This window comes from Ornithorhynchus anatinus, chromosome 2 (assembly GCF_004115215.2).
Source record: "Ornithorhynchus anatinus isolate Pmale09 chromosome 2, mOrnAna1.pri.v4, whole genome shotgun sequence".
In the NCBI taxonomy this organism is placed as follows: Eukaryota; Metazoa; Chordata; class Mammalia; order Monotremata; family Ornithorhynchidae; genus Ornithorhynchus; species Ornithorhynchus anatinus.
Window position 1 is genome coordinate 33,445,266 of NC_041729.1, and position 280,974 is coordinate 33,726,239.

General features: G+C 44.4%; 1 protein-coding gene and 1 non-coding gene across 5 annotated transcripts; one reads left to right on the top strand and one right to left on the bottom strand.

Annotated features, from left to right (window-relative positions):
* Positions 1–31,687: 31,687 nt before the first annotated feature.
* ADCY9 (adenylate cyclase 9) lies at positions 31,688–217,991 on the bottom strand. 4 transcript variants are annotated; one of them, XM_029058665.1, is made up of 11 exons: positions 215,787–217,991; positions 81,896–82,086; positions 75,841–75,933; positions 72,479–72,583; positions 65,717–65,934; positions 62,698–62,800; positions 58,271–58,479; positions 52,732–52,891; positions 48,188–48,336; positions 44,281–44,322; positions 31,688–40,961 (listed from the first exon to the last, which is right to left on the bottom strand). In XM_029058665.1, exons 1-11 carry the CDS (start codon positions 217,513–217,515, stop codon positions 39,773–39,775), a joined length of 4,188 nt encoding a protein of 1,395 aa, XP_028914498.1. In that variant the 5' UTR covers positions 217,516–217,991; the 3' UTR covers positions 31,688–39,772. The 4 variants fall into 4 exon arrangements, with proteins under 4 accessions (XP_028914498.1, XP_028914497.1, XP_028914500.1 ...); XM_029058664.1 differs by having other exon boundaries at positions 65,717–65,937; XM_029058667.1 differs by lacking the exon at positions 75,841–75,933.
* LOC114809600 lies at positions 79,277–79,414 on the top strand. The gene has a single exon (XR_003757376.1). It is a non-coding gene; the product is annotated as a small nucleolar RNA SNORA7 (small nucleolar RNA).
* Positions 217,992–280,974: the final 62,983 nt, after the last annotated feature.

Here is a 280,974-nt window from a genome sequence, read left to right on the forward strand (position 1 = left end):
AGAGATCATCATTCTCCTTGCCTTGGAAGCCTTATTGAAGGCATACCTCCTCCAAGAGGCCTTCCCCCACTCAGCCCTCATTTCCTCTTCTCCCACTCCCTTTTATGTCACCCATTCACCCCTTTATTCACTCCTCCCTCAGTCCCACAGCACTTCCATACATATCCATAGCTTATTTATTCATATTTATGTCTGTCTCCCCATCTTGAGTGTAATCTCAGGGGCAGGGAACATGTCTGCCAACTCTGAGGTGTTGTACTCCCCAAGTGCTTAGTACAGTGCTCTGCACACAGTAAGCACTCAATAAATAGGATCAATTGATTGACTGAAGGATTCTGAGAGCAGAGGAATGTGTGCCCTTTCTGCCTCGAATAAGCTCCACTCCAGGGAGTTTATCTCCTCCTCTGTCCCCATGGCAATGGCCAGTTTGGAACTGGGGAGGTGTCTCTGCCCAGGAGGGTATACGGTCTCTTGCAGTGATCATCTGGTCAGGGTGCACAGCACTGTACTAGGCTCTTGAGAAACATTCAGGACACTTCACCCCACTCCTCAAAAAACTCCAGTGGTTGCCCAGCCACCTCCACATCAAACAAAAACTCCTCACCATTGGCTTTAAAGCAGCCAATCACTTTGCCCCCTCCCACCTCACCTCACTACTCTCCTACTACAACCCAGCCCACACAACTAGCTCCTCTAGTGCTAACCTTCTCACTATGCCTCATTCTCAGCAATCCCACCACCAATCCCTCACCCACGTCCTGCCTCTGGCCTGGAATGCCCTCCTTCCTCAAATCTGAGAGACAGTTACTCTCCCCTCTTTCAAAGCCTTATTGAAGGCATATCTCTTCCAGGAGGCCTTCCCTAAGCCCCACCTTTCCTCTTCTTCCACTTACTTCTGCGTCACTCCAACTTGCTCCTCTATTCTTCCCCCATCTCAGCCCCACAGGACTTATGTTCATATCTGTAATTTTTTTCATATTAATGTCTGTCCATCCCCCACATCTAGACTGTAAGCTCATTGTGGGCAGGAAATGTGTCCATTTATTGTTGCATTGTACGCTCCAAGCACTTAGTACAGTGCTCTGCACACAGTAAGCACTCAATAAATACAACTGAATGAGTGAATGCTAGAGAAATGATATGGTTGTCTCCCACTCTAGACAGTAAACTCACTGTGAGCAGGGGATGTGTCAACCAACTTTGTTGTATTTTTCTCTCCTAAGTGCTTAGACCCCTTTCAGGGTCACATCTGGAGATTTCTGGTACTCTACCAGCCTCAACTATGGGAGGGAGAGTCAGCAGAGGCCTACCCATTCCATTCCTAGCTTAGACAGTGGCTAGCGAGTGGAAGGCCATCTGCTACAAGTCAAAACTCACCTCTGCTGGGCCACAGCAGAATGGGAGAGAGTCAAGGGTGGAGACTCAAGTTTAATAATAATGATGGTATTTGTTAAACACTTACTATGTGCAAAGCACTGTTCTAAACTCTGGGATAGATACAAAGCAATCAGGTTGTTCCACTTGGGGCTCACAGTCTTAATCCCCATTTTACAGATGAAGTAACTGAGGCACAGAGAAGTTAAGTGACTTGCCCAAAGTCACACAGCTGATAAGTGGAGGAGCCGGGACCTCTGATTCCCAAGCCCATGTTCTTGCCACTAAGCCATGCTGCTCACGGAAGGAAGCAATGCTCAACCACTTCCATATCTTCACTAAGAAAACTCTATGGATAAGCTACCAGAACGGTTGCAGATGGAGGCAGGGTGCCCTGGAAGCCATGTGCCCATGGCACCCCTGTGGATCGGGGACGACTCGACAGCGTAAGACAAGCGCTTAGTACAATGCTCTCCACATAGTAAGCACTTGATAAATACCACTGCTTAATTGACTGACTGACTGATCCTACCTCTAGGAGTTTCTAATCTAATACAGGAGGCTAGCCAGGCAAACATACAGTGAACATAAAGGTACCCAAGAGTGAATGGAAGAATAGAGCAATGACTTCCTCTTCTACACTTGTCCTTTAGGCCATGTTTTCCCAAGCTATGAAGAAATGGGTACAAGGAAACACTGATGAGAATTTAGTATATTGGTAATTTATTAATTAATTCATATGTCTGTCTCCCCCTCTAGACTGTAAGCTCATCGTGGGAAGGGAATCTGTCCATTTACTGTTACAGTGTACTCTCCCAAGTGCTTAGTACAGTGCTTTGCACACAGTAAGCGCCCAGTAAGTATGACTGAATGAACCTAAGGGCAAATCGGGACAGTTAAAACTACTTAGCTTCTTGGTGTTTGTGGTGGTGGTAGGAAGTGGGGAATGAAAGCAGAGAGACATTATTGATCCACCTGAGGTTTCAGGGTTGGGGAATGGGCAGGACACTGCTGTTACCACAGATACTGCAGTCAAATAGACGGAGGAAGAGGTAGCAGGAGAGGGTGCCCTTTAATACCTCCATTCTCTCTCTCCCCAAAGGAGGAAGAGAACAGTGATCCAAAAACCAGGCAAGGACACAAAGAATGGATTTTCAATCCAAGTAAAACCTCGTTCACATGGCCGGTGCTTTCTTTGGCTTTGGTCGCTGGATGCTTTCAGAAAGGCATTTTAAGAACCACACCTTCTACCACTCCAGCATCCCCCTTGGCCTGTCTGTGCTTGGGACTAAATGAAACAGAACAAGGTGTGCGGGCTCCAGGTTCTGGTGCCAACTGGAGAGCAGGTGGCCTTTAGTCTGGCCTTGGAAACAACTCACACTTTCCTGTCCAACTGGCACCCTGACGGCATACAGCCCGGCCCTTGGTGGGCAAATGGAAAGGGATGGCAGGCATGGGCACAGGCCTATAGGGTTTCAGTGATGGCCCGGGGACAAATGAGAAGCATCGCGGTCTAGTAGATAGAGCATGGGCCTGGGACCTGGAAGGTCCTGGGTTCTAATCCTGACTGTGCTACTTGTCTGCTGTGTGACCTTGGGCAAGTCACTTCACTTCTCTGGGCCTCAGTTACCTCATCTATGAAATGGGGGTGAAGAGCATGAGCCCCATGTTGGACAGGGACCGTGTCTAACCTATTTAGCTTGCATCTATCCCAGCGCTTAGAACAGTTCTTGACACATAGTAAGCGCTTAACAAATACCATTAAAAAAACCCACAAAACTGACTCTAGGCCCACGATGACAAGCCCAAATTGGTTTGGATTCTTCCAGCAACTGAACCAGTCATCTGCTGAGGAAATCTATCCAGCCTCATCAGGGTAGGTAAATATTGGTCTCCAGTACAGAACAGGGAGCCTGACTCTGTCAGAAGCACGAACAACTGACTAATTAGGGTATTTATTCAGCACTGACACTGGGCTGAGACTGTGCTAAGCGCTGACATTAAGAAGAAGTAAGAGTATTTATTGAGCGCTACCTTGGGTGCAATGCCCTGTACTAAGGACTTGGGAAACACAAAACAAAGAAGCAACATATCCTCTAGCCACAGGGAATTTACACACTAACAAACAGGGCAGCTGGGCATAAAACAATTTATAGACAGAAGAGTCAAAATAAATAATCCAATGTTCAGTTGAATACACATGTATCCCAAAGTGCTGAGGATGGGACTTGGGACTATGATATATGTATGCATGGATATACAACTACATATAGGTGTATGTATATATGTACATATGTATGTAATGTATGAATGTATATGTACATATATACTATATGCACGTGTGTGTATATGCGTATATATATGAGTATATATGCATATGAATATATATAAATTCATAAGTGATGTCCCAGATGGAATGACTGGGAAAGAAAAATCCCATTGGAGGCTCCCCTTTAACCCACATAGAATGTGGTGTGGCATGCTCAGCCCCCCAGCTTTTGCCTCAGAGCAAGCTCCTGGTGGGCACTGACTACCAACTCTATTACTGTCTCCCAAGCATTTTGTGCAGTACCTTTCACACAGTAAGTGGTCAATAAATACGATTGAGACCCACGTTCCAAGCCGGATGAGGCCCAACCCTCATATTACAGGTGGCCCATATTATCTGGCAGATTCTTCACTTAGGGAAGTGATTAAAAAGGGATTTCAAGGAATAAGGAAGGCCCAGCCATTACCAAAACCCATTCAATACATGAAACAATGAGTAGAAAGTGTGGCTCAATAGCATCGGTTTAATACTGCTGCAAGCAGTGAAACCTGCTTATCTTATTTGTTTATTTACCTTAAGGAGGTAGGGTTCCAGCAAACGCAGTTAGTTGCCCAGTTTTCTCAGGGATAAAGTTTGTTGATGGTTTGCACACTCAGCACAAGGGAAACTGAACACTAATTGAAAACCACAAAATAAGAGCCTTAAACCAGTAGCCTTAACCTTAAACAAATCGTGACAGAAAAGGAGAGAATACTGGGCCAGACCAATGGTCCATCCAGCTTCCCATTGTCTCCCATAGAATTAAATAAATGCATAGGGATTAAACTCAGGCTAATTATCCAGTCTTCTAGAAGAAAACAATCGCTTAAACCCACCCCACCTTACAGATAAGTCACCGGCAGCTCACTGATGTCCCCTGGATGTTTGCTTTGGCTGGTTTCAGTGACAGGGATTTTCCCACTGGCTGACTGCTTTTGGCCCAATGTTCCTAACCAGATTTAGTGTTAGACCAAACATCCAAGAAAATGCTGACCCAAACCAGTAGGGGAAAAGTTCCAGGGCTCAATGCTAGATTAACAAAATACTACATCTTCCGCCACATAATTCCATCATCCTAGCTGCTTTCCTTTAAAGGGACCTCCTCCACCCAAAGAAGTGGCACACGAGACATAGACACACCGATTAATTTAGCTTATGCCAGGATGGAAACAGCCTGAGCAAAAGAGAAGCAGCGTGACCTAATGGAAAGAGCACAGGCCTGGGACCAAGAGGACATGGGTTCTAATTCCGGCTCTGCCGTGTATTTGCTGTGTGACCTAGGGCAAGTCACTTCATTTCTCTGTGCTTCAGTTACCACATCTGTAAAATGGGGATTAAGAATGTGAGTCCTATGTGGGACACAGACTGTGTCAACCTGATTAACTTGTATCTACCCCAGTGCTCAGAACAGTTTGGCACTTAGTAAACATTTAACAAATACCATTTTTATTATTATTAGTAAGAGTTTATTTTCATGGGGCTGAATGGGGAGGAATGGCAGGAAAGAGAGGCCGGATTACGGGGCTCTTCCTCCACTGCCATGCTCAGTTCCCCCCCAGCCCAAATAAACAGTGGCAAATTCAACAAGCCTGCTGATGTGCCCTTCATTCTCCTTTTTCAAATGGTATTTGTTAAGCACTTACTACGTGTCAGGCACTGTACTAATCGCTGGGTTAGCCACAAGTAAATCCAGTTAGACACAGTCCCTGTCCCACATGGGGCTCCCAGTCTCAATCCCCCTTTTACAGATGAGGTAACTGAGGCCCAGAGAAGTGAAGTGATTTGCCCAGTCACACAGCAGACAAGTGGCAGAGCTGGGATTAGAACCCATGACTTTACAACTCCCAGGCCCGTTTTCTATCCACTATGCCATGCTGCTCCTCATGACAGCAAGTCACTTGCTGGCCGCCCCGGGCACCGAAAACATTTCTTAGGGGGATGGCTGTAAACTGGTGGCCACCACCAAAATTTCTGTGTGCTTTTTTTATGATATTTGTTAAGTGTTTCCTATGTGCCAGGTCCTGTTCTAAGCAATGGGATAGCTACATTCTACAGTCCAAATAAATGTCATCAGAATCTGACTCCAGGGGTTCCTGGAATTTTTCAAGCACTACCTAACATGCTGAACCACTGTAACCAATACAGCCTTTTGTTTTGTTTTTAATGGTACTTGTTTAGTTACTATGTGCCAGACCCTATACTAAGTGCTGGGGTAGCTAAAAAGTTAATCAGGTTGGACACAGTCCCTGTCCCACATAATAATAATAATGATAATAATGTTGGTATTTGTTAAGCGCTTACTATGTGCCGAGCACTGTTCTAAGCACTGGGGTAGACATAGGGGAATCAGGTTGTCCCACGTGGGGCTCACAGTCTTAATCCCCATTTTACAGATGAGGGAACTGAGGCACAGAGAAGTTAAGTGACTTGCCCACAGTCACACAGCCGACAAGTGGCAGAGCTGGGATTCGAACTCATGAGCCCTGACTCCAAAGCCCGTGCTCTTTCCACTGAGCCACGCTGCTTCTCCATAGGGAGCACATAGGGATCACAGTCTTATTCCCCATTTTACAGATGAGGTAATGAGACACACAGAAGTGAAGTGACTTGCCCAAGATCATACAGCAGACAAGTGGCAGAGCTGGGATTATTCATTCATTCATTTAATAGTATTTATTGAGCGCTTACTGTGTGCAGAGCACTGTACTAAGTGCTTGGAATATACAAATCAGAAACAGATTAGAGCAAAGTTCCTTCTGCCTCCCAGGCCCGAGCTCTATCCACTAGGTCACGCTGCTTCTCAAGCCCATTTCAATTTTGATTTGTAGGTTTTTATGACACCCCATAGTTAGTGCTCAGTAAATACGACCAAACGAACCCCGACTCTCCCTGTTTTCTCTCTCAAGTTCCATTCCCACTAGATTCTATTACTATTTCAAGCTCCTTTGGGAAAGGTGCCATCTTTCTTTCCTGTTTTTGAGTCAAATCTCTCTTCACCTTTTTGAGTTGAGAGTTCCCATGTTGGCTCCCTCCAGGTCGTTTTGGTCTATTGAGTCTTTATGGTGCTCCTCATTATGGCACAGTGGATAGAGCATGGGCTTGGGAGGCAGGAGATCGAGGGTTCTAATCCTGGCTCTGCCACTTATCTGCTGCGTGACCTTGGACAGGTCACTTCTTGACTTCTCTGGGACTCAGTTACCTCATTCATAAAATGAGGATTAAGAACATGAGCCCCATGTGGGAAATGGACTGTGTCCAATCTGATTACCTTGTATCTACCCCAGCACATAGATCAGTGCTTGGCACAAAGTAAGTGCTTAACAAATATGATCATTATTATTATCATTGTTGTGTTGGGAGAGGGGAGTGGGATTGCCTCAAGGGCTGATCTATTCCTCTTCTTCTTATTAATCATTATTATTATTATGATTATTCTAATATATTATTATTATCTTGTTGCCCCGCTGCGTTTGGGGAGGGGCAGACAAGCATACTTGCCCTTCACCCCCACCAGTGCTCCCTCACCAGCCACCCTGTGTCCTTTCTCATTATCTAATACTTATCTATTAATATAGTCCTTTAGACTGTAAGCTCCTTGTGGGCAGGGAACGTGTCTTCCAATTCTGCTGGTATTGTATTCTCCGAAGCACTTAGTACAGTACCTTGAGCATAGTAAGCTCTCAATAACTAAGAGTGATAGCTATTCCTACTTGTATGAAGCTTCTTCTACACAAAAATTGTACAGAGAGGCCAGTGGAATCACGCACAACTTTAGTCACCGGTGAAGTGATTCTTCAGAGAATCTGATGTTCTTATATGTACCCCAGCGTTTAGTACAGTAAATACAAATTTAGTTTAGTTTAGTAAATACAAATACCAACATTATTACAGTGCCTGGCACATAGTAAGCACTTAAATACCATTAAAATGATTAAAAAAAAAGAATCTGAGTAAGGGTTGGGAGACACTCTGCTCACTCCACAGGCTTGAAACACATCAGGCTGCATGGTTCCAAGCCCACAGGGGAGATTCAGGCTGAAAGACTTTATAAAAGGTCAATTCAGGGCACTACTATTTGTGCAGCTAACGTTGCTTACATCTGCAGCCAAAAGGCAATGTGCTTTAAATTGATCTTTGACAGATTCAGCCAATCAATGGAATTTATTAAACACCTTCTCCATGCACAGCACTGTACTAAGCACTTGGGAGTAGACAAAAAAATAGAGTTGGTTGACGTGATCCCTGCCCATAAAGAGCTTACAGTGTAGAGGGGGAAATATACATTAAAATAAATTACAGCGAAGGGGAAGCAGGAGAGTATAAGGATATGTACATAAGGGCTGTGTGTCTGGGTTGCGGTGGGTATCAGAGTGTTTAAGGGGTACATATCCTAGTGCAGAGGCAACGCAAGAAAGGAGGGCAAACAGGGTGGGGAAATGAGATTAGGATGGAGTAGAGGCCGATGGATTTGGCAAGAAGGAACTCAGTGGTGACCTTTGAGAGTAGTTTTGGTAGAATAAATGGGGTGGAAGTCAGATTGGAGGGTGTCAGGGAGAGAACTGGAAGAGAGAAAATAGACAGAGGGTGTAGGCAACTCATTCAAGGAGGTTGGAGAGGAATGGTAGCTTCTTGGAGGAGATATGATTTTAATCAGGTTTGACAGTCCCTGTTCCATATAGGATTCAGAGCAGTTTTGAATCCTCATTTTAAAGGTGAGGAATCCAAAAGCACAGCAAAGTGACTCACCCAAAGTCACCCAACAGGGAATTGGCAGAGCAGGGATTAGAACCCAGGTCCTTCGCCTCTCAACCCTGTGCTGTTTCAACTTGGGCATACTGTTTCTCTTCTTCTACTTCTGCAACTTCTATTAAAGCACGTTGGATGTTTATTTTAACTGGAGGTTTTTGCCTTCTCTACGGGGTAACGAGCCAAACGGTTCCTTGGTCAACCTTTGCTAATCTCTTCTCACTCCAATATACAGCCCTGACCTCACAATTAGGGTGCGGTTCAATTGGGGGTTGACGCTAGAGTCCAATACCCCAAATTAAGTAGAGCTGTTTTAACATCACCACAAATGCCACACGATAGCTGTGGTATCGAGTGTTTGTTTATCCATTTGGGACAACTGCGGGAATGAGCTGTTTGGTTGTCATGAGAGGAGAAAGGGCACGGACTCTTGATTTCTTGTGGGCAGGAATTGTCTCTATTGCTGTATTGTACTTTCCCAAATGCTTAGTGCAGAGCTCTGCATGCAGTAAGTGCTCAATAAATACCACTGAATGAATGAATTTCAAACTCCTGAAAGGAATAACATTATGGAAGAAACTTGTGCCACGAATGTTACCGTATGCCAAGAGTAAAAATAAAAACTAAGACCAAAGCTTTTGAAATTCAAACCAGATTTTTACCCAAATTTAAAAAATCCTGATAATTACCTTCCAAATGGTAATTTAGCCCCACAAATCTCTATTCTTATTATCTGCTTGAAACTTTACCGATTTCTGTTTTTGTATTAATTGCATCGAGAGCATGACATAGTGGATACAGCAGGGTTCTGGGAGTCAGCAGGTCACGGGTTCTAATACAGGTTCCTCCACATGTCTGCTGTATGGCCTTGGGAAAGTCACTTAACTTCTCTGTGCCTCAGTTACCTCATCTGTAAAATGGGGATGAAGACTGTGAGTACTTTGCGGGACAGGGACTGTGTCCAACCCGATTTGCTTGTATCCACTCCAGTGCTTAGTACAATGCCTGGCACATAGTAAGCATTCAACAAATACCACAATCATTATTATTAATTATTATCTCCCCTTTAAATTGCAAACTCCTTAGTAGGAGTAGTGGGAATAGTAGAGTAGAGAGGCTGCGTAGCCAAGTTGAAAGAGCACAGGGCTGGGAGACACAAGACCTGTGGCTCAGTGGAAAGAGCCCAGGCTTGGGAGTCAGAGGTCATGGGTTCGAATCCCAGCCTCGCCACTTGTCGACTGTGTGACTGTGGGCAAGTAACTTAACTTCTCTGTGCCTCAATTACCTCATCTGTAAAATGGGGATTAAGACTGTGAGCCTCACATGGGACAACCTGATTACCCTGTATCTACCCGAGCGCTTAGAACAGTGCTCTGCACATAGTAAGCACTTAAATACCAACATTATTATTATTATTATTAGGACCTGGCTTTTAACGCTAGCTCTGCCACTTGCCTGCTGGGTGACCACGGGCAACTCAACTTCTGTGTGTCTCCATTTCCTTATCTGAAAATGGGAATTGAGTGCCTGTTCTCCCTTCCACTTAGTCTGTGAACCCCCTGTGGGGCAGAGACTGTGTCTGACCAGATTATCTTATATTTCCCCAGAGCCTTGTTGGGTGCCTGAAACATAGTACGAAGTTAAATATCACATTTCTTAGTCATCTTTAATGGTATCTACTAAGCCCCTACTGAATGCGACACACTGTACTGGGGAAGCACATCACAAGCAAAAGACCTATTTCCTGCTCACAAGGTCCTTACAATTAGAACAGTCCTTAGCACATAGTAAGCGCTTAACAAATACCATTATTATTACTGTTATTATTATTATTATTAATGGGAGGATCACAATGCTCTGCACTCAGATGACACCAGTTTCCTTTGGGTTTTTTTAATTTAAGTGCTTACTCTATGTCGAATACTGTTCTAAGCACTGGGGTATAGACAAGCTAACCAGGTTGAACACAGTCCCTATCCCACATGGGACTCCCAGTCTAAATAGTAGAGAGAACAGGTATTTAATCCCCATTTTACAGTTGAGGAAACCGAAGCCTAGATTAGTTATGTGACTTGCCCAAAGTCCCACAACAGGCAATTGACAAGCAGCATTGTGTAGTGGATAGAGCATGGGCCTGGGAGTCAGAAGGTCATGGGTTCCAATCCTGCTGCCACTTGTCTGCTGTGTGACCTTGGGCAAGTTACTTAACTTCTCTGCGCCTCAGTTACCTCATCTGTAAAATGGGGATTGAGACTGGGAGTCCCATAAGGGACAGGGACTGGGTCCAACCCAATCTGCTTGTATCCACCCCAGTGCTTAGTACAGTGCCTGGCATATAGTAAGTACTTAACAAATACAATTATTATTATTATCATTATTATTATTAATTGGCAGAGCTGGGGTTAGAACCCAGGATCTTTGACTCCCAGGCTCATGCTCTTTCCACTAAGCCACGTTTTTTCAGAAATCGACTCTGCTTTAATAAGACCCATACTCACACTTACCCTTCAAATAGAAAATTTTGTTATTGTTGGGTCTGTAAAAATCAGAGTTGACCACAATGGCTTGTGTCTGATCAAAACCCAACTGGTGCACAGCAGTGTTCTAAGTGCTGAAAGAGTTACAGAAGATGAAAGAGCAGACCTTTGGCTCTCTAAAGGCCAGGGGTAAGAGAACAGAATACTGATGAGTTAGCCAGATAGGAACCTCTACTCGGATCCAGTTTGGTTTGCTGGGATCCTGGAAAAATCGCAGGAAGCTGGTGTCGATACAGGCTGCTGCTCCAGGCTGCAACTGGTGGCAAAGTTTTCAAAGTTCAAGTTGGACATCCTAGGAATGATTCTGGAATTAATCTGGCCATGGCCTAACTCCTCGGAAGTGGCCTATGGCTGACTTTGGCCTTGGCCACATTCCCCAGCGACGAGTGCCACTGCCGCTTCAGATGGCTGTGGAATACCTCTCCAGACCACCCCAAACATGACTGCTTTCTTCAGACATTAAGACAGTGCCCCCAAATTGACCTTTTTAGTGGCATTTGTTAAGTGCTTACTATGTGTCAAGCCCTGCACTAAGCACTGAGATAGATATAATTTAATCAGGTATGACACAGATGCCATCCCAAACGGGGCTTAGTCTAGGTAGGGGGAACACGTGATGAATACCACCTATAGACTGAATCCCCATTTTAGAGTTGAGAAAAGTGAAGCACAGAGAAGTTAAGTGCTTGCCTAAGGTCACAGCAGGCACGTGGCAGAGCTGGGATTAGAACCCAGATCCTCCGACTTCTAGGCCCGGGCTGTTTCCGCTAGGCTGCTTCCAAAAATGGCCACTGTGCAGAAACCATCTCAGATCGTCAGGGTAGTGTTCGGTTTGATCATCTCCCGCCCAGCTCCTTCTGATTTAGCACATGCCAGTGGCCATTTTCAGTTTCTCCCCTCTGGAAAGGAGATTGTAGGCCGAAAGAGGAGCTTTTGTGGGGTGGCAAGTTGGAGCCCAGCTCTGGTCCCCCGGTGCTATCCTTGGCTGACCCTGACTCCGCCGCCAGCCCCCAAATCCTCCCAGCTCAGCACAGCCCCATGGACAAGGCAGCCTGCACCGGTGTGGTTGGCTTTTAAAGGGGACACATTTAAGAAGTCAGAAGGACCTGAGTTCTATTTCTGACTCCAACTCTATGACCTTAGGCCAGTCACTTAACTTCTTTGTGCTTGAGTTTCCTCATCTGTAAAATAGGGATTAAGACCTTGAGCCCCATGAGGGACAAGGACTGCGTCCAACCTGATTGGCTTGGATCTAACCCAGTGTTTACTACAGGGTCCGGCACACAGTAAGCACTAAATACCTTTTTTTTTGTTTAAAGTGACTCAGTCCTCAGTAGAGGGGAGAGTACATATCCTGGAGCCAGTCCAAGAGGACTGATGGTGCAGATTCCTTCTGCCTCCTTCCCCGCCCTGGGTCCTGGGAAAATCTACTGGGAAGAAGGTACTGGATGGGTGGGTAGTAGGAGTAGACATGGCAGTCTTGGGTCTGGTCAGCGGGGAGTGCCCAGTCTTCCTCTCTTGCTCATACGCCTCGCTCATTCTCCTGTCCCAAGCCTGCAGCCAGGAACAGAGCAAGGCCTCCTGCCACAGCGGGTGTCTGCGAGTGACACAGGGAGAAACCAGACAGGGACTATATGCTGATTCTAACTCCCACATGTGACTGCTCACTCTCCTGTCCTATTCCCCTCTGGGCTGGCTCTGAGCAGTTTCTTGCTGTAGCAGGTATGCTCGAGGGAAGATGGGGGTCTGGGCGCTTGTGCTTGGCAAAAGGCCAAAACCCCTGAGGTTTGCTGGCTCTCAACCCAGAAGTATGGGAAAAAAGGGACATTTCATCTCCTAGTCAAGGGTACACCCTGAACCACCGGGGCCATCTTTGTACTACTGCATCTATTTTGCATCTATCACCGCCGAACTATTGCCCATATCCTGTCTCTGGTCTGAAATGCCCTCCCTCCTCATACCCAACAGAAAATTACTCTCCCTCACTTTCAAAGTCTTACTGAAGGCACATCTCCTCCAAGAGGCCTCCCCTAAGCCCTCTTTTCCTCTTCTCTCACCCCCTTCTGCTCACCCTGATTTCCTCCCTTTATCCCCCCCCCAGACCTGCAAAACCTATGTACATATCTGTTATTTATTATTTACATTAATGTCTGTCTCCCCCTCTAATCTGTAAACTCACTGTGGGCAGGGAATATGTCTGTTTATTGTTATATTGTACTCTCCTAAGCGCTTAATATAGTGCTCTGCACATAGTAAGCACTCAATAAATGCAACTGACTATTTTGTGTCTGGGGCAAAAGTGGGCAGGGATTTTAGGGAGGAGGGCGACTCGGAGATGGGCTTCAAAGAATGAACAGGACAGATGCCACCATTTGGGGTTTTTCAGCCCTGATTGGCAACTCTCAGGTCTATGGGAAATGCCAAGATTAGAGTCCACTTCCAAGAAGTCATGGGGGCTTCTGCTCTCACTCCCCACCTGTTTTCCAAATCCCATCTAGCAGAGTTACCACTCCCACTTCTCCTCAGACACCAGAATGTTCCTTGATTAAAACCAAGCATCACTTCAGTCTGGGAACAGAGTGTGTGTGTGTGTGTGTGTGTGTGTGTGTGTGTGTGTGTTGTGGGGGAGGGTCAAACTGAGACTGACCCCAGTGGTCAGTGGCTTTGAAAGGGAGTTGTGGCATTATCTCATTCTCAGTGGGCCAACATGACTACTCAAGCTCCTTTGGCGGTCAACCTAAAATTTCCAGAGAATTTGCAAGACTCCAGGACTCCCCCGAGCAAACTACAGCTGTTTATCATTTCACAATGACCTTTTTTTTTTTAACCTTATTTGCATGGGCACATTTTTGTCAGTTTTGCCGTATACAAATTCAGTTCACTATCCAGTTCTGAACTGGCCTCTGAGGAAGGAAGGAGTAAAGTCTTGCTGAGTTTTCTGTCTTTTTTCTGTCTGACTGTAAGCCTGATGTGGGCAGGGATTATCTCTCTTTATTGCTGTATTGTACTTTCCAAGTACTTAGTACAGTTCTCTGCACACAATAAGCACTCAAATACGACTGAATGAATATACTCTTGGTGCCATGGTACATATACATGAGCGCACACATGCTCTCTGGACGATCACATCTTGGCCCATTCTGTGTGGCTCACTAAAGCCTGGAACAAACCTGTGCAGAGCACTGTACTAAGCTCTCCCACTGCCCCATCTGGACCTAGCTTTGAGAAGCAGCGTGGCTCAGTGGAAAGAGCACGGGCTTTGGAGTCAGAGGTCATGGGTTCAAATCCCAGCTCTGCTACTTAGCTGTGTGACTGTGGGCAAGTCACTTAACTTCTCTGTGCCTCAGTTACCTCATCTGTAAAATGGGGATTAAGACTGTGAGCCCCACGTGGGGCAACCTGATTCCCTTGTGTCTACCCCAGTGCTTAGAACAGTGCTCTGCACATAGTAAGTGCTTAACAAATACCAACATTATTAGTCACGCTTGCCTTTTGGGACACAACCGCCTGTTGAGTCCTTCCCTAGGAAACCTGTTCCAAACCCATCACGACTCTGGGACATCTATTTCCTGAGACTCCACTCACCTCTGAGATCCTGCCTAGTGGCTCCCCTTTCATACTCCATTCTGTCACTTTGCCTCATCCTCCATTTAATGTCAAAGTGATACGGTTAATGTAAGAAAAAAAATGTTTTGGGGGAACGAATGAATATAAATGGGAGCCAGGAATCCTCTATATAAAAGTACTTTTTCCCCCCAAATCGACCCATAGAACATTCTCCCCAGATCTGAGTTTTGTCTCTCCAGCCAAACACCACATACTTATCCTAGTTAAAAATGTACTCAAACATGAAGGAATTTAAGCCACAAGCTTGTTCTTGGCCTAGGTCCAAGGGGACGAGAACAGTATGGAGTATTTGCTTCCAGAGAAAGCAGCAAAGCATCTCTTGAAATCCCAAAGAAAAACTCCTGGATGCATTCTGATGGGATGGAGATAAATGATCTACTTTGATACGTAAAACCCCCTTGGCTCCTGCAGATTTTGGACAACGGTTAAAGCACAAAGCTCAGGGAACAGGAAGCTTTGGTTTAAATTTTCAGACCTGCAATTCACTCAGTACAGAACCAGAAGCAAATAACATTTCCACCAGTCTTCGGTTTGCCTCTATAAAAAGTGATTTAATACACTTATTTTACCAATATGTCTGTATAAACGATTTTCTAAACTCAGCAGGGATTGCTTATGACTCTTCATCATTGTCTCTAACTGCCCGACTGGCTCCTTGCTCTGGGCCGGATGGTCAGAATGGTTAGAATAACCTCGGAGGGTTGGAACAATATCATAGGAATTCTTCTGCACCTTCCTAACCTTATCTCTGCTGAAGGCTACCTCCCCTAGCACCTGCTAAATCTGTCAGTGGGGCCTCAATTAATAAGGATAATTGCAGTATTTCTAAAGTGCTTAGTACGTGCCAGGCCCTGTACTAAGTGCTGGGGTAAAGAGGGAACTGAGGCACAGAGAAGTTAAGTGACTTGGCTAAAGTCACGCAGCTGACAAGTGGCAGAACCGGAATCGGATCCCAGGTCATTCTGACTCCCAGGTCCTTGCAGTCTCCACTAGGTCATGATGCTTTTCCCGCTGATTCCCCGCTAAACATGGTCCCCAGACTGCTTCAACACCAACACCCACTCTATGCTGGGAGACCCTAGAAATTGTGAACATGACTACCCTAATCTTCTTGGCATTCTTTGGAGTGGCTCTGAACCAGACCTGGAGGCTGCTACAGGATGAAGCCACTGGTAGGTTCCTGGGCATTTAGGCAATACGTTGATGATGCAGCTAAATAACTGTGGAATTTGTAAGTGCTTACTATATGTCAATCACTGTACTAAGCCCTGAGGTAGATACAAGACAATCACCATACACTCACTCCCTCGGTGAACTCATCCGCTCTCACGGCTTCAACTGTGCAGATGACACACAGATCCAAATCTCTGCCCCGTCCTCTCCCCCTCCCTTCAGGCTCGTATCTCCTCCTGCCTCCAGGACGTCTCTACCTGGATGTCTGCCCGCCACCTAAAACTCAACATGACCAAAACTGAGCTCCTCATCTTCCCTCCCAAGCTGGGTCCTCTCCCTGACTTCCTTATCACCGTGGATGGTACGACCGTCCTTCTCGTCTCTCGGGCCCGCAACCTCGGTGTCATCTTTGACTCGGCTCTCTCGTTCACCCCACACATCCGATCCGTTACCAACCCCTGCCGGTCTCACCTTTATAATATCACCAAGATCCGCCCTTTCCTCTCCACCCAAACGGCTACCTTATTGCTACGGGCTCTCGTAATATCCCAGCTAGATTACTGTGTCAGCCTTCTCTCTGATCTCCCTTCCTCCTCTCTCTCCCCGCTCCAGCCTATTCTTCACTCCGCTGCCCGGCTCATCTTCCTGCAGAAATGCTCTGGGCATGGCACTCCCCTTCTTAAAAACCTCCAGTGGTTGCCTGTCGACCTCCGCACTAAACAAAAAATTCTCACTCTAGGCTTCAAGGCTCTCCATCACCTTGCCCCTTCCTACCTCTCCTCCTTTCTCTCTTTCCACTGCCCACCCCGCACGCTCCGCTCCTCTGCCGCCCACCTCCTCACCGTCCCCCGTTCTCGCCTATCCCGCCGACCTCTGGGCCACGTCCTCCCGCGGTCCTGGAACGCCCTCCCTCCTCACCTCCGCCAAACTGATTCTCTTCCCCTCTTCAAAACCCTACTTAAAGCTCACCTCCTCCAAGAGGCCTTCCCAGACTGAGCTCCCCCCTTTTTTCCCTCTGCTCCCTCTACCCCCCCTTCACCTCTCCGCAGCTAAACCCTCTTCTCCCCCCGTCTCCCTCTTCTCCTCCCCCTCCCCTCAGCACTGTACTCGTCCGCTCAACTGTATAGATCTTCATCACCCTATTTATTTTGTTAATGAGATGTACATCACCCTGATTCTATTTATTTGCTATTGTTTTAATGAGATGTTCTTCCCCTCGATTCTGTTTATTGCCATTGTTCTTGTCTGTCCGTCTCCCCCGATTAGACTGTAAGCCCGTCGAAGGGCAGGGACTGTCTCTATCTGTTACCGATTTGTACATTCCAAGCGCTTAGTATAGTGCTCTGCACATAGTAAGCACTCAATAAATACTATTGAATGAATGAATGAACCATCATCACTGGTATTTATTAAGCGCTTTTAGTGTGCACAGCTCAGTACTAAGCACTTGGGAGAGTATAGTACAAGAGAGTTGGTAGGCCTGTTCTCACATGGAGTTCACACAGTCTAATTAGGAGGTAGAACAGGTATAATAATAAAAATAATAACGATGATGATGGTATTTGTTAAGCGCTTACTATTTGCCAAGCACTGTTCTAAACACTGGGGCAGATACAAGGTTGTCCCACATGGGGCTCTCAGTCTTAATCCCCATTTTACAGATGAGGTAACAGGCGCAGAGAAGTTAAGTGACTTGCCCAAAGTCACACAGCTGATGAGTGGTGTAGCCGGGATTAGAACCCATGCCCTCTGACTTTTCCCAAGCCTGTGCTCTTTCCACTAAGCCGCACTGCTTCTCTTGTGAATCCCCTTTTTGCAGGTGAGGGAACTGAAGCAAAGAGAAGTTAAGTGACTTGCCTATGGTCACACAGCAGATAAATGGCAGAGCTGGAACTAAAACCTGAGTCCTCAGACTCCCCTTTCCACTAGACCATAATGCTCCTCCACTGATTCCCCTGCTAAACACGGGCCCTGGAGAAGGCTGACCTAAAACCTAGACTGACCCAGACAGCTGTTTCCTGGTATATCTGAGTTCTTTCTCCTGCTCCCACTATTGGCAAATAATTTGTCAGCCTGGTTCTCTCATTAGATTTTAAACCGTTAGAAGGCAGGAATCCTATCTCCTGCTTCTGTTGTACACTCCCAGTGACAGTAAGTGCTCAATTAATTCCACTGATGATAACAATATGCATGAGCCAGATTTTCTAGGCTCAAATGAAACCAATCTGGGTTTGACAGACAAAACAAAATTCAGAGTCTGGCCTGCCTGAACCCCAAATTTTTAAGGACTTGCTGATCCAGCAGGACTGATTCCTCCCTTCTAAAGAGGACACAGTCCCTTTAAGTAGCCAAATGGATTTTGACAACATAACTTAGTGTGATCTGGGCTCTTCCTTAACCTGGCTCAGACTGTAGTAAGAGCAAGCAGTACTCAAAGTAAAAACACACTTAAATATTCTTCTTTGCTGTACTGTATCTCTCTAGATTGTAAGCTGGACAGGGAACATTTTTACCAACCCTTTGGTACTGTACTCTCCCAAGCGCTTAGTAAATGTTCTGTACAGAATAAGTGTTGAATAAATACCACTGACTGATTGTACTTTCCCAAGCAACTCAGTACAGTGCTCTGCACATAGTAAGCACTCAGGGAACATGTCTATCAACTCTGTTATACTGTAATCTCCCAAGCATTTAGTAAAGTGCTCTGCACACAGTAAGCACTCAATAATTGATTGAAGATGATAATGGCTCATCTTTATTGCTTGCTGAGCAGGTGGTAAAACTGAGGCGTAGGGGAAGATGGGGAGAGGATGACAGGGCTTCGTCCAAGCCTATGTAAATCACGATAACAATTAATTATATCTACTTTTATCTACTGGGGTAGATACAAGCTAATCAGGTTGGACACAGTCCCTGTCCCACATGGGGCTCACAGTCTTAATCCCCATTTCACAGATGAGGTAACTGAGGCACAGAGAAGTGAAGGGTTAATAAAATCACTCATCCTCTCCCACCTGGATTACTGCATCAGCCTCCTTGCTGACCTCCTAGCCTCCTGTCTCTCCCCACTCCAATTCATATTTCCCGCTGCTGCCCAGATCACTTTTCTACAAAACGTTCAGGATATGTCACCCTGCTCCTCAAAAACACTCCAGTGGTTGCCCACCTACTTCCACATCAAACAAAACTCCTCACCATTGGCTTTAATGCAATCCATCCCCTTGCCCCCTCTTACCTCAGCTCACTTCTCTCCTTCTACAACCCAGCCCACCCTCTCGGCTCCTCTAGTGCTGACCTTCTCATTGTGCCTCCATCTCGCCTGTCTCGCCGCCAACCCCTAGCCCACGTCCTGCCTGTGGCCTGGAATGCCTTCCCTCCTCAAATCCGACAGGTGATTACTCTCCCCCGCTTTCAAAGCCTTATTGAAGGCCCATCTCCTACAAGAGGCCTTCCCAGACTAAGGCCCCCTTTTCCTCATCTCCCACTCTCTTCTGCAGCACCCTGATTTGCTCCCATTGCTCTCCTCCCCCCCGGGCCCAGCTCCACAGAGGTCATGGGTTCTAATCCCAGCTCCGCCACTTGTCAGTTTTGTGACTTTGAGCAAATCACTTCATTTCTCTGTGCCTCAGTTACCTCATCTTTAAAGTGGGGATTAAGACTGTGAGCCCACGTGGGACAACCTCATTACCTTGTATCTATCCCAGAGCTTAGAACACTGCTTGGCACACAGTAAGCGCTTAGCAAATACCATCATCATCATCACAGCACTTATATACATATCTGCAATTTTATTTGTATTGACGTCTGTCTCTCCCCCTCTAGACTATAAGCTCACTGTGGACAGGGAATGTCACTGTTTATTTTTGTATTGTATTTTCCCAAACAGTACAGTGCTCTGCACACAGTAGGTGCTCAATAAAGATGATTGAATGAATGAAGTGACTTGCCTGAGGGCACACAGGAGACAAGTGGCAGAGCCAGGATTAGAAACTAGGTCCTTCTGACTCCCAAGCCTGTGCTCTATCCACAAGGCCACGCTGCTTTCCCTTCCCTCCTGCCCTTCACTTGCTCCCGATTCTGCCCCACACCCCAAAGCAGGGGTGGTCCCGCAATGGCAGCCTTAGCGGGGGTATCCAGAAGGTCTGGAAGAATACGAATAATCCCCTCATTGGGTCGGACTGTGGTCCATCCACATTAGCGTTCCCTGTCAGTGGCAACATTTCCTCTTTACTCCAAACTTTCCCTCTAGCCAGCGTTCTTGTCTAGGAATTTAGCCAAACACTTCTTGAGCTTTCTGATACTTTCTGCCTGCACAATTCCTGTGGTAACGAATTCCATCTGTTTACCATCCGCTGTGTGAATACATGTTTCCTTTTGTTTTGATCTTACCACCTCCAGGCTTCGGTGGTGTCTTCTCCTCCTGGTGGTGAGTTCCCTGGTGGTGGTGCTGGTGGTGGCAGTTCCCTGTTCACTCTACCTATGCCCCTTGAGGATTTTTTATGGTCTTTGGTAAGCGCTTACTATGTGTTAAGCACTGTTCTAAGCGCTGGGGTAGATACCAGTTAATCAATTAATCAATGGTATTTATTAAGTGCTTACTGCGGGCAGAGCACTGTACTAAGTGCTTGGGAGAGTACATTACAACAGAGTTGGCAGTCCATTTCCATGCCCAGGAGGACTTTACAGTCTTGAGGGAGAGTGGAACTTCCACCTCTACACGGATGAATCCCACGTCTACCTCGCCAGCCCTGACCTCTCCCCTTTTCTGCAGTCTCACCTAATCCCCTGCCTTCTACTTGTATGTCCCAATGACACCTCAAACTTAACACATCCTAAACAGACCTCCTTATCTTTGTACTTCGGAAGAAAAACTTCATGGACTCTGCGTTGAGTTTGAGCGGGTATGTCAGCGACAAGTTTATTACCATAAGCTCTTCTTCTAGCACTTTATCCAACCTTGGATTCATTGACTCTGTCTTCTGGTTCTGGTCTTATCTTTCTGGCTGTTCATTTCAGTCTCCTTTGTAGGCTCCTTCTCTGCCTCCCACCCCCTGTGGGGTTCCCTCAAGGTTCAGTTTTGGGACCCTTCTATTCTCCATCTACACCCACTCCTTTGGAGAACTCATTCGCTCCCATGGCTTCAACTACCACCTCTATGTGGATGATACTCAAATCTACATCTCCAGCCCTGATCTCTCTCCCATCTCGCATCTCCTCCTGCCTTCAAGACATCTCTACTTGGATGTCCTCTCACCTCAAACTTGACACGTCCAAAACAGAGCTCTTTATCTTCCCAACCAAACCCTGTTATGGCCTCATAACTGCATAACCTGTTTTATCCTCGACTCATCTCTCTCATTCAAACTCACATATTCAATCTGTCACAAAATCCTGTGGATTCTATCTTCATAACATAGCTAAAATCTATCTTTTCCTTTCCATCCAAACTACCACACTGTTCCAATCACTTATCCTATCCTAACTTTACTACCTCATCAGTGTCCTTGTTGACCTCCCTGCCTCTTGTCTCATCCCCACTCTTAACTCTTCTGCCCACATCATTTTTCTAAAAAAAGTTCAGTTCCTCTCTCCCCACTCCTCAAAACCCTCCAGTGGTTGCCCATCTAGCACCACAAACAGAAACTCCTTGTTATCAACTTTAAAAGCATTCAATCGACTCACCCATCGTATTTTTTTCCTCACTGATTTCCTACACAAAACCGGCCTCTACTACAACTCAGTTTTCAGCTTCACACTTCTGATGTCAACCTATTCCCTGTGCCTTGATCAGTCCAGATACAGACCCTGTTGCATCTGGGGCTCACAGTCTAAGTAAGAGGGAGAACGGGCATCGAATCACCGTTTTGCAGTTGAGGAAACAGAGGCTCAGAGAAGTTAAGTGACTTGCCCCAGGTCACCCAGCAGGCAAGTGGCAGACCTGGGATTAGAACCCAGCTTCTCTGGCTCCCAGGCCCATGCTCTTTCCACTAGGCCACGCTGCTTCCCTTTCGAACATATCACACAGTCTTCCTCCAGCCAGGCTGAGGAGTGCAAATCTCTTCCATTTATCCTCCATCTGAAGAAGAGATTTAGCTTCTCTTGGTGGCTGTTCTCTGTATCTTCTCCACTTCTATTATATCCTTTTGAAGACGGAGACAGCCAGAACTGGACACAGTATTCCAGTTGTGGGCGAACCACGGTTTTACAAAGGGATGAAATTATACCTTTGGTTTTCTATTCTCTTCCAGATAATGCCTGGTATTATGGATGCTGCTGTGGGCTGCTGCCTCCCCACATTACAGCAGTACTTGGAAGAAACTGTCAATGTGACTTCACCATTTCTTTCCCAAGCATAACCCCTCATCATGTACTTGTTAACTGGGGTTGCATCAATTGATGCTATTTCCTGAGTACTTACTTTGTGCAGAGCACTCTACTAGAGAAGCAGCATGGCTTAATGGAAAGAGCACGGGCTTGGGAGTCAGAGGATGTGGGCTCTAATCCCGCCTCCACTTGTCTGCTGTGTGACCTTGGGCAAGTCACTTAACTTCTCTGTGCCTCAGTTACCTCATCTGCAAAATGGGGATTAAAAGTGTGAGCCCCATGTGGGACAACCTGATTACTCTGTATCTACCTTAGTGTCTAGAACTGTGCTTGGCACATAGTAAGTGCTTAACAAATACCATTATTATTATTATTACTACTACTAGGTGCTCGGGAGAGAATAATACAGAAGAGAAGCAGCATGGCCTAGTGGAAAGATCACGGGCCTGGGATTCAGAGGATCTGGAGTTCTCATCTCGGCTCCACCACTCATCTGCTGTGTGACCATGGGCAAGTCACTTCACTTCTCTGTGCCTCAGTTCCCTCACCTGTATAATGGGGATTCAATACCTGTTCTTCCTCCTACTTAGACTGAGAGCCCCATGTGGGACCCGATTGCCTAGTCTCTAACCCTAGTGCTCAGTAGAGTGTCTGGCACATAGTAAGTTCTTAAAAGAGACCACAGTTATAACCACAATTATTAATAGAATTGCTAGGCATATTCCCTGCCCACAAGAAGTTCAGAGTCTAGACATAAAAATAAATTACTGATAGAGGAATGGGAGAGTATATTTCTTTAGATACATTTATTTCCTTGCATTTGCTCAAGTTGGGCAGGGAATGTGTCTGTTTGTTGTTATATTGTATTCTCCCAAGTGCTCAGTACACCGCTTTGCACACAGTAAGCACTCAATAAATACAACTGAATGAATTAATTTGCTCAAACTGAAGTTTCACTGTCCTCTAGACTGAAAGCGCTTTGTGGGCCAGGCTCATGTCTATCAATTCCATTAATGTACTCTCCCAAGTGATCAGTACAGTGCTTGGCATATAGTAAGTGCTCAATCACTACCACTGAGGGATTGATTGCCACTCTGCCACCCACCCACTCAGCTTTACAGTGTCTTCCCACAGCTTACGCCCACCTGCCAGTATCTCACCACCTGGAAGGGCTAGCATCAGCAATGAACTTGAGAGAGTTTGCTAGGCAGCCTCTCTTTATAAGCTGGGAACGATTCTGCTAATTCTGTTGCACTGTAGTCTCCCGAGCACTTACTACAGTGTTCTGCACCTATTACACACTCAAATACCATTGACCTAGACTGGCTCGAGCACTGATCCCTGGGGATCGTCATCACCTACACTCTGCCTTCCGGAGAAGTGGCTTTTTATCCCTACTCTTTGTTCCCTATCTTATAGGCCGACTCTATCCAAGGCTGCAGATTCCCCTTAGTCCAGATTACTCATCTTTTTCAAACCTTTGGTGTGGAAGTCTGTATAGGCCTTTTGAAAATCGAAGGTTCAAAGCAAACAGAAGGAAACACTTCTTCACCCAGCAGGTAGTAAACATATGGAATTTGTTACCACAGGAAGTTGTGCAGGCTGAAAATATCAGTAGGTTCAAGGGTCTTGAAATAAATTCATGGATGAGAGGTCCATAACTTATTCCTGGGGCAACTTTAGGAATGTCAGGCAACATACCCCTAACCTTGGGGAAGAGCAATCAAAGGGCCAGCCAATAGGTCGTTGTTCCAAGTATTAAGTTGCAATTGCCAGACACAGAATCCTGGGTTGGTCAGGCCATTTCTCTGACCCCTGTATTGGCATTTTTATCCTTAGGCATATTACCTCCCTACTTCCCCTCTATCCATTTGGTCATTGAAACAATCAGGAAACTCTATTGTAAGCAGGGAATGCGTCTACCAACTCTGCTTCACTGGACACTCCCAAGCCCTTAAGACAGTGCTCTGCGCAGAGTAAGCGCTCAATACATACCACCGATCGACTGCTACTTCTTTTTGCATTCAGCATTGCTTAACTGAGGACACATTTGTCTTTCCTTTAATAGGCTGTGTTATTACTTTTACTCGATGACCTGCCTAATTTTCTGTGGCACCTGGCCTGCTACTTTCAACATTCTTTTTCTCAATTGACTGGGGTTTCCATTTTTAATGAAATATATTTTTTTCTCCAATGACCTCTTTGACTTTGCTAGTTAGCCATGCAGGAATTCTTTTTGGTCCTTTTAAATTTTGTTTTCTTTCATAACTCCCAGTTTACCTGGGTCTCTCATATTGTACTATTTTTTTTTCCCCACAAGTTGCTGGAATTTTGAAGGTTGCTTGTGTTTTTTAGCTATTCCTTTCAGTTTCTTCTTTACTAAAATCCACATTTTATTATATTTCTAAAATTTAAAATGCAGTTCTCAGTTTTTTCTGGCCTTCTCTCTCAGCAAAAATCTGTCACTATAATCAGACACCTTCTGCACCAGAGCCTGTCTGTCCACTACAAACAATTAAAGCCAGTATATCACCCTTCTTTGTGGATTTTGGGACTATTTATGAAGAATCATTTCTTCTAGCCACAATCCTTAACTCCACTTTTCATATTATTCAGTTGCTCTCCAGGGGGATAGTTGAAATCTCCCTCTATTACTTCCTGCCATCATTTCACAACTTCCCCAATCCCACCTAACATTTCCTGCCCACGTTTTCCCTCCTAGTCAGGTGGTCTATAGAACAAGTCCTGCTACAATTTTTTTTGTTAAGTTTGGAATTTCTCTCTGAAGGAACTCCTTGACCACCTTTTTACATTTATTACTATCTATATTGTCCTTCCCATATAGGAACACACCCTCCCATCTCGATTTTCCCTAGAGTTTATATAGTTGGATGGTTCTGCATCTGGTGGGCTTTCTCAGAGCCAAGCAGGCCTCAGAGATGCTTATTCTATCCTGATCTTCACTAGCAGCCCAGGCATTCTAATTTATTTCTTAAACTGATAGCATGAGGGTTGAGAGAGAAGCTGCCTTGGTAGTGCACAGGTTGGTAATAGCAAAGAGAGAGAACAAAAAGAGAAGTTTCTGGGATTTAAGAAGGGAAGAGCCATCAAATACGCCTGAACTGAGAGTCCACCCTTGGCCCTTTCCAATGTCTGTCGTGGCATTTGTGGCAAAGTGCTTACTATGTGCCAGATACTGTACTGAGCACTGTGGTAGTCACAAGTAAAGTGGGTTGGACACAGTCCTTATCCCACTTGGGGTTCACAGTCTTAATTCCCATTTTACAGATGAGGGAACTGAGGCTCAGAGAAGTGAAGCGACTAGCCCAAGGCCACACAGCAGACAGGTGACAGAGCCGGGATTAGAAACCAGGTCCTCCCAGGCCTGGGCTCTATCCACTAAGCCATGCCACTTCTCACACTGCTGTTGTGTTCCCTAAGGCCAGGTAGTATTCATTAACTCCTTTTGTGTACAAAGCACTGCGCTAAAGCGCTGGGAAAAATAACACGGACCAGAATGAGATATGGTCCCTGGTCCTCAAGGAGCTCACAATTTTAAAATAAGAAGGGGAAGGATGCATTGGTGATGGATGCATACATTGAAACAATAAAAAAAACCAGACAAACAATATAAAGGCAAAGACAAGAACACTGTAGCTAAAGGTGAGGTAGACGTCTTTGAGTAGGCCAAGCCTGGCTCACCCTACCCCTCCTGGAGAGATCAGGTGTAGGTTAATAGTAGGGAGCAGCAGAGAAGCAGCATGGCATAGTGGATAGGGCATGGGCCTGGGAGGTCCAGAAGGTCATGGGTTCTAATCCTGGCTCAACCACTTGTCTGGTCTTGGGCAAGTCACTTCATTTCTCTGGGCCTCAGTTACCTCATTTGAAAGATGGGGATTAAGACTATGAACCCTAGGTGGGACAGGGACTGTGTCCAACCTGATTTGCTTGTATCCACCACAGTGCTTAGTACAGTGCCTGGCACATGGTATATGCTTTACAAATACCATAATAATTATTATTATTAGGGAGACAGGTGTGCAGAACCGGCACCCTCAACCCAGGAATGAGGCTGAGTGTTGGGGTTCTGCTAAAGTCTGACCCCTAGCTAGACCCTGATCGTTAATAGTAAGTTGCTTACACCTTCACCTCATCAACCTTGGGGGCAAGGACAATGGAATCGTGCAACATAAACTGAAGGACCACGACCCACCAACTCCACTGGACTATACTCTCCCAAATGCTTTGTACAGTGTTTGGCACAGAGTAAACAGCAATTAAACGCTAATTATTAATACCATTGATTGATTGATGCTGCTGTGGCTGTTTCAAGAAACCAGACCAAAGGCAGAGAGGAAGTGGCGTCATGTTCGAGTTCAGAAACTCTCCTCAGGGAAATCTATCGGTGGTTTAATACCATTGATGAACCTACTGTCATTTTGAGAAACTAGACCCAGGACAGAGAGGAAGGAGCAGAGTTCAGATATGCCAACCTCTCCTGAGGGAAATATTTTGGGAATTCGGTCATTTTTGCTTCCAGAATTTCTCCTTGGTTACTAGACAGGCTGAGGGCACTGAGGACTGAATTCACTGGCAGGAAAATGGGAGCAAAATGAGCTGGCCTCCTTAGAGTACCTGGCTGGCTGCCACCGTTTCCTTCAAACAAAAACAATTTCATTTTCATTCTGGAAGTACTATGCAGTCTTGTAACAAATGAAAGAGTAGTAAACAGCAACAGAACAGTATCTGTGGAGCCGCAAGAACTATTGCTAAATCTTTACTCAGAGGAGAACAATCTGAATGTGGTTTCTGGAGTGAACTTCTTCCCCTGTCTGCTCTCCCCCGGAACTTCGATTTGATCTCATTTCCTCTAGTTCATCTACGGGCTGGCTATGAATACAGAGATAAATACGAAGAGCAGAGAGGAAAAACTGCTTCAAAAGTGTGGTAAAGCCGGTGGCGGGCGACTTTCCGGGTGTCCTGAGCCCTGCTGAGGTGGCCAGATTTTCTGGCCCTCAAGGTGTGAAGGGGGCATGACCTCCAAAGGGCGGAGCTTAAAGAGGGAGGAGGCGGAAAAAAGGGAGAAGGGAAATGAGGGGAAGAAGGGGACTCACCTCGCCTGCCTCCCTCTCTGGTCCCTCTGCTCACCGTCCTCCGCTGCCCAGCCCCGGATGTTTAGATGGGGCCAGGTTGTTGCCGCTGCTGCGTGACCTCAGGCGTCCAGTCCAGGCTGGGTGGCTGAGCAGCCTCAGCCACCAGGGTTGTCATGTCTTGCCCCAGGCAAGTGGCAAGTGGCAAGGTGGCACCTGTGGCCGCTCGAGGGGTCCGGCTGGACCCAAACTGCATAGTGGGAAGCAGCATGGCATGGTGGATAGAGCACGGGCCTGGCAGTCAGAAGGTCAGGGGTCCTAATCCCGGCTCTGCCACTCGTCTGCTTTGTGGACTTGGACAGGTCACTTCACTTCTCTGTGCCTCAGCTCCCTCATCTGTAAAATGGGGATTAAGACTGTGAGCCCCATATTGGACAGGGACTGTGTCCAGCCCGATTTGCTTGTAACCACTCTGTGTTCCTGGGCAGTGCCTGACACCAGAGTGAGTGCTTAACAAATACCAAAATTATTATTATTGTTATTAATGATTGTTGCTGGGAAATTCTGGCTCATTCAATCGATCCATGGAATTTATTCATACTACACAGCAGTCTGACCTGCTCTGTCTTGGGCTTCTGGGAAGTTGGGATGGAACCCCCAAAAGCACACCCACTTAACCTACAGTAGGTTGTCTGGGCATCTTACACTGCATACCTAAACAACAATAATAATAATGGTATTTCTTAGGTGCTTATTAGGTGTCAGGCACTGTACTAAGTGCTGGGGTGGATACAAGAAAATTGAGTTGGGCACACTCTCTGCCCAATGTGGGACTCATGCTCTCAAGCCCCATTATATAGATGAGGTTCAGAGAAGTGAAGTGACTTACCCAAAGTCACACACAGCAGACAAGTGGTGGAGTCAGGCTTAGAACCCATGACCTTCCGTCTCCCAGACCCACGCTCTATCCTCTACACCCTCCCTGAGGGTTTAGGGGTGGGGAGAGGTTGCCAGCAGGGACGTGACCCGTTTGGCGGTCTGAACCCCCAAGCCCACTGTAGCAGAGTAGGAGGGATGGAACATGATCAGGTGTCTGCTCCCATCAGGCCCACTCAATCCCCTGCTCCTTTGTCTACTTTCCTACGAAAGAAAGCACGCATCAGTGCATTACCTAAACTGCCAGGGCCCGGACATATAATCAAATCCCTGGAGTCATCGAGCTGGGCTGGTGCATGTGCAGGTGGTGGCTGGGATTGTTATGGATGTCGTTCCGAGTCCTGCTGCAGGACCCGACTCCACTGCCTCTTCCTTTCCTCGAGAAGTCTCTACTGGTTGCAGAGTTTTAGGCTGTGATCTAATAATAATAACTATGGTACCTGCTCAGTGCTTACTATGTGCCAAGCACTGTTCTAAGTGCTGGGGTAGATACAAGTTCATCAGGTTGGGCAGTCTCCATCCCCCATTGGGCTCACAGACTTCATCCCCATTTTACAGATGAGGTAATGGAGGCCCAGAGAAGTGAAGCGATTTGCCCAAGGTCACATAGCAGACAAGCGGCAGAGCCGAAATTAGAACCCAGGTCCTTCTGACTCCCAGGCCCACGCTCTGTCCACTAAGCCATGCTGCTTCTCCACAATACTAGTTTGTTCATTCATTCATTCAATAGAATTACCTCCTCCAAGAGGCCTTCCCAGACTGAGCTTCCCCCTTTCCCTCTGCTCCCTCTGCTGCCTCTCTGCCCCCTCCTTCACCTCCCTTCAGCTAAGCCCCCTTTCCCCGCCCTTTCCCCCCCCCTTCCCTCTGCTCCTCCCCCCTCCATTCCCCTCCTGCCAGCACTTTGCTCATTTGCTCATTTGTATATATTTTCATTACCCTATTTATTTTGTTAATGAGATGTACATCCCCTTGATTCAATTTATTGCTATAGCTGTCTCCCCCGATTAGAATGCAAGCCCGTCAATGGGCAGGGATTGTCTCTATCTGTTGCCCAACTGAACATTCCAAGCGCTTAGTACAGTGCTCTGCACACAGTAAGCGCTCAGTAAATACTATTGAATGAATGAATGAATTTCTTGAGCACTTACTGTGTGCAAAGCACTGTACTAAACGCTTGGGAGAGTATGACTCAGCAATAAATGGCAACATTCCCTGCCCACAACGAGCTTACAGAACTAACAAGCACTGTGAACAAGCACCCGCTCCTACTATTAGCTGTTAACACATTTTCGCTAGTTGCTAAATGCCCACAGTCTACCAAGATTCATTCAGTCATATTTATTGAGCATTTACTGTGTCCAGAACAGTATATTAAGCTCTTGGGAGAGTAATACACCAATAGGCAGAAACATCCCCTGCCCACAACGAGTTTACAGTCTACGGGGCAGATGATGATGCCACTGCAGGGAAATCCTACATCCACCGATACGTGCGTGGCTGAAAAGGCTGAGGAGGAATCGACAGTCCCTATCACGCCACATACGCAAAGGCTTCCTCCTGCTGTGTTGACATGCTTGCCATACACACAAAGGCTTCCTCCTGCTGCGTTGTCACGCTCGCCTCTATAGCTATACGTACGAACATATGCCCACACGATATAAATAAAAAGAACCCTCACAGTTCTTAGAATCGCCAGGCTACTACTGAGAAGCATACGCTGAGCAGATGGGTATTAAATAGAAGAGATAATTAAGAACCCTAATGAATTTCATTTGCATCCAATTTTTACTCGCTCGACTTCAGAAAGCTGTGAAATTAAAATTCACTGCTTGACACAACAGTGTCACAAAAGTGTCACATTTAATTGCTGAAAACAAAATGAGGGTTAACAGGTCAGAACTAAAAATCTACTAAAATCAACACCATTTTGTTTAGGAATTAAGAACGGTTTCCAAACATTTTTTACATGGAAATCTCTTTGGTAGCCAGAATAGCATTACTTTCTTTTGAAAGAAAATTATATGTAGGTCATTGTTTCAGAATCATTCAAAATAGCATTCTCTCCAGAACAAAAAAGCCATGAACATTTTCAACCCAAATCTGCCCTGAAGTACAACCGAAAAGAATATCTGATGAAATACGTTCTTGACCATTTTTCTGAGCCTACCGATTTAGCGTAAAGTGAGATGTTCTCAGAGGAGCCCAGGATCTCCTTTTTAAAATAAGATCTTCAATCTAGCTCTTGGATGAGCCAGATCCCTAAAGGGAAGCTAAACGATTCTTTGCGGAGACTAAAAAGTAATTTAGCCGAAGGCCCTTTTGCTCTCTCAATGCCTAACAAACAATGAAGTTAATGTCATTACTTTTCTATTTAAATGTTAAGCTTGCACAACATATAATGCTCAAATGGAAAAAAATAAATCCATTTCTCTTCCCAAAGGTAGGTGCCTACCTCACACTTCACCACTGTGGGCTTACACAGTTACCCACAGTACCATGGTACTGGAATATTTTAACAGCAGCTAAGACACATCCTAGTCACACACACCCACAGTGGGCAGCAGAGGTGACCAAGACCCAACCTCACTTGGAAAACATCTTTGATTACTTGTTGGCTGATGGCTTGTTTGGCAACTTTCACTGGAGAGGCAGCATGGTCCAATGGAAAGAGCATGGGTTTTGGAGTCAGAGGACCTGGATTCTAATCCTGCCTCCTCCACTTGTCTGCTGTGCGACCTTAGGCAAGTCACTTAACTCCTCTGTTACCTCATCTGTAAAATGGGGATTAAGACTGTGAGCTCTATTTGGGACAGCAACTGTGTCCAACCCAATTAACTTGTATCCGCCCCAGTGCTTAGTACAGCTCCTGGCACACAGTAAGAGTTTAACAAATACTGCAATTATGATTATTATTATTACTATGGATGATTATTGGATTCTCTAAATCTGAAAATCGGTACAAGCTGAGGTGACAATCCAGGGCATCAAACATCCAAGCTGTAAAAGTCTGTAGATTTGTCTGTCAGCTCCGGAGATCAGGGCCAAGAGCTGAACAGTTACTTACCAACTTTGGCTCAGCAGTATTCCTGAAGAACTGCAGTAGATTCCATTTGGAAAATCACTTCCCCCCACCCCCTCATTAGACTGGTAAAGGAACAAAAATGAAGGACACGCTCTGTTTTCTGAAGTCTGTGTTAGCCCTCATGTTGGAAAACACCTGAGCAAAGCATGGTATCGCACACTTTCCAAAGGGGCGATCCATAACGTATATGTCTACTAGTAACCCAATGAAAAACTTTTCCCCCAGATACCAGAATGAGGACAGCCTTACTCAAATCATGACTTTAGACGAAACCATTCATTTCTTGAAAACAATCTTTCCGTCTCTAAAAAGTCCTCTAACTTCTGGTCCCACTGAGTTTGGAAGTCTCTATGGCAAATAATAAGCAACTAGTGTTGAACCAATGTCCTGCTTAATTCCTGCAATCCCAGTGGCTATTTTAAAAATCAGACAAAAATGGCGTCATTTCTATTTGAAATCAAGCCCAAAGAAAAATAAAAAAGCCAACAAATTTCATGTTGATACACTGTATTTTGAGTTACTTTCCCAGCTTTCTACATTTATAGGGTGAACGTTCTCCGATACAATCAAACATTTGAATATACAATTGATTACAAGTTCCATAGTAATGAATCAAAGATAATGTGTTTTTATCTATGTACACGTATAGCTTAATATTTCACAGATACAACTTTTTCAGGTTTTTGTCATCATCGACGAAGCAGATGCATAACTATTTACAATTAGGCCGCTGAACAGAAACTTCTTCCACCAGCTAAATGACAAAGCCGAGGCCTCCGATTTTCCCCTCAGCAGTGTTTGTAAACAGATTCTTCCATCCTTTTGCAAAGGGGAGAAGAGGTAAAGATGTAAAGTGATTATTGGACTGAGGGGTTGAGGCAAGGCAGCATTTGCCATGCTATCTAGGAAATGGGGAGGGGGAAAAAACCCAATTACTTCTGAAATGAATCATTTTCTAATACACAGCTACACTTCTCTTAATACTCCTGTATGCATTTCATTATGAATACACGATGTGGAATCTCTCTAGCCTGGACACCCTCAGAATGTATGTGGCTGTAACATGCTGCTAACCGTAGCTCTACAACAGTAGACACCCAAACTTTCCTGATGGGCTTTTATACACAGTGAGAGCATCTACAGAGTATTATATACCATATGTGCAGTACTTTCCGGAAAGAAAAACAGAAAGACAGAAGACAGGATAACTGCGTCTGAATTTATAAAGTACGGCTTCGATGGCCATCCTGACTCATTAAAAAAAACTTCACCTGAAACAACCTGAGGTTTGAGTCATGACAAACTACTAAAAAAATAGTAAACAGATTCTAAAATCCTACCTTTTTCTAACAATGAATGCGACACCGGCTTTTCTTCATGCCCGTGTGTGGAACGATTAAGGCTCTGCTTTTCTATTTATTACTTATGTAGGTATGTCTTATTACTGTCTAAGTTTAAAGCTGTACCTTAACATAAGGGCCTCACATTGTTCCCAGAGTAGAATGGCCTTACATTCCTGGAGTGTTGGCATTTTAGCGGAAGAAGAGAGCAAGGGAGGGAATATTTTTCAGCGACCTTGCAGTGCTGAACTAGTGCATGTATCTGAGGGAGAAGTTGGCACTGTTAGGAACTTTTAAGAGACGAACCTGCAGAGGTACTGCAGGAGGTATTGCTATGGACACTGCTGGGAGAGAAGTGTTCTAGGTGAGACTAAAGAAGCCTACCACATTTTCATCGTTGCAGTTCTCTGGAGTATCTAATACTCTTCCAAAGCAATGGCGGAGTTGGAACTGTGTAGTTATTCACTCCATCCCTATTTGGTTCTCTCCAAAGATTTAGTTCTCTCTCCAAGGCTGTTTCAATACCTCAGGCAAAATGATCGTTTCAAATCATATCTGAGAAATAAGAGGGGATTTCAAGCAATTTTCAGGTCTTCAGTTCTGTCATTTTAAATACAACTTCCAGAATACTCATTTCTAAATGTACGTCTCAAAACTATCATCGGAAGCTGCTGAAAGCACTGGATCGTGACTCTAAAAATGTTAGATGCTACGACATGAAACAAATGGATCTAGGAAGTCAGAACCAATATTTAACCCCACTTGGAAGCTAAATATGAACCTTCTTAATATGTCTTGAATTTCTGCAATAGGTATTTGGGGATTCTTTAAATCCGCAGGATATCTCATAGAGACTATCACTTTGGCAAGTACTTAAATAATGAAGAATGTATTCCTATCCTCAAAATGGACAGGGTCCATATACAACGGTTTGCTTCCTTACATGAGAAGACTCACTTTACTTCCACTATTCTTTTTGAACAGATAAGTCTTCGTTAATTGAAGAATCACACCCAAAGTTAAAAACACCATGATTTTCTTCAAAATTCCCATTCCAGGAAACTTTCTGTTTCCCCCATTCATTCCTGACTGAAAACAGGACAACCAAGTTAGTACCAGTTCTGCCATAAGCAATTTAGTTAAGGCTTCTGTTAAAGGGGCAAGGCCTTCACTCTCTCCATCTCTTTTCCAGAAGAAAATCGATACTAAATTTCCACTAGATTTTATTGACTAAATTTAGTACTCCTCCCTCAGAAGAACTTTGACCTGATGTATAGTTTCTTGAGTCCATGGACACCAATTTATATATGTACATATATATATATGTATACACACACATATATATACATATATATACGCACATATATACATATAAATATAGTTCACCATAACTTCAGCTCTAACAATTCTAGATTTTTTTCGAAGTTTCCAATGAAATAATAAAATAATTTAAATATTCCATGTATTTCCTAGTTGCGGTCTCTAGTTGTGATTTCAGGAGATCAAAGGCACAGCTCTTAAAAGAAAAAGAATGAAAACTCATTTTACCTTTCCTGATTTCTATCACTGGCTGGGATTTTGGTTCAAGCAATCTTACTCCATACATCAGCTGGGTCGTGGAAAGATCGGGGTGTCACGATTGAGACTGAGGGTTTCTTGGATTTGTTTGTCTTATGACTTTCAGAACAAGAAGGTAATCTAGTGGAAGGAAGAACAGATAGGGAACTAGGAGGCCCCTCTCTGCCACTGACTGGTAATATTGGGCACTGCCCTGTGCTTCAGTTTCACCAAATGTAAAATGGAAATATCAGTGCCTGCCTCTACCTATCTCTGTGGGTTATAAGAAGGAATAGGAGAGGGGTAGGCTCTTGTGCTCTTCAGAAGACAGGTGCTATATAAATAACAATAAATACATTTCATATGTGAAAACAGATTACAAACAAATTTCATTCACACTCCCCTGCATTGAATTTACACGGTAAATAGCTTCTGAAATGATTAGGTATCCTAGCTTTAGCATATGTTCTTTTTGGATTTATTTGCTGAATACTTAATTAGTGGGTCTTCCTTTTGAGTTTTCCAAATGTGTAAGTCCCGTAGGCATTTTTCAGCAACAATCGTACACCAGATTAGTCCAAAAGGATATATTTCCTTTTCAAAATTTTCAGCCCAGAAATGGAGAGGGAAGGGTCAAGAAGCCATGCTGCCATTACTCATGAATTGCTGGCCACGGGGTTATCACAAAGTGATTCATCATTAGAAAATGAATTAGATCCAGCATTATGTCAGAATTCTCCCTGTCATTCCAAATCATTCCAAAAGTAAAGAAGAACATTTTAAAAACAAGTGAGCTCGCAAACTTCTTACAAATAAATTTTATCTATTGAGATATCGTGAAGAATCCAAATTCATTCACAATTGACTTTGAAATACATATATGTAGCCTTTCTTAATTCTTACAATTAGAGTTGTCCTTTGTACTCAGAGACACCCCTGACTGAAATTCACCTATGGATCCGAATGTGGCCAAAAAATCCAATGCCCTACAGTGCTGACCTACCTCAGGGTGTTTACACAAAAACTGTCACTTATGTTGACATCCTTTTTTTTTTTTTTTTTTTGCTGCTGCTCACATCTTTTGATCTACTCTTGTGAATTAACTGCCTTTGTTTTGTCTCTGCATCTCATGGATTTTCATCAGGAAGAAAACTCACAGGCTCACGGAATCCAGGCAACTTGGAAAACTAATTTGTGGTTAAATAGAAGGTAGGGAACACTAACAAAAAATTGATACTTATTAAAATCCTAGGCTTCCTTATGTTTCCTTTCCTAATGTTCTCAGGTCTTTTTCTCCTAGTCTCTCCCATCCTGTAAACTCAGAGAGAAGAGAAAAGGAGATTCCAAATCTATCAACTGCACTTGAAGTCAGTAAAAGATAGGGCTGATTTGATACAGTTCAAAGAAGCCATCTTTCAAAAACAAATCTTTCAGGATTCAGAGGGAGGCCAGAAGCCACAGGGCAACTGGAAGATGATCATTAGCAAGTATTTACTGAATTCCCACAAGTGCCTAGTACTGTACTAGCTGTTAAATGACCGGTGGCGAGGGAAGAGCAGAACATATAGTTGGCCTCTGTAGGGATATCTGGGAAAATGGGGCAGTCAGATTTAGAAACGGCGATTGATTAAAAACAATGGAGAAAATGGGTAGGGGTAGAGCTGGGGGTGGTGATGGAAAGCAAGAAAAGACAAGAGAAGTTAGGCTCACACTAAAAATCAGCCCGTTGGAACAATGTCGGATGTTCTGAACTGTTGAACATTTGGAGCTAGTTTTATGATTGAGGGTGGACAGGGGGAAATTAGCTTTGTGAAGGCGTAGAGCCATTCTGGAAGACTGGGGCTTTGGAAAACTTGTGAAAACTAGCATTGCTGCAGCTAAAGTAACTGTGAAAAAGTGAAGGAATAACTGTATTTGGTGCCCATGGGGACGACTAAAAATAAGCAAAACTGCCATTTGGGTGGATTGCACTGGGCTCCAACTGTTGACCCAGAGTGGTGTGACTCCTATTGGACTATCTCTTCTCATGTTTAAATACCAGAAAGCCTCACTGGTTTTCTAAGGCAACTAATGGTCCAAGGAAACTAACTTTGAGGTCCAAGAACGGAAGATAAATGTCACAACCCAGACTTTTAGGAGTGTAGCATTATTACTAAATTATGTTGGAAAAAACTCAGCATAACAGCAAATAAGCCATTACCAATATATCAACTGAGGCAAATATATCCATAAAAGAACCCAACAAAGACAGATTTTTTTTTTTCAAAATAACGAGGTGAAAACTGTTTCCACAGGTTTTAGAAGTGCTGCGGATTTTTCCAAGATACGTTTCTCTTACCTAATCACTATAATAGCACCAATCTCTTCAGTGAGTGAATATTAAGAGTTTAATATTATATGTCAAGAGCATTTTGATGACCATTTCTTTGACGTATGATTTCTGAGATGATCAGCATCGGCAATTTTCAATAACAGACCAAAATGAAAAAAACAAGCATACAAGGCAGAGTTTGTTTTTGTGCATTGCATTTCAAATTTAGGGTACAATATTACTTTTGAAACAGTGTTTCTTCAAAGTTGCTCCCCCCCCCAAAGAATCAACAACGCAAACACAGAGGCTTTTTATCAATGACAAACCTCATCACCAACTAAGTAATTAATGTACAAATATACTGCTTTTTTGGCTTTGAGTCATGTTCTGACATGCGTTTCAGCACACGACGATTGGAATTATCCACATATGCTTCTTTTTAATCACTACAGATATTTAAACTATTTGCTGTTTTATAGCTGAGTTTTGAATTGCATAAAAGAGTATCAAGTACTTAAAACTAAAGGACCCAGCATCTGTTTGCACTGGGTCCAGTTAACTTTTTTCTTTTTTTTTTTGCTTTTAATAGTCTCCTTTAACTGGTATCAATAAATATCAATTGCAACCACAAAATACTATTTGTGCACATTCAATTCTAAAATCAAATATCACTTCCTAAACGCACAGGGTATTTACTACTTTGCAGGGCAAATTCATTTTAAGACCAGATGGTAGAATTTGAGCTCAAAGCTGAGAAATGTCTGTCTTCAATCATGATTTGCTTAATGCCAAAATGATCAGAGTTATACCATTTTCCTGTCGATTCTGTGGTACGAAAGTGAGTGATGTGATGGTGAGGGAAGGGATCAAATTTGTTTAGCATCATTAAAGGACCAATCACCCTGGCCATTTATTTATTAGGCTCAGTCAGGTTCTGCTTGCAGACAGCATCACTGTATCCAATAGGAAATCTTCCTTCATTTTAAACCTTGTTTGTACTAAACTGACTCAGATGTCTAAATCTGTATAATCCTTTATTCTGTTTGCAGGTTATTGATTTCTTGAGAATATTTAGACAGCCCAGTTACAGGAAAAGGAAATCAATTGTAAGTCTCACATGACCAAAGCCCAACAGGAGCTATATTACCTTGTACTTAATGGGAAGATGAGAAAAATCACAGAACCCAATTCAGCAATCAACAGCTTTAACCCTGGGGCATTACTGAAAGCCTCAAAGTGAAATGAGTGGAGGAAAGAAAAAAGGGATTAAAATATTCAGCAGAACAATGCCAAATTCTAAATGGTGAACATTTTTAGATATAAGGAGAGCTTCGGTTAGTGTTTCTGGAGGTAACAAAAAGTTCTATAGATTTTCTTTGTAATACATTCTTTGAAGGTCAGAGGAATTTGTCCAACTACACTTCCTGGAACAATGGAAGACCTACTGAAAAGATCAAAACAGAAGGAAATTTTTACAGTTGTAAAATTTGCAAATGTTGCTCAATGGCATGAATATTCTGAAACAAACATACTAATGAATGACTTTCCTCGCATCCTTTATGACCGTTATTGGTGCTGCAAAAACTGCATTCATGAGAAACAAGAATTTCAGAGGAACTCCATTTAAAAGAAAGGAGAAAGACAGGAAGATCTATGTCCGCAAGAGAAAAACGTATACGAGGTACCGGCACTTTTCTCTCTAATAATTTTGGGACCTGTGCTCTAGCATCATATTACCAATGATCGTAGCAGAATCATCTTCAGGCTTCAATTCTGAGTTTTAGAAATTAAGAGGGAAGAAAATCATTACAATTCATGACCCAGCGCAAAGAGAAACCAATGAAATTCCCATAGGTTATCATTTCCCGTAAACGGACAAACTCGTTTCAGCAGAGATTATTGTATATTTTTTTCTGTCTGACTACAGTGCAAGACAGCTTTCTCTCTAAATAAGGTGGAACCATCTTACGAGAACACAGAGTACCCCAAATGGGTCCTTAGCCCAAAACCAGAAAGAAGAAACGGTTTATATCTGTGGAAGCTTGCTAAAGAAACGTTAGCAGTGTCTTATCTTTTTTTTGTGCTTCTCAGGTAATGATACGAGTTCTTCTTAGAATGAAACAGGAAGAATTTCAGTCCCAAACCCTGCCTCATGACCTTGCAGAACACTGGGTAACACTGGCGTTTTATACCCAAAGGAAAAGCTGGGGTTTTTCACACACACTCTGCATTTTGATGACTGACGTTCACACCAGTCTTCATACAAATACTAACATCCTCACAGTGGTTGATTGCTTGAAGTGGCTGAAATATCAACGGACACCTTATTACTGCTTCATTACGTCCACTACTAAACCCTACAAATCCTATTTCTCTCTACCGAAAGCAATAAAACCCCTCAGACACACTTATCGAACAATAAATAAATAAATAGATGTGATACCAAAATATTCAGTTTTAAGTGTTTTCTCTCAAACAGGCCAGCTTCAAAGACACCAACTTGACCCCAAGCTTGAAAATCCCTCAGGAGAAGGAACAAAATGAGGATGGCTTCTAAATTCCTGAGGCCCAGACTGAAGACACTTTTCTTGTTCACCTTTTGAATCTCAAGACTGGTGAAGTCTGAACTGTTTTAAACCACTTGAAGTAAGGGAAGCAGGGCATGCAGAGCACAGAAATGGCACACTTGCTGGATCGGAGCACTGGGAAAGGAGGTGGACCTGGGACAGCTCTAACGGAGGCTTTAATCTCCTGGTCGAGTCGCACAGAGTGGAACGTGACTCCTTCCTTAACGTATCCCAAAGCAAAACTCCGCCCATCCCCCTTCCCCTTTCACATTCCCTTTCGGTAGAATCCTGGCACTTTTCTATCAGTTTCCCAAACACAGGTATTTAAGTGTTTACATAGAAAGGTCTGATAACTGTAAAATGCTATATTATATGTACAAAAAAAGAAAACCAAATCCTGAAGATCAGCCAAAAAAGAGTGTCTTGTGAGAAACAACAATAAAAATGATCGCAAACCACAGCTTTTGCTTGAAGATTCGATTGGTACCTAAAGCCACGATTTCACCAGAGGCCTCTGGACTCGGACTGAAAGGCCGTGGACTATTCCTGAAGGCACTTGTTATCCCCCACACATCTGAAAGAGAGTTACGCTAAAGAAATGGGTGCTTTAGGGGAGCAGGAAGAGGGGAGAGAGATGGATGAAAACGAACCCTGAATAACTGTGCTCGACAGCCCTCTGGGGCTTCAAATGACAACAGACTATACAACCTGGGTCCTGAAAATGTTTCTCTTGAAAAGAAAACAGCCAATCGCAAATGTCGCTATGGACAGAGCACCTCACGCAGCTCTCGGCTGCTGCATCATACACTCTTTGAAATGTTCAGTTTGGTTAGCTCGTTGGCTTCCTCGGTCCCCCTTTCTCCGCAGTCAGGCTTCTCGGTGGCTTTGCCAAACCGGCACCTTTCTTCGGCCTTTCCGGGATCTCTCCGGAGCCTCTTGGAGGAGAGGTGGATGTCCCTGGCCTCTGTGTTATTTTCAGAGCCGTGAGATGTCTTGTCGGAATTCTGTACGGAAGGCACCAGGTTGGCAATCTCGTCTGTAGGAGACCGTCCGATGCTGCCGTCTACCTGCACGCGGATGTCTGGAGATATAGACAACTGGTGATGGGGCACGATCCCATTGTCATTGCATTTTGGGTAAAGGTAGGTCTTCATCTGACCTTTCCCCTTCACATTTACCGTCCCCCTATAGTCAAAGTCGTAGCCCATCTTGTTTAGGATCCGGTAGCTCTCTTCACTCACCTGAATGCGGCATTCCACCCCGGTAGTGTCCATCCTGCTTGCGATGTTTACCGTGTCCCCCCAGATGTCATACAACAACTTGGTGGTGCCGATTACTCCAGCGGTGAGGGGGCCGTGGTTAAAGCCAATCCTAAGCTTGAAGTTAAACCACAGCATGTTGTTGTTGAAGTCATCCACAACACGCATCATTTCTTTGGCAAATTCAAAAAGGGTCCGCAAATGTCCATGGGGATGGTCGCTGTCTTGACACTGGGAGGTATTCAAGCCGGAGGCTGCCATGTAAGTTGCCCCGATGGTTTTGATCTTCTCGATGCTGCTGTAATCGGACTTGCTCAGCAGCTCGTCAAAATCACCTATCAGTTCATTGAGGACTCGGTAGCACTCCTTGCCTCCCTCATAATTCTCTTCGTAAAACTCGCTGAAGTTGACTATGCTGGCAAAGATGACCCCTCCGTTATCGTGGTTTTTGGAGTAGCTCTGAGAAACTTTCAACTGCTCTGCCACGTGATAGGGAATAATGTTTCTCAGCAACCAGTCAGCCTGGTCTCTCATGCTCTGGATTTTGGTGCGGTGAAGATCGGCTTCTACGTCCCCATGATAGTGGAGACGGTAACTGACTTCGAACTCTCGATTCAGGAACCAGACCAGTAGAAGTAGGAGAAAGAAAACGAGTATCGCCTCCTGTTCGATCGCGCCCGGTCTCCAGCTGCTACTTGGCAGAGAACTGTTGCATGGATTCTTCCTGGAACTAGGATAAAGGAGAAGCCAGAGGAAAAAAGTACTTGAAAATACCACTTGAATAAGGCTTAATGAACACTAAGTTCATGTACATTAAGGTGTTACAAGCAATGTAACACCTCAAAGTAAAAGGGAACCTAATTAAAAAATAAAAGCCCAAATTGACTGTCACACCAACAGGTGCATATGTATCAAGGGAAAATAGTGGGATGTATAATTACACGCTGTTGAAGAAATTTCCAGACATTCAGATCCAGAATTCAACAAAGAAATGATAACCATGGGAAGATATTATTATCAAAGCATGGGATGGGGAAAAACTTTTGATGTGTCATAAATCTTGAGGCTTGCTCTAAAGGTGCATATACAATTATTCAAACAAACATCTACAGAAAGCTTTTTCCACTTCCCCACACTGCCAACATCTTCTGTATCAAATAAAAATGAATGCCATATTGAGTTTCAAGTACTGAATGCCATGGAAAGCAAAATTTGTTTCCTATTACTAGGCACTATTACAAGTTTTAGGGGCTTGCTGACGAAGAAATTTTTGAAAGGAAACTAAGCCAATGCCAAGTTTTAGGTCAGTGATGAGTTCAGAGACCACAAAAGCTCAGGGTATCTGAAAAGCAAGTGAGCTTTCTCTAAATCTTTTATGAGTGATACTGAGAAAGTACTTAGGCCAGGAAGTGGTCTAGTCAACATTTGAGAAATTGCAAATGAATTCATATGTGGCCTTTTCAAAAGACCGTTACATCTCCCGTGTCTCACGCCCAAATCAGTAAAAATGGGTTAATTCACATCTACACATCTTCACATTTTATAACTCAGGCTTTCCTCAAGCTGTCTCCCTCTTTCCTGTTTATTTTGTTCCTCTTTGCACTTTGCTCCTGCCTCCTAACTTCAACTCACTTGCAACTCTTCCATCTCTGATCCACTGCTCAGAGTTTTCCCTATATACAGAATTCCTCCCTAACCCTATTAAATGCACCAATTTAATATTAAATTGGTATTAAATGCACCAAACCACATCTTTCCCCAACTTCGGAGCCCTTCAAAGGGCACTTTTTTCAAGAGATAGTTCCTGACCAGACCACTCTCTTCCTCCCCTAGCACGTGAGCAGAGGGTCTAATCCCCATTCTGCTAGTGGCCAGCTGTGTGATCTTGGCAAGACACTTAACCGCTCTCAGCCTCAGTTTCCTCCTCTGTAAAATAGGGCCAAGATCTTTTTTCTGGTATTCGTTAAGCACTTACTATGTGCCAGGCAGTGTACTAAGCACTGGGGTAGATTAACGTTAATCAGGGTGGACACAGTCCCACATGGGGCTCCCAGTCTTAATCCCCATTTTACAGATGAGGTAGCTGATGCACAGAGAAGTGAAGTGACTTGTCCCAACGTCACCCAGCAGACACGTGGCGGAGTCATGATTAGAACCCAGGTCCTTCTGACTTCCAGGTCCCTGCTCTATCTGTTTGGCCATGCTGCTCCCCATGTAAGGACAGGAACTGTGACGATATGATTATCTTGCACCTACCTCGGTGCTTAGCACAGAGCATGGTACTGATAAATTAGATTGTACGCCCATCATTGGGCAGGGATTGTCTCTACCTGTTGCCGAATTGTATATTCCAAGCACTTAGGACAGTGCTCTGCACATAGGAAGCGCTCAATAAATACCAGTGAATAAATTCCATAACTACACAGAGAGGAAAAGTAAGGGATGTTAGAAGGCCATTTCTAAATAGTAGACTGAATATCAACGAGGGCAATCATCACCTGGTTCCTCTAAGCAACTCCCTGATGATTTTAAAGGCGGAATTCTAGTCTTACCCAATAACGGCACTTCTTATGTTCTTATGATGAGCCTTTTTAAGCTCTTTTGATCACTGCTGCCCAACCACCATGGCAGGATGAGGCCAGAAATGACGGAGCAAGGCCCAGAAGCTTCCCCAATATCAGAGGACAATTTCTGTCCCAGCCCCCTTTTCCTACTCGTCACTGGGCTCCATCGTTCTCCACCACAGCAGGGTGATTCATGATAACGCAGAACCGTTATCATCTATTATTAGATAAAATTCATTATGCGTATCTATCATTAGACAATAGCGAACTAGTATTTTCAAAGTATGGGCACTGGGGCTTTACAATATCAACATGGATTCACTGTGGCTTAGTGTAGAAGCAGCGTGGCTTAGTGAATAGAGCACGGACCTGGGAGTCAGAAGGATCTGGGTTCTAAACCCGGATTCATCATTTATCTGCTGTGTTACCTTGGGCAAGTTACTTTACTTCACTAGGCCTCAGCTACCTCATCTGCAAAATGGGGATTAAGGGCGTGATCTCCATGTGTGACAGGGATTGGGTCCAACCTGATTAACTTCTGTCTGCCCTAGTGCTTAGAACAATGCTTGGCACATAGTAAGTGCTTAAAAGTACAATTATTATTCAAGTACAACATCTCAAACATACCACTACAATGAACTGCGCTTAATTTTCCTGGATTAAAGTCACAAATGCTAATTAAAATCAACTAGAACTCCCATTTATTATATCTAATAGGAAATGAATTATGATATTTAAGTCCCGGGATCTAGCCTTGATATATCTGTCAACTACAGTAAAAAAAAAACAGAGAAATTTAGCCAATTTGATATACATGCCCCATTACGACTTTTAGCCCATAAAATCAGATAAACAATTTAGGGTCAATCACATTTCCACAAACCCAAATCCATTCCCTGGAAAGGGGAAGATGAATCATCTGGGAGGAAAGAGGGAAAGATAGGAAACGGTTTGGGAAATAATAATAATAATGTTGGTATTTGTTAAGCACTTACTATGTGCAAAGCAGTAGATACAGGGTAATCAGTTTGTCCCACGTGAGGCTCACAGTTAATCCCCATTTTACAGATGGGGTAACTGAGGCACAGAGAAGTTAAGTGACTTGCCCACAGTCACACAGCTGACAAGTGGCAGAGCCAGGATTCAAACGCATGACCTCTGACTCCCAAGCCCGGGCACTTTCCACTGAGCCACGCTGCTTGCTTCTCAATGGAGTGGTCAGGGTAGGGAATTGTCCAAGGAGTGGGGGAAGAGACAAGAGTTGTTTTTCTGCTCCAAATTCCAAACTTTATGCCCAAAGAATGAAACTCAGAGATTTTCATTTTCCAGTTAAACCAAATTAGTTGGCCTACTCAAAAATGTAGTCTGCTTCTCAGGAAACCTGGGGAGAATCTTGAAAATAAGTATAATTTTTCAAGAAAACATTCATGAAAGCAAAATATTTTTCCAATTTATTCAGAGTTGGATTCTTTTCAAAAAACTTACCTGATATTTTGCACTGCATCTAGATATGAAATTTCCATGGACCTGATACACAAATACAGCAAAAGAGAACTTTATTATAAAACCAAAATAGAGTGAATTACTACAATTTTGTTCATCTATAAACTCATTTCTTCATTATTTTTCACATTTGAATATCATCACTAGCCTTAGTCGAACTCGTCAGGCACTCTAGGATGATTTGATAGTGACTACTTTAAGTGACAAAAATGAATGAAATACCATCTTAATAATAATAATAATAACGTTGGTATTTGTTAAGCGCTTACTATGTGCAGAGCACTGTTCTAAGCACTGGGGTAGATACAGGGTAATCAGGTTGTCCCACGTGAGGCTCACAGTCTTAATCCCCATTTGACAGGTGAGGGAACTGAGGCAAAGAGAAGCTAAGTGACTTGCCCACAGGCACATAGCTGACAAAATGGCAGAGCTGGCATTCAAACCCATGACCTCTGACTCCCAAGGCCGTGCTCTTTCCACTGAGCCACGCTGCTTCTCTGTGTGGCTTCTTCCAACTTCCAATCTTCCAACAACTTCCTCAAAGTATCATTTACCTCGGAGAGGAAAAACGCTAGAATGACAGCCTAGCAACTTGTAAAGAAGCATTTGAAACACTTTTAGGATGCATCAGAATTGCAGTTGCTGCAATAATAGTGGTACTAATTATCATCATCGTCACCATCATCATCATCATCATCATCATCATCAGTGGTATTTACTGAGTGCTTAGGAAGTGCAGATACTGTCTCTAACTGTTGCCGACTTGTACATTCCAAGCGCTTAGTACAGTGCTCTGCACATAGTAAGCACTCAATAAATACTATTGAATGCAGAGCACTGCGCTAAGCACTTGGAAGAGTACAATTTGGTAGACGTGTTTCCTGCCCCCAGTTAGCTTACAGTCTAGAGGGGGAGACACACATTAATATAAATAAATGATATGTAATATATAATTTAAAGATATGCATATCAGTGCTGTGGAGTGGATGGAACAGTAAATATCAACTGCCTGAAGGTCACAATAATAGTAATATTTAAATTATATATTATAAATTATTTCTATTAATGTCCATCCCTTCACTTCTCTGTGCCCAACCCGATTAAGCTTTTATCTACCCTAGTGTTTAGTGCAGTGCCTGGCACAAAGTAAGCGATTTAAAATACCATAAAACCCCACAATTTTTAGTTATTATTAGAAGGCAGGCAAGCAGACGCTTTTGGCTCAAGTCTGAAGTAAAACCTCTTCAATTTCTTCACTCTCTACCAGGGGTTTAAATGTCATGGCAGTGATGCTATTTTGAAGGATGAGGTCAATCAATCAAATAATGGTATTTATTGAGATCTTACTATGTGCAGAGCACCATACTGAGTGCTTTAGAGAATACAACAGAATTAGTGGACACGTTCCCTGCCCCCAATGAGCTTAGAGTCTAGAGGGGGAGGCAGACATTAATGTACACGAAAGTGTTGTGGGATTGGGGCGAACATCAAATGTCCAAAAGTCACAGATCCAAGTGCATAGATGATGCAGAAGGGAGAGTGAGCTGGGAAAAAAGGGCTTAATCGGGGAGTCTTCTTGGAGGACTTAATCATTATGGTATAGTGTTAATAATAATTATGGTATTTGTTAAGTGCTTACTATGTGCCAGGTAAGCACTGGGGTAGATACAAGATGATAGGGTTGGACACAGTCCCTAACCCATGTAGGGTTCACAGTTTTAATCCCCATTTTCCAGATGAGGGAACTGGGACACAGAGAAGTTAAGTGACTTGTCCGAGGCCACACAGCAGACATGTGGCGGACCCGTGATTAGAACCCATGACCTTCTGACTCCCAGGCCCGTGCTCTATCCATTGTGTCATGCAGAGAGTGGTGGTCTGATGTATGAGGAGGGCGAGGGAGTTCCAGGGCAGGGGAAGGATGTGGAGAAGTGGTCAGCAGCATGACAGATGTGATGGGGGCTCAGTGAATAAGCTGGAGATAGAGGAGTGGAGTGTGCAGGTTGGGCTGTAGAAGAAATCAGTTAGATGAGGTGAGATGTGACAAGCTGATTGAGTGCTTTAAAGCCAATGGTAAGGAGTTTGTATTTGACGTGGAGGTGGATGGACAGGCATTATAGGTTCTTGAGGAGTGGAGAGACATGGACCAAACATTTTTGTTGAAAATGATCCAAGCAGCAGAGATGATGGTAAAATAGATAATAAAGCCCTGTCTAAACGGTCTCCACCACTCCTACCAGGAAATTTCACAATATGGCTAAGCACTGAAAATGGGACCAGAATGGAATGAGGCAATTTATCACACAAAAAGGGAATAACTCCTCTTCTCCCATTTCCTACTTTATATAAACAAATATTATTACCTGAGGCATAAAATGCAATTAAATGAACTCTAGAAACTCCTAACTTCATTAGTTACCATGAAATGGGATACATAAAATACACTGAAAATGAAGAGGTTTTTTTAATTCCCAATTACTCCCTTACTACATGTTCTGACCGGTTTTTCAGTCTGGGTCTTCTTTTTGATATGTTGGAAAAATATTATTAATCTTCATAATAATAATAATTTTGGTATTAAGCACTTGAGTTGTTAAGCACTTACTATGTGCCAAGCACTGTTCTAAGTGTTGGGGTAGATACAGGGTAATTAGGTTGTCCCACGTGGGGCTCATGGTCTTAATCCCCATTTTACAGACGAGTTAACTGAGGCACTGAGAAGTTAAGAGACTTGCCCAAAGCCACACAGCTGACAAGTGGCAGAGCCGGGATTAGATCCCACGACCTCCGACTCCTTAGCCCCTGCTCTTTCCACTAAGCAGTTTGCTTAATTTCCTATTAACATCCTTCCTACTATTCTCTGGGCTTTCCAGTTTTCATCGGGGCAAAATCATTCTTTTAAATGATGACTTTTCAGGTATCATCTATTTATTCTACTACTCATTCAATCATATTTATTGAGCGCTTACTGTGTGCAGAGCACTGTACTAAGCGCTTACTAGTTGACCCTATGGGGTTTACGGTGGTGGGGGTAGGACTAGTACAATGCTCTGCTCACAGTAACCGCTCAAAAAATACTATTGACTAATTGATAGTAGATCTGGCGGCATTTATTAAGCAACTACTGAATGCAACGCACAGTACTAAGAGCTTGGGAAGCACAAGACCTGTTCCCTACCCACGAGGAGCTTATACTCTACAGGAGTAGCCATTCCAGGGTGTGAACTAACCCTTTGATTCAGCATGTCCAGGGCTCCTCTCAGAGGACCCCAAATTTTTCAAGATCTGCTTCTAGCAGACTGAACCTAGTAAAATAATGAATGGCTTCCAGTAATAATATTAATAATGATAATACTTGTGGCATTTGGTAAGCACTTACTATGTGCCAGGCACTGTACTAACCACTATTTGTGCCGGATGAAGAGTATAACATTGCACAGAATTTTGCTCCACCAGCCAGGTAAAAATCAAATTCATCCTTAAAGTTTATTTCTTAAATATACCCACAGTGATCTACAATTTTCACTTGAATTACATTTACACTAATTTTAGCTGTTGGTTAAGCTTTAACCTCTAATGCCTTGCTATAATGTTTTCACTCTTCTTGATTTTTGATTGTGGACAGGCTAGAATTATTTTCCACATCCAAATCAAATTACTAAATAAAGTAGCGATGAACAAATGAGAAGCCTTTATCCCCCAGAGAGTACCACTTTCAACCCCGAAGACTGATTCTACCACTACTCTTTGGGGAAGTCACTTTGCTTAGGAAGTGATTTGACTGAACTAATGATGCTGACAGAGCCAGGAACTCCCTCTTTTCCTATTTATGGACCGAAGGGTTTGTGACTTGATGTGCGACAGTCAGAAGTGTTGGGGTGTCGCTCACCTGTCGGGACAGACCGAGACGTAGAGTATGATGAGAAGCACCGTTCCCACAATGGTGGCTAAGGAGGACCTCATCCAGGAGCTTAGCTGGCAAAAGTTACAATACTGCACAATGGTGATCAGGATGGCAGAGCACATGAACATGGTATACTGAAAGGAAGAACAGAAGCAAAGACAAATTACATGCAGGATTTCACTAAAGTCCCTCCTCCTAGCCCGTAACTCCCTCCCCCTCCATATACCCCAGACCACTTTCCCCATCTTCAAAGCCTTATTGAGGTCTCATCTCCTACAAGAGGACTTCCCCGATTAAGTCCTTTTCCCCAGTCAAACATATTTATTTTATTCTTTTAATGGTATTTGTTGAGCACCTATTATGTGCCAGGCACTGCTCTAAGCACTGGGGTAGATACAAGATAATCAGGTTGGACCCAGCCCCTGTTCCACATGGGGCTTAAAATCTTCATTCCATTTGACAGATGAGGTAACTGAGGCATAAAGAAGTGAAGTGACTCGTCCAAGGTCACAGAGTAGACAAGTGGCGGAGCCAGAATTAGAACCCAGGTCTGACTTACCAGTTTATTGAGCCTTATTGGGTGTACAGCACTCACTATATTCATCAAGCACTTGGGAGAGTACAATATGACAGTGTTGGTAGATGTTCCCTGCCCACGAGGAGCTTACAGTCTAAAGGGGGAGAAAGACATTAATATAAATAAATTACTGATATGTACTTCAGTGCTGAGGGGCTGAGGGAGGAGTGAATAAAGGAAGCAAAGGAAACACAGAGGGAGTGGGAAAAGAGGATATAATAATAGCAATAATAATAATAATAATGGCATTTGTTAAGCGCTTACTATGTGACATACTATGTACTAAGCTTACTATGTACTAAGCGCTGGAGTGGATACAGGCAAATCGGGTTGGACACAGTCAATGTTCCAGGTGGGGCTCACAGTTCCAATCCCCATATGAGGTATGAGTTACATATGAGGTAACTGAGGCCCAGAGAAGTGAAGTGACTTGTCCAAGGTCACACAGAAGACAAGTGGTGGAGTAGGGATTAGAGTCCATGACCTCCTGACTCCCAGGCCCGTGCTCTATCCACTATGCCATATTGCTTCCCCAGGGAGGGCTTAGTCAGGGAAGACCTCTTAGAGGAGATGTGGGGAGAGTAAATGTCCGTCGAATATGAAGAGGGAAAGAGGTCCAGGCCAGAGGCAGGACGTGGGCGAGAGGTTGGCGGTGAGGTAGATGAGATGAGGTATGGGGAGTAGCTTGGCATTAGAGGAGCAAAGTGTGAGGGCTGGATTGTAGTAGGACAGTAGTAAGTTAAGGTAGGAGGAGGCAAAGTGACTGAGCGCTTTTTAAGTCCATGGTAAGGGGTTTCTGTTGATATGAAGGTGCCTGTGTAACCACTGGAGGAGGTTCTTTAGGAGTGGGGAAACAGGGACAGAACATTTTCGTAGAAAAATGATCCAGGCAGCACAATGAAGTATGGATTGGAGTGGGGAAAGTCTAGAGGCAACGAGGTCAGCAAGGAAGCTGATAGAGTAATCCAGGTGGGTTACGATAAATGCTTGGATTAACGTTGTAGCAGTTTGGATGGGGAGGAAGGGGCAGAGTGTAGTAATGTTTTCTGCAGCTTCCACTCCCTTCTGCCTCATCTATCTATGCGCTTGGATCTGTGACCTTTTGGCACTTGATATCTGCTCCAATTCCAACCCCACAGCAGTTATGTACATATCTTTAAATTACATATTATAAATTATTTATTTCTATTACTGTCTCCCCCTCCAGACTGACTGTAAACTCAGTGTGGGCAGGGAATATATCTGCCAAATCTGTTGTATTGTTCTTTCCCACAATGAGCGCTCAATAAATACCACTGACTGATTAACATATAGTCATTTGAACTTGGCGTGGTCATTTCATTTTTGACAAGAGAAAAAAAAATTTCAGAAATATTTTTCCATATAGTCTAAGATAAATGTCTCAATAAACAGTTGCAGCATGCCTTTTGGCTAATACTATACACTGAGTTGAATCACAAGTAGTCTACAAAACACAAAAACTGCATTTCTGTAATATCAATGTCACAAGATTCTTTATCCAGAATTTAAAACTCTATTTTCACTGATATTGTATTTCTTTTTTTCTTTTTTGATATTGGGAAGCAGCGTGGCTTAGTGGAAAGAGCGTGGGCTTCGGAGTCAGAGGTCATGGGTTCGACTCCCGGCTCTGCCACGTGTCAGCTGTGTGACGGTGGGCAAGTCACTTCACTTCTCTATGCCTCAGTTACCTCATCTGTAAAATAGAGATTAACTGTGAACCTCACATGGGACAACCTGATTACCTTGTATCTACCCCAGCGCTTAGAACAGTGCTCTGCACATAGTAAGCGCTTAACAAATACCAACATTATTTTCAAGATGCTCCAATGCCTTTTGAGTAGAGCAATGGCAGTATTTTCAGGCTCCTGAGCTGTATCACCTGTGGATTTTTACTTTTTTTTTTAACCAAGCAATCAATTACATTCAAGACTATTAAAGAACACTGTTATGCTTATACTAAAATGAAATTTGGGGTTGCAAATTGAATATATGGTTATCCTCTAGAAACCTGGTGTCAAATCGACTTGAACTGAAGATATACTTTTCAAATGGGAATTACTCGACTAATCAGCGCTTAATGAAGAAGCAATGGAGAAGCGCTCTTCTCTACAGATAAACAGCTGACAGGTTAGCAGCATCCTAAACCAGTTTTGCAGGATTAGCACTTATCTTTGGCTGCAGGGGAGTGGGTTTGGGGTGGAGAACCAATGAACCATGTAAAATTAGGCATTCCTCCTTTTCTGGGATGAGGCAGGAGCTATCATCCTCTCAGTGGTGACATGATGGCATGCTTGGTCACACGATGCCTTTACTCTTGTGTAGACGTTTTGGGCTTCACGGTGGCTGGCAAAGCCTTGGCTCTCTTCTGCTTTGGCATCGCCCCCACCACCTTGTTGCCCAAATACACATGTTCCTTAACTTGATTTTCAGGGCATAATTCATGTTTGTCTAAGTCTCACTCCTAGTCCTCAGGTGCTATTAAGTGTCACTGGTACAGTAATCACATCCTGGAGGTCCTTGGGAAACACTATCATGCAGTCCATGAGTTGCTACTCTTTGACTCGTGGAGTAGCCAATGGGTTTTTTTTTCCTTGACAAGCATAAGTCAGTGATGATGATGACCAAATGGTACTGAGGTTCACTCACTCACCAAAAATTGGACACTGCTCTTGAATTTGCTAATTTTAAGTGGCCCAATGATTTTCTTCAATATATGAGCTAAGCTACCAAGCCAAGTGTGAAAATTTCAATTATAATGACTTTATCTGATGCCTGCACTCCTTGGATGAGTTTACCTAAATCTTTGTGGAAACAGTTCTTTTCCCCCATTGTAAGAGGGCTTGTGATGATGGCAAAGTGGTCACATATCCTGGGGCTGATTAGTGACAGTCTGATTTCAACTCTTACTCCTGATAACTATCCTTTTTTAAGATGGAAGCTCTCTCCAAAAGAAGGCATATCCTGCAACTAAGTCTGCAAGTCATTCTTCATCTAGTTGTTTAGACTGACTGTCCTGGGTTATCAACTCAGATCTGGCCAGTTCTTGTGCTATTAGAGCTTCTTATTAGTCCTTCTTGGAGGCCCAAGCCAGTTTTCCTTGTCATACAGAATCCTGATCGTTTGTGATAGGATGGCTATATTCTCAGACTACATCTTTTTTCTGTTGTTTTCACACTGCAAGTAATCCACTTCCTTTCTTCCACTTCCTTTCTTGACCCTCTGCAATCTAGTTTTCATCTTCTTCACTCTGAGACTGCTCTACCCAAAGACACCAACAGCCTGTGCCCTGAATGCTGTGGACTACTAGTTTTACACTGGTTTTACAGTTACAATTCTCTCCTTGGTCTTCTCTCACCACTTTGGCCGATCCTTCTTGGCTTCTTTGCCAGCCCTCCCTTTCAGATTGTGAGCCCTGTGAGGGGCAGGGATTGTGCCCAACCTGATTTGCTTGTATCCACCCCAGCACTTAGTACAGTCCCTGACACACAGTAAGCACTTAAATACCATAATAATAACTATTATTTGCCTCCCACCCTTTTACTGTGGATGTCCCTCAAGGCTCAATTCTGGGTCCATTTTCTCATCGCTGATAATGCTGCATGTTCCTAAACTGTGATTACATAGGATACAGGCTCAAAAGGTTGCAGTAGTGAATTTCCACAAAATGATCCCTTGCCAGTGGCAATAGAAATAAAAGGGTTAAAGCGAGACAAATTCATAATAACTTTGACTTTTTCTTTGACTTGATCGACACCACTTCATTCAACCGTATTTACTGAGCACTTACTGTGCGCAGGGCACTCCAACAATGATTACAAGTGCCTCGGAAACAGGAGGATGGGTGCCACTAAAAGGAAACACTGAAATGGAACCAGGTCAATTCCTTCCCCACTAACTGAAGTCAGAAAGAGGAGCAGAGAAATTTACTTACATGCTTGTTTGTTTCAATGTCGGCGGTGAAATGTGAAAAGACGGCAAGAGCGGGGAGTGAAACCAGGATGGCGCCAATAAAATGCCGAGGAAGCCAACCAGCTATCACCTCCAGGAGCCGTTTAGTACAAATCATTACCTCTTCCAGGAAAAATGCCATTCTGAAATAAATGAAACAAATCAATCAGTGGTATTTACTTACTGAGGGCTTACTACCTCAGAACACTGTACTAACCTTTTGGGAGAGAACAACAGAATTAGCAGACACGTTTCCTGCCCGTAACAAGCTTACAGTCTAGAGGTAGAAATCAGAAAAGGAAGATGTGTTCACACGTGACATACATTTCATAATTCAATACGTAAATCAGCCATGAGTACAAAGTTTGGCTCTTACCTACTTCCTCTGGGAAAAGTATATATGGGACAGGGAGGATTGAGGAGACACCCATATTACGGCTTCAGGTGATGGAATGTCTTGCCTCCCACATGCTCCATCATCTCCCTCCCTTCCACACCACTGGCATCAAACTTTTGGGACGCAGGGTAATTTCAAACAATGGTTTGACTTTGATAATTTCAAGTTCAAATTAATTATTACTTATTGTTACTTTACATATAAAAAACAACCATTATTCTGAAATGCAAACGTAGGTGAACAGAATGAAGGAATGGTCCACACATGCTCAGCACAGGTTACAGCCTTAATAGCCATCTGAGAGATAAACACTGATATCAATCAATCAGTCAATGGTATTTATTGAGCACTTACTGTGTGCAGCACTGTCCTAAGCACTTGGGAAAGTACACTATAACTGAGTTGGAAGACACATCCCTTCCCACAAGGAGCTTACTTAAAGCCTAGTCGGGGAGACAGACATTAATATTAATTTAAAAATTACAGATATGCACAAAACTGCTGTGGAGCTGAAGTTGGGGTTAATACCAAGTGCTTAAAGGTACAGATCCAAGTGCCTAGGTGTTTCAGAAGGAAGAGGGAGTAGGGGAAATGAGGGCTTAGTTGGGGAAGCCCTCTTTGAGGAAATGTAATTTTAATACAGCTTTGAAGGAGGGGAGAATAGTGTTCTCATGGAAGTGAAGGGGGAGGGAGTTCCAGGCCGGAGGGAGGATATGGGCAAAGGGGTCGGTAGTGAGATAGATGAGATTGAGATCCAGCAAGTAGAAAAGTGAAGCGTGCGGACTGGGTTGTAGTAGGAAATCACTGAGGTGAGATAGGAGGCTGACGCGCTGATTGACTGCTTCAATCAGCCGATGGAAAGGAGCTTCCGTTTAATATAGAGGTGGATGGACAACCATTGGATATGCATGTATTATATGCACACACGTATGTATGTTTACAGAACTTGGAAAGGGCAAGATAAGAGCCACAGAGATGATTAAAGGGATGGAAATAAATTCCTGAAAGGCAATGGGATTATTGAACCTGGAGAGGAGAAGCCTGAGAACTGATTTTAATAAGTCATTTTCGGTACAGAAGCTCTTAACATCAGTTCCTTCTGCTTGAATTAAAATGTATATAGGGTTTTTTGGAGGTTAAAAAAATATTCAATATTTAACCAGCAGGAAGGTAATTCAGAGATTGCACTTTGGCCACCGCTTAGGGGTTCTGTGCAGACTAAGCTTTGCCTAGCTTGCATTTCAGGCAGCTGGGAAGGATAATTCACACAGGTGGTCTGTTCACTCATGGCACAGAGGGGCTTGGGATGGCTCGACTCGGGTTTCAGGAGGCTATTCAGATCCTGTTTTTATGTGGCGTTGCTATGTTGCCTACTGTGGGTTGAGTATTTCTGAAAGTGAGGATTCAATCTACCTTTGGTAATGCATTTAGTATGTCTGAATCCTCCCACTGACAGAAGGCTGAGCAGGCTAAATGTGCATATAGGGACTACATATGTGTGCTTCTGCCCTGTATCTAACAAGCTGCCCCAGAGGACAACAGCGATTAAGTGCCTGCTGGGCTGGGTCTGCCCTGTGGAGCCGAGGTTTTCAGGGAGGGATTGAAGGAGCTGTTCAAAGACTCTGGGGCAGTTTGGACTGCAGTCAGTCTGGGATCATTGCAGTCCACAAGAAAAGAGCCCAAATTGTTTGTGATGTACTTATACAGATGTGGAAGTAAGTAGCTGTATGACTGTGGGCAAGTCACTTCTCTGTGCCCCAGTGACCTCATCTGTAAAACGGGGATGAAGACTGTGAGCCTCATGTGGGACAACCTGATTACCCTGGGTCTACCCCAGCGCTTAGAACAGTGCTCTGCACACAGTAAGCGCTTAACAAATACCAACATTATCATTATTATTACAAGCTTAACAGAAAGAGGGGTTTTCTGCAAAATGGAGGGATTTCGGGAAGACATTTATGTACCACAAGGTGGAGCTATAGGCGCACTTCTTAATGCCAATCTAAGCAACACAGGTTAGGATGAATTTTTGATTGAATTATAAATTCATAATAATAATGTTGGTATTTGTTAAGCGCTTACTATGTGCAGAGAACTGTTCTAAACGCTGGATAGATACAGGGTAATCAGGTTGTTCCACGTGAGGCTCACAGTTTAATCCCCATTTTACAGCTGAGGTAACAGGCACAGAGAAGTTACGTGACTTGCCCACAGTCACACAGCTGACAAGTGGCAGAGCTGGGAGTCGAACCCATGACCTCTGACTCCCAAGCCCTGGCTCTTTTCCACTGAGCCACGCTGCTTCTAACATAATGAGTTTCCACCTCCCCAAACAGGACAGACCGAAAGGCATTATGTGTGTACCCTTAACATTACAACTCTGAAATCAAGTAACAAATATCATCCAAGTCTTACTGTTGAGCAACGAACGAGAATTCTATATAGTCAACTTGCAGTAAGTAAACTGAACACTCGTATGTGAAGTTATACAGTTAGATGACCATTCCACCAAAAGAATCATGGGAGAAGATATTTATCATTCCCACTAATATTTTTAGCCTGCTACATTAACACAACAAACTTAATTAAGAAGCAGCATGACCTAGTGGAAAAACCACAGGCCTGGGAGTAAGAGGACTCGGGTTCTAAATCCGGCTTCACTTCTCTTCTCTGTGACTCAGTTACTTAACTGATCAGTCAGTCATATTTACTGAGCTCTTACTGTGCGTGGAGCTCTGAAATACATGCTTAAGAAAGTACAGTACAACAGAGGTGGTAGGCACTTCCCTGCCCACAGCGAGCTTACAGTCCACAGGGACTGTAAACTGTACCTCATCTGTGAGATGGGGATTTAGGTGGTGAGCCCCATGTGAGACGTGGCTGTGTTGAACCTGCTTAGTTGCCTGATGCATACTAAGTACTTAATAAATACCATTAAAAAACAAAAAAGAAACAACACTGGTTATCAGAAACTCCTGCGCATGTCAGGAGCTCGATGAATCAGCGTCCATTCTCCCATCCCACCTGAAAAGTGGTAAAAGGCCTGGGAAGGGAGCTGATCAGGGGGACTTCAAGAAGGATTCACTTATAGAGAGTTGGGGCATGGAGGGTATGGAGCATTTGAGTCAGCATCTCCCCAGTTTCCCTTGCTGGACTTGCTGTAATAATAATAATAATAATAATAATAATAATAATAATGTTGGTATTTGTTAAGCGCTTACTATGTGCCGAGCACTGTTCTAAGCACTGGGGTAGACACAGGGGAATCAGGATGTCCCACGTGGGGCTCACAGTCTTAATCCCCATTTTACAGATGAGGTAACTGAGGCACAGAGAAGTTAAGTGACTTGCCCACAGTCACACAGCTGACAAGTGGCAGAGCTGGGATTCAAACTCATGACCTCTGACTCCAAGGCCCGTGCTTTTTCCACTGAGCCACGCTGCTTCTCTGTACACAACCTGCCGACAGCACAGAGAGACCTGTTCTTCACTCATCCTTCATGTGTGCAAGCATGGCTGAAAAAACCGAGGTAAGGCCAAATATAGCCTGCTGCACCGTTTGCATTTAAAGATAGTTTATTGCTGTTTTAATGAGTTTATCTCATTCATGGCCTGGCTCTTGGGATCCCCATTTTGAGAAGCAGCGTGGCTCAGTGGAAAGAGCACGGGCTTTGGAGTCAGGGCTCATGAGTTCGAATCCCAGCTCTGCCACTTGTCGGCTGTGTGACTGTGGGCAAGTCACTTAACTTCTCTGCGCCTCAGTTCCCTCATCTGTAAAATGGGGATGAAAACTGTGAGCCCCACGTGGGACAACCTGATTCCCCTATGTCTACCCCAGTGCTTAGAACAGTGCTCGGCACATAGTAAGCGCTTAACAAATACCAACATTATTATTTTGCAAAACCATTGCAGAAGGATAGTAACTGCCTCCTAAATGCTGTGCAGCAGGCTGGGCTATCTGCTGCGGTGGTCGGCTGTACACTCCCACTAGACTCTAAGTTCGTTTTAGGCAGGGAATGTGTCTGCCAACTCTGTTGTACTGTACTCTCCCAAGTGCTTAGTTCAATGTTCTGCACACAGTAAGTTGTCAATAAATACCACTGATTGGTTGATCGATCGGTCTCCCAACAGTCCACTGCTATGTCACAGTAAGTCTTCATTTTATTTATTCTGCCCGCTTTTGGGTTACCGAATTCCTGTACTACAGCTGCTTATGCATTCTGCTGTTCAATCAATCAGTCAATCAGTGGTACTTACTGAGTGCTTACTATGTGAAGAACACCGGCCTAAGGGAGAGTAAATTTCAAGAGAATTAGCAGACTCATATCCTGCCCATAATGATTTCAACAGTCTAGATGGGGAGGCAGACATTGAACTGAATTGCCCATTCCCAATTCAGTTTATCTCTGTTGCTGTAAGCGCTGCTTCGATGCCGGTGAGGTAACCGCCGTAACTTTGCTGCTGTTAATCTTGGCGTTTAATTCTGAGTCTGATTTGTAGGTGGCAGCAGTGGAACAGCTCTAAAAGCTGGTTGTATCTTCTATAGTTAAGTACAGGTTTCACAGCTTGGACAATAGGAGGCTGGACAATAAGAAAAACTGTGGCATATGTTAAGCACATACTATGGACCAAGCAATAGGCTAAGCACGTGAGTGGATATGATACAATCGGATCGCAATAAGCGTTCAGCCAGCGGTAAACAACGAACAGAAACACAGAACCAACTCCTAGGCGAGGAAGAAGTCAGTGGGGAGAGGAGACTTTTAGAAGAGTCCCTCTGAACCCATTCAGAATCCCAGCTCCAAGCTGCGACCAATACTATTAAAAAGTCTCACGTGCCAACCTTTCCCAGCTCCCCTCCCGGATCTCACAGCCGGGAGTTCTCCCTCCCTCTTAGACTTTGGGCTCCATGTGGAGCATGGACTGTTTCTGCTCTGGTCGTATTGTATCTACTCCTGTGCTTAGTACAATGGTCACCATACAGACGATCACAGTTCCTCTCAGCTGACTCCCTAACACGTTAATGTCCACCACACACCACAGTGAAATAAAGACTGTCAAATTGGAAAGCCCTGTTGCTAAATGATCCGATCAAGTCATCTGCTGCTTAGTTTTCATTCTTTACCTAATTGAGACGATAAGAGACAGCACTTCCAACAGGATGGCGATGATGAAAACCCCGACCGCAGCTGGTGGAGGCGATAAAGAAGCCGTTCCGTGCTTCAAGAAGCAGGTAATGGAGAGGATTAGGAAAATAGTTGTAGACAGGAACACATCCAGGAGGGAACTGAAGGTAGCACTGGCGAACGTCTTCACAGGAGAATTCTTTATAACCTGTTTGCGAAAGGTACAGGAAAGAGAGAGAAGCACTGTTCGAACCAGCTACGTGTCATTCCATACCATAAATCAAATGAAAAAAAGGTAGAGGACACACTATATTTAGTTGGAAAAAAAACACTAAATTCACAAATACTTTCAGATCCCTGAACTATTAAATCGACTGCTTAAAAGGGCAGCTTATAGGAATTAGAAGCAGCATGCCTAAAGGAAAGATCATGGAACTGGGAGTCAGAGGACCTGGGTTCTAACCCCAGTTCTGCCACTTGCTTCCTGTGTGACCATGGGCAAATCATCTTCACTTCTCTCTGTGAAGTTTACTGATCTATAGAATAGGAATTAAATGCCCCTTCTTTTTCCTACTTCAACTGTAAGTTCCATGAGGAACAGGGACTGTGTCTTACCTGATTATCTTGTACCTACCTCGGCACTTAGTACAGTGCTTGGCACACAGTAAGCACTTAAAAACCACAATTATTCTTATGGATGGACAAGAGCTGTGTGACCTCGGGCAAGTCACTTTACTGCTCTGTGACTCAGTTTCCTCATCTGTAAAATAGGGATTAAATAAATGTTCTCCCTCCCTCTTAGACTTTGGGCCCCATGTGAAAACAGGGTCTGTTTCTGATCTGGTGGTATTTTTTCTACTCCTGTGCTTAGTACAGTGGTTGCCACATAGAAAGAACTCAACAAATCGCACAATTATTATTATGATTCTTACTTTCAGCAGTGCTATGCAAAAAGCCAATTTAGCCAAACAACTGAAGTTGAAGCAAATATATTTTTGGGCCCTAAACCACCTGGATATTCTCCCAAGGTAGTCCAATATGGATAACATGTAAAACTGATTGAAATTTTCTAATAATTCACATTCCTCACAACAAATTTACTCATTAAAGCCAGATTTTTTTGTCCTGAAAAATCTAGATAACTTGATAGAATTAACCTGACCACAAGTGAATATGCCAGTTTATTTCCTACCAGATGTCTGTGCATTATCAGTAGATACAGCTTTACAGAGGCTACCTTTTTCATTTTGTGAACAAAAGCCAATAAGGTCATTACGAGGAAATTACTACACTCCAAAAGAGTGTTTACAAAATCAGCAGTCATAAATGGAGAAAGTGAGCATCCTATCTGTACTTCATTTATTTTTACTTTCACTCCAATGTAACACCCAATCTATTTCATCTACAGCATTAAAAGTGCTAAATTTTGCTATCAAATTTGATGAATTAAAGTCATTTTTCCTGCCTCATATTATCTAAATCTACATAAACAAGCTAATTATAAATTTCAGTAGCAACACTTGGATAATGCTACAAATGTCAAAATTTTTCATTCTTTCATTCATATTTTGTAAATTTTAAGATGAAAACATTCTGCTTTGCTCCCGCAAAAATTTACTTAAAGTATGTGTGGAATTACCACAGGACAGATGAGTTAGGCATTTCAAAAAAAGCAAATGAAGGACACAATGAATGAAAACTAGAGTAACAATAAGAGTGGAAAAGAAGTCATTTGGACTTTATGTATGAAATTTTTTTATTAAATACCTTACTTGGGATTTCCACTAGATCTTGGATAAATCTATGGCTTTTTAAATACTCTCCCATACTGCAAATCCATTTAGTTGAATTGATAAAGAGCTTATACTACCAGTGTAGACCTTGATATTTTATGGTATTTGTTAAGTGCTTATTATTTGCAGATACTGTATTAAGCGCTGGGTAGATTCAAGCTAATCAGGTTGGACACAGTCCATATCCCACAAGGGGTTTAGTCACAATCCCCATTTTACAGAAGTGGTAACTGAGGTACAGAGAAGTGAAGTGACTTGCCCAGAGTCACACAGCAGACATGTGGTGGAGTTGGATTAGAATCCAGGTCCTTCTGACTCCCAGGCCCATGCTCTATCCACTAGGTCACCCTGATTCTTTACTTCTCTGCTTCTCTGATTAGTCGACCACTATTGTAACTTTAATCCTTGTCAATATTCCTTAACCTAGACGTTGTTTTTCAATTGAAAGCTCAACATATATCATAGAGTCCATGCAATTATTTGATTTAGTAAAGAAAATGAGGCATAAAGCACACTGCAAAAGGATCAAATTAAAAGAACCAAAGACTCGTTTAGTATTTTAGAGATGATGGGTATTTAGTATAGAAAACTCGTAAGAGATAGTTTTCAACATGACTAATGGCACGTTGGCGACTGAGTTAATGTCAAGTAATAACAGTGATAATTTACCCCAGAATCATGTGAAATGAATCAGTTAATAGTGATGACTGCTTACTGTGGGAGAGCACTGTAGTAAGCACTTGGGAGAATAAATACAGCAAAACTGGTAGACACGTTCCCTGCCCACCAAGAGCTTAAGGTCCACAGAGGGAACAAAGGACAACTACAATGGCCAGGCATTCTGAGTTCTTTTCCCCAATTTCCCATGAACGTTTTAGGACATCAGGTATACATTCAGTCTGACACCAAATCCTGTCAGTTTTTCTTCCACATTTCCTTCACTCCTTCCTTTCCACGCAAACCGCCACTCCCCTGATCAGGTGCTTGTCAGATCCCAGTTTGACTCTGGCATCAGCTTCCTTGTTGACCTCCTTGTTTCTAGTCTCTCCCTTCTCAAGTCCATACTTCACTCTACCGCCCAGGTCAATTTTCTAAAGCATTGTTCTGCGTCCACTCCAATGGTTGCCTATTTTTGACAAAACGATTGAGGCCATATCCTCCAACTCCTCCAGTGGCTTCCCTTCCATCTCAGCAATCAGAAATTGCTTACCGTGGATTTTAAAGCAATCAGCTCTTCCCTTTCTACCTCATCTTGCTGCTTTCCTAATACAAGCCAGCCCACACGTTTCACCCTTCTAATACCAACCTACTCTCTGTTCCTCCATGTCGTCTATCTTGCCACTGAGCCCTTGCACATGTCTTCTCTCCGGCCTGAAACTCCCTCCCCCATCATATACGACAGACTACCGCTCTCCCCACCTTCAAACTTTCATTAAAATGCTACCTCCTCCAATAGGCCTTCCCCAACTAAGCCCTCATTTCCCCTATTCTCTCTCCTTTCTGCATTGCCTAAGCACGTGGATCTGAACCTATTAAGCACTTGGTATTCACCCGACCCTCAGCCCCATAGCACTTATGTTCACGTCTGTCATTTTTTAAATTTATATGTCTGTTTTCACCTCTAGACTGTAAGCTCCTGGTGGACAGTGAATGTGACTACCAACTCAGTTGCACTGTACTCTCCCAAGTGCTCAATACTCAATCAATAGTATTTATTATTTATTGTGTGCAAATCACTGCACTAAATACTTGGGAGAGTATAGTAGAGTTGGCAGATACAAACCCCTCACACAAGGGATTTTCAGTCTACAGGAGGCAGTTAACAGTCTACATAAGGGTAATGCAGTAATTACACTTTCAGTGGTAAAGGTGATCCATACCAGATTTTTTTAAAAGGTATTTAATACCATTGATTGAACACCAATTTTGTGAAGAGTACTCTATTATATGTACTTGGGATTATAATAATCATATCTATTGAGGACATAACTTTGTCCAGAGCACTGTATTAAATACTGATTGCTGGGGTAGATACAAGCTAATCAGAGTGGCTACAGACCATGTCCCTTGGGGAGTTTAGTGTCTTAATCCCCATTTTACACGTGAGATTCTCTTGGCAATTTCCTCCTAGTTTGGGAAATTCTTTTGAATTGTTATCTAGCACTCCGTTAGGCAGGTAACATCACCATGAAAGCTGGGGTGGGAATGGGGAGATGTTTCAGAGAATACATTTTCTTAACATGCTTTCTTTCAATAGTGAAATCTTTTTTCCCCTTTCTTTGACCTCCCTTAATTTCTGTCTTGGAAGTAAGCATCAGAAATTGAAGAGGCTGCTTCTTGGCTTTAAAGGCAAAGAATCTCAGCTCTGGGGAGACCTGATCCCATTTAAATCTGGATGTCGGGTTTTGTGACAGAAATAGTAACCGGCACTTCAGCGAGGAATAAATCAAGACTGAACTCATGATGGAGAGTATGTTGAAAGGTGAAATTTACAAAAGTCAGGTGGCATCATAATTTGCTAGCAATTCCAGAAGACAAAGTTAAGGAGGGTTGCTGGCTAATGCACTGACCTATTAGATAACGTAATAAGAAATCAAATTACTTCAACAAATTGTAGGGGACAAAAAAAGTACCTCTTCTTGATAGCTGGTTCTGTATGTTATCTCTAGATCACGATCCAGGAAGTTCAAGCTCAATTTATTAATGGGAGGTTTAAAGAAATAGTCCTTCATCAGGCTAGAGAAAAGAGTAACAAGGAACAGAATAATGATCTTTATTGACCAGGCAAGTACCAAATGAGTAGCAAAAATTGTACCAAAACATTCATGTCCAAGGGCCTTGGGAAAACCAGATCTAAATCTCATTGCAAATAGATGTGGCTCAATCCTGAGCTTGCTGTTAGTGGATCTAGAAAAGCACCTACCCGGTAACAATATTCCAAACCCGAAGGCCAGCCATTTTAATCAATTCAATCGTATTTATTGAGCACTGATTGTGTGCAGAGCACTGTACTGAGCCATTTGTTACAATGATGAGACACCACAGTGTTTGCTTAGTCTGGGTATGAAGAAGAAAAAGTATAAAATAGACACAAAGGAGGCTCTTTTTTGTCCTCTCTGTGTTGTGGAAATGGGAGAGCTGAGCATTTATTCTTTAGGTAGGAGTCAATTTTTCATTTTGAGGAAATGAGGCAGAGCTTCAGTGGGGAGGTTATGAGAAAAAAATCTGGAAAGAATTTGATCAGAAAGTCACAGCCAGCCAGTGCAGAGTGGCACACACACTGAGGAAAGAGGCAGAAATGAAAGGCTGGAAGGAGTCCTCCTCCCTCAAACTTAACCTTTCACTCACAACTTGTTCCCCAACTCCTTATTCTACTTCTTGACATCCTTTTGACTTACAAAGGCAGTAAAAGGCCAGCAAAAAATGTGTAACCATATTTATTACCGGCCTAGCCCATTTTGTGTGTGTGTGTGTGTGTGTGTGTTTACAATGCGTCAAACACTATTTTAAGCCCTGTGGAAGATACAAGTGAATTAGGTTGGACACAGTCCCAGTCCCACATGGGGCTCAAGGTCTAAGTAGGAAGTAAAACAGGAGAAATGGGGCACAGAGAAGTTAAGTGATTTGCCCAAGGTCACACAGCAAGCATTTGACAGAGCTGTGATTACAAATCAGGTCTTTTGACTCCCAGGCCCCTACTCTTTCCAGTAGGCCAAGCTATTCCTCATTAGGTTGTAAACTTTGAAGGCAGAGCTCATGTGGCTTTACTTCTTTTTATGTTTTCCAAGCATCTAGTCCACTGCTCTGCAATACAGATTCAATCAATCATATATACTGAGTGCTTACTGTGTGCAGAGCTCTGTACTAAGCACTTGAAAGAGGACTATATAACGGAGTTGGTAAACATATTCCCTGGCCACAATGAGCTGACAATCTAGAGGGTATTATGGGAGCCATCCCACAGTAGGACTCTTCTTTTAGCACTCTTTCACACTATCAAGAATTGAATTTGAATGCCGCTTTCATTTACAGTGAAATCTGACTATGAGACAACTCTACAAAGTTCAAGCACTTCCCTACTCCTTTAGTCTTAACTGACCTGAATAGTGATAGCATCTCATTTTAGCTATTGATAATGACATTTCTTTTGCACAGACAGTGGGATAATCAGCTACTGATTTGAAATTCTGCATTGACATGTACACACCAATCTAATTCAAAATCCTTTATTGCTTGTTACATCTGTTTTCAGAGCTATTTGACCCTATAACCAAATTCTTTTAAAAAAATTGGTCAACATTTGAATCCTGGGGATACATTACTGCAATTTACCTTAACCTCTATTAGGACACACTTTCACTTAGCATTATTTTCAGTGAAATAATAAAGAAATTTAAATAAAGCCACGTGGCCTCGTAGAAAGCGAACGGGTTTGGGAGTCAGAGAACCTGGGTTCTAATCCCACCTCTGCCATTTGCCTGCTGTGTTACCTTGGGCAAGTGTCTTCACTTCCCTGTGCCTCAATTCCCTCATTTACAAATGTAGATTAAAATCCTGTTCTTCCTATTTAGACTCTGAGCCCTATGCGGGAGCTGATGATCTTGTATCTAACTCCAGCATTTAGTACAGTGTTTTTTTTTGTTTGTTTTAAAAAAAGTCATTTGTGGAGCACTTACTATGTGCCAGGCACTGTACTAAGCCTGGGGTATATACAAGCGAATGAGGTTGGAAATGGTTCATGTCCCACATGGGACTCACAGAAGTAATCCTCATTCTACAAATGAGGTAACTAAGGCACAGAGAAGTTAAGTGACTTGCACAAGGTCACACAGAAGACAGGTGATTAGAACACAGGTCCTTCTGACTCCTAGGCCCATGCTCTATCCACTAGGCCATGTTACTTCATGGCACAGAGTAAGTGCTTTACAAATACCAAATTTTTACTTAGCAGAGTATACCAGTATATAGGAATAATCTATAACCTAAACAAATTCCTTCCCTAGATCCTCAAATGTAAATTCCCTGTGGTAATGAATGTTTCTCTGTGTATTCCAAAAGCACCTCCTACAAATTCAATTAGATTGTAAGCCCGTCGATGGGCAGGGATCGTCTGTTGCCGAACTGTACATTCCAAGCGCTTAGTACAGTGCTCTGCACATAGTAAGCACTCAATAAATACTAATGAATGAATGAACATTCTGTGAAACTGTAGATGCTCAGTAAATGTTGATGATGGCAATGACAGAGCTCAATAAATGGGTATCCTTACTCCCTATTTACTGTTACTGTAAGTGTAGGCTGTGTTAATTACTAAGCATCTGTTCAGTGATAGTCTAATTCTGGGGTATGGGGAGCAAGAGGAACAGGACAGTATTGAAAGCACTGATAACAAGAGAAAGAGAAAGTTGAGCTATTAAGGCAGTGACCAACTTTACAACTTGTGTAGTTTTGGGGCTTTTTGTTATTTTTGGGCTTTTTTTTTTTTTGCAATTCTTCCATCGCTCTCCAATTTGAGAAACACCGGTTTATAGCACAGTCAACCGTATGAAATCCTAATTAAAATGAACACACACAAAAAGTGAAGATACAATAGAAAACGAGGAGGAAATTCATTCGCGGTGTTTTACAAAAACGCAACCATTTTCATCTTACCTGTCTTCTTTAATAACATCGACAAAATGGGCATCTGTCTTTTCCCGGATATTTTTGAATCTCAGTGGAAGGAGAGCTGATTGATCCAAGCTCACTCCTGCCCATCTTCCTTTCTCCTGTAACATTTCATACAGTGATGTCTGGCTGTTGGTCAATTTCTCGTCTTGCGGTGGACTTAAAAGTCCATTTTGGGCCTTTGGACTGTGTCCTTCAGAAGTCTGCTTTATACAGGACAAAGTACAAGGAATACCAGTATTTCAGAATAATGAAGACAAGAGCATAGGTACTTTAGGGACTTTAACAGGAAAACAGGAGGTTTTCTAGCCTATAGCTGCAAATGCAGCTTTCTGTCATACCATGCAATTAATCATGTCTCTGCCTCCTCCTTTCTCCTTTTGCATTATTCCTCTCCTTTTTTCCCCTCATTTTATCCTCCCCAATGTTTTTCTTCTTGGTTTCTCACTTATTGTCTCTCTCCCACTTTCTTTCATGCTCTCGCTATTCTCTCTCACCCACTCTGTGTGTGTGTGTGTCGGGGTGAATGGATAAGGAGGCGTGCATTCCATGGGTATGTGTGGGCCTGTTTTAAGACTCTCAACCACTGTTCATCCACTGTATTTTTCCTTTTGAGAAATACACGATGAGGCATTCCACTAATCGGTTTGCTAGCAAACCTCAGACATTCAGCTTTCCTCTTATTCAAGGGTTGTATCTTTGCCAAATTTCAGGTGAAGGAAACTTGTGCTGCAGTATTCACTCATTCGGTGCTGTCAGTGTGCCCACAAGCCATTTCTTCAATCCCGGGTCTCACTGAGCCCAAGCAGGCTCACGTCAGAAGAATGTTCCCTAATTCCCTGAGCATGTCCTGGCCAAAATTCAGAAGGAGAGCAAACATGAAATCAATTCCAACCCATATGGTGATGATTTCTTTTTCTCCCAAAAGGATTTTTCCCAAAACACACACACAGATATACAACCCAACAATCAATCAGTCATCTTTCTTGAGTGCTTACTGAGTGCAGATCACAGTGCTACCAACCTGCAGGCTTTGCTCATCTAACACCAACCTTCTCACTTTACCTCAATCTTGTCTTTCTTGCACCGTCTCCTGGTCCACCCCCTAACTCTGGCTTTGGAACACCCTTCCCCTTCACATCCAAAAGACCACCTCACCCACCTTCAAAGCCCTACTAAAGTCACATCTCCTCCAAGATGGCTTCCCGAAGTAAGCCCTCATTTCCCTGTCTTTGCCTTCCTTTCTGCATCGCCTACAGTCTTGGTTTCCTTCCCCTTAAGCCCCAATCCCAGGCCCTCAGTACTTACATACATATCCATCTGTAATTTATTTTAATATCTGTCTCCCCCTCTACGTTGTAAGCTCCCTTGAGCAGGGATCGTCCATGCCCATTCTTGTGAATTGTCCTCTCTCAAGCACTTAATACAGTGCTCTGCACACAGTAAGCACTCAATGCCATTGATTGATTACAATATGCCCACGAATCAATTTATGCACCTTTGTGAGCTTATAGTAATAATAATAATAATGTTGCTATTTGTTAAGCGCTTATTATGTGCAGAGCACTGTTCTAAGCACGGGGGTAGATACAGGGTAATCAGGTTGTCCCTCGTGAGGCTCACGGTTAATCCCCATTTTACAGATGAGGTAACTGAGGCACAGAGAAGTGAAGTGACTTGCCCACAGTCACACAGCTGACAAGTGGCAGAGCCGTGATTCAAACCCATGACCTCTGACTCCCAAGCCCGGGCTCTTTCCACTGAGCCATGCTGCTTCTCTTATGCAGAGGCACACACAAAGAATGGAAGAAAATTCTATCCACTGATTACTCAATCCCTTATCTTTCCCATTGTTAAACGACTCATAAAAGTCCCTCAATATTTCATTTAAACTTTCATTTTTTATTCAGGAGAAAATCAAGTCTTCCCTCCTTCTCCTCCTCCACCTGTCTCACTAGGGGACCTGTTATGAGTTATTTTTTCTAAATGTCAACCATTGTCAGTTTTCACTCAAGGATCATGAACAACCCCAATAGAAAACCGAGAAAAAATTAGTAAAGGGTGAGACTGAATCAAGGAAACAGTCTCATCTTCAAACCAAAGATGGTGCAACCTAACAGCTTTCACAATTCCCTGGTCTGCAAAAATTCTAACCTACAGATCTGCATTGACCTCATTTAATTAGTTTCTTCCTGCCCTTCTTTGCCACCTATGTTTCCTTATATCACTCTTTTAAGAGAACATGAGCATTTGCCTGTAGCAACTATAATTAGGGTTTTCACAAATACTGATTCCTTGGAAAATCAAATTCAGAAGCCATGGGAAGTATGCTGAATGTCTTTTAGATCCTGCTTTTCACTAGGGGCACCTTGATATCTTTTAAGCTTTGAGCATATGACCAGTTCTTATTTTCACTGCTGCTTTAGAGGCTATAATAGCAAAAGAGAAACACCTGACTAAAGTATTTTGATTGTTTTCTTTTACACTGCCAAAAAAAAAATCCAGTGCTATTACACCCAATAAGAGCCTCTGGATTAATGAATCAATCAATGCTATTTATTAAGCGACTAACTTGTGCAGAGCACTGTACTAAACACATGGAAGAGTACAATACAACAGAGTTGGTAGACACGTTCCCTGCCCAAAACGATCTAACAATCTAGAGGTGGGAGACAGGTACTAAAATAAATTATGAACATGTGCATAAGTGCTCCGGGGCTGAAGGTGGGGTGAATATCAATCATTCAATCATCTGTGAAGTGCTTACTGGGTGCAGAGCACTGCACTAAGCACTTGGGAGAGTATAATATACCAGAGTTGGTAGACACATTCCCTGCACACAACGAACGTGGGAGTCAGAAGGACCTGGCTTCTAATCCTCGCTCTGCCAACTGCTTGCTGTTTGGCCTTGAGCAAGTCACTTAACTTTTTCTGTGCCTCATTTTGCAACTGTAAAATGGGGATATCTGTTCTTTCTCCTACTTAGACTGTGAGCCCCATGTGGGACAGGGACTGTGTCCAACTTAGTCATCTTGTACCTACCCCAGCACTTAGAACAGTGTTTGACACATTGTAAGTGGTTAAATACCATTTTAAAAAACAGTAGGGTACATATACACAGAAGGGAGAGGGAGTAGGGGAAATGAGCGCTTACTCATGGAAGATCTCTTGGAGGAGATGGGATTTTAACAAAATTTTGAGGGTGGGGAGAGTGCTCGTCTGTCATATGTGAAGGGGGAGGGAATTGATTGATGCAATCATATTTACCATTATTATTATTTATAATAATATTATTTATGGATTCACTGTTTACATGGATTGCTCCTGAGGGACCTGATGACAATCATGCATTAAGTCTCTTCATATTAACCATCGTGACTCACTGGAAATAGCATTTTCATAAGGAAAAGAAAAAATATTACATAGTTGTACCAAAATGAGGATAACTAAAGCTGTGGACATATCCACCTCTCACGAATACGGTTCGTGTAGTCTCTAAGCTCCTCATGGGCATGGATCGCATCTACCGGCTCTGTTGTATTCTCCCAAAACACTTTGTACAGCGCTGTGCACACAATAAGTACTCAATAAAAACCACTGATTGATAGTGCTTTGGATGCTTTTCATAACAGTAGCTGAAAAGAGTGAAAGACTTTAGTAACTCACAGGATCTGAAAATATTCTGCAACAGATGGATTCACTGTCAAATGGTCTCAAATCAAGAAAATGACTTGCATGGTCTTCTAGGCCAGAAGGCACTCTTAAGCAAATATGCCAAAGATGGATTTTAAGCAAAGCCAGGCATAATCCTGACTCATGATAATGGAGAGAGGGAAAGAGGAACTGAGTAAGTGACACGGAAATTGGAAGAGCTCTTCAGGGAAAAAGCCCTCTTAAAGTCCCAAAATAACTAAACATGTGTAAGTACTTCCCTAAATTATTTTGAAATTAAACCAGCCATTAATTCAGTGGTGAGCCACAAAAATGAGTGTGTTGTCGGCATTTCAAAGACAAAGAGAAAGCAGGAGGCAGTAGCAATCCAAATACAGGTTCTGAACATAAAGCGGGGGGTACTGCCCTCTCTTCCGCACTAACCATATGCATTTGGTGACAACTATTTTTGGTTGCCCATCTTATCTTAAAGCAGAGTGCCAGACATGCTCATTCTTTCCTCCTGAACTGATAACCTTTATATTTCCTTTACCCAGCTACCACTGTCCGAATGAATTTATTTTCAGTGGAATTTCTTTAGAGACATCCATTTAAGATATAGGGATCAAAAGACTTGGAAAGATCATCAAAAGGAAGAGTAATCCAACTACACAGAACCACAACTCCATTAGAATGGAAATTCCTTGAAGGCAGGTATCACATCAGTTTCATACGATGAGAACTTCTCCAAGCTTCCCCTTAAACTCATCAATGCCAGGGGACCTGAGTTCTAATTCTGGCTCTGCTATATGTTTGTTGTGTGACCTAGGGCAAGTCATTTAACTTTCCTGTGCCTAAGTTACCTCAACTGTAAAATGGCGATTAAACCCTCCTCCCTCCTACTTAGACTTTGTGCTGGGACAGGGAACGTGCCCAACCTGATTAACTTGTAATAATAATAATAATAGTATTTAAGTGCTGACTATGTGTGTTCTAAGCACTGGGGTAGATACAAGGTAGTCAGGGTGTCCCATGTAGTCTTAATCCCCATTTCCAGATGAGGTAACTGAGGCACAGAGAAGTTAAGTGACTTGCCCAAGGTCACACAGCCAATAAGCTGTGATTAGAACCCAAGTCCTCTAACTCCCAAGCTTGTGCTCTTGCCACTAGGCCATGCTGCTTCTCTTGTATCTACCCCAGCACTTATTACAAGGCTTGGCACATAGTAGCACTTGAGTATCATAATCATCATTATTATTATTAGCGTTCTTCCTTCTCCTACACCCTCCTCCTTCCCAGTTATCCAAGAGGATAGCTCAAGCCTATTCTTAAAATCTCACACCTTTAAATTACCCGTGGACCTCATTTCCAATTATCTGTTAAAAATAATTATTCCCATCAACCCCTGCTACATTCCACCCCTTCTTCTCTTCAGCCTCTTTTCCCTTCCGCCTCTACGCTGGAACTTCTCCTACATTTGGAGGGGAGGGGAGCCCTCACTCCAGCTTTCGCTTCATCTCTTTTCTCTCTTTCCTGCCTACGCTCCTTGAATGGGCTGTACACACCTACTGCCTTCACTCATCATCCTTATTTACTGACTCCCTACTGTGGGCAGAGCACTGCCCTGGGAACATATCACGGGAATTAAGAGGCACAGTCAGAGCACAGGCCTGAGAGTCAGAAGGACCTGTGTTCTAATCTTGGCTCCGCTACTTGTCTGCTCTGTGATCTTGGGTGAGTCCCTTCACTTCTCTGGGACTCAGTTGTCTCATCTGTAAAATGGGGATTGAGACTGTGGGACATGAACTCTGTCCAGCCTGATTAAGTTGCATCTACCTCAGCACTTAGTACAGTGTTTGGCACATAATAAGCACTTAAATACCATAAAAACAAAAAGAAAAAACAAGCAAACAACAACAACAAAAAACTTTAAGATCATTTCCTTCTGCCAACTCTGCTGGATCTCCTACTCCCTGGATTTTGCCTTTATCACCATAATGAAATCACACTTGACTAAATTTCCAATCACCTCCTTGGGAAAAAATCTAATGGCCTCTTGTCTGTCTTAATCCACTTTGACCATTCTCCTGCTTTTCACAAGGTCGACGATCTTTACCTCTTCGAAACGCTCTTCAGACTTGGTCTTTAAAACAAAGTGCGTTACTGGTTTTTGTCCTTACCTCTCAGACTGCTCCTTCTCAAATTCCTTTGTCACCTCTTCCTTGGCTCACTTTTAAAAAAAAATGGTATTTGTAAGTCCTTACTACGTGCCAGACACTGTACTAAGCTCTGGAATAGACACAGGATAATCCAGTTGGACAGAGTCCATGTCCCACTTGGGACTCAGACTCCTAACCCCCATTTTACAGATGAGGTAAATGAGGCATAAAAGTGACTGGCCTTAGGTGACAAAGCAGACAAGTGGCGGAGCCAGAATTAGACCCCAGGTCTTCTGATTCCCAAGCCTGTGCTCTATCCACTAGGCAACACTGCTTCCTGTCTTCTGGACAGTCCTATGGTACCTTAAACTTAGTATGGGCAAAACTGCACTTATATTTCCCCCTAAACCCTCTTCTCTTCCTATGTTTCTTGTACCTTTAGACAACCATTATCCCTATCCCCCAAATTCACCAACTTAGTGTCATCATGACAGCTCTCATTTATCATCAATCGATCGAGCAGTACTAACTATGGCCTATTTAGTGTATGCAGAGCACTGTGCTACGTGATTGGAAGGTTATCATAAAACTAGAAGGCATTAACCCTTGATCCCTGCCTTCAAGGAGTTTACAGTACAGCAGATGAGGCAGTAGAGTTAAAATGTTTCCACAAACACTCTGGGGTATTGTATGTTGGTATGACATTAAAGCTTTTGACAGTCATCTTACCCTGCAAATTCCTTACCGACAAGGATTACATTTTATTTCTTTTGGATGTACTCTCAAAACTTGGTTCAGGACTCTGAACCAGGAGGCACTTTATAAATACTGTTGAACTGAAATGAAATCAGACAGCCCAGATGGAAAGAACTTGTCCTTAGGAGGAGGAGATAGGAGTGGAAAAGAGAAAAGGAAAACAGAAATTTGGGTTTTTTACCTTTGCATTGTTTTTATGCTCTTCCTGACAGCCATTTTGAACTGCTGTTTCCTCAGCACTGATTTCAGAGTTGGGAGTAAACGCCACTCCGCATGAGGGACATGTCTACAAAAAGGAATAATTCAGAAGGGCACACTAAAACGACCCCAACGCAGCACATTCAAAATGGATCCAATTTCATTATGATTCACCGTTACTTAGAATATTTGAACATTATCACCTAAAATATTCAGTAAGAGATTTAAAAAGAACCCAACAACAAGTGAAACCCATAATCCAAAAAGGCAAAAATGACTGCGGCGTCTCGGTTCTCTGAGGGCAGAAAACAGGTCTACTTTCTCTATTATACCTTCCCAAGTGCTCAGTATAGTGCTCTGCTCACAGGAAGTGCTCAATCAATGCCACTGATATACTGACTGATTTCAGTGTCAAGAAAGTCTCTGCATTTGAGGAGATGACATTCAACAAGTTTAATAACACCAGGATTTGGAAAGTTAAAGGAACTGGGCATTAAAAGAGAAAGTTCAGGGAAAAGCTAATGATGCTTTTCTCCAGATGTAAAGGGCTTTTAGTCAAAGGATCACAATAAGATTTTCTCTCCCCACAGAAGTTGACTAAACTGTAGTCAGGGTGATTGTGATCAGAATAGGAAAAATCTCCTACTGGTGGGAAGAGTTACGTGTTAGAATGAGCTAAAGGAGGCGGTAAAATCTCTTTCTCCGAAGGTCTTTAGAAACACAAGACAGTGTTCTTAAAGGTCTTGAGAGGACCATCTCAACGGGTGGTCCTGCCTCAGACCCAAGGGCCTCTCAAAGTGCCATCGGTAGCCGCAGTGATGGTCGTAGCAATAACAGCAAACGGCAGTAGTAGTGGAAAGATCCCGAGCTTGGGAGTCAGAGGTAGTGGGTCTAATCCTGGCTTTGCCACCTGTCTGCTGTGTGACCTTGGGCAAATCACTTCACTTCTCTATGCCTCAGTTACCACACCTGTAAATGGGGATTAAGACTGTGAGCCCCACGTGGGGCAATCTGATTACCCTGTACCTAACAGATACCATAATTATTATTATTATTGTTAGCAGAGGTACTAATTGTACTGCTAAAAGTAGCACCAGTCTTAGTATTAACAATAATACTAGCAGCAGTAGCAGTAATAATTATAATAATGATGGTAATGGTTAAGCGCTTACTATGTGTAAAGCACTGTTCTAAGCGCTGGGGAGGATACAAGGTGATCAGGTTGTCCCACGTGGGGCTCACAGTCTTCATCCTCATTTTACAGATGGGGTCACCGCGGCACAGAGAAGTGAAGTGACTTGCCCAAAGTCACACAACTGAATAGCAGCGGAGCCGGGATTTGAACCCATGACCTCTGACTCCCAAGCCCGGGCCCTTTCCACTGAGCCACGTTGTAATGATAGTAATTGTAGTATTAATAACAGCACTAGTGATAGTATTAGAAACGGAAGGGCCTGAGTGCTCACTGAGCACTGTAGTTCACTGTACTAAATGCTTGGGAAGGTACAACAGCATGAAGAGACATCTGCCTCCAATGAGATGACACTCCAACAGGGGGCACAGACAAAATATTTATAAATGGACTAGAATCGGCACAAACCACTGGATGTACAACTTAATAAATACATACAGATGCTGAGGAGGGAAAAAATAAATACAGAAGTGCTACAGGTGACTGGTGAGAAGGCGGAACTTGGACGTTAGGCATTTATCACAGTAAAGCTTCGTTGGAGGGGGGATTTTAAGAAGGATCTGAACACGAGGAGAGCTGGGGTCTCTTGTATTTGTGGAGGAAAGACGTTCCAGGCAGGGGGAATAGCATGAGAAAGGGGGTGGTGGCAGGAGAATTGAGAGAAAGGTACAATTTCAGCGCCATAACATTATGAAGAGCAAAGAGAGAGAGGGGGAGAGAGGGAGGGGGAGAGAGAAAGAGAGAAGGAAAAGAAGGAGAGACAGGGAGAGATAAAGGGAGGAGAGTACAGAGTGTGCACAGGTCTGCTGGAGAGTAATGGAAATTAGAAAGTGATAAAATATGGGGAGAACTGCTTGATTTGGAGGGAAATACGGAACAAATGGAGGTGTTGGAAAAGTTGAAGGAGTTCTGAGTGAGGCTTTAAAAGGAGAATTCCTGAAGTACAAATTGGAGGGGGGAAAAGTCTGGAGGGAGGGAGACAGGAAGGAGGCTGATACAATATTCTTCCCACAATATGACCAGAACAGGGTGGTAGCTGTTTAGGTGGAAAGTAAGGGGGAAGATCTGGGAAATGTATTGGAAGAACCAGTAAGGACTTGGCAGCAGAGTGAATGTGAGAGCTAAAAGATACTGAGGAATCAAGAATGACACCAAGGTTGCGGGTTTCTGGGAAAGGGAAGATGGTGGTGTTATCGAAGGAGATGGGAAAGCTAAAAAGAGAAATGGGTTTAGGAGAATGTGATAGTTCCATTTTAAACATATTGAGCTTGAGGTGCCTGTTGCAGTCTTGAAGGCAGGAGATGCAGGATTGTATGTTAGATGGGAGGTTGAGGATGGAGATTCTAAGACAAAAGATAATTCAGTACTTTCAATAGCTGTATTCTTAGGTTTCAATTTTCAAATCATCCTCAATCTACATACAGTTTGAAAATTTTCTTACTTTGGAATAATAATTTTCATGCAAATTTGAGAGATTAATCTGGACTCAAGTGTCCACTTTTATACAGAAGTGTCAAGATGCACATTTTGACTCAAAAACTCTAGTATTTTAGCTCTCTTCAGTAATTGACTTCACTAATATCCATATGTGTTATGGTCTGCTGTGATTAGTTGAATAAATTGTTCCCGAGTCAGAAATACTCTAAGAATTCAGGCTTCAATCGTATAATAGAAGCATATTGATCATCAAACACCTGAAAAGATAGTGGTTTAAATTCCAAAGTGAAAAATTTTCTCAGTTCAGGATTGAGTTGTGAAATAAATGTACCAAATTGCTTTCAAAGAGTCCAACTCTGCTTCTGAGCAGGAGGAGAGCAAGCCGTCTTAAATTTGTAGGATCACTGAGGCAGTTTTAAATATCAGAAGGAAGCTGCATGTATTTCTCCCCTCCCTCCCCCAGACCCCCACTCCGACTCAAGCAGCATAAAGACATTTCAGGGTGTCCACGTGCTTTTCTCTGCCAAAAAGGCATGTTAAAAATAATTTGGTTATCAGGACTGGGTCAAGCAATCAAATGTACTTACTAAAGCACTTATTCGTGCCTAGCACTGTACCGTAGAGTCCCCCCAAATCTGGAGATAGTAGAACCTTACTGACAAGTCACTGAAGAACCCTGCAGTGGCCAGATCTGGGGGGGCTCAACTGGCAATTACCTCACTGATTTGAATCCAGGTTGTTCCTTCTTCACCTGAGAATGACTCTGTTGTTGCCTTTGTGTCACCTTCTCCGTGTTCCTTTCCATGAACCTTGATTTGGATAACAAAATAATAGGGGAAATAGTGGTGTTGCCAAATGTACCTGGGCATAGTCAAGCGTCTTTTTGGGTGCCCGAGACCAAACCCAAACAATCTATCTCCTGGGAAGGGTAACTAGACAGTGTCTTTTCCTTGAAATAGAGCTGGTTTCAAACTGTGATTTCTCAGGCAGTAGCTGTGCTCTTCTTTAGAAGCCAGGGAGAAGGCCCAGCCACCGTTGGCCTGAAAACAATGGGAAGCTGGTGATAAGGAGGGTCAGGCTGTTCCCTCTATTAGTCATTAGATCTTAAGTGGTCTCCTTTCATCTGGAAATTCTGGAAAATCAAACCTTGGCCAAAATGAGTTCAACCTGACTGTTAAAGTGATGACAAATTTAAGTCCCCTGATAAGATGCTTGAAATCTTTCTCCTACTTGTGGATTGTTTCCCTGGTGAAGAAACATGAGACATAAAAGTACAAACTGAAGAAAGACAAAACAAAAACTGGAATAAAAAAACAACAACACAGTCACAATGACATAGCACTGAGACACGCATGTATTCACACATACATCTGTTGCATTTCCACTCTTGCTGTTGATCAAAAAACATCTCTAAAAACCTATATTACATTTTCAAAAACTACTGGACTGAGCTCACTCGTGGTGATTTTATACGAGGACACAGAGAAAATAAATTATCTTCTACTGAATGTCAGAAAATAAGCCATAGAGGTTTTCATAAAGGGACTGTCCCTGGGGCCAGATCTGAAGATGCACCTCAAAGGAGAAGCATAAAGCTTCGGAAAGAGAAATGTTTCTGGGGAACTGTCCCCATGTGGGCAAACAAGCATCATTAGCTTCATTACTTACTGCAAACATTCTGAGAACCCAGTGAGAAAGCAGCCCAGAGGTGCTGAATAATAGATTAATGGGAGGTTAATGAACAACAGCACAAGCAGGAACACTTCCTAATTGGATGTCATTGAAGTGATAATTTCTAAAGGTTAGTTTCAAGAGTTAATTATGATGCTCTTACACAAGAGCAACTTATGCATCTTAAACTGGAAAGATGACCGCCCGCTGTCTATTATTATGACTAATCAGTTAAAAATGATCCAATCCTTTCATTTCTGTTATCTTTTCGTGGCACATTTTATTTCTTGCATTCTGTTATTTACAATGGCTTGTGCACTCCATACCTAAAATCTGGGACAATCACAGTTAAGAGTACAGCAGCACACATGACGGGGAGGTGTTACCTTCCAATCTGAGGTTTTAGGTATATCCATGGTACAGATATGATTTGGGTCTTGACTGGTCACCAAATCCACCTGCGATGCTTAAGATCTCCTAAAGCCTCTCTTTGAACAACTCAAAGACTGAAAATGCTAACAAGAGGAAGAGCATTGTCTTTAAAAGATAGCCTCGCCCTGCTACTAGGATTATATAATTGTCTTCACTGAGCGCTTACTGTGTGCAGAGCATTGTACTGAGCGCTTGCGAGAGTACAATTCAACAGAGCTGGTAGACGTGTTCCTTGCCCACGGAGCTTACAGTTTCTCCACTTAGAATAGAGCACTTGAAATTTGGTTGAGACAGGTCTATGTCCATGTTCCTCTGCACTTCTGCTATGTTCAGTACCACTGATTCTCTACTGCCTCTCCAACTTCTCTTTTGATTCTTTGCCTGGAAGCCTTCCCTGACTAATAATAATAATAATAACGTTGGTATTTGTTAAGCGCTTACTATGTGCAGAGCACTGTTCTAAGCATTGGGGTAGATACAGGGTAATGAGGTTGTCCCACGTGAAGCTCACAGTCTTAATCCCCATTTTACAGATGAGGGAACTGAGGCCCAGAGAAGTGAAGTGACTTGCCCACAGTCACCTGGCTGACAAGTGGCAGAGCCGGGATTCAAACCCATGATCTCTGACTCCCAAGCCCGTGCTCTTTCCACTGAGCCACGCTGCTTCTCTAAGCCCTTATATCCCTTTATATCTTCCCTTCCCTCTGCCTGGCCCATGCCCTTACATGTGTACTTCTCGGCACACTTTGATACTCACTCCAGCCCGAGAGCACTTATAGACATCTCCTTATATTCTGACATTTCCTCTATCTGTAATTTACTTTAATATCTATTCCCTCCTGTAGACTCTAAGCTTCTTGTGGGCAGGCTTCGTACCTACTAACTCCGGTTGTATTACACTTTCTCAAGTGCTTTAGAACAGTGGTCTGCACGCAGTGAATACCACTGATTGGCTGACTCCTGTCTCTCCAACTTAGCTCTTCAGTGTCTGCTGCTATTCTGGATCTTCTCTTTCTTCACTCCGTTTCCAGGGCTAGACTGTAAGTGGGTGGGGAATGTATGCTGATCCTTTTATTCTGTTCTCTCTTCTAAGTGCTCAGTACAGTGCTGGGCATGCAGTAAGCACTCAAATTCCACTGATTGATTTGTTCATCATCACCTAACACCTGCCATCGCAGCTGCTCAGTTTCTCCTACTTCAGCTACTAAACAAGGAATTCTCGAACCCAGCTCTCTCCCTGAGACATTTTTCCTCAATCCATATTTTCAATAATGTTTCACGGCATCTCAAACTCAGTATAGAGAAGAGAGAACTCATGAACTTTCTCCTAATTTTCCCATCAGTACTATGTTAAGAAGAGTCAAAAAAGACACAAAAAATGCCACTGCTTGGTCAGACCAATGGTCTAATCCAAGCCAGCGTTCCACTGGATAGTAGAAACAGGACGCCTAGAGGACCTGTGTGATGGCTGCCGCTTTGGCACTTTAATGCTTAAAATCCCCAACTTTTTATTTAACATAACCAACCTTTTCCTTTTTCTAACCCCAACTATCCCTTCGGTTAACCACTACAGACCTCTTGTTCATGAATTACTCTAAACTCTTGAATCCGATACTTTTGGTCTGCACAACTTCCCTTGGTAATAACAAAACCCCACTGCTTACCACCTGCCACATGAAGAAGTGGATTCTTTTGTTGTTTTAAACCTAGCAGCATCTTCAGGTTTCAATGAGGACCCCCGTCCTACTGGTGTGGGTTTAGTGAACAACAGTTCCTTGTTTACCCTACCCACACCATTCATTATTCTGAAGGTGTCAATCACATCCTCTCTTGGCCTTGATCTTGCCAATCAATCAATAATATTGATTGAACGCTTCTTGTGCGAGGACCACTGTACTAAGTACTTGGGAGAGTACAATATAACAGATTTGGAAGACCCTTTCCCTGCCCTCAATGAGTTTATAGCCTAGAGGCTGTAAGAGACTCTTCTGGAGTGAAGAGCATTTTTAGCTTGCCTAACTGAAATTTCTTCACTCTACTATTCATCTTCCCCTCTCAGTATGGCACCTGGAGAGTTTCTAGTACTCTACCAGACTCGGCTATGGGAGGGAGAGTCAAGCAGAGGCATATCCTTTCCATTCCTAGCTTGGCCAGTGGCTAGCAAATAGAAGATAATCTGCTACAAGTCAAAACTCACCTGTTCTGGGCAGCAGTGGAACTGGGAGAGTCGAGGGCGGAGACTCAACTTTACTGCACGGAAAGTGGCAATAGTGGTTTACCACTTCTGGATTTTTACCAAGGAAATTCTATGGCTACGCTACCAGAACGACAGCAGGTGGAAGTGGGGCGTTCTGGGAGAGCTGTGTCCATGGAGTCGCTCTGGGGCGGAAATGCCTCGATGGCATAAAACAAGACTTATCATCTTGGTTGCCTTTCTTTGCACCCCTTCCACCATACCACCAATCCACAAGTTGTAGGAAGGAGAGAGAGACACAGAGAGAGACAGAGACAGAGAGAAAAGCAAAGGGAGGGAAGAAGGGAAGAGAAGGAATGGGGTCCTTGCTACTCTCCCTACAGGAATGGGGACACTGGCTCAGGAGTTGTGCTGCATAATTTCAAATGAGTGGTAATCTCTAGGCGGATGGGGGTGGAATGATCTATTCCTACCCTACATCCAAAATTCATTGGCCTCCTGCTTCTGCTTGGGCCTGGAGCAAAAAGAGCAGGATCCCAAGAGAAAGAGGAAGCATTTCCTAGACAGGAAAAGGAGGAGCAAGTCTTTTTACCCCAATTAAAAGTAATAGTAGTAGGGGAGGAGTCTACTCTCACATGGCTTCTCTTGTATCACAGCTACATTTTTGGACCTCAGGGGCCACATTAGAATCTACTTCTAATAGAACTAAGATCCCTACCGTCCCGCCCCTGCCAACATGAGGATTATAATCATCTGGGGTATCAGATCATTACTTTTGGTTTGTGCGACTGGACTCTCCACTCGGCGAGCCTGACAACCAGGAGAAGAAGAGATTGTTAAAAACTGCCAGAGGAATACAGGATGGAGAGAAGAACTGGCACTCCCACAAAAGTGGGCGCAGAACATGTGTGCTAACCTGTTTGCCCAGTCCTGGAAGGTTACCAGGTTAGGAGAAGCACTAGATAGCTGCTGTGGGCAAAGGCTGTGAAAATCTTCCTACCACTACTAGCTGTGGTCCTTCTGTTTTTTTGTTTTGCTCTCCTCCACACTCCATCTCCACTTTCCCTGTTCTTTTTTAAAACATTGATCCTGTTCCCATGGCTTTTGAAAGACCTTATCCTCACCTCTCCCCCACCCTCAGGGTATGCCGCCTAAAGTCACTTGCCTTTTTATTTTTTGAACCCTGTCACATTTTCCCTGCCTATTCTCTGCTATACTGACCCCCATCTCATCCCATCCCAGGCTCTGGCACTTCAGTGCTCTCAAGTCACAGGACGGTGGGGAGGAGAACCAGTGCAGTGTGGATGTTGTCAGCTTGCCCTGTCACATGACCTAGAGAAAAGAGCCCAGGCCCGGGGGTCAGAGCATCTGGGTTCTCATCTTGCTCTGCCACTTGCCTGCTGTGTGACCTTGGTCTTCTCTAGGCCTCAGTTTTCTCATCTGTGAAGTGGGGAAAGCTGGGGCTCCCTTCCCCTTAGACTGTAAGCCCCATGTAGGTTAAGGAGTGTGTCTACTCAGAATATTTTTTAATCTACTCCAGTGCTTAGTATGCTGCTTGGCACACGATAAGTGTTTAATCGGTATCACCATTATGACCCACCCCTGAGCTATGACCGTTTAAAAACCACTTGTGTGGCTTTTGAAGTGCAAGGTAAGTAAGGGATGGGACAGGACCTGCAAGACAGGCACGGAGAGGGGTTTTCTGACCCTTTTGCCAGCAACAGCTGATAACTTATGCCTTCTGACACACAGATGCCACAGGGTTTTGAGAGTCCAGTAGCTGGCTCCAAGAGGGCTGTGGTTATCTCAATTATCACTGTGTGTCCCAACAGGAGTTTGTTTCTGCTGCTTCACCCCCCACTGTCACTTCACTTGTTGGCCGAAGAGAGCAGAGGTGAAAGGCAGAATGAAGGGGAGATTATGGGAGGCTGCTGGGGGAAGAGACATCTTCTCTCTGCAACTGGAGAGCACCTTCCAAATGGCCACAGGGAAAACTGACCACAACTATCATAAACAATATCAGTGGCGGACAATATCCCACAGAGGAGTAACAGAATGTTGAAAATGCAAAGCAGCAGTTTTGATGGGCGAACATTGTGCTAGAGGTCATTTTTTTTTATTTTTATAATATTTGCTAAGTCATTTTTCTGAGCCAGGCACTGTACTAAGCATTGGAGTAGGTATGAGATAATTCGATTGGATTGAAGCCTAGCCCCCCAAGAGGCTCACAGTCTTAATCCCCATTCTACAGATGAAGAAATGAAATGAAGAAATGAGAAAAGTGACTTGCTTAAAGTCCACAGCTGTCGAGTGGCGGAGCTAGAATTAGAACCTGGATCTTCTGACTCCCAGGCCCATGCTCTTTCCTCTAGAATCCCTGACTGAATCCTGCTATCTACAGAACTAATACAGCAAAGTGTATTCAATGAAAGACTTCCCAAGAAGGAGATGTATTTGTTTGTGAAAACACTCACCTTAGTTTTCTCCAAGGCTTTGGTGGTCTGCGTCAAATCATCCGTACTCTCTGGAGACACTGGGACCTGGACCGTAGGGCCTGAAGATAATCTCGACCCGGCACCTGCCTCCAAGCCAGCGACTACTGTCTCTGAACAGCTGCATTGTGGTTCCTTCACTTTCTGACCTGAAATCAGGTATGTCTTCAAACCTAAGGAGAAAAAGTATCACAGTCATTTTACCATGAAACCACCATCCAAACACAATAATGTAGAAATCAAATCAGTGGTATTTATGTGGGCGGGGAATATGTTTACCAACTCTGCTTATATTATTATATTTTACTCTCCCAAGCCCCCAGTACACTACTCTGCACATAGTAAGTGCTCAATAAATATGATTGAATGAATGAATACCTTTGATCGATTGGGCGCTTCCTATGTGCAGAACACTGTACTAACCACCTGGAAGAGTACAATACAACAGCATTGGCAGACATGTTACCTGCCCACAATGAGCTTATGGTCTATAAGGGGACTACATAGAAATCTAATTTTCTCTATAGTATTATAGAAAATTTTCCACGTAGGCATAGAGAAACTTTTTTTAAACAGAATGATGATCTTGATTCTTTTATTTTATAATTATTTTTAATGGAAGTTGCTAAGTGCTTACTATGTCCCAGGCACTGTACTAAGCACTGGAAAACGTACACCCAGGCACTCTACTAAGCACTGGGGAACGTACAAGCAAGGCAGGTTGGATACAGTCCATGGCCCAGTTGGGGCTCAAAGTCTTAATCTCTAACAGTTGAGGGAACAGAGGCACTGAGAAGTTAGGTGACTTAGCCAAAGTCACACACAGCAGACAAGTGGTGGAGCCAGGATTAGAACCCAGGTCCTCTAACTCCCAGGCCCATGCTCTATTCACTAGGCCATGCTGCATTTTCATTAATTACAAAGAGGTTTAACAGCAGTGAAGAAAACTCCTTTCTATACCCTTTTCTATTCTCCACTCTGGCAAAGTACAGATGTGGAAGAAACTACAAACACACACACACGCATACCCCAGATATAGCTGCTGACTTTTAAATTCTGACAAATTTTAATGACCCTTAACACCCACTCCCGTTAGGAAAAATTACGGCAACGCTTACATTAGAGCCATTTTAGCTTCTACATTTAACCCTTTTCACTACGTGAAACAAGAGTCATGAGGAAGTGTGCTGGCTAGGACTACATCCAGTTTCTAGTCCCAGCTTCACATGCCTGCTGTGTGACCTTGGGCAAGTCATCTAATTTCCTTGTGCTTCAGTTTCCTCATCTGTCAAGTGGAAATACAATACCTGTCTTCCCTCCCTCTTAAGACTAAAGCGCTTGGAATGTACAGTTCGGCAACAGATAGAGACAATCCCTACCCAATGACGGGCTCACAGTCTAATCCCATGTCCTGCTTCTGGTCTGGAACGCCCTCCCTCCTCAAATTCAATCATATTTATTAAGCACTTATTGTGTGCTCAAATCTGACAGACAATTACTCTCCCCCTTCAAAGTCTTACTGAAGGCACATCTCCTCCAGGAGGCCTTCTCTAAGCCCCCCCTTTTCCTCTTCTCCCACTCCCTTCTGCATTCCCCTGACTTGCTCTCTTTGTAGCACTTATCTATATATCTGTAATTTATTTATATTAAATGTCAGTCTCCCCACCTCTAGATTGTAAACTCACTGTGGTCAGGAAATGTGTCTGTTTAATGTTGCACGCTCCCAAGCACTTAGTACAGTGCTCTGCACACAGCGCTCAATAACAGTGAGTGCTTAGTGTTCTAGTGTTCCAGCACTTAGAACAGTTCTTGGCACATAATAAGTTCTTAAATACCATTATCATCATCATTATTAATAAATACCACTAACTGATTTCTCACATTCTTCGGGAACATTCACAGTCAGGAGTTCTAAATGAAATTCTACTGTAATTTTTTTTACATTTTCTATTCATATACTTGACTTCCCCATTCACTCTTTCACAGTTAACTTCATTCTAATCTAGTTTCAAAATATTTCCAAGATCATGTCTAATTAAAATCCAATAAAATGAATACATGGGGAAAATCCTAAATAAAAGAAATGACAAAATACAAGGCAGTTTACCCCAATTCCATTTCCCAGTCCATAAATACATTTTTTTTTTTGCTGTTGGCATATGTACCTTCAGATACTTCCTAGGGTCCTTCAAGGAAAAAAGGAACCAGTTTTTTTTCCTTCATTTCTTTTTTAAAAAAAGACTGAACGTCATCTTTGAGTCCTCACTGGACTCACTCAGGATTTTCTGCTACTGTTAATCCTCTCTTCAGCGAAAAGAGAGAGGATTAGAGAAGCACAGAGGCCTGGTGGAAAGATCATGGGCCTGGGAGTCAGAAGACATGGGTTCTAATCCCAGGTACTCTGCATGCCTGCAGTGTGACCTTGGACAATTCACTTAGTTTCTCTGTGACTCAAGTCCCTCATCTGCAAAATGGGGATTTAACATCTGTTCTCCTTCTATTTAAACTGTGAACCTCATATGGAATCTGAGGCTCTTGTATCTATCCCAGCACTTATTAAAGTACTTGGCACATAAGAAGCACTTTTAATACCACAATTATCATTATTATCATCGTTATTATTATTATGAGGGCCTCCTGTGGCCCCAGGTCTGGGCCATCACTTTAATTCATATTAATGTCTGTCTCCCCTTCTAGACTGTAAGCTTGTGATGGGCGGGGAACGTGTCTGCTAATTCTGTAGTATAATATTCGCCCAAACATTTAGTACAGTGCTCTGCACATAGTAAGCACTCGAATACCATTTATTGTCTGATTGATGACTGCCTTGGTGAGCTGTCCTGCCCTGCATCTGAAGTGCAAATAATAAGGATAATTGTGGTAGTTGTTAAGTGCTTACTTTGTGCCAGGCACTGTACTTAGAGCTGGGGTGGGCCAAGCAAATCAGGTTGGACACAGTCCCTGTCCCACATGGGGCTCACAGTCTCAATCCCCATTTTAATGAGGCCCAGAGAAGTGAAGTGACTTACTCAGGGTCATGCAGCAGACAAGTGGAGGAGCCAGGATTAGAATCTGTGACCTTCTGCCTCCCATGCCCAGGCTCTACCCACTACGCCTTGCCGCTTTCAGTGGGCAACCTACTCCAAGGCCAGGAGACACAGGAGGTAACATGAGCTCCAGGCTGTCTAGGCTGTTTGGAAGAGAAGTGGTCACTCAGAGCTAGTAGGCAAGGCTAGATTTAAAGTGGAAAAGGCTCCCTGTTAGCATTAATAATAATAATTATGGTATTTGTTAAATGCTTACTTTGTGCCAAGCACTCTTTTAAGTGCTGGGGTACATACAAGGTAATTAGGTTGTCCCACAGGGTGCTCACAGTCTTAATCCCCATTTTACAGATGAAGAAACTGAGGCACAGAGAAGTTAAATGGCTTGCCCAAGGTCACACATGGCAGACAAGTGGCAGATCCAGGGTTAAAACCCACATCCTCTGACTCCCAAGCCCGTTCTCTTTACACTAAGTGACAGTACCACCACTTGGGACAATCCAGCCCAGCCTGCCTTCCCAATCCCCAGTTGAAAGTGGACAGCAGAGAGGGCCCTGGCCAGAGCAATTCATGAGGTCTGGGGTCCCCCAGAACCAGTGATGGTGCTGTTCTGGGAACAAGAGGATCCCACCACCACCAACAACCTCTCTGCATCAGGCGGGTGGCTGATTCCGGACAGGGGCCTCCAAGGCTTATTCAGTTTGGGAAGGCTGCCCCATTTTTCCCCCTTCCACTGGCTCATTGGCCTGGCATCTCTCTAAATCCACCGGTTTGTCAAGTTCCCAACCTACCCCTGCCCTAGTGGCCCCTTTTTCGGATCTGCTCACTGTTTTTGCATCAGTCAGTCAGTATTATCTTGGCTAAGTGGAAAGAGCTCAGGCTTGGGAGTCAGAGGTCATGGGTTCTAATCCTGACTCCACCACTTGTCAGCTGTGTGACTGTGGGCAAGTCACTTAGCTTCTTGGTGCCTCAGTTCCCTCATCTGTAAAATGGGGATGAAGACTGTGAGCCTCATGTGGGACAACCTGATTCCCCTGTATCTACCCCAGAGCTTAGAACAGTGCTCGGCATATAGTAAGCGCTTAACAAATACCAACATTATTATCTCCCCACTCTATCTTCCCTCCCTTGCACTGGACCCACTAAGCACTCAAATACTCACCCTCTCACCCCTCAGCACTTATTTCCGTCCTTATAATAATAATAATAATGATGATGGCATTTGTTACTATGTGCAAAGCACTGGGGAGGATACAAGGTGACACTGGGGAGGATACAAGGTGATCAGGTTGTTTCACGTGGGGTTCACAGTCTTAATGCCCATTTTACAGAGGAGGTAACTGAGGCCCAGAGAAGTTAAGTGACTTGCCCAAAGTCACACAGCTGACAAGCGGCAGAGCCGGGATTTGAAGCCATGACCTCTGCTTCCCCAGCCCATGCTCTTTCCACTGAGCCACGTTATCCTCAGTTGCCTCCTCCACCTGTCTCCCCTGCCAAAGTGCAAGCTCCTTGAAGGCAGAGGTTTTGTCTACTTACTCTATTATACTATCCCAAGCGCTTAGCTGTTCAAAAAAATCACTGGTTGATTTGCTGCCCCCCTATTATGTACATAACCCTGCACTACGCACTGGACAGGGTACCACAGAATTAGCAGACAAGATTCCCTTGCCCTCATTGAGTTTACAGCCTAGTGGGGAAGACACATGATCAAGTTAATTATAGAGAGAAGGAAGTAACAGCATACACTTGATGTGTGCTAAGTGAGGTTTATGAATACTTAGGTGGTGAGAAAGGGCTGATGTGGGACTTGGGGACTAAAAGGGAAGGAGATGGGCAAAGAACGGGGGCACACCTCCTGGTGAACTTACTTCAGAAGGGTTTTGAAGATGGAGAAGAGCTGTGATCCACCAGGTATGAAGGAAGAAGGGGTTCCAGGCAGGACTTGAGCAAGTGGTCTCCAGGTGGAGAAACAAGATAGAGGTACGGCGAGTAGTACTACAACCTTATGGTTACCTCGCCTAATAATGTCCCCCTTTCCAAACTTTTTCCAAGCCTCATATATGATCGGGAAAAATCAGAGGTTCCTTCCATTAGGGAAAGGCATGGAGAAGAGAAAAAAGTATTTTCTTCTTATTTTTAAGACAGCACACTTCTGTGGAGAATGAAATTTGGATGAAGACTTTCTGGAATACAGTTGATGAGGATTCCAGTGCTGGGCTGCTTCAAGACAGTCATCCAACCAGGCCAATATTCTGTCTCCAACAGTGGCATGAGAGAATCCTTGGAGGAAACGGTGTGATAGTTGCCCACATCCCAACCTTGTGGTTAGGGATGTACCATTTAAGGCTTCCCTTTAAATAACAACGTTGAACTCGTCACCAACATATTCGTCCGATACTCTTCTTGAAGCTATTGCTATTTCCTGATATTGATACTGATTGATATATACTGATATATCCTGCCTGCCCTATAGAGAATAAATTCCATATGCTTACTACCTGTTGTGAGCAAACACTTCTCCTCAGCTTCTTCTGAACCTACTCACCTTCAAGCTTCAGTGGGTAGCCCTGGTGTCATGGGATTTGACAATCAACAATTCCGTATTTGCCCTGTCCACACACTTCAACAAGATTTTGTAAACTTCGATTGTTTTCCCTCTAAGCCCTTGGTATTTCCAGATCGAAGGGGTCTCTTCTTTTTTGTCTATATTCACGTAAAAAGATGCATGGTGAGTAATTTAGCATACTGACTGAGAAAGTAATTTAACAATCAACCAATCGATAGTATTTGAGTACTTACTCTGCGCAGAGCACTGTATAAGTGTTTGGGGGAGTGTAATCGATCCCTGTCATCTAGGAATTTACAATCCAAAGGTGGCCCGGTGGAAAGAGCATGGGCCTGGGAGTCAGAGGCCCTGGGTTCTAATCCCAGCTCTGCCAAATGTCTGCTATAACAATAATAATAATAATAATAATAATAATGTTGGTATTTGTTAAGCGCTTATTATGTGCAGAACACTGTTCTAAGCGCTGGGGTTGATAGAGGGTAATCAGGTTGTCCCACGTGAGGCTCACAGTCCTAATCCCTGCTATGCAACCTTGGGCAACCCACTTAACTGCTCCATTTCTCAGTTCTCCGGTTCTCCTTCCTCCTGTGAGACCTATGTGGAATAGGGACCATGCCCCACCTAATTAACTGGCATCTACCCCAGCACTTAGAACAGTGTTTGACACATAGTGCTTAACAAATACCATTTAAAAAACAAAAACCAAAAAAACTGAAGATCCATACCTCAGTGCTGGGATGTTGGAGGTGAGTACATGTTTAGGGGTAAGGACTCAAGTTCATCGATGAGACAGTAGTGGGGGAAACAGGGAGGCGAGACAGGAGTTTACTACAGGAAGGGGGAAGTGAAGATACGTATGCCAGTGTAATGGGGCAGGGGTCGGGGTGGGGAGGGAGATTTTTTTAAGGTATTCTAAGCGCTAGGTAGACAAGTTAATCAGGTTGGATACAGTGCCTGTCCCACAAGGGGCTCACAGTCTAAGTTGAAGGGAGGAGGATTGAATCCCTTTTTACAGGTGAGGTAACTGAAGCACAGGGAAGTTAAACTACTCACCCTAGGTCACACAGCAAAGATGCAGAGGTATCCAATCTCCACTTTGCCGGTCGTGAGTGACCGAGCGCTAAGGTAGACTAGAAGTGCTGACGTGGCAGCTGGGCAGAGGGAAAAAGGGGAGCGGATTGGGGAGATGAGATATTAATCAGGAAAGGCTTCCTGGAGGAGTTGTGATTTCAGAAGCATCTTGAAGATAAAGAAAGCAAGTGGCCTGCCAGATGTACAGGGGAAGTGAAAGTCAGGCAGAAGGAAAGGGGTGAGCAAGAGGCCAGTGACAAGGGAGATGAGAACAAGGCACAGTGAGTAGGTTGGCTTGCAGGGAGCAAAACGTGTGAGCTGGAGTGCAGTGGGAGAGAAGCGAGGATAAGTAGCGGCGAGAAAGCCGATGGAATGCCTTAGAGTCAGTGATCAGGAGTGGCTGCTTGAAGCAGAGAGCAATGGCCATCCTCTGTGGGTTCCTGAGGAGTGGGGAAGTGTGTGAAAAATAATGTCGTACAAACATAATCCAGACAGCAGAGGGGAGTATTGACTGGAAACGGGAAGGACGCTACAGTCCGGGAGGTCGGCGAGGAGGTGAACGTAGCAGACAAGATGGGATACGACGAGCGCTGGACGAGCGTGGTGGGGGGCTGAAGGGAGAAGGAGGAAGGGACGGATTCTGCAAACGCTGCGAAGGAGGAACCGACGGGATTTGGGGCAGACTCAATACGGGGGTTGAAAGACAGAGCGCTGTCAAGGATAATGCCAAGACTGTGGGCTTGAGGGATGGGGAGGGTGGCAGGGTGGTTAACAGGGATGGGAAAATTAGTAGAAGAAAGGATTTGGGAGAGAAGATGAGGAATTCAGTTTTGGACAAATTGAGCTTGAGTTGCCAGCGGAGGGCCTCCATGTAGACAAGTCCCAAGTGCTTAGTGTAGTGCTCTGCACACAGTAAGTGCTCAGTAAATAACACTGATTCATTACAGTGTGCGATTTCAGAGGAGAGAGGTTAGGACTACTGAGGTAGATTTGGGAATCGAAAAATACTTCCCAAGAGAACAAATACATTTCTTAAGCACTTTCTTCATCCTTTCTTATTTGCTTTTTCTGTATGAAAAAAGGAAGTAAAGCTAAAAGATTTTCACTCTACCTAAATTATTTCATTTAGGCCTTCCTCTCTGTACTAGCTCCACAAACCCTTTGAAGAAGCAAGGTTAGAGTTGTGTGCATTTTACATATAATACTGCTGTGACAATACTAAGCAGGAGAACTTTTAGGGCCATTGGGTAGGTCTAACTTTAGAAGATGACCAGTGTATAGAATTTGATTTTAGCCTTGGTTTCTAAAAAAAAAAAAAGAAAGGACACCGTTGGGCTTCCACTCCAGTGACTTTCTTGTTAATCAGATCGTGGCCATCAAAAGCTTTTAATGTCACACCATCACACTGCTTCCAAAGTATCTATGAAAAAAATTTAACTCTTCTGCCACTAAGTTGAATTTATGTTCTTAATTTTTTTGTTCCCATAAACTCAGCCTATTTCCCCTTCAGACTGATTTATTGAAGATGATATGATGGTCATAAATTTTATGAAATAAATTGGATTCCCAGGAAGGCATTTTTAAACAAATTGCACATAATCATTCCCATAGCTTATTTTTAAATCCCTGTTTCAAATTCTTGACTTCTATCTCCTCTTGTTACTAAGACAGGTGAAACTAAATACTTATTCGCAGCTGCACAGCATTTCTCTCCAAAGAAGTTTCTTTCATTTTCCAAATGCACGATTCTCATCTTGGGACAGAGTCTCATCTTGAACAAGAATGGGGAAACACTTTAAAAAAGAAGTTTGCATCTGGAAACGTTCAAAACAAACTGAAATAATATCCTTTTTTCCAACTTCCCAACTCAGTTTTCTGCTAGGGACTGAGGATATTCTTGCAATGTCTACATGCCCAGGTTTTCTAAAGTGCTCAGTTGAAGTAATTGTGAGAGTCCACTGCTTCCAATTCCATATTTCACAAGATCCTTCCACAATTGAGAATGCTGGGAAAAAATCAATCACCTTTAACTGTGACATGATGATGAAGATAATGCTATCATAGGTTCCTTTTTTAGGAAAGAACCGTATTTTAATCCCTCTGTTCATGGTTGCAATAATACTATCAATAGGTTGCCAATTTTAGGAGAGAATCATATTTTATCCTTCTGACAATGTTATAACATTGTCAATAAGTTCTCCATTTGGGGAGAGAATCCTAGTTTCTCCCTCTGGTCACAGTTGTAATTGCTCATCCTTCTATGAAACAACTCACGGAAGCCATCCCCTTGTTTTACTGGTCACTAGCCGAACGCGAGAGAAGAAAAGCAGACTTCCTCTTGCCTCGCTTTCCTGGGCCAATCTTACCTGGCTCTTCCCAAACCTGAGCCTGGCCGGCAACTATCAAAAAAAGAAAAATCCCCCTATCGCACACATCTCTGTTCACAGATGTCTGCCCTTATTTCTGCACCTATTGGCACTTGGATCTGTACCTCTTGGGCACTTGAATAGTCATCCCACCCTCCGTAACTTATCCGTAACTTATTGATTTATATTAATGGCTGTCTCCGCCTCTAGACCATAGACTTCTGGTGGGCAGTGAACATGTCTACCAACTCTGTTATACTATACTCTCCAAAACGCTCAGTACAGTAAGTCGTATTTATTGAGCGCTTACTGCATGTACTAAATGCTTGGACAGTACAATGTAGCAGAAACGTACCCTGCCCACAATGAGCTTTACTGTCTAGAGGTGGAGAACAGTCGAGAAAGGGAGAACGGTCTAGGGGAGGAGACAGTAAGTGCTCAAAAAACACCAGTGATCATTGTACTCTCCTAAGCCCTTAGTATAGTGCTCTACACAAATAAAATGCTCAATGAATACCATGGATTAATTGATTTCATCCCTTACGAAGTCTCCCCTGTCCCGGCAAATCCTAATGGTTTAAAACTGGGTTTTTTGTGATTAAAAACAAATTTGTATTAGACCTTTTTGAGTGCCCGGTGGCTCTCTGAGGGTATCCGTGCTTCACACTGAAACGGGCATAGAGGATAAATTAGGTGATGTGCTGCCAGCCCTTTACAGTCTCTTGAGCCTAAAAGAAGAGCATGGAACTGGCAGCCAAAAATAGGGGATCTTCTGCTCCGCAACCCCTTACCAGCCACCTTGCTTTCAGATGGAGGATTTTTTTAATGACACTTATTAAGCGCTTACTATGTGCCAGGCGCTGTTCCAAGCACCGAGATAGGCACGAGATAAACGGGGTTGGACACGATTCCTGTTCCACATATGGCTCACTGTCTCAATCCCCCTTTTACAAACGAGGGAACTGAGGCCCAGAGAAGTGAAGTGACTTGTCCACGGTCACACAGCAGACAAGTGGCAGAGCCTGGATTAGAACCCAGGTCCTTCTGACTTCCCGGTGCCCTATCCATCCGGCCCCATTGCTTCTGATTTGCTGGTAAAACTACTGCTCCGGCCCAACACCGACTACGGTCTAAGTAGTTGGGACGTGAGACAGACATTACCCCTATCACATTATGATAAGGGAGAGCGCTAGAATCATCAAGGATAGAATTCGTTGCCAAAATCAGTCGGTCATTAGATGACTTTGCCTCTCACAATTATCCAATAGCAAAAGCAATAAGAGACGCTTTAATTCGTCCCTTCCAGCTCTGCACTCTCCCCATCGTCACCTCTTCCCCCTACTCATCTTTCCTACCTGCTGCCACTTGAGACCACAAGGGAAATGGTACAGCACTTCCTTTCCCATTCTGCCCTGCTTCTAAAGTAGCATTATTATTATTATTACTATTATTATGGTATGTGTTTTGAGTTTACTGTGTGTCAAGCACTCTTCTAAACGCTCGGGTAGATACAAGTTAATCCAATTGGACACAGTCTCTGGCTCACAGTCTAAATAGGGTGGGGTGGGAATAGGCACTGAATCCCCACTTTACAAATGAGGAAACAGAGGCATGGAGAAGTTAAGTCATTCGGTCAGCCAGCCAATCATATTTATTAAGCGCTTAGGTGTGCAGAGCACTGTACTAAGCGCTCGGGAGAGTACTATATAACAGATAACATTCCCTGCCCACAACGAGCTTACAGTTAAGTGACTTGCCCAAGGTCACACAGCAGGCACGTGCAGGAACCAGGATTAGAACCCAGGCCCCCCGACTCCCAGACCCATGGTCTTTCCACTATGCCGCACTGCTTCTCATGAAGCAAGATGCCATTTTTTGTTTTTAATCAGAAGGAAAATGCATCTTCTTATTTGTATCTTTTTAATCCTATCTAGGGAATTCGGAGAGCTAACAAGGACTGTGGTAAAGCCACGAAGGAAAGACTGAGGGAAAACCTGTATTCTGGGTGGGAATTTGGATGGTCGCTACAAGCCCTCAGAGGGACCTGCCACGGCGATGTATGTGATAGTAATAATGTTGGTATTTATTAAGCGCTTACTATGTGCCGAGCACTGTTCTAAGCGCTGGGATAGATACAGGGTAATCCGGTTGTCCCACGTGAGGCTCATAGTCTTCATCCTCATTTTACAAATTAGGTCACTGAGGCACTGAGAAGTCAAGTGACCTGACCAAAGTCACACAGCTGACAGGTGGCGGATCCGGGATTAGAACCCATGACCTCTGACTCAACCCATGCTCTTTCCACTGAGCCATGCTGCTTCATGTCACATGCACATCAGACACACAGCATGGCTCAGTGGAAAGAGCAAGGGCTTGGGAGTCAGAAGTCAAGGGTTCAAATCCCGGCTCTGCCTCCTGTCAGCTGTGTGACTGTGGGCAAGTCACTTCACTTCTCTGTGCCTCAGTTACCCCATCTGTAAAATGGGGATTAAGACTGTGAGCCCCACGGGGGACAACCTGATCACCTTGTATCCTCCCCAGCGCTTAGAACAGTGCTTTGCACATAGTAAGCGCTAAACAAATGCCATCATTATTATTATTACTGTAATGGCTTCACACGTACCATATTGCAGAAAGTACACCAGAGGTCACCTGAACCCGGAGCCACACCCCTGGCAAACCCCAAGTCCAAACCAGTCCCGGGTCCCCTTACAGATCCCTGTCAACACAACTGCCGCTCCCAAGCTACGGAATCTGGGAGCCAGAGCTGAGACAGAAGGAAGCTGAGGGCCGAAAATAAAAATACCAGACATAAAGGTATCTGGTGCCGTATCTGTAGCCTGCAGAGTTCAGGCAAGCTGAAAAACAGACTGTCCACTAGATAACTGGGTGACAGGCCACCCTACTGGGAAATAAACTCTCCCAATCAATAGTCCTGACAGGCGCCATCTTGCCACCCCTCTCTCTGTCAGTAGAGGTGGTCAAGTGCTATGGGAGAGAAGGCAGAATCGATCAATCAATCAGTAGTATTGATTTAGTGCTTACTGTGTGTGGAACTCTGGACTAATAATAATAATAACTTTGGTATTTGTTAAGCACTTACTATGTGCAGAATACTGTTCTAAGCATTGGGGTAGATACAGGGTAATCAGCTTGTCCCACTTGAGGCTCACAGTCTTCATCCCCATTTTCCAGATGAGATAACTGAGGCCCAGAGAAGTTAAGTGACTTGCCCACTGCCACACAGCTGACAAGTGGCAGAGCGGGGATTCAAACCCGTGACCTCTGACTCCCAAGCCTGGGCTCTTTCCACTGAGCCACGCTACTTCCCTTGGGAGTACAATACAACAGAGTTAGCAGACAGTCCCTGCCCACAACGAGTTTACAGTCTAAAAGGGGAGACGGTAAGAATTCATATGAAGCAGCGTGCCCTAGTGGAAAGAACAGGGCCTCGGACTCAGAGGACCCGGGTTCTCCGCCAACTGCTTGCTGTGTGACCTTGGGCAAGTCACTTGACTTCTCTGTGTCTCAGGGTCCTCAACTGTAAAATGGAGATTTAAATCCCACTCCCTCCTAGACTGTGAGCCCCATATGGGACAGGGACTGTGTTCATCCTGATTATCTTGTATCTCCCCAGTGTATGAAACACTGCATGACACCTAGTAAGCCATTAACAAATACCATAAAGAAAAAATGATTAAGAGCAGAGAGATCTGCCCTCCCAGATATAAACCACTGAACAGGGAATCAATCAATGGTATTTTTTGAGCGCTTACTATGTGCAGAACGCTGTACTTCACACTTGGGAGAGAACAATAAAACAGAATTCCCTGCCCATAACAAGCTTACAGTCTACAGGGAACCCAAGAGTACAACTAGTTTCCCAGTTAAAAATACCAGCAGCTCTGGGCCCTGTTTACTCCTTGCTGTTTTCAGACGTGATGCAGAGTACTAGTTACTCCAGCGTTCAGGAGGAAGATGCCTGAGATACATGGGCTTTGAAGCATCCCCCTGCTTGCAGAAAGAGGGAGAGGAACTAATAATAACAATAAAGGAGGCTAATAATAATTGTGATATTTGGTAATCACTTACTAAGTGCCAAGCATCGTTCTAAGTGCTGGAGTAGATATAAGATAATCAGGTTGGACACAGTCCCTGTCCCACATGGGGCTAAGTCTTAATCCCCATTTTACAGGTAAGGTAACTGAAGCACAGAGAAATAAAGTGACTTGCCCAAGGACAGAGAGCAGACAATTGGCAGAACCGAGATCAGAACCCATGACCTTCTTACTTCCAGGTCTGTGCTCTATCCATTTCGCCATGCTGCTTCATTCATTCATTCAATAGTATTTATTGAGCGCTTACTATGTGCAGAGCACTGTACTAAGCGCTTGAAATGAACAAGTCGGCAACAGATAGAGACAGTCCCTGCCGTTTGACAGGCTTAGACTGCTTTCTCCCTCCATTCAATCAAACCATCAATGGTATTTATTGAGGCCTTACTGTGTGCAGAGCACTTTATTCATCGCTTGGGAGAATGCGATACAATAGAGTTGGTGGTCACATTCCCTGAAGCTCAGTGGAAAGAGCCCGGGCTTGGGAGTCAGAGGTCATGGGTTCGAATCCCCTCTCTGCCACTTAGCTGTGTGACTGTGGGCAAATCACTTCACTTCTCTGTGCCTGTTACCTCAACTGTAAAATGGGGATTGACTGTGAGCCTCACGTGGGACAATCTGATTACCCTGTATCTACCCCAGCACTTAGAACAGTGCTCTGCATATAGTAAGTGCTTAACAAATACCAACATTATGATTATTATTACCCACAAGGAGCTTACAGACTAGAGGGGGAAAGAGAAATTAATATAAATAAATAAATCACGGATATGTACATAAGTGCTGTGGAGCTGGGGGAGGGGTAAACAGAGGGTGCAAATCCTAGTGCAAGGGTGAAGCAGAAGGGAGCGGGAGAAGAGGAAATAAGGGCTTAGTCGGGGAAGGCCTCTTGGAGGAGATGGGCCTTCATTAAGTCCTTCTCAGCTTCCATTTCCTGGAGGTACAAAATATAGAACTCGGCTCCTTGGGCCATAAATCAGCAGGGATCCTCCCAGTAGCCGCTAGGAGAGAAGCAGCGTGGCTCGGTGGAAAGGGCACGGGCTTTGGAGTCAGAGGTCATGGGTTCGAATCCCCGCTCGGCCACTTGTCAGCTGTGTGACTTTGGGCAAGTCACAACTTCTCGGTGCCTCAGTTACCTCATCTGTAAAATGGGAATTAAGACTGTGAGCCCCACGTGGGACAACCTGATTCCCGTGTCTACCCCAGCGCTTAGAACAGTGCTCGGCACATAGTAAGCGCTTAACAAATACCAACATTATTATTCCTTATGAAATTTTTTTAAAAAGAGCTTTTGAGGAGAAACTGTTTCTGCTAATGGTTGCCTGTCTCACTGTGGAAAGAGAAAATGAAGGTAGGTAGCAAGGAGCTGCTGGGAGACCCCGGAGAATTGGCCGGGACTCCTCTGGGGGCACTTTCTTTCTAGACAAGCCAGTCGACAGACTCACGATGTTCTGATGCAAACCTGTTCTCCCCGGGCCCCCTTGGTGCTGACTGTTCCACCCCTAGCTTAGGGTGGAATAATCCTGACATGGTCTTGGCGCATTTGGCTGGGAATAGTCCTGCTTTAACCCTTCGAGACCGAGGAAGAGACTGGATCAGATATCCCGAGCTCGCCGTGACCAACCATAATATTGCCAAAAGCCCTCAGAATCCTACTGAACTTTTCTGAGCAGCCAAACTAAGGAAAGTTGAAGAAGGAGAGGAGGAAGCTGTCTGGGAGAAAAAGAGTGCGGAATGGGTCGGTGAGCGACAGAGGGGACTGCGGGCTGTCAAACACTACCGTGATTTTACTTAAGTGGCGTGGGCTTGGTGTCACTAATAATAACAACGATAACTGTGTTAAGTGCTTAGTACCCCGCAAGGCACTGTACTAAATCCTGGAGTGGATGCAAGCAAATCAGGTTGGACACAGTCCTTGTCCCACGGGGAGCTCACAGTCTCAATCTCCATTTTACAGATGAGGGAACTGAGGTACAGAGTAGTGAAATGACTTGCCCAAGGTCACACAGCGGACAAGTGGCGGAGCTGGGATTAGAACCCGTGCCCTTCTGACTCCCAGGCCCGTGCTCTATCCACTATCCCATGCTGCTTCTCTAATGAATTACTATCAATCAATTGTATTTATTATGCACTTACTATGTGCAGAACGCTGTACTAAGCACCTGGGAGAGTACAATACCACCAGTGGAAAAGCCCAAATGTAGCTACACTCATTTCTGCCAGAACACATGTTTTCAATTTGCTTTGTGAACAGAACATGATGGCAGAACTGGGGAAAGTTCTTCCCTCAACATGCATCTATCTGGATCTAGCATGACATGGTGTCAGAAGAAAACATTGTTTATAAGAAAGTGGCTTTTCTTTAACTCAAGGTTCTGCAAGAATGTAGCCCCAACTATTATAGGGGAACTTGTATTTCTGAAATGATTTAAGCATGTTAAGCGAAAGGTGAAGGAAGGGAAAAAGAAGGGTTTGGACTACATAACCTCTCGATTCGGCTTTGATTCTGCAATTCCATAATCCTGGCACTAATAGAGAACTGTTTGTTTCCTGAAATGGCCTTCTTTGGGAAGAACTGGAAACAATAGCACAGAAAAAACAAAATACCTGGTAATAGAAAGCAACTGTTGCCTGTTTGTGGAAAGCATACGGAGAATAGAAATAATCCACTCAAATGTGGTTAAAATGGCAGAAATCACAAATATCCTCCTAATTACAAGTGACAATTTTCCGATTCTATTTAAAACTAAGTCAAATAAGTCCACAATTCTATAAAATTGTGAAACAAATTAACCCTCCAGCTAAAGAGGGTGCTCAACCAGTGCTCTTTTGGATTCTATAACTTCTATCACTATTTTGCTTTTTACTTCAAGGGTACTGTGAGCTCAAAACTTGCTATCAAAAACTGCAAATGCTAAAGACTCAGGAAAAACAAAATTGCAATTGATCTTCCCCTCTGCCGCTCCAAAATTCAAGCATCACAATTATCATTAAATAGTATTACAGGATTTAGCACCAAGGGAAATGGTTCTGAGCTGCATGCTGCAATAAGAAAAGCAAAAAAACAAGGAGTTTTTGAAGTTACTATTTAACAAATTAATTATCGATGGTATTTATTGAGCACCTATTGAATGCAGTTAGTCAGTGGTATTTAGTAAGTGCTTAAGGGGGAAGCAGCTTGGCTTAGTGGAAAGAACACGGGTTTGGGAGTCAGAGGTCTTGGGTTCTAATTCCGGCTCCACCACTTGTCAGCCGTGTGACTTTGGGCAAGTTGCTTAACTTCTCTGTGCCTCAGTTACCTCATCTGTAAAATGGGGATTAAGACTGGGAGCCCCCCATGAGACAATCTGATGACCTTGTATCTACCCCAGTGCTTAGAACAGTGCTTGGCACATAGTAAGCGCTTAACAAATACCATCAGCAGCAGCAGCACTGGATAAAAAGTTTGAGAGAGTACAATACAACAGAGCTGGTAGGCACTTTTCCTGATCCCAAGCATCTTCGGTCTAGGGAACTGAACACTACTGTAAATGCTTGGGAAAGTCCAATATAATAGAGTTGGTAGACGTCATCTCTGCCCACTAAGAGAAGCAGGACGGCCTAGTGGAAAGAGCACAGGTCTGGGAGTCAAAGGACCTGGGCTCTAATCCCAGCTCTGCCAGTTGCTTGCTGTGTGACCTTGTGGAAGTTGCTTAACTTCTCTGTGCCTCAGTAATCTCCAGCATGGCTCAGTGGAAAGAGCCCGGGCTTGGGAGTCAGAGGTCATGGGTTCGAATCCCAGCTCTGCCCCTTGTCAGCTGTGTGACTGTGGGCAAGTCACTTCACTTCTCTGTGCCTCAGTTACCTCATCTGTAAAATGGGGATTTACTGTGAGCCTCACGTGGGATAACCTGATTAACCTGTACCTATCCCAGCGCTTAACAGTGCTCTGCCCATAGTAAGTGCTTAACAAATACCAACATTAGTATTATTATTAATCTCATTTGTAAAATGGAGATTAAGACTCCATTGCCCCAGGTGGGACAAGGACTGTGTCCAACTCCATTTGCTTATATCTACCCCAGTGCTTAGAACAAAGTGCCTTGCACAAAGTGCTTACCAAATACCACATTATTAACATTACTTCCCCAAAACTAAAAAAAAGTGTGTGACTGTTAAGGAAAAGTGGTGTAAAATAGTTAGCAGCTGTTAGAATTTTAGACTCCCTTTCCCTTAGGTAAGGGTCTTACACATTCATTTTAACAACATTGTAGTTGAACAGGACCTCTCTCTCCAAGGCAAAACTGATTATGGTTTGGGAGAACTTCAGTACTGTTTAGTGCTTAACAATTTTTGGTAAGGGAGCCTACAGTCCACGGGGGAGAAGAATATTAAAATACATTACAGATAAGGGAAATAGTAGAATATAAGGATATTTACGTAAGGCGACTCATACAAGCGCATAGTCGACACAGTGGGGAGGATATATTGGGGAAATGAGCGCTTAGTCAGGGACATGTCCTGTTGTATACAGAAATGCTGGCTTGGAACAGCTATATTTCTTCCTTAGGACTTAATACTCCGCCCTGCACAAACTAAGCCCATAATAAATACTATAACCACCGCCAGTCCTACTAAAATAATATATCTCCATAAATCTGATTACACTATCCCGGATAAATAATGAACTCTCTATATGACTGTGAGCTCACTATGCACAAGGACCGAGGTTTGTTTGTTGTTGCATTGTACTCTCCCAAGCACTTAGTAAAGGGTTTGCATACAGTAAGCGCTCAACAAATAGGACTCAACGAATAGGATAACAGGACCCAAGCCTCCTGGGCTTGGCTAAAAGCATCCATCATAGTCTGGGAAAGGAAAACACCGCAAATTTATGAAGTGCAACACAGGATCTGCAATAAATGTTTACTGTTGCACAAAGCATATGTTTCCCAATCCATTTGGAAAAAGAGAAATTCCAACCCAGAACAGACAGCGGTGCTACATTAAAACCAGCCTTGATTAAATCACTCAAGACTATATACATCTGTAATTTTATTCATTTGTACTGATGTCGGTCTCCCCAACCCTAGATTGTGAGCTCGTTGTGGGCAAGGAATGTCACTGTTTATTGCTGTATTGTACTTTCCCAAGCGTTTAGTACAGTGCTCTGCACGCAGTAAGCACTCAATAAATACAATTGAATGAATGAGTAGCAGGACTGGAAGCACTAGTGATAACTTCAAGTGAACCCAAAACTGCTTCCCAGGAAACCAGAGGCCTCAAGAAGATGAGTCACAGTGGGTAAGGAGTCTGTAGGGAGACAATCATCCAGTCAGTCAATCATATTTATTGAGTACTTACTGTATGCAGAGCACTATTCTATGTGCTTGGGAGAGTACAATGAGAAGCAGCGTAATCTAGTGGCAAGAGCACGGGCTTGGGAGTCAGAGGGCACGGGTTCTAATTCCGGCTCCACCACTTGTACGCTGTGTGACCTTGGGCAAGTCACTTCACTTCTTTGGGCCTCAGTTACTTCATCTGTAAATTGGGGATGAAGACTTTGAGCCCCATGTGGGACAAGGACTGAGTCCAGCCTGATTAACTTGTATCTACCCCAGCACTTACAACAGTGTGTGGCACATATAAGCACTTAACAAATACGATAATTATTATAATTATTACAATCTAACAATATAACAGACACTGGCCCACAACGAGCTTACGCCCTAGAGATGAGCTTTGAAATTACAATATAAGCACTTGGGAGAGTACAAGAGAGGAGATAGACACGATTCCTGCCCGCAAGGAGCCTACAGTCTAAAGGGCCAGAATAATCAGTGCAAGAGCAGCAGCACAGCATCAACAATTGCTCATTTAATATTTCTCTACAGTTTCTTCTGCACATACATCGTTTCCTCCGATTCTCCATTCCTTTCCCCTCCATTTACCTTTTCCCTCATTTTCTTTTTCGGCTTTCCGATACGGCGTGCTCTGTCTTGCCTTGGAGAGAGGGGCATAACATGAGCCCTGTTCAACTATAACGTTGTAAAATGGAATGTGAAAGACACTGACTTACAGGGAAGGAAATGTAAAAATTCTAACAACTTATACCATTTTAGATCACTTTTCCTTGCATTACTTTCTACACTTTCTCAAACTATGGGACTGAGGAGTTGGTGGGTGTTGGGGAAGAGAGAAGAAAGGTTAATTTTCCCCTGTCCACCTTTCTGCATGAGTAACGTCTTTCCCTGATCAATTTTCCAGCACTCTGAGCCATATCATGGTCTCGGCCAACTCTACCACTCATGAATGTATTTATAACCTCTTTAGCATTCAGGTATATATGTCTGCTCAAATATTGATTTTGACCACTCTAGTTGTAAAACGTTTTATGTCTGTCTCCCCATTAGAGTGTAAATTCCAAATGGGCAGGGAACATGCCACATAGTTAACCTGCCCTTCCAAAGCACTTAGTACAGTATACCACACAAATGGGGGCTCATTAAACGCTAAGACTACAACCCAGTTCTCATAGAGAAATAGGTGAAGCTGTAGATGAAAGGAAGAAGTAAACTTTCTATAAAATTATGGCCTTCATAGAGTATTTTTCTTTTTGGCCTGCTTTAATGGAGCTCAGTCTTCTGTCAACAAATTAAGCTTTTCTTTCTTCTCTCACTATTCTAGAACGCTTTTTTTGGATTAACAAATTCCATGTTCTTATAGCATCCTCCTGAAAAGAAAGGTTTCCTTTAGTATGTCTTGAACCAGCCACCTCCAAACTTCAGTGGGAGCCCTCTGGTTCTGGAATTGTGGGATTCTAGTGAACAATGGGATTTCAAGAATAACAATCCTGTGGTCAATTTACCCAGTCCTTTGGAGATTTTACAGCCCCCTCTCAGACTTGCATTCATACTTAAAGTATTTCCAGTGTGTCCTAATTAAGGAGGTGTGCTCTACCCCGACAATTATATTAAGGGCCCTTCTTGCTTCTTTTTCTACTTCTCTAAATGTCATTTTTTAAGACATCCTGCCAGAACTGATTCAAGATTCCAAATGAAGACAAAACATGGTCTTAACTATGCAAAGACTGAGGGGTTTGCTGGTGGGTTTCCTCTAGTAATGAAACTTTGTTTTTGCTATTTGTTAAGTGCTTACTACACATCAAACACTCTTGTAAGTGCTTGGATAGGTACTAATTAAGTCAGATACAGACCTTGTCATGCAAGAGACTCAAAGTCTAAGTAGAAGGGAGAACAGGTATTTAATCCCCATTTTAGAGAAGAGAACTGAGGCACAGAGAAGGACGTGACTTGCCCAAGGTCATCAAGCAAGCAGCTGGCCGAGCCAGAATTAGAACCCAGGCCCCTGCTCTTTCCACTAGGCCAAGCGGCTTCTCTAGCTTTCCTTTTGCATTTTTTTCAGTACCTGTCCCTATGTTAGCCGGAATTTTATTAGCGATTTTTGCCTGCCATGTCTCACTGAACTGATGATTTAGGGGCTTTTTACAGTAATTCCAGGATTCCATTCCTGAACCACAACTGGTAGCTCAGAGCTGACAATCTTGAAGGAACAGTTGGAATTATTTTTCCCTCAATTCGTTCCCTTACATCTGTTCAGCTGTACAGCATAGTACTCTCCCAAGCGCTTAGTACAGCTGGATTAATATGTTCAAACTGAGGTCCACCTGTCACTTTTCTTTCTTTCACTAAGTCTTGTGAGACCTTCCCGTAGTTTATTCCTAGCAGCGTGATATTTCATCCCTTGACCAGTCTGGGAACAGTCATATAGAATGGGGCTGAAAATTGGGAGGCAGCCATGGGGATCCGGGATTTGAGGAGGGAGTTAAAAGTCAGAAACAGTGCTTATGGGCAACGGCCATGGGGGTCGATAAGGATGGGGAAGCATTGGTGCCAGGCAGAGGACAGGGCAGAGTTAAAGCTTGTGAGAATGAATTTGAGAAGGACGAGGTCAGCTTGACGTCTGGATTACAACTAGCGGCTCTCCTCAGCTCGAGCACAAGAGTGGAGGAAGCTTACTGGATACCTTGCCCCGTACTTTGAGAAAACTGAAACCATCAGGTGTGATCGCCTTTAAATCTCCCGTGTCCCTCTCCAGTCGAATCCTCCTCCTGCCCCATCTCCGACTCTCCCATCCTTCCCAGCAGGATCTCAAGAGGAGACTTCCTGCCTCTTCGCAAAATCCACCCCCTCCACCTGCGCCTCCGACTCCATCTCCTTGCATCTCATCAAAACACTTGTCTCCTTCCTTCTTTCCTCGATGACTCATCTTCAACTGCTCACTTTCCAATGGCTCCTCCCCCATGCATCCCCTATCCTAAAAAAACCCATCCCTTGATTCCCCTGGCTCCCTCCAGTTACTGCCCATCTCCCTCCTACCATTTCTCTCCAAACTCCTCGGGCATGTTGACTGAACCTGCTGCCTCCTCTTCCTTTCCTGCAATTCTCTCCCTGCCATCTGGCTTCTGCCCCTTCTCCCACTCGCTTCTGCTCTGCGTCGCCTTCATTTTCTCCCTTTATTCTCCACTCCCTCCCACCCAGCTCCACGGCACTCCTTCCTACCGTTCCTCTCCAAACTCCTTGAGCGAGTTGTCTACACTCACTGTCTCAAGTTCCTCTCCTCCATTTCTCTTCTTGACCCCCCTCCAAACTGGCTTCCGTCTCCTTCTCTCCACAGAGAAGCAGGGTGGACTAGTGGACAGAGCACGGGGCTGGGAACCAGAAGGAGCGGGGTTCTAATACTGATTCTGCCACTTGTCTGCTGTGTGACACTGGACAAGTCACTTTGCTTTTCTGTGCCTCGGTCACCTCATCTGTAAAATGGGGGTTAAGGCTGTGAACCCCAGATGGGATACGGACCGTGTCCAACCTGATTACTCTGTATTTACTCCAGCACTTACAGTCGTACCTGGCACGTAGTAAATGCTTAACAAACATCATGAAACAACAACAACAACAGAAACCTAACTCTCGAAGGTCATAAACCATCTCCTTGCCAAATCCAAAGGCCTGTGCTCCATTCTAATCCTCCTCAACTTCTCAGCTGCCTTTGACGCTGTCTACCACCCACTTCTCCTGGAAACATTAGCCAAATTCGGCTTCACTGACACTGTCCCCTCCTGGTTCTCCTCCTATCTCTCTCTGGCCGCTCCTTCTGTCTCTTTCATGAGCTCCTCCTCTCTCTTCCACCCTCTTTGGGAGTCCTTTAAGACTCAGTTCTGGGTTCCCTTCTATTCTCCATCTAAATCCACTCTCTCGGAGGACTCATTAGCCTCACGGCTTCAACTACCATGTCTCCGCAGACGCTTTCCAAATCTACCTCTGCCCCACCAACTTCTTTCCTTCTCTGCAGTCCTGCATTTCCCTCCTGCCTTCAGGACAACTCTACTCGGATGTTCTGCCAAAACAAACTTCACATGTCCAAAACAGAACTTCTCAACTTCACTCCCAACCCCTGTCCTCCCCCAGACTTTCCCATTACTGTAGATAACACCTCCACTCTTCCTGTTTCACAAATCTGTAGCTTTGGCATTATCCTCGACTCATCGTTCTAGTTCAACCCACGTATTCAATCTGTCACCAAATCCTGTCGTTTCTGCCTTCACCACATCTCTAGAATCTGCCCTTTCGTCTCCCTCCAACTGTTACCACGCTGATCCAGGCACTTATTATAACCCGCCTTGATTACTCCATCAGCCTCCTCACTGAACTCCCTGCCTCTTGTCTCTCCCCTCTCCAGTCCATTCTTCACTCTGCTGCCCAGATCACTTTTGTAAAGAGTTATTCAGTCCACGCCTCCCCGCTTCTCAAAAACCTCCACATCGTTGCCCATCCTCTAGACTGTGAACTCGTTGTGGGCAGAGATTGTCACTCTTGTATTGTACTTTCCCAAGCACTTAGTACAGTGCTCTGCACACAGTAGGCGCTTAATACGACTGAATGAATGAATCCACCTCTGCATCAAACAGAAACTCCTTACATCATTGGCTTTAAATCAGCCAGCTCGCCCCCTTCTACCTTAACTCTCTGATCTCCTCTTCCAACCCAGTCCACATGCTTTGCTCCCCAAAACCAACCTACTCTCTGTATCTCAATCTCATCTCTCCTGTCGTGCACCTCTTGCTCAGGTCTTCCCTCCGGCCTGGAACTCCTTCCCCTTTCATATCTGACAGACCACTACTCTCTCCACCTTCAAAGATCATATCTCTTCCAGGAGGCCTTCTCTGACTTCCCATCATTTCCCCTATTCATCCTCCTTCTGCATCACCTATGCACTTGATATTCCCCCTACCTCCAGAGCACTTAGGTCTCTATCCTTATATTCTCCCATTTCTCCTATCTCTGATTGATTTTAATGTCTGTTTCCCCTCTAGACTGTAGGCTCCTTGTGGGCGAGGATGCTTAGTATGGTGCCTGGCACATAGTAAGCGCTTAAATACCGGTATTAATTAATCTTGTCTACCAACTATATTGCACTGTACTCTCCAATGCACTCAGTAGAGTGCTCTACACACGGTAAGCACTCAATAAATACCATTGATTGATTGACAGAAGGAGGCAATTTGCAGCTGTGCCAGGCATGGGAGATATGCAAAAGAAAGGTTATCACAAATAGCTTCTGACATGTAATACTCGATGTCCACACCCCCAGTCTCTGCTGACTCCCCATCTTAGACGTTCAGGGTATCTTATTAACTTGGACCAATCTTGGATGCTCATGCAAGGGTGAGGCTCATAAAGAGTGGTTGCCAGTTCCAAAGGGCTTATCCTGCCCCCCAATCTGTAAGACCAACCTAAGGGCTTTGGCATTTCAGTGCCAAGTCCATGGAGGTGAGAGCCCCCATAACCCTATAGGGTTAGAGGCCCCTGTACACTGAAAGTTCCTATAAGGCAAGGCTGCCTAATTAGCTTCTTAAAGCACCTAAAATAGTTCCATGTCAGAGCTTAATAACCCTTATGGGGCAGTAAATAAGAAATATTTGCTCTATGAGTTTTCTGAAACCTGGAGGAATTCTGAAAGGAATAAGCCTAACCTGGAATCTGAGCCTTAGAGCTCTGACCCGCATTTGGGTCGATAAAACAGCTTCCAGGAGTGAATTTGGTCTGGTTTGAAAATAGCCTTCTTGTTCAAAATCACGGTTTAAAAGTGGATCAATATTTTCCACCTATAAGGGAAGAACAACTAAAATAAACACACCAAATTTTCCAAAGGCATCCTGCATCATGTGTCAACTGAACATTCCCATTATCCATACGGTTTAAGAAATAACTTTTTTTCTTTTTTTTACATCACAAGGGTTTGGAAGGAAGGAGCCCCCCTGGATTTTAAGATTACTTTAGTAAAACCCAGTACAAAAGTGTCACTAGAGAAAGTAGGATTACAGAATCCAGGGAATGGGTATCCCAGTCCACTTTTCCAAATAATCAGTAGTATTTATTGGTTGTCAAAGTCAATCCCACAACTCATTTTGGATGTAGGTGTGGAGGTATGCCTGCTGAGGCCCTGCCATCAGAATCGAAGGGTTTTGACCCAAGAACCACTATTTTTTTTAAACAGTATTTGCTAAGCACTTACTATGTGCTGGGTAAAATATATATATATATATATATTTATGTATATATACATAGTACTTGCTAAGTGCTTACTACGTGCCAAGCACTGAGGTAGATACAGGTCAATCAGGTTGGACACAGTCCCTGTCCCATATGGGGCTCACGGTCTAACTGTACTAAGCACTAGGGTAGGTAAAGCTCATCAGTTCAGACCCAGTTTGCAAGTCCATGTCCCACGTGGGGCTCATAGTCTTAATCCCCATTTTATAGACAGAGTAGCTGAGGTCCAGAGCAATGAAGTTACTTGCCCTAAGTCACAGGGTGGACAAATGGCAGAGCTGGAATTAGAACACAGATCCTCTGACTCCCAGGCATTTAGGGGATTTTGAGAGGTGAATGGGCTCAGCAAGAATGCTGGAAATGGCGGGCAAAGTTGGGCAGAGTCCAGCAGTTTCTCGTTTCATTTGTTACAGCCCAGCCCTTGAACAATGCTATGGTTTGGCCATAAATACATCCTGCACCTACAATTCCTGCATGCACTTTGCTAACTGCAATACCTTTGCCTTCCTACTAACTTCTTGCACTCTGCTGTCCCAGCGGGAACAGGGCTCGTCAGACAGCACATGTGGAGCTGGGCAAACCACCATTACAACAATCGGTTCTTCCATGGCACGAAGCCCATCCAACGTTTTTGATGGGCTACTCCATCATGCCCCTGGGTGTGAAGCCCCAGCATTTAAACACTTCGCTCATTTTTCGGTTAAAAAAAAATAAAAATGAGTGAAATGGCCTCTACCTTGTAGGAATGGCCTTTCATAGGCCACCAAGAAAGGGATAGAGAAACTTCTCAGATGATCAGAATTACCAGGCTGAGCTTACCCATCTTGATAAATGAATTCTAAGTTTAAAGCAAAAATCCCGAAGGCTATATGTTTTTCTTTTCTTGGAAAGTTTTTCCAATCTATTCCTTGGTTTCAAAAAATTATGCTAGAATACACAAATGTACTACTCTGAGTGATATTAAAGAATTAGTATTTTTCTATTAACAGTTTAAATCTGACACCATTAGGGAAAAAATTACATTTTCCAAAATCAATTAGAATGATTTTATTCAAAACCTTCTTGTCCTTTCCATCACAACATTCACTATTCCCTTCTTGGTGTTGGCTATTAGCGTCTACTCACCTGTAAAATGGGGATTCAACATCTTTTCTTCCTCCTACTTAGACTGTGAGCCCCATGTGGGATCTGATTACCTTGTATGTACCCCAGAGCTTAGCAAGTGCTTGTTACATAGTAAGCACAAATATCATTATTATTATTTTTATTGTTATACTCTTTGCTGTAGATGGCACAAAGGCCTTTGGACTTTATGTAAGATGATCCCAAACTCTGAATTCTTTTTCTCTATTATGTTGTGGAAAGAACCTGGGGGGGACTAAGAATCATGTGACTGGATTCACATCCTAGCTCTGCTACTGGCTTGTTGGGTGACTCTGGACAAGTCACAACCTTACTTTGCCTCAGGTCCCTCATCTTTAAAACAGGCAAAATACTACTATCTCTCCCTACCTCACAGGAATATTGTTAGCAGGAAACATGACAACAGGTGTGAAAGCATTCTGGAAAAACATAAGGGTTCTACATATTCAAAGTATTCTAATGAACTGCCAAGCCAATGATATTTTAACATGCAAGAAAAATGAAACCCACTTTCTGAGCATAGGTTTATGCTTCAAAGTAGCATGGCCTAGTGAAAAAAGTCTGGGCCCGGGAGTCAAAGGACCTGGGTTGTAATCCCAGTTCTGCCAAACGCTTGCTGTGTCAACTTGGGCAAGTCACTTAACTTCTTCTTGCCTCAATTCTCCCGTTCTCCCTCCTACTTAGAGATTGTGAGCCTGGGTCTGACCTAATTCACTTATACCTACCCCAACGATTAGAACACTGTTTAACACTAAAATATAGTTTTAAAAAAGGAAGGCCTGCTGGTAAACTGGTTCCTAAAATTTTCTAGCTCTGGCTTCCTCTCCTTTTCTCCCCAAGTATTAGCACTGGCCCTTTCACCCAACTTCAGTGGGGATGGAAACACTGAGATAGTATTGCCACTGGGAACCAAAGCATCTTAGACTAGATTACTTTTTTGGGTAATGAGGTCCCAATTTAGACCCCACTGGGGATCAGGACAGAAAAAAGGGGATTTGGGGTAGTCCAAGGACTCATGTGGAGGGCTCCAGAGGCTTTCAAATAATAATAATAATAATGGTATTTGTTAAGCACTTACTATGTGCTCAGCACTGTTCTAAGTGCCAGGGTAGATACAAGGTGATCAGGTTGTCCCATGTGGGACTCACGGTCTTAATCCCATTTTACAGATGAGGTAACTGAGGCCCAGTGAAGTGAAGTGACTTGCCCAAGGTCACACAGCAGAAAAGTGGCAGAGCCGAGATTAGAAACCACGTCCTTTGACTCCCAAGCCCGGGCTCTTGCCACTAGGTCATGCTGCTTTCTCTGCAAGAAGAGAGCCTCTCTGGCCATTTTCTGCTGGAGTTATCCTACTTAAAATATATTCTATGAAATGTACTCGACTACCTTACTACTTTGAGTGGTGGCAAAAATCCAAAATCATTTCATTTTGGAATATATGATTCCTACAAAATGAAAAGTTCACCATTACTGAGTGCACAAACTCTTCCTTTGCAAGCTATCAAACAAAAGTCAGAGAAGCAGAACAGAAAAAGGGAAGCAGCATGGCCTAGTGGATACAGCAGGGGCCTGGGAGTCAAGAGGACCTGGGTTTGAATCCCGGCTCTGCCACTTGTCTTCCGTGTGACCTTGGGCGAGTCACTTCACTTCTCTTTACCTCAGTTATCCCATCTGTAAAATGGGGACTAATGTCCGAGCCCCACCTGGGACAGGGACTGTGTCCAAACTTATTATCCTGCATCTACCCCAGCACTTTATACAGTGCCTGGCACATGGTAAAATCAGTTACTAGTTTTCCATGTCTGAACCTACTAGCTCTTGTACTGGGAAAGTGTGTAACTTTCTAGGGGATGTTGGACCTTTCTATTTCTTCTTCCTTTTCTCTTACACACCCATTTCTTTCATTTCTCCTATATTTCCCATTCTTATTACTCCTCTCCCCTGTATTTTTCTTTAACTGTTGTTAATCTTTGTATAAGCAGCTGGGGTCACTGCACTTGAAGTAGGCTAAAGGGCAGGTGGGAGGAGGGAAAGGATAGTCAAAGGTGGCAAATACAGGCTAATCTTTCTAGCTGGGACCCAAACAGGTGGGGGAAGTGGAGTCTACCACCCCCTGGCACCTAGAGAGAGGGGTGAGGGTCCTAGAAGAAATTCCTTGAGCCATCTCAAAGGCAAAAGGATGATAGGAGGCTGGTTACAGTCAATTCTCTACGATGTGAAACTGAAATATCCACGTAGGGCATAATCAGCTTTTTAAACTCTCAACAGCTACCAAAAAGTCTCATGGCACCTGCTGTGACTCTCCAAGCACCTCTGACTCTAGACCAAGCTACGCCTAAAAAACTCTGACCCATTCCTCCCTTCCCTTCCTGTCCCCACCCATTACCCAATCCAGGCCCAAGTTATTTTCCCATTATTTACTGTGGTTAATCATTCTAATGCTCCCCTTCATTGGCAAGAATAATTGACAACTGACTATTCTTTCCAGCTTTATTTTATCTTCTCCCCTAAGTGTTGTTTTCCAACCATTTTGACGTTTTCATTATTCTCCTTTGTACCTTCCTCAAATTCAATGCTTCAAACTGTGTGAAACTAAAAATGGAGCCAGACTTTTCAAATGAATTCAATGAATCCCAATTCTTCCAGAGTTTGGATGGGCTGGTCATGCATCCAATGCCTGTCTGTCTTCCCCCCGGCCTAGTAGACGGAGTACGGGCCTGGGAGTCAAAAGGTCATGCATGGGTTCTAATCCCGACTCTGCCACTTGTCTGCTGTGTGACTTTGAGCAAGTCACCTAACTTATTGGTGCCTCTGTTCCCTCATCTGTAAAATGGGGATTGAGACTGTAAATCCCACGTGGGGCGGGGACTGTGTCCAACCTGACTAATTTGTATCTACCTCAGCACTTAGAATAGTGCTTGGCACAAAGGAAGCACTTCAGTACTATTATTATTATTACATTGTAAACTTCTAGTAGGGCAGGGAGGGTGACTACCAACTCTCTTATACTATCCTCTCCTAACTGCTTAGTATTCTGCATAGAGTAAGCACTCAATAAATACTATTGGCTGATTGACTGAGTTCTGTCTTCCACCTGAAAAGCATAAACTGTGATCTATTAGGGATGGGAAGACAGAACCTCTTAGCTGAAGCTGAACTGGCTCTTAGGGGTGGTGGAACTGGACTTTCTGACAGGGCTGAAAATATCCCAACTGGCCATGTAGAAACCCCATTCATGGTTTAGAAAATACTAATAATGATAATTATGGTATTTGCTAAGCACTTACTATGTGCCAGGCACTGTTCTAAGCACTGGGGTAGATACGAGATAAATCGGGCTGAACACAGTCCCTGTCCCACATAGGGTTCACAATCTTAATCACCATTTCACAGATAAGGTAACTGAGGCACTAAGAAGTTATGTGACTTGCCCAAGGTCCCACAGCAGACAAGTGGCAGAACCCAGGTCCTCTGACTCCCAGATCCTGGCTCATTCCACTAGGTCACTCTGCTTCTTGGTGGTAACAGGTGGTATGTCTACCTCCAGGCCGTATTTCTCTTCTCCCATCACCCCTAAGGAGACCAGAAAGCAAGTCACATTTGTATCCATCTATGAATCAATCATATTTACTGAGTGGTGAGTAGGACATGATTAGGTAGGGTTAGCGGCTACTCTCACCTACGCCAGGACTCAGCCTGACCCCACCCAAACCTCTCCTGGTTCTGGGTTCGATCTGAGATGCCTGAGCTGAGGGTTAGGATCCAAGCCTGGGCCCAGTTCAGATTGGGAGGGGAGGCTGAGTCACACTTCTGTGGCTATTTCCTGCTTGTGCCTACTCTCGCTGCCGACCCCTCACCCCTGTCCTTCCTCTGGCCCAAAGCGCCCTCCCTGCTCAAATCACACGTCTCGATTTGCTTGTATCCAACCCCATCGCTTAGTACAGCGCCTGCACAAATACCATATTTATTATTATATGTTAAGTGCTTACGCTGTGCCAAGCACTGTACTAAACACTGTAGACAAGATAATCAGGTTCAACAAGGGGCTCTCAGTCTAAGTACAGAGGGAGAACACGTACTGAATCCCCATTTTGCAGATCAGGGAATGCAGAAGAGCTATGTGACTCGCCAAGGTCACACAGCAGTCAAGTTGTGGATCCAGATTAGAACCCAGATCCTGTGACCCCCCCCCCCAGGCCCATGCTCTTTCCCCTTGTCCTTGCTGCCTCATACCACAGAAACTGCAAGCTGGCTTTGACTCCTTTAGATAAATGAACACCAACTGATTCTGGTACCCCAAGATAAATCTCAGCTTCAAGGGGACTTTTTCTTTAACCAAATTCCCTGGGCTATGTCACTCTATTGAAGTTTTCCTTGATTACCTTTCTTGGCATAATTTTTCAAAATGTAGACCTGAACTGATTTTGAAGAAAGAGGAGACTGAAATAACGAAAGAAACACAGCAGAGTCAGACTCCTCTTGCTCAGTGACCACAAATATTTGCTAGGGCTCAACCCCAAACATGCTGAGAAGCAGCACAGCTTAGTGGAAACAACATGGGCCCGGGAGTCAGAGGAGCTGGGTTCTAATCCCAGATCCGCTACTTGTCCGCTGTGTGATCTTGGGCAAGTCACTTTACTTTCTCTGTGCCTCAGTTTCCTCACCCATACAATGGGTTTTAAATCCTCCTCCCTCCTATAGCAGACTGTGAGTCCCCTGTGGAACAACAAAGACTCTGTCCAACCTGATGACCTTGATTCTACCTCAGCAGTTAGTGCACTGCTGGGTACACATACACATTTAATACCCTGATTATTATTCATTATTATGCCACTGCTCTTCTCCCAGAGTTCTCATTTGCCCTCAAAGTTTTGACTACCTGCTGCGTTTGGATGGCTTCCAAATCCATATTTTTATCCCTGAACTTTATCCCTTCTCCCAGTGTTACACCTGTTCCTATGGCTCTCAATATCATTGTGTGGGTATTTTGTCAGGTGCTGAAGCTGAGCATTTAGGAGCTCCAAAATCTCTTTCCTACAGAGCATTCTCTCGGTCTTTGGAGAAGGCTCAACTATCAAATCTGCCTCAATGCAAAACGCATTCACTGTAGTGAAAATCAACAACTATAAATATTTGTTTCAATGCTCTTGTAATCCAGAATCGATATGAATGAGTATTAAATTACTACTGAAAGAAGAACTAGAGTAACTTGGAAGCACTGCAAGGATTAGCACAGTTCTAAATTCTCTACTAAAAAACAGGTCAACCTTAAAGGCAAAAGAATGACAGAGAAAAACAATTTAATTATCACGCCACAGCTTTCTTTGGCTGTGGATGTCTCTCAGGTCAATTTGAAACCCTAACTTTAGTTAACTGGACACAAGTCTTCTTCCAACGAATTCAATTCTTCAACTGCTGTTCCAGGGGATCTAATCTATGAGTTTTCACATAAAGAGATTATCATACTATTAGTTCTATGATGTCAATCCCAGAGTCAAAAACTCCTAAGACCAGAAAATGGCTTCATTTGAATGAATAATCAAGCCCAGTTGCCTCATCAAGCAAAACAGTTTTGAATATAAACCTGACATTCCTGGTGGAAATTCCTGGGAGGGAAACAAACTTTCTATCTGTGAAAAAAGTCAGGTTAAAATGCTTCATAAAGTATAGCCCCTTCCTCCTAGGACCAGAAGATCGACAGAATAGATTTACAAAAAATCTATAAGTTTATTTAAAAGAAATGTATAAGTTACAAGAAAGGGAGGGCATTTCTGAGAGGAAGGTCCTTAGGAATATAGCCCATTTTGAAGTGTGTGCAAAGGATTTTATTTTTTTTTGGCCACACGGCTCCTGTTAACAGCCAAAGTGACCTGTGCCAGTGTTGTGCCATAGCATCATGAACCAAAAGGCAACTGCGGCTTTTGCTTCCCACAAATTGGCCGGTGGCTTTCCGAATTTCAGCCTCGCCTGGCCACCTCGCAGAATATCCTAAGTGATTCTTTAATCAGGAACTCTCAACAGTTCTGCTGTGGGTCTGGTTAAAAAAAAAAAAGTATTGCTCTAAGAATCAGATTAAATTGGAGGCCTAGTTCTGCCTACTTAGACTGTGAGCCCCACGTGGGACAGGGACTGCGTTCGACCTGATTAGTTTATATCTACTCCAGCGCTTAGAACAGAGCTTGACACACAGAAAAGCGCTGAACAAATACTATAACTAAATTATAATTATATCATAATTATAATATTAATAAAAGACGTGAGCCCTGCCCTGGAGGAGCTTACAATCTAATGGACTCTTGAAGAGTCCCCTGAATTTTGGAGAGACATAGGGGTCTTCAGTTGTCACCGTGATTGACCCGAACCCTCCTAGAGTATAAACTGTTTTGCTCATGACATTCGCCTTCATAATAGTCAGAGTTTAACATTAATTTAACCTTCTCTGAATACGTATCAGCTTCTAAGACACTCTTCTTTCTCAGCATCTTTGGAAAACCACCAGCTGAACAGACCACCATACTTTAAGTGAAGCTTCCTTGTTTCGGCTAGTTTTTGATTTGGAATATCACCATTAAAATAAAGGGCATTTATTGAGTGGTTACTGTGTGCAGAGCACTGTCCTGTAGCAACTTGCTGTTATTTAGTAACTCCCCACCAAACTCTGTTTTTTGTTGCTGAATCTTCTGATAGAAAAAGTGTTGTAAGGCTCGTAAGTGCCTCCAAATGAATAAAGAGTTAATTTTAAGTTAGCCTCAGCCGAGTTCTTGAGTCTGTCCTGGAGCTAAAACTCTCCTCAGGACAGATTCTTGGATCAGCTGGATACACAAGTTCCATTGCCCATAAGGCGTGAAGTCAAGATAGCCTGGCAGACTCAAAGACCAATGACAAAATAAAGGCTGTCTGGCTCAGGGAGAATAAAATCAGACGGTTCAAAAGAAAAGGGGCATCTTTGTCTAACACACCCCCACACAGAAAAAACACAAATCGGTGAAAAATAAGTCAGTAAACTGGAAGGAACTGAAGATAATTCGGAGGAAACTACGATTAAGATAAAAGTCTTACACAATACCTTGAATACCTCAAAGAAAGATTACAGTCTTTAGTTGCTGAATTTGGAAGTGTAATTAGGGTGGGGGATGGAGGTAAAGAAAAGAGGAGAGAATGCAGCCTTCAAATTCTCCCATCCAGGAAAGGTAAACAAGACAACTAAACAAAGGGCAGCACCACAGAGGCAAAGAAAGCAGGAGTTTTACAGCAATATCTGGGACAGACCAGGGACATTAGCCCGAGAGAGATCGCCATGAAACTTAAACCTTTCAGCTATGACTGATGACAAAATGACCCCCAGAAGTCTAGCGGGAAACAATTGGTAAAATATAGAATGGGAAATCTGGAGAAGTGACCACTTTATCCATTTGCATGTCCTCTCCCTCTGACCCCCTGTTGGAGCCAAGCAATCTCCCCCTTCCAGGTAAATTACAAGACAGAAGATCAACATGCCATCAACCTAAGATTATTCAAGTGCTCCCTAGCCAGTCTGTGAATTGTTTTGCTAAACCCTCCTACTTCATCCTCACTAATCCTCCTCCTAATCTGCCTTTTTCATTACCATTCCCAACTTCTTAGTCATTTCTAGTACCTCTTCTATCCAGGGGTGCAACAGAAGAAAACTCCCATGCCCTATAAACCTGAATAACACTGTGGTTGAGTACTTAGAAATCACTGAGTCAGTAAAGGGGCAGGAGTAATTGGCTGCTGAGGGTGAAAGTTCCACTGGGTTTGATCTCTGAGAGAGGGGAAGCCAGTTGACACCCAAGAGGGCAATTAAAAGATAAAGGAACAAAATAGTCAAAGTGGAGGTGCCTTTGTTATTGTGTGGCCTTTTGAGATGAAGTGACCAAAGTACTGAGAAGTGGGGTGAAGCCAGTTGTACCCCCACAAAGATCCATCACTGATCTGTGGAATCAGATCAGATGCCTGCACACATTGACGTCAATGGATTCAAATAAAACTCCGAATGAAACAGGACTTCCCTTTATTGGCAACTGAGAACACACAGTCATGTCCTCCGTCAGGCCCTGACTCCTTTTTTCTCAAAACAAATAACGATGGTGATATCACTTCAATTCTGTGGCATGCCTTACAATAATTATGGCATTTAAGCCCTTACTATGGGTCGAGCACTCTTCCAAGTGCTAAAAAATTACTCAGGTCCCACATGGGGAGGTTGCAAACTAAGTAGGAAGGAACACAGATGAAGAATCCCCATTTTGTAGATGAGGGAACTGAGGCACAGAGAAAGGAAGCAACTTGCTCAAGTTCACACAGCAGGTAAATGGTGGAGTCAGAATTAGAACTCAGGGTCCTCTGACTTCCAGACCTGGGCTGTTTTCACTAGGCCATGCTTAAAGGTCCCTGTAGATGTCTAAGGAAACATACCAATTAATCAATCAATAGTATTTATTGAGCACTTACTGATTGCAGAGCACTGTATTAAGCACTTGGAGAGTAAAACACAACAACAGACATTCCCTGCCCATACTGAGCTTACAATCTAGAGGGGGAGACAGACAGTAATATAAATGAACTGCAGATATGTACATAACGCTGGGGTTGTTGGGGGTGGGAGGGGGTGAATAAAAGGAGCAAGTCAGGGCAATAAAGAAGGGCAAAGGAAAGGAGGAAATGAGGGCTTAGTAAAGGAACGCCTCTTTGGGGAGATGTGCCCTCAATAAGGCTTTGAAGGTGGGGAGAATAATCATCCCTTGAACGTGAAAAGGGAGGGGGTTCCAGGCCAAGAGATAGATGAGATCAAGGTATAGTGAAAAAGTAGGTTGGCACTAGATTAATGAAGAATGTGGGCTGGGCTTTAGTAGGAGAGTAGCAAGGAGAGGTAGGAGGGGGAAAGGTGATGGAATGCCTTAAAGCCGATGGTAAGGTGTTGCTATCTGATCCAAAGGTGGATGGGCAACCACTGGAGCTTCTTGAAGAGTGGGGAAAAATGGACTGAACATTTTTGTAGAAAAAATGATCCTCGCAGCAGAGTGAAACATGGACTGGAATGGAGGAGAGACAGGAAGCAGGTTGGTCAGCAAGGAAACTGATACAGAAATCAAGGTGGGATAGGGTAAGTGCTTGGATTGACATGGTAGAAGTTTGGATGGAAAAGAAAAGGGAGGATTTCAGAGATGCTGTGAAGTTTGAACTGACAGAATTTAGTGATAGACTGAATGAGAGAGAGGAGTCAGGGATAAAGCCTAGGTTATGGGCTAGTGAGATAGGAAGGATGGTGGTACTGCCTACAGTGATGGGAAAGTCAGGAGGAGGACAGGATTTGGGTGGGAGGACAAGGAGCTTTGTTTTAGAAATGTTAAATCTGAGGTGACGGCAGGACACCCAAGTAGAGAGGGGAGGAGAACCAAGAGACAACATTGTCAACGAAGTCGAGATTGGATAGTTTCCAGGAGAAGTGGGTGATCAAAAGTGTTGAAGGCAGCTGAGAGGTCAAGGAGGATTAGGATGGAGTAGAGGCTGTTGGATTTGGCAAGAAGGACATCACTTGTGACCTTTGAGAGGGCTGTTTCTGTGGAGTGAAGGGGACGGAAGCCAGACTGGAAGGGGTCAAGGAGAGAATTGCAGGAGAGGAATTTGAGACAGCGGGTGCAGACAACTCACTCAAGGAGTTTGCAGAGGATTGGAAGGAAGGAGGTGGGGTGATAACTGGAGGGAGCTGTGGGGTCAAGGGAGGGTTTTTTTTAGGATAGAGGAGACGTGAGCATGTTTGAAAGCAGTGGGGAAGAAGCCACTGGAGAGTGAAGAGTTGAAGATGGTAGTAAGGGAGGGAAGAAGGGAGTGGGCAAAGTTTTGACAAGGTGTGAAGTGAGGGGTCGGATGCACATGTGGAGGGGGTGGATTTTGAGAGAAGGCAGGAGATCGCTTGAGATACTGCTGGGAAGGACGGGAGAGTTGAAGCAGGGGCAGGAGGAGGGAGGGCCTGAGAGGAGCAGGGGAGATTTTAGGGAGATCACATCTGAGAGTTTCAATTTTCTGAAAAAAGGTAGCCAGGTCATTAGGGGCAAGGGATGAGGGAAGCAGGCGGGGGGGTTAGGGGAGGGGGGGACAGGGGGTTTGAGGAGGGAGTTATATGCCTGGAATAACTGGTGAGGGCAATGGATATTGATGTCTATGCCAGGCGGAGTTAAAGAGTTAAAGCACATATCTGCTCATAACATCATAAACAATGAATGAGCACCTCTCTAAGATCTTGTCCGTCAGGTAATCATTAAATTCTTTTCACTGACGTCACCAAGGCTGCCTCGATGAAAATGACTCAGGCATCAGAAGCTTCTTGCAGCAAATAGTAGATTATCAACATCCTTTCTCTCCTCGTGAAGGCCCGGAATAAAACGAAGACTGACTGAAGCCTGTGCTCAAATGTGCTGATCAAGTTAAGGAATAGCCAAACTTGAGGTGGGATGCCAAAGCTGAACAGATCCAGGACAATACAAACCACTAAACAACAGTTGGTGAGGAAGGAGGCGGAAAACTACTGGCTAATTCTTTCTTTCTGTTTGGATTTGACCCATCTGTGGTTTCCTTCATCTCCATTAACTTGGACAATTGAGAGTTGTTTGTAAATTCTCCAAAGAATGCTAACAATAATTTAAATTACAGACTCATCACATGTCTTTCCACCAAATATAAACTTTGTTCATGAGTCATTAAAACAAAATTTAATCTTCATGTTCAGCCAATAGTGTCTTCAGCGCTCTACTACATCAGTGCAAGTTACAAATCACAAGTACGGAGAAATGCCGCTCGCTGGCTTTCATAAGTAACATGAGAGAAACTCCATTTATCTAATAAGAAAACACTGACTTGGTTCAACTCTCAGAAGTCATTAACCTTTTACAACAGGGACAAAATCAACCAGATGGCTATCAAGCTACTCAGTAGCTCTAATATAGGATATTCGTTCATATGTCAGCACAAAGCCTACCATATCTGATCAATCCAAATTAGAGGAACTACACATCAGAATGAGAACTCTGTCTTTCTGTTTAGCTTTCAAACTCACTGCCAAGAAATCAAATTATGGCTACTTGAAGGGGAAGTGAAAAATTCCAGGGTCTCTCATTTCTCTTCTTCCTCAGTAGAATTTCTGACCTCCAAACCATTCTCTCCATCCTCAAGCCACAGCGAGAGTCAAGAGTCTCCCCCTCTAGACTGTAAGCATCTGCTAATTCTGTTGCATTGTGTTCTCAATAAATACAACTGATTGATTGATATGGACTTAAATACCTCATGTCTGGTTAAACGCAATGGCCACCCAGCCTCCCTTGCCCTTCCAACCCATCCTACAAATTTCAACTACTGTCATCTTTCATGATCACTGATACCACCTCATTATCCTCAGAAGTCTTTAGTGGCATCCAATTATTACTCGAATTAAAGCAGCTGCATGGTCTAGTGGATAGAGCACAGCCTGGGGGCGTCAGAAGGACCTGGGTTCTAATTGCAGCTGTGGCACTTGTCTGCTGATTGACTTTAGGCAAATCACTTCACTTCTCTGTACCTCCATTACCTCATCTGTAAAATGTGAATTAAGAACATAAGCCCCATGTGGGAGATGGACTGTGTCCAACTCGATTTCTACTCCAGGGCTTAGAAGGCTGCCTGTCACATACGAAGCACTTAAATACCATAAAAAAACGCTGAACTCTTGACCTTCATTATCACCCCTAACAGCAATTTTTGAGCACCTATAGTGAGCTAGAGCACTGTACTATGTGTTTGGAAACCCACCCAAGAAGTCAAGATGCATTTAACCCTGGGGAATTGATGATCTAATGGGAGAGGCAAGTGGATATAAACTTAAAGCATATCCCGAAAAAAGAGGAGAAAGAAAGGATGAAAAACAAAATTAAACATTTACTAGCATAACTGCTCCACTCTGCATAATTTTGCAATCACCAACCAGGGGAAGGGCTCTTACATGGGGAACTGAGTCTAGCATTAAGGGGAGCAGGGGACATAAATGATGAAACAGGTAAAAGAGGGCACTTGAGATGGAGTCTCTCCTATTCTCCTCCAAGAGGACTTTCGTGACTAATCCCTCTTTTTCTCTTCTCCCACTCCCTTCTGCATCACCCTGACTTGCTGCCTTTATTCATCTCCCCCCCACCCCCCAAGCCCTACAGCATTTATGTCCATACCTGTAACTTATTTATATTCATGTCTGTCTCTCTATGTGTACTGTAAGCTTGTTGGGGGCAGGGAATGTGTCTGTTTATTATTTTATACTCTCCCAAGTGCTTAGCACAGTACCCCTACACACATTAAGCGCTCAATAAATACAATTGAATACTGTACTCTCATAAGTGCTGCATTCTCTAGGCTGTAAGATCCTTGAAGGCAGGGAATGTTTCTACCTACTCTGTTGTACTGCATGTCCCGAGCATTTAGTAGAATGCTCTTCACCCAGTAAGTGCTCAATAAATACCACTAATTGATACCATAGGCAGTCAGTGAATTACATAAACCACCCCCTCCTTTTTCCTCTTCCTATCCCAGCCTGCGTGTGCACGGTTCAAAGAAATATGTGAACACTTATTGAATCAGAGAAGTTGCAGTAGTGATTTGGGTCTAGAGCTTAAGTCTAGAAGGAATCCACCTCTCTTTGAAGCTTTGCCAGTTTAACCTTAGAACTTCACTCAATTACTGCAATTTCTTCGATACAAGTGTTCACATATTTCTATTATTGTGTGTCTCTCCATTTTCATGTTTGTCCCATAGGTTGTATGCTTATTCTGTTTGCCTGTTCCTCCCGTGAGCTTCTCAGGATAGGGATCTGCTCTTGTACTTCCTCAGCAATAAGACCAGTCTAAAAACTGTATCGGTTTTATGTCTCAAAAACTGTTGACTCTCTCATACAAATGATCCAAAGGTATTTGCATGAACTGTGATCAACGACAAAGCATTCTTGAAATGGTATCCACAATCTCTTCTCCCTCTCTCCCCCTGCTTTTCTCTTTCCCATGCTGTTGCTGCCTCTCTCTGTCTTTGTCTTTTTCTTTCACTCTGTTCCCCTTCCCTGCTTTTTTTTTTCCTCCTTCTCATTGCAATCTACTGGCCCTGATCTTCTTTAAGCCCCACCTCTCAAGTGCTGTCCCATTCCCCAATTTAAGCTTCAGAAAATTTGGTCCACTTATTCTGTACATATGTATCGACAGACAAATTAATAATCACACTGTGGTATCTGTTAGCACTTACTATGTGCCAAAAACCATAGTAAGTACTGAGAGAGAGAGAGAGAGAGAGAGAGAGAGAGAGAGAGAGAGAGAGAGAAAGAGAAGATAATCAGGTCAGACACAGTCATATCCCTCTTGGGTTCACAGTCAAAGTTGGGGGGGAAAGGGGAGAAACAGGCATTTAATCCCCATTTTAGATGAGAAAATGAGGCCCAGACAAAGTGACTTGCCTTAGGTCACACAGCAGGCAAATGGCAGAATCCGGATTAGAACCCAGGTCTTCTGACTCCCAGGTCCATGTCATTTCCCCTAGGCCATGCTGCTTCTCACACTAGACTTAACTGTCATCATAAAGTGGGTGTGTGGACATTATACTTATCCCACTTAGATATGTGTAGATGCATACTGACCCAAGAGAGTAGTTTAGGTGTTCACTTCATTATAATTTACCTGACAGCCAGCAGTGCCATTAATTTACTCAAATGAAAAATATTTGGAATGGGACAATTCTTGGAAGATACATTTAATACTGGAGAAAAAACCAACTGTGTAGATCTTTAGTCTAGTTAGACCATACAGAAAAACCCTTCAGCTGATATGTTATTTTAACAATTCGCAAAGTGGGTCAAATGAAAATTCATATATTATTTTTCCAGGGCTTAATGCAGTAGTCCCCAAATACTAAACACTTAATAAATACCATTATTACTAGCTGTTGCGTTTCTTTACTTACAAATCAAAGTAACCGCTGTGTGTTTTATTAAACATCCAATAACACATTTATAATATTTAACAATATTTAGGTGCATCTCATGCTCTAGTCTTCTGTGTCTTTCAGTAGGCTCTCCCAACTTTCAGTCATAAGCATACATTATCCAAACCCACATACCTAGGGGTAAACTGTCATAAGAAGCAGCATGGGCTAGTGGGTAGAGCACAGGCCTGGGAGTCAGAAGGACCTGGGTTCTAATCCTGCCTCTGCCACTTACCGGCTGCGTGACCTTGGGCAAGTCACTTCACTCTCTGTACCTCAGTTACCTCACCTGGAAAATAGGGATTAAGACTGTGAGACTTGTGTGGGTTAGGGAGCATGACCAACCTGATTATCTTGTAATTACCCAAGCGCTTAGAAAAGTGCCTGGCACATAGTGAGTAACAAATAACACAATTATTATTATTACTATTATAAACCTATCTCCCTTACTACTGAGCAACCAAATCTTACACAAATCCAATAACAGTTTGAAATATATGTTAGTTCTGTAAGACGGTCTACCTTTTGGGTTTAAAATTATTTTCTTCTATGACATATCTTTCCGGTAACAGGAAGACAGTTACCTCTTGCAAAACACGTTAGTTACTAGAAAGTACTCTGTGGTCTTCTGGTTATCTACAAGTGGATCATTTAATTTATTCCACTGCTATTTTCTCAGTTATTTCTATTAAGCTACCTCTTCTATAATTTCCAGTGTCATCCCTTTTTCCTTTGTTCCCTTTCAGAATTCTGGCATCCTACCCAGACATAGGATCTATCGATTTTGCAGCAATGTCAACCAATTCCTTAAGTAGGAATACTGGGTATTTTCATGAAGGTGGAGCTACACTGTGTCAGTCACATTTATTGAGCACTTACCGTGTGCAGATCACTGTATACGCGCTTGGGAGAATACAATATAACAGTATAACAGACACATTCCCTGCCCACAGTGAGCTTAGAGTTTAGACACTTTGCGTCTCTGAAACTGAATTATCAGTACTAAGAGTTGGATCTGAAAGTCAGTCGGTTCATTGTACTATTTAGCACCCACAGCACTGAGGGGAGTAGGTACCACAGTAGTTGTCATGGATCATGTACTAGACAACACTGCAATATAATTAGGAAAGCAGGCAAAGACAAATAAAGATCCAAAAACTACAGGGCAGATATATAAAAAATAATGGTATTTGTTAAGTGCTTACTATGTGTCAGGCACATATATAACTGCCCGGTAGTCTCATAAGAACATAAGCCACAATAAAACATTCGGTGATTCTTTTTTTCTACAAAAAACAGTCCTAAAACGGTTGACTTCAAAAGCCAAGCCACAGGTGTGTGGGGAGGTAACCTGATTATCTTGCATCTACCCAGGTGCTTAATACTGTTATTCTTATTAACATTATTATTCCTTGATAATGTAGGATCCACAGACCAAGCCTGAGGGCTCTAAGCAACTATAATTCTTATCCCGGCTTTACCTCTTGTCTGTCGTGTGAACCTGGGCATGTCACTTTACTTCTCTCTGCTTCAGTTCCCTTATCTGTAAAATGGGGATAAAGACTGTGACCCTCAAGTGGGACACGACAGTATCCAACCTGATGAGCTCGTATCTAACCCAACCCTTAGTTACGTGCCTGGCTTACAGTAAACGCTTTAACAAATACCATTAAAAAAATAAAAAGGCATAGCAGGACAGGGCAGTCTTTCAAAATAACCAACTCCCCCCACTTATCTTTTCTTACTCTTCCTTAGAATGTGCTTCTTGAGATAAAAAGGACCGAGAGAAGATTCGGAAATGTATGTACAAATGCCGCGTGCTTACTGGGGTTATCAGAGTGACTGGAGTAGATTTCTGTGTCGTTGGCCAGGGCCACAAGCTTAAAAATAGCTCCCATACCTCTGGTGCTGCTGCTGTCTTGGGCTAGGCTACTTTTAGACACATGATTATGGCAAACAGCTGAGAGGTGTGGCTAGGCAAGAGTTGGATCTCTTGTCTTCGCAGCTGCAATACATGAGTCAGTTTCTGTAACAGCACAGACAGCGTCGGGGATTCCACCACAGTCAGGGGGACGGGGAGCAGGGCTGATGACCCTTTGGACCACATGGACCCCTAGGTCCTGATGTCCACCCAGCCATCTGGACCCCAGCCTCACTTCCACCCAACCAATCACCTACATGCTATTTTTAAGGTTCAGCTAAACAGTGTTTAAAGCAGAAACTCTTTAAGATGCTCCATCACCTTTCTCCTTTCAGTTTATCCACTCTCTTCTCCCACTACCTCAGTTCAGCTTCTCTGCTCCCCTCATGATAATTTACTCGCTGAGCCTCGTTCCTCTATCTCCCTCTTCAGATCTTCATATCTGACCGACCACAGTTTTCCCTCATCTTTGCCTTGCTGAAATCATCTCCTCTAGGACATTTTCCCTGACTAAATTTCTACCTTCCCCAGGTTATATTCCCCCATCGAACTGCCATTCAAAACTTCTTCACTCCCAGAGTACTTACGCATTCACACCCTCTCATATCACTTAGGCACATATACACCCGATTGTGTACCTTATTAAACAGTAACTCGAGCACATATGCCTACCCTTTTCCCTCTTTCACCTATCTGTAAATTACTTTAGTATCTGCCGCCCACTCTAGAATATAAGCTACTTGAACGCAAGAATCATGTCTACAAATATAGACATTCTTCCAAGGACTCAGTATGCTCTTCAGCTCACAGCCTAGTGGAGTCACCTCTAATCCCAGCTCTGCCACTTGTCTGCTGTGTGACCTTGGGCAACTCACTCAATTTCTCTGGGCATCAGTTACCGCAACCATAAAATGGAGATTAAGATTGTGAGCCCCATGTGGGACAAGGACTGTCTCCAACCAGATTTGCTTGTAGCCACCCCGACTCTTAGTGGAGTGCTTGGCACATAGTAAGCGTTTAACAAACAAGCGTTTAACAAACACCATAAAAATAAATATATAAATACTATTGTTTTATTGATTCAGTTTTGCCTGAATAGGCCATAATTTACAACCATGATGTAACTTCTGCTGAAAGCTGAGATCTCACTTCATTCTTTCCTCATGGACCTTTCCCAATTATCCCAGGAATCTGCTTGAGCAGTTGCCTTCCAGAGGGGCCACAGTTCTGCGATCATTCCCTCATCCTGAAGCTAGCATGGGCACCTGAGAATGCAGAGGGAAGTAGCCTGTCAATCAGAAAGACAGACTAGCCTTGGGCAAGTGAGGCACTCTCAAAAATAGGAACATTGATATGGTACATGGCTCCAATAAAAGTGGACCCGTGAGAAGCAGTGTGGTCTCGTAGAAATCAGTCAATCAAATCAATCGTATTTATTGAGCATTTACTGGGTGCAGAGCACTGTACCTAGCACTTGGGAGAGTTCAACATAACGATATAGCAAAGGTGAAAGAAACATTCCCCGCCCACAGTAAGCGCATAGTCTAGAAGGGAAACAGCATTGGCCTGGGAGTCAGAAGGCCTGGCTAATCCCAGCTCTACTACTTGCCTTTTGTGTGACCTTGGGGAAGTCACTTAACTGCTCTGTGCCTCAGTTACCTAATCTGTAGAATGGAGATTCAATTCTTGTTCTTTCTCCTACTAGACTGTAGGCCCCATTTGGGATGGTGACTGCCAAATCTGAATATCATGAGAAGCAGCGTGGCTCAGTGGAAAGACCTGGGCTTGGGAGTCAGAGGTCATGGGTTCTAATCCCGGCTCCGCCACTTGCCAGCTGTGTGACTTTGGGCAAGTCACTTCACTTCTCTGTGCCTGAGTTACCTCATCTGTAAAATGGGGATTAAAACTGTGAGCCCCATGTGGACAACCTGATCACCTTGTAACCCCCCAGGGCTTAGAACAGTGCTTTGCACACAGTAGGCACTTAACAAATACCAACAAATACATTATTATATCTGGTAACTATCCCTGTGCCTAGCAGCCAACACTGAGCAAACATGACTATTATTTCTTATTATCATTAATATTATTATTAACTCAAACCCCATTAATGTTAGGTAGTCACAATATGATGTTTGGTTCTTATAAATTCATGTCAGTAACTGAATTTCTTTTCAGGTAAATTCTCTTTAAAAAACTATGCTTGGTTAGCATAGGCTCAGTTAATCAGTTACAGCCAGAAAATAACATCTACTGACCACATTTTATGTGGGAGTAGGGGCGGGAGGGAAGGGATGGTAAAAGGAAGGAAAATCAGCCATCTTTCCTGTTCATTTGACATAAACTCTTCCCATTTCTGCTCAACCAGATGAGTGGTATACCAAGGGGTACATCTCTGGGAGAAATAGAATCATCCACAGAAAATCCTGAAGTGTACTCTTTTCATAGCACTTCCGGAAAAGATCAACTCTCTGAGCCAGGGTAGCAAATCCGCTGAACTGAATGGTTTCAGTAATCACTAAACTGCTGTCAGGAGTTTCAATATCTAGCGATAATCAGGAGAAGATCATTGGGAGAAGTAGCGTGGCCTAGTGGAAAGATCCAGGGCCTGGGAGTCAGGGATCTGGATTCTAATCCCAGCTCCACCACTTCTCTGCTGTGTGACACTGAGCAAGCCACTTACCTTTCATGTGCCTCAGTTACTTTATCTGTAAAACAGAGATTAAGGCTGTGCATCCCATGAGGGACATGGTCTCTGTCCAACCTGATTATCTTTTATCTTCCCCAGTACTTAGTATAGTGCCTGGGACATAGTAAGCACTTAAATACCATTTTTAAAAAATCAGTGAATTGTATTTACCGAGTACTTCCTGCGTGCAGAGCACTGTACTAAGTATGCTCTTGGGAGAGTGTGATACAACAGAATTGGGAAACATGTTCCCTGTCCACAATGATATGAACATAAAGTACAAAAGGCCACTACTGGGTTAAAGCAGTGGTCCAACCAGCCAATTATGTTGATTCCGACAGTGGCCACAGAATATCTCGAGAACTTGTTTGAATGTTTCCCTTTTTGACAAGAATTGACAAATTTTCCCTTCTCTATACCTAAATTTCCTCTTCATACCTGCTATGGTTCACTCATCCATAAATATATTCCAATCCATCTTGAACTCACTGATATTTTCTGCTTGCACCAAATCTCAGGGTAACGGATTTCATATGCTTACCACCCACTGAGTGAAGAAGCGTTTCCTTTCATTTTGCTTTGAACCTGTCAACCTCAATCTCCAATGGGCATCGCTCTGCCTCGATAAAAGTGCTCCGTTATTTGCCTGATTTGGATAACTTCACTGTGCGAGGGTGGATGTGTCTCAAGGTACACCTTTAAAGTTGCAACAAATTCAAATTCAAATATTTACAAATACAGCAGGACAGTTTCCTGAATTATTACAAATAATAATTAGCAGCATGGCCTAGTAGGAAAAGCATGGACCTTGGACTCAGAGGTTCTGGATAATAATCCAGGCTCTTCCATTTGTCTCTGTGTGACCTTGGGAAAAATCACTCAAATTCCCTTTGCCTCGGGTACCTCAAAGGTAAAATGGGGATTGAGACTGTAAGCCCCATGTGGGACAGAGAGGGTCCAACCTGATTATCTTGTATCCAGCCCAGCGCCTGCCTCACAGCACTTAATTACCATTAAAAAAAAGGAAATATGCCCTGATTTTCTTAAAATACATAAAACAGTAGTAATAACAGTATTTATTAAGCTTTGTAGTGAGAGCTGGGAAATAATACACAGTTGGGAATTAGACACGGTCCCTGTCTCTCAACAATCTAAAAATATAGAAGGGGGAAGAGAGGATTGATGACAGACACATAAGGAGCTAGTTTGCTCTTTCCCTAAGGCTCTGCCAGAGTGAGCCTCACAGGCTGGTAGGAATGGGATGGGAATGTGTAGAGCCCAATTAAGCTTGGGCTCAATTCCTGTCCAACAAAGGGGTGAAAGAGGTGGTGGGTATGAGCCAACTGGAGGCAGCAGAGAGACTTGGGGGTCCGAGGACCTGGCTTCTAATCCCAGCTTTGCCAACTGCTTGCTGTCTGACCCTGGACAACTAACAACTTCTCTGCACCTCAGTTTCCTCAACTCTAAAATGGGAATTAAACACCTCTTCTCCCTCCTAGACTGTGAGCCCAAAACAGTCCAATCTTCTTCACTTGCACCTACCAAAGCAGGTACAAGAGCTTAACAAATGCCATTTAAAAAACCCCCAAAACTAAGTTCCCCTCTCTTCCCCACTTCGCTTCAAGCAGCTCTCAATACTGAGGACTGTGGGAGGGAGGAGCTCCGGAGATAACAGGCCAGTGCTTATTTCCTAGACTCATGCAGGTTTTGCCTAGTAATCCTCTCTCAATAGGAAGCTCTTCTCAAGAAAAGACTAGGAAAAATATTCCAGTTGTCTTCTCACCTCACCTCTTACTTTCTTCTGTTAGTGCTGTAATAGACTCACTAATAGTGGTTTGACAAAATACTTTGCAGGCGTGGGAGCCCAACCTGATTTCGGCAAAGAAATTTTAGGATTTTTGACCGATAAGAGTTCTGAATTCCTCATGTGCAGTAAACTTAGAAAGAGATTTGAGACAGAGAGGTGTTAAAAGGATATAATAATGGTGGTATGTGTTAAGTGTTTACTATTTGCCAGTCACTGTACTAAGAGCTAGGCAGTGTGGCTCAGTGGAAAGAGCGCGGGCTTGGGAGTCAGAGGTCATGGGTTCTAATCCCGGCTCTGCCACTAGTCAGCTGTGTGACCTTGGGCAAGTCACTTAACTTCTCTGTGCCTCAGTTACCTCATCTGTTAAATGGGCATTAAAAAACCTGTGAGCCCCACGTGGGACCACCTGATCACCTGGTATCCCCCAGGGCTTAGAACAATGCTTTGCACATAGTAAGCACTTAACAAATACCACAATTATTATTATTATTACAAGTAAGTCGGGTTAGACACAGTTCCTGTCCTACATGGGGCTCATGATCTTAATCCCCATTTTACAGATGAGGTAACTGAGGCACAGAGACGAGAAGTGACTTGCTTAAGGTCACCTGGCAGACAAGTGGCTGAGCCGGGACTAGAACCCAGGTCCTTCTGACTCCCAGTTCTATTCTTATATCCACTAGGCCATGCTGCTTCTTCCATCCTCCCTGTGATTCTTGGAAAAAGGAAACCCCGGCCGTCACAAATTGATGTTCAAAAATGAAGAAACACAATTCATCAGTAAAAAATATTTTCAGTACTACTTGCAATGGGACAACCTGATTACCCTTTATCTCCCCCAGAGCTTAGAACAGTGCTCTGCACATAATAAGCGCTTAACAAATACCAACATTATTATTATTATTTTAAAATTAAATTGCATTAAAATGAGACCTTTTTCAAAAGAAAGTGGTTACATACCACAGCTTTCCTTTATAATGCTCTTCTTTTAGTGCTTTTTCATGATAGGTCAAGTAAATCGTTGTCTTGTATCTGCACTTAGTACAATATTTGGGCAAAGTGCTTATATTTTTTATGGTATCTGTTATGCACTTAGTATGTGCCAAGCTCTGTACTAAAGACTGGGGTACATACAAGATAATCCGGTTGGACACAGTCCATGTCCCACATAGGGCTCACAGTTTGAATCCCCCTTTTACAGATGAAGTAATTAAGGCTTTGAGAAGTGAAATGACTTGCCCAAGGTCACGCAGCAGACAAGTGGCGGAGCCGAGATTAGGATCCAGATCTTTCTGACTCCTAGGCCCATACTCTATCCACTAGGCTACACTGCTTTACTACTCTGATTATGTTGCACGTGTACTCTGAGCAACGTATGTGTCTTCTGTGAGCTGTACATTCAACGGCTGTGTTTGCTTTACAGTCATTAAGGGAACTACCTGTCATATAATGCACCATAGTTCCACTCATCTGGGAAGCATCCGGGGACCTTGGGAATGCCAAGTATAGCTTGCCAAGTACAGCTTGGCATTCAGCAGTCAAGGGGCTCTTTGACTGCTACAGTCGAGGGCTGCAGGTATCGAGTACAACTGACAGGTACATGTGATGTATTCAAGTGGCCGGACGTGGGTCAGTCAATCATATTTACTGAGCACTTACTGTATGCCGAGCACCATACTAAGCACTTGGGAAAGTATATAACTATAAAGAGACATAGTGCTTAGAACAGAGTAAGCACTTAATATATACCATTAAAAAGAAACAATCCCAAAATACATTCCCTTCCTGCCTCCTACCTCACCTCGTTACTCCTACTAAAACCCAGCCCACACACTTCACTCCTCTAATGTTAACCTTCTCACTGTATCACCATCTTGTCTATCTAAGCGCCAACCTCCTACCCATGCCCTGCCTCTGGCCTGGAACACCTTCCCTCCTCATATCCAACAGACAATTACTCTCCCCTTTTTCAAGATTTTGTGAAGGCCCATCTCCTCCAAGAGACCTTTCCTGACTAAGCCCTCCTTTCCTCTTCTCCTACTCCCTTCCGCATCACCCTGATTTGCTCCCTTTATTCATCCCCCTTCTCAGCCCCAAATCCCCGTAAGTCAATCTTCTGGTGTGGACAATGAAGTTCTTTATATTTATTAATTTAAAGATTTAGTTTAATTCATAATCTATTGGTAGATCAGGATGAATAGCTGAATCAAAGCTCTAATTTCTACGCCACTCTAGGCCCCACAGGTGGCTCAGCAAGGTTCATGAAATGCATAGTTGCTGAGAAGTGTGGCCTAATGGATAAAGCAGGGGTCTGGCAGTCAAGGACCTGGGTTCTAATCCTGCTCTACCACTTGTCTGCTATGAGACCTTGGGCAAGTCACTCCACCTCTCGGTGCCTCGGTTCCCTCATCTGTAAAACAGTCAATTGTATTTACTGAGCACTTATTGTGTGCAGAGCACTGGACTAAGCACTTGAGGGAGTACAATACAACAATAAGAAGACACATTCCCTGCTCACAATGAGTTTGCAGTCTAAAACTGGGATTTCAGACTGGGAGCCTCGTGTGGGACAGGGTCTGTGTCCATCATGATTAACTAGAATCTACCCCAGGCACATAGAAAACACTTCAATTCCATAAAGAAAAGTATCATTTAAATTCCATTAAAAAAAAAAAGTATCCAGCTGTGGGTATCCAGCTATCTTAAAAGATAGCTAAATTGGAGAACACAGATATTCTTTCTGTTCTTCTTCAAGGACAACAGTTGTACCAAGCTCACAGCCTAACAGTCTAGCCTTCTCCTTCAGACCTCCGCCTCCAGTCTGTCTGTCTGCTGCCCTAGACTCTTCTATAATCCTTGGGGTTGTTTAGGTCTGGAGAGATCATCTTCCTCTGGTCTCAACTAGAACGTTTTACTTAGCAAATGCTATCAATAGAGATCCCTAGTCTAAATTTCTTTCCGGCAAGTAGTTGAATGGATTTTGAAACTATGGCATTTGAAAACCATCTTGGGAACTAATTCAGGATACTGGAATGGCTTAAAAAACAAAGAAGTGAGTTCAATTTTTAGCAGACTGATTAAAGGTAGGAATCCATGGGCTGCTAATGATGAAAGCTTTTAAAAAATAAGTTTTTGGCACAGCTAATTCCCTTCAACATTTATTGCAAAACATCGTGGCCTAGTGGAAAGAGCACAGAACTGGGAGTCTGGAGACCCACCTTTTAGTTTCAGCTCCATCACTCGCCTGCTCTGTGACCTTGGACAACTTAACTTCACTGGGCTTCAGTTTTCTCATCTGCAAATTGGGGGCTAAATCATACTTGTTCTTCCTCTTACATTGAGTCCTGGAGGGTCTATGTCTGATTCCCCCCTCTACACTGTATGCTCACTGTGGGCATGGAATTTGTAATATTGTTATACTGTACTCTCCCAAATGCTTAGTACAGTGTCCTACATACAGTTAAGTGCTCGATAAATATGACTGACTTAAGTGCTTACTAAATGTCAAAATTATTATTACATGGATCTTACATCTTAACAGAGCTTCTTAACCCACAGACACAAAGTGTAACAAGAAATATTATCTAGCCTAACCAACATCTTCATACCCTGTAATTTTTGAAACCGGAGGGCCTGCTTGGGATTTTAGCCAAAAGAGATCACTTCCTCTCCTCAAAGCTATACTCCTAACTTGTTTCAAGTTCATATTTCCTTGAAGAACCATGACCATTTATGAGGAATTTTCTATTTGTAATTTTACTTGCTGGGCCACCGATATTGAGTGAAGAATATAACCTTTTATTTTCCTCCACTGAGACTCTCCCCACCAAACCATCCACAAACCCCAAAAATCTAGAGCAGAGGACAGCTGGGAAGAGATAAAGCTTCATCAGAAAAAGTACCAAAGGAAAACTCTGGGGATTAAACACCTGTTCTCCCTCCCCTTTAGACTGTGTGGCCCATTTGGGGCAGGGCCTGTGACCCATCTGTCTGATCTGATTAAGTACCTGACACATGGTAAGTGTTTAAAAACCACAATTATTATCATCCTTATTATTAAGTGGGCCTTCCTCATGAATACATTTTTATTTCTAGATCAGGAGCACCTCAAGGGACAGAGACCTTGTCTAATTCCCACCAAACTACTCTTTCCAAGAGTTTAATGTTCTGTGTGCTCTGCACGCTGTAAGCACATAATAAATATGATTACTACTACTAGTGATAGTAGAAGTAGCATAGCCTACCCCTTCTTAAACAACTCCAGTGATTGCCTATCAACCTCCACTCCAAACAAAAACTCCTCACTCTAGGCTTCGAGGCTCTACATCACCTTGCCCCTTCCTACCTCTCCTCCCTTCTCTCTTTCTACCGCCCACCCCGCACGCTCCGCTCCTCCGCCGCCCACCTCCTCACCGTCCCCCGGTCTCGCCTATCCCGCTGTCGACCCCCGGCCCACGTCCTCCCGCGGTCCTGGAACGCCCTCCCTCCTCACCCCCACCAAACTCATTCTCTTCCCCTCTTCAAAACCCTACTTAAAACTCACCTCCTCCAAGAGGCCTTCCCAGACTGAGCTCCTCTTCTCCCTCTACTCCCTCTACCACCACCCCTTCACCTCTCCGCAGCTAAACCCTCTTTTCCCCCTTTCCCTCTGCTCCTCCCCCTCTCCCTTCCCATCCCCTCAGCACTGTACTCGTCCGCTCAACTGTATATATTTCCATCACCCTATTTATTTTGTTAATGAAATGTACATCGCCTCGATTCTATTTAGTTGCCATTGTTTTTACGAGATGTTCTTCCCCTTGACTCTATTTATCGCCATTGTTCTCGTCTGTCCGTCTCCCCCGATTAGACTGTAAGCCCGTCAAACGGCAGGGACTGTCTCTATCTGTTGCCGACTTGTTCATTCCAAGCGCTTAGTACAGTGCTCTGCACATAGTAAGCGCTCAATAAATACTATTGAATGAATGAATAGCCTAGAGGAAAGAGCACAGGCTTGGGAGTCAGAGGACCTGGGTTTGAATCCTGCCTCTGTCAATCGCTTGCTGTGAGACGTTGGGAAAGTCGGTTAGCTTCTCTGTGCCTTGGTTTTCTCACTATAAAATGGGGGTGAGACTCACAGCCTATTGTGTGGCCGGAACTGTGTCCAAAGTGATTAGCTTGTCTCCACCCCAGCACTTAGAACAGTGTTTCTCCCATAGGAAGTGCTGAGCAAATGCCATAAGAATACTACTTTTCTCTTTTCCCCAGCTCACTGCTCATGTCTTTCCCATTGCATGCAACTCTCTCTCTCCCTCTTATATGGGCTAGTGCACATCCTTTCAGAATTTCCAAGCCCCCTGAAAAAGTCATTTTCTCCAAGAGGTAAACCCTGACTAATCCCCCACCTTCCTGATAATACATACATCTATTTGCTTGTTTCTTCATTATGCTCTTTCTCTCTGGGAGTCAGAAGGGCCTAGGCATTAATTCCAGCTCTGCCACATTTCTGCTGTGTGATCCTGGGCAAGTCACTTCACTTCTCTGGGGCTCAATTACCTCATCTGTAAAATGGGAATTAATACTGTGCATCCCATGTGGGGCAGGGACTGTGTCCAACCTGATTAACTTGTATCTGCCCCAGCATCTAGAACAGTGCTTGGCACATAGTAAGTGCTTATATTTATTACTCTATTTTATTAATGATGTGAATATATCTATGATTCTATTTCTCCATTTTGATGGTATTGATGCCTGTCTACTTATTTTGTATTGTTGTCTGTCTCTCCCTTCTAGACTGTGAGCCTGTTTTTAGGGATTGTCTCTATCGGTTGCCGAATTGTACTTTCCAAGTGCTTAGTACAGTGCCCTGCACACGGTAAACGCTCAATAAATACGACTGAATGAGTAACAAATACCATAATCATTATTATTTCACACCGGGCACTGTACTAATCGGGTTGGACCCAGTTCCTGTTGGAAGGCACCAACTGCCTATTACAGCACTTCCACACGCTATGCGTGCTTGCTGACTGTGGTTGCTGAACATCGTGATGAAGCTCAGCCTGGCTCTCCTCACTTACCACTCACCCTGGATGTGCTCAGGGTGCTCTATCCAACAAACCAGCTGCTAAAGCAATGGATTTAGCAACATTTACCTAAAAATAAACTTGAAAGATATGCTGCCCAGCCACTGCATCGTCAACAAAATTGCCCTAATTCTGCTTCCCCTTCCTCTCTTCCTCAGACTGGGCCACACCTCTTTTCTGACCTTCGTGTATACAGAAATTCAGTGGTGCAGTAAGACTGCTTAGCACAATGTAGTGAATAGAGTATGGGCCTGGGAGTCAGAAAGTCATGGGTTCTAATCCCGGCTCTGGCCACTTGTCTGCTTTGTGCCCTTGGGCAAGTCACTTTACTTCTCTGTGCCTCAGTCACCTCACCTGTAAAATGGGGATTGAGACGGAGAGACCCATGTGGGACAGGGACTGTGTGTCCAACACGATTTGCTTTTATTCCCTCCAGTGCTTAGTACAGGTCCTGGCACACACTAAGTGCTCAACAAATACCACCATCATCATTATTATTATTATTAGCATTACCGCACCCTGGCTAGGGAAGGGAAGGGAATCATTTAAAAAAAATATATTTAAGGTTTTGTTATGTGCTTACTATGTGTCAGGCATTACCCAATCAGGTTGGACACAGTCCATGTCCCACATGGGGCTGGCTCATAGTGTTCATCTCCATTTTACAGATGAGGTAACTGAGGCCCAGGGAAGTGAAGTAACTTCTCCAAGGTCACACAGCAGACAAGCGTCAGAGCCGGGATGAGAGCCCAGGTCCATCTGACTCCCAGACTCAAGCTTTATCCTCTAGGCTATGATGCTTCTCTGGGAGTCATTCTCCCCAAACTCTGAACCTTAGAACTAGTTACAGAAACAGGGCGCTCTATAATTTATGTTTTCCTTCAAGGTAAAATAAGGCAAAAGAAGACCCTTTAAAATGTAGGATCAAAAACCTCACTCGGGCTTAAAACCTTAAGGATACAAGACTGCCAAATGATTCCCTAGGTACTTTTGTATTTAACATGATGAATATTGATCATTTCTTTTGAGGGTCCTTGAATATTTCATTCATTCACTGTACTAAGCACTTGGAATGTACAATTTGGCAACAAATAAAGACAATTCCTGCCCAATGACGGGCTCACAGTCTAATCGGGGGGAACAGATGGACAAAAACAAGACAACATAATCACAATAAATACAATCAAGGGAACATGCACCTCATTAACAAAATAAATAGGGTAAAACCTTAAGGATACAAGATTGCCAAATTATTCCCTAGGTACTTTTGTATTTAACATGATGAATATTGGTCATTTCTTTTGCTGGTCCTTGAATATTTCTTTCCTAAAACACCCAAACTTAGCAAACTATCTGACATTAACAAACTGCAATAAAAAAATTACAATAAATCCCCAGAATAAGCATTTCATTTAAGGTAACTGTTTCACAATCCACTAGGATAGCCCTTCATCAGTAAAAGAGAAATATAGACTTCAATGCATTGGAGAAATTTCCTGATGAGGATGAACTTTAATTCGAGAAAAGTATGTGGCCCTGATCTCTGGTTTGAAGAGAATGCTAATGCCCGAGAGACTGCAAAGCAATGAGATTAAGTGCCTTTCAATCAATGGTATTTCCTGAGCACATACAGTGCAAGGAGCAAAGTTCTAAGCCTTTCAGAGAGCATCTTATGCACCTTTACCCACTCTGTCCATTCTGGTGAGCACCGCTCAGACACCAATTGCTTACAGAGGCAACAGGAAAAGGCAGAGAAGCTGCTTGGCCTAATGGATAGAGCACAGGCCTGGGAGTCAGAAGGACCTGGGTTCTAATCCCAGCTCTGCTACTTCTCTGCTGTGTGACCTTGAACAAGTCACTTCACATCTCTGTGACTCGGTTACCTCATCTGTAAAAAAAAAAATAAAAATGAGGATTAAGACTGTGGGCCTTTACGTGGGAAGGGACTGTGTCCAGCCCAATTTGCTTGTATCCATTCCAGTGCCTTACACATAGTAAGTGCTTAAAGGCCATTTTTATTATGATTATTATTATTGAGTATGAACTCCCCTGAGCAGTACATGCACTGAGCAATCCAGTGCTCTGCACATAAGAAGAGTTCAAGAAATACCACTGGCTCATTAATGGATTTTGGAGTAGAGGGGAGGGGGGATGTGACTTTGCGATGAGCCCTCTGCACTCTCTGGCCAGTTAGCCTCAGGCCCAGTGGCAGGCTCTCTGAGACAGCTGAAAGGAAAAACGGATGCCGCCTGTGGTCACCAAACAGATCATCCTGAGACCTCAACAGCAGCAGACACAAATGTGCCCTCCCCCATTTTGGGAAACCGCCGTGAAGTACATTATTTGGATTGGATAAGTAAAGGATGGGAAAGGGTGGGGTGGTCTCTTCCACTATGTTGTGAAAACCAAGGGAAAAACAAACCCAACCCCCCACAGAGAACAGCAGCAACAAAAATAAAACAGAACAGTAGATCCAAAGCAAACAAACAATTCATGTTCAAAGCTTCATTTCCCCAGGCTTCAAATCTCTCATCTGAAATACAACTTTTAAGATCAGCTCTTTCTCCCCAGGGCTAATGATGACTACTTTTCAAAGAAAGATTCCACCACTGGAGCGGGTCTGATGAATCGCTGAAGAAATGTAACCGGACAATAAAAACATTCAACAAAATGATCACATTTTTCAACCGTAATTTCCAATTTAGGGGTTTTTAAGTCTGCCTGCAACATAACCACTAAACTACCCAAGCACAAACGAGTTGGTATTTATGAACCTAGTAAATTGAGTTCATATCCCATAAGTTTGGAAAAACAGAGGACAGAGAAACATTAGCATCAACAGCTAGTCTTTTCTTATTTCAAGATGAAGCAGGAAAAGGGGCTTTGTCTTGAGGAAAATCTCAGAGTGGAAGTAAGCCTACACCACGTGGAAAGGGGCCCCAGAGAAGCAAGGTGGCTTAGTGGATAGAGCACGGGCCTGGGAGTCAGAAGTTCTAATCCCAACTCTGCCACTTGTTTTAACAAGTCAGACAAGGGAATGTGTCTATTATATTGTTCAGACAAGGGAATGTGTCTATTACATTGTACTTTCCCAAGCACTTAGTGCCGTGCTCTACACACAGTAAGCGCTCAATAAATACAATTAATTGACTGACTGATGGCGTACCTGTTCTATGAGTGACTTTAAAGCTGCCTTATTTCCCATCCCCCAGCTCCTTGGACTGGGGGACCCCACTGCAGTTTAGGGGCTGGGCTACCCCTCAATGGCCCTGCAGAGCGGTCAGGAAAAAAGCAGCCTCGGCCCCGTGCTCTCTCTCCACTGTGCCACGCTGCTTCTCGGCCACGTAACTTCACACAGTTTAGACAAATGATAATCCTGTCTGATGCAAACATAGTTAGACTGTATACTCCCTGTGGGCAGGGAGCACGTCTACTAACTCTGTTGAATTGTATTCATTCATTCATTCAATAGTATTTATTGAGCGCTTACTATGTGCAGAGCACTGTACTAAGCGCTTGGAATGAACAAGTCGGCAACAGATAGAGACAGTCCCTGCCGTTTGACGGGCTTACAGTCTAATCGGGGGAGACGGACAGACGAGAACAATGGCAATAAATAGAGTCAAGGGGAAGAACATCTCGTAAAAACAATGGCAACTAAATAGAATCAAGGCGATGTACATTTCATTAACAAAATAAATAGGGTGATGGAAATATATACAGTTGAGCGGACGAGTAATTGTACTGTGCTCTGCACACAGTCAGTAAATACCAGATTGAAACACCGTTTGTTGTTGTTGTTATTCTACTGCTTTCTAACTGAATCTGCTTGGTTATCTCATTCTTAATTTGTATATGCTTCCCACCCCTCCCCAAAATGCCAACTTTATAGACTGTGGGCCCGAGATCAAGCCTGACTGAATATACTTCCTTTAATGACCACGTATGCATCCATCTAGCTATCTAGCTCCAACAGTGCTTTGCACAAAGTACTTAACAAATGTCAGAAACCACCACAACAATAATACTGCCACAGGACAGTCAACTGTATTTACTGAGCACTTACTCTGTGCAGAGCACTGAACTAAGTTCTTGGGAGAGTACAATATAACGGTAAACAGACACATCCCCTGCCCACAACAGGCTTACAGTCCAGAGGGAGTCCAGAAAAGTTCAGGGCAGAGGCAGTCAACATGGCCTCATTTTATCAACACACAAAAGCAACAGTTTGTTGTCAATTATTTTGTAGTGGCACAAGTGAGCCACGCAACCCCCTGCACCCAACTTGGCCTGATCCTCCCCCAACCCCTAAGCCCCCAACCAAAAAAAATAATTCAGGGCTCTGTGCAGTGGCCTCATCCACCTGTGCCTGGCTTCAATCACTGATGCTTGGAATCTCCATAAAGAAAATTATCTCAGTTCTCTGTGTTATCGTATTTCCACAGAAAGGAACATCTGAGTCTTTAAGAGCAGTTTAAAAAGTGCCACCGTCAGTTCATAATCATCAGCCTTCCCAATCTACAACAAATATCTTCTGGCCTCTAACAAGCCCCTTAGTTTGAAGTTTTAGGCCTTATTTCTATTTATAAAAGTTGGGCTTATGTCACTACAATAGTTGATTGTGCTATGCAGCTGTTTTGTATATCTAGACAGACAGAAAAGAACTGACTGCACTTTGATCTTTCCCTTTTTTGGAAATTTAAAACCACATGAAAAAATTGCCACCACGCAAGGACAAAATATTTTTGGATGGCATGGGTAATGATTCCAAAGTTGTGGTTTACATCAAATGTGGAGGCCTGGGATCAAGCCACTGGTACCAATTGCAAAAGACCCTATAAATACCAATTCTAGAAGTTATTTTACTTTGAAAAAAATTAAGAAATCTAGGACCAAACTTCTGCCAATTGTAGACTGGGTGACCTTGGATGAGTAACTTTAACTTCTCTGTAGCTCAGTTCTCTCATCTGCAAATTGGGGGAACTGTTCTTCCACCTACATTGTGAGCCCCACGAGGGACTTGATTAACTTACATCTATCCCAGTGTCTACTACTATGCTTGGCATGTAGTAAGCACTTAAATACTAGAGTTGTTAAAATTATTATAAATCACCAAAATCAAGTTATGGACTTAGAGAAAAGGAACATTTTAAGACAAATTTAATCTGAATCTAGACAAACAGGTAGCATCAGGAAACAAAAATAAAGGCTTTGCACAGCTCTGGAGCCATCCAAATGCAGAAAATACACATTCCATTAAAACAAATACATGAAAAAAATTGACCTTATTTATGGATGAGTCCCGCGCTCTGAAAGCTAGATCGGTTCCTGCATTCTTCCCCAAAGTGAGAAAGAAAAGCCCACAAAGCCTGATGGGACAAGCACATATACAGAGTTAGACCGGACCAAAAAAGAGTTTGAAGAGCACCTTCAAGGGATGCCAATGGTCATAAAAGATTCTTCAAATACAGTCATTCTGAACCCAACATTTCAGTTTGCAATTTCGATAGAATGTGATTAACAAATTATGGAAACATTAGACCACCACCCAGCAGAGAACTGGCCATATGCCATGTGGCTCTGCTCAGAACACCTCTAAACAAGATTACAGTGTGGTTCCATAGCAGAAAGGGGCCAGTTCATTAGCATTATGTAGGAAACTAATTGTGCTCACTGCTCGTTTCCTGGAAACAGTGAACTTTAAGCCAACACAAATTAATACGCTGTAAAATGTTGATGAACTGAGGTAGAAATACAATGCAGTCCCGTGTGGGACAGGGACTGTGTCCAACCCAATTACCTTGTATCAATCAACTTGCCCCCTCCTACTGCCCCCTTCACTGCTCTCTCACGACAATCCAGCCCACACAATTCACTTCTCTAATGCCAACCTACTCACTGAACCTCGATTTCATCTATCTGGCAGCAGACCCCTCGCCCACATCCCGCCACTGGCCTGGAATGCCCTCCCTCTTCATATCTGACAGACAGTTACTCTCCCCACCTTCAAAGCCTTATTGAGGGCACATCTCCTCCAAGAGGCCTTCCCTAACTAGGCCTTCATTTCCTCTTTTTCCATTCCCTTCTGCGTCACCCTAACTTGCTCCCTATAATAATAATAATAACCGTATTTGTTAAATGCTTACAATGTGCCATTCACTGTTCTAAGCATTGGAGTAGATACAAGGTAACCAGGTTGGACTCAGTCCCTGTCCCGCATGGGGCTCAGTCTTAATCCCTGTTCTACAGATGAGGTAACTGAAGCACAGAAAAGTGAAGTGACTTTACTCACTACTACTCCTCTCAGCCCTACAGCACATATGTCCATATCCCTAATTTATTTATTCACATTAATGTCTGTCTCCCCCTCTAGAATGTAAGCTGGTTGTGAGCAGGGTACTTGTGTACCAACTCTCTACACTGTACTGTCCAAGCAGTTAGTACAGTGCTCTGCACAGAGTAAGCACTCAATAAATGTGACTCATTGATCGAGTGACTCCCACTTTACCTTAGGGTCATTTCCAATTTGGTTCGGTTCCCATTAAGTGCTTAGTACAGTGCTTGGCACACACTAAGGGCTCAATAAACATGATGGAAAGAACAAATGAATGAATGAACAAATCGGGGCTGGAACCTGTCCCGAGCCAAGTCCGGAGCAGGTCGGTCCGAGCTTGAGCCGGGATTGCGATGGGCAGGATCAGGTCAGGGTTCAGAGCTCCTGTTGTGCAGGACTCTAAGCCAAACCTCCCCCTGGAATGGCCAGCGTTCGACAGCTGGTGGGATAGAGGACAGTTCCAGGAAACTGGCTGGGTTCTTGTCCTTTGAACAGCTGGTCATCACCACTAAGGCAAGCAGCTGTCGCTATATGCACCACCTTCCCTTTGCTTTGACAATTGCAGCTGCTGCCTGAAGACCCTATTAACTGTTTGGGGCCTCGCCTCTTAGCCCTCGGTCTGCCGGTGTCTTAGGTTTCGAGCTGAGCTGACCAACTTCTGAATATCCACATATCAATTTGCTTCCAGAAGACTAAATCCCTGGAGAAAATGAAAATTAGTACATAAAAAAATGTTACTATCACATCCCAATGAACAGAATGAAACACTGTGCTTAGGTGTTTTACACTCTGGTCTCATTTTTTTTTTCTTCAACATCTTTTTCTGTCTTAAAAAGGCCAATGGCAAAGTGCCAAGAAAATGTTAATTCATTTTGAAGAAATTCTGCAAAATATCTTTCAGGTTTTAATATTGAGACACCTAAATGACTATTGATGTATCCCTTGCATCAAAAACTACGCTTGAGTTTCCTTTGAATCGTTAAAAAGATTTCCTCCTTTTTTTTTTTTTCCATTTTTTCTGGTTCTCCCTCATTTGGTTGGGCCTCAAGAACTGTAAATCCATTCCATCAGGACTCACAGTGTCTAGCCTCTATCCACCCGCTCTAAACCACCGTTCACCCTGGATGATGAAAGCATTTCCTAGGCTCCCCCTTATACCAGGTTTGTATTTGCTGCTCTTCCAATCCCTCACTTTTCTCCACCCCATCCGGCTTTCCTTCCCACTCTCCTACTCATCGCGCTCAAGCCAAAGTATGAAAGATGCCAGGTCTTGAACACTAACTGGCTCAAAAGTTGATGGTACCAAAACCAGGCCCAGAGTGTCTTTTGGAGATGGGGGTATAACTGTGGTGTTTGTTAAGTGCTTACTATGTTCCAAGCGCTGTACTAAGCACAGGGAAAAAACAAAACCATAAATCCTACCTGGAGCTTACAGTCTAAGTAGGAAGGAGCACAGGTACTTAATCCCCATTTTGCAGATGAGAGAACTGAGGCTCAGAAGTCAAGTGTTGTGGACAGGGACTGTGTCAGTTTATTGTTATTTTGTACTCTCCCAAGCTCTTAATACAGTGCTCTGCACACAGTAAAGGTTCAATATACATGTTTGATTGAAGGGACTTGTTTAAGGTCACCCCGAAGTCAAGTGATGATCCTGGATTAGAACCCAGGCCACGTGGCTGCCAGGCCTGAGGTTTTTCCACTTTTCACGCTGCTTCCCTATGATCTATGATATGATCTTGAACTGTTTCTTTAGGCAACTTACTGCCATTGTTCAATACAAAATACCTTATCAAGGCACTCCCTATGTTTTATATGTAAACTTTCTCAGTCCATAAGAGATCTGGGGAACGGCAGAACACCTGTCCGGGGGCTAAAATCAAAGTAGACATTACTACTTGGAAATCCGGGTGACAGGTCAAGCATCTGGACTAGAAAGAAACCTAACATTGCTAATGTTTTAGATGGGGGTAATTCCATAATCACCTCCATCCTTAGGAAAAGCATGCTATGATCATTGGATTAAGGAGGAGAACACCCAAAAGGTCTAAGGGTAAACTGCAATGGCTCTTCAGTTGGATCCACGTGGGTCACCGAACAGTATCACTCCAGGTGATCTTCCGTCTCTTTGGGTGTACTGATCAAGACGAGGCAGGTGCAGAAAACTGCAAATCCTACTTAATGAAGATTTCAGCTTCATCATATTAAAACTCCCACTTCCCATCAGTGGGAGTACAACATTTAAGTAGTACCTACAAAATGCATGTTATTTTGCTGGGTGCCCTACAAATCTTAAAGGAAAAGGACTTGGTCGTTGCCCAGTGAAAGCCCCACTCTGACATTTTAAATTGTCCAGACCACCCTGATATTCACATTTCCAAACATATGTAGTTTTGATTCCCAACAGTAGAGATCATAACCATTCTTCAAATAAAAATGCTAAATCATCTTGGGTTGACCTTGGCAGAATTAAAAAAGGGTCTTAAATTGATTTCTACCCATTTTTGCTGGGAAAATATTAAGAACCACAACACAGTTTAAAAGAATTAAATGTTAGGGGTTTCTTTTGGAAGAAAGGGGGTGTGATCAAACATTTGTATAAAGGATTCAGGGAACCGGATCAAAATAAATTGAGTAAAACCCTACAGATTCAGTCGATAGTATTTAATGAGCGTTTACTGCATACAGAGCACTGTACTAAGCCCTTGGGAGACTACAATACAACAGAGTTGGTAGATGCATCTCCTACCCAACACAAGCTGTATTCATACCCTATTTACAGATTACTAGCAGAACTGCTTGGTCTCACCTAGAACGATGTGAAGCAGTATGGCCTAGTGGCTAGAGCATGGGCCTGGGAGTCAGAAGGACCTGGGTTCTAATTTTGACTCCACCACCTGTCTGCTGCCTGACCTTGGGCAAGTCACTTCACTTCTCTGTACCTCAGTTACCTCAACTATAAAACAGGGATTAAGACTGTGAGCCCCGTGTGGGACATGGATAGTGTCAGACCTGATTAGAGTGTACCTACCAGAGTGCTTAGTGCTGTGTCTGGCACATAGTAAGCCCTTAACAAATACCATAAAAACAAACACAAAGGCAATAAGGGTACAGGGACCATGTCTAATTTCCACCTGTGTATCCTCTCCCTACATTTAGAGAAGCAGCATGGCTCAGTGGAAAGAGCATGGGTTTAAGAGTCAGAGGTCATGGGTTCTAATCCCGGCTCCGCCATCTGCCAGCTGTTTAACTTTGGGCAAGTCACTTAACTTCTTGGTGCTTCAGTTACCTCATCTGTAAAATGGGGATTAAGACAGAGCCTCACGTGGGACAACCTGATTACCCTGTATCTACCCCAGCGCTTAAAATAGTGCTCGGCACATAGTAAGTGCTTAACAAATACCAACATTATTATTAGTACCATTCTCTGCACAAAGTGCGTAATAAATACTCTTACAATTACTACTGACAACTACACATACTTGCCCATCCATACTAGACACACACTTTTACACAGATCCATACACACAAAGAGGATGGAAGCCATTTCCACCAAAATGCGTGCTTTCATTATGTTCCTTAAGGGAAAGAATCACATCTACTAATCCTATCACATCCTCCCAAGCACTCAGTATAACATACTGCACACAGTAGATGCTCAATACTACTGACTGAACATGCACTTACGATAGAACGCTCTTGTGGAAGTAGGAAACTTTCCTCCAACAGCGCACATCAACCTAGACTCAGCACAACAGAGGGTCAGAAGAAATCACTGTTCACATGTGTGTGGTGTGAGACAGCATGAGTACTACAATCAGTATTATTTACCAATCGTATTCAGAGTGCTTAGTGTGTGCAGAGCAGTGTACTAAACACTTAGGAGAGTACAGTACAACAGAGCTGGCAGACACATTCCCTATTCGCAATTATCTTACAGTCTGGAGGCAGAGACAGACGCTTATATGAATATATGAAATCACAGATATGTACACGGTGCAATGGGGATGAGGGAGGGGGTGAATAAAGGATGTGAATCCTACTACAAGGGTGGTGCAGAAGGGAGTGGGAGAAGGGGAAATGAGGGCTTAATCAGGGAAGGCCTCATGGAGGAGATGTGCTTTTATAAAGGTTTTGAAGGTCAGAAGAGTGAATATCTGTAGGATATGAAGAGGAAAGGAGTTCCAGGCCAGAGGATATGGGCAAGGGGTCGGTGGTGAGACAGAAGAGACAGAGGTACAGTGAGTAGGTTGGCATCAGAGGAGAGAAGCACAGCACTTGTATGTATTTGTATATATTATTTATTCTATTTTACTAATGATATGTAGATATCTATGATTCTATTTATCTTGATGGTATTGATGCCTACTTGCTTTGTTTCGTTGTCTGTCTCCCTCTTTTAGACCGTGAGCCCATTGTTAGGCAGGGATTGTCTCTATCCTGTTGCTGAATTGTACATTCCAAGCGCTTAGTACAGTGCTCTGCACACAGTAAGTGCTCAATAAATACAATTGAATGAATGAATGAATGAAATTGGGGAGGTAAGGTAGAAGTAAGCAAGGTGATTGAGTGCGTTGAAGCTAATGGTAAGGGGGTGTCTGCTTGAGACGGAGGTGAGTGGCCAACTACTGGAAGTTCTTGAGGAGTAGAGAAACACGGACTGAATAGTTTTGTAGAAAAATGATCCAGGCAGCAGAGTGAAGTATGGACTGGAGTGGGGAGATATAGGAGACAAGGACGTGAGCAAGGAGACTGATGCGATAATCAAGGCGGGATAAGATAAACGATTGGGTTAACGTGGGAACAGTCTGGATGGAGAGGAAAGGATGGATTTTATCGACGTTATACAGATTGAACCGACAGCATAGGGTGACAGATCGAATATGTGAGTTGAATGAGAGAGGTGAGTCGAGGACAATGCTAAGGTTATGGGCTTGGGAAAGAGGGAGGGTGGTGGTGCTGTCTACAGTTATGGGAAGGTCTGGGGGAAGATAGAGATGAGGAGTTCTGTTTGGGACATGTTAAGTTTGAGGTGTCAGCGGGACATCCAAGTAGAGATTTATTAAATGCTTAATATATGCACAGCACTCTATTAAGCAATGCAAGGTTTTGTGACCGAGTTTCTTCAGGTACCTTCACACCCAAATTAGGCAGGAGCTGATTGTACTTACCTGAGCAGGAATCAATAACAGCAGGTATAGCGATTAGATGTAGGGGAGAGGAAGCTATTGTCAAACAGAGGACTTAGCAGAGGGGGCTTTTGTAATGACAATAATAATAATATGTAATATAATAATATTCATTCAATAGTATTTATTTAGTACAGTGCTCTGTACATACTTAGTACATACAGCGCTTAGTACAGTGCTCTGCACATAGTAAGTGCTCAATAAATACTATTGAATAATAATAATGCTGGGTGAAGATGATGAAAAGGAGTTTTGCTACTCTGGAGGAAGACAAGGAGCATGAGAAATTGTTGTGATGGTGGGATCTGCCAGTGGGGAAAAAGCAGTGGCCGGCAAGAGAGCAGAGCGGTGAACTGAACTTGCCACTGCAAGGGTTTGGCCTCCTAACAGGTCAATTGCCAGTAAGGAAGCCACGATAAGAGTGTAACTCAGAGAGAGGGCCTTTGCAAAAGTGCCCATTCTCTGGCTTCAACAGCTACAGCGACATTGCTTTCTTCAGGCCTGTCCCTAGGCATAAATTTATAGTAACCAGAAGGAACATAGCCACCATAAATTGGGAGGACTGGTAATAAGTACCGAGCTAAGAACAGTGAAAGACCAGCAGCAACTACCCCTGGAATTTACTTTTCATTTCACTTGTGTGACAAACTGTATAAATACAAGTGCAGCTAACCCTTCTTTTGAAATACAGCAATATCATTTTACCACTTATAAAGACGCCTAATTTTGATTGTTTCTTTCTGCTCTGCCGTATTTTTCTCCACATCTATTACTTGCAATGCTACCTCCCATTTATAGAATGAAAAAAGCAAGAAAGCAATTATAAAGATGTCTGATTTTGATTGTCTTTTTCTTCTTCACCCTATTTTTCTCCACACATCTTACTTTCAATCCCCTTCCTCCCATTTATAGACTGAAAAAAACAAGTGGGAAAGCAAATCCCTGATCTATTTCCCTTCCCAATGTTTGAGGACCCCAAACTCTTATGCCTTCATCCCAAAACAAGAAAGAACTGTTCATGGAATTTCCAAGCAGATGATTTAAGAGTTTCTCCTTTAAGGCCGATAACATTTGCCTGGCACATGCCCAGGGGTCTCCACAGGCAACTTTGCAGAGATCCTAGCACAAAGAAAAGTACTCTGGTTCCTTCCTGTTTTTTCTTCAAAATCATTTCCAATTTTACATTCCTTTCCAAAATTGTATTTCATTTTCCCTTCTTTTCTAATTGTATCTTTCTTCCTCTCTTCTCTCCCTCTGACAATAACACTGCCAATTTTTGGCAAGATACACTTTTGAAGACCTCGAAAATATCAAAATAACCTATAAAGAAGGCTGATGATCCACACCTTTTATTGGAACAACAAATAATTCGTATCACAAAGTTCTAGGCTAAAACAATCCCGCTTCGAGGGCTGGCAATAATTCAGACAAATCCAGTTAACCTAAAGAGGACTTTTCAACTTCTGCCTCTGTCATTTGCCTGCAAAAAAAAAAAATTCAGGGAGAGATTTTTCATCCTAAAATCGGTTTCACATCTCCTTATTTTAGCCTGATGTTTTAATCCGATATCACTTGCTTCCATTCCCTAACTGAACAAAACAAAAACATCAAAAACTACGCATGGTAATGGGGGAGGGGGAGGCGGTTGCTTGTTTTTTTAAATAAACAGGGCCCTAAAATTAGTCAACATCTTGCACCTGACGGTTGGATATTCTGTGGGCTAAGAGCTGCAGGAGGTTCACTGTGCCCTGTACTTTACTCCGCCAATACAAAAAAACCCCGCTGCAACATTTCCTATTCACTGTAGTACGGTCGGCCAGCTGGCTCTCCCTCTCAACACAGAATGCTCCAAACAAAACTATCGTTGCAACTGGGTTGACAGGGTTCTTTCTTCTTGAAATAGATACCTCACTTTCCCCTTAACCCCCAGGATCAGGACCCTGGCTTTCTACCTTCATTCCAATTGGGGAAATAATCATTTGAATTTTTCAAGTATTCCTAATCTCCCATGCACAGAACTAAAACCTGAGGTAAGTATATTACAAGCCGATTGGACACAATCTCTTGTCCCATTTGGGGCTCATAATCTAATGGGGAGGGAGAAGCAGGTATCTTTCCCCATTTTTACCAATGAAAAAACTGAGGCAGAGAGAAGTTTAGAGATTTGCCCAAGGTCACACAGCAGGCAAATTTCAGAGGTGGGATTAGAGCCCAGGTCTCTGGACTCCCAGGACTGTGCTCTTTCAGCTAGGTCACGTTGCTTCTCTAAATCGTGAAAAGAGAAATGGTGAAGCAGGTGCCATCCTGATCCTTCAAAGAAGACTGACAGAGTCCATCCCAAACTGAGCTTCTCCTTTTCCATGTGCTCCCTCTGCTGCCTCTCTGCCCCTCCCTTCACCTCCCCTCAGCTAAGCCCCCTTTCCCCCCTTTCCCTCTGCTCCTCCCCCTCTCCCTTCCCCCCTCACAGCACAGTGCTCATTTGTATATATTCCCTCACAGCACAGTGCTCATTTGTATATATTTTTATTACCCTATTTATTTTCTTAATGAGGTATACATCCCCTTGATTTTTTTTACTGCTATTAAGTTGTCTTGCTTTTGTCCGTCTGTCTCCCCAAACTAGACTGTAAGCCCGGCAATGGGCAGGGATTGTTTCTATCTGTTGCCGAATTGTACCTTCCAAGCGCTTAGTACAGTGCTCTGCACACAGTAAGCACTCAATAAATACTATTGAATGAATGAATTAATTAATGACTGTCAGGCCCTCTCCCTGGACTTTCCCCTAGACTGTAAGCCCTTTGTGGGCAGGGAACACATCTACCAACTCTATTATTCTGCATTCTCCCAAGTACAGTGCTGTGCTCAACATACAGTAAGAGCTCAATAAATACCATTCACTGATTGCTTTCTCTTTGGGAGCCAACCCCACACCCCAGGCGGTCCTCTTGGCTGAGTTGAAGAAACTACTCAATATCTTTGCCCTTCAAGAGCAAGCCCGCCCCCTGGGAGCCTTCTTTATTATTTTACTGAATCACCCAGCTACTACTTATGTAAGCATGTTGACCCAGCAAGGCAGTGACCTAATCATCAAAGAAGACATTCACTGGCGATAGCTCAGATAGGTCTTGACTCTGGATCCTATTAGCACCTTCTCTCCACAAGAAGAAGCCAAAGCCAGAGCCTCTGCCAGTCCTTCCTCCACCGGGCCGGAACTCCGCTACCTGGGAGAAGAGTCGCCCTGATCCAACAAAGCCAGGACTTCCTATCAGCTCCTCTTCTGCTTCACCAGGGGAGGAGTAGAACTCCTCACTCTAGGCTTCGAGGCTCTCCATCACCTTGCCCCTTCCTACCTCTCCTCCCTTCTCTCTTTCTACCGCCCACCCCGCACGCTCCGCTCCTCCGTCGCCCACCTCCTCACCATCCCTCGGTCTCGCCTATCCCGCCGTCGACCCCTGGGTCACGTCCTCCCGTGGTCCTGGAACGCCCTCCCTCCTCACCTCCGCCAAACTGATTCTCTTTCCCTCTTCAAAACCCTACTTAAAACTCACCTCCTCCAAGAGGCCTTCCCAGACTGAGCTCCTCTTCTCCCTCTACTCCCTCTGCCATCCCCCCTTTACCTCTCCGCAGCTAAACCCTCATTTTCCCCTTTTCCCTCTGCTCCTCCACCTCTCCCTTCCCATCCCCACGGCACTGTACTCGCCCACTCAACTGTATATATTTTTGTTACCCTATTTATTTTGTTAATGAATTGTACATCGCCTTGATTCTATTTAGTTGCTATTGTTTTTATGAGATGTTCTTCCCCTCGACTCTGTTTATTGCCATTGTTCTTGTCTGTCCGTCTCCCCCGATTAGACCGTAAGCCCGTCAAACGGCAGGGACCGTCTCTATCTGTTGCCGACTTGTTCATCCCAAGCGCTTAGTACAGTGCTCTGCACATAGTAAGCGCTCAATAAATACTACTGAATGAATGAAAGGAGTGACAACAGGATGGCTTCTCAACTTTTAGAGTGCTAGGCGACTGAAATTCTGACTGTTGCACACTATCCTTTTTTTTTTTTTTTTTTTTTACCATTTATATTGCTTTATCTTTCCTTCCGTATCAGTTGTCAGGCCCCACTCCCTACCTTATTCTTCAATTGTTAGCCACTTGGGGACCAGAGACTTATTTTTATTAATGTCTGTCTCCTGCTCTAGACTATAAGCTCATTGTGGGCAAGGAATGTGTCTGTTTATTGTTATATGGTACTCTACCAAGTGCTTACTACAGTGCTCTGCACGCAGTAAGCATTCAACTGACTGACTGATTACGGAATGGGCCTCAAACTTGTATCTTACTAAACACATACTGTTAAAGTGCTTGGTAACAGTAAGTGATTAGTATTATTAATAACAATAAATTGTATTTAAGTGCTATGTGCCAAGCACTGTACTAAGCGCTGGGGTAATACATGCAAATCGGGTTGGACACAGTCCCTGTCCCACATGGGACTCAGAGTCTCAATCCCCATTTTACAAAGGAGAGAACTGAGGCCCAGAGAAGTGAAGTGACTTGCCCAAGGTCACACAGCAGACAAGTGACGGAGCCAGGATTAGAACCCATAACCTTCTGAATCCCAGGCCGATGCTCTATCCACTAGGCCATGCTGCTTCTCACTTAATATTACTACTACTATAGGAAAGAGGTCTTCAAAATATGAAGATTAATTACAGTTTTTAGGCGTGCCCAATTATTTTTCTTTGTAGAAAGTCAAAACAATAAATACCCAAATTCAATTTCACATGAGAGAAAAATGATTTCTCAATGCAAAGCAATGTTTGTCAAGAGCTTATTGACCTGGGGAGGCGGGTGGAAAATGCAGGACTAGCTATAGGAATGTTTCATCCATGAGTGAGTGGGAAAGTGTTTGTGATACCATCGAGGAGCAGTACTGTACCAGTTATTTATTTTTTTTTACAGTTACACAGTTAATTATTTACAGGTTCAGTAGTTGTTGTTTTTTAATTCAGATCCACGTTTCCCATGAGGTCTCACTAAGCTGATTTGCGAATTAATTTCTAATCGGGTTCACAATGTCTCCGAGTAAATCCTCATAAAACTATAAACATTTAGAGAGTCCTGAACCTTCTTCTCCTGCCCTGACAAATGCAAACATTCCCCAATTAACTTGATATTCCCATTTTCCGCAACCACACATTTAAATGTACTTCTCCATGCCTCTTTGGTGAAAACCCCAGGCTGAAGAACAAAGTATTTCTCCAGTAACAAAACAAGCCAGATAGACCTTTTTCCTTTTATTTCTTTTCAATCAGGATCTGAATGTTATCTCTGAGTCCTCCTATTTGGAGCACTTGGACTGGACTTAGTTCCAGTCTCACCCCCATTTCACCCTTTGCCCCTGGACTTCTGTCCTCCTGCACTGTCACTCTCCCAACCAAGCCTGTCTTTCCCAGCACTTTAACTACTCTCTTTTCAGATCTACCTTCCGCCACTGCCCTTTCAGGGGTTCAATCGGACTTACTGAGCACCGACTGTTTGCAGAGCACTGTACTGAGCACTTGGGAGAGTTCAATTTAAGAATAAACAGACACATTCCCTGCCTACCCCGAGTTTACAGTCTAGAGGACTAGCTTACTGCCCTTTTACCTTCTATCCGGCCCCTGTTAATGAAACGGTGTCTCCCTCCCCCAACCATAAAATTCAACCAATCCTGGGATCTTTCCATTTAGGCTCAATGTATAAAGATGGGGAGGAAGAGTTCTCCTGGCCTGAAAACTATGAGAAGATTAGCTTACATGACCATAGTTTAAAAGAGCTTTTATACAATATCTGCGACCCTTTAAAGATGCTGACTGAAATAATTTTTAAAAACTAGGTTAAGGGGAAAAAACAGAATCCAAGGCAAAAAGTTCAAATTTAAAATTAAAATGCTTACATTAAAAGTAAAGCATGAGAAGCAGCATGGCTTAGTGGAAAGAGCACAGGCTTGGAAGTCAGAGGACATGGGCTCTAATGCCAGCTCCACCACTGGTCTGCTGTGTGAGCTTGGGCAAGATACTTAACTTCTCTGTGACTCAGTTACCTCATCTGTAAAATGGGGATTAAGACTGTGAGACCCAAGGGGGACAAACCTGATTACCTTGTATCTACTGGTGCTTAGAACAGTGCTTGGCACAAAGTGCTTAACAAATACTATCATTACTATTATTATTATTATTAAAATTCCCCCCAGAGTGAGGATTTCCAGCAAATGGGTGGAAATGACAATATTTACGATAGGTGCTGTTTTCATCAAAGCAAATGCCAAGACTTTTAGGAACCTTTCGTCTAGTTTGATTTTCATACCAATCTGACCATTTGTAGGTTGGCACAAAATATTTTTTCTCCCCAACGCTTCTAAAGAAATCTATTAATGTGAGTTGAAGCTAACCAATACTGACAGGCTCAGGGCAGGAGTGGCGCCTGTCCTCCCTACTCTGAAAGTCTGTTCAGTTCCAATCAGTCAATTCCTCGTACTCAATGAGCGCTTACTGTGTGCAGAGTACTATACTGAGCATTTGGGAGAGTACAAGGTAACAGATTCGGTAGTCAGGTTCCCTGCTCACAAGGAGAAGTGAAGTGGGTTAGTGGATAGAGAGCACGGGTCTGGGAGTCAGGGGAAATGGTTTCTAATCCTGGCTCCACCACTTGTCTGCTGTAGGACCTTGGGAAAGTCACTTCACTTCTCTGTGCCTCAGTTACCTCAGCTGTAAAACAGGGATAAGACTATGAGCCCCACGTGGGTCATGGACAGTAACCAACTTAATTAGCTTATAGCTACCCCAGTGCTTAGTAGAGTGCCTGACATATAGTCAGCACTTAATACCACACAAAAATAAAATCAATAAAGGACCTTAAACTCTACAGGGTGAGACAGATGTTAAAATAAATTATGGATGTACATATGTGCCGTGGGGTTGGGGGTGGGGTGAATAAAGGGTACAAATCCAAGTACAAGGGCAACGAAGAAGTGAGAGGGAATAAGGCAGGAGAGTCCAGACTAACATGTAGGAAAGAAGCGCTGCTCCAGTCAAACCTCCTCCGTTCATCCACAGACAATCAAGTGATCCCACAGGGCTGACACAAGTTCTCAAGCTCCATTCCGGTAAAGTGGTGATGATGAGAAGGATGACGTTTGTGGTATTTAAGTACTGACTACATGCCAGGCACTGCCCTAAGCGCTGGATTGGATACAAGCAAATTGGAGCTCTGTCCCATGTTGAGTTCACAATCTCAATCCCCATTTCCCAGATGAGGTCACTGAGGCGCAGAGAAGTGACTTGCCCTACGTCACACAGACAAGTGGTGGAGCCGGGTGAACCTTCCACTCCCAGTCCTGTGCTCTATCCACTAGGTCACGGTGCTTTTCACATGGGAGTCTATCGCTGGAACTGCTATGTCCTTCCGAGGCTCCTTGGTTACAAGACTGACCTAGGTCTTGACCAGATCTTCTGGGACCCCTCCTGTCATGGTTGGAAATGAAATGGCCTCTGGAGAGGGAAAGGGAGGAGCTACTTGCCCAGGCATTCACCTGTGGCGTTCCCTTTGGTGAGTCAGTGCAAGTAAAGGTACCTCAGTACATCACCATTACACCAGCGGGAACAATCAATCGATCAGTGGCATTTGAGCACTTACTGTGTGCAGGGCACAGTAATAAGCAGTTGGGAGAGGACAACAGAACAGAGGGAATAGACACATTCCCTATCCACAAGGACCCTACAGTCTAAGGAGGGCGACAAACATTAAAATAAATTACAGAGAGGGTGAGGTGAATATCAAGTCCTTGAAGAGTGTAGATCCAAATGCCGAACAAATCCCTGAATGCTTGTTTCAATAACTAAACAAGACTCCACAGGTACACTGTGGTGTATCCTATACCCTAATAGACTCCTTTTATAAACCACAAGGTCAGTGGGGATTTGGACACCACTGCCTAGGTTAAAGAATCACTAGTCTAACAAAATATTTCTAGTCACAAAGTCTCTTTTCTTCTTTTGGAGAGCCTTGAATAAGGAAGGTTGTTGGGTTTTTTTGCTAAAGAAAAATAGCACAAAATAAAGCCATCTTTTAAAATCCGAAGTGAAATAATAATTATATTTATTTTGTGAAATTTATTCTATTTTACCTCTTCTTTACAAAGCACTTTGCCATACGTAGTAGAAAAAAAATAAAATCAATCCAATACTGTTTTCCTGGCTTAAACAACCAAAAGCCACCTTGGCAAATTTCCATGGATACTGTTGTTTGTATCTGTAAATACTCCTTCACTGTCCTGTCTTTGATAGGTTCTTAGACTTCAACTTTATAAACTGATTCAAAACCTTAAAAATAATAGGATTTCACAGTTTTTTTCTCCATTTGATACATGTCTACTACTCTGACACTTCATAGGCATATTGGGCTTATATTAACAGCTAATATTCATCAAATCCACACAGAGATGTCATCTTTATGAATGAAGACACCTGAGGCACAAAAAATCAAGTCACCTAACAACTCGGCAACAGAATAAGGATTAAATCACAGAGGCTCTGATTTTCAGTCAGACTTGATTCTCTGAGCTACGCTTCTTTTCCGAGAATAAGGACAGGAGAACACTATATATTCAGATTAACTTCAATAGCACAAAATGCCAGCAGTGAATACGTCAAACTCAAATGAGTTCAATCCATAACCTTCCAGCCCCCCAAAAAGCAACATCATAGACTCCAGAGACTAGTTCTTCTCCGGGTTCAAGGAGCAATGGTTCTTAGTTCTTAGTAAAATTCAAAATCAAATAATAATGTTGGTATTTGTTAAGCGCTTACTAAGCGCCAAGCACTGTTCTAAGCACTGGGGTAGATACACGGTAATCAGGTTGTCCCATGTGGGGCTCACAGTCTTCACCCTCATTTTACAGATGAGGGTAACTGAGGCACAGAGAAGTTAAGTGACTTGCCCAAGGTCACACAGTTGACAAGTGGCAGAGGTCGGATTAGAAACCATGACACTAAGCCATGCTGCTTCTGGACACACACACACACAACAAAACAAAAACACCCAAAAACACCCTGTTGATTTCATTTCCAGGATTTGGAACCCAATGGGCAGCCTTGACTGAGGAAGGTCAACATTCCTCCTAAACTTTTTCCATGACCGTCCACCCAAAATTCACACTTGAATTATTTTTTTTTTGGCTTCAGGTCAGTTTATGTTCTCATCTAATTTAGCGGCTCAAAAGCATTCTCTAGAGACGGTGAGGGAGGTAAATCAGGATCTTGGCACCAAGCGGTTTTAACTGAACAAAGTTCACTTAATAACAAACTAGAATTTTTACATTCAATTCACGTAACCAGACTTTCTCCTTTCAACAGGGCAGTTCCGATTTTCAGGGCTCCATTCAACCCCCCAGATGGTGGGATCCAATTTGGTCCTACTTTCACCCAGAGTGGTTGGGAGTGGGATCAAACAGTCCAGTTGACGGTGGCATGGAAACCATTAACCAATGGTATTTTTTGAGCCCTTAACTATGTGCACAGCACTGTCCTAAACGCTTGAGGGAGTGCAATACAACAGAGGTGGGAGATCTGTTTCCCACCTACAAGGTAGTGTAGAGGGAGGAGAGTAAGGAGTGGAGAAAAGTTTGCCTGGCAGCAGTAGCTACCACCACCACTGCCCTTCCTGGGCCACTGGTGAACACTTCCATCTTGACCAGAATCACACATTTCTCGCTACACCAGAAACTTCCCAGGAATGGCCCAGTAAGGACCAGTTAAGCCACAGAAAGTTGGGGCCTCAACCCCAGCATGGCCTATTGGGCAGAGCATTGATCTGGGAATCAGAAGGTCATGGGTTCTAATCCCGGCTCTGCCACTTGTCTGCTGTGTCGCATTGGGCAAGTCACTGAACTTCTCTGTGCCTCGGTTCTCTCATCTGTAAAATGGATATTAAGACAGTGAGCCCTATGTGGGACAGAGACTGTGTCCAACCCGATTATCTTGTATCTAGCCCAGGGCTTAGAATGGTACCTGGCACATAGTTAGCACTTCAAATAATATCATTATTATTATTATTCACTCAGGGGGAAATGGCAGCAATCCTGGCTCAACTGGCCTTTCCTGAGCTAGGCCAGCAGGATCACTGCTGCTTCTACCCAGGCCTTTGAGGACAAAGAACAGTCGATCATCCCTCTTTCTCTCCCTCCTTTTCTCTCTGCCTTTTCCTCTTCTGTCCCCCGCCTTCTCTCTGTTTTCCCTCCCCCTAAAAGGATAGGATATGTACAAAAGTACATATTTTTACTTTATACTTTAGACACCCAACACCTAAAGGCCTAGACTTACCCGGCTTTAGATTGTGAGCCCCACTGCGGGACGCGGGCCATGTCTAATCACACCTGTGTATTCCTTCCCAGTGCTCAGTACAGTGCTCTGCACAAAGTCAATGCTTAATAAACACTAGTACAACTCTATTATTACTAATATTACAACTATAATCCCCATATAATCATTTCCTCAGCTGAACTATAGGCTACACCTCCTAACCTACTTCAAGGAGAGTCTTATGAATAATTTTAATTGTTAATGAGTGCATTTAAAGACATTTCTCGAACACAACACCTAATAAGTCATTGTAACAAAAGAACTGCTTGTCAAATACAGGGGCTGGCTTGGGGGAAGGTTCTTTTTTTTCTTTTTTCTTTTCTCACCTGCCTTTCAGGAGTATAGTCATTTTAATTAAACTGTGAGCCCGTCATTGGGTGGGGATTGTCTCTATCTATTGCCGAATTGTACATTCCAAGCGCTAAGTACAGTTCTCTGAACATAGTAAGTGCTCAATAAATACTATTGAATGAATTAAAGGTACGTTTGAATTTCCCATGATGAAAGTACACCTAGTTCTCCTAAAATATAGGGGGCCTGCATCCTTGCAAAGCTCCACACTACAAAAAACTCACATCATAATATGTAGCAATCATTCAATCAGTGCAATTTATTGAGCACCTGAGTACAACTCATTTCAGAGAGTTCTACAGAAGACCTTCACCTTCTTACAGAATGTTCTTCCCAAAGACCCAAACCTGTTCGGGGCATAATATGATGTAAAAGTGGTGGGAGCAGATTCAATGGAGGGGGAAAAAAAAGAGTTGTGGTGATGGTTATTCACATGGTGTTGGTCAAGACTCAACGCTACTATACTTTCCAGCCTGTCTCAGCTTTATCAATCAATCCATCAATGGCATTTATTGAGTGCTTACTGTGGGCAGAACTCTGTATTAAGCGCTTTCCTATGCAGACCAGACTAAGTTCTGCTAGAATGGAAGTTTTCTCTCGGCATTTTGGACAAAATGTATTGGCCAAATTAGGGAATATTCTTCCACTGACACGGGTCTGTCTGGATCATCATCAATGGTATTTACTTAGTGTTTACTGTGTGCTGAACACTGTACTAAGCACTAGAGAGAGTAGAGTGCAGCAGTGTTAGTAGACACATTCTCTGCTCATGATGAGCTTAAAGAACAGCTGTCAGAAGAAACAGTTGGGCACGTGTGGGCTGTTTTATCTCCTAGACACTTGGCTCTGTACCCTTTATACACATGGTATTCACCCCACCCCCACAGTACTTTTGTACATATCCATTTCTCCTCTCTGCAATTTATTTGAATTGCCATTCTCCCCCTCTGGACTGTAAACTCCTTTTGGGCAGGGATGGCACCTAACAGCTCTATTTCATTGAACTCACCCATGCCCCCAAGTGCAGTCTTCAGCACACAGTAACCATTCCTTAAATACGACTGACTGATCGTGCCCAGGCAAATGTTCTGTAACGAGGGATATGTGGCAAGAACACAACTCTCGTGTTATAGAAGAACTGAGAGTACTTTGTGTTTCTGTAACTTTGCAGCATTTCATAAAGTAAAATGAAAAGGAGTGTGGTGGACATAATAATATATGGATTTTTTTGTCAAAAAAGGGCAGTCAGTATCTTCAGATTTCCTGCCATCTCGCCTGCAAACTTCCACGGACTCAATGGCTACCACAAGAGGATTTTCCCATAATGCGAGTTCCTTCAAGAACGTAACTACCACATTAGAGCATGAATGACTTGTCCTGTAGCCGGGGTTGACATACTTAAAGGAATGTAGTGATACTTATAAAAATGTATTGTGCGCCAAGATCCGCCCTTTCCTCTCCACCCAAACTCAAACCAAACCTTACTGCTACAGGCTCTCGTTATATCCCGGCTAGACTACTGTGTCAGCCTTCTCTCTGACCTCCCTTCCTCCTCTCTCGCCCCGCTCCAGTCTATTCTTCACTCCGCTGCCCGGCTCATCTTCCTGCAGAAACGATCTGGGCATGTCACTCCCCTTCTTAAACAACTCCAGTGGTTGCCTATCAACCTCCGCTCCATACAAAAACTCCTCACTCTAGGCTTCGAGGCTCTACATCACCTTGCCCCTTCCTACCTCTCCTCCCTTCTCTCTTTCTACCGCCCACCCCGCACGCTCCGCTCCTCCGCCGCCCACCTCCTCGCCGTCCCTCGGTCTCGCCTATCCCGCCGTCGACCCCTGGGTCACGTCCTCCCGCGGTCCTGGAACGCCCTCCCTCCTCACCTCTGCCAAACTGATTCTCTTTCCTTCTTCAAAACCCTACTTAAAACTCACCTCCTCCAAGAGGCCTTCCCAGACTGAGCTCCTCTTCTCCCTCTACTCCCTCTGCCATCCCCCCTTTACCTCTCCGCAGCTAAACCCTCATTTTCCCCTTTACCCTCTGCTCCTCCACCTCTCCCTTCCCATCCCCACGGCACTGTACTCGCCCACTCAACTGTATATATTTTCGTTACCCTATTTATTTTGTTAATGAATTGTACATCGCCTTGATTCTATTTAGTTGCTATTGTTTTTATGAGATGTTCTTCCCCTCGACTCTGTTTATTGCCATTGTTCTTGTCTGTCCGTCTCCCCCGATTAGACCGTAAGCCCGTCAAACGGCAGGGACCGTCTCTATCTGTTGCCGACTTGTTCATCCCAAGCGCTTAGTACAGTGCTCTGCACATAGTAAGCGCTCAATAAATACTATTGAATGAATGAATTTACCCAGAGAGATACAAACCCAACGAAGTTTAAAAGAGCACTTGTGGATTCTCCATTTCTGGAGATGTTTAAAAAACAAGCAGGCCAACAACCATCCACGATGGTATTTCTATTTACCTGCCTGAAGGGAAGGGTCAGACCTGACTCTCTCTCTTGCTTGTCTCTAGCTCTGTGATCCTTTGGATTCTGTGATTCTGTCTAAGGTTTATTTTCTCTTGATTTTAAGAACAAAATTTGCTTCAGGCCCAGCCATAGGCACATACTCTGTGGACTTGTTACTACAGAGGCAACACTATTGGCTTAATTATTATTATTATGGTATTTGTTAAGCCCTTAACTATGTGCCAGGCACTGTACTAAGAACTGGGGTGCATACAAGCATATTGGGTTGGATATAGTTGCCATCCTACGTCGGGCTCACGGTCTCAATCCCCATTTTACAGACAAAATAACTGAATGAGGCCCAGAAAAGTGAAGAGACTCACCCAAGGTCACACAGCAGATTAGTGGCAGAGCCGGGATTAGAACCCATTATCTTCCGACTCCCGGGCCCATACTCTATCCACTGCGTCATGAACTTCATCCCGACAGTTTTTCGGTCAGGAAGGATGGCAGAATTAGCTTGCCCCACCCTTGGATGTGAAAAAGAATCAGAGCTGGAGCCAAGATGGCAGCTCTCCACCTTGCTCCCGCCAGTTGAGGCTAGAACCCATGCGGATGTCATGGGTGCCGTGGGGGCCGGGGCCTTCAGGAAACAGACGGTGGTTGAGTCAGAAGGTAATTCCTCCTGACCCTAGCAGAAGCTGGGCATTAGATGAGGTCTCCTTGAGACAAACTGGGCATGAGCAGGGGTTGGAAGCCTGGAGCCACTGCTGCCACAGAGAGAGAACTCGTATTGCCCTGAGGGGTACGTGATGAGGTGAAGGTTGAGGTAGGTGGGCATGTGGAAGGGGCCCAGAAAAGTTGCTCACACCCAATCCCAGTGCAGCCCAGAGATGAAGTGGTAGTGGAGGGCACTTCTCCCTTTGTTTTTCTCCCTTCCTCCTCCAAGCCCTCCTCTCCCAACTCCCTTCCCTCTACTTCTTCCTCCCCAACATCCTCAGAGCCCCTCACCCAATGCTCCGTTTCCTCGAAATTAAATGCGCAAAATGAAAATTTGGCACGCCTGGTCCCAAAAGAGTACATAGTTCCTGCACTCGAGAGAAAAAGGCAAGGCATATTAGTGGTGTCCAAATTTGGACCAGTTTCTCAATCGTCCTCCTTTGCCAAGCTTTGTTCCAACTTATTAGATAATGGAAAGAATTATGTGGAAGGGAGTGAAGAAACAGTACATTGGCAAAATTCAACTTGTGATTGCACTGATGATCACATTAATGAGGCAAGCCAAAAAAGGTGAAATGCTTGACTCTTCAATTAAACTGTTAGTACTTTTTTTTTGCTTCTAATACTGTGTGCTTGGTGTATGTGGTCAAAAAATAACTCAGAGGCAACAAAAACTATCCATCAATAACATCTGACTGCCTGTTGTGCGGAACAGAGCCTGAAAAAGTAGGACCCTCAACTTGTCTCTCTCCTTCAACCTACATATTCCAAATCCTGTCAGGTCTACCTCCACAGCATCTCTAGAATCCACTTTCTTCTCAAACCAAATTGCTACCACGTTGATCGAAGCACTTATCCTAACCCACCTTAACCACTGCACCAGCCTCCTCGTTGACCTCCCTGCCTCCTGTCTCTCCCCCTCCAGTTCTTAAATCACCCGGCTGCCCGGATCATTTTAGCAACAAAACCATTCAACCCACATCTCGCCACTCCTCAAGATCCTCCAGGGGTTGTCCATCCACCTCCATAGCAAACATACACTCTTTAGCACCAGCTTTAAGGCTCTCAATAAGAGTAACGATAATAATAACAACAACAATCAGCTCTACCTCAATTACCTTACCTTGCTGGTTTCCGTCTATAACTCAGCCTGCACAGGTCACCCCTCTAAAACCAACCTACTCACTGCACCTCAAGCTTAACTAACTCACCACCAATCCCTTGCCCAAGTCCTCCCTCTGGTCTGGAACTCCCTCTCCATTTACTTACGACAGACCACCACTCTCCCCACCTTTAAAGCCTTATTAAAATCTAATCTCCTCCAAGAAGACTTCCCCTCTCTCTACTCCCCCTCCCTCCTGCATCACCTATGCACTTGGATATGTACTCTTTACGCACTTGATAGTCACACCCACTGCCCTACAGCACTTCTGTATATAATTTAACATCTGTCCCTCCCTCCAGACCGTCTTTGTGTGCTGGGGAAGCATCTACCAACTCTATTGTGTTGTACTCTCCTCAGCACTTAGCACAGTGCTCTGCACAAAGTATTCAATAAATACAACTGATGGATCAATAGACCTAATTCCTACCCAAAACCTAGCTGTGAGATGAAAACAACAACAAAATATACCTTGCCACAATAATTCCAGAGGTTGCTCTCGTTCTGGGAGAGTCTAGAACGTGAGGAAAAATAGAGTTTCATCTCCAACCTGGCATGGTCAATCAATAAATGAGAAGAGCCTAATTCCTAGCTGCTTGGGTCCCAGGAGCCTGTACCTAGCCCATTTGGGGCATTTTAAGTTTCTATTAATAATAATAATAATGTTGGTATTTGTTAAGCACTTACTATGTGCAGAGCACTGTTCTAAGCACTGGGGTAGATACAGGGTCATCAGGCTGTCCCACATGAGGCTGACAGTTAATCCCCATTTTACAGATGAGGTAACTGAGGCACAGAGAAGAATGTTCGCCCCTTCTCAGGCTCACAACTAGAGCATTTCCAGTACTATACCAGTCTCAACTACGGGAGGAAGAGTCAAGCAGAGGCATACCCATTCCATTCCTAGCTTGGGCAGTAGCTAGCTAACGGAAGGCAATCTGCTACAGGTCATTCTGGGCAGCAGCGGCATGGGAGAGAGTCGAGGGCAGAGACTCAAATTTACTGCATGGAAGGAGGCAAGGGTAAACCACTTCCTTATTTTTACCAAAAAAACTCTATGGATACACTAACAGAACGATTGCAGTTGGAGGGGGGGCGTTCTGGGAAAGAGGCATCCATAGCATCGCTATGGATCAGAGACAACTCAACAACATAAGACAATTATAATATTCCTACACATGCCTCAAGCTAAACCAGATCAATTCTGGAATAATGATTCTCCTCCCAAAAAGCCTTCAAATTGGAACTGACCAGGACCAATTTACAACCCTCAGGGTCATCTTTATTCTTTGCCGGGTCCAATCCAGATCCACCCTTCTAGGGCTAGAGCAGAACTCCATGAATCACTGGGGATGAAGAAAATTAGTCAAGGATCCCTGGGGCATTAATTCCCTGGCATTCCCATGGATGTCAGTCTCTAGACTGAAAGGTCATTGTGGGCAGGGCATGTGTCCACCAACTCTGTTGTACTGTACTTTTCCAAGCATTTAATACCGTGCTATGCACACAGTTAGTGCTCAATCAATACCATTGATCGAGGTCAGACCTCAAAAATCACCCTGCATCTTTTGGAATAGGGAATCTTCACCACAAGGATGGAGTTCCCTCCCCTTCACTGAAGGGCACCCACACCCTAGCTAGGAGGGAGGGAAGGGGCTATGAGCAGGAGGGAAAAGGGCAGGAGCAGCAGGGTTAGCCCAGCATTTTTATAGTTCAGGGCAGGCAGTAGCATGAAAGCTAGGATCTCCTTCTCTCTCCTAATTAGAATCCTGAACCTGATAGCAGCTTTATATGACCTGGAAGCTGGAGGAGCAATTTAAAGAATGAAAGATTTTGGTGCCTATCTCACCTCTCACTGTTATGAAGAAATTTTTAGACTCAGTTGAAATAGTAATCTCACATAGGACTTTCTTGGCAATGTTTTTGGATCAAGTAACTTGACTGATTTAGGCAGAGTGAAACAGCACCTCCACTGCCCCTGTCCCTTTCCCCTTTTCTCTTCCTTCCCCCTTTAACCCTCCTCTCTGTTTTACTATTCAACTGTACTCTCCCAGGCACCTGGTACAGTGCTCTGCACACAGTAAGTATAAAATAAATAAAACTTATTCATAGTTTCCCTCACATTAGAGCAGCTGCTGCTATGAAACAGGCTGGTGGTGCACTGTTCTCACCCCAGAGGACGTCGCCCAGCATGACTCATGGGGATCCCACCAAACTGGGCAGGATAGGTGGGGTTACGTGGGTGAGGGGGGTGTCCTAGGAGGGTGGGGGCCGAGGCATTTACCACTCTTACAAGTAAGCTGGGATAAAGTCTCTATAATGAACACGACGCCCGTAGGTTGAATTTGGTTTGGCTCTTGGGTAGAGAAAGGCTGCCTAGTACTGTTTTTCAGTATCCAGGACAAAACCGACAACATGAGTGGTCAGTAAATTCCATTGACCGGCTGACACTGCCTCATTCATTCATTCAACCATATTTATTGAGTGCTTACTGTGTGCAGAGCACTGTTCTAAGCACTTGGAATGTACAATTCGCCAACAGATGCCTCAAGGCGGTTGCAAAATACACAGCCACAAGATCAAACTTCCCTGGGATCCCAGTAGGCAAGCTTTTTGACTTACCCTGGAAAACGTTCTGCACTGAAAAATGATCCCATCGGAGGGAGCTAATGGATCTTCAGTGAGACAGTGGGCATCAGATAAATAAAAAGAAAATAATATGAAATCCCCTGAACGAGGGCAGTCAGAGAGATAGCCTCCCTGATGATCTGCCTTTCCGTATTACGTTCCTTCTGGTAGCCATTAAAAATGTTCTAGTAAAAATTTATTTTTCATCCAGAGATATAAAAAAATAGATTTTAAAAGAACAGTTTTAATGGTTGCCAGAAGAAAAATAATATGAAATAGCGCTCATTAGAGAGGACAAGAATGAATTTACTAAGAACCAGAAAAACTCATTTAAAAAAGAATTACAGGCAAGAAGCTTTAAGATAAAGACAATTTCACTGAAGTAGAAATTGCATTTAATTCAATCACATGAGAAAAGAGTAGGATAGTTATGAGCCAAAATGTGGAAGTCAAGAAAATGGATGGACCATGAGTAACAATAAATTGGGAAGCTGCTAATGATCTTTTGCCCCGTCTACACCACTCAAGTTACCTCAAATATTTTGCAAAGATAGTCCTATGTGAGGTTAATATTTCAACTGAGTCTAACAGTTTCTTCATGATACTAAGAGGTGAGAGAGAGCTTTGCATCAAAATCTTTCACTCTTTAAATTGCTCCTCCAGCTTCCAGGACGTACAAAGCTGCTATCAGGTTCAGGATTCTATTTAGGAGACAGAAGGGGATCCTAGTTTTCAGGCTACTGCCTGCTCTGATAAAGGGGGCAGTCAATCCATCAGTGGTATTCACTGAGTGCTTACTACGTGCAGAGCACTGTACTAAGTGCTTGGGAGAGTACAATATAAAAAGTTGGTATACGCATTCCCTGCTCACAACAAGCTTACAATCTAAAGAGTTAAAAACAGTTGCGATGTGGTGGAAAAACCAAAGAATTCAGGCCTGGGCCAGGTAAAGTCAGGAGTGATGGGCAAGAAGGGAATTTGTTTTAGGGCTTTCTCTCACACCAGGATGACAGAGATCCTGTCTAATTATCATAGGGCACAGTACAGTGCCCTGCAGAGTAAGTGTTCAATAAATACTACTGATTAAAAGGAAGGAACAGCTCCTGATTTATCTTTCTTTTAGCCCTTCTACCCATCCATGCAATAGGAGTTGTGATTGGTTCAGGGCAGATATCAATCAATCACTGGTATTTACTGAGCACATACTGTGTGCAGCACCTCTCAGGAACGCACCTGGAGAGTTTTCAGTACTCTACCAGTCTCAACTATGGGAGGGAGAGTCAAGCAGAGAGCTGCCCATTCCATTCCATTCCTAGCTTGGCCAGTGGCTAGTGAGAGGAAAGCAATCCGCTACAAGTTAAAATTCACCTGTGCTGGGCAGCAGCAGCATGGGAACAAGTCGAGGGTGGAGATTCAGGTTTACTGCACGGAAGGAGGCAACGGTAAAACGCTTCCGTAATTTTAACCAAGAAAACTCTGCGGATACACTACCAAAATGATTGCAGATGGAGGTGGGGCGCTCTGGGAGAGATGTGTCCACGGTGTCGCTACGGGTCGGAAACGATTCGACAGCTTAAGACAACTGTGTACAGGGCACTGCAATGAGTGATTCAGAAAGTACAATACAAAAGGATTGGTAGACATTTTCCCTATCCACAGTGATTTTACAGTCAAAAGGATTATGCCAATCAATCAGTGGTACTTATTAAGCACTTACTATGCCACCATCTTTAACCATCTGTCCCACTCTCTCCAAACTATAAGCTCGCTGTGGACAGGGAACAGGTCTACCAATTCTGCTATAACGTGCTCTCCCAGGAGTTAGTACCGTGCTCTGCAATCAGTCAGTCGATCGTATTTATTGAACACTTACTCTGTGCAGAGCACGGTAGTAAGTGCTTGGGAGAGTAAAATATAAGAATATAAGACACATTACCTGCCCACAAGAAGCTGTCGGTCTACAGTACGCACTCAATAAATACTACTGATTGATTGATCTCTCCAGCTAGATTTCCCAGGATCAAGAAGGAGGTGATGCAGTGGGACAGATCCAAACCAGACTTGAGAAAAAGAGCCTTTCATGGCCCAACCAAGATGCAGCACTGCTGGGCCACCGGGGCTCAGCATCTGTACCTGGACCACCCAAGCCCTAGCCACTAAATCAGCCTGTAGCTCAGGTCTCTGAAATACCAGAGGTGAAGAATTCCAGGATCTAGTTTGCCAGGGGAGAAAATCCTAAGAAAAGGGTAGAGGAGGAAAAAAAGGCTAAAAAAGATTGTAGAGAATGAAAAGAAGCTCACAGAAGTTTGGGGGAAAAGATGGGGCAGGAAATAAAGGATGTCAGTGACAGAAAGATTTGAGAAAAGAACCTCCAAAGGAGAGGGAAAAGACTGAGAGATAAGATGGAAAAAAAAGTAACCTGAAAGGAGTAAGGACAAAAACAGGACAAAGAACAGGAGGATAGGTCGAGAGAAAGAGATATGGAGGAAAGAAAGGATTGGTATAAGGAGCTATCAGACCAAAAGGAAGAAACTGAAAGATCCGAAGGAGAGGGAATGGACCAATAATTTAAAAAGAGAAAATGGTTGGGAGGAAGTAAGGTGTGAGTGGAAACGAGGATTGATGGGCTGGGGAAAGAAGATTTATATTTAACAGTAACCATGGGACATAATTCTCAAGGAATTCCTATGGGTTTTAGAGGTGCAGTCATTACCTATTCCACCTTCCTATCATTTTCATATCATCTGCATGTCTTCTTGTGAATGCGCCTCAACGGTGTGCATATTAATCAATTGACCAATAGTGTAAGAGTAGCAGCATAGCTTAGCGGAAAGAGCAAGGGCTTGGGAGTCAGAGAATGTGGGTTCTAATCCCAGCTCCATCACTTGTCTGCTGTGTGACCTTAGGCACGCCACTTAACTTCTCTGGGTCTCAAGGGATTAAGACTGGGAGCCCCACATGGGACAACCTGCTTACCTTGTATCTACTCCAGCACTTAGAACAGTGCTTGGCACATAGCAAGCACTTAAGAAATACCATTATTATTATTAACTGAGTGCTTACTGTATGCAGAGCACAGTACTAAACACTTGGGAGAGTATAACATAATGCAATTGGTGGGCCTGTTCCTACCAACGATATTAGCCCTAATAAAATATCTCTTCCTCCATACTAACCTCTCATTTCCTGCCCATTCAACCTCTGTTCTGCATCTTATATACACTTGAGTCTGCACCCATAAGCATCTGATACTCATCCCAAGCCCCTCCCCGTCTACTCTCCTGCATCCCCTCTCCTTATTTTAACTTCTGTCTCCTGGACTGGACTGTAAAATCCTTAAGGGCAGGGGTTGTGTTTACCAACTCTACTCCCCCAAGGGTTTAGGATAGTGCTCTGCACACAGTAAGTGCTCAGTAAATACCACTGACTGATGTGCATATAGCAGTTCCTGAAGCAAAGACTTAGGTTTAGCCACCCTTCCTCCCAGCTCTCCCACACACAGCCACTCTTTCTGGGGGCCACTCCATTCAAATACCAGCCGAGGCCTGCAGTTTTGAAAGGACCTATTTGCCAGGTACATCCAAACAGGCACTGGCAGCCAAATGGAGAAGCAGTGTGGCTTAGTGGATACAGCACGGGCCTGGAAGTCAGAAGGTCACGGGTTCTAATCCCAGTTCTGCCACATTCTGCTGAGTGACCTTGGACAAATCACTTCATTTTTCAGGGCCTCAGTTACCTTATCTGTAAAATGGGGATTAAGAGTGTGAGCCCCTTGTGGGACAGGGACTTGACCAAGCTGACTGCTTTGGATCTACCCCAGGGCTTACAACAGTGCTTGGCACATAGTAAGCACTTAACAAGTACCATAAGTATTATTATATATCAGAATTGGCATCAGCAGCCACTGCTCCACTCCTCACCAGGGGGCTTCGTCTGGCAGCTTTGGAAGCAACAAAACCCTTCCCCTGATTGCATTTCTTGCGGACAGCTTATCTGGAAATCTGAGAGTGGAGCAGAGCTATACTATTTATTCCACACCCAACTCCACTCCTTACTTCATTCTCCTGCCCAGATCTTTTTCAGATAAATCCCCCTTCAATTCACATCTTCCCACTCCTTAAGTACCTAGGGGGACTGGTTGCTCCTTCACTTCCACATCAGATGAAAACTTCTTACCATCAGCTTCCATTATCTCACTGATTCCCTACTAGGACCCTGCCTGCACACTTCGCATCTCTGAAGCCAACCTACTCGCTGTACCTCGATCTCATCTTTTTCTCTACTGAACTCTTGCCCATGTCCTGTCTCTGACCTGGATCTCCTCTGCCTTTATAGAGAAGAGACCACTATTCTTCCCATCTACACAGAGAAGTAAGAACTACATGGTCTAGTGGTTGGAGGATGGGCTTGGGAGTCGGAAGGTCATGGGTTCTAATCCCAGCTCTGTGACTTGTCTGCTGGGTGACCTTGAGCAAGGCACTTCACTTCACAGGGCCTCAGTTTCCTCATCTGTAAAATGGGGATTAAGACTGTGAGCCCTGTGTGAGACAGACTTGTGTCCAACCCAATTATCTCGTCTCTACCCCAGCCCTTAAAACAGTACCTGGCTCACAGAGAGCGTTTAACAAACACCATAATTATTACTATTATTACACAGCCATTTTAAAATCACCTCTGCCAAGAGGCCTTCCCTAACTACTCTACCTTCTGTTTCATCTATGCATGTGGATCTGTACCTTTAAGTATTTGATATTCACCCCCACTTCAGTTCCACAGCACTTAGGTACATATCTGTAATTTATTTTAATGTCTGTTTCCTCCTCTAGACTGTAAGCGCCTTGTGGGCGGAGATCTACCCAGTCTCCCAAGCGCTTGATACAATGCTCTGCCCACAGTATGCACTCAATAAATACCACTGATTGCCTGGCTGGTAATAATAATGACGATAACAAGGGCAGTGGTATCTGCTTTTTTTTTTAATGTACTAAGCACTCTACTAAGCATAGGGTCGATACAAAAGAGTCAGGTTAGACAAAGTCCCTGTCCCACACAGGGCTTGTAGTCCAAGGAGAGACAACGGGTATTGAATCCCCTTTTGCAGATGAGGAAACTGATGCAGAGAGAACGTGGAGCAGCTAAGTGGCAGAGTTGGGATTAGAAACCAGGTCCTCTGACTCCCAGGCCTGTGCTCTTTCCATTAGGCCGTCCTGCTTCAAGTATGGAAAATGGCACCAGATGTTGCAAACAACAAATGATAGCATAGCAAAGGATGGCCTTCATGTAGATATTCTGGTTGGGACTGTAAATCCTGCAAATTGCAAGGCCTGTTCAGCCCCAGATGGATCTATAGGTGAACTAAGCCATCAGTGGTATTTTCTTTAAGAAAGGAGGAGATATACATATATATAAGGAGGGGAGATCTAGTTATATCTATATATGTATGTGTGTATGTATTCATACACACACATACGCACATCCCACACACCCTCTCCTCCCCCCGCTCATGTGCTATGTCTGTTGCAGACCAAGGGGCAGAATAACCATTATAATATAGAGTACTTCTAAATGTAATCTACAGAATCCTCGAACAGGAAGAGGGCTCTGAATGAGGTACAAATAGCGAACCCTTCCAGGAATGGGCGAGCCAGTCTTACCATTTTCATAAATGATCTGGAATAGAGGAGGAACAAAATCACTCAGCCCCCATGCCCTCTGTGACTACTGCCATGTCTCATTCAAGTCAGGGAGGTGAGGGTGCTTGCTCTGAGCAGAGGAGGTCCTCAGTAACCCATGGGCTAAAGTGAGGGAAAATTTCACCCTCCGACCCATCTTCCCTCACTTCATGACGTGGACGGAGGGCAATAAGCTGCAGGAGTAACTCAGATAAAGTGCATGAGGATGGGCTCCAAGTTATCACACAATTCAAAAATCATCTTGGATTCACTGCGAACTTTTCCCTCAAATCAGTCAGTCAGTCCAGAGGGTAGCAGAAGTCAAACAGGCCAAGAGAAAGTCGAGCACCCTTAGGAAATATGTAGACAATAAAAGCCAATTTTGTTACCATATAAAACCCAAAGAACTTGGAACAATTTGTAGTCGAGATCCTGCATGTAGGATTCCTGCCACTTCTTAGAGTGTGCATAATTGGGCTGGAGGAGGTAACACCATCCTTCGATGGTATTTTCTGAGCACTTACTGTATATGCAGAGCACTGTACTAAGCATTTGGAAGAGTACAATATAAAAGAGTTGGTAGACACGTTCCCTGCCCACAAGGGCAGTTGGTGCTATTTCTGTATGAGAATTGTATTTTCCAAGAGCTTAGAACAGTGCTCTGCACACAGTACGTGCTCAATAAATACGATTGAATGAATGAATGAATGAACAGACTAAAACGATTAGAACTCTTCCTTGTAAAAGGGCAAATGCTAAAGGGGGAGCATGCCTGCAGTTTTCCAGATCACGAAGGCATAAATAGGGCAAATTCAGATTCTAACAGGCTACAACTATGTTGTTTCCCACTCTCCTTGAGCCCAACCTGCTTTCCTCCTCTCATAATTGTGTTGGTTGTTCTTCTACCCTAACTGTACTTTCTGTCCCTAATGAATTTCATTCATTTTACAATTTGTGTGGCTCTGTGAATTCTACTGCTGCTTCCTGCTGTTGGCAACCTCACAGAACTCTGCACTGTCACCATGTGCTGCACTTGATATTCACTCCCTCCCTCTCGCTTCAGCTGGTAAGCACGTATGTACGTAGCCATAATGCATTTATTTATAATAATGTTTGTCTTCCCCTCTAGACTGTAAGCTCCTTGTGGGCAGGGAATGGGTCTGTAAATTCTGTAGGACTATACTCTCTCAAGCACTTTAATACAGTGCTCGGCAAACAGTAATGCTCAATATAATACCACTAACTGGTTTATCATCTCCAAATTGAATAAAAATATTATTTTCACCCATATCGACAATAAGAATGTTGAATGTAACCTGTCCTGGATAACCACCTTAATGGTTGAACGCATGTAACAAACAGGAAAATAGATTTCTATCTTGTGAATGTGTCCAATGGGTCTAAAATCAAAAGTACTGCCAAAGCCTAGGTAGGCTACATAATCTGTTCCTCGGCCATAGAGGAAATTAAATGTGTCTCATCCAAGTCCCTCTTCACAAACGACATCTCTCTTGAAATTTCCATAAAGATGTTTCAATCAGAACAAATACTTTTTCTTTCGTGCTTCTTATTCACAACCAGGGGGCTACAAAAATAAAGTTCGTTCCTTGCACCCTGAATAAGACACTTTTAAACATGACATGGTTCTTTCAACATCTAGAGAGCTTCTATTTCTTCCCTCAAGTTCTCCCGGAAAACAAAATAAACATTTGAGCCTCCAAAATGGTTCCAGTGTGAATGCTGGTCCACGACTGCTGATGAGAAACATGGCTCCTTCATTTAGTTGAAGAGGTCCATGCTTGTGTACTCATGGGCTAATCTATTTTTTATTAAAAAGTTAAGAACTTAATAGCCCTACAAATTTTTATATGCACACATTATCTAAAATCCAGAAAAGCATTTACTGCCTAGGAAATCAACAATGCCAGGAATGTTAAACTCCAATTTGGACAGGCACACGTTGGCCCAGTTGCTGCCTTACAAATAATCCTGGAAAAAGCTTCTCAAGAGACTCAAATTTTCCTCATTCTCCTCCTCTGAGCTCTATCCAAAATCAGCAGGATCAGAGAATCCTATGAAAATCAGCATCCAACCAAATAAGGGAGAGTATTCATCTGGGAGGACTGTGGCCATATCACAAGAACACTAGAGTTCAAGTAGCCAGTCAAAAGGGAGAAGGATAGGATGTTCACAGCCCAACAACAATCGAAAAGTAGTAAAACCAAAACACACAGCCAAGCTTTAGGCGTGATTATAAATACACTTATGAATCATTCTGAAGTTTCCAGATTACACAGTTCCAATGGATCGTGAAACTGGCTTTGATACATAACATGTTTATGACTATTATATATACACAGACACGTCTGTGTGTATATATGTATATGCACCTGTTAAAATGTAGAAATCAAGAGGATCCCAATAGGGTCTCTTAAAAAGCTTTGACTTTGGTGCTTATGCACAGTGAACAATGAAATGGAGTTTTTCAAAAGCATTTTCTATTTGGCATTTAATATTTTAGTCCTAGATGTGTTTCTGCAAAAGCCTTAATTTTGCCTGAATGATTGACAAGCACTTTTCTGAATCAATATACTCATAATTGGGATTTGTAAACTCCTTTCTTTCTAAGACCTCAAAGCTCTTTCACTTTATCATTTCACTATCATTTCAGAGGGGGTGGAGGTCAGGTCTTATCCTCATTATTCAGATTGTCGCCTCTCATATCTTGCTTCAAAATGTTTTTCCCAGGATCTCAGAGGATAGACAGGGCAGAGTTAGACCCCTAGTATTCTCCCTCTCAATGCTCTTTCCAATAGATCAAACTGCCATAGCACTTTACTGGCTGGTATGATCAGAGTAGATTATGTACTACATAAGTAAAAAGGGAATGGCCTTTTCTCATTTATCTGAATCTGCAAAGTGGCTTTAATTGGATAATCTACTACATGGAAACATACATCAAAAAAGAAAACAACCTGTCTCATAGTGATTGACATCTGGAATAGAGGTAGTGACAAAGTGACCCAGTGTTTCTTCAAATCAAGTCCAAGTAGCTCCACTGCTCTCTATAGATGCAAGGGGATAACTGCTTCGAACAGTGATCGAATATCTCTATTACAGCACAATACTGATTTAAGTACATTGAGCATAATTTATTATTATGAAGAATAATAATAATATTGATAGTAGTAGCTTTGTTAAACATTTACTATGTGCCAACTGCCTCCAGACTGTAAGCTTGTTGTGGGTAGGGAATCTGTATGCTTACTGTACTCTTCCAAGCACTTAGTACAGTGCATTGCACACAGCTAGCACTCAAATACGACTGAATGAAAGTGCTGAGTCCTGGGTAGATACAAGATAGTCTGACTGGACCTAGTCCCTGTCCCATGAGTTTGAGGTACCCTCACCCGATGCCCATCCAGGGGTCTCTGGGCTTTCCCTAATTCCCCTAGTCACCACACTGCTCACCAGTACTCCACTTCTGGCTTCAAAATCTAATCTGAAAATGCAGCAGTCTCTTCAAAATTCAGCACTCAACCTTTTTCTTGCCTTTCTTCTCAAGGAATAATTTGATTGATGTGGCCCAAGGACTCCCAGCTATTTTCTCCTGACCTGACCCAAACACACTCACACCCCACCTACAAACACCTACCACAAACCCAACGTGGGGCTCTCCTTCCCCGGGGAAATACATGTTGCATCAGAATCAGGGGGATTTCAAGGCAAAGACACCCCAAAAAGTGTTCCAGACTAGCCCGCGACACTCTACTCGTTCTCCCACTACGTCTCAACTGATTTTCCCCTCTTCGCTGTAAACTCCTTGAGGACAGGGTTTGTGTCTACCAACTCTATTGTATTAGACTCTCCCAAGCACTTAGGACAGTGCTCTGCACTCAGTATGCCCTCAAAGAAATACCACTGAGGGACTGCCTAATGAACAAGACACTGGTCTGGCAAGGGACAGGGGGAGGAAGATATTTCCTCAGATATGGAAATGGGATGGAGCTGTTCAGGGAGGGAAGCAGAAGTTGAGGGAAATTCCAGTCACCTGGGCACCCTATATTAGCAAGAAAATCCACTAACACGTAGAAGGAAAACACCTCAGAGCACCATCCAAGGATCAACTAAGAAGTCCGAGGGCTTTAGCCAGGGCTTATGGCAGGCTGCCTGGGAATAGAGGGGATGGGAATGAGGTCAGGCCTGGAACTAAAAAAAGTACTGAATGCCACGGATTTGGGGACTGGTTGCTCTTCTGATCCTATCTTCTGGTGACTCCAGAGAGTAATGCCTCGAAAGTGTATCCCCTTCTGTCCCAGGCACAGGTTCAGGGGAAGTAAAAGGAGATGACGATCTAGCCCTCTGATATGAAGGAACTGTCCGGTCTTGCTAACTTGGCTGACTGAACCACTAGGGTCACTGGTAGGGGATCAAAGTGACCGGGGGCCATGTTTGGCCCTCCTCTGGCACAGCTCGATTCACGACTGAGGAAGCCAGCCCTCTGTGACCAAAAGTTCACCAGTTGCTTGTGCTTTGAAGAACTCAAATATATTTTGGGGACCGTAATCTTTTCCTAATTCAAAATTCTAGCAGATTTACTTCAATTAAATATCTTTTAAACACCAAATTGACTTTGTAGCTTTGAAGATTGGTAAGTGCTAATTTTATACTTCTTGGCTTTAAAGATGCAGAACAAAATGAGATGAACCACTGACCAAGTTTGGATTTGATTTCTTGTGGCCCTCATTGAAAAAAAAAAAAAATCGGGTTCTATATTAAGGAGACTTGTGGGAACGCTGCTGGCTGTGGAAAATATCCCACATCCCGGAGCCCTGAGGAAAACTAACAAGCAGACAGTGTCCCGGATGGGCACAACAGGCTGCAGGCTCTTTTTATCCCACGGAAACCAGAGGAGTAGTCTAATTTTATCACACTGTATTTAGATTGTCTGAATTCATTTGAACCAGAAAGTTCCTAGAGTTTTCTGTCAATTTTTAAATAGTACTTGGGAAAAAAAAAATCCGCTCTGGATTTGACTTGCTTATCTGATACCAAATACAAAATTCCCAAGCATAATGCTAGTATAAAGGGAATGATCCAAACCCATGTGTTTATAAAAAAGGAAACTCAATGAATTTTATCTCTAATTTCAATCCATTCCAATGACTTTGTACCAGCATGAACATGGCTGACTCTGCAAATAGCCAGCCTGTTTATTAAGTATCACTTTTAAATCTCTATTTTTATAAATCTTGCTCAACAGTAGCGTTCAACAAATCTTTATAGTTCAAAATGTCAAAGAACAACCCAGTAATAGTTATCACGGTTAGATTAAGGTGGGGTTGGAAGGAGGTAGAGTCCAGGGTTCCCAAGCTTGGAGGGGTGTACTCCTGTCACCACAGCTGCAGTCCCCAATGAAGGCTGCCCTCAAGCACAGCCAGTGGAGCCCATTTTCCCCCCAGTTACTCTCCCTCAGCTCCCAGCATCTCTGGCCTGTTGCCAGGGACAACGTGCAAGGACAGGTGGGAAGTCATAGCCCCGATTAACCCAGCTCAGAAGACCCTGGGTTTGTTACAGTAAGGGAAGACAGCCCCCAGACCCGCAGGGAGAGAAGTGATGGCAAGGGCTCAACCCCTTAATAATAATAATAATTGTGGCATTTGTTAAGCATTTACTATGTGCCAGACACTGTACTAAGCGCTGGGGTGAATACAAGCCTATGAGGTTGGACACAGTCTCTGTCCCAGGTGGTGCAGATGAGGTAACTGAGGCACAGAGAAGTGGTGACTTGTCCCAGGTCACACAGCAGACGAGTGGCGGAGCCGATATTAAAACCCATGACCTTCTGACTTCCAGACCTGTGCTCTATCCATCAGACCATGCTGCTTCTCCAACTGCCAATTTCCTGTCCCCCAAAAAAACTTGGCTGCAAGGCCGCTGACCAAGGTGAACCAGTACCAGCTATATCAAGAGGAAGCAACTGCTTCAAGACTCAACAGGCTAACTGATGGGGGAGGGTGCTCTGCACATAGTAAGCGCTCAATAAATACTACTGAATGAATAAGTGATTGTTAATGGAGGACATGCTGGATCATACTCATGACCAATCAGTCCCTCCTGGGCTGGGGAAGTGGCATGGGAAAACCAGTACGAGCTGAGGTTCCTTGCTGAACACTAATCAGTTAAACTGGGGAGAAGGATCCAATGCCATCATACTAAGGGGACATCTAGACTGTGAGCTTGTTGTGGGCGGTGAATGTCACCCTTTATTGCTGTATTGTACTTTCCCAAGCGCTTAGTACAGTGCTCTGCACACAGTAAGTGCTCAATAAATACCACTGAATGAGTAATGATGGCATTGACTGGGGGTCCCACAAACTCCACAAGCCCCAGGCCCTCAGTGGGCTTAAAATAACTGTCAGGAGTAGCTTTAATACTATGATTATTACTACTAATAGAATTGTGGTATTTGTTACTGTTCTAAGTGCTGGGGTAGATACCAGGTAATGAGGTTGGACGGAGCCCCTGTCCCACATAGGGGTCACTCTCTTGATGCCCATTTTACAGATGAGGTAACAGTCACTGAAGTGAAGTGACTTGCCCAAGGTCACCCAGCAGACATGTGGCGGAGCCAGGGTTAGAACCCACATCCTCTGACTCCCAAGACTCTTTCTACTTTCATTCTCTTTCCACTAGGTCAAGCTGCTTCCTTGTATAATCACGATCTTAAAAAGCTGGAACATTATGCCAACAGAAACTCTAAGGAAACAAAAATGTGGATGAATCATAATATTCCTCTATTCAAAGTTACTTTCATAATAATCTCAATTTACACCATTAGAGAAAACCAACCTATTTATCTTAACACTGTGAATAAGTAAGAATGTACGGAGAAATCCGGTTTCTCTTTTTCTCAAATAAAGAGCTAATTTTCCTGGAGTCACAAAAGATTTCACAATTCAGGAGACCAATCCAGTGATCATTTGGGATTCCAGCATACGGAGAGCGGCCAGTTCAGTGGTTGTCACTGACTCAAAGGCACTGAGTGGCTTGGTTCCTCGTTCTCAGTACAAAGGAACTGAAGCTCCCAGATGCTACTTAGGATTCAAATACGGTAGTGGATTGGGAGGCACACTGAATGGGACGCTGGAGGGGCCATCTCTACCTGCCGCTGGCTTTGGCAGGTTTTGAAGAAGCAGGAAGCAGGCTTTCCCTAGCGATTGATCACCTAGCGATCAATTGATTGCATTTATTGACCACCTACCTGTGTGCAGAGCACCACACCAGATGCTTGGAAGAGTACACTACAAAAGAGTTGATAGACACACTCCTTGTCCACAAGAAACTTATTTAGAGAAGCAACATGGCGTCATGGATAAGGCATGGGACTGGGAGTCTGAAGGTCATGGGTTCTAATTCCAGCTCTGCCACTTGTCTACTGTGTGACCTTGGGCAAATAATTTCACTTCTCTGTGCATCAGTTACCTCATCAGTCTAATGGGGATTGAGACTGTGAGCCCCAAAGGGGACAGGGTCTGTGTCTGATCCAATTTTCTCATATCCACCCCAGCGCTTAATACAGTTCCTGGAACACAGTAAACACTTAACACCAAAATTAGTATTAATATAATTATTACTAGACTCACGGAACATCAGTCATGGAACTAGTTGATATCCAGAAGTCTGGCATGGCAGCCAGTCAATAAGAGGCCTAATAGATCCTGGATCCAGACCTATACCTGGTACATACCGGGCAGACCAACAATATCCATAGATGGGGAGCCACAGTATTGGCATACATCCCTTCAACAAGCTGGACATGTCTACAAGGTTCATTACACAGCAGGTTACTGGTTCTTAAATATCAACTTTCCCAAAGGAAAAGTTTCACCTCAATCTCATCATATCCTGACCACATTGCTTATACCCCGACTTTACAGTAAACATATTTATTGCTATTGTTCTTGTCTGTCCGTCTCCCCCGATTAGACTGTAAGCCCGTCAAAGGGCAGGGACTGTCTCATCTGTTACCAATTTGTACATTCCAAGCGCTTAGTACAGTGCTCTGCACATAGTAAGCGCTCAATAAATACTATTGAATGAATGAATAATTATGGCATTTATTAAGTGTTTACTAAGCACTGTTCTAAATGCTGGATGACATTCACCACCCTAAAACTTCATGACCTAATTTTTTCAGATAGGCCAGAAAGTTGGCTAGTGAAGACTATTTAATGAGGTGCTTTCCAGAGATGACTGGATAATCATCTCTGGGTCTCCTTAGGCTATTTATTAAACACATACAACATCCGGAGAACCTGAATGGATAATCAGATCGGGCACAGTCCCCATTCCAAGTGGGAATAGAGGATTACGTCTACGTTCACAGGTGCCTGGGTAGGGAAGAGTCAAGGAACAGCAGCTTTAACGATATCTAGCCTGCTTTACAATATAATCACGAACAGCTGGAACTTCAGGCTGTGGTCTGGAAGGCCGGGAGAGATAAGGAGTTAGAAGAGTTAAACTCTGGAGCTCCACCTGGGATGGGGCTGTGTCTGACCTGATTAACTTCTATCTACCCCAAGCTTAGAACTGAAGGGAATGATGTGACAGATGTTTGAGGGAGGCTGATTCAGGATTAATTTAGACTACCTAGAATTTTTTTTTTTTTTTTTTACAAATAGGCATATTAATGGCCTAGTGGCAAGAGCATGGGCTTGAGAGTCAGAGGATGTGGGTTCTAATCCCGGCTCTGCCACTTGTCTGCTGTGTGACCTTGGGTGAGTCACTTCACTTTTCTGTGCCTCAGTGACCTCATCTGTAAAATGGAGATTAAGACTGTGAGCCCCATGTGAAACAACCTGATTACCGTGTATCTACCCCAGCACTTAGTATGGTGTTTGGCATACAGTAAGCACTTAACAAATACCATAATTATTATTATTATTATTTTGTATGTTCAGGATTAAAATAAGACACCTATGCAGCAAGAGGATATTCTGAAAGTAAAGAAATATTGGTTGTGGCACTTGAGGAGATGAGGGCAGGTAGCCAGATGCTAAAAGGATACCCCAAAGATATCAGAAAATTGAACACATACTAAGGCAGGTATATAAGCGGAAACCACAGTTTCACATTCATAATTTTATTCAATTACACTTACTACTACTAATAATAATTTAGGCTAACAGGCTTCAAAAATTCTAGTTCTAATGTTCTCTTTTAAGACATCTATTTAGCAACTTCTTTTAATGAGCTGTGTTCAAACATGAAGACTTTCCATTTATTAATTACCAAATAGTATACTGGATCTAAGTACAGGCCTGGCTTTACTATCATTACAACTGTTTCATCCGTAAACCCACACAATGCCCAGCTAAGTATGTCTAGGACTAGAGCCAGACCAGAATAATGAATGGGTATTTCAGTGTATTGCCTAGTTTCTAAAAGTCAGATTATTTTGCTTATAATTCAGCACAGAGAAACAACATGACCTAGTGGAAAGAGCACGTGCCTGGTAATAGGAGGATCTGGGTTCTAATCCCAGCTTTGCTGATTGCTTGCTGTATGATCTTGGGCAAATCAGTTGGCTTCTCTGTGCCTCGGTTTCCTCAACTGCAAAATGGTGATTAAATATCTGTTCTCTCCCCTACTTAGATTGTGAGCCCCAAGTGGGACAGGAACTGTGTCCAACCTGATTAACTTCCATCTACCCCAGTGCTTAGAACAACGCTTTGACACAAAATGTTTAATATAATAATAATAATAGTGATGTTTTAAAGCACTGTGTGTTAAACACTGTGTTGGGCCCTGGAGTGGATTCAAGAAAATCAAATCATCCAGAGTCCCTATGCCTTTCAGGGCTCACAGTGTAATATGGAGGGAGAAGACATTACCCATTTTATCCCCATTTTATCAGAGGAAGGTGTGGCACAGAGGGAGTTAACTGACTTTGCCAAGGTCACACAAGACAAGAGGTGGAGTCAGGATTAAAACCCAGGTTTCCTGGCTCCCGGACCTATGCTTTTCCCATGCTAGGCCATGCTCTGCCATACCTGCTTTCACCAGGGTAAAACAGGCTGCTCCATGGGCCCCGGGAGAGAGAAGGTTCAGGTCATAATAATTATGGTATTTGTTAATTATGGTATTCGCTAAGTGCTTACTATGTGCCAGGCATAATTCTAGCATTGGACTGTTCTCCAGCATGGGGGATTTGGAGGCGGGTTGGGAAGGAAGGGAGGGCAGGGGACTGGGCCCTCAAGCTCACCCCTGGCACTACCAAAGCCCCTGCACAAGGAAAAATTAACCAATTTTTATTGAGCACCCACTGGATATACGACTCTGTAATATACGACTCTGTAATACACACTTGGGAGATTAAAGTCACTCGATACTTTACGTATCTGTTAATTCCTGTAAGATTCTAATTTAGCGTCTTCATTTTTCGTAGTTGTCGATATTTCTTTTGCATCTTCAAATCCATTTTCCTTATTAATTGAATGCATTCTGGTTGGCTACAGATCAAACTCAGCTTTGACAGTCCTACTTAGAATGTGAACTTAACTACTCAGACTCCAAATGACATACTATCTTTCTTCACAATACAATTAGGATTTTCATGGTTTCTCCAAACAGGTAGGATTTTCATTAAAAAACCCTCCTTCCCAAAAGGAGAAGGGGGAAGAGATTAAAAAGCAGTCACCCAGGGACTCTTACCTATCAGCTGTTTTTTCATTCAATTCATCACAATTAGGGACAGCTTGGGAGATTGTTTTCTCATCTGTAAAATGGGGATTCAATTTAACACAGTCTAATTCAACTTAGACTGTGAGTTCCACTTAGAACAGGCGCTGTGGCTGACCTGACTACCTTATATCTACCCCAGTGCTTAGGACAGTGTTTGGAACATAGTAAGCATTAAAAAATGCCACAGTTATTATTATAAGTATTGTTTTTTTGAGCCAAGCATGATATTTAAAGTACTAATTCATATGTCTAGCAGGGTGGAAAATGCAAATGAGTTGGCCCAAACCACTGATAATAAAAGGTACCTTTAAGCACTTATTACGTGCCAGGCAGTGTTCTAAGCACTGGGGTAGATACAAGTTAATCAGGTTGGACACAATCACTGTTCCACATGGGGCTCACAGTCTAAGCAGGAGGGAGCAGAATTTAATCCCCATTTTACAGATGGGGTAACTAAGGCAGAGAATTTAAGTGACTTGCCCAAGGTCACAGCAGGCAAGTGGCAGAGGCTGAATTAGAACCCATGTCCTCTGACTCCCAGGCCCATCCTCTATCCACTAGGCCACGCTGCTTCATAGTGCTTCAATTCCTTTGCTCATCACTCTTCAACAGGAGTGTCTATCAACCATCAACGGAAAGAAAACGGTGTCTTCCCAAGATTCAAAAATATTGCCCAAAACAATATAGATATATCAAAGATCAGTGGCAAACATGGCTAATATGGTTACATGTTCAGAAAGTTGTAAATCTGTACTGTTAAGTATTTGTGTATATAGGCAAATATTTATATTTCAAAGCTTTATCTTTAACTTGACCTTTCGTATCTATGTTAAACATATATGTCATTAATGACAACCTGAAATGGACTTTAATCACTCTAAGTCAGTCAAGCTACCTCAAGGACATAAGAAGGAAAGTGCTTAGGCCAGGTAAATTTGGCAGCATCATCTTTAAATGAGATGAGAAAGAAACACCTACCTCAAAATTTGACAACACTATCCCCAAAGAGCCCTCACTAAAAAAAGGTTTTATAAGGGAGGTTCCCTGGACAATAGTTGGGCTCCCTTGAGGGCCTTAGAATTTAATGGGGAAGGAAGTGGTCATAAATGAATTAATTTATGTCAGTAAGAGGTAAGGATTTAGAGACCAAGAACCATAGCCAGAGGAGGAGTCAAGAACCCAAAGCCTCAGCCCGAGACACATCCAGGAACCAAGAGTCACACTCCCAGAGCCAGACACCACAAGCGAGACATACTCAGAGAGGAAATGAGAGACACACAGAGCCAGAGAAAAGAGGAGAAAGTGATTGGCACAGAGAAGAGACCAAGAGAGAGCGCCAGTGTGAGAGAAGTAAATTTAGAGATCTTATCCTCTCCTCCCCTCCTTCTACACCCTTCCTTGCTTCAGTCTATCTAATGCCTAAACCCAGTCACCCATCTGCTCTTCCTATTAGGGCCTGCCACCAGGCCTTATCGATCAATCAATTATATTTACTGAGCTGCACTGTGTGCACAGACTGTACCAGGCGCTTGGGGGAGTGCGGTACAAGCCTAAGCCTGTCCACAAGAAGCTCACAGTCTAGAGAGGGACCCAGACATTAAAATAAATTACCGACATGTACCTAAGTGCTGAGGGTATTAATCCAAGTGTAAGGGTGATGCAGAACACTACACAAGAATTGGATGGGGAAAGCAATCCAGGAATTGACCAACATGGCACTATGCTACAGTTTGCGGGTCCCTCTCCATGGGGGGGAACTGTCGTGGTCATGGGTGGCTCATTCTCCCTAAAACTTTGTGGGGCCAGAATGAATGACTTTATCCCCATTGTCCAAATTCAGCCGGGAGGAGGGGAAATCACTTCTTCCACCCCTTCCTCAAACTGGTAGCTAGGCCAAGGACTGAACGAAGCCCTGAGAAAAGTACAACGAAGATTAAAGAATGTGGCCTCTTTTTCAGGGAGCTCACAGTCTAAAATCAGGAGATGACACACATAGAAGAGTCTAACTCAATACTCGGTAAAGTCCACCACAACCCAGTAACGGTGAATATACGGCCCTTCAAAAATGGTTTCAACAGTTAACATCGTGTCAAGGGCAGCCTGTTTACCCAGGGTCCAGAAGGGTTCCAAGGCATGCCAAAGGTTTAATGCAATTTAAGTCAGAAGACACTCCTTTACTTTCAGGAAATGGAAGAAGAGGCAAGTCTCAGGCCTCATCTTTTGTCAGAAAGATCTCCCTCCTTGGTACATCAAAATTTTCTCAGTTGAGAGAGGACGGGGAAGAAAAATCTTCAGCTCCTGACAATCCAGAAACTTTGAGAAAAGAGTTACAGCAGTAGAGGTGGTAGGGCTGAAGCTAGGGTAGGCCAGATAGGGTGAAGTTCCATAGGTTAAGGGGAGTGAACACCTCTGAATATGAAGTGTGATCTCAGTTCATGAGAACAATGAAACCTAAAGTTAAAAGGGCTGAAGGAAGAAACCCTCTGCATTTCAGAAGAATTGGTAATCTGAATATACTTCTACTTTGCATGAGAACAATAAAGACTTTAATTTCCTTGTCCTTTGAATGTAGCCAGAGCCTTGTTCAAGTCACCAGGCTTGAAATGACAGGACAATACTGAAGCTGATACTTTTGATTTGCTTGCCATGTGACTTCAAGTACAGTCAGGGCCTTGACTCTCTGGCCCCTGAGACTGCGAGGTTCTCTGGACCGATTTCACCAGGGAATTAGAACATTACAATTGGTGACCCAAGGGGTCCGGGCATCATGGTACCCCTGACCGAGGTGGCATGTGCGGGGAGTGGTGCTGGGAGGTGCCTGACTTGGCAGCTCTGGTATCCACATCTCTGAAGCTCCTACTGCTCTCTCAGACTTTGTAATCCAACTGGAAGCAGCGCCTAAGAGCTTTTCCCCCTTGGAGCTTCCAACTAGCCCTACCAAACCTCATGCTCTATATGATCACTGTTTTATATTGGGTGGACTCAGCCTCGAGCCTTCTGGAGAAATTTCAACTTCATCCTCTGTTAAAAGGAATCCTTTGGGACCAGAAAATGGCTAATATTGAAATAAATTATTGTGATAAAATTATATTTAAACATTCCTGCTTTGATGAATCATTCATTGAAATGGTACTCTCAGCAAATATCTGATATTTTGAAAGCCTGTGATTTGGGATTTTACAGGACCTGGTTTAAACCATCAATCTTTCAGCTGATTTTATTGACAGTTTATTTGGTTTCCATTTTAAACTCCTGCACATGGCCAAAATTTCTGATATTCAAGACATTTTCTAAAAATGTACATTGATTTTACATCAGATTCATCTACTGATACCAATGCACTCCAAGAACACATTTCCAGACTCCTTATGTTGGTTTTAAAGTCAATTTTCTACTTCGTAATGCCAGAAAAAAGGGAAACTGGCTAGAGGCTCATTTGCCTTAGTTTGCCTTAGTTTCTCCTCCCTCAGTAAAATGATTCCCAGCCAATTCTTGATTATCTATGGCAGTGGTGGGTCAGTTAGCTGAATGTCCCTGGTTGTTGAAAATCCTCCATTTGGGTTAAGATATAAAACAAAGAGAAATTGCCAGACGGTAGGCAACAGGAAGGAGAATGAGAGCAAGCAAAATAGCATAGCCAATCAGTACCTAAATAATAATAATTGTAATATTTCTTAAGTGCTTACTATGGACTAAGCACAGCTGTAGATACAAGCTAATCAGGTTGTGGGGCTCTCGGTCTTAAGTAAGAAGGAAAAGAGGTATTGAACTCCCAGTTGGCAGATGAGGGAATGGAAGCACAGTGAAGTTAAGTGACTTTCCCTAGGTCATATAGCAGGTAAGTGGTAGAGTGAGGATTAAAATCTAAGACCTCTGACTCCCGGGCCTGTGCTCTTTTCAACAGGCCAGTATTTAGCCACTAAATACTTTGACTTTCTGGTGGGAGTTGGATATTTCTCTCGGAAAGAACAAAGGTCACAAAAACTTCTTCCACTCAGAGGACAAGAGGAATTCTCACATTCTCGCCCTTTTTTTTTGTATTTAATGTCTGACTGCACTTGTCAAACAAAATGATTGAACAGATTCATAATCCCAATCCTGAATGGCCAGCACTTTAAGGCTACTCAATCTTAGAACTCAATTTTCTCATACAAATTTTACAGAACTTCGAGATTGCCACCTTCAATTTCAAAATACACCATTTGCACATTCTCATCCAGGATGGTGCTAACAGCCCACTCTCTCTGACAATCCTCTTCTATGTTCTCCCTTTCAGCAAAAGTCAGTTCTGCTGGAGGCACCACATTCAGCTAAATGTATCAAGTCATACACCTGCTAAAATCCACTGCATTTCCCGGGCCTGGAAGGTTCTAGTCAGACTGCCTGGGTTCCTAAGAGGGCTGATCCAGCCAGGACACTCAGGGGAATGCAGGGCACACTGGTAATAGTGACTCTCCCCCAATTAGACTGTGAGCCCGTCATTAGGCAGGGATCGTCTCTGTTGCCGAATTGTACATTCCAAGTGCTTAGTACTGTGCTCTGCACATAGTAAACACATAATACATGCTAATGAATGAATAATAGCTCGGGGGAGCAGTTAGCTTACTGAATATACACCCCTGGACTAAACTCTTAAGGGAGGACAGGGCAGGTCTGGAGCCCCTGCATGGATCAGCTCACTGTTCACCAGGTTAACAGAGGCCCTGGACTGAACACGATTATAACTGGCTTTCCAAACAGCCCCCCAAACCAACACATTCAACTGTCATCCCTGGCCAGTCGATCTCAACAGGAGATGCTCTCTTATTCCTCCAAGGAAGCTCCAGGCTGTATGTACTAGACTACAAGCTCATCTTCTAGACTGTAAACATCCTCTAGTCCATATGCTCATCCTTAGAGAAGCAGCGTGGCTCAGTGGAAAGAGCCCGGGCTTGGGAGTCAGAGGTCATGGTTTCGAATCCCGGCTCTGCCACTTGGCAGCTTTGTGACTATGGGCAAGTCACTTCACTTCTCTGTGCCTCAGTTACTTCATCTGTAAAAGGGGGATGAAGACTGGGAGCCTCACGTGGGACAACCTGATTACCCTGAATCTATCCTAGCGCTTAGAACAGTGCTCTGCACATAGTAAGCGCTTAACAAATAGCAACATTATTATTATTATCCTCTAGACCATAAGCTTAGAATAGCTTATGAATATCAGCACTTAGAACAGTGCTTGGCACATAGTAAGCGCTTAAATACCATTATTATTATTATGTGCGCTCATGCTCTAGACTGTAAGTTCGTTCCCTAGACTGTAAACTCATCCTCTGGACTGTAAGCTCACTGTGGGCAGGGTACACTTCTACCAACTCTGTCCCATCCTACTCTCCCAAGGGCTCAGTACAGTGCTGTGCACAAAGCAAGCACTCAATAAATACTATTGACAGGTACCCCAATTACAACCAAAGAGATTCTGGCAGAACAGCCCCAAAATGAGGGACGGAGTGGGTTGACTAGTTATGTAATTGGGAGCACTCAGCTCTTGTCAGTCAGCAGTTTTATTAGGGCTTTCCAACCTGCTGAAGATTTTCCTTTAATGATGATGTTGGTATCTGCCAGGATTTCAGACCCAAAGGAAAATGTGACGCCAAGCTGCTTCCAAGTGGAATTATGTAATGAAACCAAAACCAAAAGCGTCTCACAGTGATTTTCAAGGATCATTGTTTTTTATATTTTCCAATTAATTTGAACATAGCAAGAAAGAGCTCTGTGTTACCTGGGTCTTAAAAAACACACTATACTTTCTTGGTTATTAGACACAAACTAGGTTGAATTCTATTGCTGTTGAAATCAAAAGTAAAGAGAAGAGACATTCTTTGACAATTTAAAAAGGAATCATGAGATAAAAAAGCTAAATGTTAAATCTGTGATTTTTTTCAGACTGGAAAGTCTGTATACATATGTTTACCAAACAAACACAGCATGCTGAATGACAAATTAAACTTGGACATGCAATGCATGAAATGCTTTCATTTCTATTTAGCCGGGTTGACAGTCTGACTCAAGAAAATTAAGAAAAGCATTCAAGAAGTACAGAACTTCTAGAATCACTAGAGATGGTTGAAAGTCTGATGGCTTAATGTTCCAAAATAGCTATGGAAAGAAAATAATTAACTCGCATTTTGACATTAGTTGGGCTAAACCAGCAAGTTGTGGCTGAAGTATATTAAAATATTTCAATCAATGGTATTTATTGAGGGCCTACTGTGTGCAAAGAACTTTACTAAGAGTTGGTAGATGTGTTCCCCTGCCCACCAGTTTCTTGACTGAAGTACCATTTCTACAGAATATATTTTATCAATTCCCAGGGTTGCTCCTTGGGGTGTTCAGGACTCAAGGCACCTCTGTGAGGGAGCGGAGGGAGACAGGGCTTCCTTAGTCTGGGATAGGGTGGGGCAGGTGTTTACATCATCATCAATCATATTTACTGAGATGCAGCACGGGTGGAGTGGATAGAGTACGGGCCTGGAAGTCAGAGGGCCGCGGGCTCTAATTCCAGCTCCACCACTTGTCTGCTGCGTGACCCTGGTCAAGTCATTTCAATTCTCTGGGCTTCAGTTACATATGGGAAATGGGGATTGAGACAGTGAGCCCCACAGGGGACAGCGATTTTGTCCAACCCAAATCCAGCCCACTGCTTAGTATGGTGCCTGGCACATAGTAAGTACTTAACAAATCCCATAGTTATTATTATTAGTCATCCAGTTCTCTCTTTTCCTTTTCTTTTCAACACCAACAATTCCAAAAACTTGGGCTCTAGTTCACAGATTCAAGGTTAGAGGACGAAAAGTGGTGTGTGATGACTGCAATTCATCAAACCTGCTTGGTTTTATCTGAAAAAGAATGCCTTTCCAATGTAAATATCTCTTCTGTACCTTTAAGTTTGGGTCTGGATTCTCAGTACCCATCTTATCTAAGCAGTAGACCAAATTGCTTAGAAGCTTTACAAGTGTTTCCACACAGCTGGGGGCCCCAGTTCTGAGAGCTGCTTGTGTTCCTTGCAAGGTCACTCCCTCTAAGCCCCACAGTGCATTTTTTCTCTCAAATCTGCTGTGGAGCCTCTCGAGGGACAGGGAGATTACAGGGGCTGCGACTAATTCCCACATGCATATTCTCTCCCAGTGCTCATACAGAATAATGCATTCAACAAATACTATAGGTTATGACATAGATTGTGTAAGCATTTGTAAGTCAAATGTTGCCAAAAATCAAAAAGATGTCTTGCCATTCCACCCACAACAGGGGTTTCTGAAACAGCTGGATGTGGTGAGTTTCTGTTTTCAAATATAAAATAAATATGTGTGCGCGTGTGCGTGTGTGTATAGGTCTGGAAACTAACCCCCTCCATTGTATTATATAAAACTGTGCTCCCTTTGCATAGACTCACTTCCTATTTCCTTTTCTCACAACTTCAGTGTAAAGAAAGACTCAGTTGTGTTAAAAGATCATTCTTGCTGATGACTTCTGGGGGCAGGAAGCCTTTAGCAGCATTCTCTTTTTATTAATTTAACTACCCTAGACCTGTGAAACATTCCTGGGATTTTTGTCGTATTTTTTTCTCAGTCTCTTCACAAATTTCATTTTCCTTCTCACCCCCCACTCCGCCTCTTCTCGGTTACCAGGCTTCCACTCTGCCTCCTTCTTTCTCCATATGTCATGTCCTCTCCCTATTCATCACTCTCCTCCACTGTACTTAAGCTGTTTTTTAGGGCCTCGATCTCACTCTTTAAAACTGTTGGTGTCAGTGTGTCTATCTCCCTAGATTAGCATTCCCCTTTATATTTGCGCACACAGAGCCGAGCGGCCCAGCGGAAAGGGCCTGGGCCTGGAAGTCAGAGGACCTGGGTTCTAATCCTGGCTCTGATGCTTATCCGCTGTGTGACCTTGGGCAAGTCACTCCACTTCTCTGTGTCTCATGGACCTCATCTGTAAAATGGGGATTAAGTCTGTGAGCCCCAGGTGGGACAAGGACTTTGTCCAACCCATCTTGTATCTATCGCAAATGCTTAGTACAGTGCCTGGCACATATTTAGCACTTCACAAATACCATTTAAAAAAAGGATAGGCTTCTCATACACGGGAAGATGATGGCCGCTCCTTGGGTGATACAAACATAGTTTTGTAATAATAATAATTATCATTACAGTACTTAGAAAGCAGTAAGCACTCTGCTAAGCCCTGAGATGGACAGCCAATAATCAGTATGGACATGGTCTATCCTCAGCACTAGTGATTACTCTACTATACCTTCAGTTCAGACATGGTTCCTGCTACACATGAGATAAGGAAAGCAGGTATCTTATTCTCATTTTACAGATGATTAAGAGACTGAAGCCCAGAGAGTGGGTCTGTCCATTGAGGTCTCTGAACCCCCACCATTATGCCACGGCTCTGGATGAGGGCTAAGAAGCAGCACGGACTAGTGGATGGGTCATGGGCCTGACAGTTCAAAGGACCTGGGTGCTAATCCCGGCTCCAGCACTTGTCTGCTGTGTGACCTCAGGCAAATGGCTGCACTTCTCTGTGCCTCGGGTACCTCATCGATAAAGTGGGGATTAACACTGTGAGCCCCAAGTGAGACATGAACTTTGTCCAATCTGATCAGCTTGTATCTACCCCAGAGCTTAGTACAATGCCTGGCACATAGTAAATGCTTTAATACCATTAAAAAAAGGTAAGAAGGAATCCTCAGCCCTTCCTGCCACAAGGGGATGGTACTAGGATTATCCAACTTCCACCAGAGGTTTCCATGAGCCAGAATTGTCAACCTAGAGGCTCTTAAAATATAAAGCCCACCCTGAGTCCGAGGAATTTTGCAGGGCCAAATGTGATCTGCACTTGATTTGGCTTCTTCACTTCTCTTTCCCCAGCCGGGCCTGCAGTGCCTGCTGCTGGGGCCGCCTGGCAAGCTGGGGATGGGAAGAGCCTTAAACTATGACTGGCTGGAGGCCTGCTGGGGTGAGGAGAGGAGACTCCTGTTTCTGACAAGTTCCTGGGGTCACTGCCAGAACTAACCCCTGCCTGAGGAAAAGTGGTGGCTGCCTAAACTGACCCACCTGTACTGTGCCACCCCCAGCAAAAGATGGACAGTTATGCCCCTTCGATCCTCTTCCCTTCCCCTTATGGCCCTTCGAGCCTCTTCCCTTCCCCTTCTCACCCCACCCCCATAATGAGCAGATTTCCAGACTTTAAAGTTGGAGCACCTCAATTTAATCCTCAGAACTGGGGACTTCTTTGTGCCTGACCCAAACTGTTCATTTCCACGGGCACCACTGGAAATAGCTTTGGCACTAGGAAAGCTTGACTCATGAAGCATCTGTCTCTCAACCCTTCCCCTTCCGACCCCTTGCTCACATCCTTCTCCCTGCCTGGAAATCCCTCCCCCTTCCATCTGCCAGGCCACAGCTCACCGCCCCATCTTCACGCCTTCCTGGAATCTCACCTCCTCTAGGAATCTTTCCCTGATAAATTTCCACCGTGCCAGGTCTGGCCAACCCAATAGCCATTTATGTATAAAGGCATTCCTGCCAGAATGTGATTTTTTAGAGGGCGATCTGGATGAAATATTATGGAAAGCTAGCACGGCGTAGTGGATAGAGTGCAGGCCTGGGAGTCAGAACGTCAGGGGTTCTAATCCTGGCTCTGCCACTTGTCTGCTGTGTGGCCTTGAGCAAGCCACTTCACTTCTCTGTGCTTCAGTTACCTCATCTTGTTAAATGGGGATGAAGATTGTGAGTCCTATGCGGGACAGGGACTGTGTCCAACCTGATTTGCTTGTATCAACCCTGGATCTTCGTACAACACCTGGCAAATAGTGAGCATTTAAATGCCATAATTATAATTATTGTTTGGTTATAACATTATGGGGTTCTGCTGGGAAATCTACTTCAGTCAGATAACAGGGTCATGGTGCAAACCTGCTATCAGTCCTTTATTAGAACTGCAGAGGAACCAAATGACAAATAGGAACCCCAGTTCTCCTATTTCATGGGGGTCGATTTCTCTAAAAAAGCTGAATTAAGCAAAACTTGCATATCAGGGCTCACCCTGTATCTGATGCTGAGGACGTGCAAAAACCGCTTCTTCACCAACCGTGTCTCATTCTATCCAGAATTATGCATACTGTCAAAAAAATTCCCTGTTAAAACTCACAGTGACAACATTATGCCAGAAATGACTATTTAAAATTCATTGTTTACTAGGCGCTGACTTTTAACAGCTGCAAATTGTTATCCTGTGATGTGCTAATGACTACTGATAAGTATCAGAAAAACAAGTGAAGACTAATAGTTCACTACAGGTTTCTGCCTTCCACAACCTTGAATTTCCCATGGTGTAATAGAAACCCAAGCAGCGTGGTTCAGTGGAAATAACCTGGGCTTCGGATTCAGAGGTCATGGGTTCGACTCCCAGCTCTGCTACTTGTCAGCTGTGTGACTGTGGGCAAGTCACTTAACTTCTCTGTGCCTCAGTGACCTCATCTGTAAAATGGGGATTAACTGTGAGCCTCACGTTGGACAACCTGATTACCCTGTATCTACCCCAGCGCTTAGAACAGTGCTCTGCATATAGTAAGTGCTTAACAAATACCAACATTATTATTATTATCTTTGAAACATCAGAACCCTAGCCCCTTATTTTCCATTCCATCAATCAATTTTATTGAGTGCTTAGTGTGTGCACAGCGCTGTACTACCTGCTTGGAAAAGTACAATATAAAAATTAGTAGAGACTTTCCCTGCTCACAAGGAGCTTACCTCCAGTGGTTGCCTATCAAGCAGCGTGGCTCAGTGGAAAGAGCGCGGGCTTTGGAGTCAGGGCTCATGAGTTCGAATCCCAGCTCTGCCACTTGTCAGCTGTGTGACTGTGGGCAAGTCACTTAACTTCTCTGTGCCTCAGTTCCCTCATCTGTAAAATGGGGATTAAGACTGTGAGCCCCACGTGGGACAACCTGATTCCCCTATGTCTACCCCAGCGCTTAGAACAGTGCTCGGCACATAGGAAGCACTTAACAAATACCAACATTATTATTATTAACCTCCGCACAAAACAAAAACTTCTCACTCTAGGCTTCAAGGCTCTCCATCACCTGGTCCCCTCCTACCTCTCCTCCCTTCTCTCTTTCCACTGCCCACCCCGCACGCTCCACTCCTCTGCCGCCCACCTCCTCACCATCCCCCGTTCTCGCCTAGCCTACCGTTGACCCCCGAGCCACGTCCTCCCGCACTCCTGGAACGCCCTCCCTCCTCACCTCCGCCAAACTAATTCTCTTCCCCTCTTCAAAACCCTACTTAAAGCTCACCTCCTCCAAGAGGCCTTCCCAGACTGAGCTCCCCTTTTCCCTCTGCTCCCTCTACTCCCCCCTTCACCTCTCCGCAGCTAAGCTCTCTTTTCCCCCCTTTCCCTCTGCTCCTCCCCCTCTCCTTTCCCATCCCCTCAGGACTGTACTCGTCTGCTCAACTGTATATATTTTCATTACCCTATTTATTTTGTTAATGAGATGTACATCGCCTTGATTCTATTTATTTGCTATTGTTTTAATGAGATGTTCATCCCCTCGATCCTATTTATTGCTATTGTTCTTGTCTGTCTGTCTCCCCTGATTAGACTGTAAGCCCGTCAAAAGGCAGGGACTGTCTCTGTTACCGATTTGTACATTCCAAGCGCTTAGTACAGTGCTCTTCACATAGTAAGTGCTCAATAAATACTATTGGATGAATGAATACAGCTTAGAAGGGGAAATGGACATTAAAATAAATTATGGATATGTCCAAAAGTGCTGTAGGACTGAGGGTGGGATGAATAAAGGGTGCAAATCCAAGTACACAGGTGACACAGAAAGAAGAGGGAGTAGGGGAAATGAGGGATTAATCAGGGAAGGCCTCATGGAGGAGATGTGACTTTAACTAAGGCAATTATTGATACAACTTTTTTTTTTATCACATGGGAGCTTGCAAAAACTACTTAGGAACTACCAACTACCATGTAGGATGCGTGCATAAATACTGAACTAGAGACGTTACTCTAATAACAGTGCCTGGATCTTCATCTTCAGGTCTTATGAATATTCAATTATATCTTCAATTATCCTTGATAGGTTTGATATTTCACCCTGCTTCTTCTTTCTACAGTGCCCACTCTTTGTAAATAATTGTACCTGTCTGCTTTTCCCATTAATGATGATGATGATATTGGTATTTGTTAAGGACTTACTATGTGCCGAGCACTGTTCTAAGCGCTGGGGGAGATACAGGGTAATCGAGTTGTCCCACGTGAGGCTCACAGTTTATCCCCATTTTACAGATGAGGGAACTGAGGCACAGAGAAGTTAAGTGACTTGCCCACAGTCACAGAGCTGACAAGTGGCAGAGCCAGAAGTCGAACTCATGACCTCTGACTCCGAAGCCCAGGCTCTTTTCCACTGAGCCATGCTGCTTCCCCATTAGAATTGCAAGCAGGGAGCATGTATTTTCTTCTGCTGTCTTTTCCTTAAAGTTAAGTAATAATAATAACAATAATGTTGGTGTTTGTTAAGCACTTACTATGCGCAGAGTGCTGGGGTAGATACAGAGTAATCAGGTTGCCCCACATGAGGCTCACAGTCTTAATCCCCATTTTACAGATGAGGTAACTGAGGCACAGAGAAGTTAAGTGACTTGCCCACAGCCACACAGCTGTCAAGTGGCAGAGGCAGGATTCAAACCCATGACCTCCGACTCCCAAGCCTGTGCTCTTTCCACTGAGCCACACTGCTTCTCTAGAGTGAGTAGAGTTGTATTCAGTAAGCACTCAAACACACCATTATTGTCCCTCTGGGTTTCCTTTCGCTTCATTTGACTTCTTTGATTTTTACCTTAAGTTCCTACATCTCGCTTCTCCAGTTTTATTTTCAGTCGATGGACGGTATTTATCGGACGCGTACTTTGGACAGAGCACTGTACTGAGCACTTCAGAGAGTACAGTACAGTAGACAATCCATGCCTTCAAGGAGCTAGCAATTTTAATGGAGGGGAGGACAATAAAATAAATTACAGGTAAGGAACCACGTATAAGGAGCTGTATTCAAGCACTGTGGGGGTGGGGTGAGTAACTAAGTGCTTAGGTGGTAGTGTAAATTCTTTGAAGGCAGGGATCACTTCTACCAGTTTACTGTATTGAAATTTCTCAAGCATTCAGTACGATGCTCTGCACAGAGAAAGCACTCATTTAATACCACTGCCTGTTTGATTGACTAAATGCAGAGGTGAGGCAGTAGGAGGGGAAAATAACAATAATAATAATAATACTTGCTATATGTTTATTATGTGTCAAACCCTGTTCTGAGCACTGGGGTATATTCAAGTTAGGCTGGACAGAGTCCCTGCCCACACAGAGCTCACATTCTTAACCGCCATTTTACAGATGAGGGAACTGAAGCCCAGAGAAGTACAGTGACTTGCCCAAGGTCACACAGCAGACAGGTGGCAGAGCCAGGATTAGAACCATGACCTTCTGACTCCCAGGCCCATGCTTTATCCACTAAGCCACTCTGCTTCTCCAAAATAGGCTTGCAGGATGAGAGCTTGGCCAAAGAAGGCTTCCTGGAAGAGATAGGATTTAATCCTCATTTTACAGATGATGAAACTGGGTCATAGAAATTAAGAAACTTGCCCAGGGAGGAAAAGTGGCAGAGACAGGAATAAGAGCCCAGGTCCTCTGACTACCAGGCCCCTGCTCTTTCCGCAAGGCTACTTGGAAAGACGTGATTGCACCATGGCACAGGAAAGTTAAAAGTAATGATCTACTCCTCAGTAAATGTGCCAAACATCAGCTAGTGATCACCAACACCACCTTCCATGTCCTAAATAAAATACATCCTATATGCACCGAGTTCTAAACAATGGCACCTAATAGATTATGTAATCATCAAACAGCAAGACTCAAAAGATATAGAAATTACTGCAGTGATACAAGGGGCTGGATTCTTATTCTCCCAACCTGAATGGTCAGTTATGGTCCCATCTCCCTTCTACCATTCCTCTCTAAACCCTTAGAGTGGGTTGTCTACTTCTACTGCCTCCACTTCCTCTCCAATTCTCTCCTTGATCCTCTAATTGGGTTCTGCCCCCTTCCCTTCACATAAACCTCCCTCTCTAAGGCCACCAGTGATCTCCTTCTTGCCAAATCCCAAAGCTTCCACTTTATCCTCCTTGACTTCTCAGGTGCCTTCAATACTGTGGGCCACTCCCTTCTCCTGAAAACATCATCAACCCTTGGCTTCATTGACAATGTCCTCCCATGGTTCTCCTCCCATCTCTCTGGGCACTCCTTCTCAGTCTCTTTCACAGGCTCCTACTCCGCCTCTCAACCCCCTAACTGCGGGAATCCGCCAAGGCTCAGTTCTGGGTCCCCTTCTATTCCCCATGTACACATACTCCCCTAATGAACCCATCTGCTCCCATGGCTTCAATGAATGGATCAATCCATCAATGACATTTATCAAGCAATCAGGGTGTGCAGAGCACAATACTAAGCATTTGGGAGAGTATGATACAACAGAGTGGGCAGACACTTTCCCTGCCCACAAGAAGTTTACAGTCTAGAGGGTGACTGGAACTACCAACTCTTACATGGAAGATTCCCAAATCGATCTCTTCCCTTCTCTGCAGTCTTGCATTTCCTCCTGCCTCCAGGACAGCTCTACTTGGATGTCCTACCGACACCTCAAACTTAACGTATCCAAAACAGAACTCCTCATCTTCCCATCCAAACCCTGTCCTCCCTGTGACTTTCCCATCACTGGAGACGACACCACTATCCTTCATCGCACAAGCGTGACACTTCGGGGGGATATGATAATTATCACCAATCTAAGGACTTTTATTAATCCCTATAGAGCTGTACAGGTCCAAATACCTTATTACACCTACTGAAGTAGCAGTAGTAACTATTAAGTACTTATTGTGTGAGGAACACTGTACTAAACATTGGTAGAGAATACAGCATGTGGGAATTAGACAGGGTCCCTGTCCCTCAAGGGGCTCTCAGTGTGAGAGAGGGTGGATGACATGGCACATCCATTCCCACTATTAATAATAATTGTGGAATATTACTGTGGAATAATAGTACATAATAATAATTCCCACAATGGAGGGAATCCAATATATATGGAAATTGCATTATAACTCTTCAACATCCCCTGTGTGTTTAGGTATATATGTACATTTACTGAGTACTTATAGTGCTTATAACACTACAAGAGAAGTACTCAAAGTCTGTTCCCCTATGTTTCTACAAAGACACACACAGATGTTGTTTTTCTCCTTTACAGAAACATGGACTGCAGCACCACTACCTCCATGGAAAAAAAGCTCTGTAGGTACCTAGGTACTCGGTAAGTCCACAAACAGCAGCAGGGAAGCAAACACCTTAGCTTTAAAAAAAAAAAAAAAAAGGTTAGTGTGGGAAGGAGAATTTTTAAAGAGCTGCCCTGCTCCTACCACACAGCTGTTCAGAATTTTTCAACTCTGGTCTTTTAGACCAACAAGACTGACAAATTCCATTCATTCAATCTTACTTACTGAGAGCTTACTTGAGTAGAGCACTGTACTAACTTCCTCACTTCTCCCTACTTCAACCCTATAACCATCTTCAAATCTGGAAGGTGACCATATTGAGATCTTTGTAGGTCAATAAAAAGCCCTCTGTGGGTTTATAAATATAACCAAAACTAATTATCCTAGTAATTTACAGAATGATTATTTTTCTGTTAATACTATTGAACACTGTCAAATTTAATTAGTTTGGCATCTTTTCAGACTACTTACTTTTTTATAGCTTCCACAGTTGATCTCTCTCTCACACACAAACACACAATACTCCCCCCAGCAAGTTATGTAAAAAAATCAATAGGATGGAGTCCACTTTTCAACCACCTTGCTTGTCTCCGTCTCCCATCCATGTTCACTCTGTTGCCCAGATCATTTTCCTAAAACATCTCTCTCTGGCTCAAGCAGAAACCTCTGACCATCGGCTTTGTGATATTCCATTAACTAAAACACCCACTCACACTTGCTGTCTCTCTCTCTCTCATCTCTCTTCTCCCTCACTTTTCATTCTGCCAGACCTCAGCACTCCCTATCTTCAGGACCCTCCGGAAATGCCCCTTCCTGCAGGAAGCACTGCCCGATTAATTTACTTCCAACTACCACGTGGGCTCTCGCAAACACCCACAGCACTTTGGTACTTACCAATTTACCCTACTATAAGCACTTACTCACCTAACCAGCTTTCCATTCTCTTTCTCCTCCTTTCTCTAAATCATTTGGGGTCTATCTCCCGTGTTAGACTGTAAGCTCCTTGAGGGCAAGGATTTTGTCTCTTACCTCTACCGAACTCCCAAATCCTTAGCATGGCATTTGCAACACGGATGCCACGTAAGCACTTCTGACTCATCAATTCCAGAATTACATTTCTATCGGTAGTGCTTACTGTGTGCAGACTCCTCTATAGGTCCCTGGGAAAACACAAGTAAAAGACATGGTTCCCATCCTCAAGAAGCTTAAAATCTAAGAGTAGAAAGGCAGACAAACCACAAACACACATACATCCTTATCTTAGAAGACAGTGCTGCCTACCATGAGGTTGTATCCATAAGTGGTCATTGGGAAAGACTCAATCAATCAATGATGTTTCTGTGCTTATTCAGGGCAAAGCATTACACTAAGCACTTGAGAGAGTACAATACAATGGAGTTGGTAGATGTGTTCCCTGCAAATAATTTTTTTGGTATGGTATTTGTTAAGTGCTTACTATGTGACAGGAACTGTATTAAGTACTTGGGTAGATGCCAAGCTAATTAGATTGGACACACTCCTTGTCCTTAATCCCCATTTTACAGATGAGGTAACTGAGGAAAAAAGAAGCTAAGTGTTCTTGTCTGTCTGTCTCCCCCAGTTAGACTGAAAGCCCGTCAAACGGCAGGGACTGTCTCTATCTGTTGCCGACTTGTTCATTCCAAGCGCTTAGTACAGTGCTCTGCACATAGTAAGCGCTCAATAAATACTACTGAAGTGACTTGCCTAAAGTCATGCAGCAAATAAGTGGTGGAGCCAGGATTAGGACCTAGGTCCTCCAATTCCTCATTAACAGTATTTATTTAGCTGTGTGCACAGCTCTGTGCTAAGCGCTTAGGACGGTACACTACAAGAGAGTTGGTAGACAGGTTCTCTGTCCACAGTGAGCTTACTCCCAGGACCACACTCTTTCCACTAGCCCAAGCGAATTAGACTGTAAACCCATCAGTGGGCAGGGATTGTCTCTCTCTGTTGCCAAATTGTACATTCCAAGAGCTTAGTACAGTGCTCTGCATATAGTAAGCGCTCAATAAATACTATTAAATGAATGAATAATAGGACCCTTTTCCAGCCTCTTGCCATTCAAGTGAAACTTGCAAGGGTGTGGCCTATATTTCAGAGTATTTCGGATTGGGAAAAGTGGGAATAATCTATTCCCCAGCCAGCAGCCACAATTCTGCGATTATTCATTAGAGAAAAAGAGATCCCACAAGTGGCAACAGAAAGAGATGCAATCAAACAACCAGGGATATATTACTGAATGCTTATAGAAAGCATGAATAAATGATTACATAATTACAGAGAAACGTAAGTGCTAAGAGTGGCTGTTGGGGTAACAGTTAAGGTGTTAGGGTGGTGAAATTAGTTAGGAAATGGCTCTTGGAAAATATTTTACAGGGTTTGTGGAGGATTTCTCTTATAAAATTTTAGATGCTCTCAAACTGTCACTAAAAAAAAAGACCGTGATTAGAATAATTTAACAGCAGACAGTGTCAAACTAAAAATCAACCAGAACCCCTGAGGGGAGAAAAAAAAACCTACTAACTAGCTTTGGAGTTTAGTTCCATCTGGCCCATATTGAAAATATCTGTATGAATAAAATCCATCTGCATCAACAAGTCTAGGAATAACTTAACTGGTGGCCCAAAGCCATGAAGTAACTAGATTTTAATGAAAAGGCTACCAAAAATTTCACTGGCCAAATAGCTATCTGCGATAACACACAAGCGTCGCAACAATAAAGAAGAGGTCCAATTTTGACACATGGTAAGTGCTTAACAAATACTGTAATTATTATCGTTCCTCCACAGTGGCCTAGTACAAAGAGCAGGGGCCTGAGATTCAGGAGACCCAGGTTCTAGTCCCGGCTTGGCCAGACCTTTGCTTTGGGACCTTGATCAAGTTACTTCATTTCTCTGAGCCTCAGAGAAGGAATATAAAATTGGGACAAAATCCCGCATCTCCCACCCTCTTAGACTCTGAGCCCTGGGAGAGACACAGGGAAAGTATCTGATTTGATCATCTTGAATTTACCCCAATGCTTAAGGCTATGCTTAACGTAAATAAATACCGTCTTTTTTATAATCATTATAAGTCATTGCAACAAAAGACCCCCGAAGGGTCAGGCAAACCACGTTGCTGGCAACTTTTGAGCTAAAGGATATTTTATGCCTTCAGATCATCTATCATTTGATGGTCTAAACTGTTTTTTAAAATGTTTCCCCATTAATTTGCCCATTAGAAAATGTTTCTGATCCTCTCAATATCCACCTCTATTCTACTCTGTGTCCAAACATTTAACTATAATCCCCAAATTCAATCACAGTAGTGCTTTTTCCAAGACGACAGTCATCACCACTTCTACCTATGGAATCTATTTATGAAATTAGGGAGGGCTCTCCTTCCTGTTGGCTACAAATTTCTCAAGTCTTGATTTAATTTCAAACACTAAGAACATAAACCCGTTATGGGCAGGGCATGTGTCTATCACCTCGGATGTATTTTACTCTCCCCAAGCACTTAGTCCTTCTAGCACCCCAATGCCGTTTTCGTACCATCCCTCTTCCCCCTTCCCTTTCCTTCCCCTCATTTGAAGCCCATATTATCCGCCTCTACCACCGTCTCCGGATTCTTGTAGCCGTCATACCGTCCCCCTGGCCCCACCTCAAACTTCTTTAACCACTTCGACCCCTTTCTCACCTTCCTTCTCTCTTTTTCCATGCCCACTCTGATCCTCAGAGACTTCAACATCCACAGGGATGTACCCGGTGACTCCTCAGTCACCCGCCTTCTATCACTCCTTGACTCCGCAAACCTCCTGCTCCGCCCCACCTCGCCCACTCACCAATTTGGTAACACCCTCGATCTCATCATCTCTTACTGCTGCAGTACCTCCACCCTCACCAACTCTGAAATCCCTCTCTCTGACCATAACCTTCTCACCTGCCTCCTCTCTCACTATCCACTCTATCTACTCTTGATGACCAGACTGATACTCTCAACTCCACCCTCTCTACTCAACTCGACTCACTCGCTCCCCTAACCCTTCGTCATTCTCGCACCACTAACCCACAGCCCTGGATCACTGCCACTGTCCGCCTCCTTCGTTCTTAGGCTCGAGACGCTGAACGCTGTGGGCGAAAGTCTAAACACCAGGTCAACCTCGTTCACTCTATATTTATCCTTTCCTGCCTTAACTCTGCCCTCTCCTCTACCAGGCAAAATTATTTTTCTTCCCTTATTGACACCCATGCCCATCACCCATGTCAGCTGTTCTGGACATTTTACTCCCTCCTCTGGCCCCCTGTTCCTCCCCCTCCTCCATCCCTCACCCCCAACCATCTGGCCACCTATTTCATCAGGAAAATTAACACCATCGGGTCTGAGCTCCCCAAAGTCACCCCTCCCCTTCCCCATCCCCCCACTTTCAACGCCCTCCTCTACTTTTGCATCCTTCCCAGCAGTATCTTCAGAGAAGATCTTCTCCCTCCTCTCCCTTCCACCTGTGCTCCAGACCTCATTCCCTCTCACCTTATAGAAACTCTCACCCCTTCCCTCCTCCCCTCCTTAACTTCCATCTTCAACTGCTTGCTCTCCAATGGCTTCTTCCCCTCCGCCTTCAAACATGCCCACATCTCCCCCATCCTAAAAAAACCCCCTCTCTTGACCCCACTACCCCCTCCAGTTATCGCCCTATCTCCCTCCCATCCTTCCTTTCCAAACTCCTAGAACAAGTCGTCTAAACTCGCTGCCTCGAATTCCTCAACTCCAACTCTCTCTTGGACCCCCTCCAATCTGGCTTCCATCCCCTCCACTCCACCGAAGCTGCCCTCTCAAAGGTCACCAATGACCTCCTTCTTGCCAAATCCAAGGGTTCCTACTTTATCCTAATCCTCCTCGACCCCTCAGCTGCCTCTGACACTGTCGACCATCCCCTTCTCCTCAACACATTATCCAACCTTGGCTTCATGAACTCCGTCCTCTCCTGGTTCTCCTCCTATCTGTCTGGCCATTCATTCTTAAGTCTCCTTCATGGGCTTCTCCTCTCCCTCCTATCCCCTAACTGTAGGGGTTACTGAGAAGTCAGTTCTTGGTCCTCTTCTGTTCTCCATCTACACTCACTCCCTTGGTGAACTCATTCGCTCCCACGGCTTCAACTATCATCTCTACGCAGATGACACCCAAATCTACATCTCCTCCCATGCTCTCTCTCCCTCCCTCCAGGCTCGTATCTCCTCCTGCCTTCAGGACATCTCCACCTGGATGTCCGCGTGCCACCTAAAACAACATATCCAAGACTGAGCTTCTCATCTTCCCTCCAAACCCTGTCCTTTCCCTGACTTTCACATCCTCACACCCTGAAGGATGGCACTATCATCTTTCCCACCTCACAAGCCCACAACCTTAGTGTCATCCTTGACTCGGCTCTCTCATTCACCCCACACATCTAATCCGTCCCCAAAACCTGCCGGTCTCACCTTCACAACATTGCCAAGATCCGCCCTTTCCCCTCCATCCAAACTGCTACCTTGTTGGTACAATCTCTCATCATATCCCAACTGGATTACTTCATCAGCCTCCTTTCTGATCTCCCATCCTCCTGTTTCTCCCCGCTTCAGTCTATACTTCACTCTGTTGCCTGGATTATCTTTCTACAAAATGCTCTGGGCATGTCACCCTCCTCCTCAAAAATCTCCAGTGGTGACCTATCACCCTACGCATGAAGCAAAAACTCCTCAGTATTGGTTTCAAAGCTCTCCATCACCTTGCCCCCTCCTTCCTCACCTCCCTTCTCTCCTCCTACAGCCCAGTCCACACACTCTGCTCCTCTGTCACGAACCTCGTTCTCACCTGTCCCGCTGTTGACCCCTGGCCTACATCCTACCTCTGGCCTGGAATGCTCTCCTTCCTCACATCTGACAAACTAGCTCTCTTCCCCCTTTCAAAGCCCTACTGAGAGCCCACCTCCTCCAGGAGGCCTTCCCAGACTGAACTCCTTTTTCCTCTGCTCCTCCTCCCCTCCCAATCACCCCTACTCCCAATGGTGATACTTTCCAAGCTTTTAGTACAGTGCTCTGCACACAATAAGCGGTCAATAAATTCAATTGAATGAATGAATACAGTGCTCTGCACACAGGTGAAAGCTCATTAGATACCACTGATTGATGCAAATACTGGGCAACCTTTTAAACATAACCCCAAATTTGCCTTAACAGAAAGAATCAATTCCACTAACCCTTTAAAACAGATTTTAAAAACCCTCCAATAACCAAATATTGCTGTTGGTAGGATCCTGCAGAACTTGGAAAGTGGAGGAGATTCAAAGCCCTGGAGCAATCCCCAAAGTCCTCCAAACTGCAGCCAACTCAGAAGCCAACCAGATACCATGTGGTACTCCTTTAGCAGCCTGGGTATTCCTCTCTGAGCATGCTCATAGATTATACATCATAATAATAATAACAATTGTGGTGTTTGTTAAGTGCTTTACCATGTGCCAGACACTGTATTTAGCACTGAGGTGGGTACAAGCAAATTGGGTTGGACACAGTCCCTGTCCCACATGGGGCTCACACTCTCAATCCCCATTTTACAGATGAGGGAACTGAGGCCCAGAAAAGTGAAGTGACTTCAAGGTCATACAGCAGACAATTGGCGGAGCTGGGATTAGAACCCATGACCTTCTGAATCCCAGGCCCGTGCTCAATCCACTATGCCATGCTGCTTCCCATGTGGGTGGAGTGACGAAAATAGTTGTTCCTTATGCTCAAAGATGATGCTATTTATGGTGAGATCTTAACCTCATGGACAGGAATAGCTGGATTCCAACTTGCCACTAAGTGGAAAATCTGATGTCCCAACCAGCTAATAATAATAATAATAATAATTGTGGTATTTGTTAAGTGTTTAGTATATGCCAGGCACTGTACTAAGTGCTGGAGTGGATAGAAGCAAATCCAGTTAGACAGAGTCTCTGTCCAACATGGAGCTCAAGTCTTAATCCCCATTTTACATATGAGGTAACAGTCACAGAGAAATAAAGTGACTTGCCCAAGGTCACAAGTGCAGACAAGTGGCGGAGCTGGGATTAAGGCCCGTACTCTAACCACTAGACCTAGACCTTATTGCTTTACAAAAATATAAGCAGCCATTCCTTGAAGATTGTGTGGAACACCATCCATAAACTTTGTTCTAGAAATTTGGCTCCTCAAGTGGTATGTTAACATTATCACACATCACTCAAATCAGTTTACATAACAAACTCTGCCTGAGTCACTCTGAAAAAGCGCACTGAGATTGAGAGATGAGCTACGGATAAAAATATTTTCCCAATAAAACTAAGGAAAATTCTGTATTTAAATGTTTACTTTCATGAAATCCCAATTTTAAAGACAGGCTATTTACAATGCAAAAGTAAACTTTGATCTTGAAAACCAACATAAAGTTGCCCTAGAAAGAGTGCAAACTACAATGTATACTCAAACCACAAACCTGGCCTCTAAAGAAAATCAGTACAAATGTGGTCACCATAATGGCATGTCCCATCATCAGTATCACAACTCATGGGGTCCCAAAGTCCATAAATATTGGAAGCTACTGCTCAATCTCTGTAATCAATTAGTGGTGTTTATTGAGTGATTTCTGTGTGTAGAGCACTGTATTAAACACTCCAGAGAGCACAATACAACTGAGTTGGTGGACAGTCTGCTCCTCAGCACTGAACGCTCCAACTCTGCCAAAGTCCCAAACCCACTCACCCCTCCCAAACCACTGAAAAGGCTCCTAGATAGATAAAAACCATCGCCTCCCCACCCACAAGATAACCCTGGCAAAACCAAGTCCCCACCCCCACCACAGACCCACAGCAAAACTATGCTGCACGCAGGATTGGCAAAAAAAAAGTTTCACTGTTCGAAACATTCCACTTCCATAGAAAAATAAAAACGGAAAAACAGAACAACGATGGACACCAAGCAAAAGAACTGAGGGGCAGGTGGGGAGAGGGGAGTTAATTGGAAATTTGAAAACCCGGAGGCAGGGCAACAGATTTCACCTCATTTACTGATTCTGATCTCCCTGACCCACTCTCTTCAGCTCTCCGAAACTCCTCTTTCACCTTGCTCTTTCCTGCATCCTGACCTCCCCCTCAACTCTTCAATTTCCTCCAGTTCTCTCCTTCCAGGTGCCCTAATTTTACCCTCCCTATCTTTACTGTACTTGGGATTTCTGGTGAAATATTTACACATAGCGGAGAAGAATCGTCTACTGGAAAGAGCACAGGCCTGGGAGTCAGAGATCCCAGATTCTAATCCCACCTCTGCCAGCTGCCTAATGTTTGACCTTGGGCAATTTACTTAATTTCTCAGTGCCTCCGTTTCGTCATCTGTAAAATAGGAATTCAAAGCCTGTTTCTCTCTCCTACTTAGACTGTGAGCTCCAGAGCCCACAGGAGAAGAGCATTCTTGTTAGTGATTGGAAAGACCTCAGAGCCATAGTGGAAAGAACAGGAGATCCGGGTTCTAATTCAGTATTCTCAATATTTCTAAAACCTTTATCATCTCCACATGACTTTAGTGAGAACCCATTAAGAAGAAGAATGCAGATAATTAAAAATAGGAAAAACATGTGTTTAGCCTTTGGTGATGACTAGCATGTGGGACTGTAAGCCTGTCACTGGGCAGGGATTGTCTCTATCTGTTGCCGAATTGTACATTCCAAGCGCTTAGTAAGCACTCAATAAATGCTATTTAATGAATGAATGAATGAATGTGGGATGGGGATTGTGTCTGACCTGATCCACTTGTATCTACCCCATCACTCAGAACAGTGCATAACCCATTATCATCATTGCCAATGATATTTATTGAGTGCTTACTATGTGCAGAGCACTGTTCTGTGTGCTTGGGAGAACACAACAGGGTTGGCAGACACATTCCCTGCCCACAACAAGCTTACAGTCGGGAGGGGGAAGTAAGTGCTCATTAGGACTTATATACAATAATAATAACAACAATAATCCATAACCCTGGTTTCTCCACGGCCTGACCTTTCCCACTTCCTGATTTCTCCTGCAGATGAATCTCCCCTATTCCTCAGTCTTTCCTGAATGGCTTTGGTTTTTCCCACGCCCGCAGGCTTCAAAAGCTCCTGCCTTTGCATGCCGGACTCCTGGTCTCTCCATCAATACATTTACAACAAAAAGAAGGTAGCCACAGATTTTTAAGGCATTTCCTGGGGAATTTGATAATTATAGGATGAACTATTCTGGAGGGATCCAAGAAATAGGTGAGTGGACAGTGACCTGATGAGATATTTTTAAAAGGGTAAATACACTCTTAAATTTTTGAATTTTCAGTTAAAAATTATTAAAATCGAAAGCTAATCCATCCTGTATCGTTTTATAATGCTAATATTTTTTGAGTTGAAGTTGTTTAATCATTCTCATTTCCTACTCAGTTGGGCCAAAACAGAGAAAATTCCCCTCAATTTTAGTAGTCGGGCCACTGTCTCTACTCCTCAAGGGTAAAATTCCATCCTTATCCCTAATCCTCATGGTTTTGCCATCGGGCAAAACACAGTTATGGAGGGAAAGGTTAGGGACAGGGTCGAAGCATCAGTTAAAGCAGTGGAGATTACCTTCAGAGGTAGACAAACACACATCTCCACTGCTCCAGTGATCCCAACTGGGAAGCGACAGAAGTTAAACTGTGAGCCCCACGTGGGACACGGATTGTACCCCAGCACTTAGTACAGTGCTTGATACATAGTAAGTGCTTAACATAAAATTACTACTAATAACAATAATTGCATTTCCAGGACCATGAGGATTACTATTTTTTGACCACTGAATTAGTCCAACACTTTCACTGCGCAAAGAATTATACTTCAAAACCATCATCATCATCATTATACTGAGTGCTGGGAAAAAGTAGGAGTTGGAGGCGCCCCATCAAAAAGTGGGGTGGAAGGGTGAACTGGCAATGAACACACAAAAAGAGGAACAAGATGAGTAGAGCAAAACCAAAAATGAACATCAACAACAGTCAAAGCTGCTGTACGTTACTATCACAGGTCAACTTTCGGGCTCCTCACCACTCCAGCAGGGCCAAACCAAGTCTGGGTCTACCCCCCCAATCTGTGCCGGAAGTAAGCGGGAAGCGGGTAGAGTCACCTCCGGGATAAGCAAGTGTCCCAGGATAGGTGTTCGTAAATTGGCTGCACTGTCCAGCCTGGCTCCCAGCACCTGCTGTCTCTTTGGTCCTCCTCGGCAAGCGGCAGCCCCGCTTTTACTCCATCCCAAGGCCCTGGGCTATGTGCCCAGCCTCTTCTTCGGTTGTCTGCCTGGCCTCCTTCCTTCCTCCTCCTACCCCAGAAGGCCTACTGACTCGTCGCCAGGGCCCTTACCGGTCTCGGCCCCTTACTGAAGGTACATCTCCTCCATGGGACCTTTCCTGACTAAGCCCTCCAATCCTTTTCTCCCACTCCCTTCTGCATCGCCTTGACCTGCTCCCTTTATTCATCCCCCCTCCCAGCCCACAGCACTTGTGTACCTATCTGTAATTTATTTACTTATACTAATGTCTGTCTCCCCTTCTAGACCGTAAGCTCGTTGTGGGCAGGGAATGTGTCTGTTATATTGTTGAAGTGCACTCTACCGAGTGCTTAGTACAGTGCTCTGCACACAGTAAGCTTGTCTGCTGTGTGACTTTGGGCAAGTCACTTAATTTCTCTGGGCCTTGGTTACCTCATTTTGTAAAACGGGGATTAAGAGTGTTAGCTCCATGTGGGACTGGGACAAGCCGATTAACGTGTATCTACCCCAGCACTTAGAACAGTGGTTGGCACATAATAAGTGTTTAACAGGTACCAAAATTATCATTAGTATTAGTAAGCGCTCAGTCAATACGATTGACTGGCTTAGTGCGACCACATTCCAGCTTGAATCTCGATTCAATTCGATTCCAGCCAACGATTCACGTGGCTCAGAGATCCCGCCTCTGACATCTGCTCTTTCTGTATTCACGCTCATCCAGATTGCCCCCACTAGAGTATAATCAAGGCAAAAGAAGTGATAAAGCAGCATGGCTTACTGGATATGGCACAGGACTGGGTGTCAGAAGGACCTGGGTTTTTAACTCCGCTCCACCGCATGTCTGTTGTGTGACCTTGGGGAAGTCATTTAACTTCCCTAGGCCTCGGTTATCTCATCGATGAAATGGGGTTTAAGAGTGTGAGCCCCATGGGGGACAGGGACTGTGTCCAACCTGATTAACTTGTTTCTAGACCAGTACTTAGAACAGTGCTTGGCACATAATAAGTGCTCGACAAGTACTATAATTAATTATAACCCCCACAGTGCTGAAGACAGTGCTCTACATAATGCAAGTGCTCAATAACTTCACCTGACCGATTAGATTAAAAGCTAAATAATTGGGTCTTAAGCACAAGTTACAGGTAATGAACTTGGATAGTAAAAATGCCTACAGAATGGAGATTGATGAATAATGGAATATTTATTATTCATAAAGAACCTACTAGGCCAAAAGCAGCATGGGCTAATAATAATAACGATAGTATTTGTTAAGCGCTTACTATGTGCCAAGCACTGTTCTAAGCGCTGGGGTAGATACGAAGTAATCAGGTTGTCCCAAGTAGGGTGCTCTGTCTTAATATCCATTTTTAGAGATGAGGTAACTGAGGCACAGAGAAGTTAAGTGTCTTGCCCAAAGTCACACAACTGATAAGTGGCAGAGCTGGGATTAGAACCCACAAACTCTGACTCCCAAGCCCGTGCTCTTTCCATCAAGCCACGTGCTGCTTCTCACGCTGTTAGTAAAAGCAGCGTGGCCAGTGAGAGGAGCAGGGGCCTGGGAGTCAAGAGGACTTGGGTCCTAATCCCAGCTCTGCTTCTTGCTTGCTGAGTGAACCTGGCAAAGACACTTAGCTTCTCTCTGCCTCAGTTTCCTCAACTGTAAAATGGGGATTCAATACCTATTCTCCCTATGTAGACTGTGAGCCCCATCTGGGACACGGCCTGTGTTTGACCTGATTAATTTGTATCCACCCCAGCCCTTGGAACAGTGCTTGACACACAGTAAGCATTTAGCAAATACCATTATTACGAACCAAATTTGAAAAAAAATTTCAAAACTTGGGTATATAGCACCCATCTTTGAATTTCAGAGTGCTTCCCGATTAACAGCTTGTTGGCATATACGATCACCTCTATTTTCAGGTAGGAAAACCAAATAACAGTCTCAAAATGAGTCATTAATATAACCAAGAATGAAAGCCAGACCTCCTCACCCTGAATTCTGGGCTTCATCAAAGACCTAAATAGACCATAATCATCCTTTTAACATAAAATGCCTTTCTTGTCAATAGCTAAAAGCCAAACTACCCAACCTCTTTTTTTTTTTAATTACTGTAAGATTTTTCACAGCCAAGGAAGACTGAGAGGTGGAAAAAAGAAACAAAAACCTGTAAAACCATTTAAAATACTCAAAGGAAAATGTCTACTATTTCCTACAGTGAGTCTTCCCCTCTTCACTCTTAAATGGAAGTGGTGTCCCAGACTGTTTCCCAAAGGAGCAATAACTGAATAATTGCTCTAATATGAATCTTAACCCTGATCTCCAGAGGCCCACCTTCCCAGCATTTTTCCCACAGTGCTTTAAGTTAGCAAGCCCTATTTCCTTCCAGGTAGCCCAGTGGTCGAAGAGCGGGAGCAAAGACCACAAAATCCCTGGGGCTTTCCACCAAAATGACTGCCACGTGAAACCGGGACAAGATGTCAACGCTTCACACTTCGATGTCTGTCTCAGTCAGACTCAGACTATTGCCCGAGAGTCAGAAGCTCACGGGTTCTGATCTCGGCTCTGACGCTTGTCTGCTGTGTGACCTTGGGCAAATCACTTCACTTCTCTGGGCTTCAGTTACCTCATCTGTAAAATGGGGAGTGAGACTGTGAGCCCCACATGGGACAGGGACTGTATCCAACTCAATTTGCTTGTATCCATCTCAGCACTTAGTACAGCGCCTGGCACGGAGTAAGTTCTTAACAAATACCATTATTTATTTTTTCCCTAAATGAAGAAACTGACCTGATCACAGCCTATGATGCACAAAATTTTGGAGCCAAGAAAAGCGCGTGGGGAAAGGTGTCACTCTGGACCGTAAGCTCGTTATGGGCAGGGAACCTGACTGCTAATTCTGCTAATACCTTCCCAAACGCTTAGTACAGTGCTCTGTACATAGTAAGCCCTCAAATTCCACTGATTCATGGAGGGAACTGGAAAAGTCCATCAGTACAGGCACTTTAGCGCTCACCAATCATCATCATCAGCGGTATTTATTGTGCTATTACTGTGTGAGCAGCACTGTACTAAACACTGGCAGACACGTTCCCCGCCCACAACGACCTTCCAGTCCACAGGACAGAACTCCAGTAAATCCTGTCTGTAGGCTGCCTTCTGTTCCAAACTGAATTTAATAAAATGAAAGATCTGAGGGAGAACTTACTTCAGGGGACCCCCTGGAATTCTTCAACATTAAAGAGATCAACTGACTTCCTGGGTTATGACACTTGCACTTTGATATAATTCTTTACGGCTTCGGTAGTCAAAAAACATGAAATTTCTTCAGTCATCATAACTCTTCCTCAAGTGGCTTCATTTTCATATAATAATAGGCTGAACACATTTTGGTATTTATTTAATCTTCACAATCTTCCTGCGTTACCACCCACATATATTCGAGAAGAATTTCCAGTAAGATTAACTGCTCCCCTAGTCAGATAGGTGGGCATCATTCAGCGAAACTAAGTGGTGGATCATAAAATGGAACAAGACTCAGAGATAAAATTAATCCTAGAATTATTTGTTCTCCCTTTTTCCCCTTGGTTCTTAATGGTTCTTCTATACTATATGTTCCTTCTTTCTACTATTCCTCTCCCTCATCTGACACACAGTCTCTTCTACAATCTCTCTCCAGATAAATTCTATCCAAAGGCTGTACCCAAACTATTCATTCTTGGTTCCCATGTGAATGGGTGAAGGTCACAGCGCTACCAGATCTAAAAAGACCTGGATGGGCCTGAGAGACAGAAGATCATGGGTTCTAATCCCAGCTCTGCCTCTTGTCTGCTGTGTGATCTTATGCAAGTCACTTTACTTCTCTGAGCCTCAGTTCCCTCATCTGTAAAATGGGGATTGAGACTGTGTGCCCCACGTGGGGCAGGGACTGGGTCCAACTCGATTTGCTTGTATCCACCCCAGCTTTTAGAACGGTGTCTGGCTCACAGTAAACACTTAAATACCATCATTATTATTATATTTCCCCATTATTACGTACTTCTCCAGTGTTAATTGCTCATCCTTTTAAAAAAAATGCATTTTGCCACCTATCCCATCATTAAATACTGCTCCTAACTTTAAAATATGGGATTCCCAATTGTTAAGCAGCATGGCTCAGTGGAAAGAGCCCGGGCTTGGGAGTCAGAGGTTGTGAGTTCGAATCCCAGCTCTGCCACTTGTCAGCTGTGTGACTGTTGGCAAGTCACTTAACTTGTCTGTGCCTCAGTTACCTCATCTGTAACATGGGGATTAAGACTGTGAGCCTCACGTGGGACAACCTGATTACCCTGTATCTACCCCAGCACTTAGAACAGTGCTCTGCACATAGTAAGTGCTTAACAAATACCAACATTACCCACCCACCCAGCCCCCGATATGACCTTCATAAGCTATTTAGACTGACTGGGTCTTGACTAGGATTCCTAAATTTCTGCCTGCCAAATAGCATTAGCCCAACTGCAATCAGCTAGCTATCTGCTTGTTTTTACCTTAGTCTCAGGCCACTAGAATCAGAGGGATGAATGTCAACTCTGTGTCTTTCACCATCACTTTTAGCAAACATTCTCCCTCCCGGCTCCAAAGCTCTCCTGTAATCAATCAGTAGTATTTACTGAGTATTTTCTGTGCACAGCATTATATTAAGTGCTTGGGAGTGTAAAAAGGAGTACTCTCCAGAATAGGTTTCAAATTCAAGGGAAGTAAGAATCTGTGGTTAATAATAATAATAATGTTGGTATTTGTTAAGTGCTTACTATGTGCAGAGCACTGTTCTAAGCACTGGGGTAGATACAAGGTAATCAGGATGTCCCACGTGGGGCTCACAGTCTTAATCCCCATTTTAAAGATGAGGTAATTGAGGTACAGAGAAGTGATTTGCCCAAAGTCACACAGCTAAGTGGCAGAGTAGGGATTAGAACCCACGACCTCTGATTCCCAAGCCCATGCTCTTTCCATTAAACCACGCTGCCATTAAGCCATGCTGCTGGTTGTTTTTGTGTTGTTGCTTTGTTGGGTTTTTTTTTCTACTGGTATTTGTTAAGCACTTACTGTGTGCCAGGCACCGCACTAAGCACTGGGGTAGATACAAGTTACTTGCCCAAGGTCACACAGTAGACAAGTGGAAGAGCCAGGATTAGAACCCAGGTCCTCTGACACCCAGGCCCTTGCTCTTTCCACTAGCCCATGCTCTTTCTCATACCGTTGCCAATAGTCCCCTCCTCCCTTCAACCAAAGAGTTTGTAAACTGAAAGTTTTATACTGAAAACAAGATGGCCAAATCAAGAATGCCCTGAGACTGCTCATATGGAAGCTACAGAGAATTTCTGCCCCTTGGCGCAATTAATTCAACTTAACGTATCTTCAGTCAGTTGTCTGTCCTGTTCTCACTTAGTTCTCTGGTGTTTTCATTTCTATTTGGATTTAAAACTTTTCACAGTATCCCTCAAGAGAGAGTTGTTCCAGGATCTACCAAGCCGAGAGAGAGGGTAGCCTTAGCTCAAGAGATGTCAGAATGAACCACTTTTGTGAAAGAAGGTGGAGTGCCATTTCTCTCCTGGTTTGTCCTCCACTAGTCACTAGTGGCCCAGACACAGCACCCTTGTTAATTCCATGTATTCGCCCCACTGCTTAGTATGGCACTTTTACACATCTGTCATTTACTGCCTTAAGAATACACTTTTACACCTGACTTCTTCCACCCAAAAGGCAGAGCCTAAAGTAAATCTTGGATTCTTACCCATTCCTCCCTCAACTAAATTTGCTCATTTGTGAGGAGACATACCTATATGTTTCCAGAACATGTCAACTTGGCACAACTTTGTGGAAACAGTCCTCATGTAAAGTCAACTTTCATCAACCAATCGATTGTATTTATTGAGCACCTACTATGTGCTGAGCACTGTACTACGTGGTAGAGAGAGCACCATACAATTGAAGTAGCAGAGACATTCCCTGTCCATAACGAGCTCACCATCTACAGTTTCATCATTTGGGTGTCTCCCCCCCACCCCCAAAAAAACCCCAAGGCAAAACTGAGTGGGAAAAAAAATTTCAAGTGAAATATTTTGACCAATTTAGGTTGTAAATGGTATATAATAGGTTGTCTGTACTGAAAACTATATTTTGGAATTTTTGTGAGGGGGTTGGGGATCGCTCTAAACAAGCCCTAGATAATGCTGAGTCTTCTCAACCCATCTCAAGCCATCCCAAGAAAAATAAGTGTTACTTTAAAATCTTGCAATACATGAAAGTTTAAAGAATGTACTTATCTTACCACCAAGTTTACAGCGTTTCAAGGAAAAACAACTGAAGAATAAACTAGCATGTTTTTTGTCCAAACCAAATGTTATAGTTACTGGGCCACGGCACGGAAGGCTTCGGGGTACGTGGGCTGGGTGTAGGCCACCACCTCACTGTGGGCAGGGAATGTGTTATATTGTACTCTCTAAAGCACTCAGTACAGTGATCTGCACGCAGTAAGCACTCAATACGAATGGCTGACTGGCTTCGGTTGGAAGCTGTTCATTCTCTCCCTGCTTTGCATCATTGTACCTGAGTCCCGTGCCCCTAATATCTCTAACGGACAAGAAAAGCCATCGCTGAAACACTGGGGATCTATTCTTACCCAGCTAGAAATAAGCAATGCTAGAAGTCCTGAGCGCTTAGAACAGTGTTTGGCACATAGTAAGCACTTAACAATTACCATAATTATTATTATTATTATTACAGAAAAACCAGTGATCCCAGGTCCACAGGCCAGAATAAATCAAAGGAATTTATTGGGTGCAGAACACTGTATTAAGCGCTTGGGAGTGTACAACACAGTTAGCAGACATGCTCCCTGCCCAAAACGCTAGAGACAGGCTTACAGTATAGAAGCTGGAGTACCAGAGAGGATGAGCTTGGGATGACACCTACCACTCGCCTTCATTTTAAGCGCTCAACTGAAAATTATTATTCCTCGACTTTATTCTTCACAATCAAGCTTCTAAATTGCACCTGATGATAGTTTGCAACCAGTGTTCCTAAAGCGCATTTAACTATCATCTTTTTATTAATTTTAGGTCATGGGTTCGAACCCCAGCTCTGCCACTTGTCAGCTGGGTGACTGTGGGCAAGTCACTTAACTTCTCTGTGCCTCAGTTACCTCCTCTGTAAAATGGGGATTAACTGTGAGCCTCACGTGGGACAACCTGATTCTCCTGTGTCTACCGCAGCACTTAGAACAGTGCTCGGCACATAGTAAGCGCTTAACAAATACCAACATTATTAATAAGCACATTTTGCAAGCTAAAGTGTTAAGTGAAACTTCTAAAAGTTACTTAAATATTGGAGTGGCTGTAGGCTCCATATACACTGCACCTCAACAACATCCCCTGAAATATGCCAGGTAATGACTGGATTTAAACAACCGAACGATCATAAACCTCGGCAACGAATCTTACAAGGATTTGGCCTATACTTCCACTTGGCCAATGTGAATTAGCCTAGAGAAGGAGGCAACCAGCCCCATTTATCAAGCACAGCATCATCACAATACACTAGATGCTAGATGCCAATTTCGCTAGCACATTTCAACATTCAAAACCGACTGTTTCTGTGTAGACGAAATCAAATCGATGGCATTTATTGAGCGCTTAACGCTGAACTAAGCGCTTGGAAGAGTACAATACAACAAAATTAGTGGACACTCTCTGGCCATAATAAACTCAGCACTGAATGTCATCGGAGTTTTAAAACACACACACACTACTGTACTATATCACTTTTAGAGCTTACAAAACGTTTTTAGTAAAAGTAAACTCTGGAAAAAAATGTCCTCTCAGATATAAGAACTGACTATAAATATTACAAGGGAAATGGCTGCCCCAAGGTTACGAAGAACTTGTTCAAAAGAAACCGGAAGAGATTAAAATATATACTGTATGTATATATGTGTTCAAGTAGTATATCCAATCAGCTTCTAACACTGCATTCACCAATTTAGACTTATTATTTTTGACACGTTCCAAAAAGACTAAATGAGCACAATGCAATTACAAGACTATAGGACAAGGCACATTTGAGTAGCAGCATGGATTAGTGCAAAGGGCCCAGGCTTGGGAATCAGAGGATGTGGGTTCTAATGCCAACTCCACCACGTGTCAGCTGGGTGACCTTGGGCAAGTCACTTTGCTTCTCCGGGCCTCAGTTACCTCATCTGTAAAAATGGGGATTAGGACTGTGAACCTGATTACCTTGTATCTACCTCTGCGCTTAGAACAGTGCTTGGCACATAGTAAAGCTCTCAACTACCAGCATCATCATTTAAGTAATCAAGAGGTAGGAAAGAGTGATCACGTTATGCTGTAGACAGCCTTTTCCAGAAACCTTTATTATATTCCCATAGTTTAATTTGTTTTACTCTCTACCCACTTATCAAGAATCTAAAAGCGAGGGGGGCTGTCACCAGATTATCCAATGGGCCTCTAGAAGCACAAAGTTTAGAAATGTAGCCCATTGCTCAAATTGTGTATTCTTACTGTCCTGGAGACCGCTGGAGGTGGTCATTACCAAGGACAGGAATAACATCCAAAATACACCGCCGAGGTCTCAAGAGTACCCCATATTCCGCTTTAGGAAAGAAGTTGTAACAGGGCATCCGGCTCACTGCGACCCCAAGGAATCCAAGGTGAGCCTAACGTCATAACATTAGTACCTGGGGCTCAGAAGCTTGCAACAGGGCCCTTTGTGGGGAAAAGAATCAAACTAGGGGAAAAAGCACTTCGTCTGGACTGTACGCTCCCACTGGGCAGGGAATGTAACGCAGACCCAAGCACAGAGTAAGCACTCAATAGATGCGATCGGTCAGCTAACGTCAAGGTTTAATTTGTACTCCACTGTAATCTCCAAGGTACTTTACATATGTGCTATACACGAAGCTTCGCTAATTTTTTCATTCAATTTAGGGAAACCCTTTCCAAAAAATGAAAAGAAATGGAGGGTAAATAACAGGCGTAGTTAAAAAAAAACAAACCTGGCTGTAGTTTTCCCTTTCGGTCCAGTTGTACATAGCTACAAAAAGATGAAGAATGAATCGACTTCTCACTCCAGGGCAAATTAAGAGAGTTTGAGTGGGCTATAAAAAGTCAGCAATGATGTCAATCCTATCAGGTCAACACCACGCTGATGTCAGTGGGGAAACAGCCCTCCCCATCCCACCTCTCCAGAGACACAAACAGCTGGGGTCAGCAGAGCCACACACAAGAGTTCTATTTATCTAATGGGGCCCAGGAGCCAGGCCAAAGGGACCACAGGCTGAATTTAGCTCACCCTTGAGATCAGTCGATACCGGCCATCTCCAGGTTAGGAAAAATATCCAGAAAAGACGTCAAAATATTTGCCAAAGACAAGAACGACGCAACCTAAACAAACTACAGGAGGGAGACGAAGGGGTTGGGCAGTCACCATTTACTTGGCAGAGTTCTCATTCATCCATTTTGGAGGATTGGGCAGCTCAGAATCCCAAAACCCAAATAACTGATCTGAACCGATTAGAGAAAGCATGGAATAGCTGGGGGTTTGGGGTCTGTTTGGGGCTTTTTTTTCCAAAAAGGAGAACCACAAACTTTTGGGTCTACCTGCAGCCCAGCCTTCTGGAAGCAAACACTTTTGTGGGGAGAAATTCAAGCGTTCGGTCATATCGACTATTAAAACCGCAGAGCTGTCTTGTGTTTGTTGCATATTCCAAACTCTCTCTCACACATCTCATATTCCTTTCACACGTTTGGGAAACTGTGAACTGCAGAATTATGAGTTACGATGCACATTTCAAAAAGTTATCCTTCCCTCCCCAACAGCCTCCCCAAAGCGGGCCTGACTATCCGTTTAGGAACGCCCCCCCACCACCCTCCCATGCGACTGCCGATCCTTAACTCTTCAAAGTAAGGCCCAAACCGACCCTGAATTATGGGGGACAACTAGATAAGTCCTTCGGAACCCGTGGGACCCCCAGAGAAGGAGATTAAACACACAGCGGGGGGGGGGGGGGGGGAGAGGCGGAACTGGGGGGGGGGGGGGCGGGGGCCGAGACCAGGAACCGTACATACCTTTCAACTGGTCAGCAACGACGCTCTGGCCAACCCGCTCGAGAACTTTCCCATCCTCCATCTCGTAACGCTCGTCCAAATACTTGGCCGTCGCTTCCGATATATGAACCTTGCCGGCCACTCCCAGCTGCTCCATGAGATTGGCTAGATTGACATCGTTTGACCAGACGTCGAATTTAAACCTCCTCATGCCCAGGATGCCACAGAGGACGGTCCCGGTGTGCACCCCAACCCGCATGTTCACCATTTCTTTCTTTTCCTGGCAAAACTGCTCGATGGCCTTGATCATGCCCAGGCCCATTTCGATGCAGCAGTAGGCGTGGTCCGCCCTGGGTTCCGGACAGCCGGCCACGCAGTAGTAACAGTCCCCCAAGGTACTTATCTTCTCGCACTTGGTCTCTTCGCACAAGCGGTCAAAACGCCCGAAGAGATCATTCAGGAGGCCCACGAGGGCGTGGGCGGACTTGTTGGCGCTCATCTTGGTGAAGCCGACGATGTCGGCGAACAAGATGCTCACTTCTTCGATCTGCTGCATTTTGAAGGGGCGGAATATTATGGGGGTCTTCTGAATGGAGGATTTCTTCTTCCTGTTCTTGGGGCTGGAGGCGGAGTGGCGTCTGACGGAGTTCTCGCTGTCGTCGTCGCCCGGCCTCATCAGGTCGTCGGCTATGATCCTGGGCATCACGGAGTGGATCATCCTCTCCTTCAGGGCCTTCTCCACTTCCAAGTCCTTCCCGTGCATGATCGACTGTCCCACCTTGAGGAACGTGCTCCTCGACCGGACTTCGGACATGACGAACAGGTGGATGCCGACGGCGTGGATGCAGACGTGGAGCAGGGCCTTACTCAGCAGCTCCCAGCGCACCGCCCGGGCGGCCAACGCCTGGTAGCAGTCCCGGTCTCGGAAGTGAAAGCCGAAGGCCTCGAAGAGGACGGAGTAGGTGGCGCCCATCAGCAGGCTCAAATACAGGGGCAGGTGCATGACGGTGTAGAGCAACAGGAGGACCTCGACGCACATGGAAAAGCTGCCCACCTGGGAGAGGCAGGGATGGGCGGGTGGGGCCGGGGCGGTGGTCTGGTTGGCCCTGTCCTCTCCTCCCCAGCGAGGCGTCACCCCCTGGAACTGGGAGGCCAGAGTCAGGGCGAAGACCAGCAGGGTGAGGCTCAGCGAGGTCCCCACGTAATGCCGGGCGTAAAGCTCGGTGAAGGTGAAGAGGAAGAAGCACACGCACACCACGAGGAAGGCCAGGGCCGGCACGGCCAAGGCCACCAGGTGCGATGTCCCGTGGACGCCGAAGTAGACGCCCCAGAGGAGGCAGGCGGCGCCGAGGTAGAAGAGGGCGTAGCGGAACCGGCGCTGGGTCTGCGGGAAGCACCTCTCCATGCAGGCCTCCTCCAGGTTGGGGGAGTCGAACCGGGGGTCCCACCACCGGCCGGAGGCCCGCTCGAAGAGCTGGGGCAGCTTCTTCTGCCGGCGGGGGCCCCGGCCTCGGGCTCCGGCCGGCCTGGGCAGCCCTCCCGAGTCCCCCGAGCTGCTGCAGCTGGAGGAGATGCTGTACTTGCAGTGTTTGGGGTGGCTGTTGGCGGAGGAGCCGGGGGGAGGCTGCCGGGGCTGGATTTTCACTCGCACGCTGCTGCCGTCGCCGCTGGAGTCACAGCTCACCTCGGTGCCGTGGTGATGCAGCAGCTGCCGGTGAGGAGGAGGAGGAGGAGGAGGAGGAGAAGCCATGTTGTCAACTTTCCCCCAAAGGCCGGGGGGTGACCGGCCCACCGGTGCCTTTCTGGGGAGGGGCGGCCGAACGGCGTCGGCGATCGAGCCGGGCGAGCACGGAGGTGGATAGAGGACAGAGGGAGGGCTCTCGCTCCTCTTGGGAAGTTTCTTGGGAAGTCTCCTCCCACCCCACCCCCCCCGCTTCAGGGAGGCGCTGGAAAGTTTAGGACGGGGCCGAGGGGGCCCATACGTTGGTCTTCGGCCGGAGGAGTCCCTCCACGGCCCCTCGCCCGCGAACCCCGCGCCCCGCCGGCCTTAGGCTCACCATGGCGCCGGGGAAGGCGCCTCTCTGCCCCCCGCGCCCTTCATCTTCCCGGAGGGGGGAAAGGGATCGGCCGCCTCTGACCTGCCCGCCCGCGGTGGAGAGGCGCGGTTAGGGCTGGCTCATCTCCGCTCCAAACGTGGACGAGGAGAAGAAGGAGGAGGAGGAGTCCAGCCGCAGGAGCTCCAGTCCCTCCCTCTTTATGTCTTCGGGGGCGGGGTGGGCGGGGCGGTCCTCCCCCTTCTCCCTCTCCTCCTCCTCCCTCTCCGGGGCCGGTTCAGTCCCGGCGGAGTTGGCAGCGGGGCGGCCAGGGTGTCCGTCCGGAGCCGGTTGCTGCCCTCCCTCCCTCCCGCCCGCCCCGGGCCGCGGGGCTTGGTCGGCGGCCGCCGCAGGGAAGGACCGGTCGCTCGCTCGCTTGGTGGGTCGGTGGGTGGGCCCCGCCGCCGCTGCCGATCCTCTACTCCCCGGGAGCCGCCGCCGCCGCGACCGGGCCCTGCTGCTGCTACTGCTGCCTCCTTCTCCTTCTCCTCCTCCTCCTCCGCCGCCCCTGCTTCATGTCGAAAGGGCCGCCACCATCTTCTCCCCCCCGCCCGCTGTCACTGACAGCCGCGCTCCCGCGCCTCCCCAGCGCGCACGCGCGGCACGGTCACGCCACTTCGGAGCCGTGGCGCGCTCCCCCCCCCCCCCCCCCGCCCTTTCCTCCTGCGGACGCGCGCGCGGTGGGGCTCGCGGGCCGGCTCGAGGCGGGGGCGCGCGCGCGGCCTTGGCGCCCCGTCATGTGGGACGTCGAAGGGCCTCCCTCAGGCCCCCCCCCATTCATTCATTCAATAGTATTTATTGAGCGCTTACTAGGTGCAGAGCGCTGTACTGAGCGCTTGGAATGGACAATTGGGCAACAGATAGAGACCATCCCTGCCCATTGACCCTCTGACAGTCTAATGGGGGGAGACAGACGGACAAAAACAAGATCACTTAATCACGATAAATAGAATCAAGGGGATCCGGACCGCTCTGGCGTTCATGGGGGAGGGGGGTGGCACATAGTAAGCGCTCAATAAATACTATTGAATGAATGAATTAATCATGGTCGTATTTGTTCATTAATTATGGTATTTGTTCAGTGCTTACTATGTGCAGAGTACTGTTCTAAGCGCTGGGGGAGATCCAGGGCCATCAGATTGTCCCACGTGGGGCTCACCTTTTTAAATCCCCATTTTTACAGATGAGGTCACCGAGGCCCAGAGAAGTGAAGTGACTTGCCCAAGGTCACCCAGCAGACAAGTGGGGGAGCCGGGATTAGAACCCACGATCTCTGACTCCCAAGCCCGGGCTCTTTCCACTGAGCCACGCTGCTTCTCTTACTATGTGCCAAGCACTGTTTTAAGCACTGGGGTCGACACAAGGTCATCAGGTTGTCCCACCTGGGGCTCACACATATCGCCCCCACTTTACAGAAGAGGTCACTGAGGCCCAGAGAAGCGAAGTGACTTGCCCAAAGTCCCGCCGCTGATAAGCGGCGGAGTGGGGATTAGAACTCACGACCTCTGACTCCCAAGCCCCTGCTCTTCCCACTGAGCCACGCTGCTTCTCTTTGAGGGCCCCTCCCCCTCACACTTCATTTTCCAGGCCTGGGCTGACCCGGAAGGAAGGGACCAGTCGGTCGGATGGCTTGGCCCCACCGGCTCGTTGGCAACTTGTTGCCATTTGTTGGGCGCCCGCGGTCTTTTCGATGCGAACATCATTTACACGGACGTCAGCGCTGCCCTCGAGGAATCGGTCCCAGGGAACCCCTGCCCTCCGCAACGACTTGCCAAATTCCCCAGCGGGCCGTTGGACGAAGGGGAGGCTTTCGTTGTCGGCCAGCTTCGGTGAAGACGAAGCCTTCCTTGTCTGCCAGCTCTGCCCGCTCCCCGGGAGCAACCTTCAAAGCCCCTTGTGCAAGGAAAAGAACACCTCTATTCCACGTTCCCCGGCTACGATCGCTTCCTCAAGTCTCTAATAATCATCATCGCTGTTATTACCATTGGACTTGCTAAGCGCTTACTACGTTCCAAGCTACATGGGGCTCACAGTCTAAATAGACAGGAGTAGGATTCAATAATAATGTAGGTATTTCTTAAGCGCTTACTATGTGCCAAGCACTGTTCTAAGCGCTGGGGTAGATACGAGGTAATCAGGTTGTCCCACGTGGAGCTCCCACACTTAATCCCCATTTTACAGATGAGGGGACTGAGGCCCAGAGAAGTGAAGTGTCTCGCCCAAGGTCACACAGCTGATAAGTGGCAGAGCCGGGAGTAGAACCCATGACCTCTGACTCCCAAGCCCGTGCTGTTTCCACTCAGCCCTGCTGCTTCTCAACTTAATCCCCAACTGAGGCATAAAGAGGTTAAATGACCTACCCAAGGTCAATCTGTTTCCTCTGCGTTTTTTTTTAATGTTAACTGGTTACTAATAATAATGTTGGTATTTGTTAAGCGCTTACTCTGTGCAGAGCACTGTTCTAAGCACTGGGAGAGAGATAGGATAATCAGGTTGTCCCTCGTGAGGCTCACAATCTTAATCCCCATTTTACAGATGAGGTAACTGAGGCACAGAGAAGTTGAGTGAAAAGTGGCAGAACTGGGATACTATGTGCCAGGCACTGTAATAATAATAATTATGATTATGGTATTTGTTCAGCACTTAGAACAGTGCTTGGCACCTAGTAAGCACTTAAATATTATTATTATGTGCCAGACACTGTACTAAATGCACTGGGGGCACTTTACTAAGCACTGGGGTAGATAGAATTGGGTTGAACACAGTCCCTGTCCCTCGTAAGACTCCCAGTCTTAATCCCTAATTTACAGATGAGGTAATTGAGCCACAGAAAAGTTAAGTGGCTTGCCCAAGGTCACAAGGCAGGCAAGTGGCAGAGGGAGAATTAGAATCCAAGTCTTCTGACCCCCCAGGTCCGTGCTCTTTCCGCTAGACCATACTGCTTCCTTGGAAAGCGATTTGCTCAGCATTTCCTGTCCTACACCTGTTAGTTGTTTATGCAGGTTTTTAATTGCCGATCACTGTGACTTTACCATGGTGTTTCAGTTTAACATACTATTTGGAACTTTTCACACTTAGAAATGAATCAATTGTACTGGCTGAGTAAAATCTTGGAACGAATATCTAGCTCAGGGTCCCAACCAGATTTTCACAATCATATGGTCTAAGGGGCAGCTCAGTTGCATTCCCACCCTTAAGGGAGTCCTCCACGGTCTGTAGTGTCATCTTCAAATATGAAGGACAACTGCTTAGACAGCGGTAGACCCAAGGATGCCTCAATATATCATCCTACTTTCGAAGATGAGGATCTTCAGCCCCCTGTGGGGCCGGAATTATGTTTGACCCAATTAACTTGGCTCTATCCCAGCACTTATAACAGCATTTGACACATAGTAAGCACCCAGCACTTAGAACAGTGCTTTGCACATAGTAAGCGCTTAACAAATACCATCATCATCAGCACTACCAAATAGTATAATAATAGAAAACCAGCCAAAATGCATAGGCATGACAATTGTACCAACTATATAATAATGTTGGTATTTGTTAAGCGCTTACTATGTGCAGAGCACTGTTCTAAGCGCTGGGTAGATACAGGGTAATCAGGTTGTCCCACGTGAGGCTCACAGTTAATGCCCATTTTACAGATGAGGTAACTGAGGCACAGAGAAGTTAAGTGACTCGCCCACAGTCACACAGCTGACAGGTGGCAGAGCCGGGAGTCGAACTCATGATCTCTGACTCTGAAGCCCAGGCTCTTTTCCACTGTCACCAGCCAGAGTCATGAGAAATGGCAAAGCCCCTGCACTTGATAGAGCACAAGCCTTGGAGTCAGAAGGACCTGGGTTCTAATTTGACTGTGCCATTTGTCTGCTCTGTGACCTTGGGCAAATCACTAAACTTCTCTGTGCCTCAGTTACCTCATCTGTAAAATGGGGATTAAGACTATGAGTCCATGTGGGATATGGACCGTGCCCAACCTGATTAGCCTGCGTCTACCCCAGTACTTAGTACAGTGCACGGCACATAGTAAGCGCTTAACAAATACCAAAAAAAAACACCTTAATGGCCTATCCAATGAGACCTACGAGCATGGTGGGCCCACCTTTCTTAAACACTTAGATCAGCTCCTCTTTAAACCGACGGAATAATGAGAAAATGCCACGGGATATTGTCATCATTAGCATATAATTGTGGCATCAATCAATGCATGGTATTCATTGAGCACTTACTATGTGCAGAGCAGTGTACTAAGCACTTGGGTGAGTTCATTTCAATAGAGTTGATAGACATAATCCCGGCCCTCCCTGATTTTACAATCTAGTAAGAGAGACAGGCGTTGCGATAAATTACAGCTATGGGAAGCCTAGTACAAGGATACGTACATAAGAGCTGTGCGGATGGTATTTGTTAAGTGCTTACTATGTGCCAAGTAAAACAGCATGGTCTAGTGAATAGAGCACGGGCCTGGGAGTCGGAAGGGCCTGGGTTCATTCATTCGATCGTATTTATTGAGCACTTACTGTGTGCAGAGCACCGTACTAAGTGCTTTGTAATTCCAGCTCTGCCACTTGTCTTCTGTGGCAAGTCGTTTCACTTCTCTGGGCCTCAGTTACCTCTTCTGCAAAATGGGGATTAAGACTGCAAGCCACACGTGGGTCATGGACTGTGTCCAACCTCATTAGCTTGTATCTACTCCAGTGCTTAGTACCGTGCCTGGCACATAGTAAACGCTTAACAAATGCCATTGAGAAAAAAATGTATTAAGCAGTTGAGTAGATACAAGATAAGCAGGCTCTCTACCATCTGGGAGTTTATCGTCTTCAGGAAGAAAGGCAGGAGTCGAGATTGAAACGATTATCGAGGCATCTCATTACTCCTCTAGACTGTGAGCTCGCTGTGCGTAGGGACTGTGTCTGTTTATTGTTGTATTGTACTCTCCCAAGTGCTTAGTACAGTGCTTTTTACACTCGATCAACTACTTGCTCCCTTTGCTCTTCCCCTCCCAATCCCACAGCACTTATGTACGTATCTGTAATTTTATTTATTTGTGTTGATGTCTGTCTCCCCGGTTCTAGACTGTAAACTCATTGTGGGCAGGGAATGTGATTGTTTATTGTTGTAGTGCACTCTCCCAAGTGCTTAGTACAGTGCTCCGCACACAGTAAGTACTCAATAAATACGATGGAATGAGTGAATGAATGATTGCTCAAGAATATCATCAGCCGAACACTCACAGCATCGCCCCGTGGCTTCAGACCCCGGCAAGGTACCACGGACAAGATCTTTACAGCATGTCAGATGCAGGAAGAGTTCGGCGATTGGCATCAAGACCTCTCTACGGCTTTCAGTGATCTTAAGAAAGCCCTGGACACCATCAGTAAAGCAGAACACTTGGAAATAACTTACTAAAATTAGATTTCCCTAAAAAGTCTGAGACCACTGCACGATAGCCCGGCTGACTGTGTCAGAGCAGGGGAGCCTGCTCAATCCATTACCCAGTGTCGGGGGGGGTCAAGTGGACCTGGTCCTGTTCAGTTTATTCTCCGTACTCATAGGTGAACTTCACTGTCAGTGGTGTCTTCTTCAGTCAATCAATCAATCGATTGTATTTATTGAGAACTATGTGCAGAGCACTGGAGAATCAGTGGAAAGAGCCCGGGCTTTTGAGTCAGAGGTCATGGGTTCTAATCCCTGCTCCGCCACTTGTTAGCTGTGTGACTTTGGGCAAGTCACTTAACTTCTCTGTGCCTCAGTTCCCTCATCTGGAAAATGGGGATTAAGACTGTGAGCCCCACGTGGGACAACCTGATCCCCTTGTATCCCCCCAGTGCTTAGAACAGTGCTTGGCACATAGTAAGCACTTAATAAATACCACCACCATCATTATCATCACTGTGTTAAGTGCTTGGGAGACTGTAAACCCACTGTTGGCGGGGATTGTCTCTATTTCTGAATTGTACTTTCCCAGCGCTTAGTACAGTGCTCTGCATATAGTAAGCACTCAATAGATGTGATTGAATGAAAGAATACAATATAATAAATAATGGTATTGTTAAACTCTAGCACTGTTCTAAGCTCTGGGGTAGATACAAGTTAAACAGATTGGACACAGTCCCTGTCCCACGTGGGGCTCACACTCTTAATCCCCATTTTATGAATGAGGTAACTGAGGCTCAGAGAAGTGAAGTGATTTGCCCAAGATCACACAGCAGATATTTGGCGGAGCCGGGATTAGAACCCAGCTCCTTCTGACTCCCAGGCCCTTGCTCTATCAACTAAACCACACTGCTTCTCCAATATGACAGAATTAGCAGACACGGTCTAATGTGAAGGATAACTATTGGAGCCATGCCAGAAGATACTTGGATGCAGGTGTTGGAATATACTGCCTTTCCTCTGGGAGACTCTTCCAATCCAACAAACTTCAAGTATAATCCCAAAATCTAGAGACGTGGTATATACAGATAACTGAGCCCTGGAGACACACAACTAAAAGGACATGCAAATGATTGCGAACAGCTTTGCTAAATCAATAAGTAGTATTCGTTGTGCGTCTACTTCGCAGTAAACACTTATGAGAGTGCAGTAGAGAGCAGGCACACAATAATTACAGAGAGGAGGAAAACGAGAATAAAAAAGTGGACATGGGAATGAGTAAAGTGCATGGAAGTTAGATATATACCCAAGAGCTAAAGACTAAGTGCAGAAGTGGCACAAAATAATAATTAGGGCACTTGTTAAACACTATGTGGCAAACATACTGTTCTAAGCGCTGGGCCAGATACAAGTTAAGGAGGTTGGACACAGTCCCTGTCCTACATGGGACTCACACTCTTAATCCCCATTTTACAGATGAGGTAACTGAGGCCCACAAAATCAATCTATCAATTGTATTTATTAAGCATCTACTATTTGCTGAGCACTGTACTAAGCGCTTGGGAGAGCACGGTACAACAGAATTAGCAAAAACGTTCCCTGCCTATAACAAGCTTACAGTTTCATCATGTTAAGTGATTTGCCCAAGGTCACACAGCAGACAAGTGGCAGAGCAGAAGTGGGATTAGAACCCATGTCCCTCTGACCGCCAGCCCTGTGCTCTATCCATTAAGCCACGCTGTTGCTCTCAAAAGTGCTGCAGTGGTTCGGATGATATGACCTGGGACCTGGAAAGAAGAAAAGTTAGCTGGGGAAGACCTCCTGGATGAAGTGGTATTTCAGAAGGGCTTTGAAGACGGGAGAGCAGTGATAATAATGTTGGCATTTGTTAAGCGCTTACTACGTGCAGAGCACTCTTCTAAGCGCTGGGTTAGATACAGGGTAATCAGGTTGTCCCACGTGGGGCTCACGGTCTTAATCCCCATTTTACAGATGAGGTCACTGAGGCACAGAGAAGTTAAGTGACTTGCCCACAGTCACACAGCTGACAAGAGGCAGAGCCGGGATTCGAACCTCTGACTCCCAAGCCCGGGCTCTTTCCACTGAGCCACGCTGCTTAACGACTGGTCTCCAGGCAGGAAGAAGCACTGGATCGCGGACAGGAGAGATGAAGATGAAGCCCAGGAGGTGTGGAAGGAGGTTAGCTTGGAAGGAATGAAGACTGTGTTCTAAGACATAGTAGGAGTAATGTTGGTATTTGTTAAGCACTAACTATGTGCAGAGCGCTGTTCTAAGAGCTGGGTTAGATACAGGGTAATCAGGTTGTCCCACGTGAGGCTCACAGTCTTAATTCCCATTTTACAGATGAGGTAACTGAGGCACAGAGAAGTTAAGTGACTTGCCCACAGTCACACAGCTGACAAGTGGCAGAGTCGGGATAAAGAGCGGATCAGTAAGAGGGAAAGGGCTGATGGAGTTTTTTAAAAACCATTACCAACTTGAAGCAGAGAGGTCATTGTAAGCGGGTAGCTATCGTAGATTTTGAGGAGTGGGGAGACATGTCCAGAAAAATACTTAAGGAAAATGATCCAGGCAGCAGATGTGAAGTTTGGACCAGAAAGGGGAAAGACTGGAGGCAGGGAGACCAGTGAGGAGGCTGATACTGTGATCCAGTTGGATTATGATAAGCACCCGGACCAGGCTGTTCAGTCCAGAACTAAAGGAGTTAAGTGTTATGGCCTCACCAAAAGTCTAAATGAGAGTTATGTGTCAACCTGCACCTGGGAAGCCAAACCCACAACCAAAAAAATCTATATTGGCAACACAGAGCTAAATGCTGTTACGGAATTCTGCTACCGACATTTGCAGTGATAGACAAGGAAATAAAACTTTGAATTAAGGATGCCTGCATTCCCTTGGGAGACTCATTCCGGGCCGGGAACCTATCCGCTAATTGTGTGTATTGTCCTCTCCCAAGGACTTAGCGCGGTGCTCTGCACATAGTAAAAGCTCATTAAATACCACTGCATCGAGAAGCAGCATGGCTCAGTGGAAAGAGCCCGGGCTTGGGAGTCAGAGGTCATGGGTTTGAATCCCGGCTCTGCCACTTAGCTGTGTGACTGTGGGCAAGTCACTTAACATTTCTGTGCCTCAGTTACCTCATCTGTAAAATGGGGATTTAAGACTGTGAGCCCCACAGGGACAACCTGATTCCCCTGTGTCTACCCCAGCGCTTAGAACAGTGCTCTGCACATAGTAAGCACTTAACAAATACCAACATTATTAAATATCACTGATTGATTTTCAAATCGAGTATGGCTGCAGCAGGGTCCAGCTGAACTGCTGTCCAACCCTGTCTATAACTCTGAGAACTGGTCTCTAGGCTCTCTTCCAAACACCTAGTACAGTGCTCTGCAGTAAGCGCTCGATAAATAAGACTGATTGATTCCCCAAAGCTGCAACATCTGAATTTTTGAGCATTCCCTTGAGCATCACTTACGAGCCACACCCAACATCAAATGGCAGCCAGGATGACAAACGAGATCCTAGAACAAAGTCCGTCTCTTTGTACTAAATTTATGCTTACCCCATCGCAATTCCCCAACACATGTGAGGCAAATGGATGACAGCAGGAAGCAAGAAGTTGCTTTTTGGTGACCTAAACTTGGAAAACTGATAACAAGGAGAACAGAAGAAATGTTTTAAGTTTACAGTAAAAAAAAAAAGCCTCTGGCAAAATTCCATCCCAGTTGAAAACTGGGAATCAATTTTCTCAAGATAGTCTTGAGAAGCAGCATGGCTAAGTGGAAAGAGCCTGGGCTTGGGAGTCAGAGGTCATGGGTTCTAATTCCAGCTCTGCTACTTGTCCGCTGTGTGACCTTGGGCAAGTCACTTAACTTCTCTGTGCCTCAGTTACCTCATCTGTAAAAATAGGGGGATTAAAAAATGTGAGCTCCACGTGGGACAATCTGATTACCCTGTATCTACCCCAGCACTTAGAACAGTGCTCAGCACATAGTAAGCGCTTAACAGATACCATAATTATTATTAATTATTATGGCACACTGCAAAAAAGAAAGGAGCTGCTCTTTTAGAATGGAAGCCTCTTAAGGATTAGGGTGGTAAACTCCCTTTAGACTGTAAACTATTGTTGGGAGGGAACGTGTTTTACAACTCTGCACTCTCCTAAGTGCTTAGCATAGTGCTCTGCACACAGGAAACGCTCAATAAATACGATTGATTGGGAGACAAGAAGGCAAAAGCGAAAACAGCACCAGAAACTGCAACAGCAAACATGTCAGTACAAAGAGATTATCTTCGTGTGTGGCAATATGGTTAGGACTGTGAGTTGTGCATTGACATTTTCAGTCCCACACGAACCCACAGGCCAATTTTTTTTTACCATCCACGCATTGGCTTCAACTACAAAGCACAACTCTATCTACAGAGGGAGGAAAAAAAAACATTGCCTGAATGTCAGTATCAAGGTCAGCGTATATAAGTGTTTCTCTCTCTCTCAGTGCCCAAAGAAGGGTCAGTATGTACGTTCTCTCTCTCCCTCCCTCTCTCCCCCAAGGAAGGAGCATTACCAATCCGTTTGCCTATCTCCAGGGATTCTACGTGATGCTGGCATCTTTTAATAATGATAATTGAGGTAGTCATCAATTGCTTACTATGTGCCAGGCACTGTTCTAAGCGCTGGGTTGGATACAAACAAATTGAGTTGGACACAGTCCCCATCCCACATGGGGCTCACAGTCTTAATCCTCTTTTCCTTCTTGATGAGGCAAGCTAGACTCTTTATACATTCCACACCCACTTGTCTTCCTCACCCCACCAGCCAGTTACATCATTTATTTTTCTTTACTTGTCTCCCCCTCCCCACTCCATTCTGCCCCCAAATTCTCCCCACCATCACATACCACAATCAACCAAAAGTATTTATTGAACACCAACTATGTGCACAGCACTGTACTAAGCGCTTGGGAAGGTACAATGCAATAGAATTAGCAGACACGCTTCCTGCCCATAACGAGCTTACAGTTTTTAGGGGGAGACACCGCAAGGGCCATCTACCATCGCCCAGGACTGAGACCTGCCCGAGGACCCTGAGATCTCTCCACCGAGGGACCACGAACCAGCGCAGACCATCGACCAGAGACATGCCTGAGAAGACTGAGATCTCTCCACCGAGACAGAGACCTTCCCAAGGACACTGAAATCTCTCCCCCGAGGGGCCACGAACTGGCCAGACCACTGACCAGCACAGAGACTCTTCTGAGAACACTGAGATTTCTCACAATGACAGAACTGCCCGAGGGCACCGAGATCTCTCTGCCCAGCGGCCTCAAACGGACCAAGTCATCGGCCGTCGGAACCTCTGCCTACAGTCCGTCTGTCCGTATGACATTTCATCCCCATCCTGCTGCGGCTGAGAAGCGGCCATCTTGCTCCTTCCCCTGCTGCCGGGCCTGAATCCTCGGTGGAGAACACAGATCAAGTGTGGCTCTCTGACCCTATTTTTACACATCAACCGCTGCTTGCCTTCACATCACCCCACCATCCATGCTTAGTACAGTGCCCCAGCGCTTAGTACAGTGCCTGGCACATAGTAAGTGCTTCACAAATACCATTATTATGATGGGAAGGCTTCCCTTCATCCTTGACTCCAGTCACTATTCCTCACCCACTGCTCCTCCTCGCCTTCACTGAAACTAGTGTGGCCTAATGGATTAGAGCACGGGCCTGGCTTCAGAAAGACTTGGGTTCTAATCTCAGCTCCGCCATTTGTCTGCTGTGTGACCTTGGGCAAGACACTTGACTTCTCTGTGCCTCAATTCCCTCATCTGTAAAATGGGGATTAAGATTGTGAGCCCTAGATGGGACGGGGATTGAGTCTAATTTGATTATCTGTATCCACCCCAACACTTAGAACAGTGTGTGGTGTCTAATTTGATTATCTGTATCCACCCCAGCGCTTAGAACAGTGCATGGCACATAGTATGCTCTTGACAAATATCATTTAAAAAGCCACCTAAAATACCTGGCTCTCCCCAGATGAGCCACCCATTCCCTTCAAACCCATTAGCTAAATATTGCCCATCCCTAAATCTAATCCTGGTTACTCTCGACTGAGAGGACTAACGAGCTGAAAACTTCCAAACTTTCCATGCACTCCCAAACAAAGTTCAATATACCTCAGCAAATAAAACCGGGACTGAGACAAACACATCAATTGTAGACTTTAAACTCCTTGTGGTCAGGGATGGTGTCTACCAACTCTATGGCAAGGTACTTTCCCAAGTGCCTAGTACAGTGCTCTGCGCACGGTATGTGCTCAATAAATACTAGTGACTGATTGATTTAAGCATTCTAGAAATCTGCTTTGTTTAATCTAAGGGCAGAAAGTGACTTCCAGAAACAATAATAATAATAATCGACATTTAGACCGTTAGCTCCTTGTGGGCAGGGAACATGTCTACCAACTCTGCTGTACTCTTCCAAGCACTTAGTACAGTGTTCTGCGCACGGTAAGCACCCAGTAAATATCATTAATTGACTGACTGAAGTGATTAGAAAATGGAAATAAATGAAAATATTCAAAGCTGAGTGATAAAGGTGAGAGGGAGCAGTTTCTGAAGATGGAAATAAAGGAGAAGTAAGGGAGGCAGGAAAAGATAGGTGAAGGGAGGGAAAACAGAAAGAGGAGGCCCTTAAAGAGTCCTTCCCCAGGGCAGCTCTCCACTTGGAGACCCAAACCAAGATCCTTCTCTAGCTTGCGCAGAGTTTCTGGGCTACGCTCCTCCTTGGACCCTGGCAGCTATCCCAGAGAGACGTGACCTGTCTCAATCCTGCCCCCCTCTTCACCTCCCCCTCCCCTTCCTACTGCTCCCTTCCCTCCATCTCCTCCTCCTCCACCTCACTACTTGGCTCTGACTTTTCAGAATTGAGTTCCTATTGCCTCGGTCAAACCTCCTTCCACTCCTGATGATTCCTGGGGCAGATACTATAGACTCTAAGCTCCTCCTCTAGACTGTAAGCTCCTGGTGGGCAGGGAACATGTCTGCTAACTCTGTTATATTGTACTTTCCCAAGCGCTTAGTAGAGTGCTCTGTACACAGTGAGTACTCAATAAATACAATCCTCTAGTCCACGCCTCAGGAATCTTCACCTCAGTGCAGCCCACTGTCAAAGTCACCCTTGTCCCTGGGCCACCTCTCCACCCACAGGTGCCTTTTCCATGGGGGGCAAGGGGACGGGGGGTTCGGGGATGGCGGCCACTTGCTCATCCCAGGTGTCTGACAAATCCTGAGATTTCCCAATTGAGGCTGAAGAGGCCCCAAAGAATGGCTTTCCTGACCAGTTGCTCTTTGAAGCCTGTCCCTTCCGAGTCTTCATCCCCATTAAAATCCCCGCCCGCTCTCTGCTCCTTTTTTTATGGCATTTGTTAAACGCTTTCTAAGTGCCAGGCACATGATATTTATTAAAAACTTACTATATACCAGGCACTGTACTAAGCGCTGGGGTAGATACAGGATGATCAGGTTGGACACAGTCCCTGTCCCACATGGGGATTAAGAATGTGAGCCCTATTTTACAGAGGTGATAAGGGAGGCACAGAGAAGTGAAGTGACTTGCCCAAGGTCATACAGCAGGCAAGTGGCAGAGTTGGGATTATTACCCAGGTCCTCTCACTCCCAGTAGGCCACGCTGTTCCTAGGCTCAAAATATAAAGTTGGCATTCATTCCTTCATTCAATAGTATTTATTGAGTGCTTACTATGTTCAGAGCACTGTACTAAGCGCTTGGAATGTACAATTCGGCAACAGATAGAGACAATTCCTGTCTAATGACGGGCTCACAGTCTAAACCCTGCTCCACCCTGAGACAGTCTCTCAGAAGTCATCCTCTTGAAACAGTCCCTAGCCAAGATCCCAAGGCCGAACTCTCTCCCCTAGAAATAATAACAATAATATTAATAACTGTTAAGTGCTTACTCCATGCCATGCACTGTGCTAAGTGCTGGGATAGATATAAGATAATGAGGCCGGACACAGTCCCTGTCCCACACGGAGCCCCTGAGACCCTCCTCCTCCCTCCGGGCCCTACCTCAGAATCCCCAACCGCTCTCTACGCTGAGCTTGAATCTCTTTTCGATCTCCGATTCCCCTCCTTCCCTGTCACCATTCTCGGAATACCCTTCACAATCCAGGACACCTTCTCTCCACTGAAGACACACCCTCCTTCAGGTCTCTGCTTGTTAGATTCCTCTCTTCAAATATAAATATTCCAAGTAATTTCAGCAGAGAAGAGGAACTTGAAAGTCAAAACTAACACATCACTGAGTATGTTAGACAATTTTTAATGAACTTAAATATGAACCCAAAAGCTCGCACCAAAGGTGATTTTCGAAAGTCTACTTTTGAGATTTCCAGCGAGAACAATTCTTGGGTAATTCTATTTCAAAATATCCCTAGTCACCTAATCAACTAGCCCTCTAAAGTTTTGGAAGAGTGACGTACCTAATGTTTGAAGTCGTGTGCTTTGGACATTGGTATGTTACGAGTAATTCAAATGAACCCACCACGTCGAAAGATGTTCTTCGGTTCTTTTTCCAGTAGTGGGGGTGGATTGCACAGTCATCCGTCTGTGGTCCAACTATGACAAACAACTCACATTAAGGGACAACTGTCTGTGGGGAGGAAAGGTTGCAACTTAAGCTTCCTGTGGGCAGAGATCACATCTGCCAACTCCACTGAATGGTACTTTCCCAAGCACTTAATACAGTGCTCTGCACACAGTAAGAACTCTTTAAATACCATTGATTGAAACCAGGTGGAATAAAATATCTCTGCCCACCATCTTAGCCCACAGATGGTTGTCGTGCCTTCATCCAGTTTCACTCATTCATTCAATAGTATTTATTGAGTGCTTACTATGTGCAGAGCACTGTACTAAGCGCTTGGAATGGACAATTCGGCAACAGATAGAGACAATCCCTGCCTACTGACCGGCTTACAGTCTAATCGGGGGAGACAGACGGACAAAAACAATAGCAATAAATAGAATCAAGGGGATGTACATCTCATTAACAAAATAAATAGGGTAATAAAAATAAATGCAAATGAGCACAGTGCTGAGGAGAGGGAGAGCAGCAGAGGGAAAGGGAGAAAGGGGGCTTAGCTGAGGGCTTAGCTGGGGCGGGGGGGGCAGAGAGGCAGCAGAGGGAGCAAAGGGAAAAGGGGAAGCTCAGTCTGGAAAGGCCTCTTGGAGGAGGTGAGCTCTCAGCAGGGATTTGAAGAGGGGAAGAGAGTTAGTTTGGCGGCAGTTTAGAGATAGTTGTTCCGGTGAGGCACTTGCAACTGCTAAACAAAGGGTTGGGGGGTCTTTTCCAGCCATCAGATAGTTGGATATTCATTTGAAGGTGCGTGATATAGAAGTGACAGTCCCAGCAAGTGAAAGAAAAAACAGATAAAAACCCACAGCCCAGAATATAATAAGGCTGTTAATACATCCCAGTTCCTTAAGGGCATTAAGGTGCTGGCCATAAGACCTTATAGATTTGACTACACCCATTTTTTTCTATAATCAATCAATCGATGACATTTATTGAGTGCTTACTGGATGCAGAGTATCGCTCTAAACGCTTCAGGGCGTACAACAGAGCTGGTAGACAGGATCCCTGCCCTCAAGGAGAGTACAATCTTTACTTCTTTCCTTGGTCTAGTTTAGCTTTCCAATCGTCTATTCCAGGAGGGGTTTATTATGCTCAACTAATGCAAGTCAATCTTTTCTGTAAATATATAAGTACTTAAAACATTAAGGCTTTCACCTTTTCACAATCATTTACTTTCCCATCCCACCTATGGGGGAGGGGTGGTGATGGGGTATCGGTACCTGCTGGTGGTAATAATCAGGCCCTTTTGGAGGTGAAAGCCAAGCCAGAAGGGACTGGAGGAAATAGAGGATGTCCCAGAGGCAAAAGGAGAAGCAGGGCTAAAGACTAGATGAGAGGTCACAGCTGGAAAGCCTGCTGTGTGACCTTGTGCAAGTCACTTCATTTCTCTGTGCCTCAGTTACCTCATCTGAAAATGGGGATTGAGACTGTGAGCCGGATGTGGGCAAGGGACTGTGTTGAACCTGATTTGCTCGTATCCACCCCAGCTCTCAGTACAGTGCCTGGCACAAAGTAAATGCTTAAAAAATACCATATATTATTATTATTATTATTAGATTTGAAATTCATCCCTGTGGTAACTGAAGATGCAAGAGCACTTGGGCTCTCAGGGAGAGTAAAGGGAGTGCAAAAATAATAAGGGACACAAAACAGAGTCTTGTGGGATACCCAGGGTTAGGGAATAAGGTAAAAAAGGAGCTGGAGAATGAAACTGAAGAGCCGTCAAAGAAGCAGGTAAAGAAAGCAGGTTAGTACCAAGTCCTTGACAGTGTCCAAATGAGAAGGGAATGGAGTCAGAGGCAGCAAGAAGCCAAGAAAGATTAGGGCAGAGTAGAGCTCATTAGACTTGGCTGAGATTTCTGTGGCAGATTAAGAATGAAAACAATCATCATGAATTTCTCCTGGGTTACTCCACTCTTAACCCTTGTAGACAAGCTTTCACTGAATATCATCTGAAGTGCAGTCTCGTGTAGTGGAATCTAGATTTGAGCCACTTCAGAGAGCTTGGAGTCTAACACAGGAATGAAATTTTTGGGGGTCCTTCACACACCTAATTTTTTTTATGGTATTTGCTAAGCACTTACTCTGTGCCAGGCGCTGTACTAAGCACTGGGGTAATCGGGTTGGACACAGTCCCTGTTCCACATGGGACTCACAGTCTTAATCCTCATTTTACAGATGAGGTCACTGAGACACAGAGAAGTTAAGTGACTTGCCCAAGATCACACAACAGACAAGTGGCAGAGGTTGGAAGGGAACCCAGGGCCTCTGACTCCCGGGCCCAGGTTCTTTCCTGTTTCAGGCCAGGCCAGGCCAGGTCAGGCCATAATGTTTCTCATGTTATATATAATACCTAATTGAAATTTTTGGTTATCCATTTTGTCTTTGCACCTAATTTGCACCTCCTTTCTGGTAATAGCTTTTCTAATCTCTGCCCCTATGCAACAGTGACATTTCCTTATACAGGCAATCCTCAACTTTGCAACATAAATTGTTTCTGAAAACTGCATTTTAAGTTGAAATGCAAACCAGAACTGTTTCCATCATAGATACGATGTTGTAAACAGGGGACTGGTATCTACACCAATGTTGGAGATCCTTTTTTTTTTCATCCTAGCTCCCAAAATGGAGTATTCCGTCAACGAAAGAAGGATAATATAGCCACACCTCGAGTCAGAGAGGTGCCACTATAGGTTTGCCGACTTTGATTTCATTGGCCTTCCCCATACCACACACCCTGTCCTCTTTAAATTTTGCTGCCCTCCCCGCCCAGAACCACAGTTTTTAAAAGCTTTTCCCCATTCTCCTGCACCTCCCTTGTGCCCTCCCCTCCTTCACCCACTGCCTACTCCCAGAACTCCGTGCTACGAAGGACAAGAGTGTTGGGAAGTTGAAACAGATGTGAATAGAGCAGAAACAGGGAGTATATTTTAAAACACTGTAAGTGATATCTGCCCTAACTTGAAATGCCTTAAATCAAGCACTGCCTGTACTTCCCTGTAGAGAGAGATCTGGCTTCATTTTGACCTTTTGTGGCACCCCATTTGCTCACTGGGTCTCAGTATAGTTCCGGTTTTATCCCTGTGTCCTGTTGTAGTTTTTTCCAGGCCATCCAAAAGAATAGCCACCTGTCTTGGCTTCCTCTGTTCTTTACGTTTTGTTTTTTTCCTCCAGGTCCTTCCTCCTGCTCTAAATCTGTTAAAGTTTGCTTTCCCAAAATTTATTCCCTTTATATTGCTGAGTTCCCTCCTTTGAACTGAATGTGTATCGAAGGTGATCATCTGTGACTACTTTCCTTAAGGGCCCCACCTTTTACCCAAATTTACCCAATTTTTTTAATGGTATTTGTTAAGCTCTACTATGGTCAGGCACTGAACTAAGCACTGGGATAGATAAAAGCTAATCAGGTTGGACGAAGTCCATGTTCCACGTTGCTCTCTCATAATCTTAATTCCCATTTTACAGGTGACAAAACTGAGGTATGGATAAATTCAGTGACTTGACCAAGATCACACAGTGGAAAAGTGACGGAACCAGGACTAGAACCCAGGTCTTCTGACTTCCACGGTGCTTCCCAAAGTTGTTCGTTGATTTAGCCAGAGGCTTCATCTATCTTCTCCTCCTCGATTGGAGGTCAGTTAGAGATTTTTCAAAGAGCCGCTAGATAATTATCTGAATACATTTATCTGAACCTTCAGTTATTTGTTCAAGTAATGTGTCCTGCTGTGTCGCTACTGCTGCCTTATTCTTTCTCCTGTTTTCATTAACTGTAAATACATTATGTTTGCCTCCCCCATCAAATTGTAAACTCCTTGAGAACAAAGAATGTTTCACACTCTCCCAGTGCTTCGATCGGTGCCCAGAAGGGGCACAAAAAACTCCTTTGATCGTTTGAATGATGTCACAGATATTCTTTTCTGCCTTCCCCTTAACTTGGAAACTCTTCTAGCTGTCTCCATCCTGTTTCCTGGGTCTCTGAACCAACCATGCTTTAGTTCCAAACTCTCCCTTAATGGCAGGTCTAGAATCTCTCCTTCTGAGAGCTCTCTCAATTGCTCCTTAGTCCCCATTTAGCAGGAGGCTGGAGTAATCCTGCAGGGAATTCTCCTAGGCTGACTTTTTAATCTCAGTTTTGCAGGCTTCCATGCTTAGCAAAACACTTGCCAGGACACCTCCCACATTTCCATCTCAAGCCCTTACGCTTCCCCCGTAGCAGAGATTGAGCGGAATTTCCCGACTTCTCAGTTAGGGAGTGCAAACTCTCTCCCCATCCCTTCTAGGCCGATGCCTGGATCTCTTATCGAAGCTAGCTGACCTCTGACATGCAGTGGGGCAGAAATAAATTAGGTCACCCACTTTAGGGACTCTCTAAAGGTCTAGGAATGTTTCTTAGTCACAGAAGCCTGTCTGTATAAAACACAACAAATATCACAGCGAAAATAAGCTCTTCCTGGTGTGTCATCCAAATGTCATGACCATCTCAGCTTGTTGTAGGCAGGGAATGTGTCTAACCAACACTGTTACATTGTACTCTCCCCAGCACATAGAACAGTGCTCTGCACTCAGTAAACGCTCAGTAAATACGATGGATTGATTGATTGATTGATTGATTGATGTCTGTGGAAATTTCTCCAGATAATCCGCTCTTCGGAGCCGATCAAAAGTTATCCATAACAAACGTACAGTGTTTTAGGTGTCATAATAATAAATCAACTAGTGGTATTTATTAAGCATTTACTGAGTACAGAGCACTGTCCTAAACGCTTGGGAGAGCACAAGGAAATAATGGCAGAAAACCAATGAAGAGCACTGCTGATGTAAAAATTTCATATCATTTTGAGAAAATTTGAAGTGATTACTATGAATTGATGAAACCAATAACGTTGGTATTTGTTAAACGCTACTATGTGCAGAGCACTGTTCTAAGCTCTGGGTGAGATACAGGGTAATCAGGTTGTCCCACGTGAGGCTCACAGTCTTAATCCCCATTTTACAGATGAGGTCACTGAGGCACAGAGAAGCTAAGTGACTTGCCCACAGTCACACAGCTGACAAGTGGCAGAGCCGGAATTCGAACCCATGATCTCTGACTCCCGAGCCCAGGCTCTTTCCACTGAGCCACGCTGCTTCTCTAGTCAATCAATCGTATTTATAGAGCGCTGACTGTTTGCAGAGCCCTGTACCAAGCGTTTAGAGGAGTACAACACACCAGACACATTCCCTGCGCATAATGAGCTTACAGTCTAGAGATTATTCTATTTCTCTCTTAAATTCCAAGAGTTCCTATATTTACGAAGTGAAATTATTTTGAATCAGAGGAGATAAAGTCGAGGACAGTGGCATTTATGTAACGGTTCCTCAAGTTGCAAGTCAAAGTCAATAATTGCTTTCACTAATTCAGCAGAGTTTCCACCACGGTCATGCTCTTAATGGGGGCGGTGAAAAGCACACACCAGCAGCTCTATAAATGTCAACAAACAACCCCAAATGCAAAATAGCAAATCCAAAAGCCAAATGAGGGAGGTGATGGAGCAGGCAGGTGGAGGAGGCAATAGGAGCAACCCAAGTCCCCACCCTTAGTAGCAGTAGAATGAGGAATATTTTTTGAGCACTACTGAATGTAGAGTACAACCCTTAGCACGTATGCATTTTATTCCTAGCCTCAGCCCGTACGTACGTATGCATATTTATGGTACATTCAATTACGTAGTCAGCTTCAAAACTCTAATATGCTTGCACTTCTTGTCCCCTTTTTTAATGGAATGTGTTAAGTGCTTACTAGGGGCCAGGCACTGGACTAAGCACTGGGTAGACACAAGATAATGAGGTTGGACACAGTCCATGTCCTAAATGGGGCTCACAGTCTTAATCCCCATTTTACAGATGCGGTAACTGTAAATAGCTCTCACTATTTTGTCTGTTTTCTCCATTTGATTAGAAGGTCCTTGTGGGCAGAGAATGGGCAGAGCATTGTACTAAAGGCTTGGGAGAGTAGAATGAACTCTTGCTTCCAAGATATCTCCACTTTGAAGTCCTGCCCGCACCTCAAACTCAACATGTCTAACAAAATACCTCTTTTCCTTAAACCCATCCTTCAATCTTCCCAACTCAGCACCCTCCCTGTCCCAGAAGCCCGCCACCTTGGCGTCACCTTTGACTCCTCCCGGTCTTTCGGTGAGATCGGCTTGAGAAGCAGCGTGGCCTAGTAGAAAGAACACGGGCCTGGGAGAAGACCTGAGGTTTATTCCCGGCAGTTCTAGGCTGTAAACTCACTGTGGATAGGGAACATGTCTACCAACTCTGTTGTATTGCACTCTTCCAAGCGCTTAGTATAGTGCTCTGCACACTATAAGCGCTCAATGGATTGGTTAAGGAAGGAGACAGTGGGGACACCTCAGAAATCCTATGGCATTTCCTCAGGCTTCCATTTATTGAGCTCATTATGGGCAGGGAACGTGTCTGCTAATTCTGCTATATTGTATTCTGTTGTAGTAGACTCTCCCAAGCACTTAGTACAGTGCTCTGCACATAATAAGCACTCATTTAATGCCAATGATTGATTGACCCTTCCAACTGCTCCCTGCTTAGAGACCTCCACCGATGTAGAATCGTCTTCAGGAACATTACCTCCCTTCATGGCTCAAAGTGTAGGGATGATATAATTAATAATGGTATTTGTTAAGCACTTACTATCTGCCGGTCACTGTTCTAAGCGCTAGGGTAGACACAAGATAATGGACTTGGGCACAGTCCCTGTTCTACACAGAGCTCACAGTCTTAATCCCCATTTTACAGATGAGGGAAATGAGGCACAGAGAAGTGGAGCAACTTGCCCAAGAACACACAGCAGAGTTGGGACTGGAATCCATGACCCTCTGACTCCCAGACCTGTGCTTTATCCAGTGGGCCACGCTGCTTCTCCACAGCATAGAAGCAGGGGAGCAAAGTCTGTGTCTTCTCAGAACTGTTCTTCATAAAGGTCTAACCCTCAGGGATGGAAGATGTGTAAAAGAGAACTTTGAAGCGTTATGATAGATATTACAGTCAGGGAAACTGAGGTTTGTAGAGGCCAAGTTATAGAGTCAATGAGTTGGAAGTTGAATGCAGGTAAATAATAATTATGGTGTTTGAGCACTTATTATGTGTCAAACACTCTACTAAGCACTGGAGTGGATATCCTATTAGCAGATTGGACATCACCTCTGTCCCACATGGACCTCGCAGTCTAAAGGAGAGGGAGAATAGGTATTTAATCCCTGCTTTATAGATCTGGAAACTGAGGCACAGAGACGTTAAGTGACTTCTCCTAGGTCACACAGCAGGCAAGAGCCAGAGGCAGATCTTCTAATTCGGTGTTCTTTCCCCTAGGGCACGCTGCTTCCAGGTCTTTTGGATCTCATTTTTAAAACATCTAAAAGATTTATATTTCATGTACATGGTTAACATTTCCTCTTTTTAATCTTTGGCCACGAGAATTCCAGGAAAATCCTGTGGGTCAGCTCCTTGAGGGCAGGGTTTGTGAGATGGTGTCTACTTACTCTCTCAACCACTTAGTACAGCAAGCACTCAGTAAATCATCATCATCATCAGTAGTATTTGTTGAACGCTTACTAGGTGCAGAACACTGTACTAAGTATACACTTGGGAGGGTACAATCCAACAGAGTTGGCAGACACATCTCCTGCCCACGACGAGCTCACAGTGCAGAGTTTACCACTGATTGATGGACTGTTTGATTGTGAGCCACATCGGACTCCAGGGAATCGGGGAGTTGCCTGGGGCTAGTAAGGAGGGGGGCCAGCAGATGGGAGTATAGGAGTTTCTGCTTCTCAAACCTCTCCTCCACCCACAGCTCTCAAGAGTTCATACCAGGATTTCCAAGGAAGGATTTCAGAGCCAGTTCGGCCTTGCTTCTCAGTAGCAAATGCGATGGAATGTGCACGCTAATGCTTTTTTAAAATATAAACTCGTGCTCCACACTTGCTAAATCTACATGTTTATTTTTTTAAGAAAAGCCTAAACCTTCATTGGGCCCTGGAATAAATAAGGGAGCAAATGAAGGTCTGCCCTGTTCTGCTTGGTTGGGTAGGGGATCTCCAAGAAAGAGCGAGGGAGACATGTGGAAGAGAGATAACAGCTTGAGCCTTCACGGAGATGCCATACGAGATGAAAAATCTTAGGAGGTTTTTCTAATTAGTTATGACTAAGTCATGAGAAAAAAATTCCGCACTGAGCGGTTGCCAAAAATTCCTGCTTTCCGCTCTTGATCCCAGACCTGTCACAGCACCTACCAGCTAAGAGCATATCATTGCAGCACCTCGTCTGTTGGGTGGAAATTAAGCCATTAATGATTTTATGATGACACCGATTTAGGGAATGCTGGTTCTGTGGGTGGTTAACCGTTTCGTCGGCATAACCAGATTTTCGACTCAGTAAAAAGCAGAGATTAATCTGATCCACTGATTGCAGCTCATCAAAATTATTTGGATCACTGTGTAAAGCTGTCTGTAGCACTATCAGCGGATCTTGGTACTCTAAGCTGTCTGGTTGAGCCAGTTCATAGCTGAAAAGCTTGAAGAGCCTGACTGTCATAAAATTCCAGCCTATTCAGGGAAGGTTCAAACTTGCTTTTGCTCCTGAATGTCAACGGTTTGACACAAGGCGGTCATCTCTAAGAAATCGTTCCGTACAATATAGACCCGCTCCCAGCTGAAGAGATTCAAAACGAGTGAAAAATTATTAGTTTGCCCATACGCTGATTTTGACAACGAAACAATCCATCGGAGATTTATTTCAAAGGCGCTCAGAAAGCAATCCAACTAAATTGAGCCTGTCTGTCCCCATGAGTATTTAAGGGAATAGAGAGAGGGGGTGGTTTTTGACCCAGAGTGAGAAAACTGATCTCTTTGAATTGGTTCTTACAGGGCACCATAGATGTGAATTTTAGGAAGTAAAAATGATGGTTTGTGCCACGCACTGTACTAAGCCCTGGAGTAGTTATGAGCAAATCGAGTTGGAGACAGTCCCTGTCCCACGTGGGGCTCAAAGTCTCCATCCCCATTTTACAGGTGAGGTAACTGAGGCATACAAAAGTGCAGTAACTTGATCAAGGTCACATAGCAGACAAGCAGCAGAGCCGGGATTAGAACCCAGACTTTCTGACTCCAAGGCCGACTATGCCATGCTGCTTCTCTACATAACTCCAGGATATCATGAATAAGAGAGACACTGAGAGAACATTAAGTTCGTACATATCTGTAATTTTATTTATTTGTATTGATGTCTGTCTCTCCCCCTTTAGACTGTAAGCTTTTTGCGGGCAGGGAATTTTACTGTTTATTGTCCTATGTTACTTTCCCATGCACTTAGTACAGTGTGCTGCACACAGTAAGCACTCAAAATATACAACTGAATAAATGAATGAATCTTGAGAAAAAGCACGAGAGAGAGAGAGAGAGAGCACGTTCTGCTAATGCATTGGGTTTCTTCACTTTCCCCTTGACCTTCAGTAGTATCCTGGTCAACCCCAGGCCCTATATTTGGCTACACAGGTACATTGAAATGTTTTTCAAGGGGCAACTGCAGTAAAACGGAGACAGCAAAATATCAGTGGAAAGCAGATAGTCAGCACTTTCGGGAAGACCTACTCTGCCCCTCATACTGTCCAGACACTCGGGAGAGTGAATCAGTCGGCCTGTCCCCTGGCTCCCTCGCCAAAGCAATTCCCTGGAGCTCAGAGCAATCCAGAGTTAAAACACAGATAGAAAAAAACTTCCCCTACTCAAAGCAAGATGCTTCAGTCCTGAAACTTGCCATTCAGCCATTGCTTCTGAATCCCCAGTTCTTGATCTGTTGTATCTCTGAACAAGAAAAATAGTATTCCCCCTTTAATTTCTCCTGCACAAGGATGAAGTGCAAATTTGTGAGGTGTTTGTTTTTTCCTAGACTATAAATTCATTGTGGGCAGGGAATGTGTCAACAACTTTGTTTTATTGAACTCTTCCAAGTGTTTAGTTCAGTACTCTGCACACAGTAAGTGCTCAATAAATACCACTGACGATGAATTCAAAATACAAATTCAGCAAGATGTTTTTGTATGAGTCCAAAAAAACTAAGATAATTTTAATTTCAAAGAGACATAAGTCCTTCATTTCCTGTGACTTAATGGCAAGATTTCCCTAAATGCAGATGAAGAAAATCTAATTGTACTGGGACTCCCAGCCACCACTTACATTAGTAATCGACAGTGTTTAGTAGAACATGACTTCTCAGGATGAAAGAGTTTCCAGCAACTCCTGCTCTCTGAAGAAGAGTAGACTATCCATCCACCAATCCATCAAATTAATGAGCTCCATCTCCAGAAGGATAGAGTTCTGCTTTCAACACTGCCTACTTACCCTGTTCTGGATAAAGCACTCAGTCCAGGACTTACTGGAGGAATCATGGTTGAGGAGCAGCTCTCTGACCCAAGGGGTTGAAGATTTCAGACCATCTAGACCAAGCATTCGTGGTTCAGTGACAGAATTCTCACCTGGCTCGCAGGAGGCCCAGGTTCGATTCCTAACTACCGCAACTTGCTTTTTTCCCTCTAGACTGTGAACTCGTTATAGGCAGGGAACGTTTTCTAATTCTCTAGTATTGGACTCTACCGAGAGCGTAATATGGGGCTCTGCTCAACAGATACCCATAAAAAAAAAACTTTCTCTTCATCCCTGCCTTCCAGATTCTCTCTTAGATCTGCAAAGCAGCTTCCTCACACCAAGGAGACAGACAAATGGAGTAAAAAACTGTAGTCATCTTGTGACTGGTCAAATGTTTTCATTAGCTCCCCCGGCAGTATTTCAACTTCATCCCTTTCTAAGCGAACACAATTGGCCCTCATTTCTCCCAGTACATTTCCTCACCTAAGGATGCTTCACGCACCAGGGGACCCTCACACCCAAATCCCCACACCAAGTAAGACTCAACACTCCAACTACACACTTCTTCTCTTCTTACTAGTACTCATAACAAAACATTCCTAGGCTCTCTTTCCCCATACATCTTTCACCTTCTCCAATTCCAGCAAAAGGACTCTTTCCACTAGGCCACGCTAGAAAGAACATGGGCCTAAGAGTTAGAGGACCTGGGTTCTAATCTCAGTTCTGCCGCTTGCCTGCTGTGTGATCACAACCTCTCTGTGCCTCCTTTCCTCAACTGTTAAATTGGGATTAAATTCTACTGTGAGCTCCATGTGGGACAGGGACTGTGTCCAACCTGATAACCTTGCATCTACCCTGGCGGTTAGAATAGTGCTTGGCACATAGAGAGTATTTAACTAATATCATTATTATTTATCATAATATTATTCATTATTATGGTATTTGTTAAGTGCTTATCATCACACTGAGCAGCCTCATGCACAGTTGCTCTTCTTGGATGTGGAACATGCTGACTTTCCCTTCCCCTTCAAGGATAATCCTGGGCTTGCCTCCTGAATGAATTTAATAATAACAATAATAATAATACTATTCATTAAGTGCTTACTATAGGCAAAGCACTGTACTAAGCGCTGGAGTAGATACAACATAACCAGATCCTACATGGGGCTCACAGTCTAAGTAGGAGTGAGTACAGCTCTTGAATCCCCATTTTTGCAGATGAGGGAACTGAGAAACAGAGAAGTTAAATGATTTTCCCAAGGCAGCAGGCAAGAGATGGAACTGGGATTAGAACCCAAGTCCTCTGACTCCCAGTCTCAGGCTGCTTCCACTAGGCCACACGGCTTACTCAGTTGAGAAGCGGCATGGCTTAGTGGAAAGAGCACGTGCTTGGGAGTCAGAGGATATAGGTTCTAATGCCGGCTCTGCCACTTGTCTGCTGTGTGACCTTGAGCAAGTCACTTAAGTTCTCTGTGTCTCAGTTACCTCATCTGTAAAATGGGGATGTAAAGTGTGAGCCCCACGGTAAACAACCTGATTACCTTGTATCTACCCCAGCACTTAGAACAGTCCTTGGCACATAGTAAGCACTTAACAAATACCATCATCATTATCATTATTATTATAATTAAGGCGAAGTTACTAGGTAAGAGAGAGATTCCGCCTCCTTAGAAAGTCGGGCTTGAGGAAAAGGTAAAAGAATCGGAGGTTTTTAGCCTGGAGAAGAGAAGACTGAGTACTGAAATATTAATCATCTCCAAACATATGACTGGTTTTGAAAGGAGAATAATAAACAACCGTTTCCCAGCTCCACCCCCCTGTGGATAGAATATGGGGAAATCGAGATTTAGAAAGTGCTTCCTTACTGTAAGAGCTGCTAAATGCTAGAATAAATTAAATTTTTAAAATTGGCTCAACGGCTAAAGAATTAGCAATGAAGTGATAGGATCTCTTTCCAGAACTCTAAAAGTAGAATAAACTCCACCCCGTCTAGCGTATCTTAGGTGTATCCCTACCTGAAGGAAACAGGATGAGTTGCCAAATTCACCTCGGGAAATTCCTTGCAACTCCATGATTCACTGAATCTCGCCTTGGGAAGAGTGCTCGTGCAAAATGTCGTAAGTGCCATGGGAAAGATTTTGAGAATAATTAAAAATACTGTAGTCATTGCTAAGCATAAAGGGCTCTGAAGCCTATGAGGCAATATTTTTCTTCATAAGCACTCAGAAACAAATGAAAGAAGAACTGTCTGTACTTATTAACTGTGAACTGGCAGAAGCCCATACTCAGTGGAACACAGAAAAACAAGACAGAGTTGTTGAGATCCCTAACAAAGTCAAAATACCAGATGGTGCAACCATGGAGACTGAGGCAACTGAAATAGAGAATGAAGAAAAGATGAAAGGAGAGAAAGTGTACCGAAGAAAGACAACGAGCACTAAATAGGAAATGTCGCATTTTGCAAATAAGATGTACAGGATGCTACATTTAATATTATTGTGAGTCTCCATTAATCATTCTTGGCATTAGATGCTTTTCAAGCGTGGAAGCTGTAGGGCTTGCTGAGGACACAACTGAGTCACAAGGCCAGTTGAGCTCATCATTACTCGTCCTGGTAGTCTGGTGGACCATCAAACTAGTCTCCAGTGGTTGCCCATCTGCCTCCGCATCAAACAAAAACTCCTCAACATTGGCTTTTAAACACTCCATCACCTTGTCCTCTCCTCTCTCACCTCACTACTCCCCTTCTACAATCCAGCCTGCATACTTCACTCCTCTAGTAGTGACCTTCTCACTGTGCCTCGATCTTTCCTAACTCACTGCCGAACCCTCGCCCATGTCCCACCTCTGGCCTGAATGCCCTGCCTCCTTAAATCCGACAGGCAATTACTCTCCCCACACTTCAAAGCCTTACTGAAGCCATATCTCCTCCAAGAGGCCTTACTTGACTAAGCCCCACTTTCCTCTTCTCCCACTCCCTTCTGCGTTGCCTGGACTTGCTCCTTTTGTTCTTCCCTCCTCCCAGCCCCACAGCACTTAGGTACCTATCTGTAACATTTATTTATATTAATGTCTGTGTCCCCCACTCAAGAATCTAAGCTCACTGTGGGCAGGGAATGTGTTTGTTTATTGTATCATAGTCTTCTAAGCTCTGAGTACTGTGCTCTGCACACAGTAAGCGCTCAATAAATGCGATTGAAGATTGAATAACTAACTTTACTGTAGGTTTAACTGGAGGTGAGAACATAAAAAAGACTCAGGTGTAGATGCTGTTACCCCTAGACTCCTAGGTTCTTGGAAACAAATTTAAGAGATTGTTGCTCCATTTGTTCATTTATGACAAAACCCATTTTTGCTTTTATTCCAGATGCTGGATTCTGAGGGCTTCTCGTGTCCACAGTGGGGATCCTACTCTTTCGTTCTACTCCAGGACAGCGAGTGAGGTTCCATAAGGCCAATTTCCCTTGCACATCCTTGGTTGGTCATAAAAAGGAATTGCTCAACAGTTACCAGCAGGAGGGTTCAAGCTGTACAGATTAATCATTATTATTATGGTATTGGTTAAGTCAAGCCACTTAAGAAGTCACAACTTCTCTGGGCCTCCGTTCCCTCATCTGTAAAATGGGAGTTAAGATTGTGAGCCCCACGTGGAACATGTTCTGTGTCCAACCTGATTAGCTCGTAACTACCCTAATGCTTCGGCCAGGACCTGGCACATAGTAAGTGCTTAACAAATGCCATAGTAAGAAATTCCTTACTATGTGTCAAACACTGCTCTAAGCAGGTAGGTAGATATAAATTAATCAGATCGGACCTAGTCTTTGCCCCACGTGGGGCTCACAGTAGAAGGAGGGAGGGAGAGAGAGCAGGCATTGAATCTCCATTTCACAAATGAGGAAACTGAAGTACCAAGAAGGTAAGTGACTTGCCCAAAGTCACATAGCTGATAAGTGGCGGAGCTGGGATTAGAACCCATGACCTCTGACTCCCAAGCCCGGACTCTTTCCACTATGGCCCCTGTATGCCTGACTCTGCTTTCAGGTTTGGGCAGCTCTAGGAATGCACGGGGGTGGCACTGAGAAGCAGCATGGCATGAGAAGCAGTTTGGCCCAGCATGGGAGTCAGAAGGACCTGGGTTCTAATCCAGGCTGGACCACTAGTCTGCAGTGTGACTATAGGCAAGTCACTTTGCTTCTGTGGGCCTCAGTTACCTCATCTATAAAATGGGGATTAATACTCTCAGCCCCATGTGGGACAGGGACTGTGTCCAACCTGATTAGCTTCTATCTACCCCAGGCTTTAGTACCGGGCCTGGCACACAGTAAGTGTTTAACAAATACCATTTAAAAAAAGGATCCACACAAATGGAAAATCAGGGAGTTAGGAACTGAATGGCCGGCTCTGTGGTCTCCTCTGTACCCAATCATTTATTTATTTACATTGATATCTGTCTCTCCCTCTAGACTGCATTCTCAGAAGCACGATTCCTGTTTGGAACAGGGTAGTTAAAAACCCAAATGAGTAGAAGAGACTGGAAACATGCAGTCTAGAAGGGGAGATAGATATCAGTGTAAATAAATAAATGATGGGGTCCAGAGGGGACCACAGAGCAGGCCGTTCAGTTCTGTGGAGACTCTCCTCTCCTCCCAGAACTCTTCTGATTGAGTAGCCAGTTGGCTTAAGCAGCCTAGTCGAGGATCGTGCTGTGGATGAGGCAACTGAGAAGCCATTCTCCCCTTGGGAAAGGGAGGTAGGACAATTGTCATTTGTGCTTCTGACAACCTGTTCCTCTTTCAAATGTGGGAGGGGCGGGATGTTGCATAGTGGAAAACCCTGAATGATCTGCATATTGATTTGCAACACCCTCGGTGTCTGGAATCCTTTTGGCCTACACTGCGTCTTCGCCCACCTCTACCGTTCTCGTAAATGCACTAGCATTCGGGCAAGGGCGTCTGGATCGACTCCTGAATTAAATCCAAAGCTCTGCCTGTTTCCGTCTGCTCCCTTCTCCTGGAGAAGAATTGCTCTATTACGAATCGCCCTCCGGGTGGTGGAAAGACATTTTCCAGTTTCTGCTACTTCGGCATGTCCCGGGAGATGTGTTTACCCCTTTAGCTAAATGCTGATCACAGAGCCAGGTCCAGACTCATCTAAAGAAGCCAGAAGTGCCAGTTCGCTAGGAATAAAATAGAATGAGACTAGACTTGGAAATTAGGATGTACTCTTGCCAGATGCTTATGACAAATCCCAGGCCTTCACCTTGGCTCCTGAAGAATGTGTCGCTTATGCACTTAGATCTATACCCGTTAGGCACTTGATATTCACCCTACCGTCAGCCACCCGGCCCTTATGTACATGTCTGAAATTTATTTTTACTAATGTCTGTCTCACCCTGTAGACTGTAAGCTCATTATTTATATTTTTGTGGCATCTGCTAAGAGCTTACTATGCCCTAGGCACGGCAGAGGGGTAGATACAAGATACTCAGGTTGGACATAGTCCGTGTCCCACATGGGGCTCGCAGTCTTAATCCCATTTTGCAAATGGGGGAACTGAGGCATAGAGAAGTTAAGCGACTTGTCTGATATAAGCGGGGAATGTGTCTTCCAACTCAATTGTGGTGTACTCTGCACACACTGAGCACTCACTATATAGCATTGATTGACAGAGCGAAGACTCTTGGGGGGCCAGGAAACTGAAGTAGCCACAGGTTTGTGAAATTCCCTTGTGCTCAGGAGCGTTTAATGAGCGGCCAGTGGTAAAAAGCACAGCCTTGCTGCCCCTTCTCCAAAGGAATACTGCCTAAATGTTGCTCTAAAAAGCAACAGTCTCTGGACTGCCAAGTGACTGAGAGGCAAGGCTGAAATTAGGGCAGGGAATTGTTCCAGCATTTCAGACCTCTTTATATTGGAGGGATTTGAGAAGAAAGACCTGGAAAGTGCATTCTCAGAAGCAGAATTCCTCTTTGGAACAGGGTAGTTAAAAACCCAAGTGAGTAGCAGAGACTGGAAGTGTGCAGAAGAAAGCAAAAGCAGCTCCCATCCCAGGATGAGGCTGAAGGAGGGAGAGGTTGGAAGCAGGGAGACCTGCAAGGAAGCTGACACACTCCTCTTCTAGACTGTAAGCACCTTGTTTCTGCAACTATTTCTTGGGAAAAATAACACAACTCTGTTGTATTTTACTCTCCCAATTACTTAGTTCAGTACTCTCTCCACCGCAAGAGCTCAAATACCATTGATTGATTGATTGATGCACAAGTCTAACTGCAATATGACTAGAGCTTAGACCTGGGTGGAAGCTGTTTAAATTGAGGGGGGATCTTGGAGATATTACGGAGGAAGTGTTTAGCATACATTAAGTGCTTAATGAATTCCTTTTTTGTCATTTTTTTCAATTGTTATTACTACTATTGTTATTAGAAGAATCAGGCAGATTTAGCTGTTGATGACTGAGTGTGAGGACCGAAAGGCGGTGACGAGTCAAAGATGACAGCAAATTTGCAAACTGTTGGAACAAGAAAGATTGCTGTGTTCTTTTCCCATGAAATAGTTGCAGAAACAAAAGAGAGAGATCAGAAGACTTCTGGATCCCAGTGGACTACAGTAGAGCCTTATGGTTTAGAGTCCCTTGGGGCTCACCAATCTGCAGGGTCATGTTTCAGCAAGAAACCTGCCTCCTTAATGCTCTCTCACCAGAGAAAATACTCTTTCTGAAATTTACACAGGGAATTTTGGGGGACGAGCAATGAGTCCACTTTTTTTTTAATATCTCCCTTTGGGTTAATAAAAATATATGAAAATGAGGAAAGTGGAATTCAAGGAGCTAAAATATCACTTTTTTCTATTGAATTGTTGAGCTGCTAAATGGAGAGGCCCATCATAATGGAGCTGTTGAGGTCATCTATTGCACTGAATGTCCCCTTTGAAATGGACAGTAGTCTGAGAATATACCAGTATCTGCTTTCTGGCCATAACCTCCTAATCTGTCAGCTCACTCACATTCTTTTCACTCTCCAAAACCATCCTTCATTCCCACTGAGACCTCCAGTCTCTAGACCCTGTCAATCAATTAGTAGTACTTATTGAGCTCTTACTTTGTGCAGAGTACTGTACTATGCGGTTACTAGACGTCCCAAGTTTTTGCTCTGCACACAGTAACTGCTCAATAAATACAATTGAATGAATTAATTTTGCCTCTCCTAGGCTCTCTAACACTCTACAGAGGGAAGGACACAAGCACCATACTCTCTCCACTGCCCTTTCTATTAAACTCAACTCCCTTTCCCCTTGTCTCATTGTTGTTCTTCCCAAACAACCCCCTGCCTTGGATCACTCCCACAACCCGCTTCCTTTACTTCTGCACTTGTTCAACTGAGCATCGTACATCAGAACCAAGAAACGGGGCCAATCTCTGCCTTTTCAAATTTACCTTTCCTTGCTATAACTCTTCCATTTGATCTGCTCAACATTGCTGCACCTTCCTTCATGGACTCACTCATCCACAGCCCCGGCTGAATATTCAGACCTCTGATTTCCTCTTGGAGCCTCTTTCAGTGACCCTATCTCCTCCCTCTCTAACCCCTTATGAAGCCTCACTAACTACATTGTTTAGTCGCTCTGAGAGACCTCATCTCCTAACTTTGCTTCAACTACACCGTTATCTGGATGTCCCCAAAACTCTCTCTCAAGCCTTCATCTCTCAGGTGACCCGCAATCCCACTTCACTTGTTTTTAAGACATCTTCACTTGGCAGACTCCCCAGCCCTTCAGGATCAGTATGACTCAAATGGAACCGCACATTTCGCCCTCTAAACCCACTCCTCCTAACTTTCCCAACTCCATCAATAACACCACATCCTCCCTATCCCAGAAGCCCCCACCCTCTGCGTCATCATCGATTCCTCACTTACAACTCTCACATTCAATCCCCTGAAATCTGCTGGTTCTTCCTTTTTAATAGTATTTTTTAATGACATTTGCTAAGCGCTTACTATGTTTCAGGTTCTGTACTAAGGGAGTTGAAGAAAAGCAAAGCGGGGCTTAGTTAGGGGCGGTCTCCTGGAGATGTGGCCTTCAATAAGGCTTTGAAATGGGTGAGGGTAACTGCCTGGCGGATATGAGGAGGAGGGTGTTCCAGGCCAGAGGCAGGATGCAGGTGAGAGGTCGGCGGTGGCAAGATAGAGGAGATCGAGATACAGTGAGAAGGTTGGCATTAGAGGAGCAAAGTGTGTGAGCCGGGTTAAGGTAGGAGAATAGCGAGGTGAGGTAGGAGGGGGCAAGGTGATGGAATGCTTTAAAGCCTATATTGAGGAAGTTCTGTTTGATATGGAGGTGGATGGGCAACCACTGGAGGTTCTTGAGGAGTGGGAAAACGTGGTCCAAACGTTTTTATTAGAAAGATGATCCAGGCAGCAGAGTGAAGTATGGACTGAATTAGGGAGAGACAGGAGCCTGGAAGGTCAGCAAGGAAGCTGATGCAGTAATAAAGGCGGAATAGGAGAAGTAACTGGATCACGTAACAGACAAGTGGTAGAACTGGGATTAGAGCCCAGGTCTTCTGACTACCAATCTCATGCTCTTTCCTCTAGGCCACTCTGCTTTATACCTCTCTCTGGGAAAAAAAAAACACCTTCAAGTTTGTGAGGGGCATCTCAGAAGTGTAACTTCATAAATCCTCAAATCTCACTTCGGTAAAGACACCCCAGAATGGGTAGAAAGGGTTGTATTTACTTTTCACATGCCATCAAAGCCCCCTCTGCGCAAAAATAGCCATCCAAAGGGCCTAAAACTACTGAGGGAATTGGGAAGGGGGACAATGGCTCTCAATCACCAATCTCTCAGCAGATCAGCCCAGAAATTTCAACCGAGGGAAAAGATGCCAAGAAAGGATCTGCCTGTCCTTTCAAGCTGTCTCTATCGCAGTGCGTCCCATCTGTGTGGTTCCCATGTCGAATTTTAAAAAAAGCAAACACAGTATGAGCACAGAACACTCGGCGTAAAGCATCTCAGACCTGTTGGCTTACCCTCCGGCATAGATTGCTTCCATTGGCCTGCTGGAATCCCACCCTGTGGCATTCTGTTGCCCAGGGAAGGCTCCTGCAGGGTTTTCAGCTGTTCATTTTTGTCAGTAGACATGGCAGCTTTATGCACAGCTCCACTCGCTGTTGATGAGGTCCATCACAGTTGAAAAAGATTTTCCACTGGGTGTTTCTTCCATGCCTAGAGAATCGGATAAGGAGCAAAAACGAGAATTTGGTCCTTGGGTCTTCAGGGATACATTTTCCACTTCAGGGGTACTATTTCCCCGCCCTCTTCCTCGCCTCTTTTCCTCCTCCCTCAACATCTCTTAACCCCTAGTCCCTGCTCTGACCCCCCGCTTCTCTTTCCCTCTCCTCTGTCTTTAGAAATCAGTCTTTTCCTCAAGCCTTCGGTTCTCATTGCTCACTCCATTCTTTAGAACTGCAGGGCTTATTTCCTCATGCCTTACTGCTTCCTAAATACCCACGCAAGAACAGTGGCGCTTGCCTTTTTACATTCTGAAGAGGCATTTGGGCATATTTTGAGCTAAATCCAAGTTAGTGTTTTTCTCGTTTCTTTTGGATGAAAGAAAAAAGAAAAATTTAGGAACTAATTGAATATCATTTCTGCACTTACCCAGCAAAGCATGTCCTACTTATTTAGAGTTCAGTAACTATTTCCATGACAATGAAGTTTTGTAAACATAAAATATCATGGTCTGATAGTTCTGTAACTGTGATTTCAGTATTTATGGTTTGATTGTATTGGGACATACTGCTGTTATTTCACCACAGAGGTGGATTTCTTTAGTTTGTTCCTTATTTCCTTCTCTTTGTCAAAGGAAAACAAATGGAAAATAAATCTCTCAACCCACAATCAACCCCCACTGTCCATTTTCTATAGTCTTGTATGCCAGGAATGTGTAAACACCCAGGTAGGAGACCCAGTATCTGGATTGACCTGCCCCTCTCTACATTCACCCTCAACTTGTTCTTGGCTTCTCATTTCTGGCTCCCTAATTTCATCTACTCCCTCTGCATCACCTATGCACTTGGATCTAATATTTGTAATAGTAATAATAGTATTTGTTAAGCACTTATTATATGCCAAGCACTGCATTAAGGTAGATACAAGATATCAGGTCCCACATGGGGCTCACAGCCTAAGTAGGAGGGAGAACAGGTACTGAATTCCCATTTTGCAGATGAGGGAACTGAGGCACAGAGAAGTGAAGTGACTCACTCAAGGTCACAACATGGCAAGTGGTGGAACCGGGATTAGAACCTAGGTCCTTGTGACTTCTCGGTCCGGGATCATTTCCGTAGGCCATGCAGCTTCCCAACTGTACCCTTTAGCACTTGATATTCCCCCAACCCTCAGTCCCATAGCACTTATATCATATCCATAATTTATTTTAATGTCTGTCTCCCCCTCTGGACTGTAACCTCCTTGTGGTCAGGGTAAGTGTCTACCAACTCTCTTCTGGTCTACTCTCCCTTAGTTTAGCACAGTGCTCTGCATATGATAAGCGCTCAATAAATGCCACTGATTGATTGATGCTGCTCCTCGCTTCTGATTATTGTCCACCCTCTCTGCTTCCCTTGATCTTAATATTAACATCTATCTCCCAACTAGACTGAATGTTCGTTGTAGGCAGGGAACATTCTCTATTGTTTGTACTTTCCCAACTGCTTAGTACAGTGCTCTGCCCACAGTAACAATGATTGATCTGCAACAGCTTTGTACGTAATAATAATTACTTCTTCTTCTTATTATTATTATTATTAATGGGATTGGTTAAGTGCTTACTAAGTGCCAGGCACTGTACTAAGTGCTGGGGTGGACACAAGCAAATCGAGTTGGGCACAGTCGCTGTACCACAGTGAAGTGATTTGCCCATGGTCACACAACAGACAAATGGCAGTGCTGGGATTAGAACCCATGTCCTTCTGATCCATGCTCTATCCACTATGCCCTGCTGCTTCTCAATGAATCCCAACCCAAGACTGTGACTGACTTCCCTCCCATCACAGCCCCACCCAAGGTGACTGTCCGAATCAACCACGAGCCCCTTAGCCCGGAGTGTGGTTCGATCCCTCCACCTCCTAAATCTCATCTGTGTGCAACACCTTTCCCACCCACAGTCCTTGGGCCTCTGGGCCTTCCTAACCGGAGTAGATAAGGTTGCATAAGTAAAAAAAAAAAGAACCGTTAGGATGAAAACCGATTCCACTTTTTCAGTCCTGGTCCATTCCATTTGTTTCTGACTCATTACAGTGCAGCGGCAGACTTTCTGACTTGTTCATAACACACCACCACAATGAAAATACAAACAGGGAAACTGCGTGTCCTCATGGAAAGAGCACGGGCCTGGGTGACAGAGAACCTGGGTTCTAATCCTGGAACTGTCACTTTCCTGCTGTATGACCTTGGGCAAGTCACTTCACTCCTCTGTGCCTCAGTTCCCTCATCTGCAAAATGGGGATTCAATGTCTGTTCTACCTCTTATTCAGACCGGGAGCCCCATGTGGGACCCGATGATCTTATATCTTGTCCAGAGCTGAATTAAGCACCTGGTAGAGTACAACAGAGTTGAGAGACATGTTCCCCCACCCAAAATCAGCTTCCGGTCTAGAGGAAAAAAAATATGGAATGCTTCACAGATCTGTGTGTCATTCCTGCCCCCGTTTCACTTCACGTGCACTGAGGTTCACTTCTTTAATACAGAGGAGCATACAAAGTACACCTCTACGGTATATCATAATAATAATAATAATGTTGGTGTCTGTTAAGCACTTACTATGTGCAGAACACCATTCTAAGCGCCAGGGTAGATACAGGGTAATCAGGTTGTCCCACTTGAGGCTCACGGTTAATCCTCATTTTACAGATGAGGTAACTGAGGCACAGAGAAGTGAAGTGACTCGCCCACAGTCACACAGCTGACAAGTGGCAGAGCCGGGATTCGATATCATCAGCGGGACTGCTCGGAAAAAGAGAGGAGGGAAGGTAACAGAAGGGCATGAGAGGGGAGTAAGGAAAATAAAAAGCCCAAAGCAGGATGGGAAAGGTTCTTAGCCAGGGGGACTCGGGGGAGGGAGACAGAGGACTCCCAAACCGGTTTTCCTTCTTCTCCATCGCCCTCATTCATTCATTCAATAGTATTTATTGAGAGCTTACTATGTGCAGAGCACTGTACTAAGCGCTTGGAATGAACAAGTCGGCAACAGATAGAGACAGTCCCTGCCGTTTGACGGGCTTACAGTCTAATCGGGGGAGACGGACAGACAAGAACAATAGCAATAAATAGAATCGAGGGGATGACCATCTCTTTAAAACAATAGCAAATAAATAGAATCAAGGTGATGTACATCTCATTAACAAAATAAATAGGGTAATGAAAACATATACAGTTGAGCGGACGAATACAGTGCTGAGGGGATGGGAAGGGAGAGGGGGAGGAGCAGAGGAAAGGGGGGAGAAGAGGGTTTAGCTGCGGAGAGGTGAAGGGGGGTAGAGGGAGCAGAGGGAAAAGGGGAGCTCAGTCTGGGAAGGCCTCTTGGAGGAGGTGAACTTTAAGTAGGGTTTTGAAGAGGGGAAGAGAATTAATTTGGCAGAGGTGAGGAGGGAGGGCGTTCCAGGAGCGCGGGAGGACGTGGCTTGGGGGTCGACGGCGGGATAGGCGAGAACGGGGGACGGTGAGGAGGTGGGCGGTAGAGGAGCGGAACGTGCGGGGTTGGGGGTAGAAAGAGAGAAGGGAGGAGAGGAGAGGTAGGAGGAGGCAAGGTGATGGAGAGCCCTGAAGCCTAGAGTGAGAAGTTTTTGTTTCGTGCGGAAGGTCGATAGTCAACCACTGGAGGTTTTTAAGAAGGGGAGTGACATGCCCAGAGCGTTTCTGCAAAAAATATGGAACGCTTCCCGAATTTGCGGGTCATCCTTGCCCTCCCCACCCCAACCGAAGCAGTGAGAAACTCAAAAGTGAAGGATGAAATGGGGTGAGGATGTCGAAGGGGAGTGGAATCACTCATTCAATGGTATTTATTGAGCACTTACTATGTGCAGAGCACCATATTAAGCACTTGGGAGAGTACAATACAACAGAATTAGTGGATACATTCCCTGCCCATAATGAGCGGGCGAGGCAGACAAAACTAAATAATTTATAATATGTAATTTAAAGGTATGTACATGTATGTACATATGTACATGGAATGGAAAAACTCCAAAAGTCCTCCCACATACTACCACGCTGAGCAAGATGGGAGCAATCCCCTACCTTGTCCTTTAGGAATTTCATGCAGGGTGGCCCTGCTCCCCAAAACTCCCGCTTGGAAAAGTTGAGGGGAAAACAGTGTTGTTTTTTTTAACCCAAAGATTTTTCTATTTTTTCCAGAGAAAAATTGGATATTTAGAGGATAAAAATACTCATGAAGTATTTTCTTTTAGAATGATAAACGAAATGCTTTCCAAGTTCGACAACATTTCCCAGTGTCATTACAGTTGCCTTTCTTGGTGTTTTTTCTGGGCTTGTTTTCTAAAAATATGGGTTTCTTCTTTTTCAACTTAAATTCCTGACTCTCTAAGTCCAGAAAATAAGAACTTCTTTTTGCTGGCTATTGAGAGCTTCTATTTTCAACTGTTTTTTTTCATCCTCGTGGGCCAGTCCAGATACAGTAGTGATGGAGAAAGCACAGAAAATGCCAGTCTCTTTTTTGGCGTTATTATTATTATTTTTTTTTTTGTATTTGTTAAGTGCCTACTATATGCCAGGCACTGTGCTACACACTGGGGTAGATACAGGCTAAACAGGTTGTACACATTCCATGTCCCGCATGGGGCTCACAGTCTTAATCCCCATTTTACAGATGAGGATACTGAAGCACAGAGAAATTAAGGGACTTCCTAAAGGTCACACAGCAGATAAGTGCTGGAGCTGGGATTAGAACTCAGGTTCTTCTGACTCCCCATCTGTCCTCTAGCCAGTAGGCACAACTCCTTTTATACGTCTGCCAAAAAGTGGGTACCTACTGGGTTCACCCTAGGCCACTCAGGTGGCAGGCTGGAACCCCCAAAGAATATGATTATCTCACCCAGACCCGGACTGTCTGATCATTTTACCCACAGACAAGGCGAGCTGTCACTGTTTTGTGTGTTTCCCGGAATTTTTTCCCTTCTCCGATTGTTGGAATCTGGCCGAATTTCACCTTATCTACCTTTCCTCTTATTAATATAATAAACACTGAACAATGAACTGCTTTTCCAACCTCTGCTTTCTCAGCCTCCATGTGGTCTAGTGGATAGAGCATAGGTCTGGGAGTCAGAAGGATCTGGGTTCTAATTGCAGCTCCATCACTTTGCTGCATGACCTCGGGGAAGTCATTTAACTTCACTGTGCCTCAGTTACCACATGTGAAAACGGGGATTAAGGCTCTGAGTCCCATGTGGGATAGGGACTCTGTCCGACCTGATTATCTTGCATTTACCCCAGTGCTTAGTACAGTGCCTGGCACATAGTAAGTGCTTAACAAATATTATTTTAAAAAACACCCAGAATGCTCCTCTGATGTGATGCTCTCTGACTGTCACAGAAGGTTTCCTCTTGTCCCCATCTCCAGTTTTCAGGCCTTGTCACAAAGGGGCCGAAAAGGGAAACTCCAGGGCCCCACCCAACATGGCATCTGGCGCACCTGGTGAACCTGCTGAATCGAAGCTGAACTATGGGTTCCCTTTGCTTCTGTTACATCACTGACTAGGTACCTGATAGACTGGGCTGGTTGCCCCATCCCTTTCTTGAAGTCCCTGGAGGTGATGGGTGACCTGGGCCATCTCCAGAAAATCCCATCCACCTAAAACTCTGCAATTCTGTGGTCCCTGCCATCCTGAGGAGGACCTGGGGTCAGTCACAATCAGAGAAAGAGGGTGTGTGGGGGTGTGAGTGTGCACACACGCACTTTTGTGCAGGGGAGAGGGGTGGTACCTTGGTCCCAAAATGGGCAAAGATGACCAACTGTGGAGCACTTACAATGTGCAGAGCACTCTTCTAAGCATTTGGGAGAATACGGTACAAAAGAATTAGCAAATGTGTTCCCTGCCCATAAAGAGCTTGCAATCTAGAGGGGGAGGCAGACATTAATATAGATAAATAAGTAATTCATAATATATAATTTACCTCGTCAGAAAGAAGGGGATTAAAACTGTGAACCCTATGTGGGACAGGGACTGTGTCCAACCCAATAATCCCAGCATGGCCTAGTTGCAAGAGCATGGGCTAAGGAGTCAGAGGACATGGATTCCACTCCTGGCTCTGCCACTTGTCCGCTATGTGACCTTGGGCAAGTCACTTAGCTTCTCTGTTCCTCAGTTACCTCATCTGTAAAATGGGGATTAAGTTTGTGAGCCCCACGTTGGACAACCTGATTACCTCGTATCTACCCCAGTGCTTAGAACAGTGGTTGGCACATAGTAAGTGCTTAACAAATACCATAATTATCATTATTATATCTACCCCAGTGTTTAGTACCATGCCTGGCACATAGGAAAGTGCTTAACAAACATTATTATTATTACATAATAATAATAACTCTTATCCAGTCCTGTGGCCTAGGAGAGTGGAACCCACCCCATTGAAAAATGCAGATATTTTATCACAGCCATAAAATACATTGCTCACAAATGGATCATTTGCTCCTTAAAAGCCACTGGCCTTCAGCCTGCCTGGGTCTTCATAGTCATCGGTCAGCAGGCCTCCAACCTGCAAGTAGATTGATAGTTCTGAAGAAAGAGTTCTCCTCCGGCTGGCTGAAAAGAGAAAATTTTTCCCAAGGCTCCTGCTTCAGACCCATCTCACCAGTCCTGAGAGGAACATGCTGAAAGTCTTTGAAGCCATGATAAATCTCCTTCGAAACCCTCCTTTAACAAACATTTATCTATTTGTTTTTATGTACAAGCCAAGCCACCATTACCCTGACTCATATCCTGGCATTTTGTGTTTATGCACACTATAACCCAGTTTGCAAGCAAAAGGAGAGGATGAGACGTTCTACAACCGAGGCTAAAATCACATTCCTTCAGGGTTTGGGGACGAGGACACTGCATTTTTCTAGCTGTGAAAATAGTGACTGATGGAACCAGGCCCATTACAGGCAACAGCGAGCCAGCTTCCCTCCCCCTCCCTCCATCTCGAGCTCAGCCGATGTTCCCAGACCCCCGTCGCTCCCATCTGTCTTCCTGCCCCCCATCCTCGGCTCTGATCGGAAACATCGTCTGTCCCTCTTTTGACTCGCAGGAGACTCTGTTAGGCTAATCCTGAGGGCCAGGAGTGACCATCCCACTATCGTCGATGTTATTATGATGATGCTTGATGATAAAAGCGTGAGATCCTGCCCCTTAAAGCTCTAGGGGATTATGGGAACATCCACGCTAGAGAACCAGAGAGGTCGTCCTTCGGCTGAGTCAGGAGACGGTCTTGGTAGGGTTCTGGCTGGTGAGGGAAGGGGGAGGTGCAACAGCTCTTCAAACAATCAATCAATCCTATTTAGTGAGCTCTTACTGTATGCAGAGCACTGCTTTAAGTGGTTGGGAGAGTACAATATAACAGAGTTGGTAGAACACGTTCCGTGCTCACAAGGAGCTTCCTGCCATGCCTTCTGTTCTCACTAGTTGCTTCAGACTTTTTTCAGAAACAGCACGGCCTAGAGGAAAGAGCACGGGCTTGGGAGTCAGAGGACCTGGGTTCTAATCCTGTCTCTGAGATCTGTCTGCCTTATGACCTTGGGCAAGTCACTCAACTTCTCTGTGCCTCAGTTACCTCATCTGTGAAATGGGGACTATGGCTGTGAGCCCCGTGAGGGACAGGGAAGCCACCGGAAGAGATGGGACTGGTTGGAGAGAGTGACTGGGGCTCTAAGGTGATCAGGTGATGCACTTTGAGTAGGACCATAATTTTTTTTTTCTTGGTGGGGGGTGATCAGCGTCAGACTTTCCTCCAGGTTCAGGAAAGAAGAGCCTCAGAGCTGCAGTGCCAGTAATACCAGCATGGAGGGTTGAAGCAGCATGTCCTTTTGGATAGAGCACAGACCTGGGAGTTAGAAGGATCTGGATGCCAATTCTGTTTCCGACACTTCTCTACTGGGGGACCTTGGTCAAGTCGCTTCACTTCTCTACGCCTCAGTTACCTCACCTGGAAAATGGGGATTAAGACTGTGAGCCCCAGGTGGGACATGTGTTCAACCTGATTATCTTGCATCTACCCCAGTGCTTATACTAGGTCTTGACACAAAGTAAACACTTAACAAATGCTATTTTAAAAAAAAGGAGGGAGTCTGCCCAGCTTCCTCCTCTTATACGGCAGCCACAGCTATCCTGCCCGCCAGCACAAGCATCACCACTGGAGTTGTACTGGCCCTTCCAGGCTCCTGAGTAAAGTCATTCCCACCAACCCTCATTCCTCCACAGCCTATTACTGTGGGGACCAGGCCTGATACGGTGACACAGCAGGGTGGCTCTGGTCACACCACAACTTGTTCGTCCTGGGCGGGGAGGCCGCGGTGAAGAGGATGGTGGGGGGAGGTGACAGTAGCTGAGAATGACACCAGAGTGAGGTGGTTCATTGAGTCCCTCCTTGTCCCTCTTTCTTCTTCCTTTTCTCCCCATTTCTTTCTTCCTCCTTTCCCTCTCTCTGTCCCTAGTTTGCTCTCACTCTCTCTCTTTTACTCTCACTTTCTTCCTCCCCCTCTTTCTGTCCCTAGTTTGCTCTCTCCCTTGCTCTTCCTCTCTTTCTTCCTCCCCCTCTCTCTGTCCCTAATTTGCACTCTCTCTCCCTCTTCTTTCTCTCTCTCTCTCCTGCTCCGTCTTCCTCTCCCTCCTTCTCTCTCTCTCTCCCTCACCCATTTTTTTCACCTGCCCCTGGAAATCATATAGCCCTATCTCATATTGGACTTTGCAGAACGTGGACGCATTTGACTGAATGAATGAATGAACCATTGGCTGGGACTGCCGGGGAGGGATGGTGATGCTCCAATGCCTGTTTCCAGCAAAAATGGCTCCTTTGACCCCTAAGCTCTTTCTTTGGGTGACCACACTGAGATTCTAGGATGGGGAGTCTTGGCTGGTGGGGCCATAGATTTTGGTGGGGTTTTGCTTAAAGGAGCCCCAGTATGTTGTTGATGAGGGCGGTTGTTGGTTAGCTCCTTGTGGGCAGGGAATGTGCCTATTTATTGTTTTATTGTACACTCCCAGCTGCTTAGTACAGTGCTCTGCACACAGTAAGTGCTCCATAAATACAGCTGACTGACTAAAACTTTAGAGCACAGCATAGGCCGGGTCTGGGCCTCAACCCTTGGGGTTGAATCGAAGCTGACCCGGGGAGGTCTTTCAAGGATCTGAAGCTCCCTGTTTCAGGTAAGGAGATGGCACACTGGCACATAACCCACTTTCAGAAGATGCTATAGCATATGGAAATTTCCCCCAGTCATTTCTCGAGCCTGGCAGGGTTCCAGAAACTGAGTTCCAAGAAATTTCCTATCTGGTCCAGCTCATTTCCATTTTCCAGAGCCCTGGCCACAGGCTGGTCAGTACCAGATCTGGAGGAGAGGATACAGGCTGATACAGGGGTGAGCCCTGAAGGGTCATTCAGAAGGAACTGGAGTCTCCCTGGGGCCTGGCCAGGCTCAGGGAAGCATCAGCATCAGAGGTTTGCTATTTTTTGTTCTTCTTCCTGTGACTGGTTCTCAGATGCACTCCTTTCCCCTGGCTGATTCAGGGCCCTGGAGCTTGGCAAACATCTTAAGGATTTAAGTTCCATAAGACGGGAATGAGGTGTGTGTGGAGGAGGCTTGGGGGAGAGACTTTGCAAGTCAGGAGGGAAACATTTGGCTCAAAACATCATGCTGACTTGTAGAGGACAGAAACTCCTTGAAAGGCTGGAGCTTCTGGGCCAGTGGCTTACAAACGGGAACATATTGAAGAGCTCACGCCCTGGGCTGGAGCAGAGGTGGAGACTCTGGGAACTTCTGGTCTGGCAGATTTCATCAGACTGTTTTTGTTGTGAAGTGTTAGGAAGGTCTTGAGGAGGCCCTGGAGCAAGGCTGCCCCGGGCGCCCAGAAGGGTGATGAGGAACCAGAAATCTGTGACCTTCCCGGCTTGGATGTTGACACCACCAGCCCCGCCAGCTGAGACCTCCATTGCAGACCCAACCTCCGTGGCCTTGTGACACTTGGAGGGAGAATCTTACCCATGAGACCAGCTCGAGGTGGTTTCAAAATGAACTGGAAAAAAGGGCCCCAGGAGGTGAGGTTCTGGGTTGCCACGTGAGACCTTGAGGAGGCAAAGAAGATAACAGAGAGACGTCCATGGAGCTGGGGCCAATGGAAGCCTTTGATCAGCTGACTGCTCTGGTGGTGATTGAGGTTTCTCCTAAGTGGCCATGAGGAGTTTTTTAGAGAAGCAGTGTGTCTATTCCCAGCTCCATCACATCAGCTGTATGACCTTGGGCAAGTCACTTCTGGAAGCAGCGTGGCTCCGTGGAAAAGAGCCCGGGCTTGGGAGTCAGAGGTCATGAGTTCGAAACCCACCTCTGCCACTTGTCAGCTGTGTGACTGTGGGCAAGTCACTTAACTTCTCGGTGCCTCAGTTCCCTCATCTGTAAAATGGGGATGAAGATTGTGAGCCTCACGTGGGACAACCTGATTACCCTGTATCTACCCCAGAGATTAGAACAGTGCTCTGCACATAATAAGCGCTTAACAAATATCAACATTATTATCATTCTCTGGGCCTCAGTTCCCTAATCTGTAAAATGGGGATTAAATCTGTGACCCCCACGTGGGACAACCTCATTACCTTGTATCTACCCCAGTGCTTAGAACAGAGTTTGGCACATAGTAAGCACTTAACAAATACCAACATTGTTATTATTATTTTCCTTGATGCCAGCCTCCCTTCAAGAGGGCTTCCCTAGGTGGGGGGGAGAGAGAGACAGAGCGAGCAAAAGAGAGAGAGAGTGTGTGTGTATGATGGCCAATTTAATCTCTGTCACCAGGAGCCCCCATGCCTTGGCCCTCCCTGATCTCAGTTTTGAGAACAAATGGGTCCTACAGAGAGGAAGCCTTAGCTTCTGTCTCTGCTTGGCTGCAGGGGAATGGTCCCTCAAGGAGCTGGTCTGGGGCTCAGAGACTGGACTGATTTACTAAGAAGCAAATCGTATATGGAGAGGGGACCAAGGAGCTGTGCAGCAGGACTGGTGGAAGGAAGGAAAGAAGAAAGGAGAGTTCATTTGCCCCCGGGAAAGCCCTGAGATTCACTCTCTGCTCCAAGAATGGAGAAGCAGTGTTGCCTAATGGGTAGAGCTCAGGCCTGGGAATCAGGAGGACCTGGGTTCTAATTCTGGCTCTGCCACTTCTCTGCTGTGTGATCTGAGGCAAGTCACTTCACTGCTCTGTGCCTCAGTTACCTCATCAGCAAAATGGGAATTAAGACTGTGAGCTCTATGTGGGACAGGGACTCTGTCCACCCTGATTAACTTGTATCTGTCCCAGCACTTAGTGGGACACACTAAGCACTAAACAAATATCATTTTTTTAAACAAAAGACAGATGGCCATTCTGTGCCTTTACAGCCCTGTAGCCTTCTGGTGAGAAGAGATTGAATAATTAGTGTCTATCCATGGGGCAATTTTTCTTTACCTTTCAGACCCTGGTCACGGCTTCCTGGCCACCCTCTCTGGAATGAAGCCTCCTCCCTTGCATCGACTGTAAAGGAGAAGCAGGATCCAAAGGGTGAAACTTGAGAGCTCTTAGGGTCCATCGGGCAGGGCCCGTGGGGCAGCTGAGGCTGAGGAATATGAATCTCTGGTCATTGTATATTGTACCAGCTCCCATGGAAGCAGAGGAGAATGCTGCTGAAGAGTAGAAGGGCTGGAAAAAAAAGAGGGGCTATAGAAGAAAAAAAACAGAGGAGGAGGCGATGTGGTGGGGCATGAGGCTGAATCTGAAAATAGGTTCCTGGGTTCATCTACAAGAACCCGATTTCCTCCAGGGCCAATTGAAGGGCCTGAACGGAGGTGTGCAGGCCTCTTGGTCTGTTCCTTTGGGCCTCCTCTGCCAGCAAGCTTAAAACCAGGGCCCCTCCCAGGGGATTCCCTGTGCCCAGCCCAGCCCCTGCAACTCCTCCTTCCCCCAAGTCCTAGCAGGGCAACGTGGTGGTTGAGAGGGGGATCAGTAGGAAAGGCTCAGAGAGGATCTCCCCTCTCTCAGTGGCACAGTTCCTTTAAAAAAAAAAAAAGGTATTTAAGCACTTACTATGTTCCAGGCACTGTAGATATTAGATAATCAGCTTAGATACGATCCATGTCCCATATGGGGCTCACAGTCTTCATTCCCCATTATAAAGATGAGATAACTGAGGTCCAGAGAAGTTAAGTGACTTGCTCAAGGCCCACAGCACCCGGGGCAGAGCTGGAATTAGAACCCAGGTCCTCCGACTCCCAGGCCAGTGCTATTTCTATTAGACCATGTTGTTCTTGCTCCGATCTCCCCATGCTGGGAGATGGGAATGTTGCAGACGCCTACTGGTCAGGATCTGGACCAAGGAGCGTCCTGTGCTCATTCAGGCTGAAGGAAAATGTGTCAGGGTGAGGACTATTTCTTCCCTTTTCTCAGAGATGCCGGATTTGCCTGGATTTCCACCAGCGCTTAATACAGTGCCTGGCACATAGTGAGTGCTTAACAAATACTGTCATTATTATATGTGCATATGTGAAGGTTTTCACTCTTCCTTCTTCACCCTTGCAATTGAATTTGCACAGAACTTATGTAAATAAACTTATTTTAATGTCTGTCTCCCCCTCTAGATTGTAAGTTCCTTATGGACAGGCAACGTGTCTCCCCCCTCTAGACTGTAAGCTCAGTATGGCAGGGAATGTGTGTGTTATAGTGTTGTGTCATACAAGACTCCCAAGAACTTAATATTCATTCATTCATTCATTCAATCGTATTTTTTGAGTGCTTACTGTGTGCAGAGCACTGTACTAAGTGCTTGGAATGTAAAATTCATGCTCTGCATATGGGAAGCACCCAATTAATACAAATTGATTACTTGATGCCCCCTCTGTTATATTGTACTCTCCCAGGGCTTAGTATGTGCTCTGCACCCAATAAGCGCTCAGTAAATATAACTCATTGTTTATTGATTGATTTCAAACCCTCTGCTAAATTCTCTCCCTCCACTGCAATCCCAGATGGGAAGGTTTCAGGTCTCCTCCCTGCAGGGACTTCTACCCAAACTGATAGTCATTTGGCGACTCCCTGGATCCTGAAAGTGGTTTGATGAGTGGGAAACGGAAGTCTCCGCTCAGCTTTGCGTGAGTTTCTGCTGGGTTACCTTGGACAAGTCACTTATCTTCTCCATGCCTCAGTTACCTCATCTGTAAAATGACGACTGTGAGCCCTATGTGGGACAGGGACTATGTCCAACCTCATTACCTTGTATGTACCCTAGAACAAGTCACTTATCCATTCCATGCCTCAGTTTTCTCATCTGTAAAATGACGACTGTGAGCCCTATGTGGGACAGGGACTATGTCCAACCCCATTACCTTGTATCTACCACAGGACAAGTCACTTATCCATTCCATGCCTCAGTTTCCTCATCTGTAAAATGACGACTGTGAGCCCTATGTGGGACAGGGACTATGTCCAACCCCATTACCTTGTATCTACCCCAGGGCTTAGAACAGTGCCTGGCACATAACAAGCACTTAAATGCCATTAAAAAAAAAAAAAGTCCACCTTCCTCTTTCTTTTGCTGCATGCATAGAGCCAAGTGGATCCATAGGAAATCTTTGACTTCTGGAGGAGAAGCAAAGGGAGTTTCTGGAGATTCTTTGGGTCAGTCAGCCTCCGAAAAAGGGAAAAATAAAAGATAAATGGCTGGTGGGGGGGGAAATGTTTCTTCGCCATCTGGTGGCCACCAGGGTTATAACACCCTCTCGTCCTCTCTCCCAATAACAATAATTATTATGGTATTTATTAAGCGCTTACTATAATAATAATGTTGGTATTTGTTAAGCGCTTACTATGTGCAGAGCACTGTTCTAAGTGCTGGGGTAGATACAGGGTAATCAGGTTGTCCCAGGTGAGGCTCACAGTTAATCCCCATTTTCCAGATGAGGTCACTGAGGCACAGAGAAGTGAAGTGACTTGCCCACAGTCACACAGCTGCCAAGTGGCAGAGCCGGGATTCGAACCCATGACCTCTGACTCCCAAGCCCAGGCTCTTTCCATTGAGCCATGTTGCTTGTTCTTAGCACCGGAATAGACACAGCATAGTCGTGTCCACCTCGCTCCCTGTCCCACGTGGGGCTCCCAATCTTAATCCACACTTTACAGAAGAGGTAACTGAGGCCCAGAAAATTGAAGGTGACTTACCCAAGGACACACAGCAGATATGTGGCGGAGCCGGGATCAGAACCCATGTCCTCTGACTCCCCAGGCCTGTGCTCTTTCCACTAGGCCATGTCGCGTCTCACATCTAGAGTCAACGGTGAACATGACCCAGCGACACTAATTACACCAGCTGAAGATTATTAGTCCTGGGACAGACAGATAAATTGAAAACAGAATTAATAGGGTCAGCATATCCCTTGGGAGGCAGACGGTTAGGTAATAATAAGGCATCGAGTTTCACACTAAATTGAATATCTTCAGAGCTGAAGTAGTGTCTACTCCTTTATATGGGCACAAGACTAGAACAGAATAAGTTATCAGTAAGTCAAAACTCACCCGTGCTGGGCAGCCATGGCACGGGACGGAGTCGAGGGTGGAGACTCGAGTTTACCACGCGGAAGGTGGCGATGTTAAACCGCTTCTGTATTTTGACCAAGAAAACGCTATGGATCTACTATCAGAACGATTACAGATGGAGAGCGGGGCGTTCTGGGAGAGAGGAGTCCATAGCATCGCTTTGGGTCGGAAATGACTCGACGGTGTAAAACAAGACAAATGTTATCGATGGATCACAAGATCTGGACCTTCTGCAGGAGTTCTGGGTTCTAGAGTCTTTTCATCAAAATCATCTATGAGTAAATTTTTTTTAAATGGTATTTGTTAAGCACTTACTATGTACTAAGCACCGTTCTAAGTGCTGGGACACAGTCTGTGTCCCACATGAGACTTACGGTCTTAATCCCCATTTTACAGATGAGGTAACTGAGGCACAGAGAAGTGAAGTGACTTGTCTAAGTCCCCAAGCAGACGAGTGGCAGAGCCGGAATTAGAAACCAGGTCCTAACTCACATTAGAACCCAGGATTAGAACCCATTTAACATCAAATGGCCAGACAGGATCACCAATAAGAAGGTTCTGATGAGCAGTCAGGCCATCTGCATCAAGGCAATCTCATCAAGAGGCATTCCTGGATTAATTCCTCAACTTCCTGGTCGTACCATGATGCTTATGCTGATAACTAATACTAATAATAATAATGGTGGTATTTGTTAAGCGCTTACTATGTGCAAAGCACTGTTCTAAGCGCTGGGGGATACAAGGTGATCAGGTTGTCCCACGTGGGGTTCACAGTCTCAATCCCCATTTTACAGATGAGGTAACTGAGGCACAGAGAAGTTAAGTGACTTGCCCAAAATCACACAGCTGGCAAGCAGCAGAGCCGGGATTGGAACCCATGACCTCTGACTCCCAAGCCTGGGATCTTTCCAGTGAGCCATGCTGCTTCCATCATCCATCAACTATCCATCAAGCTCGTTCGTTCATTCATTCAGCCTCACACTCACCACCTCAACCTCTCACTTTATACTTTAAATCATATATTCTTGTTCAAAAGCATATTAAGAAGTCAGATTTTGTTGTGAACTCATTACTGATACACACAAATACATTTCCGCATATGTGTATTCACACAAAAATAAACACATTCCCATATGGATATATTTATATCCATATGGGAGTGCTGCTGAGAAACAGCATGGCTTAGTGGCTAGTGCAGGGGCTGGGGGTTAGAAGGACCTGAGTTCTAATCCTGGCTCTGCCACTTATCTGCTCTGTGACCTTGGGCAAGTTACTTAACTTCTCTATACCTCAGTTAACATCAGGAAAATGGAGATTAAAACTATGAACCCCAAGTGGAACCCGACTACCTTGTATCTACCCCAGCGCTTAGTACAGTATACTTAGTACAGAGAAGCAGTGTGGTTTAGTGGAAAGAACATGGGTTGGGAGTCAGAGGTCGTGAGTTCTAATGCTGACTTTGCACTTGTCTGCTGTATGACTTTGGACAAGTCACTTCACTTCTCTATGCCTCAGTGACCTCATCTGTAAAATAGGGATGAAGACTGTGAGCCCCAAGTGGGACAACCTGATAACCTGGTATCTATCCCAGTGCTTAGAACAGTGCTGGGCATATAGTAAACACTTAAAACATACCATAATTAATTAATTACAGTGTCTGGCACAAAGTAAGAGCTTAACAAGTACCATTATTATTATTTTTATTGTTATTCCTCTGGCCTGGAAGCTCACAGTGGGCAGGGAACTTGTCTACCAACTCTGCTGTATTTGTACTCTTCCAAGCGCTCAATACAGTGCCCTGCACACAGTAAGCCCTCACTAAATACCACTGATGATTACTGGCTGCATTTGACTCTTGGTGAAGCTTCTATAATCCCCATTCTCCCTCTCCCACCCTCTGCTCTTCCCCCTTCCCCTCCCCTCAGCACTGTGCTTATTTGTATATATTATTTATTACTCTATTTTATTTTGTTAATGAGGTGTATATCTCCTTGATTCTATTTATCTTGATGATGCTGTTTTGTTTTGTTCTGTTTTGCTCTGCTGTCTGTTTCCCCCGATTATACTGTGAGCCCGTCACTGGGTAGGGATGGTCTCTATCTGTTGCCGAATTGCACGTGCCAAGCGCTTAGTACAGTGCTCTGCACATAGTAAGCGCTCAATATTATTGAATGAATGAATGAATAAACAGCGTGGCTCAGTGAAAAGAGCCCGGGCTTGGGAGTCAGAGGTCATGGGTTCCAATCCCGGCTCTGCCACCTGTCAGCTGTGTGACTTTGGGCAAGTCACTTTATTCTCGGGGCCTCAGTTACCACATCTGTAAAAAGGGGATTAAGACTGTGAGCCCCATGTGGGGCAACCTGATGACCTGGTATCTACCCCAGCGCTTAGAACAGTGCTCAGCACATAGTAAGCGCTTAATACCAACATTATTATTATTAGAGAAGCAGTGTGGCTCAGTGGAAAGAGCCCGGCCTTGGGAGTCAGAGGTCGTGGGTTGGAATTCCGGCTCTGCCACTTGTCAGCTGTGTGGCTGTGGGGAAGTCACTTCACTTCTCTGGGCCTCAGTTTCCTCGTCTGTAAAATGGGGATTAAGACTGTGAGCCTCACGTGGGGCAATCTGATTACACTGTATCTAGCCCAGCGCCTAGAACAGTGCTCTGCACATAGTAAGCGCTGAACAAATACCAACATTATTATAAACCCCCAACCATGCCCCCTGAGGGGGCTGTGCCTTTAATCACCACCAGAGGGCGCCCCGGCATCACCCGCGCTGTTCATCTCTATTGGGGGGCAAGGGCTTCTTCAGGGATGGCATTCATTTCATTCATTCATTCACATTTATCAATAGTATTTATTGAGCGCTTACTATGTGCGGAGCACTATACTAAGCGCTTGGAATGGACAATTCGGTAACAGAGACAATCCCTGCCCATTGACGGGCTTACAGTCTAATCGGGGGAGACAGGCGGACAAAAACAAGACAACTTAATCGCGATAAATGGAATGAAGGGGATGTACACCTCATTAACAAAATAAATAGGGTAATAAAAATATAGACAAATGAACACAGTGCTGAGGGGAGGGGAAGGGAGAGGGGGAGGAGCAGAGGGAAAGGGGGGAAAAGGGGGCTTAGCAGAGGGGAGGTGAATGGGGGGCAGAGAGGGAGCAGAGGGAAAAGGGGAAGCTCAGTCTGGGAAGGCCTCTTGGAGGAGGTGAGGTCTCAGTAGGGCTTTGAAGAGGGGAAGAGAGTTAGTTTGGCGGGGCTGAGGAGGGAGGGCATTCCAGGACAGCGGGAGGACGTGGGCCAGTGGGGTCACGTAACTACTGAGCGCTTACCTTATGCAAAGCACTGTACTAAGCATGGGACAGTACAATATAACCATAAACAGACACATTCCCAATCCATAAATATTTAGCAGCCCCAGGCCTGCCCAGCACCGATAGCCTTTAATCTGCAAATCCAGGGCACAATGCACCCCTGACTCCCAGACCCTGCTCTCCCTTCCCCTCTGTCTTTTTTTGTGTGTGTGTGTGGTATTTATTAAGTGCTTACGATGTGTCAAACAATGTTCTAAGCATTGGAGTTGACACAAGTTAATTAGGGTGGACAAAGTTCTCGTTCCACGTGGGGCTCACAGTCTAAGAAGAAGGGAGAACAGGAGAGCGGAGGTCCAGAGAAGTTAAGTGACTTGCAAAGGTCATCTAGAAAGCAACTGGCAGAGATGGGATTAGAACCAACAGTAATAATAATGATGATGGTATTTCTTAAGCACTTACTAAATGCCAAGCACTGTTCTAAGTGCTGGGATAGATACAAGGTGATCAGGTTGTCCCACATGGGGCTCACAGTCAAACTCCATTTTGCAAATGAGGTAACTGAGGCACAGAGAAGTTAAGTGACTTGCCCAAAGTCACACAGCTGATAGGTTGCAGAGCTGGGATTAGAACTCACCATCTCTGACTCCCAAGCCCATGCTCTTTTCCACTAACCGACCTGAAATTTATTTTAGTATGTTTTCCCTGCCAGATTATAAGGTCCTTAAGGGGAGTGATCATGTCCACAATTCTACTGTATGCTTACAAGTGTTTTATTACAGTGCTCTTCACACAACGAGCACTCAGTAAATGCTATTAATTCAATCAAGTGACCCATTTTAAAAATAATTTAATGTGTCTTTCAACCTTGATTCCTCCTATCCCCAGACTTCCAGATCCCCATCATTTCATCTCGTATCAGTCAATCAGTGGCATTTATTGAGCCCTTACTGTATGCAGGGCACTGTACTAAATGCTTGGGAGATACAAACAACATTATACCAGACATATTCCCTGTCCACAGTACCAGCAATGGCTGAGGTTGGGGCTGGGCATCTCACTCCCCGAAAATACAGTGTCCCCTAGGATCAGGCGCCTGGAACCCTTTCCTAATTAGCCATGGTCTAGGAAAGTTCCTGAACAGTTGTTTCTAGGCCAGAAGAGAAGATGAGAGAGGAGTGAAGAAACATAAAACCAGGTCCAGATCACGGATCATCACAACAGAACCCCACACTGGCTTGTCTTGGCTCATTTTCGCCTGACCTCTGGAGATCGGAGACTTACACATCTCAAGTCATGGGAAATTTTGTAAGGAATACCCACACCAAGCATCAGTAGCGATGCCCCTTTAGATGATAAGCTCCTCGTGGGCAGGGAACTTGTCTGTCGACTCTGTTATATGTACTCTCCCAAGCTCCCAGCACAGTGCTCTGTACACAGTACCCGCTAGAGACTTTGTGTTCATCTTATACCAGTTAACACAGTCCAGCAGAGAAAAAAACATGCCCCACAGTTCCCGGTAACCCTACCAGAGAGTTGTGGCTGCTCCACATTAAAACCGAGAAGAGTCTCTCCCATTCCTAAGTGAAATACCCCAGCCAAGTTCCGGCCAATTTTCACAGACTTCAGCAGCCAGAAGAATAGGCCTGAGGTAAGACAGATGGACGGACAATTGGGCCCACACACGAGATGCCTCTCCTTCCCCCGTTCTCGGAGTGGAGAATGGGGCCTGCCGAAACGGATTGAGATTTATTCCCCAATAGACAGGACTTCAAACTTCCCCCTCACCCTGCTTCCTCACAGCTCTTATGGGTCTTCAATTCTTTTCCCATTGCTTTTCTCCAGAAAAATAAACCCAGCTTTATTCTTGAGGTTGATTAGTCAGATTATTTTCCCCTTGGCCTCTTTCCTCTCTTCTGTTTATTTTCTCTCTTTGTTCCAGTTGCATATCAAAAAATAGTGGGTTTAGCAAGGAAGAGGGAAAAGGAGAAATTCTCTATTGTCAGAGGGAAAATAAACATAAATCCAGAGCTAAGCCCAGACTCATTAATCATGACAACAGCAGAGCTAGTTCCTGAGGTTTGAAAAAGCTGCCAGAGGCCTTCGCTGCCTGCCTTTAAGAGAAGGATCGACTGGTCGGAGAAGGGGGTCCCTCTGACAGCAAATTGGCCTGATTAGAGGAGAAGCGGGACCCTCTGAAAGTAGAACTGAGCAGTCGGAGGAGAAGTGGGCTGTCTCTGTAAGCAGGATCGATCAGGTAGAGGAGAAGCTAGTCCCTCTGAGAACAGAGCCGACCAGTCGGAGGAGAAGTGGGATGCCTCTGAGGGCAGAGCTGACCGGACAGAGAAGAAGTGACCTGTCTTTGAAAGCAGAGCTGACTGGATGGAGAGGGATTGTGCAGTCTTCGAGAGAAGAGCTGACAGGACATAGGAGAAGTGGCCTGTCTCTGAGGGCTGGGCTGCCTGATGGAAGGAGAAGGGGATCCCTCTGAGAGGAGGGTCATCTGGTTGGAGGTGAAGCGAGCTGCCTCTGAGGGAAAGGCTGACCGGTCAGAGGAGAAGTAGGCTGTCTCCGAGAGCAGAGTTGTCTGATGGGAGGAAAAGCGGACTGCCCTGAGAGGAGGGACATCTGGTTGGAGGAGAAGCAGGCTGCCTCTAAGGGCAAGGCTGACTGGTGAGAGGAGAAGTGGGCTGCTTCTGAGGGTAGAGCTGACTCGTCAGAAGAGAAAATGGACGTGAACTCAGTCACTGTCCCTGGCCCACAATGGGCAGTGAATATGTCTGTTATATTGCTATATTGTACTCTCCAAGAGCTTAGTACAGTGCTTCGCACACAGTAAGTGCTCAATAAATACCACTGAATGAATGAAGGAATGAAGAGGGTGTGTCAGGGTGTGGGGTGTTGAGAAGACAAACTCATGGGAGAAAGAATCAACCTAAATTCAACAACTCAGAAACAATAACTCCTCATGGCCCTAATCTTGGCCACTCTGGTTAAGTGGTCATAGCCTTGCCAACCTTACAAATACCGGCCAGGGACGTTTCTCACCAGATAGGGCAAGTGGATGATTGTCCTTGAGATTCCAGGGCCCTAGGAATGGGGGAGTTCCAGCCCACTTATCTTGCTCATTTACTTGCCTGTTGGTTCTCTCATTTCCTCATTTCAATGCTAGTTCTTTTTCTTTGCTGTAAGGAAAGCAATATGATCAGTTGAAAGGGCAGGTTCTTCAGGGTTAGGAGACCCAAGTTCTAGCCTCAGCTCTGCTACTTAGCTGCTGGGTGACATTGGGGAAGTCAGTGAACCTCTCTGTGCCTCAGTGTCCTCATTCGGACTACGGGGATTAGATACTTGTTTCTCTACCTGCCACGAAGCAGCGTGGCTCATTGGAAAGAGCACGGGCTTTGGAGTCAGGGCTCATGAGTTCGAATCCCAGCTCTACGACTTGTCAGCTGTGTGACTGTGGGCAAGTCACTTAACTTCTCTGTGCCTCAGTTCCCTCATCTGTAAAATGGGGATTAAGACTGTGAGCCCCACGTGGGACAACCTGATTCCCCTGTGTCTACCCCAGTGCTTAGAACAGTGCTCGGCACATAGTAAGCGCTTAACAAATACCAACATTATTATTATTATTATTACCTGTTAGACTGTGAGCCCTGTATCCCTGCCCTTTAAACTTTTAAGAGTTTACACTTTAAAATAAGGCAGTGTAGATGTAGTTACACAGGCCAGGTATTTTATGAACAATACTGGGGAAGAAGCAGTATGGTCTAGTGGATAGAGCACGGGAGTCAGAAGGATGTGGGTACTCACCCCGGCTACACCAATTGCCTGCTGGGTGACCTTCGGCAAGTCATCTCACTTCTCTGTGCCTCAGTTCCCTCCTCTGTAAAATGGAAATTGAGATTGTGAGCCTCATGTGGGACACAGACTGTGTCCAACCTGATTAGGTTGAATCTACCCCAGTGCTTAGTTCAATACCTGGCACGTAGTGAGCACGTAACAAATAGCATAAAAATAGAAGGTCACCATTGGTGACTAGCGTTGGAAGTTCAGGGATTATGACTGATGTGATGATCTTGTCTGTATCTCAGCATGTAGTAACTACCTAATAATCAATCAATAGTATTTATTGAGCACTTACTGTGTGCAGGGCACTGTATTAAGCGCTTAGGAGAGTAGAGTGGCTGGCACAGAGTAAGCACTTGACATATATCATAATTATTATTATTATTCATTCAATAGTATTTATTGAGCACTTACTATGTGCAGAGCACTGTACTAAGCACTTGGAATGTACAATTTGGCAACAGATAGACAACCCCTGTCCAATGACGGGCTCACCCAGCAATATTACAGACAGATTCCCTGCTCACAAAGAGCTTGCATCCTCAAGGAACAAGCTCTGTCTCCCCAGTCGGGGTGCAAGGAGAGATTTCTGGAATCTGTTTGCTTTTTGTTCCTCACACATCTCCATCTCTTTTTTATTTATTATAAATTATTTATTCATAATAATTTGGGGCTCCCCTTCTAGACTGTAAACTCACTATGGGCAAGGAACGTATCTACTTATTCTTTTGCACTGTACTCTCCCAAGTGCTTAGAACAGTGCTCTGCACATAGTAAATGCTCAATAAATACCACTGATTGATTGATTGATTCCTGCCTCCTTCAGGTATCTCTCCTATTAGTCAGTCTCCTCACCTCTCCTGTCAACCTTGTGTCTGTCGCTCAATAAATACCATTGATTGATTGATTGATTTCTGCCTCCTTCAGGCATCTCTCCTTTTAGTCAGTCTCCTCACTTCTCCAGTCACCATTGTGCCTGTCGCTCAATAAATACCATTGATTGATTGATTGATTTCTGCCTCTTTCAGGCATCTTTCCTATTAGTCTCCTCACCTCTCCTATCACCACTGTGTCTGTTGCTCAATAAATACCATTGATTGATTGATTTCTGCCTCCTTCAGGCATCTCTCCTATTTGTCAGCCTCATCACCTCTCCTGTCACCACTGTGTCTGTCCTGTGTCAGTCGAGACTAAGCCCAGCTTTACTCCCCAGCGAGCAGTGAACCGTGCGACAGTTTAGAGTGCAGAGAGACAGGAAAAGACTGAGTTACTTCCTTCTGCCATGGGCACAGATGCCGGGGGCTCCTTTCTCCCATTAGGGCTTCATGGTGGCCAGAGGAAGATGTGGTTTCAAGCATACTGCTTCAGGAAGGTCTGAGCAGCCTCCTCTTGGATGAACCACCATCAATTCTCAAAGGGATTGGGTGATGGGTGCAGAGTCCAACTCAGTGTGGGCTTTCAAGAAGAAGCATGGCCTACTGGGTAGAGTAAGGGCCTGCGAATCAGAAGAACCTGGGCACTAATCCTGGCTCTGCCACTGTCTGCTGTGTGACCTTAGGCAAGATGCTTGACTTCTCTTTGTCTCAGTTACCTCATCTGTAAAATGGGGATAAAGACTGTGAGCCCCATGTGGGAGAGGGACTGTGTCCAACCCAATTCACTTGTATCCTCCTCAGCGCTTAGTACAGTGCCTGGCACCTAGTAAGCACTTAATAAATACCACAATTATTATTATTTGAGGAAAGTCCAACCCCGGACTCACTCCACCTTCATCGCTCTCAGAGCCAGGTCCAGGCTGGAACTTGGAACTGGCACGCAGCACTATGTACATATCCATAATTGATTTATGTACATTAATTTCTGTCTCCCCCTCTAAACTGTAAGCTAGGGAATGTGTCTACCAACTCTGTTACACTGTAATAATAATAATAATGTTGGTATTTGTTAAGCGCTTACTATGTGCAGAGCACTGTTCTAAGTGCTGGGGTAGATACAGGGAAAGCAGGTTGTCCCACATGGGCTCACAGTCTTAATCCCCATTTTACAGATGAGGTCACTGAGGCACAGAGAAGTTAAGTGACTTGCCCACAGTCACACAGCTGACAAGTGGCGGAGCCGGGATTCAAACCCATGACCCCTGACTCCAAAGCCCATGCTCTTTCCACTGAGCCACACTGCTTCTCTACTGTATTCTCACAAGCATATAGTACAGTACCCGGTACACGGTAAGCGCTCAATAAATACAATTGATTGATTGAGCTCTAGTAGGGAGGACCAGGTAACTTCTAGGGGTGAAGCTAATCTTTTCTTTTTATCAATGCGGCTCCATCAGTAGCTGCCCCTCAGGGAAAGCGGGGCGCAGAAGTTGGGGTGAGGAGAAAGAGGGAACCACGGTCCATTCACCTTTGTAGGATCATGGGAAAGAGGGAAAGTAGGAGGAGGGGGGCCCTTTAAACTGCTACAAGCTGCCTCACTGGCTGCCAATTTCTAGTTTTCTTTTATTTCTTGGTTAGTGATCCATGAAATGCTCAGAGGGCACCTCAGGAGTTAGGGACCATCTACAAATCCCTGTTTTTATTATAAAATGTCTGCAAAGGATGAGAATGCTGAATATTCCTTTCCAGGGTCTCTGCTGTGGCAGTCTAGGATCGGAAACAGATGATAAGTGGTAGAAGCAACTACTTTCGATGGAGCAAATGGTGTTGGAAATTAAGGGTGAATAGGGTAATGAATATGTATTAGGAGGTCACATTTAAAGTGATTTGGTATTGAGGTAGAGAAATCATCATCACTGCCATCAGACCTCGAGTGTTCTGTGGATAAAACACTGTGCTAGACAGTACAATATTTGATTTAAAAGTTTCCACCCTCAAGAAGCTTGTCTGCTGTATGATCTTGGGCATGTCACTTCCTTTCTCTGTGCCTCAGTTACTTCATCTGTAAAATGAGGATTAAGACTGTGAGCCCTACGTGGGACGTGGACTGTCCACGTCCAACCTGATTAGTTTGTTTCTACCCCAGTGCTTAGTACAGTGCCTGGCACATAGTAAGACCTTAGCAAATATTATTTTTAAAAAGTCTGGGTGACAGAATGGTTAAGCCAGGGAAGGCAAACTGCACAGAGAATAGATGCAAGCTGCACACACAGAAGAACACAGCATCCAGTACTTTCTTTCCATTAAAAGAAGACCCAGAATAGTGGCTTCGAGGTCTGTGCATGACTACAAATCAGGGCAGGGATTTGAGATTTCTCAGTAATATCTGCGCTGAGGCTGGGAACAATATGAACAGCAGTTTGATAGTGGCTCTTTTAAAATATACTGCCCCTCCACTCGTTTTCCCAGTTTAGGTGTTTACTTTCCTGGGTAACTTCCTTTTTATTGACCCTGATACTCATGAAATACCTTTCTGGTTACTTATCACCAACATTGGTAACAAGAACTATACTGTTTTCCTTCCTACAAGTCCCAGACCGCCCCCCCCCCTCCCCCCCGCACACTCTTCTAGGCTCAGAACCACGGATATCTCACCCACCCTCCTTCAAAGGAGTTGTAAATTGAGCAGACTCTGCCCCTCATTCTATGGGCTTTCTTCTGAAACAGGCTCTTTCTTTGCTGCCCTCTCTCTTCCTCAGCTCAATGTAACCCAAGGTGGGGCTTTACTCACTTCAGTGGGTCTGTAATGCAAATGAAGGAGAGGAAGCATGAAAGGAAGAGGGAGGAGAGGAAGAAAGCACAAAGGAAAAAGCAGTGTGGCCTGACTGATAGAAAAAGCACGGCCCTGGGTGACAGAGAACTTGGGTTCTAATGCTGGTTCTGTGTGACCTTGGGCAAATCATTTAACTTCACTGTGCCTCAAGTCCCTCATCTAAAAAATGGGGATTAAATCCTCCTCCCTCCAATTTAGACTCTGAACCTCTAGGTCGACAGGGATTGGGTCCAACCTGGTAACCTTGTATCCACCCCAGCACTGTGAACGGTACTTGACGCTTAGTAAGTGCTTAACAAATACTATATGAATAAGTAAACCCATGAATTCATAAATAAATAAATAAAATAATCCCAGCTCCACCACTGTGTGGACAAGTCACTTAACTTCTCTGTGCTTCAGGGTACCTCACCTACAAAATGGGAATTAAGACTAGGAGCCCTTAGGTGGGAGAGGGGCTGCCTTGCCCCAGTGCTTAGTATAGTGCCTAGCACATAGTAATAATTTAACAATAGAGAGAGAGAGAACAGCCACAGATTTCTAACTTCTCTTGAATTTAACCTACAGAAGCAGCATGGCTTAGTGGAAAGAGCACGGGCTTGGGTGGCAGAGGTCGTGAGTTCTAATCCCGGCTCTGCTACTCGTCAGCTGTGTGACTTTAGGCAAGTCACTTAACTTCTCTGGGGCTCAATTACCTCATCTGTAAAATGGGGATTAAGACTGAGTCCCACATGGGACAACCTGATAACCTTGTATCTATCCCAGTGCTTAGAACAGTGCTTGGCACACAGTAAGTGCTTAACAAATACCATCATTATTATTCTGGAGTGTCAGAATCTTCTCCAGACAGGCTCTTACTCCTCTCTCCCTATCCCCTTAGCCCCCTGAGTCTCAACCTTGCAAGAAACATTCCCAGCATGGGAAGGAACAGAAGAAAAAACCAAAAAAAATACTTATACACACTTGCTTTCTGTTTTCCTGGTCCTACCCGTAGGATCCAGGAAGTAAAGAACGAGCAGACAAGGGGTTTGCTGGCTTTGTAATGGTAAAGGAATGGGAACAAACGGTGAAAGACCAGTGGAAATGGCACCCAACAGCTAATGTTGCATTTCAAGTGAAATGTTCCCCTGCAAAAGACAGGCTCGTTGTCAAAATCCTAAATGCGGTTTGTGCTTCGTTCGGTCGAAACTGTGTGAAGCAGGCCAGAGGAAGCCTGAAGTCTAGTGGACCTTCCCGACCCTGCCCCTTGAGCCAGGTTGAGTAACATCGTAGAGAGATGTGGCCACTGGGGTGAAACATGCAGAACTAGTGCCGTGCCTACTGAGACTAGGCCAATAGTGGGAGTAATACTATCTATTAAACGCTTATTATGTGCAGAGCACTCGATTAAGTGCTGGGAAAGAATACACGGGTTTTCTAAAAAAAAACAAAAAACAACCAACTGTTCAGTCCACATCTCCCCACTCCTCAGGAAGCTTGAGTGGTTTCCCATTCACCTCTGCATCAACCAGAAAATCCTTATCACTGACTTAGAAGCACTCAATCAGCTCTCCTGCTCAGGCTTAGAATAGTGCTTGGCATATACTAAGCGCTTAACAAATACCATTATTATTATTGCCATTATTATTATTGCTTTACTGATCTCCTATGCTCAATGTGAGGCCTTTGACTTGTCCAAGGTCACACAATAGAGGAGTGGTGGAGCTGGGATTAGAACCCCTGACCTTCTGAGTTCCAGCCCCGCGCTCTATCCAACTCGCCATGATGTTTTCTCTATAATATAAAGCAATCAGTTTGCCAAGAGCAGGCCCTTGTTCTGTCATACTCTCCCAAGAACCTATTACAGTGCTCTGCACATAGTAAGTGCTCAATAAATACTATTGACTAAATGAATGAAATAGGCTGAAAGTGCTTTTTTTATTGGTTCCCCCTTAGCAATGTGATGGAAGCAAGTTAGCAGAAATCCCACAGAAATATTAAAATTATGAGCCCTACGTGGGATAGGGACTGTGGGCAACCTGATTACCTTGTATCTACCCCAGCGCACAGTACAATACTTGGCTCATAGTAAGCGCTTAACGACATTGAAAAAAAATCACCACTGCCCCAGTTCAAGTAGTATGCGGCCCTCCCAGCTGAGCTGGAAATGGAGATTCAATATCTATTCTCTCTTTTGGACTGGGAGCCCCTTGTGGGACAGGGATTGCATCCAACTTAAATTATCTTGTATCTATTCCAACTGTGCATGGGCACCACTCAGTTTTTGGGACTCGAGCCCCTCCTCCAGCTTCCCAGAAACATCCTCTGAACTCTGACTTTTGAAACTAAATCTTAGTGGGGAAAGGAACATATTGCTCAATCAGCACGCAAACAAATGGTTGCCCCACAACAGAAAGATTCAAGACTCTCAAGGTGATTCCTTGCTCCTTGGTGGGTTATATGTCAAATTGAAAATGAACTCCAATCAGTCTATTCCTGCTTAAAGCTCAAGACCAAATACCAGTTCTGGTTACTTGAAATAAAGCACTTTTCAGGATCTTAATAATAATAATAATAATGTTGGTATTTGTTAAGCACTTACTATGTGCAGAGCACTGTTCTAAGCGCTGGGGTAGATACAGGGTCATCAGGTTGTCCCATGTGAGGTTCAGAGTCTTCATCTCCATTTTGCAGATGAGGTAACAGGCACCGAGAAGTTAAGTTACTTGCTCACAGTCACACAGCTGAGAAGTGGCAGAGTTGGGATTCGAACCCATGACCTCTGACTCCTAAGCCCGGACTCTTTCCATTGAGCCATACTGCTTAATGAAGAGCGATACAAATCTTATAAAGTTAAAAATTTTTTAGGGTGGCAATTCCCCAAATTTGCCACTGGATGGAGATGGTAAATTAAAAATCTACATAAAATTCAGATTCTTTAAAAACTGAGATACTATTTTGGTTTTGAAGCCATTCATTCTGACGGAGACAAGCCTGACAAGGCTATATCATTTCTATCTATCGATGGTATTTAATGAGCCCTTACTTTGTGCAGAGCACTATACTAAGCACTTGGGTGATCTAGTGGAAAGACCATGAGTCTGAGAGTCAGAGGACCTGGGTTCTAATTCTGACTCTGCCTCATGCCCAATGTGTCACCCTGAACAAGTCATAACTTCTGTCTCGGTTTCCTCATCTGTAAAATGTTGACTGCCTACCTGTTTCTCCTCCTACTAAAGAGCCCCAGTTGGGATCGTGTCTGACTTATCTACTATCAATCTCTGTGCTTAGTATAGTGCTTGGCACAACTAAGTGCTTAATACCTTAATTATTAGGATTAATAGACACAAATTTGCCCTCAAAAGCCTAATTTATTTTAGTGTGAACATGTAAGCTTGTTTTAGTGTGAACATGGGTTCCAAAAGTAGGCAGAAAGACTACCTCATTCCCGCTTGATAATTTCAAAGGTTGGGAACTTAGAAATGGGGGGTTCTTTGAGGGAGTGAAGAAAGTTGGACTTTGCCTAGGAATTCTTGAGTTTGGCAGGGTTGTTTTTCTATAAACTCTCTCCTTGGCTGCTTTCCCTCGCTGTCCCTGTCACCCTCCCTCCCACCCTTTGGGAACTGAAGCTGGGCTGGAACAGTTTCCCCCATTATTGAAGTAGCCTTGAAGGCTCTGACTGCTATAATGCATAGTTGCACAATTTTAGTCTTGGGGGTCTAAGTATTGCCCAGTTGTTCTTGTAAAAAGTCCCTCTTTTCCACGCTAATTTTGAATTCATTCAAAAAGTCTCATTATTGAAATAAAAATCCATTTTTATAATACTGAAATCTGCAAATCTGGTTCACACATGTATAGCATGAAACACCCTCACTAGCTTATTAGGTTCACATGTATATATATGTAATTTTCTTATATAATATATAACTATAATAATTACTTTAAGGTACTTGTTAAATGCTTACTTTGTGC

What these genes read in the sequence shown, in the direction of transcription:
- ADCY9 (XM_029058664.1), bottom strand. Translation starts at nt 217,515, where the DNA reads ATGGCTTCTCCTCCTCCTCCTCCTCCTCCTCCTCACCGGCAGCTGCTG. An exon ending in CCTGGATTCAAATCAGTGAG is followed by an intron (nt 72,584 to 75,840) that starts GTAATTGCCAGT and finishes TCCTTTTTGTAG; the next exon opens with ACATGTCCCTCATGCGGAGT. An exon ending in GAACCAGCTATCAAGAAGAG is followed by an intron (nt 58,480 to 62,697) that starts GTACTTTTTTTG and finishes TTTCGCAAACAG; the next exon opens with GTTATAAAGAATTCTCCTGT.